This window comes from Vidua macroura, chromosome 13 (assembly GCF_024509145.1).
Source record: "Vidua macroura isolate BioBank_ID:100142 chromosome 13, ASM2450914v1, whole genome shotgun sequence".
Lineage (NCBI taxonomy): Eukaryota > Metazoa > Chordata > Aves > Passeriformes > Viduidae > Vidua > Vidua macroura.
Window position 1 is genome coordinate 5,907,457 of NC_071583.1, and position 243,793 is coordinate 6,151,249.

Here is a 243,793-nt window from a genome sequence, read left to right on the forward strand (position 1 = left end):
TATCTCAAGGGGAAATTCTGACCTTTTCACACTCCAGCCAAGTACAATTCCAAGGAAAACTAAAGTGCCACAGTACACCAGGTAACATTTGGAGCTCAACCCCTCTGCCCTCATGGAGCAGACTCTGGAAGAGCATCTGAGGATGCCAGTGGTGCTCCACCAAATGCAACCTGCAACTATGAAAGTGTCTGTTCCACAAGACCTCCAAGGACTGGGTCCAGACATTTTACAAGTCCTATTTCAGAGGATGGATATTCAAAGATTTCTGAAAACCAAGACCTTTAGAAGTTTCTTCAGCTGGACACCCAATAGCTGAGGCATCCCAAATCCCTGGCTATTTCTGATCATCTTGGCACACAGTGCTGAGCATAGGAAATGCATGAGATTAACGACTTCAAGTCACACATCGAACAGGATATGAAGGGCTACATATGCTATGTGCATAATATGTCCCTTTTGCCAGTGTCAATCAAATTTTAAAGCACAAAAAAGACATTGTACCCACTTGGAGACCAAACATTTCACTTCTCTGGGTCAAAACTTAAGGGAAATATCCTCTTTCTTCTTGTCATCCTGCCATCGTCTGAGCTGGAGAATACAGTTATCCAGTATTAAAAATGAAAGTAAATAGACCAGCAAGTTTACAAGCTAAAAATTCAGAGGGAACTTCTCCCTCTCTATGAACTCCTCGTGTTCTTGTTGCCTGGGAGGAGACTGAGGTTTTCCAAAGGTGTATCCAAGGATCTGGCACAAACACGCTCTGCAGCACCAGACATTCCTTATCAGCCTCGGACTGTGAAAGCCGTGATAGGAAATGTGCCATTCATTCACAGGGCTGCTGCTGCTGCTGGGGATCTGAGGCATATCTTGAGCGTGTTATCGCAGGCTTTGTATTGTCTACTCCATCCTGAGAAAGAAACACTGTAATCAGCCCGACATTTTCTCCTTCTGGAAATCACCAGCTCGTTTCTGTGCTTTTTGCGTTGATTAAACACCTTCCTGTTGAAACAGTAACTGGACAACCGCAATAGCAAAAAAAAAAAAAAAAAAAGAAAAAGACTTGGAAACTCAGTATCAGCTTCCCAGGTTCCTGTTCCCTTTCACATGAGAACAGTTATTCTGAATGCACAGGCAGGGAATAAGTGGGGAAGGACTGGAAGAACAAATTTGGGTGCTTGGTTTAACAATATTCACCTCCTCGTGCTACCCTGTACCTGTGGCTTGGATTTGATTCTTTTGGGTTTGGATAGTGCCCCCATGCATGAAAGGATTTGCAGAAGATGTGCTGCTGCTGAACTCAGAGAGATTTCTTCCATGAGCAAATTCATATCTACTTAAAATACTGAGGCCAAAAAATTGAAATCTGACACCAGCCAGAAATTCTGGGAAATTTTACAGTTCACTAATTGAAACCAAGTCTGAATTTTTTCCAGCAGAATATTTTTCCATTTTACTATGGAAAAAGGTTTTCCCATTTTTCTATTGGAAAGGTTTTCCCTTGTACCAACTACACTCCCCATTTAGATATGTTCATTCTAGCTTTTTGAAATTTTGATAAATTCCAGCTTTTTTGAATACTTTTAACTGCACTTCCCAGCATGGGATACTTTTGCTGTGTCCTTTTACATTAGCTAAGGTGTAAAAGGATATTTTCTAACAGGAAGGAGACCTCAGTCATTAAAAATGTACACACACAAGCCTCTGAGGCGGTGCACATGTAAGAGTAACATTTATCTAATCACACCAATATCAACCTGCTATGACATTGCCTCCCAGAAAGGGAAAAAAATTATACTAATGTTAACATTGCAGTAAGATAAAGAGGATTTTAAAAGTAATTGTGCCTTTCAATTAGCCTCTAGCACTTATGCTTCTAGGCTGCCCTCTTTACAACTGTCCTTTCCCTAAAGGCTGTTTTTAACTTTTCACCTCACAAAAAATCAGTGGAGGGCAACCAAAACTGCTCATCTGGTTGTTTTTTTGGTTTTTTTTTTTCCTACACTAGCAAGCATCTAGATCTCAGGCTGCTTCTGGGAATATCCAAGAAAAAATGCAAAAATGTAACATCCTGTCTATACGGGAAATTAAACATTCTGTGGATAACAAAATATTCCCTGTATTACAATTCTTATCAGCAGAAAAAAAGAGAAATAATGCATTCCAGAAGTTATTTTAATTTCACAACGCCCATAGCAAAATTCTAACGGGACAGGGAGAATCCTTAGCCCTCTCTTGCTTATGTCTGTATAATAACCAAGTTCAGCACTTTCTGTCCTTCCCAGGCAAATCCTGCCCTGAACTTCAGGATGCTGCACTGGTTTTGTGTCAGCTGCAGCTCTCTGACAAAGGACCCTGAGTTCAGTGGGGCACAGGGACTTTGTGAGTTTGCAAGGCAGTGATATGCAGAAAATGGGCTGGGTGCAGAAATAATCGTACGAAAATGAAAAGGCAATCCCAACAGACTTCCCCAGACATTGTTCAACTCCATGAGGACATCCAATTGTCCTGGTAGGGAGAGATCCCCAACCCATGGTCCCCCAGACTTCATCTCAGCTGTGGTCTGGATCTCTTCTTTGTTCAGTGCTCATGTTTCTTTAACCCTTATTCTGACCAGCTGAAGGTTTTCCTCATGGCTACAACAGCATTTACTCTGATATTCTTTAATGACAACTCGGGATGAGTATATTTAGCTTGGGCACTGCCATGTATGAAAAATACCAAAAAGTCAAAATGGCCCATTGCTCCACTCAGTGCATCATATACTGATGGAAAATAGCAAATAACAAGCTGTTTCTTGGTTAAAAATGTATTAGCAGGCACTTAAAATCCTTACAAAATTCACCTTATACTAGAGCTCGGCTGAAATTACTCATCAAATTCCACTAAAATATGAGGCAAATAGTTCCCTAAGCTTTGTCTGGAAGGATGCTGAGCAGGAAGATGGAGCTGACTGCTGCATGCACACGTACACAGAAAATATCTGATTTAACTTTCCCTTAAATCAGGGAAGATTTAAGAGCCACCTTCTGCTGCAGCTGTTTTCATAATTTAGACCCAATGTTCTCACTCATTGCACGTAGTTGTATCAGTCAGGCTTACAGGCATGACAAGGACCTAAAGATGAGTTCAAATCTAAGCCCTCCTCATCCATCTTAGTCATTTTACAGGCTTACAGCAGGAGTTTGTCCTCAGAAGAGCACATACAAGCCTTTCCTCAGTCAGACCAGAGCTGTAATTTATTGCAATCCAGCCACTTTGGGAGGATGACAGTGTGATGACAGCAAGGCTGTACCATCAGTCTTTCTGGGAGCACCATGGTGATAACATCTTTGATGTCTCATGAAATTCAAAGCTTCTACAGAGCACATTGGAGTAGCAGTTTAAAAAGGGGATGAAAGTTTAGGCCAGTGAGAATGATCCAACCTCCTGAATTAATGGGACCTTGTTATCTGTATCATCCCTGCCATCATTTGCCTGTCCTGTTATCAATCCTAAGCAGATTTTGCGTCAGTTCTGGCATTCTTAACCAAACTAGACACCCACGTTTTAGTGAACACTTACCAAATTGCCTATTGTTTCTGATTTCTTCACCTCCCACAGGTGCTGAGCTCCCTCTCAGAGCTGTGAGAGGCTGTGGGTGGGGGGAAACTGCTGCACAGAAGTCAAAGCTCACTGACAAGAAATCTCACAGTAAAAGGATCCCTTTGATCCAATGCTTAAGATCATTCACTAATGTTACTGATAAGCTGAGATACCGTTTTAAGAGAGACAAAACCAATAATACCACAAGAAGAGATGGAGAACCACTTAGAAGAAGAGAGCCTTAGGCATGAGAGTGAAGCTGTCTTTGGTCTGATCCATTTCCATTTAAAATTGCTGGGTTTTTCTGGGAAATCCTGACTCTCGAGACATCGGCATAAGAAAGAATTCCTTGTTTTATTTCTACACAAAGCTCCCTCCTCTTGATCTTTCTTCATAAACTGTGACATCTTCTTTTACAGTTGCTTCCAAATGCAATCTTTATTGTTTTGGGGTTTTTTGTATTTGAGTTTCTTTCTATTTGTCCACAGACCTGTGCACATATATTGAGTATAAATGAGATTTATCAGATGAGTCATTCTTAGAGAGTTTGCCTTCATGTAGCAGTCCAATTTTCTGTCAAAGAATCTCTCAGATGGCTGTAGCTGAGCACATCCTCTGTAAATTCAGCCCTGGCTCAGGCAGGAGAAGCCGGCCCACAAGGCTGGGTCTCATTTCTTGTTTAGGTCACATAGAGCAAAAGGTTGCATTATTGCTGCATATCCCAATTATTTTGCAGTTTTCCTGGGTACTACTGGCCTGTAAGTCAATCTGTTGGATATGTGCAGGATGCATCAATTCACTGCAGCATCTCGTCTTCCTTCTGTGAAAGGAGGCTTTGTCCAAATGCCAAAATTCCATGGCTGGATTTCCAAAAGCACCGTTTCTATAACTTTGTCCTACTGACTGCTCAGTGAACTATTAAAACACCATCCTCCAGGTCTAGAAAACTGAATGGTGGGTGATTTGTTGGGAAAGATTTCAGTGTGGGAAAATTCCCAGGTTCAGTGTTTGGACTCTGAAGGCAGCTCCTCCATTCCCATCAGAAACCCAGACCTGCTTCCTCTTTCACTGACTGCAGAAGGAGTAGAAGGGACTGAATCCCTAATTTAACATAGCAGCATTGGCTGGCCACGTCTTCAGAGGGCATGGGGCATGCCATGGTGTGTGCCATGCTGCCTGGAGAATCCCCACCAAGGACAGTATCACATCCTGCTGGTTTTACAGCTGTCCAATTTTTTCTTCCTAAAATGGAAGCAAACTTTTGCAGACAAACTCATCCCTGGTGTGAGTACACTGAAGCCAAGTCCAGTATCAATAAATCAGTGCCCTCATCAGGAAAGCAATCACATGGTTGTTTTTATCTGCTATTATCTGTAAGTTTAATTGGAGTACAAAAAGTAAGTAAATTTTTAATGACAGCTGCATTCCCCATCACAGCCTGTTGTATGACCTTCAGATATTGAAAACAAATGAATAATTGAAAACAATTCGATCATGCAACTTTTAGGTGTTTTTGAAGCTTGCCTAAGAGACCTCAAAAGACTCCTTGCTCCTACCAGAAAGCAAATACTTCAATCAATTCTAGTATTAACCATTTCTCTTTTAAAAATAATTAAAATCTATTTCTGTATCTCTCTGATATGGAAAAAAAAAATCTATATATAAGCTAAGTTCTGCTAGTTTTCCTGTGGTTTAAGTCAAATAAATTGCTGCAGATTTATATGAAGAATTCACTGTGTTTATGTTGGGAGATTTCAGCTTAGGTACTCATAAAGTCAATCTAAATTTCATATGGAAACACTGAATTTTCTTGCAGAAAGAGGAGAAATTTATTTTTCCATAAATAAATATGACAGGTCAGAGGTTCTGAACCAGCTCTGGACCATTTTGGCTGAGACTCTGTGTGTCTCTCCCAGGGTGACTCAGGCTGCCCCAGGAATGAAGCTGCAGGAGGAGCATCGGGGCCACACAGGGAGAGACCGGAGATGTGGTGACAGTCAGGAGACATCACACACCCATTCCTAAACACTGCATGTAAAAACCAAGCTAACATCCAGCCTGTCACAGTGGGAAATGCAGGGAAATGTCAGTGAGAAATTCAGGCCAGAAATGGCTTGTATCCAGTGAGCACTTTGAGTGACAGGGGACCAGGAAAGCATCAGCCCAGCAGGATGACAAGGGTTTCTTCCACCACACCTGGCAAGGTGATGCCTTGTGTCATTGCAGCACTGACTGTGGGCGAGGTTTTTGCCCAAACCCTCTTTGTTCAGGGGTGCAGAGTGTAGGAGCAACAACTCTGCCCATGAGTTGTGTCCCTGCAGGGAAAGGAACACACAACCAGGAAGTTCACCTTCGATATGCATCAAAAAAAAAAAAAAAAAAATCCCCCACTTATAATATAGAAGCTCTTTGCTCTGGCTCTGAGTCTCAGCCCAGCATGGCCCATCCCAGCTGCTCCCCAGCTGCTGCCTGAGAGGTTGGGGCACATTTTCCAGTGATGGGGCTGAGCCAGTGTGAAATGCTGCACATTGCAGCCAGGCCCAGGGCACTCACCAGTGGTTTAGAAGAAGCCCCTGAGATTTCCTTAGTTGGAAGAAAAAACATTCTCTGAATTCCCTGCTCGGGCTTTTGCTTTGTCTTAAAGGAAAATAGCAGGGAGGCAGGGAGGGTGTCCTGCCCACTTCTGCGAGGGAGAGAAATCACTCCTGGAATTGTAAATAATCACCTGTGCATGAAGCACAGCGTGGCAGGCAAATGCTGCCTTCAGCAAAGCTGGACCTGGTGACAGAAGACCAGGGAGAACAGGCTGCTGGCAGCAGCATGAAGGAGTGCTTTAATACAAGCTGCTGGTTGCAGACAAACCCCCCTTAGTTGATATCCATACACTCGAGTCAGTGCTCACAGGTGTGGTCACCCTGGCTGGGCATCCTGCTCATCCCACTCAGAATTCCTTACTGTTCCTGGAGTTTTCTTGACTTTAAACCTCTTAGAAAGGCTGTAATACATTTCTCCTGCAGGTAATGTCTTTCCCAGTGCTGCACAGCTGAAAGTTGCCCTGGGGACAAAGTGCAACTGAAAAGGTTTTTCTGGCAAAGCTGGTGTTTTGTTTTTATTTTTTCTTTTAACTCTGAGGTGTTAGAAGAAAACAGAGCATGTAATAATGAGAAATGTGTAATATATATATATATGTGTGTGTGTGTGTGTGTGTGTGTGTGTGTGTGTGTGTGCACCATTTCATATTTGATATTGGGTAAAAATTTTGTGTCATCGAGAAAATCATTCCTCAGGGCAAAACAGTCAGTAAATATTAATTTCCCAGTGTGACAGGAGATACTTCTAATATCTGTAGCAGATTGGAGCACTTTTACTAGTGAAAGTCTCATGTAATTGTCTTGTCCCACTTTATGCCTGCAACTGCCAATTCACTATTGGATTAATCATTATCCTTGGCAAGGATTTTATTGGAAAAAAGTATGAAACTGATAGGGGGGTTATTTAAAGTTTACTGCATTTTAAACTGACTAAATAACTGGCGTTCCAGTTATTAGAAAGGAATATATTCTCATTTTTACCAACTGGATCTCCTTCATAAAGAAAATTATCTTTGTTTAAATAGCTAAATCAAGCAGCATTTATGCAAAAAGGAAAATGCTTCTTGCAGAGTGTGAGTGATCAACAGCTTTAGAAGTAAACAGGAACTGAGCACTATATCCCAAAAACATCCATGCAAACCTCATACTGAAATCATATTTATATACCTTGACCCCAATGAGGCTTCCAGCCCAGAATTCTCCCCTTATCCTTACTTTTGTCTTGAATGTGCATTTTACCTTTAAGAAATTAATCTTTTAAATATGAATTGCTCTTCTGAGATGCCTGGCTATGATAAAAGGCTCCAGACACTGCCAGGAATGAGATTACGATGAATATTGGTATTTGTCATGATTTACTGCCTCTTTGCCCTTTTATTTTATGTTTTGAACAGGATTAAACTGGGCCATGCATATTAAGCACCTGTGGCTTCTGCATTCTTAGTGCAGAGAGAAAGAAGGACAAGTTTTGTTTCAGAGGGGTTGCAGCCCCAGCCCATAGCTATGGGAGTAGTCATTTCCATCTGTTCAGCAGGAGGTGACTCCCTCCTTTGCCAGATTTTGAAGAAACTCAGAATTCCTGATTCTGAGCGCAGCTGGCCAAAATGCACCGTGCCTGTTGTGAGCTTCCAGCCTGGTTTGGGTGCAGCACTGCCAGAGCAGGCATTGCAGCTGTAACTCAGGCCACGGGCAGCTGGCAGCACTGCTCCGTGCCAAGCAGGAATCACAGCCTGGATCAGGCAGCAGCTCCCAGGGCAGCCCTGCACATGGGGAATGTGGCACAGGCACAGCCCAGGTGGCACCTGGCACCTCAATCTGGCACCATGCCACAGGTTCAGGGTCAAGAAGGTTCTGAGCTTCAGCTGGATGAAGGTTGATGGGGCAGCAACTGGGGGCTCCCCCTTGCCCACCCCATCCCCACCTCCAGCCCATGGAAGAACCTGCCCAAACCACTGCTAGCTGTGCCCACTGCATTCAGAAATGGGCAAGCCAAAGCAAATTGTCTTTTGCCTTCAGTAAGAGTTTCTCAGGCCTTGTTGGCAAAGATAATATCTATTTTTTTGGAAAGCAGATGTGTAAAGCCCTATCAGGTGCCCCTCCTTCCTTCCTGCTTGCTGGCCCCCATGAATTTGGGCAGTCGTGTTTGTACACATTTGGTCTGTTCCCCATTCACTGTGATTTCTCTTGATTTAATAAAGCATTAATAAGATAATCAAAACAAATGCCACTCTTTGTCTCTTAAGCATGTTTGAAGCAACATAAATCATTTGACATGACTGCTGGAAAATGGGAATGGCGTAAAACCGTGCACACTGTGCCATGTGGCTGCCACACAGTTTCACGATCAATCAGCATCAAATTAAAAGCAGGAATTATTATTGAAGTTGAAATGAAGTACAGATAGAGAATGTGAGTACTTACAACTTCTGGGTCACGCTTGAGCAAGGAAATGATGCTAAGAGTTATAATTGGTTCTTTTTCAAAGGAGCCTTTAGTAAGAGCTCAAAACCCTTTGAGGAGGAAAAGAGTCCAATGGTTTATCCCCAAAGAGCAGCAGAAGGCAGTGAGCTAAGGGGTTGAAAACTGTGGCCTGGCTTTCCCCACTTGAGCCACTTTTTCTGGTGCTGCCTCAGTTCCTGAAATCTGTAACATGGTTTGCTATTCCCAGCAGCCTTGAGGGTGGATCAAAGCAAGACACTGGAAAGCACAGCCAGACCCCAGGCACCACTGCAGAGAGTGAAGCATGGCCCACCTTTGAGGACTGAAAGGAGCCTGTAGCACCTTGAACCTGACCCTGGGCCATGCAGCCTCTTCTCAGCAGAGCAGGGTGAGGCCGAAGGGAGCTGCCACAGCAGGGATATTTTGCATTTCTCCTCCCGACTCTTCCAGCAAAGTGCATTGTTCTCACCGCAGTCCCTGCCTTGCATTGTGTTGTCGAGTTGATTGCATTAGAGATGTTCCAGGAAATCTCCTTTCCAGCAGATTAGCAGCTCCCTCTCCCCACCCTCCATACCCTCTCTAGCCCACAAGTCCTGGAGCAGTCAGGAGTTTTGGTCGGCAGGGCAAGGTCTGGTCCTGCTGCTGATTTAACTCACTTTTCCCTTTACACCAGAGGCCATGATACACCAAGGGTTGCAGCATGCCCAGATGCCCACTCTCACTTATTTTATTAAAATTTGAGGCATTTTTCTCATCAAATCAAAATATCTGTGGTATCTTTGGGCAGTGCCATAAAAAAATAGGTCTCTTTTAAAAAGCAAGAGAGGCAGACGAAGCCAACAGCTAGAGGTGTGGGGCTCAGAGCACATCGGGACGTCTTGAGGGTTTGGGGTTTCTTCCAGTCTTTCAGACTGAACTAAATGAATTGGGGCAAAATGAGGAGGAAAATTTTGCCAGGAAAATTACCTTTTTTATACAACTCTTTTAAAGGGACAGTTCTGCCCACAGGCACTTGTCTGAGACCTCATCAATGCAAAGACAGGGGGAAATACATGACATTTTGAGAAAATGTAGAGCTTTTGAATTTTATCCTCTCACATTTAAAATTGTTTAGGCAGCTTGATTGGCTTTGCTGATTTTCTTTAACCTCACTAATTTCTGTGGCAAAAATGACAACCTCATGTAACCAAGCCCCACCTCAGGAGAATGCCCAGACTTAATTCTTAGCCTAAGGTTGGGGATCACTTCTACTGAACCAGTAAAATCTTTCTCCAGGCAGTGAAGCTGCTCATGAGACCTTGGCTTGGCTGAAGTGGTGCCTGGGTAAGTGGAGCTGCAGGGGAAAGGAGGTTCCCAATTTCCTTGAGCCATGGTGTCTGCTCAGCTCCTTCTACCACTGTGAACTGAGGGAGCAACGGAGGAAATGGAGATGGCAGCACTAACTATGGTTGGGAAAAACCTGGGGTTTCCTGCTGCTCTCACCAGACTATTTATTTAAATATGGAAATGTTTGCATTAATTAATGAGACAAAAGATGCAAGAGTTCCTGCTCCTCTGAGCACCTTAAATATCCCTATATCACCAGTCTGTGTTCCACAAAGGCACTTTCCAAATGCATCCCAAGCTCCCCTGAAACCCTTGACCCTCTTTGGTTTCCTCTCCTGCAGCAGCCCCAGCAGACTTGATCATTTAAGTATTACAAACCTTCTCATTTTCTGCTTGTTTGTGTCCATTTGCTCTGCTGCCAAAACTCGTATTGGGTTTTTTTTTACGTTACTATTTTCTAAAGAAACAGGAATTTAACTCGGAGTGCCACGTCCCCTCACTTGAGCCATGTTTTGACAGGAACATCATGGACCCCTTCCATGTCAAAAAAAATCTTGTCTGACTTTTAAAGTCATATTTCAACAAGCTCTTCAATTGTTACATCAAACTAGGGGGATGAAGAAAAAAAAAAAAAAACAAAGCAAACCAGGTACATTTTGCCCTATTTTTAAAGGAGAAATCCACCCCATACACCCACTACTGATTCAGGCAAAATGCCGGCATGGGAATTCAGTGAATTTTCACCCTTTTTGCAGAGCTGAAAAAGAAATGTTTCCTTTTTGGATGGGTAGTTCTGCAAGGGCCAGACTCAGCCAAAGAGCTCTGGGGAGAGAGAGCCCCAGGGAAGGACAACAAAGCCACCAAGGGACCATGGCTTCTCCTGCCTCCCCATCTACATGCAAATGTGGCTTAGGACTGGGGCAGGGCGGGAAGGAAGAGTGTTTTTAAGTAATAAATGTATAAATAAGGAATGAAACAAACATTGCCAAAGGCCTCAAGTCAAAAAAAAAAGCCCAAAGTGAGCCGGAATGTTATGTAATCCAGGGAGCATCTGGGAGCACTTCCTTCACTGTTTGCATTACAACCGGCACCCAAAAAAGTTCACACCTGTGCTGGGAACCTTGCCTAGAGAAAGCCCAGCCAAATATTTGAAACAAACATATTTTCAGACTTTTCTAACCCCAAGGTATTTTTGCAGGCATTGCCAAGGCTCCAAGTCAAAGCATGGAGAGGAGAACAAACAAAACATCCCTCAGCCAAGCCAGGCTCTCCTGCCTTGTGCAAAGCCCCCCTGTGGGATGGCCATAGCCAGGTTGGGAGCTGGATTGGGCTGGGATGGGTTTTCCTAAAGAAAAGGCTTCTCCAGCTCCCAGTCCCACCTTCCACCATGGGCATTTTAGGGAGGAACATTATAGCTTGGCATCTTCAGGAGGAAGGGAAGAGCACTCTGATCCCAACAGTCTCTGAAGCTGGGGAGGACCAGACAAAGCCACTGCACTGTGCTGCCATAAAAGAAAAACAGGTTCAGAATGACAAGAGGCGAGTTAAGCAAGCGTGCTGTGCTCAGGGAGGTGTTCTGCTCGCTCTCCCAGGGAGGTTTGACAGTAGCTTAGTAACTCCATGTCACCAAAATATTGCTGGGGTTTCCAACCTGGCAGAGCCTGCGGACTGCATGGAGACCAACTGTGTCAACAAACAAAGCAACCCCTCGGTGCTGCTGTCTGTTTAGCCAAGCACATCTTCCTGAGAGAAAGAGAAAGGTAATTCCTCAGCTGTTTACAGGGGAATTTACAGCACGAGTCGCTTGCCCTTGCCATGTCCTGCAGATGCCTGGGCTCTGTGCTTGAGCCCACCTTGCTCCGTGTGCAGGGGTGGCTGCTGCCAAGCAGTAGCCAGACAGCCGGGCAGACACAGATAATTAGCAGAGTCCCTCGGATGGCCGGACTGCCTGTGTGGTCCTGCTCTTCAAAGCACCGAGCCTCCAGCCCAGACCCAGCGAGGAAACGCTCAGAGGTGGTTTGTGGAGAGGACAAACTCCCCGCTGGCCGTGCCTCGAGGCGCTGGGCTGTGCTGAAAGCAGCTCTGTGCCTCGCTCGGGAAGGGCACAGGGAAGGGGAGCTGGCCCTCCCTGCTCTCACCCATCCTGCCCGACATCGACTCAGCCCCATCACAAATGCTCCCCATGCACGAGCACAGAGGTGCCTGAGCCAGGGAGCTCCACCAGATGAAGCCAAGGTTCAAAGTCATCCCTGTGAGGCATCGATGGACGGCAGAGCCACCAGGGCTGGATGTGGGCTCCAGCATGCCTGGGAGGGAGGCTTTGTGTTCTGATCTGTCCTGCTGGGGGTGCCACCAAGAGAACCAAAAATTTGCTGGTTTGAGTACAGAAGCATCTTGCTTTTTCCCATGGAAGACAGGGAGAGAGGTTTTTAAAAAATCCCAAACAAACCAACAGGTATTATTCCTTGAGAAATGCATGTAATTCCTCTGCATCTTTCATTATCATTATCAGTGGGGTTTGAAAAGACCCTTGAGATCATCGAGTCCAAGAGCCCCACCAAGAGCTCTGTGAGGGCTCTGGCCTCATGGTGTCATTGCCTTGGAGGGGATATATCTAACAGTCACACCAGTCCCATTCCCCCCTCAGGTGATGCCAAATGAGAAGCCTCTTGTCAGTACTGATTTTGTGCTTCTTTTTAACATGGAACACCAAGCTCCCTGGGTAAAACTAATGCTTAGGTTACAGTCTTTGGATTTAAGGATGAAGAATCAGAAAAGATCTCTAAATCCTGTCTCCTGCCATCACAAAAAAAAAAAAAAAAAAAAAAAAAAAAAAAAGCATAAAATCTCTTTTAAAGCTGAAAAAGCTCCTTTTGGCAAACCAAAGGGTTTTAGCTGTCATTGTTTGCCCCAGGCTTGTAGTAGATGAAGATTTCTGAAGGCAGAGCTCAGCCCACCAACATCCCCCTTCCAGTTAAGGAGAAAAATAAATATATCAAAAGTCCAAAAGAAGGTGAGACAGGCAACTCCTAGACTGGCATAAGCCAACAAAGAGCTCTTTCTCTTGGGGCATCTTGTGTCAGCCAAAGAACTGTCTCAAGGTCTACAGGTGAGTAACGAGGAAGCAAATATCCTCATCTCCTGCTACGACAGGAAAGAGGCAGCAATACACCACTGCACCTCCAGCTTCAGTTATCTGGGAGAGGATTCAAAACCCTGCTTGAATTAGTCAAATCTGTGAGTATCCAGACCCCATGTTCTCCTTTCAGCATCTAAAATCTGAATTTCTGACAGGAAAGGAGAAAGAGACAGCAAGGGAGTTAAAGGCACTTTATAAATGCTCCCTTGCAGGCAGATTTGCTCCATGGTAGCTCTGCAGTTTTCCAACAGAGAAGAGGATTGCAGTTTGTTCCTGAGCTTCATCCCACCAGCCTGGCCTGTCCTGGCTGGCATTGTGAGAGGCTGACACAGTGCTCTCCAGTGTTGGTGGCATCGAAATGACCTGAGCTGTGGGTCAAATGGTGCCAGCATAGGAATGACTCTGCATGTGCACCAATGTCCCCATCCCCAGGGCAGCTCCCTGCACGCAGCATCTGCTCTGTTTCTCTCTCTGCTGAGAGAAATGTAATGGCATGTTTGTGACTGCTGCACCCTTGCTGGAGTCTCAACAGCTCTGCTGGTGTCTGGGCTCCTGAGGGAATAAACAGAGAGAGGAGAAAGAGCCAAAGCACCAGGGAAAACGAGAAAGGAGATGCAGAGCTGCCAACAAAGGCTGCCTCCTGCCTGTTCAGACAAAGCTTGTCTTGCTGCCAAAGTGTCAGAAAAATGCTGCCCTATAAAAGCAGGCAGGGAGAAGTTAAGCAAGAGGTGCCCCTCATTGCTGGCTGGTCACTGGCTCTGTGTGCCACAGCTGGCCCTGCACACAAGGCTCCAGGGAATGGCACACCAGGATCCAGGGAATGGCACACCAGGATCCAAGGAATGGTACACCAGGATCCAGGGAATGGCACTCCAGAGTCCAGGGAATGGCACACCAGGCTCCAGGGAATGGCACACCAGGCACTGCCCCTGCTGTGTGCACAGCCACAGGGACACATCTGCACCCTGCTGTGGAGGATGGGAGGGAAGAGCAGGGAGAGACACCCAACCTTCTGTCTCCTTAAGATACCCCTCCCAGCATTAAAGCAGTAGGGAGCTCTATAAACTCTGTTTTAAAGAACTTCTGTCTCCATCTTTTCTGGATTAAACTGTGTGCCTGTCTCTAATCAGAACGTGAAGTCAAATCAGCTACAACGTGTCTGCAGAAGCCCTGAGTGGAGCCTGGGACACTTTCTGGCTTTGAAAATACTCCTTTTGAAATTCCCCCAAGGTCTGAAGCTCTCTGAGCGGAGCCCACCAGAGCTGCTGATAGACATCCCTCTCCTTCCTGTGGGCTTTTGGCTCACTGCTGAGCTGGGACACAGCGGAGCTTTGACAACAGTCCAGCATTTGGAGAAGACTGGGGTGGCCAAGCTGAGGAGGAACCCAGCTGCAAGTCAGGAGACCCAGACTGAGCTACCAGCTCCATGATTCTGGATGTGCTGTGTCCTTTCCCCATTTATTGCTGACAGCATGATAAAGCCTTTTGCAACATCAATCATCTTAAAACAATAAAACCCATAAAGCAAACCAAACATCTTTCTTCCAAACACACCAGCATTAGTGACTTCAGATCTGCATCGGCTGTAAGAGCGACTTTATTGTAATAAAATAGGTTCTGTCAGTCCAATATTCTTAGCAAAGGCTACTTTAATGGCCTGGAGTTTATTTTCCTGAGCTGCCACACACAGTTAGCACTGAGGAAAACAGAGAGGGTTTGATGAGACTCCAGAGCACGCAGATATTTTTTTGCAATTTTAAAACTGATTTACAGCTTGCACATATGCAACGCTTCTGGATGTTTTGGATTCTGACAAATTGCACAGACGGCTGTGCTTAAGGTGTCCAGGGGAAAGCTTTATGTGGGCAATTAAAACACAGAGACACCCCACCCTAACAGGCAGGGATGCTGCTTGGCAAACACTGAGCTATTACTTGGTGGCTATTACCCTTTTTGTACTTGGCACTCCAGAGGCCATCACAAAGTCAGCTTCAACTCTGAGAGGCTAATTTTCCTGGCAGTTGTTATTCAGCAATATCTTGAATATTTCCTGATTATTTTTCTTTTCTCTTTTTCCCTGCATGGGAAAGTAAAGCCCAGTTTCTACAAATACTTATGGCAATGACATCCTGGTTTCTATGCTTGCCTGCTGGTGCCAGTAAAACCTGATGGATTGGGTATCAGTGAAAAGTGGGTACAAAGGGTGTGATCGCAGGCAAATTAATGTAAAAATCCCAATGAATATTCATTACATGTTTGTGGCATCAACCATCAGCAGTATTTTGGACTTCTCCCAGCAGCATCACAGCCAATTGTGGGGAAGGGAAAAGCTTTGCTCTTCACACAGGAGTTATCAACCCTTCACTGCTAAATTTGGACCAACACAACTTTACTTTCCAACACTTAGCACAGCCTGTAAACATCCTAAACACAACCCTCAATCCCAGTACCCTCCAGTCATCCTTGATGTGCTTTACCCCTGCAGCCTCAAAACACAGGGCAAACACCAACCTCCCCAAATAATTTCAGATCCACTGACTCTTCTGCTAAACATCAAACAGCAAGGGGGGCACTGCCTTTCTTGCAGAGATTTGGAGAGCATTTGGCACAGAGCAGAGAGCCTGAGCTCAGCCAGATCCTCTGGGTGCTGCTAGAAGGCATGCTAGCAGTAATATTTTCCCTTATCAACAAAAATTTTAACAAAATCTTCTCTATATTTACTCCTTGTTCAAGGGAAACTTGTTGACTGAGAAAGTCTGTGGGTGAAGAACAGACACACTTCCCTCTGGCAGCCTCAGCCACCTGGAATATCATCTCCAGAGAAACATCTTCATTAAGACAGATAATGTTTGCTTGCTGCAGTGAACATGACAGTAAAATATGTTTAAGCACACCATAAAAATTAAATAGTACATCCATTACATCACAGCTACCACATTGCCAGGGTGTTTGGTTTGTTGGATCCACAAACCTTTAGCAGGAAAGGCTCTGTAAATTCAGTCATCTTGTGATATTGCAAGATGCCAGGTCACATCCTTAAAATGTGTTGTTTCATTGTAAAAATTTGGTTTACCAGAGGTTAATAAACCAGCCACTGCTGCAAGAAAGTGATGGTGTCTCTCAGTGCTCATCTGCACCAGATATTTTTGCAATCCTGACCTGGCACTGGGGCAGTGGTGCCCAGGGAAGGATATCAGTAGGAGCAGGAACCTCAGCCCAAACATCTGAACACAGCTGGGAAGCACTGACACGTTTTTTGGGGTCATAATTTGAGGTTTCTTCCTGCCACCCCTCCCACTTCACCAAGCAACTAGGAGACCTTAGATCCAGTTTGAAACCCACCAGAGCCCTTTCCAATCTCTTTTGAGGGACATGATAAACTTTCACCAGTAAAACTGAAGGCAAATGTCTTCAGTCTGACCTGATGTGGCTCTGCTGGGATCGGTCTGACTTGGCCAAAGAAAAGACAAATATTCTCTCCACACACAAAACAAGACAAAGCTGCAGAACGTTGCTTGACAGCTTTTTGTCATACAGAGGCACTTTCAGAGTTGTCAAGACATGAAAGCAAGCGCTACTAAATAATATTTGACTTGAGTATTATGTCACATGAAGTAAACATCATCTGTTGCCCTGATGGCTTACTTCGGGTTGGAAAACAACCACCACTGCCAAGGCATCGAGGCAAATTCCTCAAAGAGGATCTTGCCCAAGTGCTCAGAGCAGAGATTTGGCTCCACACTGCATTTGAGCTGGGGATGGACAGACAGATGCAGAGGACATTCAAATCCCATGGGGCTCAGACAGATGAGTAGGACTGCATCCTGATCCTTGCCTGATTCCCAGATGTGCATGGGCAGCCTTTGAGGCTGGGGCTGGGTTTCCAGCTATGGGACAATCCCAAGGAGTCACTCATTTGGAGACCAACAGCCATGAGAAAAGTTGAGCCAAGTGTGCAGAACCACAGGGGAAGGTAGAAGAGGTGTACAGAGATTTTGGCTGTGGTAAAGGTCAGGATTATCTGGTGTTATCAGTCAAAAAATTAAAACAGCAAAGAAGACACTCCAGAAATTCACCCTGGAAACTAAACTGCTTGAAGGGCAAAAAAAAGATGCAGAGGGAAGAGTCAAAACCAGAAGGAAGTGTTAGACTAATGGCTATACTCAATCTTGGAGTTGTTTTCCAACCTAAAAAATCCTATGATTTTGCTTGGGAGAGGAATGCCACCTGATGCCTCAAGGAGAAATTAATCCCAGTCTGGAAAAAAATGCTATAAAGAGCAACCTGGGGCAAACCCAGAAAAGGATTTTGTTTTCCTCTGAGATTGTCCCTAGAGACACCAGGAGGGACCAAGGGCCCAACACTGTCCCCCTCTCTCCAGCACAAGAAGTTGGGAGCATCAGGATGCAGCGAGGGTCTGTGCAATGCCACAGACAAGCCCTTGAGGAGATCAGTCCCTGGGCAGGGTCATGAGCAGCACAGTCACACAAGGAACACCCACAACATTGCAAAAAAAACCAGCACCTTCAACTCAGGGCAATACAAAGATCACCTGGAAAAATCAGTTTCCTTGGAAAAATTCCAGCGAAGCGCTGTGGAAATGACTCCACCCCATGGAGATTTTGCATATGTGGAATCACTCCTGCATGGAGAAGTCACATTTTTGGGGCATGCATGGTTTCCCCAGGAAAACTCCTGCAGGAAAACTCCTGCAGGAAAACTCTTGGAGAGTTTGAGCTGAGCCCAAGACAATGAGGTTGGCTTGGGAATGGCTGTGATTTTTACAGCCCTAAATTTGATAGATTACCAAGATTTGTTCTGTTTGTTTTTTTAAGGGAAACGTTTTATGGAACCCAAAAGTATTTTGCTAACGAAAATAAAAAAGCCACTTACAGAAGGCTTTGTGAGCCACCACACAGACAAATGTTACTAAACACAGTGTTTAACTGGGATTAGAGACATGGATGTTAAATACCAACAGGCAACCTCTGGTGTGGGAAGTCCCCAAGCCGTCGATTGCTGTGGATCAAAACAATGCTGAGGGTGGTATCAGGACCCTTTTGCTTTGTCCTTAGGCTTTTTCTCTCAGCATCTGCTCCATAGTCCCAAACACGAGGCAGGGCTAAGCTCTGGTCTGACCCACAGAACAGTCATAACACCCACCACATACAGGATGCTGTTTTGTGGTCAGATTGCAAACATCTCCTGGAGATCCTGGGGATTTTTCCTTTGGATTAAGTACAAAGGCCTGCTGGAGGTTTACAAACAAATGCCTTGAAGATAAATGCATGATTTTTTTTTTTTTTTTGTAGGAAAAGATGTTCTTTCAGAAAGTGAAGGAAAAGAAAATTTGAGCTAATCAGGGCAAAGACAGAACAAATTGGTTCATGGCCAAAAACCCCCTAAATTCATTGCCATAAAAGATAAAAACTGAATGAGTAATGAGAGCACAGCTCCATCACAGTGGGAGAAAAACTGGATAAAAATGCAGAGGTCCTTTCACCAAACAAATCTTTTCTACAAGATGAAAAATGGGAAAATATAAGAAACACAATTATCCATCAACTGCTTTGGCAATTTTCTCTTAGTGTCCAGTATAAGTGCAATTTAACACTTTGGGTATACAAAGTGAGAATTGTGTACTGGACCTGACAAACACATGGTGGACCTTAGTAATGGAAATTCAAGTCTTCCCAGCCAGGCAGACATGTCCTGGGAAGGGGCCACACTCTTACCAATGAGGAAAGGAGAGAAAAAGAAAACAGAGAGAAGAGCAAAGGAAACCATCAGTGAAGTTGGGGTAATAGGAAAAAAAAAAAAAAACCCCAAACTTAAATTAGGTCCAGCCAGTCTCCCTTGATGTCTTGGTGCTGGTCCAGAGGGTCCTGGGAAGTCTGAGCATCTCTCCTGGATGTGTTTCAATAGGGCAGGTCAGTGTCAAACCACACCCCAGAAGGTCTCCTCTGGCTGGGGTCAGCCTCTGCCAGCGCCCAGCCTGCCCTTGCTGCAGCCCCTGCTCATGGACAACTCCACATCTGCAGCCTGGCAGGTTTTGTGGGAAATGCTGTTTGGAAGGAAGAAGAGGAGAAGAGAGGGCTGCTGCCCCAGCAGAGATGGAGCACGCAGGATGCTGGCCAAGCCAAGGTCGGGGCTGTGCGTCACTGAGAGCTCTGCTAACACTTCCCTGAGCAACAAGAGCATGGCTTGGTTGCAGCTGGGCTGTCCCAGTGGTGTCCAGTCTCACTGGCCAGTGGGTGACTGTACACAGTCCAAAACCAAGGAGAAAAACACATGCCTGAAGATATCCTTCCCCATTCATTCATCTGCATAGCCTCCCCTGCACACTAAATGATTTCCCTGTGTTTATTTTATGTTGCACTTTTCAATTACTATGGTTGTCAGATGCTTTCAGTGACAAGACACTGGTTTTTCAGTTGCTGTTGCCAAAATTCCACTATCGAGGCTTAAATTTTCCAAGCAAGCATCTGCTACAGTCTAAGTCTTGGGGGGAAAACACTTGAAATAAGTCTCGTGTTTCGTAGAATGAGCTCATGGAAAACAAGGTTGTTTTGTCTACGTTTACGAAACAAAAAAAAGAGAATCATCAATGTTTCACAGAGCAACACAAACATTTCCATACAATAGAGTGAAACATTAAAGCCTGCAGAGGAGAGAGGAGTTTGCAAGCTCAAAGCCATGAGAAGGAAAACATCGCTGCTGGGGAGGCTGAGCCATGGCCAGGACATTTTCTCTCCATCTCTCCAAATGGGAATCTGCCATTGGACAGAGCCACTCCTGGGACAAACCCAGCACCCCACCGGGAGCAGCTGGAGCAGCCACTAGACCCTGAGAGATGGAGCAATTGCTCTGAAGATATTCCAGCACTGTCCGGGTGCAATCCTGTGCCCTGTGCTCTGGGACAACTCTGCTTGAGCCGAGAGGTTGGACCCAGCGACCCACTGTGGTCCCTTCCAGCCTGACCCATTCTGGCATCCTGTGCCCACATGTGCCGCTGAGAGGGTCTCCCATGGATGCCTGGCCTGAGCACGTGGGTTTTTGGAGGACAAATGTGGAGAGCACTGCTGAGGTATTTTCCAGCTACTTCAAGATGCAGCTGTGATTACATCATTCATGAATTTGTGGTGGAGACAAGTATCCCATAACTCAAGACCAAGAGAGATTTCTAGGGCTTTGACACTAGAGATTAAACAGAAATAAACATCAGTATCATTAAAAGTGACTGCAAAATAGCAGAAAGGGTAAGCGGTTAAGAACAGATAAAGATCAGTTGTGTTAGCCTATAACAAGGATTTAACTGCAGGGAGGAGAAGGGCACATAGAGACCGTGACAAATTGACAAGTTCTTCACTGTTTATGAATAAAGGAAGTATTTCAAAGAATAAATAGAAGAGTTTCTAGAGAGGGGAGGTGTGTGCAGGCATGGAGTTGTGCATAGTCGACTAAGCTGAGTGCGCTGCATTTCAGACTTGTCTGGCTTGAAAAATGGCTCCAAGGTACCTCATACCAGCATGGGCTGCTGAACTTAACAGACTAATTAATACCTGTTTGTCCAAAGGGACAAATATACCTACAATATACCTAATTGTTTCTAAGGGGCAGTGGTGTTTCCACTGGACTCAGCAGCTGCCTCCGAGCACACATGTCTCAGTCATGAAATCCAACTGCTTTCTAAATGTTTTGAAAAGAAGTACACAAAAAAGGCCCATAAACAAGGACAGCAGCAGTAGATACATTCTTCTGGATCTTTATAGCCTGTTTGGGATCAGTAATGTGGGCTCTGCCACGCACTCCACAAGGGGTCAAATCCTGTGTTAAGCAATGCCAAAACCTTCCTAAAACCTTCCTTTGTTCAAGGTGTATTCCAGGGATTCACCAACCTTCATCCCTTTAGCAGGTCCCTGGGACCATCACAGCTCTGCCCTGGCAATTGTGGCCAGCAAGGTTTGGTCACTGTGAGCCCTCACCCTGCTCTGCCCTTCACACACTTTTTTGCCTTTTTAAGATCCAAGTTTTCAGATGTACTTGACAACAACCCAATTGTTTTCTGTTTGTGCCAGCACTGGGGGGCTGCACACACTTGGAGATAGCATATTCATAATTTAAGCATCAAACAGAGGATGCCATGACACTGTTTCAGTAAAAAAGAAAAAGAAAATAAAAAAAAAAATTAAGTCAATGAGTGGTTATACAAAATAAGTTAAATATACCTATTAAACTAAAACCAAAAGGAATGTTTCAGGAAAGCACTCTCCTCTCCTCCCTGCCCTTTGAAAAACTTCAGATAAAGTCTTCAACACATAGCATGGTTTTTCTTCAATCAAAATAAAATCGTCTGCATCACTTTTGAGTTACTCCAGCTTATTTTTAAAAAACTTTCCTGTTTTCAAAATTCTGAATTACACTCCAATGTGAAGGATGACAGAATGAAGCATGAGGGCTTTTAAAAAGCTTTAGTAGAAAAATTAAAGACTCAGCAACTTCAGGTTCAGTTCACAAGAGCTCCACATATCCAAAACCTAATTTTAAAACTGTTTCCTCCTCTTGGAGGATTCGCCAGCTCCTCTGCAGCTCCTGTATGGAGCCTGATGGAAACAAGACTCAGAGAAGGTGCTCAGGGACATCAGTTTGGCCACTGTCCATGTCTTCCTCACACCTGCAGGACATCCTCTTGCAGAGGGACACTGGTGACACAGCAGCACCACAAGTGACTGCCAGCCTTGACATCCTGCAACATCTTGCCCCAACCAAGACAGCACTTACCCACAGGCAGAGGCACGTGCTTAAGAAACCTCCAGGATTATGAAAAAAACTCATAAAGGCACATAAACCTGAGGAGTTTCCCTGAACAAACTGGGCACATTCACAAACTTTTGCAGGTTTTTTTGTGAGGGTAAAGAAATGCCAAAAACTGTCTGTTGTATAGGAAAGGGCTCCATTTCTTGTAGTACCACAGGCTCCACATCCTGAAAAGCTCAGAAGGGACCAGGCTGCAAGGAGGACAGGGACAATTCCCCGGACTGTTCTTAAAGGGTATTCTAAAAATTTGGCCAGCACGTGGAAAATATTTGGAACAGTCTTCATAAAAAAGGTTTTGTTCTATCTGTTCGAGTGAAGATATTTATGGTGTCTGCTGTGTCATTCCAGATTTGCCATGGGCCATTAAATATCCACCTGGATATTGCATCATTTAACTACTGGAATGCGTAAGCATTTCTGCTGCCTGTGAAAGAGCAGCTCTGAGCTGTGCAGAGCGTTAAGTGCACTGCTCTACTTTAACAAATAAATCAGAAAGTAGAGCAGATAATACAACTGTGTTCAGTTGTGGTGGACTGACTGCTATGTATATTTATTTCTTTTGACTGCTCATGACAAGAATGTGAGGAGAGACTATGTATGTATTATTTCTGGCCTTTCCTTGAGTTTGTTAATCTTCTCTGGGTGTCAGCAGCATTTTGGTGATCCATCTGAGCAGGTCTCTTCTCAAACCAGACCCTGCACAAACTCAGAAGACTCACACACAGGCAGATGCCTGACATGGACAAAAAAAAGCTCATCTTGATTCAAGACCATGCTCCAAACTTCGTGCACCTGAAGGTGGAAAACCATTGCTCAGCGCAGGTGGCTCCAGCCTGTCAAGGTCTGGAACAGGATTCTGAAACAGCGTCTCAAATTCTGCTTTAGTGCATGAAATGTCCACACAAATGCCGAAGTTTTTGGCATGCAATGCCTCCAGGATGTGCCCAGCCTCAGGCAATGCTTTTCAGACTTGTCCCCATGCTGGCTGGTCCAGCTGCCTCACATTTGCATTCCAACACCATCCACCTCTTTTCAGTGTGGCTGGTGACACACAGGGGGTCCTTGGGGCATCCAACTTTACTACAAACACCAGCACGGTGTCTCAGGTGGAAGAAAGGATCCATGGTTACACAAGGCACTGAAATGGATACTCCTCATGAGAAAGTGTCTAATGACATATGACTACAGACCTCCTTGGTGGTCCTGGTTTATCCCAGACTTTTTAAAAAATGTCTCATGCTGAACTGATGGAAACAAGGTGACATTGTGGTTTGACTGCTGTTGGATGTTGGCACCTGGTGTACAAACAGGGACAACCCTGGAAAGAGCTGATTCTGCCAAAGCTAGGGGTTTCAAAATACATCTATTTCTTTCCAATCCTCAGTGGGGAAAGGAACCTAAACCCTTTCCAAAATCAAAATGTAGTTATAGAGGGTTATTAGGGAAATAAAGTGGTTTCAGTGGGAGTGATTTAGCCAGGCTGGGGTGGGAAACTGGATATTTGGGCTGGCTCTCATGGGGCAGCCTGTGAGGCAAGTGCCTGCTTGAGGGCCAGCAGCCCCATGGCCTTTGGCCTTGGCACACATCATCTCACAGAGTCCCTGGGGGATGTGGATATTGGGAGCATGTCAAAGAGGTCAGAAAATCTGGCAGGTCTCTGCCCAGATGACATCAGCTTTGGAAGAACTTCGTAGGAATCAGAGTCCTGCTGGGGGAAAGCAAATGTCTGCAGATCCTCAGCTGCAGGAGAAAGAGCAGCTCTTTCTGCAGGGGAGTTTTCTGGTTGTCTGCAGGTTGCCCAGCATGCCCAGGCTCCATCACATATCTAGTTAATGTCTCCTGGTTGCCACTGGAGTGGCAGCAGCAGCTGCAGAGGCACAGGCTGGTCTCAAGTAGGAGGTTGCTCCCTTCCAGAGCAGCAGAATGTTTTCTTTTGCAATTCCAAGGGATGGGACTCTAAATGTGATGTGTTTCCTCTGATAAGATGGTCACAACAGAGGCCCTCACCCTCTTTCTCTGATACCAGCAGTATGGAGCACCAGGCAGGCAGAGGAAGGAAACTCAGTAAGATCAAATCCTCTTACAGAACAATTTTATCAACAATTTCTAAGCTGCACAGCTCTTCCCAAGCCCAGCAGAGGCAGGTGTTCCCAGTTTACTGTAAACCACCAGAGAAGTGTGAAACAGCTCTTGCTGTACTGGGCCATGTGGATAGGAAATCTGCCTCCAGGACAAATGTATTTCAATAAACCCTTTCTTGAGACACACTCTAGGTTTAGCCTATAAAGTAAACTCTGTAGCACTCATTTTGGAGGGGAGAGGGGAACTGTTTTCTTTGGCATTTCCCATCCCTTTCTGCCTCAGCTGCAGACAGAAGGAAAGCAAAACACACATGTGGTCCCTAGGACGGGAGAGGAGAGGGAGGTTTTGCAGGGATTGGTGTTAGGATGCCATGGTACTCTGGAGAGCCCCTCAGTGCCACCCAGCATGAAACCTGCAGCTCACTGTGATCAACAGAACAAGGAGCCCTGGGGCAGATACTGCAGTGAGCAGAAAAGGAAAGCCTGGCTAAAATGTCCAAGCACAGCCTGTCAATGCAAGGCAGAGAACAGGCAAACAAATAACGACAGCAGGTAGAAAAGTGATGAATACAAAAATTCCATCCTAAAAAAATGTTTTCCTACTGCTTTGCCCACTTAGATTCTATTACCTGAATTTCATCAACAACCCTAAAATCCACAGGGTACCTCAAATTGGTTATTCCTCTAGTTTAAATACAATAAAACTCCACATGACCAGTCATTACAGAGGAAGCAGGAACCTTGGCAGTGGAACCCATTGTAGAGCAACCTCTCCTGATACCTGTGGGCAAACAGCAACAGGTAAGATCCAGGTTGATACTTGATTTGCTTCTTTCCCAGACTAAGATCTGGCTAGTAACAGCTGCCTACTTTATGGCTGTCTCTTTTTATTACTTTATTCACCCCTATGCCCCCCAAAAAGGGAAAAAAAAAAAAAAAAAAAAAAAGAATGGCTAAAATTTACGGCTAGAAGAAACCGATTACTGTTGGCAAGTGAACTGAAGGGATCAATTGTTCCATACGGCAAAAGCCAAAGAACTCAGGGCTCTATTCACAAGAAAAGACTGATGTGCTAAAGGGCATGGAAATGCCACTTTTATTGTGTGGCAGAGAATTTTCACATTTGAATCCAAATTCCATAGGAAAGCGTGGAATGTGAGAGAGGCAGCTCGGAGGGCTGGCCAGACGGCGTGTGCGAGCCGAGAGCATGTGCGCGGGAAAAGCACAATGCCCCAGCACAAAGGTTCTGTGTTCACGGCCTCCAGCACAGCGCCGGGCTCTCACACAGGCAGGGAATTGTGTGCAAAATGCCTGGAAGTCAGCACCAAACGTGCTCAGAAACAGGCAAAGCCAGAGCCATTTTCAGTCCCCTTCCCCAGCTGGCATGGACTGTTAGGTCTGTTGCTGGTGGTGGTGGGAGAAATCTTGGTCAAACTCATGAGAATCCCTGTTTTGGTGGTGGGAGAACAAACCCCTCACGTTTCTGTGCTTCAGGAGGGGGAGCAGCAATTCCCAAGCTGAGCAGGCTGGGGCCAGGTGCCTGCAGGTGGGAGCAGGGATGTGGGACAGAGCGAGCACAGCATCGTTTACAGCACATCAGGAAGAATCTTCAGTTAGGATGGGAAGAAATACAAGATCCTTGGCTCCAGGACAGATATGCAAACTGCTTATGTGTCTGTAGAGAGGGGCATGTTGACAGAGCAGTTAAGCATGATGGGTCTGAAGAAGCCAATCCAAGCCGTATTTTTGGACTTGCATCAAAGGCAGCCCCGGTGGGGAAGAGGAGGGTTTGAGGCACAGCCCTGCCATCTCGATCCCACATGCTGAGCTCACTGGGGTAAAGTACCCAAAGGCTCTTGGTGCTGGGTGCTGCACAGAAAGTGGGGGCAGGTGGCTCCTGCTCAACACCAGGGACAGCTATTAATTACCAGCTGATTCACTGTTTTCCCATAGACAGCTGTACAACAGCAGGGAGGAATTTTGATTTTCAGTTTTACAAGAATATAGGAGGTGGGCACACATTTAATAAATCCTCCAGTGACAGCTAGGTACCTCACTCCCCAAAGAACCCTGGAAATCACAATTCTTGCTCAATTAAGTGAAAAATAAAAAAGTTATCAGAGCAGCCAAGTACAAATTCTTCTAAAGCAAATGCCAGCATCGAGATTTCCCAGGTTTTGTTTTGGGATGCTTTGTCTGCCGGTATCTGAAACTCAGGACACACAAGTGTTTATGCATTTTGAAGGAGGCTCGTGGCTAAATTTGGGCAAAGGTTTGTGAACTGGAGGAGGGGGAAAAGGCTTTGGGCAGGACTGCAGCAGTCATTCCACTGGGGCAGCCCTGCAGATGGGCGTTGGAGCACAGCTCCCGTCGGGCGGGATCGATGGCTCTCTGGAAGGCTGACAGCACAGATGTACTGCAGCTTAGCCTGTGACTAATTTTAACAAGCTGCTTGCACGGTTACAAAAGGCAGATCTGTTGGCATTTTTGCTTTCAACCACCTGGTCTCGACAAACATTTTCTGCAAATAGCACATATGTCATGAGGCTGGACTTGGGGAGGCGTGCAAGGCAGGGAGGAGTTTAAACCCAGAGGATAGAGGCAGGGGCTGGAAGTGGGGATGGCCAGGATGTCCCACCAAACAGCCTAGGCCAGCATAACCAACTGTGGCCAAGAGGCTGAAGGAAAGCAATGCTCAAAGGAAGAGGTGAAATATTTATAAAAGAAATGATGCAGTTGGACAGGTCTGCCACTGATGATGGACAAGGAGTCCTGTCCAGGCACGGGCTGGAGCAGATTCCCTGCTCAGTATCATATACAGTGCCTTGCACCAATTCCTGTCCCTGGTGTGTCCATCACTGACACAAGAGAGACAGCTCTCTCACATAGACACATCTCTCACATCACATGAGCTGAGAGACAGCTCAAAGGAATGCCCAGAAGATGACAGAGGTTTGACCCTGTGAAGGAGAATATGTTGAACAGTTTTTATAGAAGGTTTCAACTTAAAATAGGTCCCTCTGTGCTCAAGCCAGCAGGGGAAGACTCAGCTACAGAGATGTGGTGCTTTCAGGGATAAACCCGGATCAGTTTGCACCCTCAAGCAAGGCTGTTCTTTTTGCATGAGATCCAGAGCACAGGCTGATCTGGTGGACCTAAACATGCAGCAGTGACCTCCACAGTTCTCATTTTCTTACTCCACAGTAACATTCACTGCCAAATTCAGGAAGGACTGGTGTGAATTTGTGTTAGAGATGAATATCCTCCAATTCAAGTGTCATGACTAAGCACAAAGATAACAAAGGAGCTACTAACAGTCTCTATCCCTTGATGTCTCCACTGGCAGGTCATTTTGGAATAAGAGTTATTGGGCTCATTGCCAGTGTGACTGGTAAATCCCATGATTCATGAAATGTAAACTTCCAGTTGTTGATCTTGCGATACTCTCTGCCCTTAAAACTAATCCAGCTGTTCACAGAAGTTTTCTCTGTTTTCCTGGAGCCTGGCACAATGAGGGAGATTAAATACAGGAGAACAAAAGAGTGGAATGACAAACTAGTGGGGCCATGACTCAACTGTTTCATAGGCTTCTTTTTGAGATGGGGATGGGGAGGGACTGCTGACAAGCTGGGCTTTGATCAGACCAGGGAAGGGAGGAGAACACCAAGTGATGCAGAAACTATCACAGTGAATTTGCTTTTTTTTTACAAGGATGAAGCTAGTTCTACTCTCTGCATCTAGAATTAATTTACTTTGGGTTGGGCAAGGAGCAGAGAAGTAGGAGAGCCCTGGAAATCTGCAGTGCCTTTCCCTGATAGAAACGTGTCCTGGCTCACAAACATGAGCTGTTCCAGCTCGTTTTCAAGCTACAATGGAGCCATTTTCAGACTTCAGAGTAAATCAAAAAGTAAACCAAGCAAACAACAATCCAAGAGTTTATGTGTCAGATCAGTTGAGAAACTGGGTCTCTCCTCTCCAGAAAGCGTTTCATATTTTTACTGCAGCATTACCAAAAACAGGTCTCTGCTGACCTATTATATAAAGCTCACAGTCAAAACCAGACCACCAAAACCCTTCCACACACACAGCCTTACCCCCAAAAAGAGTCAGTCAGGAGCCTCCATAGCTGATAAAACTTACATTTTCAGTTGCCTACCCAACACACAAACTCTCATTGCTTGCTCTGAAATAGTCATGGGACAGCAGAGAGGAATGAGGAGGAATTTGAAAAGATGGAGATTTAGGAACAAATGATAATTTATGTCTTTCAGAAAATGCAAGTCAAACCTTGCCTGCTCCGGCCCTTCAGCACTTCTGATTGGAACAGGATATGTGTTTAGCATATCTCCAAGGTATTCTCATATGAACATGACAACCAGGTGCCTACTGTGAGGACAGCTATAACAAATCACCCACATTCTTGTCAAGCCAACGCTGCAATTGTTCTTCTCAGATCATCTGGCTTCAGTGTGGGCTCCCTTCAATTTCTAACATGGAAAGTATTTCCAATAGTTGACAGATGTCTTTCCTCGCTCTACACTCCTTTCTTACCCTCTTCAGTGTCAGCCTTGCAGGAAATACCGAGTTAATTGGAAAGATTAGGGAAGGTCTCCTACAGCTATTGCAGGAGAAAGTGGGAGCAGACAGAATGCAGTTAAGAGAGAATAATTCATTTAAAGTTTTATTTTAGTATTAAACTTTAAATATTAACAGCCAGAGGAAGGAAAGGCTCTAAAATTCTGTTGGATGTTTGTTATCACTCAGCACAAAGCAAAGCGATCCCTCTCACGATAATTTTAAACTCATAGGTTAATTCACATACAGAAGAGAGTTTCCAAGAAGCAAGCATTTGTAAACAGTTACTAGAAGTACAATTTGATTTTGCTCTGCAATACTAGAGGGTATGGTCCAGCTCACTGGTTTATCCCACACACACACCGCAGGTTTTTGCATATAAATTTCTCTCATGTGGAAGATGAAATACTCATTCTCAGAAAAAAAAAAATTAAAAAAAAGGAAAAAATAAGCACAGAGAGGAAATTTTTGAGCATGTAGATAATGAGAATTTCTATAGAAATTGTCTCTCATGAGCTTATTGGATTTGAGTCAGGGTTTGATGCCAAGATTTCTAAAGGACAAGAAGTACTCCTGAAGGATCCAGGAGTGGAATCCAGGTTTTCACCACCATCCACTCTCCACCATTTCATAGGCAAAAAGAATATTTTCACATTGGTATCAGTTTGATATGGAGTTTGATGTGCTCTGATTTACAGGCTATATTCAAGTATGAGAGGTTACAAAGAATTTTCTTCCTGAAAAAACACAACACACAACCTGTCCTAATTATGTCCTTCAATGTACTGGAGCCATCTCAGCTGTTTGGAGCCTACAAACAAGAGTTGTAAGGGAGATATGTAAGCATCTTGATTTATTACTGCTTTGCAATGCTGTTCTTGCAGCAAGACAAGCACCATCCTCCTCAAAAAAAAAGAGATTTGTGATGAGAGGGAGAGGAGGGAAAAGAACACCTCTGTGCTGCAAAATCCCTGCATGAGGAAAGTCAACCAAAGGAAAAGGCTCTGCACAAGCAGTGCTCAACATGCAGCCCTCAGCTCCTTAGGACCAGATCAGGTGGACAGAGATTGGGCATAGCTGAGCAGGGAAATATGAACAGAGAATAAATTAAAAATTAGTTTTTATTTAGACCTCCTGAGGAAACGGGGACAATTAGCAGAGACATGGTAATTCAAGGTACAAGTCAGTGACAGTCGCTGCAGAGCTCTACAAGACCCTGGCAGGAAATCACCCTCTGAGGGGCAGTCCCCGAGCTGTTACCATCATTATGACCAGTGGGGATAATTTGAGATAATTTTCAAGATTGGTATTATTTGTGTCATGCCAGCCAGCATTTATCCTGCAGGCCAAAACTCAGCACTCATTTAAAACACATTTCAAAGCATTACCTGCTCGGGCATCTGGAAGTGCTTAGGCACATGAACCTGTTTGCTATTTACACTGCTTAACTGTTCCCATGTTAAACTGCTGTGGAAAGCTGGGTGAAAGCAAAGAAAACAGCAAAGAGCAACACCCAGCACCTTTTCCAAGGAAAAAAAGGATGATAAAAGTCCACTGGTAGCTTTGTTTGCTCTTTGGCTTCTCCTTATCTCATGCCTTGAGAGCCTTGGGAGCAAGCAAAAGGACAAGGGAAAGAAAATGTAGAGTAGCCATGACTTCAGATGAGGAGCCACCCCAATGACATCAGGATGAAGGCTGCCAAAGTCTGGTGGAGAACAGGAGCATCCAGAAGGGAATCTGCAGGGAAGAAGACCTGAACAAAGGTTGCCTCAGCTGGGACACTGAACAGATGGGATCCAGTGAGGAAGGATCTTTGCCAGGAGCCATAAAGCAGAAGTAAAGCCCATGAGAACTGCAATGGAAGGCTGCAAGAACACTTCATGAGCACTACTGTACTGCCAGAAAGGAGTCCTAGGCCTGCAAGTGACAGAAAAACTGCCCACAGCACATCCTGGGTGATGCTGACAAAGTTCAGTGCAGGTTTGTGCTAATAGATCACACCTCCAGATGCCACATGTGGTGGCTGGCAGAAGAAAAGAGCAAGATTACAGCAGAAGGCAGGCCAGGATGTTTAAAACCTTCCAAATAGCCACGGTCCAGAGGCAGGACTATCTCCTTAGGCACACAGAGCAACAGCTCTGTGGAAGTTCAGTGCTGAGAGAGGCAGTGCTGGGAGGTGCTCACAGCCCTGCATGGGGCACAGAGTGACCTACAGCAGCAGAAGGGGCAGGGAAGGGCTCAGCTGAATGGGGAGCACCCTCCAGTGAAACTCCATCCAGGAGAGCAAGCCACAGACAAGCAGGGATGTGCCCCTCTGCCACAGGACACTCCATCCCTGGCGGGCACAGGGCAAAGAAGGATTCAGAGAAGAGAACAAACACTGAGGTAAAAAGTAAGTTCCCCTCTGAAGAGCCAGAACAGGTTACCTTAAAAGGAATCAAAAAAGGAGGAGACAAAGGAATCCACTTTCTGTTATTTGAAGAAAGCTAATGAGGAATTCCTGTCTTCCTCCTCCCATGACTCCAGAACTACCAGAGCAAGACCAGTCCAGAGAACAACAAAAGGCACAGATTTGTCCAGTTTCATCACTGGGGCATGGAGGCCGCTACTGTAAGATGTCACTGAAACCAAAGTCCTCACTAGCTTCAGAGACAACTGCAGCTGGTATGGGCATGAATATCCTGAATTATCCCTCAGACCCCAGGCTGGGCACGTTACACCTTGGAATTATTCTGTGGAGCAGTTTTAGAGCTGCTGTGCATGGATCTTTGCCTGCTGCAAAGTTGGAATGCCTTCCCCAGCAGCAGGATGAGCCCCCACAGCAGGGGCAAGGGCAGGCAGCAGATGTGGCAGTGCTCAGTGCCAGGTGACACACGTGCAGCAACGTGAGGACAGGCACCTGCCAGCTCCCAAAGCCAGCAAATTCCTGAGCCAGCAGCAGGAAAACAAACACAACAACGACTTGCCCCAACAGCAACTTGAGGCTGCAGTTACAGCTTGTCTGCAGTATCAATAAATTGTTCTTTGTAAAAGTGTGAGGTTTATTTGCTCTGAGAACACCCGTGCAAATATTTATGAGTATTTCTCCTGAGCTTGGGGGTTATTTTAAATCTTCACCCTGTGACCACCCCTAGACACACAGCCTGTGGCAGTGCTGCCCTGCCAGTCTGCACTGCTCTGCATGCCACGATGTGCCCATGGGATCTTCCAGCCAAAGTGCCCATCATCCCATATCCAGATCATTTTCCAGCCTGGGAATGGGTGAAAGGTGCAGCCACAGCCCAGGATATCTTGCACCAGGCTGAAAAAAACTTCTTATTTCTCCCCTTAATGCACATTAAGATAATTCAAAAATTTAATGTCAAAGTCTCAGATTTTTTTTATTTTTCTTTCCTCAATCACTCCACAGGATACTTGGCAACAACTTTTCTTCATCAGGTCAGGTCTTTCCCTCTTGGTCTGCCAAGATTCATACTCAAATTCCAACTTTTCCTTTGAATCCCACCTTCTAATTGTCATTGTTATCTAATTCTTTTTCAAGAGAAAGGAATGCCCCTTGGTCTTTCAATCAGCTCAGATTTGTGGCTTGACTTTAAATACATTCAGCTGAAAGCCATTAGCAATTATTCAATTGCTTTTGCTGTAAAATGGCCTAAATTACTTGACATTAGTCCATTATTTGAAGAAAAAATATCAATTAAACCTTCAGGTTTAAAGAACTTACATTTCTACATTAGAGGCATTTAACAGTATTTGGATTCTAAATTTTTTCCACCAGTTTCATTCAGAGCACAATTTTGCCTCTCACGAGTCCTGTTGTCATCTGAGGTGATGCTGGCTCTAAGTGTGGCTTGGACCAGCATTGTCTCAGGGCTGGGTCCAAGTGTGCCACGGACCTGGGATGATGCTGGGTCCAAGAGCTCAGCTGGGACCATGGCTGGGCTGCAGAGAACACCCCCTGCTCCATGCCAGTGACCTACCATCACTGAATACTTTGTCCCAACGCTGTTGGCACCACGATTTGCTCTGGTGACAAGAAGAAGGAATAAAATAAAAGAGCAAAAGAAGGAAAGAGTCAAACGAACAGTTGGGTGGCAGTGCTGACGAGAGCATTGTTTCTGTGTCCACCCATCCTCCCTGCTGCCTCTTGGCAGTGAGCAGGACTCAATTTTCTCCCTTCCTGCTCTGAGTTTGACTCTTCAGGGTCTGGGATGTTGAAATACTCAGGTCTTGGCCACTAGAATCATCAGTCATACTCAACAGACACCTCTGTCACTGTTCTCAAGAAAGAGTGGCTACAATTGTAACTGGAATTTTAATGCAATTGATTTGATTTCAGGAATGCAATTTTTCCCTAAGAAACCCTAACCTGCATTTAATCCCTCCAACCCATAGGAAAATACATCAGAATTTTCCAAAAGAGGGAGCATTCCCCAAAAGCTCAGAGGCAGACCCTCAGAGGGGAGGGTGCACCATTCCCAGGGCTTCCATCCAGCCCAGACCTGTGAGGCTTTGCAACAGAGGGAGCTGACAAAGCCCTACAGCCAGACTATATATTCCAGCCTATTTCCTCTGCAAGGCACCAGGTTAACAAAGCAAGCTCTGACAGCTGGATTAGGTTTGAGGGGACACAGACTGACCTGGGGACCACAGCATACTTCTGCCACCTTGATGGAGACACCCAGGTGAAAGTTCACCCTTCAGGAGCAGCTGGAGCTGGGTATAACTGCTTGGGGCAGTTGTCAGGTGGCAACATGGGGTGGATAAGGGGCAGGGGATGACTCCCTGCATGAGTTTTTGGGCCAATAGCACCTTCTTTCAGTTACTCTGGAACCACTGTTTAGATAGTCAACTTCCCCTGGATCCATCTTCAATGCACTCTGAAGGCAGAAAGGGTCAGACAGGTGTTAAACCTCTTCAAATGGAAGAAGAGAAGTTCAGGTATGCTACCATTACTGCTGCTGTGAGTGATGCTGCTGCAGAGAAGCACTTGGTTCTGCAGTGTCCAATTCAAACGCCAGGCCAAACTCAGATGTGGCTTCTAAGTGGCACAGATCAAAAGACATTGATTGTTCAGAAAGAGGGAACAAAAGTTTGCAGTGCACAAAGCTCCCCCCACACGATTCTGCCAATTCCCTCTGGATTGTTTTCTTAGCAGTGTTCTGAGGCTGACAGTCCCTGCAGCAGAGGAGGCCAGCATGGATCCCTGCACCGCGGTGGTGGTTTGGCAGCTTTACGATGTTTTACATCACTTTTGCAGAGAGCACCAGAGCTATAAAACTTGTAGTTTTCCTAAACCCCCAGAATCCATTTAATCAAAACAGTCCAGTGGCCACACCAGGGCATTATGCAAGTGCATGGCTGCTGCTCCTACAGCTGCTGGAGGAGGAATTTGCTGACAAGTCAAGATTAAACTTTCAGTTCCTTCTGCTCTCTGCACTCATTACAGGCTGTTAAGAAATTTCAACTTAATTAATTCAACCTCAGGAGAGGAAAATACTTGTAGGATTTAGCATGGTGCAGCTATGGAAGGGAAAGGCTGAGTGTGTTTGCAGCTGAGCAGAAAACAGTTGTTCTTCTTGAAACTCCCTTCTCATCCTCCACTGCACTGGCTGTTGTCATGGGGTAGCCTCGTTGGAAATCATTTCACTTGAAATTAATTCTGTAGCACCTAAACAGATTTGCACCACAAAACCAAGTGGTTTCTGAGCCACTTCTTGTCATGAATTTTGTTTTCTTCCCAGAAACTGCCTGTATTCACAGCCCATAACTTGGCACAAGCACCAGCAGCCGCACCTCGCCTCCTTCCAAGCCAGAGACTGGTAGGCAGCCCCATAAAACACAATTAACCTTTTCATTAAACAACAGCTCCCCAAGTGAGAACCAGGCCGTCCTGAAAGGAATGAGACTGCTTTATGTTAACGGTGTGTCTCAAAACCTTAAAATAAAATATTTGTGCTTGCATAAATAGTTGGAAAGGTAAAAGTGTCATAACACTGGGTGTTTGTTATTGGAGCTGGAGCTTGCCTCCTGCCTGCAACAAAATGTCATAACAAAGCCCGCGTGGGGCTCGCTGCGTTTACTCCTAGCTGCAGTGTTTAAATTCTGATACAAACCCCAGCCATAAACAGATTGCGAGACAATTCACGCCCGGGCTCCTGTCAGGGTGAGCTTATTTTAGCATGCCATGGACCCAGCATCGTCTCACGGGGTGCAAAGTTTGTTCTGCCAGCTTTGCACCCCCTGAGATGACACCGGGTCCAGATAAGTCATGGATGGAGATGATGGTGTGTCCAAGCATGGACCCGGGAGCTCTGCAAAGCTTTGCTCACCACCTGAGCTGATGGTAGGTCTGCAGAATGGTTGGGGCCCTGGCCAGCTTGGAACCTGGAACCACCATGGTTCATGGCAGGCTTGGACCCAGGGTCACCTCGGGTGATGGAAACCACAGCATGGGAGGACCCAGCACCCTCCGGGGTCCACAGCACACTTGTGCCCAGTGCCATCTCACCTGCACAAAGGTTTGTGCCCCCTGAGACCACACTGGGCCATGGCAATCTTGAGCCCGTGGCTAGGTTGCCAGCTGCAGAGCACCCTGCTGCTCCCCAAAGCCTGCCCCAAAATCCCCAGCAGAGAGATGACTTCAGCCCATCATGTCCTAAAAAGTGCTTTTTGCAGAGTGCCTTCATCCCAAGTGCAAACTAATCCAGGCTTTCCAACCCACCCCAGCCCAGGGGAGGCTGGAGGGAGACTTTTATCACACTTGGCCAACAGCAGCATCTTCCCAGCTGCTCACAGCACAAAGGAGCCAGCACTGGGAGCTGTGAGCACTCGCTGCAGCTCCTCCTCGCCAGCAGGGCCCACCTGCTGCAGCAGCGTGGCTTGGCAGCCTTTCAGCCTTGGAGTCCGTGGATCCCATGGCTGGGAGAGGTTTCAGCTGCAGAGGAACCAACGTGGCTGTGCTGCAGAGTGGAGCATGGGGTTCTGTGGGCTCTTTGGGGATGGTTGGAAGAGGAATTGGCACAGGGCTGCACAGGGCTGCAATGACCAGCTTTGAAGCAGCTCTGCTCTGATGGTTGCTCCAAAGCAAGGACCACCCCCAGCAGTTCCCTGACACCCTCCTGCCTCCACCAACTGCTCATAACCCCTGGGGTCACACAGGTGCCTGTGCCACATGCTCCGTGTCTGTCCCCTTGACTTCTGCACCTTGACCCACCCTGGTCATTCAAAATCTGGATGAGGAGCAAGGGGGGATTCAATCCTGTATAACTGAGGCAGGAAAACCCAGCAGGCATTCTGGCACAGTGTGCCTGGGCAGAGGGCAGGAAAAACGGCAGCTATATCTGAGAAACGTACCAGCATCCTTTTTCTTTTAAAATGCCTTAGGTAACCTACAATCTACAGCCTGCTTTGCTAGCACAGATCAGTACTGGTCGCTGTCTGGTGTAAGCTGTGTGCAATGGTCTTGGGGAGCAATTGGCACCTCCCATGAAGCCCAAGGCAGGGACAGCCCACACGACTGTGCCATGCCAGCAGCAGAACCTATCCTTAGGGCCATGCTTGGCCAATACACTTCTGCAGCTGTGAGCAGCCAAGAATTAACATTGAGCATAAAGCAGCATGATTCCCCCAGAACAGCTGTAGAAAAGCTTAGCCTAAATTAAATAAGCATTACCATAGCAGCTAGGTGCTTATTTACAAATGAAGGCCTGGAAGCTGCAGCCAGATCTGCTTCCCCTGGTCCCCACAGGCCCCCAGAGCCAGTGCAGGCAGCTTGCAGGGTTTGCACAGGCATGGGGCTGGATGGTTGATTGGAGAAGCAGGGTTGTGGGCTGTACTGCTCTGTCTGCAGGTCTCAGAGGTCATTCAAGAGGTAGAAATCTCCAGAGGTCGGGAGATCTTTCTCTGAAGGGCTGAGCCTGTGGCAGAAGCCACCCTGCTGCTTGGAGGATGATGCTCTGAACAGGGCTGATGGCTGTACCTGAGCAGCTCCATGGAAAGAGACGTCCTCCTTGAGCTGAGGCACGTCTCCATCACCCACCAGAGACCCTCTCTGCTAGGCAAGGAGGTAATCCTTGTACCTGCACCCAGAACTGTGCCCTTGCCAGGTCCTTCTGGCTCAGGGACCCCACTCTGACACAGCAGCCTCAGACCAACTCAACCCCACAGATCCTTTCCCACATCTTGCACCCAACTGGTGCCCTTGGCATATATTTACAGAAGCAAGTGTCTGTCTGGGGGCTCTTCAATCCACACAAAAGTCCCTAAAATTGCCTGCTTTCCTGAGCTCCTGCCCACTCAGCAATCTTCTCCAGTCCCCAGAGAGACATCAATCATGGCAGTGAGGATCCACAGCGGCTGCATTCCCTGCCTCAGGAAAGTCCCACTTTGTTTCTGTGCCTGCCATGGGCTGCAGCTGCCCCACACAGACCCATTTTCTGCCCTCCTGCTCGTGTGGGGCCAGGGAGCAGCTGCAGCCTTGTCCCTGGACGGGGTGAAGGCCAGCAGGAGGGGACAGACAGCGAGCAGAGTGTGGTTGCAAGACCTCAGGGGAGCAAGTGGAGGTTTCTGTTGCCCTATCCCACCCCGCAGGAATCCAGGGTCACATCGTTCCCACCGGGAGAGGACTGCACAGCTGTCCTCCCATGGGGCTTCCCTGGTCCCAAAAACCTGCCTTGCTGAAGCAGCACTTCAAAGGGCTTCACTCCTCACGACGAACAGAGGATCTGGGAGCCAGCAGTCCCAGGCTCTGAGTCTTCATTAAAAGCCCCTGGGGGACAGAGGGAAATCCAGATGCATGGGAACACGGATGGGTGAAGGCCTTTGGTGTTTACTGAGCTCAGCTCCCTCCTCCCCATTACATCACCTGGTGCCTTGAGGTTTAGTCGGTGCAAAGCTCCTGGCACAGCACCCGGGGGCTGGGGGAGAGCCCCGGGGGCAGGCACAGGTGGGCAGCACAGATGGGGCTGGGGGGTGCCAGCAGCAGGGCAGGGATCCATTGCCACTATCACACTGCAATCAAACCCTCTTCTGTGAAATGCCTGGGCTCCAGCTAGCTGGCACCCTCCTATGGAAAAATGTGCCTGGAAGGTCTCCAGCTGTGCCTGCTCCAAGGAGCCAGTGATAACCCTGCTGCCAGCCAGATACCCTGGGATCGTCCTTCTTCCTCCCCACTGTGGAAGGACCTTCCAGATCCCATCCTCTCCCCGCCTTTCAGAGCCTTCCATTTCTCAAAAGAAATTCCTGCGCAGCCAGAAGATTTTACCACTTTGTTCTCAGAATATCATAATATTTTCTTTTTTAATTAAATTGCATTCCCCATCTGCCTTGCATACATGTTTTGGGTAGTCTACTTTTGCCAAACATAAGGTCAACATCCCTGCTACTAACTTTCAATAAAAGCTCACTGGTGCTAGAACTCTGTTTTATCTAAACCCGATGTCTGCTCACAATTTTGACCGCACCCAGACTAGGGCTATGTGACTTCACTGCCCCAGATTCCCATCAAGAGCCTTTTAACATGAGTACACTCATTTAGCAGCAGGCATTGTCTTGCTTTCTTCATTAGCAAACTGAAAACTCACAAGAATGATTTACAATATTTCTGTAACAATGATGAACTTGTGGAGAAGAGTGGCTGTGTTTGATTTGAGCTGCAAGCAAATTAGCAGAGATGTCCCGGTTCTTAGCTTAAAGCTCAAAAATGAACTGAACTCAAGGGAATTCAAGAGAAAAAAAGCTAAAGCAAGGGCATTAATAAGGGAGGCTGAAGGGGAGACAGCCAGGAAAAGCAAATCCCAACCTGCTGCATATAGACTAAAAAAAAGGAAGTCTATGCAGTTGTACTGGAAAATGGACCACAAAAATATAGATATAGCAGGGTTTCTCTGATAGATGCACTAAAAAAAAACCCCCAAAAAAACGACTTCACAGAACTCCTACAGTATTTTTGTCCAGAGTTTCCAAACTTTTCCAACAGAGGTTTCAACCTCAAACTCTCTCAATTTACAGAACAAAGCACAAAGATTAATAATTCATAGCAGCTTCCATCTATATCCTGCAGTATGGAAAGGAGAGAAAGGAGCACAGACTGGACTATGCATTACCCAAGTCCAGAAGCTCTATTTAACCCACAGGAGAAGGGTTTTGGAGCTCACCCATCCACATGTTGTTGGGAAGCACAGTGCTTTCCCTCCCCGTGCTGAAGCTGAAGACTGAGCTCAGCTATAAATCTGGACTAAGATCTGCAAGGCCAAATCAAGATAAGCACAAAGCAGAATGCCTGCAAGTATAAACTCATCTTCTTCAAAGCATTTCAGGCCCCAGCTGCAAATTGGTTTATTCCGAGAACAAATTGTTGCTCAACTACTTGGAAGAATCTTCACAAAACTTCAGGCAAAGTATCTTTGATTGAAAAGAGCTTAATATCAGTGATAAATAATATCAGGTGAAAACACAGGAGGCCTTAACCTCCCCCAAAAGTGAGATAAGTAACATCAGACATGTTCTATCACTTGCTGCTCCATAGCAGCCAATAAGTTGCCCAAGAGCCTTCCCAGGGGTATTGTACAGAACGTCCTTCTTCCTCTGTGCAACTCATAACAACCTTTCTCCACCAAGACAAACTCACAGTAAAAAAGGACAAATAATCCCTCTCTGGTAACAAAGGGTTGGCTGGCCCAGGAATTTGGGATGAGCTTCAAGGACGTGCAGAAAAAAAAATCTGATACCCTGTTAATATTAACTGCTGTCCTTGCCAAGGAGAGCAGTCACATCTCAATACCTAACACGCTTTGAGAAGGATGTTACACAAGAAGAGCTCAGGTCATCTGTGAATTCACCCTCCTCAAGCAGCTGGTGGCACTCTGGATTCAGCATCAGGAACACCAAGGGCCTCTCACACACCTCCCACCTGCACAGTTATGGCTCTGCTTGGACAGGAGGAAATGCGGACACCAAGTCTCTTCTCTGTTGTCCACGGGCATCATTTGAGCACGTGTGTATGGAGAGTCACGGGGCTGTACAGGCAGATGGCGTGATCCCCTCACAGGTTATAGTCTTATTTTTCCTTTTGGTTTTTTTTTTTTTTTCCTACAAATTGAGCATTACAAGAAGAGTATTTTACCTCCAACATGTTCTGGTTTTTAAGGTGAACAAACAGACGTCAAACCTGCTCCTAAAAACCAGCTATCTCTTTCCTTCCCTTCTACTCCACATGGGGAAGGTTGAACAAGAAGGAGAGACAGAGAATGTGGGAGGACAACAGGGCGGTGGAGGAGGGCCAGGAGAAACAACACAAGAAGGCAAGAAAATAAATAGAAACACATGAGGTAAACCAACCCTAATTTAATCACTAGACAACTCAGTAGGGTCACAGATGACATGAGCAACACACCCAGCAACCTCAAGGAAATATTGTCCAGGTCATGTTAAGAGAAGATACTTTCCCCTGGAGCCCATCATAATTTTTTGGGGGTTTTCCACCACATTGGGTTGCTCAGAGGAGGTGCTGCCGCCTGGGAGGTGGCTCAGTGGTACCTATCCCCCAGAAAATGGAGCACAGAGCAGATGCCTGTGTTAGCAGTGACTCAGGGAGCTCAGGTATCCCTCAGGTGCCCTCAGATCCTGCACCACATCGTGCACACACCTGGGCATTGTCCAGTGACCAGGGCTGTGCTGCAGGGACTCACCTTGCAGCAAACGTGCAAGATAAGCCACTTGCAGGCAGAACTGCAGCAGAATGAGGAGCCTCAGATCTCGAGGGATCAGGCTTTGGGAGCTCTCTGGAGCAGCAGTGCATCATCTGAAAATACTTTGCTGTTTCTTGGAGAAGTGAAAGGCAACGGAGCTGCATGGTCCACAGCCGCTCTCCACTTGGTGACCAGATGAGACTGGTGGCCACATCTGGGGAAGAGCATCCACCTGCACTGGATTATTCTTCTGTATGGCGACCTCATTTTGGCTCTCTTTCTTAGTGTTTGAAGTTTCTCTGCAGAATCACATTTAGCAAGGTCCATACCTAGGCTGAAAAATATATGTCCTGGGGGCACTTCCTCGGTCATCCTGGCTTTCATTAACCCAGCTTCTCCACTGTCCTCCTTTCACACCCATTAAACAGCACCAAAGGGAGCTGGCAATACATTTTCCTTTGCCCATCTCCTTTGTGCTCCTCCTTGATGAATGGCTAAAGCAGATGCACAGTTGCCTTTGAAGGCTCTGGCCCATGAGCATGTTGAATCAATGATGGATTGGACCAAATGAATCACAGTGTGGGAGAAAGCACAAGGCAATGATTTCTAAGTGGCCTTCACATCTTTACACTTCAGAACTTGCTTTAAAAGCCTGTTTTCTTCTTTTTATCTGGTTCCAGTTTCTGCAGTGCCTTTGCATATGTTGAGGGAGGTAGGGGGGAAGGAGGGGAACCTTTACATATAAACAGAAGAATCCACTTCTCCATTAGACAATAATGAAGCATTGTCATTTAGGGAGTTCAAATAGCTGGGAAACCACTTCAAGGCCATGCAAAACAACTGGGTAGCATCAGAAAGAACAGCAGTTGGCAAACTGAGCTAGAGAGTTCAAAACTCCAGTAAGCAAGCTCGCAAAAAACCCGCAGCTGGTTCGGTAGCCTACCTCCCTTTACTGGGACACAAGAGCTGCTTCAGCAAGAAGCTTTAATGAAACTATATTTTTAGGATATGGTGAATTGCCAGGAATAACTTGATATATAACTGCTGCTGCTGGATCCCAAGTGGAGCCCCGTGTGCTCAGCCGAATCCCGCGTGTCCCTTCTCACAGTGAGCGGGAGGTCTCCAAAACCCATTCAGAGCATCAGCTGCTTCCAGCTTGGCTGCTCTCGGGCCCTCCCTGTGACTGACAACACAACTGTGCTCATCAGGTGGATATTCTTCCCCCCACAGGTACACCAGGATTTTGCAGTGCTGCTTGGAAGAGCAATGCCTTCCTGGGCGCAGGAGAGAGGCAGAGCTTGTGAGAAAAGGAAATTGTCTTTTTGGGCTGACAGTGGACTGGAGGGAGGAGAACATGTGTGCAGACACACAAATTTTCAGGCTCAGACATCTGAAAAAAATCCCAGCAAAAGCCATCCCCCAGGCTGGGAATTGGTTTTTACGGTTAAGCAACATGCCACACGCGTTTGCCCCCAGGTCTCTCCACTCGAGGCTGCACAGGCACTTTGTGCCCAGACAACAGTGCCAGGAGGAGGACACGGGTGGCTGGTCCCTGCCTGGGCAGAGGTCTTCCCACACACAAGCCTCTGTGGGATCTGCTTTGTGTTACCGCTCGGGACGATGCTGCATGTGGAAATACAAGTGGAAGCTTGTTCAGACCACAGAATTTGCAAAGCCTGTTTGCTTAACCAGAGCTAAACACGAGCCAAGGACAGCTTGGTTTGAGCTCCTTTATTCTGGGTACCCCACATGAAGCACTGTGGCTCCTGCAGTAGCTGTGCCAGTTATGGTCTGTGCCTCCTGGGCTGAGCCCATCAGGGAGATCCAGGGCTGGCACACACAGGAGGACAAACTCAAAGCTGCCCCCAAGGCCCTTCTTGGAGACCCAGTCTCAGTAGAAAGCAAGGAAAAACTCCCTGAAGCACATGAAGGGCTTCTTCCTCCAGCATCCTCTTCCCAGAGCCATCATTACTCACTGAGTTGCATCCACAGAGGAATTGCTCATCCACTCACAGCACCAGCATCCCTGTGCACCTCGCTGCCTGCCTCCTTGCCAGCCAGTGAGGGACAAATCCCCCTGCTCCAGAGATAATGGACTTGGATGCATAAACTCTTCTGGAAGTCTCAGGCTTGCCCCAAGCTTGCCCTGACTCCTGCTCCACGGCAAAGAGCCACTGCCAGCACTTGGGCAGGGACAGATCCAGCCCAGCTTCCCAATAAATATCCAAAATCTCCATGGCCTGGCAAACAGGGCTCTGGAAAGTGCCTACTGCTCTCCACACAGGCAGGGATATTTATGAAGTGCTGTGAGGTTTGGAAGTATTATTTTATCCACGAACAATGGAAGTAGGGATGAGCTGAAACACGATTAGCTCGAGACTTTTCCAGCCTGACACCAAGTGTACAATTAAAACAGTGGGAAGGGCTGAACAAGCCTGTCTATGGTACTGCAGGAGGCAAGGGTGTGAAATAGAGGTGCTTGGGACAAAGGGAAGTCTGTTAAAGTAAGAAAAGCCTGAATAAACAGCTTGGTTTTTTTTTTTGTTTTTTTTTTTTTTTTTTTTTTTTTTTTCCCCAAATACCACTTTCAGCTTCATCCAGCCAGAGCTTAAAGATAAAAGGAAAAGGAGCTGCTGATTTTCCAGTGGAGGAAACTCAGCTGGAGGCTTCAGGGCTGTGTTTATTAAGCACCATGTTCACACAACTGAACTGATGAGGACTCAGAACTTGGAGGCCAGCACAACCAAGTGCTCCTGGGAGCTGAATCTTCCTTGCTTTACAGGCCCCTCACATTTTAAGAGAAGTGTAAGTTCTCCAGCTGAACACTCCAGGAGCATTTTCCCCCCAGACACAGAAACCAGGGGATGCTGTGAGCTGCACACCTCTGGTGAAGGCCTGTAATACACAATATCCCTGTCCAAAGGCAACATTTTTAGCCACCCCCATCACATTTGTCACTGAATTTCAGTGCTCTCAGATGCACACACTTTACCCCAGTGGGACACAGCCCCAGCTCAACACTGCCCTGTGCATCTGCAGGGCACCACAGGCTTTGAAGTTTTGCTCCTCCAACGAGAGCACTGGTTGGTATTGGAGCTCACATGCTTATTAGGAGGTGAGGATGATTAATTGCCTCTCCCTCCCTGCCCCTCTGAGGGGGGTTCCTCAGTGCTGTCTCACTGACAGTGATTTTTCAGGAGCATATGGCACTTCCACATCCCATTAGTAATGCGCCTGCAGCACCCCCTCCACTCCTCACCGAGTCTCAGCTTTCACTGGGGTGGGGAACATGAAACACCAAAACTCTGGCTGAAAACTTCAAGGCCAGAGAGAAGTTTAGGGAAATACATTCTGTGAAATACTAAATTCTGTATCTGCTGCCATCAGTGGTGCTGGTGTCACACAGCAGAGGGTCACCAGCTCCACACAGAGAAGGGTTCCCTCTCCAAAGGGACCTCACGTGGCTGCAGTGCTGAGTTACAATGCACTGTCCTTACAATGCACTTCCATAAAAGCAACTGGAACCCTCTCTTCCCTTTGCCCCCGCACTGTGGGCTTCCCCTGGGGCACATGGGGCTGTGTTTGCTCATTTGGGGACTGGCAGCAATGGCAGGGAATGTGCCCGGTGCTCACAGTGCCAGGGAGCCTGGAACTGCAGACTTTGTGACTAGACATAGCATGGTAAGGCAGTGCCAAGGTGCACAATGCTGCAAACCTATAGCTGCATAACAGGTAAATCTGGATTAAAATGGCCTCAAGTTGTTCAGGTTGCTGCTTTTTAGTTAGTTGGTTTCATACTCCATGCAATCCATTGGTTTTTGTCTCTGTGCCCCTCTAACAGTGCAGCACTGTGCTCACACCTGCATGGAATGGGTGCATGCCTCTGACCATGGATCTTTTAGAGGGCACCTTTGAGGGCAAATCCATAGCAGAAGCAATTCCCACTCCCTGCTGCTCCTCACCAGTGCCCAAGCACACCACAGGGACCTCTCCCAGCTCATTTGTGTCCCAGCAAAGAGCGCTCTGCAGCTAGGCACCTGCAGAGAATGATGTGGGTGTTCTTGTCCCAGCAGCCAGTGCCTGACAAAAGCCAAATTCCCCAGGAGGGCAGGCTGTGCTCACATTCAGTCACTAATCCCCACTGCACAGCCCCCCTTGGCAGGCAGCATGGAAAATGCCAGTGCTCACAGATATGGTCTCCAGGGAGGACAGTTTCCATAACCTACAGCAAAGCAGGAGAGCCTGACCCAGAGGCCAGGGTGGCCAGGGGCCAGCACCCACCTCCTGAGGTGGCAGAGAGCTGTGACACCTGGCAGGCACTTGGTTCCTCACCCTATCTCTGGTTGCTGTTTTCACTGGAGAAAGAGTCCAGCCAAAAAAAAAAAGAAAAAAAAGCCAAGAAGACAGCAGCTTCCAAATTACACTATTTTACTTGGTCATTTAGTTCCCATCACAGAAAGCAGCTGTTTTTTTTCCAGAAAAAAAAATATGGTTGTTCACTTCAATCCCCCAAGTGGGAGCTGAGCAGAAAGAGGCACCAGCATTGGCTGCCACCACCTCTGGGGCTCAAAGCAGCTCAGAGAACATCTCTGCAACCCCAGCAAGGCCAGCAGGGGCCAGGGACTGCTGTGCCAACACTGTCTCGGGGTCCTGAGCTGGGATCAGCATTGGGATTTCTGCCCCACAATCCCTGGGAGAGCTGCTGGGTTCCTCTTTCAGTGGACAGGGACCTGGGGTCCCTCTCCTGCCTGCCCCCTGGCAATGGGCTCTGATGCTTCAGCTCCTTCCCTGGGAAGGCTGGAAAACCCTCCCTCAAAGACCTTCAGAGCCATGTAAGGGGAAAAAGAGAGAAAGAGGGCGAGGGGAAAGCAGATCCCCACAGATGAACCCCTGTGCCCACAGCACACGTACCTTCCCAGCCCCACGAGCATGCCAGCAAACCTTCCTGCTGCCTAATGTATTCCATGTGCAGCCTGCACCTCCAAAACATTACTTAAAATGGGAATAAATCCTTCATGAGACCTCAGCATGACAGATACCACTTGATTGAATTGCCAAGCAAGGAACTTTTATTTTAAGGAAAAGTCTACATTTAACCTATTGTCACTCTGCAGCAGGGGGAAGCAATAAACTGTGTATGTCTGCTTTCCAGCCAAGTCCAAAAGGTTTATCCACAAGCTCTTCACAGCAAATCTCCTCCACAAGTTCTTTTGATACCTTGTGGATTTGCTAAACATTTATAACATGAAAGTGAGAATATTATACACACTGCCCTGGCATAAATCACAGGTCTGATCCTCTGTATACACTAGCAATGGAAAGGGGACCTGGAAGGAGTAAGAGGGTTCTAGGCTGCAAGGTGAGTAATTAGAAAGGTTTCTCTCATCCCTCCACCAGCACTAAAAGCACGCCAAGGTATTAAGAGAAGCTGCTTCTCCCCCAGCCCCTCCAGTTTTTCAAGTTTTACACCTGGGGAAAGAAGAATGAACAGCCCCTGTTAGACATCGGCGAGGTGAGCGTACAGGACATTTAAGAAGTGGAAAAACATCTGTTTAGTCCAGATAGAAACCAGATGGAGGCAGGGGGAGGTGGAGGATGGAGAAACAGTCGAGAGGTAAAACAGAAACCTGGTCAGGAAGAAGGCTGCTGGAGGAGAGATGCTTCCAGGAGGAGCAAGTCTCACCCTCCAAGGCCTGCACGTCCTTCTGGGCTGGTGGGCAAACAGCAGGGCACAGCTCTTGCTCACAGGATGAGGCACTGGGGGACACTCAAAGCATCTGATTTTTCAAACTCAGATGCTGTCTGGCCCCCGGGACACCACAAGGTCACCAAGACTGGGAATGGCTAAGGAAAAGTCTTGCTGGTGGGAAGAACTGTGGATGTGGGCTTGTTTCCAGCCCCACACCTCCCTGAAGGGCTCCAGCTCCCCAGTTCTGAGCTCTAAAATGCCCCAGTGGTGCCTGGACCAGAAACACTTCCTACAAGGAACATACAAAACCCTACATTTGCAGTAGAAAATATTTTTAAAGTCGTTTAGCACTAATCCTCTTTATCCTCACATTCACCACGGCAATCAAGCACCTCTCTTCTGCCATAGCCCAGCTCACTCTAAGGCTTTCCAAGGCACAGCATGGAGTTTTTCAGGTCTAGCAGGGGCAGTGAATGAAAGTTGTGCCTGGCAGACAGGGTGCAGCAAGTAAAATCCCACAGGGTATGGCACGAGGCGAGGCACACACACACTTGGGGAGCTGGTTGTGGTGCCTGCAGGCAGAAAACAGCAAGTAACTGCAGCAAGAGGGCTGGAAATCCCCCAGAGCTGAACCAGGATCCTGGGGAGAAGCATTGCAACACCAGGGACACGTTTTCTGTGGGTGCTTCTGCAATGCTGCCAGCCAGGTTGGAAAGATCACTAAAGCCAGGAGAGTGAGATGCAAAACTCACCCCTAGTCTAACAAACTGCTTCCTCCTGGTTTTGTGTCTGACTTTAGTCTCAGATTCCACTTTGGCTGGCAGAGAGAATGAAAAAAAAAGAAAGAAATTTTTTTTAACAACTGTAAAAGACTTCTCCAATAGTATCAAATGCTAGAACTAATGAGCAGTTTCCTCACTATATAATATTTTCCCACGGAAAAAAAAAAATTCACAATGAACATTTTTGCAGGAAATGTTTAATTTTGAGGCCATTTTGATCCATTTCTTAAATCCAGGTGAAGTGTCCCATTTCAAGTGAGTGCCAAAATTGAAGGTCTTTTTTATGTTGCTGTTTAAAACGTGTCTGTTCCCTACATTGCAAGTAGGAAAAGGATCAGAATAACTTCTCCCTTGTCCCCAAACAAAACTCAAGTGTTTGAACATGGTCACTATGTAACCTGAAAAACACTGTTCAAAGGCTGTCTGAAATATTCCCAGTTTGGGAAAATTCTTTCCCACTCCATTTTAAAGAAATGCATTACAAATGGACCCAAGCTACCTCTTAACTTGATTAACACTGCATAAAAGGACACCTCAAATGTCCAGAAATCATTTGCAAAGAGGTGAGAGTAAACCAGCCCTTTTCTGACCAGGCCTTGCAGGGAATAAGTGGGAAATACGGGACTGAATAAGGGAGAAGGAAGGATTGGAGGTTTTAGCAGACAAAATAGAGAGAGAGTGAGGGAAAATGTAGAGGTTATCACCCCCTCCCCCTGGAAAAAAAAAAAAAATCACAAAATAGTTTGGGTTAGAAGGGACCTTTAAAGTCCATCTAGTCCAACCCCCTTGCAAGAAGCAAAGATATCTTCAACCAGATCTGGTTGCTCAGAGCCCTGTCCACCCTGACCTTGGGTGTTTCCAAGGATGGTGTATCCACCACCTCTCTGTGCAACCTGTGCCAGTGTTTTACCACTCTCATTGTAAAAAGCCATCAGCAGACCATACCCATGCAAAATCTGCTTCCAGCCCCTGCAGCCTCTGGTGCCCCAGCAGGACAGCCAGACAGGTGGCACTGGGACTGGGCTTTGGGACCTCAAGCTGGGCAAATGAAATCTGAATTCTCCAATTTTTAGCCTCTGACAGGAGCTCCCCCTACCCAACCACAGCAGGTCCCTACTCTTGAGTCCTTCACTGCAGACTATGCAGCTGTGCATTTACACCTTTCTTACCAGAGGCAGATCACTATGGTCTCATCTCTGCCTTGATGACTATTTCTACAAAATTTTTGGAAACTCAGCTATCCTGGAACCCCGTACACGTACAAAGCTGTTCTCCCGCCAGCTTCCTCTCCGGCCGGCTCCCAATTTGTCTACAAACCACAAGTTTAATTGGAGTTGGCAAGTGTTTTGACTTCAAAAACGTCTGTAACACCTGGAAGACAGCACTCAGGTTTAAGGGGGAGGAAATGGGATGATATCCAAGTGCTATTGTCACGCTCTCAGCTGCCTGCATGGGAAGGAATGAGTAGCTGCAGGGTCTGGTGCATGCAGGCGATACCAGGCACGCACACAGCTCTGCCTTCCTCCAGCCCCACACTGCAGCAGGCTTTTGAGGTCACGTTAAAGCTAGGTAAAAAACCCCTTCTGAAAAAAAAAAAAAAATAAAATAGACACACCCTATAAACGTTTGTGGAAAATTAATTGCAAGAACTAGGAAGAGATGGTGATGTGCCATTCCTGGAGCCCATAAAGCAGACAAATGATCTAGCAGAGAAGGCAGAGGATGGGAAAGACTGCTCTGATGAGGGACATTGTGGAGGGGACTCTCAGCATGGGCTCTGTCAGCACCCTTACGAGCTGACACTCAGTCTGGATCAAAAACACCACAATGCAAATCTGCACACTCCATTATCCCAAGGACGTGACTTCCAGCTGTCCCGACTCCCCTTTTATGATCCTCCCCATTAGGGTGTGCAGGATTTTAAGAGAGGCATTCAAGGGAGTCCTGGCTGGAGCTATGCCCTGGGCTGCCCTCCTGGTTTTTGGAAACTCTGAAAGTGTTCAGTGCCCACTGTTTGTCTGCGCTGTTGCAGGAAGAGAAGGAACGGAGCCCGTTCCCGTTGGAGCTGCCCTGGCGGTGCTGGTGGACCTGTGAGTGCAGAGTTGGACCAGAACTACCTTTTATGCAAGCAACACTTATGGATAAGTCTTGCTGCGACTTTCAAAGACCAGGTTAGGAGGAAAGCTTTATTTCCTGTGACTTTACCTTAATGAAGGGTGGAGAATATTTCTCCTCATTGTGGGTTCTTGAAATTTCAACCAGTTATGCCTTGCTATTTACAGTGGCCTTTCTCTAAAATGAGGAGAATTTTGAGAATTTCTCTAAAATAAGGAGCTGAAAACCCCTTCCTCTCCCACAGCTTTGAGGGTGGGAAACATTAACCCTTAGAAGATTTAAAACAGGATAAAATTCCTATGACACAGAAAAATCCTGCAGTAACACCATGTTTTTGCATATGATATAAACCTGAGAAAAGCAAAACATCCATTTGTCAGCTTTTCCCACCAAGCTTCACCTTTTGTTTTCATATATTATGTTGTTGAAAGCCCCACTTGTTCTTTTGGGTTTTTTTTCATAATGTCAGTTTATTTTACTTAATTAATATCTAGATAGAGAGTAAACAAAATTTCAAAGGGATCACTTAGCCATTTCTGCAAGTCTTTCATTCAAACCATTTATCAAACTTTTAATAACAGCCACTAACATGTGAGAAATGTTAACAGAGAATGAATATTAAAAAAAAAAGTAAATGTTTTGCAAGGTGCTCCAGCCACAGCCCCAGAGATCAGTGTGATTCATGTAGCAGATTTATTTCCTTCTCTCTCAGGGAACCAGCATGCTGCAAAAGGACACAGGGGGCTACTGACACATTCCTGCTGTAAAAGCAAAGCATGCAATTAGAAATCAAGTAATTATTTTATTTTCACCCCATGCCTGCACACGCTGCATCCTGTCTTTTATTTTCTTGTAACAAACAGATGCTTTTCTAGGTTTTCAGCATCATGTTCAGTGACTTCCTTAAACCTGCGCAAATTCTTCTAAGCCAGATTTTGGAAAAAATCCCATCTGGAAAATCTGAGTGATAATTAAGGTTGTGACACTGGCATGATTGCCATGTGAAGCGATAGATAGTTTTGTTCATAAAAAAAAAAAACTCTCAAGAACTTCTGCAAGCAAGAGCAAGTATAACAAAAGCATGCACTGAGTTGTCTCCCATTAACAGCACAGATCAAATGAGCCAATGCAACTGCTTCAGCTTTGCCTAAATAAATGCCTGGATCAGTCATCAAAGTAGAATTGTTTTCCACAACACACTTCCTTGAGCAACCCAGATAGCCTTTGTGCTGGCCCCAGTAGTGATGTAATGGGAAAAACTCCCAGGCACTCTGTCAGAGCCCTGCAGATTGCTCAAATGCTGTTTCCCAAGGCTGCAGCCTCGCAGGTGCGCACTCAGCAGCCACCGACCCTCGCTGTGATTAATGGATTTTCCAAGGTGCTGCCTTGTGTTAATACAGAGAGCCAACTTTTATCAGTTTATGGATGATCTGTGGGAGGATTCAGTCACCTGGAGGCTGCCATGTGTAAGGAAGCTGTCCCAGCCTACACAATCTGGGCATCTCGGAGACGAGCCAGTGCTCGGTGCTGCCTACGAGCACTGTGGTACACATACACACCTCCTTGCACCCTGTCAGAGGAAGGCATTTGGGAGAATACTGCCCAAGCCTCAAAGCCCTCAGCCAAAGAAAACCATCAGTCCTGATGGAACCAATCTGAAAATGCTCCCAGTCTAGGACCAGCAACCCCTCCTGACCACGTCCAAGTGTGGGCTCTGTACAGAAGCACAGCAGGCACCTGAAGTCCCAAGGAAACGCCTCACACAGAGGCACCAGTTCAAACAATGCCTTTCACCAATAATTAGTCAAACTGGAGGTAAACAGCCCAAAACAAGATAGCACTTGTTAAAATAGCATTTAACAAGAGAAGCAAATCACTTTCACTTACCCCTCACATTGTAGTTTGGGACCATGACAGATATTCCAAGTATCACAAGGCTTCACCGTGCACTCAAAAATATCCAGCACACCCCAGACACATTCCATTCTCCCAAAAAAAGGACAAGTCCTAGGGCTAAAAACAAGAAGCCACCTGAAGCATAGCTCTGGTATTTCTGGCAAAATAGCCAGTAAGATCTTAATGGGGAAAAAAAAGGTGCTCACCACCTGCCACTTCACCCTCAGGACTCCCTTGAAGGATAAAGGCTTGGGGCAGTGCAGGTGGTGCCTGGGAGGTTGATAGCCCACAGGTGGTTTTTTCTCTCCCAGGTGTAGCCCATCCAGGGACCCAAGCAAAGACACCCTGCACCCCATAAATGTTGAAGAGAGCATAGGTCACCTCTGCTGTAGACAGCCCTGGTTCAGAGGGATGGTTTGTGTAGCTAAGGGCTTGTGCAGCATCAGGTGGTGGCAATGTAGCAGAAGGGAAGGAGTTCAGCTTCCCTTCCTCCTCTCAGCAAGCCTGTGCACAGTCATGTGGCTGTTTACTGCTCTGTTACCAGCTGGAGTCAGTGACAGCAAAAACCTCATCACAGTGGTGGTAAGTGGAAGGTAAGAGTGGCGTTTTTTGTTTTCTTCTTCCACCTTCTTGCTTGGGGGTTCTGTCGGACATTGCTTGTTCCCTAAGTTGTGCTCAGGGAGAGCTCCCTCTTGGTACCCCAGGAGCAGATGATGCTGTTGTAGCTCTGTGAGGAGCAGAGAGGGTTGGTTGGTCTGCCCTTACCTTCAAGGGGTCTGATTTTGGATCATCCAAAGAAAGCATTGTCCAGGGTAACCAGAATGGAGATGCTTTGGCCAAGTGGGATGGAAGGGAGTAATGTAGACCTCTTGGAGAAAAATATGAAAGCTAAAGAATGAAAGAAATCCTAGCTGAATTTAGCTCCTCTCTGAAGCAGCAGAGGTGTGAGGCTAAAAGTTCTATGTAGTTTCTTCTAGCCCAAGAGATAAATCACATCATGCTGGAATGTTTTGGTTTTGAGGGTATTTTCTTTTATAAATTTGGGTGGCAGGGAGCATAAAGCAACTTGTGCCTCTTCACACAGTGCTTCCTCAGATCACAGGCTGGTAAGGGATTCAATCTCACTATTTCTGTGGGAGCTCTTCATCACAGTGTGCCTTTCTGCAGAGCTGATGGAAGCAGCATCCTGAAGGCCAAAGGAATGCAATCCTCTTGGGATGCAATGGAAACAGTTGTTCTGCATCCCTGGAACTTCCCGTGGTCACTCACATCTTGTGGGAGACGAAGGCGTGTGCTGAGAAATGGGTGTCACACACTGAGCTTATGCACGAATTCCAAACATCCATCACTGGATCTGTGGACAAAGCTGTCCAGCTACTGCAGAGACTCTGAGGGAAGTTTGAGACATCTTCCATCTACTTGCTTCCCCTGTTTCTAATTAGTTATGGTATTGGCGTAAACTGGGATCTGTGTCTACTAAGCCTTCATCTGCTCTTCCTTATTCCCACATGAAGTCATAATCCTTCATGGCATGCCAACTGTTGCACTATGGCAGTGATTTAGGGTGTCTCATATCAGAGGAAAATACCTCAGGTACTGAACAAATAGAATAACTGTGGAGGAAAAGAAGCCTTGTGTCACAAACTGCTGGTAAGAACACATGTGTTGGCACAGGGCGACCAAGAGAGGAGTGGAGGAGAGGCTGATGCATCCACAGAAGAATTTGAAGAACAATCATGAGTTTTTACACATGGCAGATGTCTAAGATATTTTGAGAGATTCTTCTCAGAGCCTCTAAGCCACAGCAAGGCCCTGCCACATATTTTGTTCTTCACATAATGATGCTGTGCCATTTGTATTGCAGTATTGATGCACTCCTGGGTGGTACCAGCAGGATGAGAAGTGTGGTTAATAGCTGGCTTCAAGGGCCAAACAGAAATATCAGCCTGCAGCTCAATCCCTAGCCAAGAATGAGGCACTCAAGCAAGGAAACAGATTTCTTTCCTAAACAAGGGATCAAAGTATGATGAAGCAGTGGACAAATCTTAATATCTTCCAGCCAGATGAAGCAACAAAAGACAGTTTGGTAGTAACAGCCCATAGTAATCACAGAGTAATTGAGTCCCAATAAAAGTTGTCACAAGGTATCTTGCCCCACTTCCAGTATGGATAAAGATCAAGGACACAAGTTGGGAAAACTAGCTCTGACCTGTAAAGGCAGTGCTTGCTTACCAGATGCTTCCAGAGCCTGGCTGCTGTGGACATTCTGCAATCATCTTCCTTTGATTGTTATATGGGATCTGGACCTCGGAGAGCAGCCCCAGCTTGTGCAACCCTCAGCTAAGCTTCCCTTGAAAACCCTGCCAGGCAGAGACCACCCCTGCTGATGGTTCCCTTCATCTCCAGAATAAAGACTGGACAGTGAGCTATTAAATAAATATGTTTATTAATTAGATATTTAAATTTTTATTAATTATCAATATAAATACTTAGCTTGGCAGTTTTTTTTCAGAGAATACTCTGCATTTACTCCATGTGGGTTTTTCCTTATCTGAGCCCACAGAGAGGTCAGGGTTGTTTTGGGGCAGGGTGAGTTACCTTTTTTTTTTGCCATGCAAGTCACTGGACATCAAGACAACAGCCATCAGCAAGGAAATCCAAACTTTACTCTGGAAATACTTTGGAGCCCACTACTTTTATTAAGCAAGCTCGTGGCTCATTTTCCCACTTACACAGAAGCAAGAGCTTACAGTAAAATAAAGTATCTAGTTATTTTCAGATGCACATGGAGTCTCTAGCCCTCTCTAGAGACTTATCCAGACTGAAGAAATAGTCTTGATTTAAAGAATCCTTATCTGAAAGGTATTAAACTCCTCCTCCAATATTTCTAATTTTCTTTTCTATTATTCTCTGAGCAGGGACAGGTGACTCCAGTTTTATCTGCAGCAGGATTCCAGTCTTCCTTGCTCCACTTGCATCTTTTCATCTGACACATTCCTCTGGGGCCACAAGAACAACACACTTCCCTCTCAGCCTAGAGGTGAGAGCAAGGAGCAGAAGTTGCACCGTGTAATTATGGTTATTATGCCAGTTAATAGAGCTCCTCATAGCATAAACACTGCTAGCACTAGTTACTGCTGGGAACAGCTCTGCTCTTGCTGTTGGAGGCTTGGCACAGATCTGAGTCCAAGTCCAGATCTGAAGAGCAAAGCCCAAAACCTGCCAGGCTCACAATGGGGCCAAATCTTTCCCTGGGCTCAGGGAAACCTCTGGGTTTTGGAGTTCAAGCATGATTAGTGTAATGTTATGCTGAAATGTGTGATCCAAGCAGACAGTGTTCAGGTTTACCAGCTTTCTTCCTGCACTTGGAGTCAGTCCATTGCCTTGTCTACAAAAAAAAAAAACAGCAAAGCTTTTAAACAATTGAGTGTAATCTCCAGGTTTGAGTACTACAGGTTTACATTCAAACCCTCACTCTTATTATATATTTTGCCCATCCAAATGGCAGGCAATATTCTAGTGCTGTCTCTTTCTCTCTCCCTTTTGTCTTGACAAGAAACTGCTCTTGTGCTATTTTGATAGTCTGCCTTTAGAAATATGAGATAAATACTCATACATTTATACAACAGTTTTAGGAGAAGTCCTTCAGTGTGGGATAAAAAACCATCGGAGATGGCAAAGTTGTGACAGAACTTGGATGTAGTTAATTGGATCTACTTATTTGCACCTTTTTTTACTAACTGCCTGTGTCAGTCCTGGGCTGAGAAAGCAATTTATCTCATTGCCTGTGAAAAATGAAATGACAGCAGCTACTTGAGTGAACTTTCACATTAACGAAGCATGATCTAGTCTTGATCAAAGACCTTATGTTCCTGGAGGACCAGAGTTCAAGCACCAGCCTCTAATTTCAAGAGAAGAAAAGGTTTCTGTGTCATTGCAAGGTAAATTTCAGAGTTTGAGGCCAAGGTAAACTTTCATGTCAGCACTGTTAGTGACCCTATACTGAAGCTTGACTTGATCATCTCTTCCTTTAATTCTCACTGTCACATGCTGCCTCCTGCTAAGCTGAATTGGCTTCACCCATTTAAGCACTGAGAAGTGATGTTATCACCAGTCATTGCTTCCAGGCACTTGTGGATCACGTCATGCATCTTGCAGGTTGTACCAACAAAACAAGCTGTGAGGAGAGGGGTTGGCATCCAAGAGAGACAAGACACCAGCTTTGGGTGGCAACAAGCCATAAAATTGTCCTTGCAGGTCTGGTGTAACCAGAACAACTAATAAACCTCTGGAATGCTGATGCTGTGGTTGATCTGGTTCCACCAGAGAAGCCATCTCTTGCAACTGGGATGGCAGGAGCCAAATAATGAGCAGCTAATACCAAAGTGATGTATTATTGTGACTGTTGCTGTGCTGAATAATGACTGTGACTCTGCCACACCTGCTGAAAACTTTTTATGCATTTGGCATCATGATAATATTGATTGAAACCTCAGTGCAGCCAGGCTGACAGTACAAGGGATTGTAGCCATGGCAGCAGTCATTTTGCAAACCTCAACCCCATTGGTGTTGGGTGTAAAAGCCATCATGAAAGTTATCAGAAGACAAATGTTGTTACAGATGGATTTGTAGCCCTGCAAATAGAAGTGAATAGAGGAGTGAATGAAAAATGTCAGATGCAAGGATGGTCAAAAAGAGCAAAGGTCCATCCTTTTCTATTTTGCTGCCTCCAACCTCCAGCCTGCCCCAGGAGAAATCAAACACATCCCTCCCAAAGCCTGACAGCATTGGCATTGTTGTCCATCCAGTGTGACACCTCTGGGGTGCTCTGCAGATCAGCAGGGCTCCTCCTCAACGCTGGGTCTTGCTCTGAAAGCCAAAGCCTCTGTGAAAAGCAACTGTAGATCCTGGGTGGTTAGAAGTTAATTGGAAGGCCTAGCTTGCAAATCAAACCAGAGAGAGATACTTTTGCAGGAACCAGGAGACAGAAGCTCAGCTCACGTTGAAGATGAAGGGTGCCCTGAGCCTGGGGCTCGTGTGAGTTCCTGGCTGTGCCCCAGGAGTGTGGGGTCACCTAAGGTGAATCATCTGGGGCTGCTTCCCCAGCTGTAAAGCAGGATAATGCTTCTGTTCTCACCTCAGTTTGTCTTCTCTGTTTAGATTTCAAGCTCCTCAGGGCTGTGTCTGATACATGTATGTACAGTTCCTACCTTAATAGAGTCATGATCCAAACTGAAGCCTCCAGGCACTCCTGGATATTATATCATTGCTAATTTCACAAGAGGTTGCAATCAAATTCCTGTATAGGGAAAAAAAAACCCTCTGAAAAATCCCAGAAAGGAATAAAGCAAGCTATTAAAAACTGAGGAACATTTCTGCTGAAGTGGAAATAATGGTACTTTGTCCCAAAATGTATAAAATATGTATTGCAATTAAATTCTCTATTGGCAAATTGCTCTACAATTAAAAAACACAGAAGCTTGAGTGAGGCAATTAGAATAATAGTAGAGTGTTAATTATAGCTTGATGGATTCTGCATGCTGTCAGCAATTACCTTCCAAGTGTGCACTTCTGAACCAACTCCAAATCCACAAAAAGACACCGGCAGAATTAGAAGTATCTTCCGTGTTGGCATGCCTTTGCCATTTTAAAATTTGTTTTCATAAATACTTTTATAAGCTATTTAATTAGATTTAATGAGGTTTGAGGAAGAAACATCCTCCATGCTGCACACAGACTCCAGCACAGGCACTGACTTGGGGATGAGGGAGAACACAACTAAGAAGAGTCTCATTTCCTTCCAGCTGCCCTTATTCTCTGTGCAAGGATATTTTGTGCAAGCTGAGGTGATTGGACCCAGGTTCTAGCAGAGATGCTTCTAGCTTTCTGTTTTATTAAGGTTATCTAAAGCTTTTAGATCTCTCTCTCTCTCTCCCCATGGGAAACTCCATACTTACCCTCTTGCCCTAATATTGAAAAATATTGACATGAATTTTTGAAGTTAATTGAAAAACCTGGTTGTCAAATCTGAAAACACTTTAAAAGAAGCAAAAGTCTCTTTATTTCTATGATACCATCCCTACTGAGCAGGAGAAATCCTCTCCATAAAAGTGCTTTTGGGTCCAGCAGAAGACTTGACCGCTGTCTGTGTGGGGCAGCTGGCTGAGAAGCTAAAAAATCCCTGCTCATTGTGTCAAATACAATTCATGGTTCCACTGACCGATTTGTAAGACATCTAGAAGAAAAGGAGAATAGGCAGGGGGTGAGAAAGTCCTTGCCCAGACTGATAGTTTCCCAAAAATGTGTCTCCTCTCACACCTTCCCTCACATAATCAAGGCAGCATTTCATCACCGTGATCACTGATTGCTGATGGTCGAGAATGACCTTGCAAGATTTTTTGCCCAGTTTTGGCACTACAGGCAGGAATGCTGAGGCCCAGGCATTGAAAAGCCGAATTGCTCATCAGTCTAAAGGCTGGCTCTGCTCGTCACCTCTTCTGTCAGTTGCTGATAATGCTCCAGTGTTTCTTGCTGCTGATTCTTACTCAGGGTATGGAGAGCAGACGTGCCTTCATCCTCCTCGTGAGACTCGTGAGGCTGCCAAAACTCCATGTCCTGCATGGGGAAGAGACACCGAGGCTTTGACATGTGACTTTCACAACCTGTGGGCCAAATGCTGTTTCTTTGGTTGGGCTTACCAGCAAATTCAGCATCATACCTGTTTATTTTGTTCAGCTGAACCTATTCTCTAGGTGACACCAATCCAGCTGTGATGCCTTTCATGAGTTTGTACAGCTTAGTCCCACTCTGAACAGCCTGAAATGCCCTTGCCCTTGTGCAGCCTGTTTTTTGGGAAGAGGTGCATACGATGAGCAGCATGATTGGAGCATCCCGCAGTGCAATGCCCCGTTCTGTTACAGGAAGGAAATACGGCAGGAGGAAGGTTGCAAATTTAATCAAAGGTAGCGGAAGCAGGATTGCCCTGCGATATGCGTTTCTCTCCCTAAAAAATCCCCTTCTCCCCACGTAAATGCTGCTGTAAGGGGTTAAATCACACGCCGGCCCGCCGTGGGTGCGCTGAACGCTCCAAGCGCTTCCTTCCCTGAATGCTGTGTTGGGCCACATCCAAACTTGACCAAAGCGGGTTGGATGCTCTCCACTGAGCTCGGGAGCAGCCTCTCGGTGCAGTCCTCGGAGCTCATGGATGCTCCAGAATGAGCTGTGCCCGTGGTGCTCCGGGTGCAGCTCCCCGGCGAGTCCCGCTCCGACCCGCTGCGGGCTGGGCGCCCTACACGTCTGTCCTGTGCTGGGCTTCCCCACGCAAGGGCACATCTGGGACGTGCCGCCTGCGCTCAGGTGCGCTCTGGAGCACGCGTCGAGAACTGATCCAGGAACTGAGCCACTCCTGCCACGGGGTCGTGGCGGGACACGCGTGTCCCTGCGGAGTGCAGCCCCACGGCCGCTTCGTGGCGTCCGGAGAAGGACAACCCGGGGTGCAGGGATGCCCGCAGGCCCCGGTGTTCCCGCAGATTGCCGGGATTTAGGGGAGGGAGGGTTTGGGAGCGCGGGCCGAGCGCCGGGCGCGGCCCCTTTAAGAGGGGGGGGCGCGGCCGCCCGCGTTCACACCTGGAGTGGGAAAGGGGGGCGGGCCCGGCGCCCGTGATTGACGGGCCGCATGCACCAATGGGGCGGCGCGGCGCCGCGGCCGGGGGGGCTCCCGGCCAATGGCGGCGCGGCGGGGGCCGCCCGGCAGCCAATGGGCGGGCGCGCGGGGGGCGGCGCGGCTACATGTTGCGGTGTCGCCAACGTGGGTCCGCGGCGAGCGGCGCTCGGGCCGGGCGGCAGCGGCGGCGGCTCCGACCCCGCGGCAGCGCACCGGGACCGGCCGGCGCCCGCCGAGCCCGAGCCGTGCGGCGCGGAGCGGCAGCGGGAGCAGCGGCGGGAGGCGCTTCCCGCGGCGGGGACGCCGACTCGACCCGCCCGGCAGTGCCCGGTGGATGCCGGTGCCGTAGCGCCCCGCGGGGCCGGCGGCCGAGGCGATGCTGCGGGCGGCGGAGCGGCGCTGAGCGCCCGCGGCGTGAGCGCTCCTGCCGCCTCCTCCCGCCGCGGACGTTCCCCGGTGCCGGATACAAAATGGCGCTGCCGTCACGGGCGGCGGCGGCGCTGCTGCTGCTGGGGCTGCTGCGCTCGGCCGCCGCCGGCTGCCCCGCGGGCTGCGCCTGCGGCGGGGACGCGCTGAGCTGCGGCGGGCTGGCGCTGCCCGCCCTGCCCCGGGACCTGCCCCGCTGGCCGCGGCACGTGTGAGTACCGGGGGGGCTCCGCGGGGACGGGCCGGGGGCGAGGCGGGGGGGTTCGGGCAGCCAGAGCACCGCTCTTTGGCGTGTTGTCAAGGGCGGGAGAACTTTAAACAAAAACCCCCGCGAAAGTCCGGTTTGTTTATTGAAGTGGAGCAGGCGCTGGGCTGCGCGGTGCGGAGCTGGTCCCGTGATCCCGTGTCCCCTCTGGCACCCACCGGGCGCGGGGATGGGGGACGTGGAGGCGGCGGGCGCGATGCTGGTCCCGGGTGAACAGCTGGGGCTCGGGGCTCCCCGTGTCTCGGTCCCATTCGGGATTGGCCTCCGGGAGGAAAGGGAGCCGGGAGCGGGTTTGGTCTCTTAGCGATGGGATCTGCTGGAGATAATGGCCAGCTTGGGCTTCCGAATCCTTATTAGGGCATCGTCCATCCATCCATCCATCTGTCCGTCCGTCCGCGCCGTCCCGGGCCGCGCCCGGGTGCCCGAATCCGGACCCCAGCGCCGCGGCCGCTCTTCTGGCTTTTGATGCTGCCAACTTTTTAGGCTGTGAAATTCGGGCGATCGAAAGGGAGTCGAGGGCTCCTGGGGAGTTTCGGTGAAATCCAGGTGTTTTCCAGTCAAGGCGGCGCAGCTGGCTGCGCTCCCTCCGTGCTTGCGTGTGTAGCGAAGTTATTGAGCTGCGGTGTGCCGAATGTCCTGGGGGGCAGCTGAGCTTAGAGCCCCGCACCTGGTGGCTGCTGCAGCGCCGTGCGATGTTTTTTATCCCTGGAAGGGTGTTTTAAAGCGCTCAGGTTCGTGTCCAAGCGCAGGACGGTGTCACTGTCATTTCCCGGGAAGTGCTCTCGTTGTGTGACCGCTGCTCTGGGCTCGTGGAAGCTGAAATAAAACATCAGACACTTGATGCTCAGGAGATTCGGGGGAACTGTGTGCTTGGCATTGACAGTTCGAGTCGTTTAACAGTCCAGGAAGACCAGAGTATGCCTGTGCGCTCACAAACTTGTAAAAACAAGTGCCCTGAACTGTTAGTTAGCTTCGGGAAATCAGTATCCAGAAAAGGAGAGGGAAGCAGCACTTCTGTTGCGGGGCCTTTCTGCTGTTTGAACAGATTCATAAATTATCGAATCTCTAAAACCCCTGGTTGTAATAGATACTATTCAGCCCTGCCAGGAGAGAGGACAGTCACTGAAGTGTTGCTGGAGATCATCCAGCTCCTTGTTGAAAAGAATTATTAGAGGTTTGTCGGGTTCTCCTGGTGGTATTCACTTTTAGCTGCAGAAATGCCTTGTTTTACATTAAATTATCATGTCTCGTATTGAGAGGAACGCGTGGTCTCTGCATTAAAGCCCTGACTCATCCCATTCACCTGTTGCTCTGAAGGATCTTTCCCTCACCTTTCAGAGCAAGCTTTTAATAATTCCAGCACTCCCATGCACCTCTTAAAATAGGACAGTTTATCTCTGTTTGGGCAAGGAAGTGCGTTAATAACTCAGACAGAACAAATTTATTTTTCTTATTTTTTTTTTTTTTTTTAATCCGGAGTGCTAATACCCAGGAGTGTCTTTTTCAAGTGGAGCAGGTTTTGGAGTGTCTTGTATTCAGTTCAAATTTTATTGTTGAAGTAAGAGCATGTATAAATCTGCTATAGACCCGTGGGCTGTTGATATTTTAGAATGCGGTTTGTAACTTTGTATATTACAAACTAACCAGGAGTTGGTTAAATGATGGCTTTTGTATCTGAAAATGCAACATTAAGGTTTTTTTCCTCTCCGTAGCTAGTGTAAAAAGAAGACGTTGAAGCTATTGCAAGTAATTCTGGTTTTAGAGTAATACTGTTTCTAACTACTAAAAAGTATTTAAAATTGCCTCTTTCAGTTTAGAAGCACGAGAATGAAGCATGCTTTTCAGGCTTAGTGGGATCGTAATGTTCATTTTTTGTGCAGAGGGTTGATAACTCACTAATTTACTGGTTTAATGTTCTCTATAAAAGCACCATCTGCTAGCGAAAAGTGACCTCTGTGCAAGTATCTCTGTTTCTTTTTGGATTTTAGATTTTTTTTTTTTTTTAATGTGCCCTTTTTATGAAAAAGAAGGCAAAAGTGAAGGTCTGCAGTGGTCCATGGCTGATGCGGGAGTGCAGCCCAGGGGGTGCGGGTTCTCCAGCCATAAACTGGGCAGAGCCAGGCGATGCTGGAGCTGTGCATCCCTCATCTCCATCCCTGCTGGGCGGGCTGTGTCCCGCCGGAGGTGTTTGCTCCCCGGGGTGATAAGCTTGGGCATGTTCGATCTCTAATAGGAGACGAGATAAAATCCAGTTTCCAATGACTCTGGTGCCTGTGCTTTAACTTCATTAAGGCTCTATTGAACAATCCCTCCTTAGCAGTTTATCTCTTTTCCTAACGAGTGCCACAATGCTGAGGCAGTGCTTGGAGTCGGTTTTCAGTGTGTTGGAGATAAAGCTTTTGTTTGTCGGCTTGGAAATGCGGCTCGACAGCCGGGGAGGGTTCTGGAACAGACTTAATCACGCCGCTTGTTTTGTCAACAGGACTATCAGTACCGAGGAAATCACTGGGGCTTTTTGAAACTATTGTTATTTCTCTGCTGGCAGCAGAGCTCCGAGTTGTAATTTTTCTCCCAAGCTTTCAGAAGGAATAGCTGATACGCAGAGGGGCTGTAGTCGCTCACATTTAATGTAGTGGAGCATGGATGTTTTTCAGGGTTTTTTTTTTTTGTTGTTGTTGTTTGTTTGTTTTAAAAGCAACAGGCAGCTCAGCACTGTGTACCAGTTATATAAGTGTTCTTGACTTGCTGCACAGGGCACGTTGCAACACTGCCATGACCCATCCCGTCCTCGCACCAGCACCCGGCTGCAGCTGGGAAGGGTTCCTGGTCCTGGGAAGGGCGCACAGAGCTCCTTTGCAGCGCCTCCCTTTGGAGGTGCTTCGTGTCTTCTGGTATTTAAGTCTGAAGTTTGTTTTTACAGTAGAATGTTACATGTGGCATAAAGTTTGGGGCTAAGCTTAAGTACAGAATGCTTCATGCCCCAAAAAAGCCAGGGTTTCAGCAGTATTGGTGATGTGGCACATCCTCTGCTTCTGTCTCTCCATGCCTGTTGATTTTTGAGGAGTGACAGAAGAGATGTTTCCTTTAGGCATCATGTATGACTGAGGGTTTTCTCCTTTTCTGTTTAGTGATAAAGCAACAGTATTTTAGGTACAGCTTTTGGTGAGAAGATTTAGGGACATAGTGAGGCTATGGTTGGATAGTTAATTCATTGCTAGCATGCTCTGCAGCAAATAAAGTTTTTATTTTAAACAGAAGTATTGTGCATTTTTGATCCAAGTGACTAGGGGATATTTTAGGGGATATAGACCATCTGTGCATGGACCCTTCTGTCTCTGGGTCAGTGTGCATGTGCCTGGCATGTCTGGGAAAAGGCAGCATCCCCACGTACCCAGGAGAGCTGTGCTAAGAGCTGCTCTCTGTTTCCCAGGAAGGCTCCAGGGTTTGTCTATATGGATAAGTTGCCCCGAGGCACCAGCTGCGTGTTTGTTGGCTCTTTGCACGATGCTGCTGCTCTCCGGAGGGACCAGGGCAAAGTGTCTGAATGCTTTTTAAAGTCCTGTGGGTGCCTGCCAGTGGTTTCAGGGTCTGGAAGTGCATTTGAACTAGGAGTCAGGAGCAGTCTCTGGGCTCAAGTGCATACACACAAAGATTTTTATTCAATAAAACTTAATGCTTGTGCTCAAAATTACCTATAAATTTCTTGCTAAACTGGGGTTTTCATGTGTCAGGTTCTGTAGCTTTGCTTTCACGTGTTAGGGTAGCTTATTTGCTTGCTTGGTAAGGGGCTGATGCTGGTTGCATGGGATTTTTTGGGAGCAGGGCATTACTTGCTCTCGGGCTCTGGAGTAAGTCTGCTCCTGCAGATGCTGGAGGAGGAGGTGGTGTGGGGGCCTCTCCTGCTGACAGTGCTGGGAGGGGGGAGTGCTGCTGGCAGTACCTCTCCCGCATGTCCTGCTTCCAGGCCTGCTGAAATAATGGAACAAAGATTAAGTAATGGTCACCCTGGGCTCCTGGCCCCGCGCAGCTGTGGAGCTCTCAGCGTGTGCCGGCTGCCCGGGGGGGCTGCAGCGCCTGGAAGGATGGCTTGGGAAAGGGATGTGGCTTGGTGCAGGTGGCTGGTCCCTCTCCCTCCTCCTGGGGCAACAGTGGAAACCCAAAGACGTCCTCTTTGGGCTCCCTGCTGGGTGGTGCTCCAAGGAGCTTTTCCTGCTCAGGTGGGACAGTGCTGGGAGCTGGCGGTGCTTGTGGAAGAACTCCTGCGTGGCTTGCAGTGACACAGCCCCGGTGCTTCCTGGGGCACTGTCCTTGCCAGTGGCCCTGCTCCGGACAGTCCCCAGCCCCGGGATGGCTCTGCACCCTGCGGGATTGCAGTTCTTGCGCTGGAGCTTGGCCCCGGTGGGTAACAGCAGAGCCCCTCCCCGCAAAGCTGTGCCTCTCCGGGCCTCCTGCTTAAGCACAAATAAATACATGTGCTTGCAAGTAAATCCACCCTTCCTGTGCGAACATGTGTCGGTGGATTCGCTGACCACCCTCAGCATGCCGCAGTATTTATTTATCAGTTCCTACAGGAGGGCAGCAGTTAATAGCAAGCCCTCTGCATCTGCTGTCTGAGTTTCTCATCTCCATCCCACACTGAGCCACAGCCGGGGCAGAAATTGGCTCATCGGACTAGGATTAACAGTAAATACGAGACTGATAACAAAGGAAAAAAATACCCCCACTCTTAAGAAGCCCTTCTGGCACTCGCAGAAACCCCTGGCTTCTAGTGAAAAGCTCTAGGACCTCCTCTGCATATTCCTCTCTCCTTTTGAGAAACTTCACGGCATTTAATCACTTTGAGACTTTTCCTCTCTGCAGTGACTGCAATTTGAAACGCAGGGGTCCCATACAAAAGAAGCAAGTGCTCAATGGGCTGTGTTAATATTCAGTGCCATTTACAATGGGTACAGTTTGAAAAGGGGAGAATGGATGGTCTGGGAGCTGGGGGAGGAGGAGCTGCAGAGGGAAAATTCCCAGGACAGGGGAAGCAGCGTCTCAGTAGGCAGTAGGGAAAAAAAAAAAAAAAAAACAACCGAACACACCATCAAGTGTTCTCCAGAAAAAATCAACTATTATGTGTTAGGTACAGCTTAATATTTTTTTTCTTTGCTTGTGCAAAGTGCTCTACAGTCTTCTGGATGTAAGATTTGGGGGTGGCTGAGCTTTGCAGGATTTCCTACTTGGAATTTAAGGAGCAAATGTGAGGTTGATTGTCTTATCCATTTGCTTGCTGGCATCAAGAAGCTAAAGGTGGTAAACTAATACGTTTGGGACCCCAGACACTTCAACAAAGCACTTCAGGTACTTAAACGCTTCCTCGAGCATGGGTGAGATTTCACTTCCCTGCTTAAGCTGCTGCTGGAGTCCTGTCTCTGATGGGGATTTAGGCAGATGTAGGAGCACTTGGAAGTGGGGCTTTATTTGGTGTGTGAGCCCTCACCTGGTGCAGGAAGTCCGAGAGCACTGGAAGGATGGTCCCAGACTGCAGCTTCAGAAGAGCCTGCTGGGCTCAACGTGGTTTCATGTTGAGGCAAATCCCCCAAGAACTGTCCCTGAAATGCCCTTCTGACTGTGCTTGCACCTGGGCTCATGAATACACGAGCATCTCCCACCGGTCTGCAGGGCATCTGGGGATTGCTGAGTGCCACCCTGGGCATGCCCAAGCAGCTCCTGCCTTTGGCTTCTGAGCGCTTTGATCCATCCAAGAGGGACTCAGGTTTTGCCTTGAAGTTTGAGTGGCTGCAAACTGGGATGATGGCTCTCGTTCCTCAGTAGCCAGCTCTGCTCAGGATTTGTGTATTGGCCCCGATTTGTGTATTGGCCCTGACTGGTATGTTAGCCGCACCCAGAAACTTCAATTAGGGCTGCAGGGCTTTTAATTGATCTCGTTGGCTGCCCTGCCAGACACCTTGGATTGAGTTAGCTCAGCTCATCAGCTTTTAACACAATCATTTTGTGCTGCTAACCTAATCACCCAGTGTGACTCCCTTGTCTTGCAGTGTGGAGCTGGATGGGGTCATGTGGATGAAAGCAGCAGAGATAATTTAGACTAATGTTGCTTGGGAGAACCATCTGTGGAAAATCCAGGCTTCAGGTTGATCAGCTCTGCGGGACCTGGGCTGGGCAGGAATTAGCACCTCATGCAGGGTGAGGGGAGCGATTTAACATAGAATTTAGCTTTGGTGAATAACAGTAAATAGATAAAGCACCTTGGTCTGGATCGTGGTTCCATGCAAACCTGGGCATCCCCTGACAGCTCTCCCTTGCTAGTTTTTAGTGGCATGTGGAAAAAGAAGCAGAGTGTGAGGCTCCAGGGTGTGCTGGAAGAAACAAAGGGTTTCTTCCTGCACACCCTGGAAAAATACCTGCTTCCTAGTACGTCCAGCTATTAAATGATGTACTACAATATTTTTTTTGTTTGTTTCCTAGCATGGATAGAGGCCTAAGTCAAGGACCAGGGTGCCGTTGTGCTAGTGCAAGACATGAAATACCTATTATTGTTATAGCTGAGTCATCCATTAATAGTTAACCAAGTCCTGTGCTGCAGCCCAAGTCCTACAGCCCCAGCCTCTGGCTTCAGAGCAGGACCACAACAGATGTAATATGTTACACTCCCTCATTATGTTTTCAGCACGTTGTCTCTCAGGCCACAACCATATAATTTTGGAGATGTCTAGAAGCAGGCCCTGCTATTTTGGGGACACCTCTCAAGACCTGATGACGTGTCACATCCAATTCCAGGAGCATGGTTCACTTCCACGTGGTTCCATTTTCAGTTTGAGTAAGAATTGAAGGACAGGCTTCAAACTGCAGCCATCTGCATAGCTTTTATTAACCATGCTGGATGTGCAGACAAAATGGTTGGTAATTTGCACCTGCCATGGCAGTTTTGTAGCTTCTCACAGTGGCTCTGCGTGGATTTCAGGAGGAGAAATATAGGAGACTTAACAATTCAACCATTTGATGTACAGCTATGGATTCTTAAAATGTTCTACACAAGTTGCATTTGAAAATGCATTATCTGCCTAAAGCTTTGCTCTGGAGATAAGTTTTATGTGCAAGAGAATTTGGTTTTGTGTTTTTTTTTTTTTTTTTCCCTTCCAGGGTGGGAGGCAGAGTTTGTTGCTGCTAATAATGAGGCAGTAACTTGTGTGAATTTTCCTTTGGTGTCTTTTTTTGGACCTGTTGGGGCAGTCTCATTACTTTTTGAAAATAGCAGAGGTGCAGTCTTAATATAATTCTTGTTAATCCTACTCAACTTTACTTGGTTGCATATTGCAGAAGTTTCCCCTTGGAAGGTGCCTGTTTTTAGAGAAATCCTTTCAGATTAGAGAAAACACCCTACTGAGTTCTGTGGCAATTTGGCTGTGGAATCTTGAACTGAAATGCTTTTCCTAGACCTCCTCCTCCAATTTTTAGGTTTTTTTTCTCCCTATAGGAAGGCAGACAAACCCTCAGGTGCAAGGAGGAAATGAGAAATTCAGAATGCCAAGTCTGGGCAGTGCTGCTTCCCACTTGCCCACACACACAGGGACAGGGATTTGTCCTCACCACTTACATGTTCCTCTGGTTGCCCAAAGCCTGTGATTTTGGGATGGGCACTTTCCAGGACAGAACCCTGTTGTCTTTCAATGCTGTGAATGCTCCTCTGCTCTGGAGAGTTTACCATCAATGATAACTACTCACAAGCCTCTCCAAAATACTGACCTGCAAATTCCAAATACACTTTGCCCAGCTGGTGTTCAGGCTGCTTTATAACTTCAGTTATAGTGTGTTTTAGCCTGCTGCATGCCAATATAAACACAAGTTTTCTATGTTACCTGTCATCTAAAAAATACCCCTAAGAAGTGATGGCTGTCCAGCAAGGCAGGACGTGCAGCCTGTGTGGCAGTGCTGGGCTGCTCCCCAGTGCAGGTGGGGACTGGGGCTGAATTGCTGGTCAGTATTCAGTTGGAGGTGACAGGTTTGGTGGATGTTGATTTGTAGTTGTGTTTATGGTTGGAGGTGTCCTGTGTGTGTAGGTGCTCCGCTGGGGTGTGGTGATGTGGGTGATGTCCATATAGGAGTGGGGTGGTGGGAGACTTTGTGGGGAGGGGAGCTGCTGGTCTATGGATTGTGTCCTGGGTAATAAAACAGCGATTGTAGGAAACGGCCTGGCTGGAGGCCCTGTGAAAAATTGCCCCCTAAATGTGTTCCAGTTGTCCAAACACCGGTGCCTCTCCTTGCTGTGCTGTGTGCAGGGGAAGCCTGGAGCTCTGCTGCTGCCTGGGGAGCAGCCCCAGGCACCCTTTGCTGCCTTTTTGCTGTGGCTCTGCCATCCACCCAGGTTTCAGAGTCGTGGAAAAGTACCAGAAACAGTCCTTTAGCGTAGGTTTAAAACATGTCCTCCAGCAGTCTGGACGGGATGAGCTCTTCTGCAGCAGCCCATTTGTGGGCAGGCAGCCCGAATTTGGCTGTTTCCCATCACAAGGTGGTTGCTTTGAGATGGAGCTGGAAGCTGCATGGAGCCATGGGATTTCTTCCTCTCTCAGGAGACTTTGCAGCCTCAGGGGAATGAGAGAATGGAGGGGTATGACAGGGATGTGTCCAAGGCCTGTGTTGGCAATGGCCTCTCTGTAATTTGCACAGGGTAAGGAGGTGTGTATTGATCCTGGATGTTCTGCTTCTCTCATGCCCAGTTACTTCACTGCTCACCCATCTGCCTGGTGGTGGCAGAGGCATGGGCAGAAATGCCAGGTGCTGTGACACAGGACAGCTGGCTGGTGCTGGAAGTTTTGCTGCCTGTGATCTGGCCTTGCTGGGAGCCAGGAGAGCATCCCATGCTCTGTTTGTCCATGTAACTCACTGCAAACCTTTGTCCCCTCCTGAACTGCAGCAGAGTCACATCCACACTAGTATTTCATTTGTTTTGGCAATATGGGGAGACTTCTCCTGTTTTAGGAGATTTAAACAAACCATGTGATGTTTTATTTTGAAAGGTGTCATAATAGTTTGTGCTTTTTCTTTGCTAAGTGTATTTTTGTGCTGTTCCTGTCTGTTGGTCTATAAACAACTCTGTTCATTCTTTTTCCTCCTTAAACAAGTAATCTAAGTCAGAATTCCTGGCTTTTGAAAACCTTTGGATTCTTTTGGAGTAGTGCATGCATTTTGCATATAAATCAATAAATAAAGGATAGTGTGTTTTTTTTTTCAACTTCTGTGAATTGGAAGGATTTGTGAGAGTTGTGCCATCTTTATTGATTGACATGGTTGTAAACCTCTTGTGTATCTCCTCTCCCACTTTCCAACCTTTGTTATTGAGGTGGTTTAAGGTTGTTTAAGGTTGTTAAAAGCTGTTAAGGTTGATTAAATTAAGGTGTTTGAATGACTGTTCATAAGAGTGGATAAATCAACTTTTTCTGTTACAGTAGGTTAGACAATAATTAGAATGGGTATTAGAATGGGTACCTAGGCAGACTCCACCTTTGCTCTGTGTGTGGACAAGAAGTTCTCTGGTTTGAGAGGAGGTCTGCAGAGCTGAGGCTTCACCCTGATTTCTCAGCACTTTTATCCAGAGTTGTCACTTGTTTTGCCTGCTGGATAAGGAGCTGGCAGCCTGTCCCTCCGTCCCAGAAGGATGCAGTGGGATTCCTCCAGCTCCTGCAGTTTTCAGTTTTTCCTGCTGTTGATCTCTGTGAGGCTGAGTCCAGCTCCCCAGTGAAGTTGCTTGGCTTCCGAGTCCTTGGTGAGCTGAAGCTCTTCCAGGAGCTCTGGTTTCATCCTTGCTGACCTTACCAGCAGAGACACATACTGGTCTTTGGGTTAATCTCCTGGGACAGAAACTTGTACAGATTTAACAGGATGTGTTTGGCTTACTCTGTCTACTTCAAACAGTTGGATTTGCTCCTCCCTGGTGCAATAATCTCTCTGAGGCAGGTACTGCTGTTTACCCAGGTTTCCTGAGAAAGGAGGCTGTGCAATGGTCCATGTGTCTGTTCTCTTCCCCCAGAGCTTTTGATGCTGTTGGCCAACTTTTAAGGGATGAACTCAAATTTGGAATGCCTGCCTCTCCCATAGGCAGCAGGCTGAGGAGAGTGGCTGTATCCCCACTGAGGGAAGGGAAGCAGTGTGAGATTACCCTGTGTGAGAAATCAAAGAACCTCTGTGGGAGAGAGCAGTGCTGTTTAACCATCCTTGCAGGAGAAGTGGGTGACAGACTCCCAGCTGGGAGACAGGGCTGTGCTTACCTCTGTTATGAGTTTGGTGAAGGAGGTGTTCAGAGTCTGGCTGGTGTTATGTGATATCCACAGCCAGGAGCAGAGGATTTCATGCTGGGTTACCCCTTGCATTGCTCCTGTGAACAGGGGATCAATGCCATGGAAAAAGCACCCAAATCCTGGCCTCTTTGGGGACCAGCATGGTTTCCTCTGTGTCTAAAGTGATGTCACCAGTGCAGTGGAGGAGCATCTCAGCCAAAGCAGCAGGCTTTGTGACTGCCATGGCCACAGCTGGGCATTGGTTTTGGTGACTTGCTGCTCCTCTTGAAGCAGAATTTCCAGGAAGAAAGTGCCTTCACAGCCTGCTGGGCATGGGGCCGTCAGCTGTGGATGAGAAGGAATGGCCCTGGGTGTCTGCATCCCTCAGACTGCTGCCTGGGGCTCCTTCCCAGTGGCCACTCAAGAGGTCTGGGATTTACAGCCCCTGTGGGCAGAAGGCAGAGCCACGCAGCTGGGCAGCATCCTTGGGAGATGCCAAATCACAGCCCGGGCTGTTTGCTACAGTTTTTCTCTCGTGGTTCCCAGCACTTGTCTCAAGTGTTACCACTTTGTGGTCTGCTTCACAAGAGCCTGAGCTGTCCTTTCAGCTGCAGGGACACTGGGACTGTGCTGCATCCCTCTGTGTGTGATAAGCATGGTGTGCTCAGGCTGCCCAGGCTCTGTGTCCTGCTGTTTACTTTGTTTGCTTCTCTCTCCAGCTGGGAATAGCTGAAAGGCAGGGCTTGAAGCACCCTTTGTGCAAGTCATAATGCCAGCCATAATGCCAGCGTGAGGCATTATTAATGGGGCTGTGCACCATTAAGCCATTTAGGTTTGTCACAGATTGGTTTTTTTCCAAGTCAAAAAAACGCAAATCCACCCTTTTGGGGGAGGATGAGGTGGCAGCTGAACACTTGGGGCTGTGTTAATGAATGTTACTTTTTTTTGTGAGATGCGTGGTTAAAAGAAGAGGAACTCAGCACAGACTTACAGGTCTGTGCATTTGGAAACAAAATGAGGAAGTTTCCCTGTCCAACAAGTTGCAATTGCTTCCTCTATGGTTTCCTGAGTAATTCTGACTGCTGGTTATAAACAGTCTCTCTTGCCATTGCAGGGTGCATCATTCCCCAGATCTCCCTTTGGACCAGCACCTGCTACCATCCCATCCCTGCAGGCTCCCTGGGATGATGGCAGCTGGTGGCAGGGAGATTTCCAGTCCCCTGGGAAGTCAGTTTCCTGGACACGGCTGTGTGATAGACAACAGCAGCAACAGCCCTCATATGGCTGGGATTGGGAGTGAATTGAAAGTGTGCATTGAAATATTTTGGGGAGATTATGGTCTGTCATAACTGAAAAGCCTTTTGATGGTTTTCCTGCTTTTTAGGTTTCAAATGCAGAATTCCTCTTGACTTGTTTGAGAGGCTTTGGAGGCACCTGACTGTGCCAAATGTGGAAGAGCAGAGTTGGTCCTTCTCTTGGCACTCCCGTGGTGTTGGGAGGGGGTTGCAGGGTGCCTGTTTAGGTCTGGTCTATGGGGGCAGAGGCAGGGACAAGCCAGGCCCTCCAGCACCTCTCACTCTTCCAGGCCTTCACCATTCACTCTGGCCACTTCCACTGAGGGCTTTCAAGCCAAGGTGAACCATCTCTGTGTGTAATATCTGATGGTGTTTTGGGGCAGTATGTGGCTTTTTGACCCATGCCCAGCCTGCCACCGTGGTTGTTTTCCACCCTTGCTCTGCATTTAGCCCACAACACTGGTCTCCCTCAGTTGAAATCATCTCTCCAGCCCTCACCTTATGGTGTCTATGGGGACTTGCTGGGAAGCAGTGCAAGAATAAATGCCAAGCTGATGCAGGCAGGAGCTGGGCCTTGCTTTGGCAAGACTCCTCAGCCTGAAAATAGCCCTGTAATTAAAGCAGTGAAGATCCATCTCACCTAATGTAACCCTATAAACATTAGGCTTTATGGATAAGCTAGAGATTTAGTTTTCTCAGTTTTGTGGAATGCAATGGGTATTTCCAGAGGACAAGTCAGGTACTGTCCCAGGAGCCATGAAAGCAAAAGTCCAAGTGTGGCTTGTCCTTTGGTGCTTGTGGTGGGGGGACATTGGGATGTGGTTGGATCCTGTCTGGGAGAAGAGACTGTGTCCAGAGCTTTTTTACAGTATGATCATCTCTGTAAAGGCCAAGAAAACTTGATCTGGAAGCCTGTTTTATTTACTCATTCCTAACTCCAGCCCTGCTTTGAGGGGAGCACATGGAGGCCATCAGCCTTGCTGTCCTGGCACAGCCATCTTCCCCTCCTGGAAGAATGGGTTCAGGGTGATATTTGAAATGCAACAGAAAACCCACACTTCCTTCAGAGTTTTGACTCTTGCATTTTTCATCTTGGGCAGGGTTTAAAGTTTTCTGCAGCATTCAAGGAAAGTTTTGGTTTCCCTTTGCCCTCATGTCAGCATTCCTGAACAAAGCAGCCTCAAGATTTGTGGAGCAAATTCTTGAAATTCTGCAAATATTTTGAGCCAGAAAATGTTTCCAGAAACTGCCTGACCTAACAAAGAGTTGGTAGGACTTGGACATAGCTTAGGAAAAATGAATAAGGCATTTTTATCCCTCTTTAAATTAGCATCATTCTGACCAAAACTACCATTCCTAGTCTTGAGAGCTGCTGCAGTCTGCCACCTTGTCGTTCTTAAACCACAGCTGTGCTTATTTGAATAAACCAGATAAAAAAGATATAGATTTTAAAACTGAGGTTTTCCCTGTTCTTGCACTGACTTCCCCAGTGATCTTGGTGTCATTTAAATCTGAAAAGCAGTTTGGATGCTTCAAAGTGGACTTAAAAGAAAGGGAAGTAAGGGTGTGTGTGGCAACTCCTGTACCTGCAGGCACTGCAAACCTGCTTAAGGCTCCTGGGAATGTTCTTCTCTACATGTTCTTCTCTGAATGTTCTTCTTGAGGTGATTTGGCTGTGTGGCCATCAGCACCCCATAGTTTGTGCTCTGCAGCATCCTTGTTGCTGTCGTGGTCTGTTGTGGATGCTCCAAACATTTGGTTTATGCACTGAATGTCTCTTGCCATGAGCTCTTTATCAGAGGCATGACCATGAGTGACCAGGAAGAGGATTGGGAGGCAAGACCACTGTGTTGTGTATCACATAACCTTGATTCTAAAGGTGAAACCCCAAAGCAGACCTATTGCTATTTTGGCCCAAGTAGGGGTTTTGTTCTAGTTTTCTTGTTGTTGTTTTCATGGGGCTGGGGGATTTTGGTATTAACATCTTCTCTTCAGAGAAGAGGTCTGACTCAGACTGAAATTGCTGATTGATTCCCTTTTTTGCCCTCCCCCTTTTTCTGGTTGAAGTCAAGAACCACTTCAAAGGCTCAGATGTGTTGGTGCCAGACGCCACACAGTTATTGTTAGAAGAATTTGAAATATAATTGAAAACAAACCTTTGCTCAGCCAGGCATATCTGGCTGTTGACTTTCACTCACTACAGAGGTGGGTGCTCAGCCTCTTCTGCTGGATTTGATATCTACACACTTGTCATGGCAGATGAATTACCCCCATGGATTTACATCTGGTAAATGTTTGCAAAATCTGGAAAATGCGTATTTTTAAGGAGGTTTTTTCCTACCTAGGAACCCGCACTGATGCTCAAAAGTTGCCAGCATATTTGTGGAATTCCTTGCAGTAATAAAACATATCAAATTGGTCTTGGCAGGCTGATTTCAATAGAGATGCTCCAAGTCCAGGTTTCTCAGCTTGGCAAGCAGAGTTGTCCCACTTCCTTTTAAGACTCGTCTCTTCTGTGGGATATAAGGATATTGTTTAACGTAATACCGAAAACATTTGTAAAAGCATGGATAATACAGATGTCGGTGCTCATTTCAGCTTTATTTGCTGAGACAGCAGAGGCTGGTGTAGGAGGTTTGCAGCCCAGCTCGGTCAGTTCTCATGGTGAAGTCCAGGGGGCTGGAATTCCAAAAGAGCCCAGCAAACCTTTGCCTGTAGCAGTCCTTGCTTGCCTGGTGCTGAGTGCAAGCTGTTGTTTTCATACCCCATAAGATTACATTTGCAAACGTGGTACCCGTTTGCAAGGTGCACAGGGTGTTTTAGGTTCCTGTTTCTTGTGGTTATTTCCTGTATAAATTTAGAGGAGCACACCAGGTCTGCCTTGGATCAGAATTTGAACTGTGCTTGTGCTCATTAACCCAGAGTATTGCCCCAGGACTTGTTCCACTCTGTGTTGTGTTATGGTGTGACCTCCTGAGCATCATTTTGTCCCTCCTTTCTGCAGGTACCCCGGTTTGGCCTTCCCTTGTGCCAGGATGATGGTCTGAGACCTAAAAGCATTGGTACAGTGGGGTGCAGGGAGCTGAGTCCCTGCTGGAGGTTACTCCTGCAGCCAGATTTGGACAATAGGGTCCCTGTGGAATTTAGCAGGTCCTTTAACTGTGATTATGCTGCTGGATTTGGTGTTTCTTCTCCTTTTAATTTGCCTCCCCTACCAAAACCACCAGTCTCATTGCGTATGGCTGCCTGTCTGTTGTTTATTATCTTTGCTACGCTGTGGTTAGTGCTCACACATGATATTTCTTTGGTTTCAGTACAGACTGAGCGGGTTGTCCGCCCCTGGATCCAAAAAATGTAAACTATTTATAAATGAAAAATACTCTCCAGTTTGAAAGTGCTGTGTTGTCCCCTTTCCATCAGCATGTGCACATTTGTCTGTTCTCCTGTAATCCCACTGATGTAAGTCCAGTTTTCTAACAATTTATGGGACTGGGGGCCATCTGGAGAAATTCTGATGGGACCTTGTGCTCATGGGGGAGAACACGAAGCAATAGTGATAAAAAGTAATGGAAAAATGTTATTTGGCTGTGCTGCATTCAGTGCAGATATGGCCCCAAACTCAGATAATCCTTCCTGCAGAGTTCAGGGATTCTTGATTTTGATTTTCCAGTTGGGCTCATCTCCATAATAAGCAACTCTTGAAAAACTGGGACGAAAAACTTATTAGTGTGGCTTAAAATGGCCAGAGTGCCTTTTCTGGTACTCCTTGCAATTAAACTGTGTTTGATCTGTTTTGAGCATGTACTTAGTTTTATATTGAGCTAAGAGCCTATGTTTAGTCTCCTAGGGAAGAAAAATAAGACAGGATTTAATAATGTATTATGGGAGGCTGGGGTAAGTTTTCTGTGCCTGTTTGGACAGCAGGGCAGGAGGTGATGCTGGGTGGGCAGGAGGGGATGGGCTGGACCAGAGGCTGAAACAGTCAAGCCCAGGGGCAGGAGAAGAAGAGGCTGTGAAGGAAATACAAGGTGTTTAATTGAGGAGCTCGTTAGCCAGCAGCTGATGGGTTGTTTTTGTAGAGGACTACAGGGGAACTTGAGCTGAGTTGGTTTCCTGGTTGAAATGAGTGTTGCTCGGTGATGGGGCTGTTAGGAGTGAGGCATGTGGGGAGCAGAGCCCTTCAGAAAATGCTCCCAAGAGAGCAGGAGTTATTTTGATCTATGGTGACATGGTTTTCCATGCAGCCAGGGCGATGGTAAATGAGGTAGGGCTGTTCTGCTTCCTGCTCAAATCTGGAAGATTAGTGGATAGCTGAAAAAACAGGTGGTATTTTTTGGAAGACTGTTCACAGCATCCCAGTGATTCATCATTCAAATGCAAATAGTGGAAACTTTCTCACTGCCAGTGAGTTCAGGCAGCTTTTGCCATGAAGCTACAATCAGTCAGTCTGTAAATGGTGCAAAACATCAATAGTGTAACCAGTTCATAGAGGAATAAAGCATAATGAGTGTAAATTCAGTGTCATTTCCAGGTTTTCTCTGGACACTCTTGGCACCGATGGTGATAATTCCTTATTCTGTAAAACAGCAATTGGTGGGAATATAGGGCTTAGGCTTTTAATTTTGACTGTTTGGGAGCACCTAAATGCATTTGCACCTCTGTCCTGCACAAGACAGCACTTGCTGGAAAAGGCTGTTGCAGCCTGGCTGGGCCTGTGGAACGAAGCCTTTAATGTACTGATTGCATATTAATGAACACCCAAGGAGGAGGGACTGTGCCAAAAAGCAGGGAGCAAGAAAGCCAACAATATCAGCACGAACTTTGCACTCTAGAAAGTGTGAAGTGATGTTGGTGAAAGGAGTTTACTGCACAAGTGGAACACTGTGGTCCTCTTTGATGCCCTAATTTCTGTGCTAGTAAACCGAGGAAGGATAATTGGCCAGAGGAAGGATAATTGGCCAGTGGAGCTCGGTGGGTTCCTGTTAACCCATTCTGTACCCCTTGGAATGCTCCCCACTCCTGAGTGTGTTTTGGCGCTGTGGATGCTTGCTCTGGAGTGTTTGACGTGCTGTGTCTGACGTATGGAGCTGTAACACCTCTCCAACACATGGGGTTACCATCCACATCTGGTTTGTATCACCCTCAGTGGTTTTATTGCAAGCTGTAGTGCTCCATCTGCACCCTTTCCTTTGCCCAGTTCTGTCCTGCAGCATCAGGAAAGTGAAATCCCAGCCTGGAAAAAGCTACAAAATAGGCTGGTGTATGAATTAATTAATATAATGGCTACTGATAGCAGTGTGCTTTTCCTGGTATGTGGCAGAAATTGGATATCTTGGCTCTTGCCTCTTCATTAGCCTGGTTTCCAAATCCCAAGCTCATTAGCAAGTCCCAGGGATGTGGGTTTTGGGTTTTTTTTAGGGCTCCCCACCTGCTTGGAAGCTTCCCATAGAGGCTTCCCCACAGAGCCTGAGTGCTGCTGTGGGTGATGCTGGTGGTGGCATTGTCCCCATGGAGGGCTTGGGGACAGACTGGCAGCTCTGTGTGGTGGCTTGTCAGTTCTGTCTCCCTGCTCCACAGCTCCCTGCAGGAATGTGCAGTATTCAGTGTGGGGGCTTGGGTCCCCTGTGCAGCTGGGGACTTTCCTGTCAGGAGCATTGGGAGTATTTCAGATGATCTCGCAAATATTTTTGAATTTTTTTTGGGTTTCTTTTGGCCCTGGGCCAATTTTTGCTTGTCTCCGATGCATAAAGTGGGATTGAAAAAATGTTGTTTCTCTCTCTTCCCCTATTTAAACATTTCAAGAATGTCAAGTCTTGTCAGCCTTAGCTTTGCTGGGAAAAAAAAGAAATCCCTTGAGGAGCTTGAGGATGTGTTTTGTATGTGATCTCAAAACCCTGAGGGGAAGGTATGTGAGGGAGGGAAAGAGGAGGTCATTAACAAAAGCTTCATTTATCCCACATTTTAATGAGGCATTGCCATTAAGTAGCAGCAGCCACAGAAAAATTCAGCCAACCTGACTTTGTTCCCCAGTGTTTAGCCCCTTGGTTTAAATCATGCTCTCACTTTGCTGGCTCCCTGCTATGACCAGAGTTTTCCAAGGAAGATAAACTCCAAAATTGTAACACAAACCTGTTTGGTAACGTGGACAAATTAAGAGAAGACTTCTCATGGAATTTTTCTGCTGTAATCCCAGTAATATGCGTGAAAATGGGCACAAGAAGTCTAATTTCCTGAGGGTTTGTGTCTCCAGGGCTGACTAAGGTTTTAATTGACTTTTGGAGAGTGTTCCTGTTGTCCCTGGATTGTATTTTATTACTGCCCTCCTTTCCCACCTTGGCTGTGGTGTATTTTGGGGGTGTGGAGGGCTCTTCTTTTCTGCAGTGATGGGCCCAGGCCATCCAAGGGCGAAGGCTTCGTGCTGGCCCTTGGCTGCTCTCCCTCCCTTGCCTGCCCCTGGTTCTGCAGGAGCTCCCCTACCCTTCCCAGCCCTCTGGTCTTATTCCACTTTTAAACTTATTGGGGAAGAGGACAGACATCCACAGACATTTTCCTTTCTGAGCTACAAAGTTCCCCTCACTGATGATGCAGAAATGAGGGATGGGGAGATTTGGTGCTTTGTTGCATTCATTCTCCCTTAGTGGTGCAGTGGGATTGATGCTCGGGGTTTCACAGAGACCCTCTCCAGTTTTCTGGGCTGGTTTTGTGGGAAGCTTCAATGGACACCTGCCCACCCCAGCTTTCCTCCTGCTTTTCCCAATGCAAGGCATTTCTGTGCTCTGTCACCACCACCAGCCAGCCCTTGGATGCTGTTGGAGGTGGTGGGCACTGTGCTGACCTCTCAGAGCTGACCATTCCACCTCAGTCTCGTGCCTGCTGCTCAGCTGGACTTTGGATCCCAGCTCTAGATGGGGCAGGGGGAAATCCCGAAGAAGGAGGAAATGTTTGTTTAATTCTTGACGTGGTGTAAGGTTCAGAGCGAGCAGATTGTGAAACAGCAGGGACAGAGTGGGGCACGGTTTTCCCTGCAGTTTGCAGATAACATGTGCAGAGCAGGCAGCCAGCGAGGGGCTGGGGGAGAAAGACACTGAGGTTTATTTGTTTGTGTGGCTTGTTTTTAATTTAAATAACCTTTATAATTTCCCCTCCCTCTGAATAGTAAGTGATTCCTTATTTATAAGGGCCTCGCCTTATTATTCAGCCTGAAATACAGGCTGCACTCCAGCTTTTACAATTGGGATTAATTTTTAAGATGGGTCCAGGCGGGGGGCAGGTAGTGTGAGCCCCCTGTGTTTGCATTTCCTCTGCTGTTGGAGGCCTTTGGCTTCTCTCCGTGCATAGCTGGGGCCAGCTGCCTGCTGCCCTCGCAGCTCTGGTGCCATAAAAGAGGCAGCAATGTGTTCCCAGCTGGAAAGGGGCTGGATAATTGCTCGGGGCAGGTTTATGGTGGGGAGGTGCGAAGTGCCCGCTGTCTGTCTGCCGCCCTGCAAGTGGCTCTGCAGATGGGCTGGGGGGCTGCTGTGGGACAAGGGGACCTGCTTAGGGAAAGACTGCTGGGTTACCCATCTCCAGAGTCATGGAATCGTTGAAATCACAGAAAGGCTCGGGTTGGAAGGGGCCTTAAAACCCATTTAGTTCCCATGCCTGTGGCTTGTGCAGGGAAGCCACCCACTGGACCAGGCTGCTCAGGGTCCCATCCATAGAATGGTCCCTTCTCCATAGGGATCAAAGTCACAGAGTGGGCTCTGGTGCCCGTGCTGGGAGTGCTCAGGGAGTGCTTGGACAAGAAAGCCTCACTGGGATTTCAGAGTGCATCTCTGGATTTCAGACTGAGTTTTACTTATTAAGGGGGGGTGGGGGAAGGTGTCTAAGGAGCCATTTGCCAACTTTTCATAAATATCCTCGAGATTTCACAGCAGAGTGCAGAGACTGTTGAGGCTGGCTGGGCATACCAGAAGCTTTATGAAATAGTTGGATTTGATCAACACTGGATGGCAGTCAGGCTGCTTGGCCCAGTCTCGCTCCCCCTCTCCCAGTCCCAGAGGAGGCAGGAGGTGCTGGGGCTGGCCTCGTGGCCCTGCTGTCAGCTGCACGTGTCTGTGAGGTGGGTGATGGCACACCAGGACATCTGCCAGTGCCCAGGGTAACATTTATTGCCATAATGAGAGCAGTTGGGCTGCATCAGGTGCCTGGTGTCCCCTTAGGTACAGGGCAGAGAACTGAAATGCTGCCTGCCCTCCTCCACCGTGGTGTGTGGGGCATTGCAAGAGAGCTTTTTCAGGTCACCTCGCAGGGATTTCCTGAAGTGGCTGGTTCAGGGGCTGTTGTGGTAAGGCTGAATTCATTTGGTGCTGTTGCATATGGCCCATGGGAGCTGCAGACCCCACCAGTGTGTCTGCACCCAGTGGCAGGCGAGGCTGGAGGGCTGAATCCACCGAGGGCAATGCCCTTAATTTTAATTGCCAATAAGTTTTTTGGGTGTTTGCTGTCCTAGAACCCCTTGCTAAGGTTTCCTGTTTGTCCTGCTCATGTGAACGGCTTCCCTGCTCCTGGCTGTCCAGGCTTATTGCAGTTCCTGGAGACTTGTTCTTCTCAGGTTCAGAGGAGCTGTTTCTGCAGGCACACACACTCACGTATTTCTCTTGACCCAAGTCCTTCCCAGCCTGGATTTGTACTGCTCTTACATCGCCTTTTGGGCCAGCATCCAAATTCAAGCACAAGAGAGATACTCGAGGTTGATTCTTTGCTGAAAAATACCTTGTTTTTTCCCCTAAAAGAACAAAGCAGAAAACTTCAGATACGGCTAGGAGTTTTCAATTAATTTTATGAAATTATTAGTAAACAGAAATGGAACATTTTCAGCAGCAGCAATGTTTTTCAAAAGTTTGCCTACGAGCAGTTTATTGATTTAGCAAATAGGTGGATAACACAAGCCTGGAGGTGTACGATGGTTAATGTATAACCATTAAATAGACTTATTTGGGCACTTTTTATGGGTTCTCATAGCAATTAAAGCTTATAAACCTGTGGAAAGTGTTTTTATGTGGAGCAAAATGAGAGCCTTTATCGCAGTGAAGGTGTTCATGGAAAAGGTACAGTTTATGTAATTGTGTTCACGTGACTTGACGTAAGTGTGGGGCTGCAGGAAAAGCAACAACCTACAAGAGCTAATTCCCAAGGCTGATTGCAATTTTCCTGTGTATTGGCTTCCCTCCCAGTGGCTGTTTCAGTGTATTGAATTCAGTGTCATTCCATGGGGGGCATTTTATTGTGAGCCTCCCTTGCTCTAGACTTATTTTTTGGCTCTCTCCCCTATGGGTGTGGTTTTTTGGTGTGTTTTTTTTAATGTGTCTTGGAGCAACTTTGGTGGTGGTGTCAAATTTGCTGAAAAAAAGAGCATGAAATGGTTTCCTGCTGGCTAATGTGATCAAGCAGTATTCTGCAGCTCTAGAAGCTCTGTCCTGGTTAAAGTAATTATGCAAGACCCAAGCTTTGTGGGGATATGGAAAAGCCTTTGGTTTCTTCTTAGATTTTTTTTTTTCATCCCCAATACAGTGTATTTAATGGAAAGTGAAGACTGAATGAAATGTTGGGGATTCAGTAGATGTGTGTGTATGTATATATGCATGTATAAAGCTGTAGTTCCTCCTTTTCAACTAAAAGAAACAAAGGCTTAAAACCAGACTTGTTTCCTGTGCTTGCAGCAGCACCTTCTCCACTCTGGAGCCATGTGGATGGTGGGGGAGAAAGGATGGGGAGGGCAGCTTGGCTCAGCTTGTGGAATTGTGTGATTGCAGAGCTCCAGGCAAATATTGACACCAGGTTTCTTGGCAGATGTGCTGTTTCTGAGGTGTCTTGGGAGCAAAAGATCCTTCCCTGGCACTTGCTGCAGCCCTTCCTGGGGCGGTGGAGGTGGTGAGTAAAGGGACAGAAGCTCAGTGAGTGTTAGTGATGGGTGCTAAAAAATGGTTTCACCCACAAATACTCTGATATCACCTTATGAGATCTCTACCAAAGGGATGTCTGGCAGAGGGATGGGACATCTTTGGTATGTCAGCAGTGCCAGCCTGGTACAAGTCTGAATGCAGGGCATGCAGGCATCTGCTCTGCTTTTTGCATATTTAAAAAACAAAATAAAACCCAATTGCTGGTTGAGAAAGGAAAAATTGTACAATGCTGTTTTCCATCAGCAGTTGGCTGCCTGGGCTTTGTGCTGTGGCAAGGGTGAGCATGTGTGAGATAACCTGCTCTCTCTGCTGCAGGTCTAGAGAGTACACCAGAGGATTGTTAACATCAGCCAGATACCTCTGTGGTGTGGCTCTGTAGTGCAGTCTGGACAAAAGGTTAAATTGGGCAGTCATTTTTGCAGTTACTTCCTATACAACACTCTGGAGAAAGTCCAGTATCACTTATTTAACTTTTGCAGAGCCATTTCCTGTAGGTTTTGTTAGAGAAAAGTAAGATTATGTGTTTCCAGTTGCAGTAGAGTTATTTTCCCCTATAAAATGCACTGCAATTTATTTTTACACAATTTTGATTGGTTTGCAAAGACTTGGCGGGTTTGGAAGATCTGGAAAGTTTTTTGGTTTTTTTTTTTATTTCATACCTCACTTGCTGTGACAAATTGAGGAAATTTTTTTTTTGTTTTTTTAATGTGGCATTGCTGAAGTCTGGCCAGGCTGGGAACAGGGAGTGTGCACAGCATGTGCTCCCACACTGATGTCTGACCCAGGGTCCTGCTCCTGGCAGTGCCCAGTTTTGGGAAGCACTGAGGAAGTTTTTCTCCTTCAGGCAGGTCACAGCCTGGCAGTTTGCTGCAGCTGTCTGTTCTTTGTGGCTGTACAGATGTGGTGAGAATTGCACAGGGGTTCTTTCCCATGGTTTTTCAGCTATGGAGGTGCTGTCACCCTCTGGTCTCCTTGGGCTTGCCCACTTCCATCCCTCACATGTCTCCTCTTGCGGGGTGCTTTGGCTTCTCCATCATGGTTCATCTCAGGATTTCTTCATCTTTTCATGTGAATTGCTGCACTTCTTTTTCCCAGTGCTGTCTGTGCTTAGAGCAGGAGTGCTTTCCACAAGCCCTAACTATTCTTTCTCTGATTTCCTTGAAATGGTGACATTTCTTACTATTTTCATAGACATTAATCTATCTACTCTCAAAAGGACATAGTTTGAATTCTCCAAGCAATGAGTGCACCTGTGTCCCTCACTGTGCTGTAACAAACCTTGGGAGCACCTTCTGCATCCATGTTTCCCAAATAATCCCAATTTGGAGCAGGGGTTGGAGCCCTTAGCCCTGTGAGAGCTGCAGGTCACGTAGTGAATGGTGAGCCCCTGGCACGGTGCCTGGGCTCACAGGGACCACTCGTCAGAGGGAAAGGGTATTTCTGTTCCTGGCCAAATTGCAGCGTTAGCTTTTCTATTTTCAGGGCAGCCAGGTGGCCACCCACATGGAGTTCCATTATGGGACTTTTTAAAAATATTTGAGAGGCCATTAGGTAAGTTTAAGATGGCATCTCCTTTGGATTATGCCTGAGTGAGGTGGGCTCAAAGCAAGAAGGAAGGACCTGTCTGCCTTTTAACATCTTCCTGTAGAATTTGTTGCTTGACTGCAGCATCCCTTCAGATGAAGGGATTTCCTGTCCTTGGAGCTGGAGCTCCTGTGACAAATACATATCCTCTGGTGAGCAGAAACTAAGATATTTATAACAAAAAATCTTATCTGAAATGCTAAGAGGGGCCGTGTGATTCCAGTAATAATAGTTGAAAGAAGAAAAAATCAATTTATCCAAGTATCTTCTGGATCCAGCAATTTTGCAGGGAGAGTGGGTTCTTTATTGTTTCCCATAGCAAAATAATTGGGAAATGTTCCCCTCCCCTCTGCAATGTGGAAAGGATAAAAATCTATAGAAGGGAAAGTTTGTTCTTTGACTGAAGCTTAAACATCTGCATTCCCTTTGAATTAGCTGTGATGCCTTTAGCTGAGAAACTGCAAATCCAAGGGAGTTCATTGAATAATAAATCAAGGCATCCATCCAGCAAAGTACATCAGAGCCCTTTGAAGTAGATGAAAAAATACCTTTCTGATCTGAAAGAGAGCTTTGGTGCCTGACTGATGCTAATGCAGGGTTCAAACTCAGCTGCAGTGGCCCCCAACACAGAGGTGGGGAGCAGGAGCAAATGTGGGCTCGTGAGCAGCTGCTTCCCCTTGGCTCTGCCTGGAGCCCCACTTGCCCAGGACTCCTGAAAGCTTAAGAGATCCAAAGAGCAAAAAACTGCAGCCAGTGGAAATAAGGGCTGACTTTTAATGCTGCAAAGTTCTGAGATACCAGACTTGGGGAAGAGCAAGCTCATTTGAAGGACTTTCTAAAATTTAATTGCCTATAACTTTTTCTCCTTTTGAGACTTTCTGCAGTCTGAGTTGCACTAATACAGAAATCTGGCTTTGTAAGTGGAAGGAGCTGAAAAACAGCACCAATGAAAGCTGTAAAGCTCTCAAAGATTTTTAAAATAGTGCTTCTGTAAAAGATGTGACATTATATGCTGGGGCAGAGTGCAATAAAGATATTTTACTAGCACTCTTCACAACTTAATCATAAGTTGTACAGCTGTCCCAAACTCCCCTGATAAATCCTTTCTAGCTGTGTACATCACTGTAATTGTATTGCCACATGCATGGGTATGTGTTTGTGTTCAGAACTGCCTTTGTGTCTGTAAATGCACATGAAGGTCATGTACACTGTCAATTATTTAAATATGAATGCACAGATGTGAAATTCTGCTGTATGTAAGGAATGTCAAGGCTGGCGTGTAAAGCAGCAATAGGTTCAATTGTTCCCTCAGTGACTTTTTGGCATTCCTTGGGCAGAGGCTTCAGCTCCACCTCCATCTTTGACATTGCTGCTGTCCCAGTGGCAAAAACCAATACAGGAGTTATGCCAAAAAGTCTGAATGCTTGTTCTGACAGCTGACCCCGATGTTAACATGGAGGTAGGAAAGCACTTTTTATAGAGCACACTCACACACACAGTTACACGCGCACTCACTCTTGTCTTACTCTTGATCTAAGTGGAAATGGCTTGTTTTAAATGCAGTTTTTCCATCTTGAAGGTCAGTTAAACCAAGTTGGAGGTCAGATAAAAGGGACAGAACATTTGCTTCTTGGTGTATCTATTTCTGTAATGTTATCAGTGCATGTGGTTTTATTTCTAGCATTTTGTTCCTGGGGCTTCCTCTAAGGCTGAACAAATTGAATCAGTTGGATGTAGTACAGCTTCCAATTTGGGGGCAGAAATCCATTAAATTGCTGGGTGCTTTGTTGGCAGTACGAAAGTGCTTGGAGTGGAAGTGCATTATGATTGGACATTGATTACTCGAAAGGAAAGGGGATGGATGCTTGTGTAAACCATACACCTCCAGCCAGGACAGCCAGCTTAGGTTTTTTTTTAGCTTAAAATCTTCAGGTTTTGCCCTTAAAATGCTGTTCTTTATTACAGAGAAGAGCTATTTTTAAACTGGGAATGGAGAGCTGTCTGCCATGTGTTCCTCACACCTCTGGGGGATTAGAGCTGGCCCTGCACCATGCAGTGCTGCCAGCCACAGACAGCCCATGGGTAACTAGTCCTTGAGATGGTTTGAGGTTATATACATCATTCCTTTCCACACACAAAATGTTTGGATTTGCCCAACCTCTCAGTTTCAGCCCATGGCATTGGAAAGTGCCAGGAATGTCCTTGCTCTGGTAGATTTCAAACTGAGTAACTTTATGGTGGGCATAGCAAGGAGTCCAGCGCTGTAATTCCACTCAGACTGATCAGAGAGGGCTTTATTTCCACTGTGCAGGGCTGCCTGGGTGTTCTGCGAGATCAGAGTCACTGCTGCAGGGGGAGGAGAGGGGCAGGGCTGGCAGGGCTGACCACTGCCTCTGTCCTGGCTGGCCCAGCTGGGTGGGCTCTGCTGGCTCTGGTCCCTGGGCCCGTTAAATTTCACAGCACATCTGAGGAGGCAGAGCTTCACCTCAGCCCATCTGCTGAGAGCTTCCTGGTGACAGCACAGCACATGCACTGGGTGGCTGGGGAGGAGCAGCCACCACTGAAACAGCCGTGTGCTGTGGTGAAAGGACAGCAGTGGTTCTGTCTGGGAAAAGCCTCTAAAAACACTTGGGTACCATCGCTGTTTGAGAGCAGGAGGTGATGCAGCCCCTCAGTGTGGGTGGAAAGCAGCATCAAGTGCAGGAGAAGCTGGAGCAAGCCTGGAGTGAGCCCCCATGCCTGGGCCACAGGAAAAATCTGCACACTGTTTTTTTAAAAAACTTTTTTCCCCCCCACTCTTGGCCTGACTAGTTTTAAGCAATGCACAAATATTCCTTGGTGCCACTTCTCAGCAAGCATGTTTTGGGGGGGAGATCAGTCCTTCCTGATTAACTATTAATAAAAGCCAGGAGAGAGTGGCTGAGCAAACACAGTGGCAGAGGGTTGTGTGCCCTGTCCCTACCATTAATGATTGATTGGGCAGGGCCATGCCCAGTGCTGCCACTGGGCCAGGCATGGCCAAGTCTCACTCAGGGTGGGCTCTGCAAAAGGGTAATTCCAGCTGTGTGCTGAAATTTCTTCCTCAGGGCTTGGGGATCCCCCAGCCTGCTGTGCAGTAATGCAGACGTGGTGCTGCTGGGTAGTGGCAGATAGTGGCAACCTGTTGTGCCAGGTTGTGCATTTACTAAATTAATATTTCTGATTAAAAAGTGGTGTGGGAGCAGTGGAAAAATATTTTGGCTGGTTAAGGTCTCTGAACTTACCAGCAACACTTGCAGATAGGATTGAAACCATTTGAATCCCCCAAAGACAGCAGAGCACATTACAATTCTGTGTTCTTTGAGAAAACTTGAAATATGGGTTATTCAGTATTACTGAATGGTTGACCTTGGAAGTTTTCTAAAATCATGGAAATGTTGAACAATGTTTGAGGAATTTCTGAATTATCACTCTCTCTTCTCTCTGCACTCAACTCCTAACCCACAGCTGGATTTTGCAAAGTCATGTGGTGGGAGGGTTTGATTGTTAGCAGTCAAACATGTTGCTGTGGGTCTTCCCAAACATCTGAAAAAGCCAAAGGTTTAATATGGTTTATCTGCTGTGAGTACTTGTGAAGAGTTGCACAACTTTCAGAAGAAAATATTTGCTTTGCAAAAGTAGCCATTTTTGAAACTGTAAATAGCACTTAATGCTGATTTATCAATGTATCTTGTTATTGTTAATGGAGGCTGAACAGTTCTAAGGTAGATATGTCTAGTAAATGACATAGTTATTAATACTCAATAAATTGGTTTAATATGTTGAATACACAGTGGGGAACCTTAATTGAAAATGTTAGTGAAGAAGTCGTGGCCTTTATTGATTTACCAAAGAAAAACAGCAGTGATGGAAGTAGGAGCAATTTGTTTGGTGAGTATTCTGTTTAAGCTGGGGTATCCAGTCCTTGCTCCAGTGGCTTAAGAGACAGTCTGCTTTGCTTTGTGGATGCAAAATCACCAATAAAGAAATTTACTATCAAATTAGAAAAAGGTGATTTTGGTCATATGTAGTCAAGCAACCAACTTGCAGGCTTTTGGTTTTAGGGCTATGTCTTTCTCATGGCAGTAGTTAGCACTTTAATTAAAGCAATAAACCCAGAACAAACCCTATGGGTGTCAAGGCAGATGATGGGTGGAGTTTTGTTTGTGGGTTAAAAAACCCTCCACATCCTGCTTTTCCTTCCAACTGCTTACCTGTCACAGATGGCACGGCAGGATTGCTTTACATGAAATTAAATACAGTTATTCTTATTTAGATGCTCATGCCCCCTTTGAAATGTATTTTTGCTTTGATGCAGTCCTTGGAGCTGATGCCTCAGTGTGTTTTGGAGAGGATCATTCTCCTTCAGGCAGTGCAGCCTAATGGAAGAGGCAAATATAGAGAAAGATTGCTGCAATTAAATCCTGCCTGCCCCAACCCCTGCAGCATCCCCTGTTCCCTGCACACAATGCTGCCTTTGACTGGGCTCTCTTGTTGGGGGCAGAGGAACTTGTGGTCCCAACAGGAGGCTTTGCAGCCTCAGTGGCTGCAGGCTGTGTGCCTGTGGCTAGTGCTCTTCTCAGAAGCAGAAAAAGCATTGTTGAATACTTTGTCACTTGTGCTTCCTTTGCCCTGCTGTCCTCTGTTGGTTTGAGTCCCTGAGAAGCTGCTGGGAAGGGCTGTACCTGTCCCCAGGAAACAGAGGGGCCTGGGGGGATCTCGCTGCAGGGACAGGGGCTCACAGCCCTACCCCTGCCACTGAGGCCACTGGATGTCTTTCAAATTACTTCACTTCTTGAAATCTCACTTCGCTTTTTTTTTGGAACGTGGAGCAATTGAAATACTGAGAAAACTTGTTGAGTGGGCCAGGACCAAGCTCTGGTGAAATGAGTATGCTTGTGTCTGTTCTGATGGTGCAGAGTCATAGCATGAGGTCATGAGTACCTGGGTTACCCAGGTGATTTCTACATGTGTTATGGAGTATTTGCATATACGTGTGATTATGTAGATTAAATTGCATCTAAGCCTTCTGTCTCAAGAAAGAAAATAGGGGTGTTTGGAGGAGATGATCTTTCAAGAAAAGTAAAAGAAAAAAAGCAGACAATAACTCATACTTGAGTTTTGCTGAGGTTATTAAAATAGGAGGAAATGGGATCCTAGGTTTTGTCAAAACACATTTGTGTAAGCCAAACAGGGCCTAAAATAACCTGACACTGCCCTGTTGAAAGAGACAAATAAGCCTGTAAAAATTCTTGGTGTAGGAGATGTGGAAGCCCCAGCAGCCCTGCAGTGTTACCCAGTGCTCCTGCAGAGGAGTCCTGCCTTTCCTTAGCCCTGAGAGTGTGCCTGCTCATCCTGTGCTGCCTGCTGGAGTCTGGCAGGCCACAGTGGTAGAGATATTTACATTTACAGCCCTGTGTGAGCTGACCAGGTGTGGTGGGTGCTCACCAGGCACCTCTGTGAGGCCAGATGTGTGATCTGTGTGCACCCAAAGCTGTGAGTGCAGGCTGGCAGAGCAGGAGGAAGGGCCAAGGCTGAAAATGTGTCCCTGAAAGTCACTTGAAGGTAAGACCATTCCCAAGTTTCTGTGACCATACCAACCACATGCTAAATTAAATTGTAGTCTGGCACAATACTTGTCAGTGATGTGGTTTTAATTAGTGTTCTTTGCATTAATGGCTGCATGCATCTGCTGGGATCCGTGTGGTATCAATTCTTTGGGGATCATGCTACAGGAATTTCCTTTAGACGGTATCGTTGGTCATGACTGAGAGTGATTCATGGTGCAGTTTTCTTGGTGTCTGGATGACCTCTCAAAGTTTGTCTTCACTGTCAAATTAGCTCATATTATGTCTTGAGGGCTGCCCTTAAGTTGACTCCCTCCTGCACATAAAGCCCCTTATATGAGCAGGCTGTTAACCCAAGCCAATACAATGCTGCTGCTGCTAATTTGGACAAGGGCATAAGTAAAGCCTGAGTGAGCACATCAGCTGAGCCACTATCAGAACCTCTCAGTGGTGGGGCACAGCTTCACCCATGTGGGTGCTTTGTAGCCTCTCCATGTCCTGCAGAGTCCCCTTCTCTCCGAAGCACTTAGAGCAGCAGTCTGGGGCATCCACCTCGCTGCTGCCCTGTGTTTTGGTGCTCTTACCTCCTTCTAGGAGGCAGCTCTGCCCCATGCTTGGTGTGGGCCATTTCTGGGCTCCATTTCAGAGTCTCTTGTAAGCTGGATGCTTTGCACTGTAGGCAGCACACTGTACTCGGGGTCCCCTAGAACAGGAATCACAAGGGGCTCAGCCTGGGGCACAGTGGCTGAAAAGCTGCCTGGTGAAAGAGGACCAGGAGGTGCTGGTTGACAGCTGTCTGAACATGAGCTAGTGAGTGCCCAGGTGACCAAGAAGGCCAGTGGCACCCTGGCTCGTACGAGCAATAGTGTGGCCAGCAGGACTGGGCCAGTGATCATCTCCAGCACTGGTGAGGCTGTGCATTGAGTCCTGGGCTCAGTTCTGGGCCCCTCACACAGTGAGGTGCTGGAGCATGTCCAGAGGAAGGGTCTGGAGCCAGATCTAATGAGAAGAGGCTGCAGTAGCTGTTTGGCTGCTCTTGCCTCATGGGAGTAGACTTTGGACTTGTCCTGTGCACAGGAATCAAAAATGGCCTAAAGCTACTTCTTTCTGTCCTGACTGTCCATACAACCACCTGAATCCATACAATCTCTGTTGGCTTTGTGCTTCAGCATTAATGCTCACGTGTCACTGCTTACAAGGACACTGCCATCTCTCTGGCACCTCACAAGCTTGTTTAAAAGAGACATTTAAGTGTGCTTTCTTCCTGCACAGCTGTACGCTTTTAGCATGGGCAGTGTGCTCCCTCTCTTGCTCCCCTGGCCCCCATCCCCAAGCTAATTCAGCTGCAGCCATGCTTTTCATACCCACTCAAGTGTGCATGGGGCCTCCATTCCAGCGCTGTAAAGCCATCTACAAACATGTGGGACGAGGATGGTGCCTATTCAGGAAGCTGCAGACTAGGCAGCTATCTTTCGACAGATGAGCCAGAGGAATTTCTACTGCAGGGCTCAATTGTTCTGGGCCCTCAGCTCCCTTTTGTGCAGGAGCAATGAAAAGTTGTGTTATGACAACGGTTGACAAAGTGTTCAATGAAAACCACAGTTGGCAGTGACAGAATTTCAAGCCATCCTCCTTTTCTCCAATGCCTGTCATCAAAAGGTGCAGAAACACTTTTGACATAATCCTCTGTACTGACAGATAAATGGTTTTGATGCAAGGGTTGGAAACTTTCACCTTGCAGAACAGAATTCAGCCATCATCGTGGTGAGCAGAGACCAGGAGCCATGTGTGTCTCTGTTCCTTTGTCTGGTGAGCCAGACAGGCCACCCCTGTTTCCAACAGAGAGATAGGTGGCTTTCTCTGCACTGGTCAAGCTCCCAAAGCAGAGCCAAAACTTGTACATAAACTCCTGATCTACCCTGCACCTTGCCCAAGGGGGCAGGGCTGGCCTCTCACAGGTCAAGGAACTGACTGATCCCACCTCACTGGCCAGCAGGACTCTTTCTGTGACAGCATTATTTCCTTTGGGAGATTGAACATACCCAGTTATTTAACAAGACTTTCATTTCAGTCTCTGTGGTGTTCAGTGATCCACAGTGCCACTTTCACAATGCCAAGCAAAGGCAAACACTGCTTTCTTACTTAGAGTCAGGAATGGCTGAAAAGAGAGAACAGGGCCCTTCCCATATTGATTTAACAGGCTCTCAGTTCCTGATCATGGGCATCTTAGTGACAGGAGGGGAAAACCCTACATTGTTGGATTAGCCAATACAAGGAAGACTTGAAGTCTGTAATGGAAAAATAATATGCAGAGCACTTTTCATGCCAGTAAATCAGAATAAAGTTTAAAAACATTTACCAGCTTCAATAGAAGCTGATATGAAAAAAAACAATCTGAATGATAGAGGCCACTCAGGCTGGTGGTTCTGCTCTTTCTCCTCTGCCAGCTATAAAATTTCTAACCTTTGTAGGATGCTTCCCTGAACTCACAGCTCAGGCTCTTGAATTGATATTAGTTGGCTTCTGTTTTCTTTCCACAGTTGTCTTGGAGGGATCAAAATATCCTTCCATGAGTAATTCAACAGAAGCACATGCCCATGCAGAGGAGCAGGCCCAGGGCACTGAGCAGTTCGTGGGCAGTCCCACATTTGGGCTCAGCTGACCTCACATGTAGGTGCCAGGGCAGAACATGCACCAAAGACATGGGCTCTTGGAACTGGCATAAAACACTGTAGGTGATGCTTTATAAACTGGCTTTGAAGAGGTGCTCAGGATGAGAGATACCTCAGAGGGTTGGGCAGGTGCTGATTTGGGAAAGGACAGGGTTTTGGTGTTGGGAGTTGATGGCTCTCTTTCTTTGAGGAAGACATTTTGGAAAACTGATGGCAGAAACATTTGTTTGGTGATCCATTGGGTGACTGTGTGGCATCATCCCAAGGGCTCCTCGAGAAGGAATGCATTCTGTGCTACAGAGGAGCAGCAAATGGGACAGCTTTCAGTGATGGGACAGCTGTGCCCCCAGGCTTGGCATCTCCAGTCACCCTCCACTGCTGGTCTGCTGAGCTCAGAGAGGCCAGCCTGGTGGGGACATTAAAGGCCCTGCAGTGCTTCGTTCACTGCTGGACATTTGGGACCCACATTTAGGGGTAGGAGAACATCGCGTGCACCCATGACCTCAAATTTTGAGCTCCCTTCTTTATTTGCATTACTGGAGGCCAACCAAGATTGGGGCCTCATTTCATCAGCATCAGGCAAAATAAGACAATACCTACCTCAATTTTATTTACAGTCTAAATAGACAAGACAGACAAAGGGTGGCTGTGGAAACAAAAGCTCTGGAGAGGTGATGTGACATGACCCGGTCACACAGCAGGAGATTAAGAGAGCCAGGAATAGACAGAGGTTTCCTGACTCCCAGTCCCAATGATCTATCTATTGGAGCACGTTAATTCTTTCTCTCACTTAAACGCTGTGACTGGCATGCCACAGACTGCCTAGCGAGGGGATCAGAGAGAACACATCCTTTGATTGCTAATGCTTCAGGCTAGAAATTCTTGGGTATTTTAATATAAGTTAAAGTACAGCTAGTGCCAGAAACTCAGTAAACTTTATTTTGGCGTATCTATGTAATTTCAAGTCTCCTGTTTATTTTGCACTGACTGTATTTCTAGCTTTCATTTCCCCACTGATTTTTGAGCAGTATAGTGTACATTTAGTGAGGATACTTGGTGTGGTTGGGGTGAGTAGTGTGGGGAGAACTGAAGACTTTGGTGTGCAAGAGGATGGAGTTCACCTGCATTTCTGCAGCAGCTGTTGAGGAAGTCTTTCTGTTGCTGGTGCAGCAAAATCTGTCTGTGCTATCTGAAGAGCCAGCTACTTGTGCAGTGACTTGTGATGTTCAAATGTCCTGAATGGCAGCAGCAATAGTCAGAAAATCGCTCTGGGTGATGTTAAACTGTGGCCGTGAAATCCTTTAATTTGTGAAGATCTTTGTTTTTTCACTTGTGAACTTTGGAGGTTCATGTCCATGTCACCCAGTGCTTGAGCACAGGCTAAGCCAGGGATCTGATCCCTCTGGCAAGTGCAGGGATGATCAGTTCTGGTGCATGTGTTCTTGTTTCTTGCTTCATAAAACAGCCTCTTAGCCTATGGCAGAGGAATGTGTTGAGGAGAAATTCATTACCTGAAAAACGTGAAGTTTGGCTGCAGTAAAGGGCATAGAAATACATGAAAACAGATGGATTCATGCACTGCCATGTCTGGCTGTATTTTCCTCTTTTAGTTTGTCCCTCATATCTCTGTGTATTGGCTTTATTGTGCTGAGCCTGTAGGACGTTACCTGTTGTATTTTCTCTTTTTGCCTGTAGATCAGGCAGGGACAAGCTCCAACCTGATCTTACTGTGTGGTTAAAAAAAAAAAAAAAAAGTAGTAATGTAATCTGTGGGCAAATTGCACTTTAATTCGTAATTGTGCTATGAATATGGACTTGGCTTTCAAACACACTCTGAGTTTAAACTGCAGTTTGACTTTTATTTAGATAAATGCCTTTGAGTTCATAGTGAAATGGATATCTGCTGTAGGCTGGTATTGATTTAAAGGTCTCTTGAGTGTTTTAAAAGACAGTAGGGGCTTACAGGACAGCATATTTTAAACTGAGATGCTTGGTTAGGTTTTACACTCCTGTATAGCTTCAGTTCTAGGCTCTGTTAAGAGCCAGCCTGTATTGTTGATTTGTAGAGCATTCTTCCACAGCAGGTGTTGGCAAAAATTGAACATTTTGGGCAAGAGCTGCCTTCAGCTGAAATGATGGGGAATGGTGTGATGTGAGAGCCATCAAATGAGTCCCTCGTGCAGGGGAATGCTTTGAGGACTTCCCATAAATGCGTTGCAAGAGGGCAGGTGATCAATATCTGCTTTTTAGCTTGAAAGAGGTGTTTATCACTTCCTGCTAATCACACAAAGTTGGTAAGCTTTGTAGTCTTTCAAGTCTTGGTATTTGTAAGGCTGCTGTGAGCCTGGATTTCTCTCTGCATTGCCACAGAGTGCAGTGTGTTAGTGTGAGCACTTCAAGAGATATTTTCCATCAGTACTCTTCTGGCAGCTGCTTTTTCTTTGTGTGTGCCTCAGCTCTTGGGTCATGGAGCACTGGTAGAAGTTCAGTAGGTGCCTATGTGACTTAGATCCTGTTTACCTGTTTGGGTTGCAGACCTGCTTGCTTTCTGTGGGTGCAGTTTTAAAGCAAAGTAAAACCCAAACCAGGGAAGACTGGCCAGTTTTCTAGTCAGACTGGCTTGGTGGTTTGAAATAAGCAGCTCAATGTTCAAGGGCTAATCTAAAATCAGGCCATGAATCTTTTGGGTTGTGTTCAGAGGTGCAGTAAGAGGGTGTAACCTCCCTGCAGAGGAGGCACGAGGGTTGAATTTTACCTAGGGTAATATCCGAGAGCAGGGTGTGGAGCAAAGTAAAATTAAAGAAGTCCCCCTCACAATTTCCTTACAATTTACTGTGGTTGCTTTTCTGCTACCACCCATCAATTTGCCTCCTCCCTCTTTAGATTACACACTCACAGAAACATGCCAGCACTGCATACAGAATGGTAATTAAAGCACTTGTTACTTTCTGCATCATTAGTCACTTGGTCTTAATTGATCTGGTTAGTCCTAGCTGCAGGTTTGACCTGTCCTGTGTGGTGTGCTGAGAGTGCATATCTTGGAGGGAAGACTCTGCTGTTGCACTGTGTGCTGCTACAGCAGAGCATGGCAAAGCTCTTGCTTGTGTTTTCTGGATTTGGCACTTAATTTGCATTATTTTGCCTGTTTGCTGTCCCTAGCAATCCTTGCAGTGTGTTCCTTCCTGCAGTATGTTGAGCTCTGGGTGTGTTTCCAGTCAGGGATGTCCTGTGAGGCAGATCTGCTCTCCCACCAGCCTGCTTTCAGATAATACAGCACAACCCATTTGTTATCCATTGGTGCTAGAATGTGATTTAGGTTTAGATTTGGGCTGTTGGATAGTTGGAAAGTGTTGGCTAGGGTTGTGAGGACCAAAGTGTGTACTGCTGTGTGGCTTGAAAGCTGTATTCATGGATTAAAAAAAAATCATTTAGTGATAGACTAATTATATAATCTTGTTAGAAAATGTAGAATATATTTTATGTTTACACATAGTGAGTGTGCATACCTCTGTATGTTTCTGTATGTGTATTTTGTGTGTAACACAGTGGTGTAAAAAATACCCTGTGTGAATATAGCTATAAAATATTCAGTGGAAGGTTTGTTGATTGTTTCAGTTCAGATTTTAATTTGTCAGGAAACATTCTATTCATGTGTGATTAGTTTTGTGGTTGGAAATAATCAATAGTAGAATAATAAATGTAATTGTGTAATATGAAGACAAATTAAAACCACGCTAATCTACTGCAAAAGAGGAAGTAGCTTGGGGAGAGCTAGATAACATTTTTGTCATGGAACTAAACTCACTTGTGTATTCAGCAGAAAACTGCTGCTCTCCCATTTAAGTTCTCTTTTAAAAAAAAAAAAAAAAAACAAACCCCAAACCCTCCCAGTGCAATCCAGAATAATTAAGATGACTCTGTTTTGCTGAGCAGGGTGACTGTATTTTGCTGATCCCTCTGTCTTTTACTTTAACAGAAACCTGAGCTACAACAAGTTGGCAGAGATTGATCCTTCTGTCTTTGCAGAGCTGTTGAACCTGCAGGAAGTGTAAGTATTCCTTCAAAGGTTTTAATTGTATTTTGCCAGGGCTGCTTGTGGGCTGTGAGGAAATTATATCTCGTTTCCTAAGACAGTACCTTCCTCTAGCTAAGTTGAATGAGCAGGTCTGACTTGGTGTGGAGGTTTTTTCCCCTCCATATTGTATCTGGGCTGCTTTTTTTAAACTAATCAATGAGCAGAACACAACATCCCAATTAAAACAGCAGAGCTGTTATTGGAAATCATTGGAGTTTGCCTCCCTGGGTATTGTGCAATGCTTGGAGGCAGCAGTTCAGCACACCTGAACACAAAGCTCCTTGCTGAAAGCATAACCCTGAAGCAAGGCACAGCAGCCTGGATTGTGATACCTGATGCCAACCTAGCCCAAATCTCCCAGGAAACAAAGGTGTAGTGTAGTGGATAACAAAGCACTTAACTGTGCCTCCTCCTCTCTCACACATTCGTGCTCCTTTTGGAACCAGAACAAATTCTGTTGGAAGTCTTGCTAGAAGAGGCTAAACCAGCAGAGCTGTCTTCTGCTCTGGTGGGGAAAAGAGGAGATGGTGAAGGTCTGAGTGGTTGTGCCAGACCCTCCTTGCTGGTAAAGCAAACCTATTTCACTGAACTGCAGGTTTTCCAAGCTCCTGATCTCTGTGAAGGCTCAGCAGTTCCACTCAGAGAGGGGCTGCACTGTCAGCCCTTCACAGGGACTCCTGGAGTTCTGAATTTTGGGGTTTAAAAAACAAAAGTGACTGAAGTTGCAGGCGGTGGGCTGAGGTAATGAGCTCATGTTTGCCTGGTGAATGGCTGGCATACTTGAGGTTTGGGCTCTGTTTGAAGAGCTACTGGTGCCTCATGGGAAACTGAAAAAAAACATTTCCTTTCAGAAACAATATGCTCTATCAAGCTCTATCAAGCATTTGCTCTTGTCCTCTGTCTGTTTTCATTAAGTGTTGGGATTCATGGAGGGGCCAGATCCTGTGATTCTTAAATAGGCAAAAGTGGAATTCTCCCTGACTGATGCCTGCTGGATTGGACTGTGGAGATTAATGTAGCATCTCTCTCCTGGCCTGATGGCCTCTGGCTCCTCTGTTTACATGAATAGTAGGGACTTGCTGGGAATCATGAGTAAGTGAGGAATGTATATCAGAAGTGACTGCAGTGCTCTGAAATCAGCTCTGCACGATCTTTAGAGAGAAAGTGATGTGGGTCAGCAGAACACTGCCTGTAGGATCTGTTTTCTCAACTTCTCTTTTCACTGTGGAAAGCCTTAAATTGCTCTGTGCTTAAAGAAGAGAATTGCAGTCCTGATTCTGTGAGACTTTAGAATTATCCTAACATGACTGTGGCTTAGCAATAGCTTTTATTCATGGAAGTGCCTGAAGGTGTGTGACTTCAGACAGCACAGGGTGTGTGGCTTCTGATTCCCCAGGCAGGGATTCCCTTGAGCAAAGTGCTGCATGTGGGTAAGAGCAGGACAAGCCCTGCACTGAACAGTTACATGCTGTAAAAAGGTGTCTGGGTTTCTGGGGAGATAAGTAATGCAGCCACAGTGTAATGGGTAGATAAGAGCTGCTTGCTGTGTCAGAAAGACAGGGTTAGGGAACAGGGAGAGAGCAGAAGAGTCAGTAGGAGGGAAAGGGAGCAGTCAGAAATGGGAGACTGGAGGGGAGGCAGAGGTCTGGAGCAGAGCCTGGAAGGCAGGCTCTGGGAAGTGTGAGGGAGAAGCTCTATTAAAAGCCCTATCTACTAATCTTGGTTGCTTTTGAATAACAGCTAAACCACAGACCACTGAAATAAACTTCATTTCACAAGGAGAACCACATCTATATTGCCAGAGCATCTTCTTTCTGAGGGTTTTTTTTAAGCACTTTACAAACATTCATGAAATAAGCATCGTGCTGTGGCATGTCTGGAGAGCAAGTCAGTGTTTCTCTGTGCACGCTGTGCTGGGCAAACCAAGGCACCCTCAGGGAAAGAGATTGCCCCAAATAATAGATGCATTGATAAGACCTGAACCTCCCATGATGCTTCAAACGTGCTGTCTGTGGCTCCTGAGCATTACACAAGGCTTAAAACTCTGTGTGTGCCTCTCCATGTGAATAATTAGTGTGGTGTATTTTGAAAACATTTTGTTTGCCCTTGATTTAAAGAAAATATCTGCAGACCAAAAGATTTAAACTTCATACCTTATCTTCAATGCTCTGCTTTGCTTTACTGAGAGTGTGATAAAGCCATAGCAGAATTTACCCTACGCTTTTCCCTGAGTTTAGGCAGTTGTTTGTGTGCTTTGTTTTGGTGGCATGTATGAGAAGCTTTTAGAAAAGTTTTAAGTCTGTGTAGGATGAAATTTAGTGGCTCAAAGTGATGCGAAACCCTGTGATCCCACTTGCTCTGAAATAACTGGTGGAGGCTCAGGGTAGGGGCTAGACTGGGACATTACTTTCCTTCAGGACACTTGATCTTTTTCTCATCCCCTTTGGTGGCTTCATCTGATGAAAATCCCCTGGTGTCCATCCATTCTCATTCCTTGGTTGGAAGGATGGATGGAGGGTGCTGCTGTGGGGTATGCCCTGTGCTCCTTTCTGGGGTTTCCTCGGGTCATATGGATCATGGAACCCACCAAACTGATGGCTTCATGGCTCTCAGGCTTTCCAGGCTCATTGGTAGCAAAGAAAGTAGTAACCACGCTAAAATTCCTCTGCAAACAACTCACCTTTTATTTTCTAAAGTGCCTTTCACTGAAAGCTCTGGAGAGCTGTGCTATTTTTGAGCAGGCTCCATTTCAGCTTGACACCAGCCTGGCAACTGGACTGTAAATATTTTATACGGGTGGCCCCCCCTCCTCCTCTGCTTCAGCATTCAGAGGGTTTGTGTCGTCAAAGGCGAGGGCTGGGGAAGGAGACTGAAAGTTTTTAAAGTTGTTGAGCCCAGCTGTTCTGTTTTGAGAGTTTTTTTCCCCCCCCTTTTTTTTTTTTCCTTTTCTTTTTCAATTCCTTTACATAGGGAAAAAGGGAAGATGAGTGGGAAATCCCAGGCAAATACAGAGCTTGGCTGTCTCCTCTGTGTCAGCAAATGGTGCCTGTGAGCCAAGAGAGAAAATGAGGTGGGAGAACCACTTCTGACTGATTCCTGACATGACAGGAGGCTGATATATGAATATCACACTTATGTCAGAGGAGGGTTTGACCAGTTGTTAGACGCCGGTTGGTGTCAGAGCTGCTTAACCAGAGCTGACCCAGGCTCCTTCTTCTCCAGAAGATGCTCAGTTAGATGTTAATGAAAACATGCTCAAATAAGCATTTTAATGCTCTTTCCAGCTTGCTTTGTACCTTTGGAAGCTCTAGACCATGTTGTAATATGAGCAACAGTGAGCTTTTAGTTGCAGAGTGGAGTTCCTTGCTGAATTGCAATGCATCTGGCTTTTTTCCCTTACGTTTTAAGGCATGGGTATAATGTCAGAGGCAGAGGAAAGCTTTTATCCCAGCAGTGCTTGGAACTCCTCGTGAAATCAAATATCTTGCCTCCTCTCAGAGGAGCCAGAAGGGAAGTTCTGGGATAAATGTGCCACTGCCCTCTCCCACCTGCCAAAAATAGTGTTACAAGGAAATAAGAGGGGAAAGAAAAACCAGCATAATTTAGGATTGCCCCTTCTTGTGCCTGTGGCTTAGCAACCCTCGGCTGTGCAGCTCTGGGATGCTTTGCACCCAAATTGTGATCTTTGCACCCAAATTGTCAGGATTCCCTGCAGAAGGGGAGCACTTGGAAGGCCTGCAGTGACCCAGAGGCTGTGCCTGGAGCAGCAGTGATGGGAGCAGGGCTTTTTGGGGGTCCTGGGGAGCCTGGCCAGGGCTTGGCTGTGATCACTGCAGCGAGAGGGGGGAGTGGGCAAGAAGACTGAGAAATTAGGTAATTTTCAAGCAGCCAGACGAGTGACTGTTACAGTAATTAATTGACTAATTCACCGTACAAACAAGGGCTCTTTAAAGCAAGGAAGAGCCAGTCACATGGCAAGGATCTGTTTTCAGTCACAAAAACACTTGAAGCACTAGGCCCTGGCAGGGGACGTCTCTGTGCTGGTGGCTGCAGGAGCGGGTGGCCTGTGGTGCCATTAACCTGGGGCTCTCTGTGCTCCCCAGCTGCTGGAGCAGGGCCCCTGTGCCTGGTGACATTGCTGTGCCCAGCACTGCCTGCTCTGCTGCTGCTGTTTTTTTGTGGGGAAATCCCTCTGGGATTTCCAGAGCTGGGCCTGGTATGGAGAGGATGCCATTAGGTTGTGCCCCCAGGCCCTGACCTGGTGTGAGCAGGGGCTGCTGCTTGGGGAAGGGGTGAAATTCCTGTCCTGAGCCAGTGGCACACATGGCCTTAAGGTGCAAAAGTCTCCTGTCTCAGGTCTGACTCTGGAAACACAGGCTGGTGGGGGGCTGTGGCACAAATGCTTTCTAGCCTGGCACTTTAGGGAGTGGGTGGCAGAGGGGAAAAAATCCTTATTCTTGTAAAGAACAGTGGAACCAGTGGTGGTGGCTCTCATGTATTAAAGAGCAAGGTGTGGCCATCAGAGGTCCAGAAAAACCCCTTCAGATGGAGGCTTCTGCCCCAGTGCCAGCCCTCCCCTGCTCCTGCATGCCTGGGCACAGCTTGCCTTCAACCCTCAATTTCTGTTTTTTGCAGGAGACTGGACCACAACGAGCTGAGTGCCATTCCCTCGCTGGGATCTGCTGCTTCCAGCGTCCGCTCCCTGCACCTGTAAGTCACTGCCACCTCCTCGGGCCCTGGGCTCTCTGTGGGGAGGGTGTAGCTGCCTCTGAGAGTTCCATGGGTGTCACATTTGTTCCTGCTGACTCTAGATTTTGGTTTTTGGCTTGTTAAGAAATTTAAGAATTAATTAACCTTAATTAAGAAACATCATCTAGAGTAGTGTGATTTGTGTCTGGTTGTGTGTTGTGCTTATGGTCAGTGGTAACTTATGTCAGCAAATTCCACAGGTTGAAAAATCTTTTTTTCTCATCTGCCTTTGGGTTTCAACTGTTAGGTCATACTTGTGCTATTAAATTTTACATTTTCTTTATTCTTTTTTTCCCTGGCTCTGTTTTGATAATTTATTCTTTCCTCTTAAAGCCAGAGAGTATTCATATCTTAATCTTTTAGGGAGCTCATTCCAGACCTGTTTTTATGATTTCTTTCAACTTCTTTTTAACATTTTCTTTTGAGAGAGCAGTGATTGCAAAGCATGATCTGCAGAAGGTTTGAAGTTCCTAACTTTGGTAGTTTAGATGACCACAGGAGCAATAGACACCTGTGAGCTCTTGTGTATTGGCCACCAAGGCTCTTGGGTCAATGGTCCTGCTGAAGGGAATAAAATATTAAAATATTAAACTATTTAGTACCTAAAGAGTGTGGACTTCTGAAATTATTTTTGCATGTGTCTGCTTGTAATGTGCACTGAGAAGGAGTTTTGCTGAGGTATGCATGATACCTCCCAGGTTCCTGGGAAGTGTTTATAGCTAACAGGGACTCCAGCAAAGTGCTGGAGCAGTTCAGGTGGTGGCTTCCAGTACACCTGCAGGCAGGTATCTGTGTTCTCCATGGATTTGGTGCTTCTTGTGGTGGAAAATGCCTGTGACCACACCACCGGCTGATTGGCCTCTCTTGCTCAAAAGGCTCTGACTTACTCTGAAGCAGTCTTTTATCTGTTGACTTACTGTGCTGCCACATTTGTGCTGTGCACCAGGGTTCAAAAAGGACCTCCAGAAATCTGATTTATGGATGGAAAGCTTGCATAGAATTTGCCATCCAGGGATATAGTTTTAGGCCCCCCAGATTGGCTTCTCTTTCTCATGAAGTCTATAAATGCTCTGAGTTCCACAAGCCCCTGTTGTTATTTTTGCTATTAATTTAGCCGTTGGCAAAGAACCAAATTGCTGGAGCTTTGGGTCTTTTATTCCTGAAATTAAATAAGCAGTTTGGAAAGGAGGAATAATGACTTGTGGAAGGCAGTAGATTTACAGCTCCTCTGAAATTTCAGAGTGGTGCAGAAGGAAGGAGAAGCTACAAAGCCAAATGATAAAAGGATGGGATTCTGAACAAACCTGCTTAGTATCACTTTCCAGAAATCTGAATTGCTCTCCTCAGCTGCTACACATAAATAACTCTGATAGCAGGATTTGTAATGCTGCTGTCATACTTCTGCAAGAAGGGTCTCTTTGTTTAGCTTGTATTAGAGAATACCACTTCTTTCCCCCCTTTCATTTCCTTTTAATTTTTATCAGAGATAAAAATAACCTGAATTATGTTTTAAAGTACCTGCGGCAATCAATGTTGCTGACTCACATTAGAATGATTTGCTGAGGAAGTGAAGTTTTCTCCATCTTTGGGAGTCTTTATTTAATCAATTGGTTGGCTTCCTAAAAGATGGACCTTTAGTTCAACCCTAGGTTAGTGGGCTTGATAGGCAGATTGGTGGGTAAAGTTGTTTAGCCTTGTGTGATGTAAGGAATCAGGTTATATGGTCATACTGGTTTCTTCTGGCCTTCCAATCTGTGAAGTAATAATTGGGGAGGCTGCCAAACCAAACCCAGGGTGAAGACTCATAATGAAGACTTGTGTACTGAGAAACTGGTTTATGTTTAAGTGTATAGTGTTACAGTGTATTCTTAATGCTAAAGAAAAATAAATACATTTCCTTTTTTTTGTGCAGTGTTTAGAAATGTGTGAAGTGTGTTTACCTCACAAACCTCTGAAGTAGGTTTTGTATATTGCATGTGGTTAAGTATTTCCAAAGGACTGTTAATGTATTATAAAAGCAAGGGTTGTATATTTGTCACTCAAAACATCCCTTCTGAATGAGTTATTTAATCTCCTACTCTTCCTAAACAGGAGAACACACTTTTTCTCTTTTTGGGGCTGGGAGAAATAATACTGCCAAACTCAAATTTCCTGTAAAGTTTGGTGGTTGGGTGTTTTTTTTAAATGAGCTTTGCTTTGCATTCCCTGCCATTGGGTTTTCCTTACCTGTCTCCATCACCCAAAACTTGCCTGACCCCACATGTGTGAGGACCAAAGGCTAGCTAAGTATATATGTAAGCATGTTAGAATCTGTTGAAGAGAGAATTCTCAAAGCTTTCTGCAAGCTTTTGGATGTCCCAGGCTACAGATGGATGCAGACATAACATGTATCAAAAATGCTTTGTCCTGATATACTGCCATGAAGTTTGGTTCAGTTTAGTTATTCCTCGAAGAATCAGTTTGTTTGCCTTGCACGTCGAAAATATTGCCAAAGACGTTCATTTCAGCAAGAGCAAACATAAGGGACTTGATAAGGCTTTTAATAGAACAGAAGGGAAAAATAATCTATGTACGGGTTACCAAATAAAGACAGACATTAAATGCAAACATCTGTTAGTGCAAACAAAAGCCAGGAAATTCAGCTGGGAGGGGGAGAGACCGAATCTGGATTCATTCCGAAATTACATCGGAATAGCTGAGAGGAGAACCTTGCCTGAAATTCCCACAGCATTTGTAATTTAGTTACAGTTCCTAGACTTGGACATTTGGGAGTTGATGGCAGGATGTTTTCACTGACATGCCCTTGGCTGAGGATTTCCCATCCCAGTGCAGCTACAGTGTGTTAACTCTGAAGGCTCTCGAGCCGACCCCATTACCTGATCTGGTGGGGAAAAGGATGATGGAAGAAACCATTTATTTGAAGAACGTAGTCTGTTTATATCCAACTTCCTCACTAACTTGCACGAGACACCTCTTAGGCCTGCCAGGTTAAAGGAGCTGCAATCAGCCCTGCACTGGTCTGTTATTATGGGTTTCCTACAAACCCCAGAGCAGGCACAAGCTCAGCCCTGACTCTGGGACCTGTCTTCATTGCTGCTGCATCTACCTGCATGTGAGTAACTGCACCCTGGAGGGGTTTTGGGGCGTTTGGACAGATGATGGAGGTGGATCCTTGTCCTCTGCCCTGGCTCCAAGCCTGATTCAGTCAGCATCCTCTGCCACAGGCTGTTGGGCAGCTGTGGGGCTCAGCAGAGAGTGCTAACCAGACCTCTGGAGCAAGCGTGGTAAACACACCACACTCTGCCACAGCCTTAGTTGGCTGGGAATTACGGAAGTTAACAGATTAAACACTTAAAAATTACTTTCATTTCTTTCCCTGTAAGTCTTTTAAGCCTCCAGCCATTTAGGAACAAAGGGGACAGTGACCCACAGCAGTCAGCTGTGTGTTAGCAACAGGCAGAGCTGTTTGAGATGCTTTGGCCCCATTATCTTGCTCTGAAGAAGCACAGATAACAAGGAACTCAGAAGAGGGATTTTTAGAGCAAAAGAGTGTGAAATAGGATTAGCTGATTCACAAGAAGATGCAGTGACACTGCAGTGTATTTACTGGGGAAAGCGAAATCAATAGGACTACTCTGCTGCCAAACTGAGCAGAAAAGTCTCTTGAAGAAAATCAATCTTCTTTACAGACTCATTAATGTAAAGATCAATTCACATTAAACTGTAATTAAACAGAGCTAGTAGGAGAAGGGTAAGTGATCTGCTGTGCCCCAGGCAAAATATATCATGTAAAATTTGAAAACTAAATACGTGGAGAATTGAAAATTGGGAGTGGCAGGGAACATGCGAGGATTGCTTGGAAAAGGGCTTATCAGCTCAGATGCTGGTTGGGGCAGCATGATCCTATGGAAAGGAGGGTATTCAATGCTATTCCAGCTGGATGTCAGGTAAGACCAGTCAAAGACTTCAGCCAGTCTCTTCCATTTGACTTGCATGGTTTCTTGTAGAGCTTTTCCTCTTAAGTGCTTGGGATTTCATTATAATTCTAGTTAAGTTAGTCACACTGTTAAGATTGTGACCCTTATTTCTTGTCTAACTTTGATTTTCTTTGACTCTCATTAGACCTTTGTACTGGATTAAAGCTTGACTGGTCTTGGAAGTCCATAACGTGGCAGAATCAGGATTGAACTATTGAGCTGTTGCCTTGTTCTTTCATGGTGAAGGCTTGTGAACACAGCTGTTATTTTAGCTGTTATTTGCACTGCTTCACTTGTGTTGTTAGATGGGGTTTGCAGAGGTTCTTTCTGAAAACCCATGTGGTCCATTAGATTCTTTGAGCTGCTCTTTTGCTTTCATCCAAGACAAAGGTGCCTTGCTTTGTGAGCTGAAACAATGCAAGCAGCCTGTTCTCTGTTGCTCTGAGTGGGATCTCACAAATACACTTTCCTTTCTGCAAGATTTCCTGGGACCTGGGGCGCTGGGCTTGAGGTCTGTGACTTCAAGTTAAGATGTTGCTTTTCAAGTTAAGATGTTGCAGACTTTGCAAGTTACTTTCAAGTTACTTTGCTTTTCAAGTTACAGACTTTCAAGTTACTTTGCTTTTCAAGTTAAGATGTTGTAGACTCTGTTGAGCACCAGGACTGCAGCTGCAGCTCTGTCCATGGCAGCCTCTGGGGGTGACCCTGTTAGAGGGAAGAGCTCAGAGCTGCTGCCATCTGTTCGTAGAGCGCGGCTCAAGCCTGAGCTGGTCTCTACACGAGGTGTGAGCTCACTTCGTGTTCCTGCTAGGCCAGAGTAAAAACCTCTGTGTAGGCGGTGTTGAGAGCTGGGAAGTTTGGCTTGCAGGAGGAATGAGGCTTGAGCTAAGAGACAGTACAGACGTAGCCTTGGAGGCCATTTGTGGCCTGGGATCCTGCTGTGCTAATTGCTGTACAAACAGAACAACTGCCTTGACCCCCAAGGGGTTTAATCTGCAAGTCATCTTTGCTGGAGTTAAAAAGGGATGATCTAACAATTAGAAATAAGGAGACTACTCTGTTAATTCCATCTGGGTCGCAGCAAGAGGTTTTGTGCTCACAAGCACAAAATGCAGATGAGTCAGAGGCAGCCGTGCGCGGGGTCTGGTTGGAGTCAGCAGGCTCTGCTTGTGTGCAGGACGTGCCTTGGGCAGCTCAGAAAACCACGCTGCCTTCCACTCTTCCTCATTATTGGCCCCGAGAAAACTTTCTCTGGGAACTGAGGCAAAGTGGTGTACATGCATAAGTGGGAGCAGATTCACCCCCAGGCCCTGCTTGCATCACCTACGAGGTGTAATGTTTGCAGGGGCCAGTTCTCCAGTGCTTGCTCAGGCAATTCCCCATGGAGATGGAGAGAGCCTGCTGTCTGAGAGTTTGGTCCACACTACAGGGAGCTTCTGGGTTTGAATGTGTAAAATATTAATAGGGAAAGGGAAAATTAAAAGAATGCTGACAGGCTGGTCAGTGTGCAGCTATGTACAGGCACAAGATATTCTGAAACTCACCTCTTGAGTTTGTTTTGCTCAGAGTTCATATTAAGGCTCTGGTGTGTAAAGTCTGCAAGTTTTTGAGGCCAAAGACTGCAGGAGCCTTTCCCAGTGGAGGAAACTCTCATTAATCATGCACTCCCAAGCACCAGAAGAGATGCTGTTTTGACTTCTCTTTTGTGCTGTTGGAACTGTTCTAATAATTTGCATGTCTTCTTTGAGCTTTTAGATATACCATGAGTGCATGGAAATGGCAAAGGATCTGAGGCTATTCCAGGGAAATGAGTAATCATTTCTTTTAGAAAAGCAACAGCAGTAAAGCACACAGTTATCAGACTCAACAAAAGAGCATCAGAAAGTGATCTGGGCACATACAATGGAGTGTAAAAATTGGCCAGAGGATAAAGATAGTGAAAGTTGGTGGCAGCTCATGAAATACCAGTTGCCCCTGGAGGCTGCTCTATTATGCATTTAATAACAAGCGTTTTGTGCATTTTCTTCTGTGAGTAGAGAATTGCTTTGAGCTAGGCCAGACCTGCCCTGGCATCTGTGTGCTGCTTTGCAGGCCATGCTGGGTTAGTGAGTGTCTGGAGGGAGGAGAGGACACCCATGGTCTTGTGCGACAGAGCACAAGGTTGGGAGGTGGAATACTGGAGAGGATCTTTTTGTGCACGACCCACATATTCATTATATGCCAAAGAAATTCCCCTTTGGGTGGATCTGCTTCCTCCATCTGCCTCAGGGGAGATGGAACTCCTGGATGTAAAGCATCTCCAAGAGCAGGTGCATATTTTATGTACAATGCACAAAGTGGCTTCCAAGTTCTGTCACTCTTCAGATCAAGCCTAGCTCAGTTGTTAGGGTCATTTGCAACCATGATCTTTTGTTAAGGTCAGTATGAAAAATAGCTTCACATTTGAGCCTTAGAATAACCAAAAATTGCTACTATTAATATCTGTGGTGGATTGACTGTCTCATTTAATGGCATATGGCAAATAAAGCACACGTCTACAAAAGCAATTCCTTTGTTAGTCTTCACAGACCAAGCAGGTTTCAAATATAAATAACCTGCTGAGTTGAAAGTTTTTTTTTAGTGTATTGGAGTTTCCTGCCTAAAAACTGCTGGCAGTGGCAATTAAGTTTGCTCAGAGGTGAGTAAAAGTGAAGTTGAAGCTACAGTAAAAAGCAAGTTGAATTATTTTGGGGTAAAATAGTGCAGGGTCAAGAAAATGTTCACTTGAATGTGATCCTTTTAGGTTAAGGTTGGAAGAGATTAGCAAAAAAGTCTGCAGAAAGCTCATTTCTAACTGAATAAAAGCCAGCTATGTGCTGGATTTTCTCTTATTTTTAACCCATGTCAAATTCCCCAATTAATTGCAGAAGTGAACAATAGAGATCATGTCAATAGTGATTATCTTGCAAAAGCAGCCCTGCTGGGGGTGTGCAGCGTGGAAAATGTGATTGCTGGTTGAGATAGATGAGAAAGTGATCTGTCACACCTTCAGATGAAGTGATCACTCGAGAGGCCACGCTCCCTTACATCCGTGTGCATAACTCCTGCTTGTTAACAGGAATTCCACGTGAATATTGATTGGGAATAAGTGGTTGGGTGAGTACATGTTCTGCCTGTCAAACCATTTAATGTTCAATTGCACATCAGGGAAAATAGCAAAGGTAGCTGGAAAATGAAACTGGAGTGCAGGGCTGTTGGAGTGAAGAGACAACTGTGTTAGTGGTCAGATCTGAGCAGATAAAATTAGTTGGGTAGAGGTAGAATTAAAAGTTGATGACAAAAGAAAGAATCTATAAATGCCTCATGGGTTTTAGACTTAAATATTTTTTCCTGTCCAGTCCATCTGCTGCAGCTCACACACTCTGTGCAAGCAGTTGCTGAACAGGGTGGTGATTAGCATGAGCAATCAGGCCAAGGAATTGGACTTTCTGTAATCCCTCAGGTGCCCTGGAAAAGGAGCATTTTTTGGTGATTTTTACCAAGATATTTTTGCCATCAAGGTGGTTTCCTTGAGAGAGCAGTCATCTCTTTCAAAATAGGAGGAACTGAAGATGTAAATGGTCTTACTATAGAAGCTTGAAGAACTTACTAGCTAAGTGGTGGTGAATGCTTACATTTGACTTTACAAGGTCTTTCCCAGGGAAGCTTGAACAGCCTGTTTTACACCAGCTTGGCTTAGCACAGAGGCAGTTCTACTCTAAAACCCAAATTTCCTCTTCCCTGGATGTTTTGTACCCTTGTTCTGGGGTTTCCCAAAGCCACCCTTCCTACTTGATGAGCTTCTTTAGCAACAGAGTGCCTGTTCTTGTGAAGAGCAGCTCTTTTCTCTGCTTTTCCACACAGGAGCTCTTCCTTCTTGCAGGCTGAGCAGTGTGAGCTGAGCAGAGCTCAGTGAAGTCTGCCCAGAGGCAATCCCTGTTCCTGTGACCTTGCTGACAGGACAGATAAGCCCTTTCAACAGAGCACAAGTGTGTGTCATGTTGGAGCAGACAGGAACGCCAGCCTATCTACATCTCTCAAGTGTTAACAGGAGTTTGACTGGCCAGTCAGAAATGTGTTTCTTCAAATGCTGCCTTTTTCAAGAGGCAGCTCTTTTAGCAGCTTCTGCTGCAAGTTCCATGAGACTGAGAGTTTGATGGTGTGGAAGATGTATTCAAGTGTGTTGTCCTTTCTTTACCTCCCTTATCATCACTGTAGTTAAATCACCTGTTTTCATTGTGTTACTGTCAAAGGTGGAAAAAGCCCCTGTGTCACATTGTGGCTTAGAGACACAGACAGTTCATGCTATCAAAAAGTCTGCTTGCAGTTAAAATTTGGATTAAAATTGCAGCATCATCATGGGCAGAGCCATTGCATTTGGTTTGCACTCGAATTGCTTCTCCCCTTGTGTTATTTTCCCCTTCTCACTCCTGTGGAGAGACAAAAGCAAAACAAAACCACCCACAAAACACGTGTGCTCTCTAGGCTGTGGTGGATGTTATTTACTTTGATCATGTATTACACAAAGAGAAACTAAAATCAGTATCAGGATTTAAGGATGAAAGTGCCTCCATGCCCTGTGCTTTTGGATATTCTTGGCTTTCAAATGGAAATGCCATCCTTGTTGATTAGAGGCACAAAACTTGCATGCAATGAAATGAAAGGAAGCTGCTGTCTCTGCTTCAGCCCCTGCTCTGTGCTAGTTCAGTTGACATCTGGGCTGGATCTGATTTTTGGGTTTCTATTCCTCCTTATCACAAACCTGACTCATCTTTGAGGCAGTGATAAGGTGGGGGGCCTAGGCAGCAGCCCTGACACGGGCACTGTGCAGGTGTGGGGCTGTGGAGAGCAGGAGCTCATCAGAGCAGCAAACTGGTGGGGTGAAGCTAGCCTCTTTCTTGGCTTCAAAGAGTTGCTTATGCATTTAATTTGTGATAGAAAATTGAATTTGGCTGGCATTTATCAGTGGCAGAAGAAAGCCCTTGGGGGAGAAGCAGAAGAGGAAAAGCCAGTAGCAGACCAAAGATATGAGATGTAGAGCATGGAAACAGTGACCTGACTGTCATCTGCCAGCAACTGAATGACCCCTTTCAAATATTGATGCAGCCCTTCCTTCAGAGAGGCTCTGCTGAGCACCACGACCCCGTTCAGACAGCTGGTGCAGAGCCCTGTGGTTTCCTGCATTCTTGTGTGAAAACTGCCATTTACCTTATATGACTCTCTTCCTTCTATTCCCATAGGACAATTCTCCTCCTTAGCAGAGTTCAGCACTCAGAAGAGCCTCTCCTCTCCTTTGCAGCCTTTCTCAGTGCTTGCTCCAGATGGAGGTCAGGGAATGTGAGAAGTGATGGGAGCAGTGGTTTGGACAGAGAGCTGGAGGAGGGGATGAAAGGCTTGTACAGCTCTGAGTGCTTGCAAACTGCCCCTTTCAAAACCAGCAGTGGTGGTGTTCAGTGGCTTAGAGATCCTGTCCCTCCCTTGTGCCTTTGGCCAAACTGCATCGCAGGTTGGGCAGCCCCTGCTGAAGACACCTGGCCCCAACCCTTGCAGGTGCATCCTCCACTGAGGGGTGTGCTCAGGGCTCTGCAGATCATCACTGAGATGGTTTGGGGTCAAGTTCATAAAAGTTCAGGGAGGCTCGTTACAGAGAAGCTGTGCCAGGCAATGAGAGATGCTTTGCACAGCCTGTTTAATGGATCTGTGCCCCTTGTGAATACATCATTTTAAAAGCTGCTGCAGAGCACAATCTTGATGAAACATCCAGTGTAACCAGAAGAGAGCTGGTCCTCTTAGAACCACCCACTTGCTGATGAGGGGACTGTGCCCATAACAGAGACTGTCTTGTCTTCAGGAATCTTTATTTGCTTTGATGTCACAGCAGGTTGTGTAATCTGCTGAAGAGATAAGACAGCCTCTGTTTTAAAGATGACTAAATTCTAATCCTGCCTGTCTCAAACATTTTGTTCTCTTGATGGAATGAAATGCTGAAGGCTTAGGAAGTTGTATGTTACAAAAAATATCCAAAATCATATGGTGGCAAGTCAAAGTCCAGTGAAAGGAAATGCAGATCAAAGTGAGGGAGAGAGCTTTGAAAAATGACATGACTTACCTCAGTGGATCTAGCACACAGTGTAAGGTCATGTAAGAAGTCAGAAAGTTTACATAAACAGTGCTAGTTCAGAAATATTCTAAGAGAATATGTATCTCACTGGGTATGCAATGGTTTTGGTTACAATAGAAGGGCTTTCCTTCATGCAGTTCATACTTAACCCAACAAAAGCCATTAATGACTGTTCATCAGATCCAGGCCTTTGCTTATGTCCAGCTGCTAGGAAAGATTCTAAAGAGAATGCTTGATCCCTGCCTCTTATCCATGTGGCTGCCTTGTGAAAGAGCTGTGGGAGTGTGCCTGGCAGCAGGATAGCATCTGCCCATGCTTGGGTACCCCGGGCACGAGGATGCTCTGAGGGCACTGGGAGTGCAGCAGGGTCAGTGCTTGCAGTCCATCAATGTGAGAGGCAGATGAGCTTGGTCCTGTGAGTAGCCTTTAATAATAGACAGTGAAAACACAGCCCCTGGGTCACACTGAGCTCACATGGACAGTCCTGTTGACTGCAGCAGAGCTATTTGTGTGAGTAAGAGTTTGCTTGTGGGCGCGGAGTTCATAGCACAACCCTCTGCAGGTGGCAGCTGCTCCCAGGCCCAAAGGGGTGAATTAGCAAATCTCCTCTCCCAGACTGATTTCTGCCTCCAAACATCCAGGACCTGGAACAGTGACACAGTCACTTCCCTGAGAAAGGTTCCATTTTTTCCCCATCCCCTCCATCTTCAGAAAAACCCCAAAACCCAGGTTGTTTTTTAACCCCCCGTCTTGTCCCAGCTCTGTGTAGCTGGGGGTAGTTTGCTTCCTGCTTCTCCATCCTAAACCACAAAACAGGGTGAGAACATGACCTGATAAAGAAAAGTCCTCTGGAATATATCTGGTTTGAAGGTGATGTACAGCAGATGAAAAAATTGTCTTCAGATTTTCTGCTGTAGTTAGATATAGTTAGAATAGCTCCATCAGCTTGCTTCATGCATTGTTCCTTTATATGATTTTAAGTGAAAAACAGTATAAAATGGTCATGGATTTTGTTTGTTTTATCTTAGACCTTTTTCTGAAGGAGTGCTGGGGAGAGGGAAGATCCTGACTTATGGTCTTAGGTAAAGAATATAAACCTTTAAGGGGAAGTTTAGATATCCATAAAAAATTACACAAGTTTTTTTTTTTTTGGGGTTTTTTTTTTTTTTTTTTTTTTTGTTTGTTTGGTTTTTTTTTGTTTTTGTTTTGTTTTGTTTTTTTCCAGTGGTCTGGGGTTTTTTTGTTGTTGTTGTTTTGGGCTTTTTGGGGGTAGTGTTTTTTGGTTTTTGGGTTGGTTTGTTTTGTGTGGCTGACCCTAAAATGCAGTGGCTGCCTGGCCTGCCACTGCTCTGCTCTTGTTGTGTGTGCAGCCAGCACCTGAACAAACAGAGCTGTATCTGTGACAGCCTGGGAATCTGCCAGGATTCCTTGGGGAAGGAGTGATTCAGAGCATCTGAGAAAAGTGGGGGCTGCTTCCATGCATCCTTGCTTCCTGTCCAAACAGCAACCCATGCAGCCTTACTCTGAAAGGGCAGTGGGGCAGTTCCCATAAGCAAATACAGTTTTTGTGTTGGATAAAAATACGCATTCTTGCGACAGTACAAAATCTTGTGCCTCATGGATTATTCTGGAAAGGCTGATGTGAGAACACAAAGTGTCAGACAGCTAGTGGGGCTTTCCAGAGCACTTGGGAAGTGTGAGGGCTCATGCACGTCAGGCAGTTCAGTTTTTCTGGGAAGGTCTCATGTGAAGAACTAGGGAATGGTGTGGCACAGACTTCCAACATGTCACCTGCGTGTTTACTTCATCTTCAGCTGCAGAGATGGCTTCACTCTACTCCAAGGCTGACATTCACAAGTCACAGTAGAAAAGAAAAAGTTTTCTGACAGAAGTCTTTGGAAGTAAAATTTGTGAGTAAAATGTTAAAACCACATAAGAAGTTCTACACTGATAAATTGTTTGAACTTTGAGTCGAAGCTGATGTGCAGGTCCCAATGACATTCTTCCCCTTCCTTCTTTCCATAAGTTAATAAAAATCTCTTAGAAGATCTTCAGTTATTGAATGTAAGAAGGTGACCAGGAAAAGCAGGAACACTCATGTTGCTGCTGTTGTAAACACAAATTCATCTTCCAGATTATCAGTTACCTTCTTTCCTTGTTAGGAAAATTACTCAGGCATTGCGCTCTACTCTGAAACCATGATTTGATTTATTATTTTTTGTGTTTGTGTAGTGAGTGACAGGCTAAAATCAAATAGCAAATAATGTAAGGTGAAAGCTTAGAAAGCCATGTCTTTGATCTCCTTCAGTGTTTCTAGAAGGATCAGTACTGGATCTCCATCTCCTCTGAGCTGAGGAGGAGGAGGGCAGGTAGTCCCAGGCATGTGTTAGTCACAGTGTGTGTGATCCATCTCTGGTTACGCTGCCTTTGATCTCCCTCTCTTTGCACAGCCAGTCTGTGACACCAAACCTTGCCTGTCCTTCAATACCAAACCCCAATAACTCTTTCTGGCTCCAGCATTTTGTTTCTTCAATACTTTGCCAGGGTGGAAATACTAACCAAACCCTGAACTTTTTAAAATCTCTCTCTTTCTTGTCCTGTGATCTCCCTCGTATGCTCATTTTGAAAATGTGCTGGCATATTAATAGAACCCTGCCCGAGGTGCAGAGCCCCTCTTTAGAAGCTCAGTTTTATTTTTGATGCCTATAACAGGTGCTGGTTTAATAGGTTTGCTGTATTACAGCTTTCCTTTTTCTCTGGTGAGCTGGGCCAGATCTGTAAGCTGACACTACATGAAGGCCAGGCATGTGACTTCTCCCTGCCTTTAGCCTCGCTTCACACTGCAGCTATGGCAGCCTTAATTCAAGCTTTGTCTAAACCAGGAGGTTTTGTGCTGATTGTATTTAAATCAGCCCAAGCAAAGCCCCTGGTGCATTACTGTCTGAGGGTCTTGCTTTGATTTTCTGAGTGGGCAGCTGCTGGGGGGAGTGAATGTGCCTCAAACAACAAAGGAACGTTTTTGTGCTGCTCTTTGCATCCATTTCACACGGGGAGTTTGAAGTTAAGGTATAAATTAAACTGAGTGGTGCTCTCCTTGCTTGCTGCAAAGAGGAAGGTGAATTCTTCCCCTATTAGGTCTGGTGGAAAATTCACAGCCTGTTTATCAAATAAATACTCACAAAGACGCTTCGAACGAGGAAACACACCGGGATTAAAGTGTAACTTTACCTCTAAAATACAAGCTGAGATTCCTGGAAATGCTGCAAGCCTTTGACTTTGCGCCACCTGTTATTTTCCTGCCACCCCCTTCAGCTCCCTCCCGACTCCGAGCAAACCCAAACAGGCTTTGGCTTCGCTGGAACGTTCTGCTTGTTTTTCTCAGCCCGGAGGAGCAGAGAGCGCGTGCTTGATTCCTCACGGGCTCGGCTCAGCAAGGAGCTGGCTGAGGTTGATCCACATCTCCTGTAAAGCCCAAGGGCTCTGTCCAAGGGCGGTGCAAAGTGCAGGGGCTGAGTGGCTGCGCTACCTCGGGCTGTTGGAGCGGGGTTCAGGCGGGTTAACCTGAGGGGCCAAAGGGTGGATCCACCCAGCTCTCCTCTCCCGCTGCGGCTGGAGCTGGTGCTGACCCGAGGGTGAAGAAGTTCCTGAACAAGTGCCATGTGTACAGAGAGTGTAGAAGTGGGCACTGCTGACTGCGAGTTACCTTAGCTTGGCATGGAGGTGTTCCGGTTCCAGGTCTGTGTTCGCCGCAGATGAGGTGTCTCTGGGAATGACGTTGGGTATGAACTTGGTCAGCCAGATCCTCCCTTATTCATAAACAAACCTAAATGGACTTGGATGGGCTCCTTAGTTCCTGTGATTTCTTTTTCGCTTGAACTGCTTTCACTCCAGGTTTTTACCCCTCAGCAAAGGCTGCATCATCCTAGCTGGATAGTCCTTTTCCATGCACATCGGAAAGCCAGAGGTAGAGAGGGGTTAAGGAACTTGCCCAAGGCAGATGAGTTGGTGCCAGAGCTGGGAATAGAAACCAAGAAACTTGGCTCCCACTCCAGGCTCTAATTGCACAATCTCAAATTGAAGCCCTGTCATTGTATACTCTTGAGGTAACACTGGCTGAAGTGAGGCAGGGAAGGCTGTTTCCAGGCTGTGATACCTGAGGAGTGAGGAGAGGAAAGGATACCTGGAGGTGTTGGTTGTGCAAGCACCAATGATTTGTGCTTTAACGCCTGGTTTCGGCAATTGGTACTAAAATCTGATCTGTCACATTTGAAGCCAGCCCAGTGTGAAGTGGTTGGGAAAAATCCAGCCCTTTTCCAGTCAGTGATAAAGGGGAGAGGCAAATTCATAACATCACTGTTTTTTTTTTTTTTTTTTCCCCTGCAAAACTCCCTTGCGATGAACAGGAGAACAAAGGCAGGAGAGCTGAGAGGATCCAAGTAGTTACAGTAAGGGTTAAATCACATTTGGGCTCTTACCAAAAGAATGAAAAATAAATTGCAATCAAGCTAGGAAAAGGTTTGGGCTATGTTGCCTTCATATCACATGCTGTGTATAGGAAAAGTCGCAGGCTTTGTTTGAAGTGCAGTGCTTTGAGAGGGTGCAGTGCTTTGCAGCGAACTGTCTGACATTCCCCAGCTGGGACTGGCCCGGGATGGTGTTTGGAGCTGCGAGTTACATTTGGAGTCAGCCCATGTTTGAAGGAGAGGGGGAGAGGGAGAGAAAGGAGCCAGTTTTTCTGCCTGTGTAAAATAATGTATCCATCTCATCTGCCAACTGCAGCGCATGAAAAGCGAGAGGTGAACAGACAGAAGTCACCTGGAAACTGGGAACACAGCTCAAACAAAATAGTTCTTTCCTGTCCTTTTCTTCCCTTCTTAGAGTCTGTCTTCTGGGATGGGTTGGGAGATCTGGCAGGCGGGCAGAGTGGATATATGTTGAGCAACCAAAGCACAAAAATATTAATACTCCGAAAAAAAAAAATACCATTGGCTTCTGAAGAGCATTTCATGTCCAAATTCACTCAGTGTTCTCAGTCCCTTGCAGACTTAGCTGCCCTCTGTAGGGATTGTCCAGTGATTTATAGATTCTCCACGTTCGTTTGTACAAGCCTTCATTTCCTGTTAATTTACAGCCAGATTCATCTCAGCCATCACAGCTTAGATGAGATCAGAGCTGAACTCGCAGCCCCTGCTTCAGGAGAGCTCCAGAAAATGTGCTCGTGGTTTGCTTTCAGTTATGTCTGTGTTGAGGTGCTTTCCTGAATCAGGCTTGGACACACATTTAATGGGTGCTCTTCTTTTGAGGAGGAAAAAATGATTAAAAATTTCTGAACCTTGTGATTGTAGTAATCAAGTTAATTGCAGAAAAAAAAAAAAAGCTAGTCTTGGGGGGAAAGAAATTCCCCTTGCCCATGTTTTTAATTAATGGAGGTCACAAAATTCTGGATATAGTGATTTTTCCTGTATTTTGGTCTCACTATACTACAAATTCAGTGTACCGCTGTCCTACCACATGTATGGATGTGAAAATTCAGACTTTATTACCAGCTGTAAATGAATATTGGTCCTTTGGATAAAAGCCATGTCATTACCTTTGAAACAGTTGTGGTTGTGGAGACCTGTGTGCCAGTAACCCATGGAATAACCAGTTTGGAGACATAAATTATTGCTTTCCTTTGATTTTTCTTGACACCTTGTTGCATTGTATTAGCAGCACACTGCTATAGTGCTGTAAAATTTATCCTTAATGTTTTCTGAGCCTGCACTGAATTAATTATCATTTAACTCTTCGGTCAAAGTAGTGTTTCTGTGCCTGTTTCCCCAGCTTTAAGCAAGGGCCATGTGCTGGCTGATTAAAGGGTGAGTCTCCCAAAAGCAAATTGTTCTGGGGTTGCAGATTTTACACTCTTCCTGTTGTGGACACCAGCAAAGGTTGTGGCGAAACAATCTGGTTTTAATAACAAGGAGGGTAAAGGAGCAGATCACGGTGTGGGGAGCAGGTCCCTTGCCATGTGCTGCTGGCATTTTCTGGCAAAGGGAGGAGGTTTTCTCCCAAGGGGGCTTGTCTGAACCCCTGGGAGAGCCTGAAGTGGGGGTGAGGCTGGAGAAGATGGGCTCCTAAACAGCTGAAAGCTTCACTGCCTGAAAAGCTGTGTCACACATCCCTCAGTTTTTGTTTCAAAGGGCTGATGCTTTGTCAGGGGAGCTGGGACTTGCATTCAGGAGTGCTTTCACTGGCTGCTCTCCCTCCTCTGCTCACCCAGTAGGTATCTGGATGGATTGAGGCACAGGACTTGTCTGAACTCTCTTTACTATCTCTTATTATTCAGCAAGTTCCTGAGTGTCTGGTGAGCCTCTCTGCTTGGAGTGCCTCACTCACAGCCTTGCCAGGAATATCAGTGACTGGTCTAAATTCACATCAGGCATGTGCTCTGCCTCTTGTGACTAATGCACAATGCATTTTTTTTAATTGATTACTGTTCTCTACTGACTCAAGCCAGAAAGGAGTCAGAGGAAAGGACTCAGTGAGGGGATGATTTTTACTTAAGACTTTGTTGAGTGCAGATGAGGTCTAAAGGTATTTAACTGTTTGCTGGCTGTGGAAGCAAACTGAGGGCAGTTGGTGGGACTTTCTCTACAGAAAAACCTTAGGTTGAACCCCTCAGGCTGTCCTGGTCAGGCAGCAAACACAGGTGATCAGTGCAGGGTTTGATCCTGCAGCTGGTGCTTGGGCAGGCACTGGCACTGCAGAGGTGTCCTAATCCTACAGTGGGACAAAAGTAACAAAAGATAAGGAAATGCCAGCAAGAACATTTGCAAGACTTCTTATTTCTGTGTGTTAGAAATCATTGTAACACAGTGCAAAGCTGGGAATTTTCAGAGGAATCCTTAGGAATTAAGAATGTTATGTAACTTCTGTTGAGTTTGTATTTACTTATTTGTTTTCTTCTCTGAAAGTCACATTCTCTGGATAAAGCCTTGGCATGTTGGCTAAGCCACTGGTCTGCACTCCTTGCCTTTGGGGTTCAGAAACAGCCCTGTAGTCCTTGCATGTAACAAATCCAGTTTGGGAGTGCAGGTTTGTAGGAGAGCCCAGATTAATGGAAGAAAAACTGATGAGTGGAGTCAATAGCTCTGTAGACTGTAAAAAGTGTCAGGAAGCCTGCAGATACCTGTGGGCTGGTTCTAGCCAGAGGGGCAGTGAGGGGATTAGGGAATGTCTCTCTGGAAGGGATTTCTCCTCAGCTGTTAAAAAGTCACCACAACTCTGAGTGTACAAGCTCAGGGCCAGCCTGGGGGCCAGCTGCAGCCTCGGATATTCTTTGTGTTTTTCTAAGAGAACTAAACAGCCCCTTTTTCTCCTCCTGACTGTTTCAGGCATCACAACAGGATCCGCAGCATTGAAGGCAGTCGACTGCAGCCCTACGTTACCCTGGAAACGTTGGACCTGAGCTCCAATGACATCACGGAAATCCGAAACGGCTGCTTTCCACAGGGACTTCACATAAAGGAGCTGTGAGTTTTTCTTGTTGGGAACTGCTTTTGTTGAGTTACCACAGCAGAGAAAAGGGCCTCAAACCTTTAGAAAAAGAAGTCATGAACATAAGGAGCATGGGATTATTTGTCAGGATTTTAAGTGCAAAGGAGAGTTAGAAGGCAGCACGTTGTCACTATTGTCAGGTTATCTTTTGGGTACTGTTTGGTTTCTGATGGAGCTATAAAGAATGCAGATTATTATTAATTGTGTTGCAGAGAAAAGGTATCTTTCAGGTATCCTACATCCTTCATGTATAGGTGTCTTTACAACTGCAAACCCATGTGCATCTAGAAGAGTGGGGAGAGAACAACAATTTCATCATTAAAGTGGCTTTCTGAATATTGAGAACAGAAATGTCTCTGATTATTTGAAGAAAATGGGGTCAGGCAGAGTAACACACTCCCAAGAGGATGTTTGCCTATTCAGGGAAACATGAAATAATCTGTATTTTAGGTACTTCTGAAAATGTCCAGACAAATAGTCTGCCTGCATTAAAGTTTACACCCAAATTTGTGTTCCTGGTTGCAAGAGGGTATAAGAAAGTGGTGTTGTGACTGATGTCCTGCAGAAACAGCCCCCTGTGGCTCAGATGAGGATCCAAATAAAAAAGACCTCTGGGACAGATACTGAGGAGAAAATAGGGAATGAATAGCATCATCCCGCACTGGAGTAGTCTCCAGTTTCTGGCTTCCACTCCTGATTGCCTTGTTCAAGTAGGAGAATGTCAGGGAGCTCTTTGGAAGTGCCCAGCAATTCTCCACATTCACCACAGGCTCTGGGAAAGGCCCCGTGCCCTGTGTGCAGCCAGAAATTCAGCTGGTTTGGAGCCATCTCTGTAGTTTCACCAGCTTGTCTGGAGACCAACTAAATGCTGATAAAAGGTAATTTATGACAGAAGCGTTCATTTTTCTGCTGTGATTTATTGCAGCAACCTGGGGAGCAACAGAATCAGCACCCTGGAGCCCGGTGCCTTTGACAGCCTGTCACGGTCCCTGCTGACGCTTCGTCTGAGTAAAAACAGGATCACCCAGCTCCCTGTCAAGGCCTTCAGGCTGCCCAGGCTAATACAACTGTGAGTACAAATGTCCACTTTAATTTAGCTCAGCCACACGTCACGAAGTTAAAACGATCCTGGGGGTATGCACACCAAATGTCACCCGTCCTCACCTACTGTGTGTAAAGTGTAGAATCCACTATGCAGGCGTCCTCTGCCAGCTCCTAGGAAGACACACTGGGAAAGGGTCCTTTTTCGTCTTGTAACTCTTGGCTTTTCAGGTCGTTATTTGGATGAGGTGGGGGGGGGAGGGAGGGAGGAATGCTGCAGCAGACACCAGCATCTTTTGCACTTGAAAAAGACAAATCCATTCACTTGTAAGCTGCTGGTGTCTGTGGTGCAAGAGAGGTTTGAAAGATGCTTCTGTTGAGAGTGACAGAGCCCAGCTGCCATGTCAGTGTTTCAAGGCCACACAGGTATCTTTATGTGGCAATAAAAAAGCAATGAGGGAAGGTTGTTAAACTGTGAGGTGATATTTGGGCAGACAAAATTGCAGCTCAGATGAGTTAACACACACACAGTTGTTGTTCTGCCTGCATGGGGATACACAGACATCTGCAGCTATAAACATGCTTTATGTGTAAAAAAGTAACACTAATGGTTGAGCTTTTCCCTTCTGCTGCTGTTGGGTCCTTGCAATCTTTCCATCAAATTTGATAGGCAAAAGGTCCACCTCTGTCTGGTAACATAAAGTCCACAAATGCTGTTGGAACTCGCACCTCCAAGTGTCAACCTCTCGACTGAGAGAGAAATCCTCAAGTCAGGGTGTGCCCAAGGAGTGTGTGTGCATTTGTGCACACACACTGCATACATGCAGGATTTATAGCCAGTTTGGGATGGCATAGGGGGACACAATGGGAAAAGCTTGTTGCCTCTCAGTTGGAAGTTGCTGTCTATTGAGTGAGGGCTTCTAATTCACTGTGTTTGACTGCATCATGTGCAGAACTGTAATGAAAACAACTCAGTCTGTTTAGGAACATGGCTTGCACTGAGAGATGGAGTAATTGGTGCTCTTAATGACTGCCTCAGAGCTGGTTGTTTAACTCTACAGATAAACATGAATGAATCGCAAGTTATCCAGATTGGTGTGCTGTAGAATTTGTGTACATTTCTTTTTCTGGCAAAGCCTGCTTCACTAATAGCCCAGGAAGTGCAGTACCACAAGGGACTTTAGGCCTGCAAAATCTTTATTGCTTACTTGACTTTAATTATTCTCAACTTGAGCGCAAGTTCAACATTGTTTTTTTAGGCAGTTGAAAAGTAAGCTTAAAGTCTCTATGGCTTCTTCATCTTTTCCAAAACAAGTTTGGATGTTGTTACCTCCACCATTTTCCTCAACACAAACACTGAATAGGGAACTATCCTCAGCTTAATCTTGTATGTGTGGAAAAGTATCAGTTTTATTAAAAGCTTTAGCTTCAGCTTTTAGTGCATTGTGTTGAAGTTCTCCACTGACTTTACAGAACTGGATTTTCACTTGGTACGTTTGGGTCAAGCAATCCATAAGACTGATATAGGCTGGTAAAGTCTGCTGTGATGATGTTCATATTCCTATTCAGAAAAAAAGATATTGCCAAAATTTAGGGGTCTTCAGCGAGTTACAAGACTTTCCCACCCAGGAGAACTCAAAAGAAATTTAAAGAACTAGGCTGGAAACCTTTGTATACACAAATACTAAGACTGCATTGTTATTGGAAACACTTCTTTCACTCTTTTATTGTTTCTGATAGTAGGAAAAAAAAAAAAGTGACATTTTTCAGGGGAACTGAAGGCTTTCCTTTCAGACTTGGCCATAAAGTTTCCTCTTGGGTCGACACTTTTGGGGCACCTGCATGTTTCAGAGCACATTTTTACTGGGCAATTACAAGTCCTATAAAAGCAATGGCTTGTAAGGGAAATAATGCCAACGTTTGACTGCATTGGTTGAAATGGTGTCTGTGCTTGAGGGAGGATGAAGTGTGGAAATTGATGAGAAGGATTAATGGTTTAAAAGAAATGCAGAGAGAGGAGGGATGAAGAGGAATTGCTGCACTCTGTAATTTCTCTGTAGTGAAAGTCTGTCCTGGGGTGAGTTTAAGAGATCACACCCAGCTGCCTTCCCTGGATAGCTCTGGGATTGAAACTTTCCGGTGCTGCTCTGCTGTCTCCTGGGAACCACTGACACGGGAGCTGTTGGCATTGCTGTCCCCATTGTGTGCTGCACAGATGACTTTGTGAGAAAGGACTGGGGTTTAACAAACTTGTATGGCCTTGGTGATTTTAGGGAGCTGAACCGAAATCGCATCCGCCTGATTGAAGGCCTGACGTTCCAGGGACTGGACAGCTTGGAAGTCCTGAAACTGCAGCGCAACAACATCAGCAAATTGACTGATGGGGCTTTCTGGGGTCTAGCCAAAATGCAAGTTCTGTAAGTTGGAGAAATGGGCTCTTTTTCCTTAAACACCTTCAGCTGCTGTCACATCCCTCTCTGTATTTTAGCAGTGTCCTGGGGGCACCTGTGCCACTTCTTGTGCTTCTTTCTTTGTCCTGCATGCCCAGAGCTGCTGCAGCAGCTTCTCTTTAGCTGACCCACAGTTTACAAAAGCTCACTGCTTCAACAGGTGTTCAATAAAAACAGCACTGTTTTTTAAGCTGTGCCACTATTCCTTTGAAAGTTTGACAATTTGAACATTCAGCATTTATCTCAATTGGTCTTTAAACATCTGGCTTCTGCAAATTTGCAAACTCTGTGTTGCAGACAGTATCATTCCACCTCATGGGATACCTAGAAACCAAGCTGGCCATTCTTGGTGATGTTTTCTTTCCATACCAGAGAATAAATTGATTAATTGCAGAGAAATACCTGAAGCTTCCAACACACTTGGCTTCCAGGTGTGTTTGCAAGGTCCCAGCTGATGAAGGCAGCATGTTTCTGGGTGCTGCTGTCACACAACTGAGACTCTGCAAATACAAACTTGAATGGGATGCTTTAAGCCCACTTTACTTGCAGTGGAGCTTTTCTCTGAAGTCACATCTCCTTCTGGGCATTTCCTTTGTGTTGCCCTTGAATTTCTATCTTTGTTTGACAAGAAATGCCCACACACGCATGTGTCCACATGGGTGTGAAGGAATGGCTAAAACTTCAGTTATTTTTGGAAACTCTTTCAGCATTTGACCAGTGCTGCTTATCTGTCAATTCCTTCTGCTTTTTCTCCACAGCCACCTGGAATATAACAGCCTGACAGAAGTGAACAGTGGCTCTCTCTATGGCCTTTCCTCTCTGCACCAGCTTCACCTCAGCAACAACTCCATATCCCGCATCAACCCCGATGGCTGGAGCTTCTGCCAGAAGCTGCATGAGCTGTGAGTTGGTTTCTGTGATGTTGTATAATGTTGGCAGGAGAGAGGGGAGTAAGGAATTTTCTCAAGGCTTACAGCTCCCACTGTATCAACCTGTAGAAGTGCAGGAACTGCAGGCTTCTGAGTGATGCCCTTGTTATTTATGATGTTATGACCTTCAGAGCACCTGGTTAAAACACATTTGTACCAGAAACAAAGGCTAGAACCTGCTAAAAGTGCACAGTGCCAAAAGACCTGGAGAGTTTGTGAGCTGTGGCTTGCCAACGTTTTTAGCTAGCAAGTTACAAGACTTGTAACGTGCCATGTAATAACTGTACAGCCTGAAGGAAGCTTTGCTTTATCCTCTGTATTTACAAAGAACAATCATGTTTTCAACCAGCAGAAATTTGGCCCTTTCAAGGCAGTTCTCCTTGCTTCTCCTGTTTACACTTTATCCTTTCTGTAGGGTTGAGTTGTTGAAAAGTAAATACATGGGCTTTGCTCTCCGAAGGTGCTGGGAATACAGCCTGCAGATGAAGGAAAGCCTTGCTGCTGAGGGCAGCCCCACAAGGGTGTCTTTTGGGTCTGTGGCACTGCTTAATGCCTTTTTGAAGAGACCCACAGGGATGCTTGCAGCATTTACAGAAGTAGCTGCCATCCCCTTGGTGGCACTGTGGAAAGCTTTGCTTTTTACTTTGGTGAACTTGACACGTGGTCAGTGGAACTGGAATTCATTCTGCTTGCTGCAGGGAAACGTTAAACTTTGTTAGGGAGTCTCCCCTATCCACCAAAAAGCAGTATGGTAAGGCAACTTCCTGCTGCCAGAGGCCTCACTCTGCTCTCACACTAGAGGTTGGTGTCTGCCCACCCAGCTGTGAGTCCTGAAACCTTTGGGCTGTGAATTCAGAGATGGGTGGACATGACACATGTAATTTCTTTACATTTAGAATTAACATGCTAGCCCTGTGGTCTTCTGTTGAACCCAAATTATTTGTTCAGATGTTGGTTATTTTTTGGGGGCACAAGGAAGTACTTTTTTTTTTTTTGTTTTAATGAAATGCACACATAATTGTTTCATTACCTAATTTTTCAAATTGTTGCAGAACTGCCCATGCCTTGCACAGCTCTGTGAGCAGCTGCAGTTCATTCATGTATAGATCCTCACATGATGTTTTGCTAGATTAGTGCAGTGTTAATGGAGAGATCTTCAAGGCAGCAGATCAGAACTGGAACTGTGCTCTGCCTTTGGTCTGTTAAAATCTGAAGCATCAAAAAAAGGGGAACTTGCCTTGCCAAGGCACTCACAGTTGAATCCTTGGAAAAGCCAAATGCAGATCTCTGCACTGCACAGTTCTGAGAGCTTTCTGCTCTCAGGACCAAATATCTGGTGCCTGTGCTGAGCTTTATTTCAGCCTGGGTAAGATGGGATAGGTCAGGCCCATCTGCACCTCGCAGGGCTAATGTCAGAACTCTTAGGGGAGAGCTAAGCTTGTCTTCTCTACATGACACTGTCTTGCGAACCCTCAAGGTTTAGATTGGAGGTTGCTGAGTCCTTTTTCTCAGGTGTGGATTAGGATCTCCTCCAACAAGCAGTTCTAACAGTGAGCTGTCCTGTCGTAGAAGCAGTAATTGCAGAAACCTGGGTGCAGGATAGATTTGTAAAATGCCTGGTGGTGTGAGGTGGTGAGAGCCACTGGGGTGTGCCTGACCTGACAGGCAGGATTGTGCTGCAGTCTGAGGCCAGGCACACAGTGGCTGAGGTGGGAAAGGTGATGGTGTGGGTGTTAGCACAGCCCTGCACAGGTGCTACAAGCTCTTTCAGGTGTTGCCTTTAGGGCAAGGCTGCTGCAGGGAGCCATCAGATCTCCAAACTGAAACTCCCACAGCCAGAGAGTACCTGTAGGAGAGGTCTGTGCTGAAATGCAAGAGTGAGGAAAGGAAGCCATCAATACATCTAGACTGACTTGTGCACTTTGTTAGTTGTGTATGTTTCATTCCTGATTGAAAGATCCTTGCTCACCTCCACTGTTGCTAAATCTGCTGGGTTTCAGTTACCTGAAAACACTGAATGAATTTCAAAGTCTTCTAAGGAGGGAGTTGATCATCTGAAGGAGGAGTTATCTCTCATTCAGTTGCTGGGACAAAACATGAACCCAAGGTTCTGGTCTGATGTAAAAGCTGACAAGGAAAGAAAGCTCTTGCCTTGTTCTGAGCACGAGAAAGGGCTGATTGTATTCACCAGTCAGGTGCTAGAGCAGCAGCATCATGGAAAAAGCCACAGTGGGAGCAGAGGATTTCATCAGTGGTAAATGGTGACTTGGCTGCTGGGTCTTTCCTTCCCCTTTTTACCTGTAGCTTGGTCAGTGGAGTGAAGTGTGTTAGATGTTCCTGGTCCAGAAAAGGCTGGCAGCAGCAGCTCCAGTTGCACAACAGGGTTCTGGTTAACCCCTTTCTGCACCAGTTCTGGCATGGTGCTCAAAATCTCCTCCTTCTGGCCAGGCTGGAAGGGCTGTGTAGACAAACACTGCCATTTATTCATGCCAGTGATTTCTCTCTCACTGGTAGAGATGCCAGGCTTGGGGAAGCAGCAGAGATCTGCTGGCTTCTCTCAACCACATAATCCACACTGCTGAGCTGAGGGGGGAAACCTGATGTTTTGCAAATTGGGCCTGTGGCAGGAAGCAGAGCCCTGGCATGCTGAAGAAGCCACTGCCAGGTGCAAGAGCTCCTGAAACCTTCCATGTGTGATACCATTGAGAGTCTCCACGTCCTGCTGCTGTCTGTCCATCTTGGGGTGACATCCAAACAAACAGAGGGAACATGCCTTCACCAGTTGTGGCAGGAACTCTTATGTGTGGAATCAAAAGGAACTATTTATTTTCTCAGCCAGGTTTAGGATTACTTTTGAACAATTTTTTTTTTTTTTTAAAGCCAAATTCTTTAATAGCAGGTGAGGACATAATTTTGACCAGATGCCAGTTCTTCATAACTAACACTATAGCTTCTTTAGGAATGAAAGTATGTTGTCCCATACCTTCAAACTCATTAATCTTTGCTGAATTTTTTCCAGAGCTTGCCCTCTGCCCACTCACACAGCTAAAAGATAGACAGCATCTTTGCCAAGTAAATGACACTCTCAGTGCTTTGGAGTATGTGTCTGTTTGGACTTAGGTTTTGGCTTTGCTGTGAATTTCATGCAAGCCCTAGACACATTTTTAAGCAGACTCGTTAAGAGGCAGTACTAGAAGAGGAATTGGAGGTTTGAAACTCAGTGAATTTTTTTTTTCTCCTCTGTACAGTGAAGAATTTCAGTGCTTGTTCAAAGCTGTTTCACTTTTTCAAAAGCTGAGCAGCCCAAACCCTCACATCTTTTGAAGTGAGTTGTACTCCCAGGTCACTAAGAAGGTGGTTTTGAAAATCTGGTGCCTGTTGCTACTCTGAGAGGTCCCTCATTTGAGAATCCAGGCTGGCCTTCCACAGCAGGGCTTTATTCTGGGTGGTTGCACAGTGTGTGAGGGGGCTGCAGTAGCTTCCCAAGGCTTGCCCTCAGTGTCACATCTCCAAAGCCTCATCTGCACCTTGCTGGGAGAGGAGAGCAGCAGCCTTCCTGCCAGCTTCCAAACTGGAACAGCCACAGTGCTTCAAAAAATCTCCCAGACCAGAGATAATGCAGGCAAGGAGAAGAGATAGATGGAAAACTAGGGGAAAAAAACCAACCCTCCAATAGTCTCTTGTAAGTGGAGAGGATTCAAGGCAAACTCTGCTCCTTGACAAAGGGGAGTGGGAGGAAGGAAAGGTGGCTGGTTTACAACAGACACCTCCTTTCTGTGGGTGAAAGGAAGCATTCAATTGCCTTGTGGTGAAATGCTTTTGGCTCTGGACTGGGGTGGAGCCGAGGCACCCACACCCAGAGCCTGGGGCTGGCTGTGCACAAGTGCAGAATGATAAGACACCTCCTGAGCACAGAAGTCTGCACCCTGCCAAGAGCGTGTGTGAAATCCAAAATCCATCTGTGTGACATCACTCTGCACCTTGCAGGGCGTGGGGAGCAGGGCTGTTCCTCCCCTGCTGTTCCCTGTGAGCCTCAGAGGGAGTGAGGATTGAGCACAGCCACCTGAGCCTTGCCTGTACCTGTGGGGACACAGGGCTGGTGCTCCCAGAGCCTCACCCAGCTGCATGGGAGCAGGAGGAGCTCTCCCTGCTGGGGCTGGCACAGTGTGTGTGCTGGGTTGTTGCTCTCAGTCACTCCTGGGGCAGCCCTCTCTCTGTAGCCTGCACAGAAAATTTCCCCATAGCTGGTACCAGCTGCCTCCTGCTCCTTAGTGTCACCCAGGCTTCCCCATGGGTGTCTTGGGGCAATACCTGCAATCTTATTTCCTCATCCACCCAGTACATCACCTCGTGTCAGGTGGGTGTGGGAGGCGGGCACTGCTTGGCACAGAGGAGTTTGGAAAATACCAAATGGATTGACAAGAGCTGTGGTTGCATTTTTCCCCTCAGGATACTCTCCTACAACAACCTAACAAGGCTGGACGAGGGAAGCCTGGCAGACCTCGGGGGACTGCACGTGCTGCGGCTGAGCCACAATTCCATCAATCATATTGCAGAAGGTGCTTTCAGGGGACTCAAAAACCTACGTGTCCTGTAAGTCGCTCTCAGCTTTTGTCAGACCACACCCATGTTGCCTCCACAGTTCGTGTTCTGCCAGATGATTCTGCTTTGAAGATGCTTTGGGTGCCCATGTCTGGCAGTTTCAGGTTGCTGAAGCCACCTCAGCTGACCAAAAATCCCTGAGGTCTCATTCCTGCAGCTAATGGCAGTATTTCTCTTGCTATCACGCTGACTTTAATTGAAATTCTTAGAAAAGCTTCGTTTCTTTTGGGTCATTCTGCACTCAGAAGGAGCAGGGAATGATTCCTTGCACTGACAACAGTGGAAATTTGAATATCCTCTTAAATGTGCTATTGAATACTTATGTGTTGATATTTTTTTTAACTGAATATTAAATATAAAATTATGATTAAATATAAAATTATTATTATCGTAAGATAATGTTAAGAAAAAAAAGGCAAAACAAAGAAATGTAGAGGTTAGGCTTGAGATTTGACTATACCAGAAGTGTAACAACACATGAAGCTTCACCCAGCCTTCAGTCCAGTCATAGAAATAAGAAGCTTTTGCAGGTACCATGCAAGTAAGCAGAAGTCTTTAATGCAGTTGAGCCCATGAAACATTCTGTGCTCTGATTTTCATGGTAAACCCTGAAAATCCAAAAAGTTGCCAAGGGCAAAGTTTTGTGTGCCCTAGTACTGAACTGCAGAAATGCTCCATCCAGTGCTGGCTGTGGCCATTTACCACAGACTTTTATTTTAAAACCACTGACACAATATAATACCTGGAGACGGGATACTGGAAATGAGCTTGCCTAGTCCAAACGCCAACTTGTAAGGTTTTAGGAGTAGCAGAGCCCATTAGACACATCAGTGTGGCCTCCTGTGGGGTGCAGCTGTAGCATTGCACCATTATACACTGTTGAGAGCTGTGTTAGACTGAAATACATCTGGGCTTGTCTTATGAACATGAGAAGATGGGGGATCCAGTTCCATTCCTGCAGCTGTGTTGCCTCTGTCTCCTTACTGGAACCTGCAGGGCTGCTGGCTGCTCTCCTCCTCTCTCTGAGAGCTGCAGGCTCAGCACCTTCATCTGGCACACCACAGAGTTCTCACAGTCCTTGTGACAGCACCAGACACGTTCCCAGGCTGGTTGGGTTCAGCAAACTGATTTAATTCTTCCTCCAAAAGAAAAAAAACACACTTTGATACTTTTATTCCTTTTCAGAAGCCCATTGTGGCCTGAGTCATTAAAAAGAAATGGGAACAGAAAAATCTCCCCTCTCTACAGTACTTTTTGCATCTTACTCCTTTCTTTATTGAAGTTCATAGTGAAGGAAGTGACTGGAAAGTGAGTTTGGGTTTTGTTTGCTTTTTTTAAACTTAAGCCAAAGCCTTTCAGCCACTGGGCATTCAGAAAGGGACCTCTCTGAGGCAGCTGTCAAGACCGGAACTAAAGGTTTCCAAAGAAAAATGGAGGGGAAGGGAAGCTGGTCCTTCTCTTTGCTCTGCAGTGAATGTGGAGCCTCTTTTATGTCCAGGGCAGAGGGGGGAGGTGGAGAGGGAGTGTGTGAGCGAGCTCTAATTTAATAAAGAGGAAGGCCTATTGGGTCCTGCACCTGGTGAAAAAGAGCTGAGCATGCTTTAATTATGGGCTATTGTTGGGGAGCCTTTGGTGGGTGTGAAACTGCTGAAATGTGGAGCTATTCAAATAGAGGTCAGGCCCGGAGACCTCTGAGCACAATGATTAACAAGGCTGCGAGCATTCAAGCTCAGCCAGCCAGAAAGAATAGGAAATTGGCAACAGGGGCTGGGAGAGGAGTTGGAATACAAAGAGAGCTGGGCCAAAATACCCCACTCTTTTTTTCTCCCTCTCTCTATTTTCACTCATTTGTTAAAAAGGTTTTTATTCCTCCTTTCTAACACTAAACCTTTGAGTTGCCACTGGATGAACAAGCAATACCATTTTCTTTCCCTTTTTCAAGAAAACACAATGTGTGGCAGTCAATTAATAAAAGTGTGTGTCAGAGCTCCTACAGGCTGTTCCCACTTGTCTGTCTCTGCCATGGGAAAGGGTTTGTTGCTCCAAAGACCAGTAGCCCGTGGTGAAACTGAAGAGGAGAAATGTCTGAGAAGGGACTTTCCCTTAAAAAACAAACAGAGCAAGGGACATTGGCTTGGCAAGCCTAGGAAAAATGTAGAAACTGAGCTCCAGGAGGATGTATTTGCTCCTGTCCCACTAGGATGGTGCTGGAAATGCCAGCACATCAAAGCATTCTCCTGGGCTCATCTCTTTGGCCACCACAGCATTATGTGTGCCCACACCCATGGGGATGTTGAGTTTTTGTCATGCCTTTGGCACAGAGTAACCCACAGATCACCCTGACATCCACAGTGATGCTGGCTCAGGCCAGGGCTCTCCAGGGTCATGAGATTCAGGTCTCAGGATTAAGCCAGCTGGGAAACAGGAATTGTGGCTTTTGGCCATCTTCCTTCACATCTTTAGTTCACCCTAAAGCAGATAAAGAAGCAAAGACTGAGCCAGCTGAGGGAAAACCATTCCCATATTGAAACTGGGGCTTTCTTTTAAATTTGTTTTCCCTTCCCGTGAGTTTACCAATACTGTGTATTTGTGCTGCCCAGAAGCCACACTGTGTTTCCTGTGTCTGGAGTGTTGCAAAACGCAGGAGGACTTGGTTTTCCTTTATTTGGTCTTAATATTTTTTTTAATCTGGAAACGTTCTGATAATCATCTTCAAAAGGTGCGAAAGGAGTACCTGAGGGCTCAGGGGTTATCTGGATGGTGAAGTTTGCTTTGGTGCTGTGTTTTGCCTGGTTTTAAATCAGAGTGATGTAACAAAACCAACAAAGCCTATTTAGTTTTTCTTTCTTTTTACTTAACATTGGAAATGATGAATTTCTGTCTGTGTTGCTGGGTATTCATTGCTAGCTGGATTTAAAAGCTGGGAGGGAAGGATTTTTAAACAGTCTGTTTAAACAGCTTTTGTGGATCTCTGTGTTTGTTCTGTGTGCTTGTTTTTCTTCAGACCTCTTTGACTCTTGTAATTGATGGTCAATTTGAAAGCCAAAAGAAGCTAACTCTGAAAAAGGAATTCTCTTGTTTTTTTTAAATGGTTATACAGAGTTAGGCTGGTGTAGTGATGCTGGCACTTTCCTCTGTTGAGTTTTCAAGTTCATTGCCAGAAAAAATGCAGCTTTGTAGAAAATACACCAAATCATCTTCCTAAGATTCAGCTATAGACAAATACGTGTATACACTGGAATACCCAAAGTGATCTTATTTCATGGTAGTAGCATTTAAGGACAGCTGTTTCTTTCAGTTTAATTGGAGCACTTTATTTTCATTTTACTCCTTCTGTTTGGATGCACAGAACTAGAAAAGGACAGGAACCTACTTGGTAAAAAGTAGCTGTCTCAGAGGGTTTCAGCTAGGAACAAGCCAGAGCTCTTTGTGGAATGCACCATCCCACCATGTGTCAGTGCAGAAGTGGTTGGTGCTGCTTTGCTGCAGGACTCTGCATTTTATGGTAACTGTCAGGAGAAAATGGGAAGCTCTCATGTGGCACTCTCCAGCTTCCTCCACTTGTTTGTAACAGTGACATTGGGACTAAGGTGCTGATTCTGAGCTCTCTCTTGTCCTCTCCCCAGGGAACTGGACCACAACGACATCTCGGGCACAATAGAAGATACCAACGGAGCCTTTACAGGCCTGGAAAACCTGAGCAAGCTGTGAGTATCCCTGGGCTTGAATTCTGCAAGCCAGTTTTGTTGTGTGCCTGTGTGGGGTTGGGTCTGTCCCTTTTTATGCAAACTCCCTCACCTTGGAAAAAGACAGAAAAACAACAGAAAATCTGAGCTGTAGGAGTTTTGCAGGCTCACTGCAAGAGTGCAAATGTAGTTTTCAAGCACTGATGTTTTTAAGCAGGTATGAGGCAATTATTTCCTTTCTAAATGGCGAACAGACGGTGCCACGTAGTGCAGTTCAGACACAGAGAGGAATTTAAGCTGTTTTCATGTATAAAATTCAGCACAACCATTCCTCACTTCTAAAAGCAAACAAGCGACAAAAAGGACCCCTTGCAATCTTCAGTGAGGCACTGATTGATGCAGCAAATAACAATAAACAGAAGAGAAAAATCACCCCACTTCCTGTTACAACAGAGGATTGAAGCAGGGTTCGTTTCTGTGGGATACTCTTTCTGAGAGTGATCTTTTGGGCTCAGTTCCATGTGCAGTGACAATAAAAGGCACCATGGGGCACAGGCTCTTGAAGAGATAAAAAGAATCCCAAGGCAAGCATGCGCCTTGCAAATGTTTATGGCTTGCTTGGCCTTCGCAAGGATTTTCACATTGCTCTGTACAATCCCTGTTCCATTTGAAACGGGTGATATAAATCAGCCCTGTCGGAGGAACCTCTGATGGCTTGTGACAAATCAAGAGTCTCTAATCATTACCTCTTGCCTTTGTTGAAGTTCTCAGCACCCCCCATGCTGCTGTCTCTGATGCTGGGGTGGCACAGCCAGAGGTGCAGTAAAAGTACCTCGATGGAGAGCAGATGGCTGGAATGAATCCTGGCAGGCGGGATTTTGTCACGCTCTCATCAGAGACTCCTCGGGGAGTGGGACGAGCCGTGGCAGGGTTTGTGGAGATGCAGTGCTCAGAGGAGACAAATCTGAAATCACAGACAGAGGTGGCATTTGATGGTTGCTGAGGGGAGTCACTGGGTCCACGTGGAGGGGACCAAGTTGTAGCTGCAAGTAAAGTGGGGCAGAAGGCAGAGGAGGATTTAAGGACAGCCAGGCAGGGAAGCAGAAGTAGTGTGGGGGTGAGAGAGAAGTCAGTAAAAATTGCTGTGCATGCAGAGTTAGGGAATCTTCCCATGACTGCCAGAAAAAAGGCAGAGGAGCAGATGTGGTGGGTAGAAGAGTCCTTGGCTGTCTGACTGAAGTGTTTGGTTTGTCTGAAGAAACCAGTGAGACCATGTGAGCAGCTGGAAGGGTGATGGGAGCAGAGACTTTGTCCAGTGGGATTTGCAGGCTGTAAGGATTGGGTCTGTAGTGCTGCTTTGACAGGGGACAGAAGGTGGTGGAAGGGAGCAGACAGAGCTGTCCTCGTACATCCCTCCAACAGGGCCACTGGATATGTTCAAAATTCTGTGTGCAGATAACAGAAGAGTGGTGAAGAATCCAGAGGGGACAGCATGGAAGGAAAGAGTTCAGCAAAAGGATTGACTTGGAAAGCAGGAGCAGTGAGCCCTGATGAGCTGTGGGGGTCAGGCAGAGGCCAGGAGGAACAGCAAGGAGCGGGAGGAGGAAGGAAGGGAGCAGGGGCAGCCTGTGGGGTTATGTGCTGGGAGCTCTGGGCAGAGCAGCTATTGCTCTCCCTTGTGAAATGCTGTGGCCTGATGTGATGTTTATCACCCAGCACAAGGAACACCTCCAAAAGATGGCTGGCTTGGGCTGCCAGTAGCCAAGGATGCACTAAGGGCTTGTGCAAGGCTAAGGAAGTTTGGTTTATATCTTTCTTTCCTTTGTTGACTGATGCCTGTCAGTGCACATGGACCTGGGCCAGCTGGGTCTGGCTGAGGGACATGTGCAGGGAAGGTCTGTGCAGGGGATTGCAGCACATTTCTTAGCCTAGAAGAGCGTGTGGATCAGGTTGGTTTGGGGCAGACAGGAGTGGTTTGATTACTTAACAGAGTGAGCTGCAGTGGGACAGACAGCTTGTTGGGATTGTTCACTGTCAGCCAGCATGTAAGGCTGAAAAACGCTCAGAACATGAAATTATTTTATTATTGTTTCTGGAGGCATTTTGAAAATACTTGTGAGTGGTCACTTTTAAAGGTGTCTCCTCAGAACTGGTTTAGCTTATCAGCACGTAAATCCCAAACTGGTGATTTCTAAGGCTGAAGTGAGTATCAGGATTTTTTTGTAAATAAAAGATCAGCCCTTTCAGCAAACATTTCACTGTGTGATTTAGGGCCTGTGTTTAAACCGTCAACCGCTTTAAATGCATTAGCATACAAAAAATAAATGGGCACTTCAGAGGAGACCTTCCAATGAATTAATAATCACCTCAGCTCTGTGGAGATTGCCTTAAAAGCTGTTCCCCTTTGATCTGGCACAGATTAGCCTCTGAAAGGATTTAGCACAGAGAGGGTTGTTCGCTGACATGAAGGTGTTAAACAGAGATGGAGAGGCCAGTCACTTTAGCCTTCTCTGAATTATATATGAAGCTCTCCAGGATGGAGAGCACAGGCCTAAATTAAAATGTTGCTTGAAGAAAGAGGGAGTTGAGAAGCACTGAAGCATAAAAAGCACTGGTGGAATCACTGTGGAACAAGGAGATTCCTAATTATTCAAGCTGCTAAATGTAACTGGCTTTTTGATGGCTCACTCAGTGAGATCTTCCTGCAGGTGCAAAACTGGCTGGAGGAGAAAACGCTGCAATGAATTGTGTGCTTGGCATGTAATTACACTGGTGCAGTCTCCAGGAGAGCTTGTGCTTGGCTCTGCCCCGTGGAGGAGGTTTAGGCCAGCAGTGGGATGGCTAATTGTGGCTGTGTTCTGCTGCCTTCCACAGTCCTTTGATGGGGGCCTCTAGGTTCAAGCTCTCAGATTTGTAGAGGCTCTTAATTGAAATTAGTTGCAAGGAGCAATGAGTTTGCTGAGGCCTGACCAGATATGTGTGGCAGGTATTTCTCATGTCTAGCTATCAAGCTGTGTGCACCTACACAAGTGGTGTAGTTGTGTATTGCCTTCCCCAGATGCACTCCTTATCTCTGCACAGATAACTAAACAGGTATCAGCAGTATCTCTAATTTTGAAAGACCAAAATCCACTGAACAATAAATCTGCAGCTATCAGACCCAAGCTCAGCATATTTTTTTCAGCAGCAGTTGCCCATATAACTTCCATTAGAATCATAAAGGTTGGAAAAGATCTTTAGGATCATCAAGTCCAACCATTAGCCTAGCACCAGCACCATGATCATCATTAAACCATGTCCTGAAGTGCCACATCACCATGTTTTTTGAACAATTCCAAGGATGGTGCACTCTGCCACTTCCCTGGGCAGTCTGTACAATGCTTACAACCCTTTCTCTGAAGAAATTTTTCCTAAAATCTAATCTAAACCTCCCCTGACACAGCTTGAGGCCATTTCCTTTAGTCCTTATTTTATCCTTACCTTGTCCTTATAACACATTTATTAGGAATATGGCTGCAGAAATCAGTGTGTATGGATACAGCCATTTGACCAGTAAATTATTTACTGCATTAATCATTCTAATGGATTTTTCAAAGCCTTCATTAATGCAACATCCCTTTTACCAAATGATGGCACACATGATTGCACACATCCTTTGGTGCTGGGGGTATTTGAAACTGGGCTTTCCTGGAGCCAATATAGAACCAAATTATCCTGACATTTGAAAAGTGCTTTGTGGAAAGCCTTGGCAAGTTCTTGGAAATGTATTTGCTCATGGAATGGCTGCATATGCTCCATCTTATACTCCTCTCCTTTCCCTGGCCAGTAAGCAAGCAGTGGGGCCATCATAGCTGTAAGTCTTTTTGGGGTGCAGATAGGGCCTTCACACCCTAAACTGAAGGACAGCTCTTGAATGAAAACTCCAAATCAAATGCAGCACCAGATGTGCCCTTTCTTCACCTGAGGTGTGGGTGCTGGCTTGCCCTGGACACCACATGGTGATAACTGGTGCACCTGGAGGATAAACCTTAGAGGGAGCCTGGGGAAGGAAAGCAGTTCCTAATTAATGACACTGGTTGATGTTTTATTAAAACAGGTGAGGGGACTATCCATTTGGCACAAACCCTGCCCCTGGCCATCAGCACTGGTCAATATTTATGGAGAACTGTTGCTCTGGAGATGACAGCTGGGCTGGGATCTCTCCAGCTGGCTGTTTTCTGGTGATAGTCCCCTCATGCCACTGCTGATTCAGAGGAATGCTCTCTGGTCACTGATGCAAGCAAGTTCACTCCTCAGCTCTGGATATTACCTGTTCTGCCTTTTGCTCCTTGAAATGATCCCTTGGCTATGATCTGCTGCATGATGTTGCTTTGCTGTTGTATTTACAAGGAAGGAATGAGCAGTGCCTGCTGTGTGAATGTGCAGCCCAGGGGCAGCCCTCATCTCTGTGTGCTGGTAGCTGCTCAGGCCAAGCACCAGTGAATAAATCACCACTCTTTTCCTGTCTGGGAAGAAGTCAGAAATGAAAAGTTTGTGGGGGAGAGACCAATATCTTGTTAAACTGTCACTGCAGTTAATCCTGTCCACAGCCAGCCTGCGAAGAACAGAGGGGACCTTCTGTTACTCAGCAAGCTGGTTCCCAAGCACGGGAGCAAACCTGCCTTTTTACATGATATGGCACATTCCCTTTGCGCTGTCATCACTATTAAATTCAAATACAGATAAAAGGATTTCATTTCAGGAGCAGGAAAGCGAGTGTGCTTCAGCCCTCTTAATCTCTGTGCAGTTCAGATTTCCTGGGACTTACACTCAGAGTGTATATCAGATAAAGCCACACTAATTGTGTTCCTTCTTTTTTTTTTTTTTTTTTTTTTTTTTTTGCCCCCCTCTCCCCATTTTCTTTCTGTTTATCTGGCACTGGATGTTTGGAAACTGCAGAACTCTGTTTGGAAACAAGATCAAGTCGGTGGCCAAGAAAGCGTTCTCAGGGTTGGAGGCTCTGGAGCACCTGTGAGTAACCCACCATGCCTCACAGTTTGGGAAGGGGGGTCTGCCAAAAGTAGCTGCTTGAGAAATCTGCTAGCAATTTAATAGTGTCTTTGTAAACTGAGAAGCCAGTCCATTTGTGGGGGCCACCTGCTTCCTTCTCATTATAAGTCCGCCTCAACTTTGGCCTTTTTTTGTGCCAGGAACAAAGTTATAGAACATATGGGAAATTTGCATGCTCTTAATTTTTGAGAGTATCACCTTGACTTGCACATTATTGCTTTGCAGGCTGTTAGCAGTGAAAAGAGGCTGGTGCAGGCATTGGACTCTCTCTCCTTTGCCCCAGCTTCCTCCTAAAGCCACATGGCAGTGACACATGTTACAGATGACTGGTTTCGATGCATCCCCCCTGAACATCCCTATTCAGCACAGCCCCCTTAGAGCCATTTGCAAGAAGTAAATTTTGGCTGCCTCTGTGTATTTTTTTTTTTTTTTTTGTGTCCCAAGGCTGATGACTCCAGCAGTGATTCATAATAACCTCCTTTCTTGGATTAAGACAAGTTAAAGTATATGTGACTGTGCTCTACATGTTTTATTGGCTGTTGATTGTATGAAATGTTATGGCTATCATGAGCACACTGAGAGATTTGGGCTGCCTGACTGGGAGTACATTCCCAAATAAAGGTGCCCTTAATGCTCTACTGAGATTGTCTTATTTAAGCAGTGCTCGTCTGCCCTACATGTCACTTAGTAAACTTCAGCTCTAAGTCTGACACTATGCTTTTTCAGAGAACAAATTATTCTTTTAATTAGCAATAGTTGTGAGGGAAACCTTTGACCCCTTCCTTTGGAACCACTGGGATGTTTTTTTAAACCCAACCGTATCCTCTCCAAGCCATTTTCAAATAATTCCTCAGATGCTAATTATTGAAAGTATTTGCTTTATTTTATGTTTGCTGAAGGTCTAGCCTGGGGTACCACATTCCTGACTATCTTTGGTTATCGAGGGGGCTGAGGAATTTCTGAGCTATGGATGATGGAGGTAGCGCAGACTGAGAAAGTGTAGTGAGAAGATGGGGTAGGGAATGACTTAGTGATTCAGTTAAGTGTGATTTTTCTTGGCTGGCTATTGTTCAGCAATACTTTAATGATACAAGGGTGTTTGGAGGAACATTTCTATGCACTGTAAGTGCAGAAGGGCTTAACAAGGAGCTACCAAATCACCTGCTACTGGAGTCATTGCTTAAATCAACGTGGAGGGCTCTGTCCCAGCCATGGCATCTCTTTTGTTGACACTGCCTGTGGTTGTGCCTGCAGGAACCTCGGGGACAATGCCATCCGCTCCATCCAAGCCGATGCCTTTGCCAGGATGAGGAGCCTGCGGCAGCTGTAAGTGCCTGCCCTGCTCACACCCTTAGGCAGGAGGGAGGGATCCTCCTGACCCTGGGCATGAGCAGCAGCACAGGTGTTATCCACATTACCACTCATTCATTTCCCCCTCCCCTGTGTGCTCCTCTGTGGGGTATTTTTACACATGAGGAGCTGTCATTGCATGTAACAGTGAGTGAAATTAGATCATCAGAACAGGTTCTTCCAGCAGGTTTGTGCCTGTGCAATTATTCATCTCCATTCAGGAAGTCCAGCCCTGGTCCTGTTAGCCTGTTAGCCAGCTCTCCTGCTCACAGCACCGTGGATTTAATTCCCAGTGGCCCACCTGCTCCCTTGCTGTTTAGGGTTCACACACAGGACTGATACTGCAGTGATAAGCACCATTTGAACTGCATCCACTTGTCATTCAGCCTTCTGGTGTAAAAATACGGATGTGTTATCAGAGCTGCTGCTTGTGCTCCAGGCTGGGGCTCTGTACTGTTATCAGACACTGTTTCCACTCTTGCCTGGTTTCCTTTTCTCTTCTTCCCCATAAATATTTAATCCACTGTCAGTGTGTTGCTATGCCCCAGAGTAGTGCAGTGTCTGTGGAACACAAAATCATTTATTTGGTATTTGGGCAGGTGCAGGTTCTTGCTCCTGACATTGGAAATGGGAATCAGATGGTCACTGCTGGCAGTGACACTTGATACCAGTGACTGGGAGTGAAGAAGATAAACACTGTGTGTTTGTTATGTGATTAAAAACTTTATCTTCTGCACTGGCACTTGAAACAAAATTGAAATGAAAGATTGATCTTATTAGGAAGAGATAGTGAGATCCCAGATATTGTGAAGGAATGTTTATAAAATGGAGAAGTTCAGATAGGGGATATTTACATGCAGAATGCATTGTGCTGAAGGATCCTGACCTGTTCCAAGTAGCCAGGAGGGTTTTATGCCATCATACACGTTAGAGGCTACACATCTTTGAAGAACAGGAAAGTGGACAGCTTTGAAAAATCAAATCCCTGTATTCCCTCCCTCTCCAGTCAATTTCTTTCTTTTTCCCTTCCCTGCTCATTTCGAACTTCAGGATTTCCTGAGGTATTGGGTAGAAAATTTGCAGGAGATTCACATCTTATAGTGCAGTGCTGGAGTTGGGATTCTGCTGTGCTCTTGATACCCTGCTCTTGCATAGCTTGTAGGATTGCAGGACAGGAGCTCTCTCTGGGGCATTTTCCAGTCTCTGAGACATCCTCACATTCAATTCCAAGGATCAGACTGAGTTTTGCAAACCAGACCAAAGTATGAATGCCCTGTTTGTGTAAATTTACAGTTCTTCACTGGCCTTAGAGTTATGCTGAGCCATAATTTGGCCCAGAATATTAAAAAGAACCCACATTAACCCCAAAGCTCCCTTTTTCTTTGCCCCTTTTTCACACCTCTTTTCCTAACAGAAGGTGCTAAGCTACTGTTGGATCAGAGAATTGCAGAATCCTACAATGGTGGGGCTGGAACTCAGGACGCTGAGAAATGTTTGTGTTTTGTTTTCCCGACTAGTTACTGTTTCTGTGGGGTTTACACAAATGTCTTTGGTCATTTCTCCTCTGCTGCTTCTGCTAATCAGTAAGCACAACTCCAGGGTCACCTTATGGAAGTTAGGGTCTCTCTGCTTACTGCTCTGCTGTGGAGGGAACTTGAGGCCTTACAGTGGGAGCTGGGTGTCCTCTCTCTCTCTGGTCAGCAGCTAAGTGCTGAATGTGGTCCCCAGCGTGGTTAATAATTACAGGGTGCTGCAGAGTGTCACTGCAGTACAGGAGGGGGTTTCTGTGTGTGGAGATGAAATGCTGTCTAATTGTGTCATGCCTGTAACCTCTTTAGTGCCTCGAGGACATCCCTGCAGTCCTTTTTCTTCCTTCCACCCATGCTGGGGGGGCAGGAGGAATGTGTTTAACATGAAAGGGCTGTGAGCTTCCCAGCCTTCCCTCCGTGCAGGGCTCACAGCAGGCTCGTGTTGGTTTTGTTTCCCTGCAGCCACATTAACAGCGACAGCTTCCTCTGCGACTGCCAGCTGAAGTGGCTGCCCCAGTGGTTGGTGGAGAAGGAGCTGCAGTCCTTTGTGGTGGCCACCTGTGCCCATCCTGAGTCTCTGAAAAGCAAGAGCATTTTTGCCATCCAGCCAGAGAGTTTTGTGTGTGGTAAGTCTTGCCTGCGTGTTTTGAGGTTGTATGAAGGGTAGGAGTCACTTGGGAAACATTTTCTTTGAGTACCAGCATGTTATTATGAGAGGGTTTGTGTTTTGTTTTGTTATTCAGTGGGATCAAAGGAAGCCCAAGCCTGCATTTAAAAAATTTGTCATTGGCTACAATTTATTTCCCACTAAAACCACACACTGCATTGCTTGCATCCAGAGTATTCCTTACAAGGCTCCCTGAGTATTAAATCAAAAGGGACTAAGGCCTGCTCCACTTCCAGATGGGGCTGCACAGACACTTCCCCAGTCCTCTCAGTTTGATAGTATCAGGACTGCAGCTGTAATTTTTTACCTTCTGCAGTGTTCTGAGCTCTTCTGTGGATTTGTGTTCTTCACCCATCTTTTTTCCCTCTTGGAGACAACAAAGAGTTAAAAACAAAACCCAGAGGAGAATCTTTCCATCACAGCTGCTTTCTTTGGGGCCAGTAAGGCCCACCCAAATACTGCAGTTGCCTCTGCTGCACCTGAGCTATGGTTTCAAGGCAGCTTTACTTAATACCAGCACACATAAACATCTACTACCTTTCTCATAAAGAAAAAGAAATTTAAATCATCAGAAGAGGCCAGATCAGTGCTGCTCAGGCATATCCAGGTTTTGGGGAAAAGAAAGGCCTGGTTTGGGAGCCAAACCCTGTGCAGTGGAGCCAACCAGTGAGGATCCTGGGTGGAGCTGCACATGGCTGTTAGAAGGAAAAATGAGCTTTTGCAAACACTCTTTAACTGAGCTGAATGCATGACTTGCACTGAACACGGAGCAGAAGCTTTGTTCCAGTGTCCCTCCTGATCCCCCAGTGACAAGCTCTGCCTAGGTGGCCTCTGTCTGAGCAGGCTGTCAGGGAGGCTTGCTGTGCTCATCTGGAAGAAGAGATCCTGAAAGCTCCATCCCCACAGCAACATCACAAAGCAAAAGCAGCTTTGCTTCCCAGTGCCTGCCAAGTCCTCCAGGCACTAGTAGTCCTGGTTCCAGAGGCCTGGCTGTTTAATTAAACCTTAGTCAAATATTAAATTACACCATTTGTAGAAACCTAATAAATGAATCTGCTTGGAACCTTGCTAAAACCAACAGTCTTCAGGGCAGAGAGAGAGTGTGCAAAGCTTTCCACCCCGGTCGGGTGACAGGCAAATACAGCTGCTTCTGCTTTGACAGCATGGGCTGCATGGAGTCCTTTCGGGTGGAAAAGACCTCTAAGATCTTTAACTTACTTACCATTAACTTACTACAGCCAAACACACCACTAAACTACGGCCCTGAGTGCCACATTGACACTTTTAAATACCTTTTAAATATCTTTTAAATACCTCCAGGGATGGTGACTCCACCACCTCCCTGGTCCCTGGGCAGCCCGTTCAGGTGCCTGACAGCCCTTTTGGGGAAAAAAATGTTTCCTATTAGCTAATCTAAACCTCTCCTGGCACAACTTGAGGCCATTGCTTCTTGTCTTACTGCCTGGGAGAAGAGACCAGTCTCCACCTCACTAAAACCTCCTCTGGGTGATTTTCCCAGGAGGTGACACTTGCAGCCCTTTAAATGCCCTCTCCTCTCCTGCTTCATGCCAATACAGGTCTGGAGGTGAGGTTTTAAGTTCAGTCGTGCTCTTCATGCATGGATTGTACAAGGAAGGACAATCTGAATATGGTCTGAATATCTTCTTCAGACTATAGTATCTTTCTCAGATTCAGTTGGTGAAGGAGCTGGGTGTCTTGTAGGTGTCTGAGGTCACTAGGTGACCATCTCAGCCCACTGAAGGAACCAGAGGAACAATCCCATGTAAACCAATGACTCAGTGGAGCTTGTGTGTGGCACACCTGCCCTACAGAGCACTGCTTATTTCTCATTTCACCTCTTGGCTTGCTCCAGTCTTCCCTCTCACTATGGAGCTGCACATGGCTGTTAGAAGGAAAAATGAGCTTTTGCAAACACTCTTTAACTGAGCTGAATGCATGACTTGCACTGAACACGGAGCAGAAGCTTTGTTCCAGTGTCCCTCCTGATCCCCCAGTGACAAGCTCTGCCTAGGTGGCCTCTGTCTGAGCAGGCTGTCAGGGAGGCTGACTATTGCTGCTGTTTCCTCCCAGACGATTTCCCCAAGCCACAGATCATCATCCAGCCCGAGACGACGGTGGCTGTCCTTGGCAAGGACATCCGCTTCACCTGCCTGGCCGCCAGCAGCAGCAGCTCCCCCATGGTGTTTGCCTGGAAGAAGGACAACGAGATGCTGCACAACGCCGAGATCGAGAACTTCGCGCACGTGCGGGCCAAGGACGGGGAGGTGATGGAGTGCACCACCATCCTGCACCTGCGGCACGTCACCTTCGCGCACGAGGGCCGCTACCAGTGCGTCATCACCAACCACTTCGGCTCCACCTACTCCAACAAGGCCCGACTCACCGTTAACGGTGAGTGGCAGCTGCTTGCTCTTCTCCTCCTCTAGCCCCAGCTGGTACGTGGTACAATTCCTTGGGACTCGGTTGCTCCTGAGGGTCCATTCCTGATGGTGAGCTCTTAACCTCTGCACGGCAGCTGTTTGTATCTCAGTGGATGCTGGGAAATGCCCTGTGAGGAGCACACACCATTTTGTGTTGGCTGCCATCCAGCCAAGCACTTCAGCATGCATGTTCTTAGCAGCTTGAGCTGCTGCTCTTTGGCCGCTCAGGTAGATTCTTTGCCCTATGAAAACGAAAATGCAAAGGGACGCAAAGAAGAGGGATGTAGCAGTTGGAAGTTCTCTGTAGGAGAGATAACAGATTTTTTTCCCAGGTTTTCACAGAAGAAAATTAGCTTTGATCCCAGCTCTAATGATCTGAGTTGAGGGTGTCATGGACTCTGCAGACAGGTGTGTTCTGTAGAAACACGGGGTCAGTCCCCAGCAGTTCAGACTCATCCTGCAGAAGCACGTGGCCATCCTCCTGCCCGTGGACAACTGTCACCTTAATCCCCTCTGTGGGACGGAAGACACCACTGCCCAGAAGACGGTGTTTCCCCACGGAATCGCTCATGCCCTTTTCTTGCTTTTCCTTTATCAGTGCTGCCATCGTTTATCAAAACTCCCCACGACATCACGAGCCGGACGGGGACGACGGCGCGCCTGGAGTGCGCGGCCGAGGGCCACCCCACGCCGCAGATCGCCTGGCAGAAGGACGGCGGCACCGACTTCCCCGCGGCCCGCGAGCGCCGCATGCACGTCATGCCCGACGACGACGTCTTCTTCATCACCGACGTCAAGGTCGAGGACATGGGGGTCTACAGCTGCACTGCTCAGAACTCTGCGGGCTCCGTGCTCGCCAATGCCACCCTCACCGTGCTGGGTAAGATGGCTTTTGGCTTTTATGTTTTTCGTGTATTTGTAATCCTGCAATTCTTTTGTGTGTGACTCTAAACTCCATGTGGAGTGTTAGATACTGTTGTCCCATTTTGGCCAGACAAAGCAATTCTTCTCCAGGCCTGGGAATCAAGGACACCTCACTGTCTCTGGCCTTAAGAGATGGAAATAAAAATGAGTTGGGAGGGGAAGCAAACTTCATTACCTGAAGCTGTAATTGGAAGATTAACCCCCAACATGCAAATGGACCAAAGTTATAGCAGTGTGAAAACCTGTGACCCATCATCCATTTTTGGGTGTAGCCTTTGGGGGCGCTTCATCTGCCCTAAATGAACCTGAAGTCCCTTCAATGAATATAACTGTTTTTATTCCCTTAATTTTGTCTGGCCTCTGTTTTTAGGTAGTCCCAAAAAGGCATCACCAGTGCCCCAGAAGGCTGAGTGCAAGTGGGAGCTGGGAGGGATGGCCATTCAAGCTCTTTACCAGTTGGAGATAAAAGAGAGACAGAGTCAAATGGTCTGCTTAGTCTTGTTTCATTCTTTTACACTGTAGTTCACTAATGAAAAATACCTGTTAAGTAAGAGAAGGAGCTGTAAGTCACATCTCCTCTTTTGCCAAGGAAGCCCCTCCAACCAGCCTGTTTGCTGTCTGGGAAAATTACTTCAAAAGGAAATTGCACTTCATCTCTCTTGCTCTGTGAAATAATTCACATTTCAGCTGTTGGCCCACATCCTCAGAAGTTTCTTGTTGGGAAAACTTAACACCAGTTGATTGTGGGAAGCGGGGCCTTGGCTGTGGTTGTTAGATCTGTTGTGGTGTACAGCTGCCATGTTCCTGAGCACGTGCCTGCTTCGTGCATTGCTGTGTCTGCAGGAGCACGAGGAACATTCAGTGCTGTTAATTCTGTTGTTACGCTGTCCCTAAAAATTAATTTCTGTGTTTGTTCTCCTGCAGAGACACCATCTTTGGTCCATCCACTGGAAGATCACGTGGTGTCCGTCGGTGAGACCGTGGCTCTCCAGTGCAAAGCCACGGGGAGCCCCCCGCCCCGCATCACCTGGCTGAAAGGTGACCAGCCCCTGGTGGTGACAGAAAGGCACCACTTCACCTCGGGCAACCAGCTGCTGATCGTGAGGAACGTGGTGCTGGAGGACGCGGGGAAGTACACGTGTGAGATGTCCAACACGCTGGGCACGGAGCGCGCGCACAGCCACGTCAGCATCCTGCAGGCGCTGGGCTGCCGCAAGGACCGCACCACCGTGGGCATCATCACCATCGCCGTGGTCTGCAGCATCGTGCTCACCTCCCTGGTCTGGGTCTGCATCATCTACCAGACCAGGAAGAAGAGTGAAGAGTACAGTGTCACCAACACAGGTAGCTGCAGTGTCCTGAGGCCCCCTCTAACCTTTCGTGCTGCCAGACATCCCACCGAGGCTGAGCCTGCTCCTCAGGGAGCCTCACAATCCACTGAACTGCAGCTGGCTTATCTCCCTGGTTCTCTTGGCTCACAGGGCTGGAACCAGCTCTCACTTGCTGCTGAAGCATGTTCAGAGCTGCATTTCTCCCCTTGGCTTGCTCTTCAGGAAGGTCTTTTCCACTTGGCAGTAGTTCCAGCCATTGCTTTGCTACTTTGGTTTTCCATGACCATAAATTATAATTTTGGGGTAGTCCGGATGATGTCCACGATGCTGAGAACCTGTCTTACTTTTTGGAAATCTGTATTTTCAAAGACTTCGAAGTCAAAACTTGAAAAATTAATCTTAGAAGCTGGAATCCCTTCTTCCATGTTGGGTATGACAGCTAGCCCTGATGATGGGGGGGTATCTGTTACTTTTTAGAGGAAGAATTAGCATTTATTGCTTTCTCCCGATACTCAGAGGGGATAATTTGGCACTAAAATAAGTGTTGCAGTGAAAATAAAGTTTCCTGCCCTCCTTATGCAGCCTCTGAACAAAACAGAAGTATGGAAGAATCAGCCTAAGGCTTTCCCAGCCTGCTTGGAATTTCCAGCCTTCCAGCTATGCTTAGCTTTAGATAGACTACAAAAGGATTTTTAAAGACATGGGCTAGGTAGGAAGTCTTGGATAACCTATTAGCAGTGTGATGTAATAGTGGGATTCTTTTATAACTCCTTTTTTTAGTCCTCAAAACCCAGGGCTTCGTGCTCGATATAATTGAGCTTCACTTGGTTTTGTGTGGCAAGGGAAGCTGAAATTGCCTGATAGAAAATGAAGAAAGCCAAGAGGTTTAAGACTTATTTCCTGCTTAAGAGAATCAGACACCCTGTTCTGCAGAATACTTTTACTCTTGACTTCAGAAGGCAGAAGTAAAATTCAAAGGAAGGACTTAATTTCAGGGGAAAGAGAAGGATTTACTTACTCTGAACAAATAGTTCTACTCCACCTTCTATGTACTGACCATGCCACGTGCAAACACTCTAAATGCCTTTATCAGCACACTCTCCCACAGCTTTAAGCTTTGAAAAATCAGCAATGGGGCTTCTGAGGGGAAGGGAATATTTAGATAGTTCAGTTTCCAGTGCACCTACAGAAAATAACCGCTTCTAGATCTGATCCCAAATCCCCCTTGAAATTGTGAATTTACTTTGAAAATCCTGCTGGGAATTGATTTTTCTGCTCTCCCATTGCTCTAGATGAGACTATTGTGCCCCCTGATGTGCCAAGCTACTTGTCCTCCCAAGGGACTCTCTCGGAGCGCCAGGAAGTGGCCATTGGAGTGGACACCCAGCAGCCCAATGGGCACATTGACAGCAATGGTGAGAAATGGTTCAGTTATTCTGTAATGCTGCATCTGAACTTGATATGGGAGGTAGAAATCTCAGCCCAGAGTACTTCTGTGTTTGTGTTTGTTCTGAGTTATCTGGGAGATCTTTATAATGTAACTCCTGCATTTATACAGAGCAGGGATCTGTGTTTGACTTCACAGAGCTCTCCTCTCCCAGGTGTAAGTGTTCCTACAAGCCTCAGAAAGTGTTCCTGACTGCCTCAGAAACTGCTCAGTCAGGCCCTAAGGACTGGTTGTTTGCTAACTTTGGATTCTTTTTTTGGCAGCAGAGTTACCCACAGTCATACCAGAAAATGCATTTACATTGCCTGTCCCTGCCTTCAGGCTTTGAAATTAAATGTTGGGGTTTTACACTATTTGAACACGGCACATTAGGGAGGAGAAGTTAAGAGTTCTGAACCAAGATCCTCCTGAGATTGTGCAGCATTTTTTCTGTTAAATGTTGGCTGAAAATTATCTATTATCTTTATTTCTATTTTTTAATCCCTTTTCCAGTGTAAGACCAACAAGTCATTTAACTGTGAGCAGCTGGCTGTGATCTTTACCCAGATGGTTTGTTTGTTACAGGGATGTGTCAGGCTGATGTTGGAAGGTGTCCAGATGTTGAAGCTCCTGCTGTAGGTTGTAGACAGCCCAAGCTGTGTATCAGCTATAATAAAGACACTTGGAAAACTGAGGACATGGCCGATGGAATGCTTGTTCCAGAGAAGACAGGTACAAAACCCATTAATCTGGGAAGGCATTTCGTGTTTGTGCAGATCACAAAACCCTCCAAGTCAGGCAGCATTAACACAAGAAATTGTTACCTTCAGAGAAAAAAAAAGCTCAGAATGATTCTCAGGTGCAAGCACAGAAAATTTACTTTCTCCTGCTTGCTTTGATCCTCTCTCAAGCTTGGGTAGCTGGAATTTGAGGAACTGTCAGAAAGAGGCAGAGTAAAGCTCCCAATTGCCATTCTGTGCAGCTGGCTGATGGGAATTTTGATTTGAAATATTCTTAAATTATGAGAGCACTTTCAAAACTGAAACTGTTAAATTTTTTCATGCTCTTTTAAAAGGGCTTGACTTCAAAGCTCAGCTTTTTAATTTATTTTGAAATTTTAAAGGTTGTTTTGGGCACTACACCTGCCTCTGCTCTTTGCCAATTTCTATGGTGTTCCACTCATACTTTTCTATTTTTAGGATGTGTTTTCTGTTCTCACACTGTATTGTAAAAACCACAGAAAATCAGCCAATGAAACAAATTTTCTCTCTAGGAGAAACAAATGTAAAGTTTAATAATGGAAAGTTGTTGAGTGCACTAAGGAGATTAACTTTCAACATTTACAAACTCCTTGCCACTCTGAATTCTGCTCATCTGTTGTTCCCACTACCAGTAATAACATATCTTGAGATAACAGTGCAAGCTGATGCTGCTCCCTGTAAAGCAGCAGCGCAAAAATAAGAAAGGTAACTTGGTATTTTAAAGCAGCTACAGTAAAGTTTCACTTTGCACTTCTACCCTGATTAGAAAGTCTGGAAAAGGAAATAAATGCATACTTTATTTTTAAAAAAAGAAAGTTACAAGTACTTTGGAGTGAAAAAGAATCCCTAACTAAAGCTGTTAATTGGAACTACCTGGAGTGATGGTGGGTAATAGCCCTGTGTAAGACCACAAAGTGTCCACATTATTTAGCGAGAGATTCCCTCAGTGAACTACACAGAACTGCCCTTTCCTGCCATGATTTGTGTGCTCCAGTGCTGGCCACTTCCAGCTGCTCCTCTTACCTTGTTGATTTTCCCTTCCTCCCCCAAAGGCTACGGGCTGCCCGTGGTGTGCACGGAGTGCAGCGGCAGCACGGACAGCGTGAACGTCCACATCTACCCCAAGGACTCGGAGAGCCTAAAGACTGTGGAGAACACCCACCCCAATGCACTGAGCAGCAGGGAGCACCATAGGAAGAGGGGTGCAGGCACCAGCCTTCTCCATGCTCAGCCCTGCAATGGGATTGCCAGTGGCAAGAGGGTGGAAACAGACGGGACCCTGTACCCCAGCAACCACGACAGGATAAGGCCGGAGGGCACGGCCGGCGCGCTGCTCGCGGACACGCGCGGTACGTCCTTCCTCGGGGTCACCTCTGGTCCTGGGGCCACCAGCCCCATGTTGGTTTGAGCATAGAACAGATTTATTAAAGTTGGGAAAGACCTCCAGGGCCATGGAGGATGGAAGTGCTTGGCAGGCTGAGCTTCACCTAACCATGCTGCTCCTTTGGGGTTTTGCAGGCTCTTCACAAGCAGCAGCAAAGCCTTCAGAGCTTAACAACCTTAATTTGGTGAGAGCTTCACCTGCAGGAGGGTCATTAAAGCAACTGAACGTGCTTCCTGAAATATCCCCAGCACTACTGGATCTGCAGAGGGAAGCAGAGGTGGAGCAGGCTCTCCTGCCCAACAGCACCACAGCCCAGCCCCGTGACTCCGCTCACGAGCCCAAGCTACCCAACAGGTCTCTGGACTGAGAGCACAGACTGGCTGCCATGTGCAAATCAACAAACACACTATTACTTTTTTTAAATTTTTTTTTTTTTTTTGCACAGAGTATATAGGCTACTTACTTCTACCTCGAATCTTGAACTGATGGCCTGGCAAAGGCAACCAACTGAGGTATGAGAAACAAGCTTGTATGGGGAACAAAGTCCTGTTCGAGCGTCACCTGATTGTACATAGTTTAAAACTTCCCTGAGAAGTATGAAGTGTTCAAAAGTCAACTTGCATATGAAGCACATAAATGCAAGGGATTATTGTGTAAAGAGAAAAGTATTTGATACAATTGTACATAAGAGTTTTCATATATAAATATATATATAAAAATATATATATCTTTTACAGAGGCTATTTTAATCTTTAGTGCATGGAAAACTGAGTGAAATTTTACAATTTTGGCAATATTGTTTTCAGTATCAGGTTGCTCTTAAACTTTGTGAGACAAATAATTCTGGTGCCTTAAATGCATAAACAAAACTTTTAAAAGCCAGACTGTTCCAAAGGGATTATCCTCTTTTCAGTGGAAGTTCCTTTACACCATGTACATTGGGGCTGGGGCAATCCCAGGTACTGGTTGGGTGGAAAAGTGACCAGGAACAGCCCTGTGGAGAGGGACTTGGGAGTGTTGGTGGATCAGAGGCTGGACATGCCCTGGCCATGTGTGCTCACAGCCCAGAAATCCAACCATGTCCTGGCCTGCATCCAGAGCATTGTGGGCAGCAGATTCTTCTCCTCTGCTCCACTCAGGTGAGGCCCCACCTGGGGTTCTGCACACAGTTCTGGTGCCCTCAATGTAAGAAGCAATGGGTTCAGAGTGAAAAGGGGGAAATTTAGGTTAGATACAGAAGAAATTGAAATTCTTCCCTGTGAGGGTGGTGAGGCACTGGTAGAGGTTGCCAGAGAAGCTGCAGATGTCCCATCCCTGTAGGTGTTCAGGCTGGATGGACCTCTGAGCAACCTGGACAAATGAAAGGTCTCCCTGCCTGTGGAAGGGGGCTGGAACAAGATCATCTTTAAGGTCAGGACAGGCTGGATAGATGGGCTAAATCCAACAACATGAAGTTTAACAAATCCAAGTGCTGGGCCCTGCACTTTGGCCACAACAACCCCGGCAGCGCTACAGGCTGGGGACAGAGGGGCTGGACAGTGCCCAGGCAGAAAGGGACCTGGGGACACTGGTTGACAGCTGGCTGAACAGCAGTGTGCCCTGGTGGCCAAGAAGGCCAATGGCTCCTGGCCTGGATCAGGAATGGTGTGGCCAGCAGGGGCAGGGAGGTCATTCTGCCCCTGTGCTCAGCACTGGTGAGGCCACACCTCGAGTGCTGTGTCCAGCTCTGGCCCCTCAGTTTTAGGAAAGACATTGAGATGCTGCAACGTGTCCAGAGGAGGCAGCGAGGCTGGAGAGGGGCTGGGAACACAATTCCTGTGAGGAACGACTGAGGGAGCTGGGGGTGCTCAGCCTGGAGAAAAGGAGGCCCTGAAATGTGGCTGTAGCCAGGTGGGGTTGGGCTCTTCTCTCAGGCAACCAGCGACAGGACAAGAGGACACAGCCTTAAGCTCTGCCAGGGGAAGTTTAGGCTGGACATTAGGAAAAAATTTCCTCACAGAAAGTGATTGAACGTTGGAATGGGCTGCCCAGAGAGACAGTGGAGTCACCGTGCCTGGACATGTTTAAAAAAAGATTGGATCTGGCACTTAGCCATGGTTTAGATGATAAGGTGGTGTTAGGCCATAGGTTGGACTTGAATATCTCAAAGGTCTCTTCCAACCTAGTTAATCCTGTGATTCTATCCCTTCTAATCCAATACTTTCTGTGATTCAATTGGATTACTTAGCACAAATTTCCTTCCCCTTAGAAATTTATTGTACTTAACACATTTAATAACAGAGATCTTCAACTGTGTCAAGTGAAATTTATAAAGAAAAAAAGCAGTGAGCAATTACATAGCAACCTGATATTCTCCTCTTGGTGGAAGAACTAAAATTCCATTATTTTTCAAAACTTTATAAAAATTAGTATTTGAACTGTGACTGTGTGAGACTTTAGAGTGGACCACACAGGAGGCACTAAATAACTCTTCAACAGTGCAGAGCCCCAAAACAACCAGAGGAAAAGGCTGTTTTGACTGGGGAGAAGTTGTTACCAAAATAAATAACTTGTGCAGTAAACCAGGGGTGGTCTCATAACATTGCACCTCTCAAACACGTCATCACAGAGGTTTTACCTGCCATGTGTGCACAGCACTGAGCACCACAGCCCTCACCACAGGCCCTTCCCCTCCCAAAGGACCCAGCTCTACCTGTCTGAGGTGTGTGCAGCAATCCAGCCTTGCCCTGCTTAGAATAAATAACCTGTGCCAGTATAATGCATTTTCACACCCAAAAACCACATCTGTTCTGGGGGGGGTTTGAAACCATAGAGCTGTTTTGACAACAAAACTAAACTGTACTCCTAAGGGGACAGCTGTATCACTAATTCATCCAATGTTTTTGTTTTTTTTTCCCTTCAACACAAGATTACACTTTGTAGTTGAACAGCCAGACTCTCTATATGAAAATATCACCTTAAAGTGAGTTATGCTGCCTTGTGTAGCAATTCTGGGCTAGTTAGAAATACACTTGTTTTATAAGGAAAACTGTGGATTCATGGTTGAATAGACTTTTAAGTGGAAATGTCCCAGATGTTTTTATGGGGTCTTTGAAGTTCATCCTTTAATGGGGGGGGGGTATAAAGAAATGCCCACCTCAGTCAAACAGATCTTTATCACTTCTGACTTCACAATGATGCTTTTTATTTATAGAAAGGTTGCTTTCTGTTGGTGTTTGTTGGTACCTGTGGAGGGAGGACTCCCAGTTCTTTGTGATTTGAGTTCTGCTAACATGAGGTTGCTAACTCTGGTGATGACTACTTTGGGGCAGGTTTATCATGGGTGGGAGGGGGTGTTGTTACTTTTTTCCTTGGGAGCAACTCAAATACCAGTTCCACTAAGGCCAAGTCTGGGCATCCACCTTTGCCAGGACTGTGGTTCAGAACAAGCAGCAGGGACAAAGGGCAGAAACACTTCATGTTCACTTTAGATTCATCACTGAGGGATCTGCCCCAGTGCTGCTGCACCTGTGGGGTTTCAGGGAGTGGCTGCAAGCTGCCCCTTGGTTTTATTACAAGCTGGTCCTACCCAGCCTTAGCTTGAGGAGCCACCAGCTCCTGTAAGGGAAGGACCTCAGTCCCTGAGGGTCAGGGAGAGCTGCCCCTGCATGAAGCCAGGCCTAATTCAGCCAGTACCTGTCTGTCCCAGTCCCTGACTATTGACACGTTTGCACTTTGAGACAGGTGGCGAATTATGTTGAGTGCCAAGTTTATTCAGAGCAGAGGAAATGGATGTTAGAAAATTATAAACTGAGCACAGTTTTCCCTTTGCTGAAGGGAAAAGTGCTCCAGAACTAACTCATGGAAGCAGGGACATGGGGAAGATGAGAATGATTCAATGGGCTCGTTTTGCTGGCAGAAATGTCATCACCAGTGCACATACAAAAGCATATTTGCCATGTTAACATTGAAAATAATGTTTCTGAATAAAGTTAACTGCCTAATGTTATGACTTCCACTAAATATGTGAATTTGCTGCTTCTAAGAGGCAATGTGAAAGAGGAAGTATTACTTTTGTGTACAAATTTATTTATTTATTAGAGAATTTGGTACAATGTTGTACATTGAAAAACATGTAAGATATTGAAGTGTCTAACAAACGGCATTGAAGTGTCTTTAATAAAGGTTCATTTATAATATTACGGCTGATCTGTTGAGAGTGAGCTTTTGGGAGTTTCAGTTGAAAATTAAATAAAATTCTAATCCATTGCTATATTTCTTTTCTGTCTTTCTCTTATGAAAACGGAGATTAACTGCCAAAGTACCTGCTCTTGAAATTGGGCCATGAGATCCTGGGGAACAGCGTGAGGCTCTGACAGCCTGGCATGTGGATGGGGTAGAATTTGGGGCTGGATTGAAAAATACAATACAGAACTTGTAAGAAATACATTTCCAATATATCAGCTTGCTTTAGTATCTGGCAAGTCCCCTATCTTGGCAGTGAGAACAGAACAGATGAGGGGTGGGGGTGTGTGTGTGCATGTGTGCAAGTAAAAACAGGGCCAGGACAGCACCAGACCCAGCTGCAGTTGTGAACACCTCTGGTGTTCCCAAACCCCAACCCCACCCTGGGTGGAAATTCCAGAGGTAGCTTTGGACCTAAGCCTGAATTCCTGCTTTAACTAAAAATCTCAATTCAGCTTCTGTAGATTTTTTTAGAAATTAAAACTAATTCCCCCTTGAAATTATCACTTTGGGTATAAAGCAAGTTGTCTGAGAATACTCAAAGTTCCTTAACACATCTAGGAGTTAATTATTTTTAAAATTGAGAGAGGTTTTAAGGGGCTGGTGCCTGGTGTAAAATTTGTTATCCCACTTTATCCTAGTAATGGGCTACATTAAATTTGGGTAAACTTGAAATAAAACATTGCTAAAACCTAAGGCAAACGGTCATAGGGGAATCCATGCATTTTTTCATCTATTTTTTCTCCCCACAGTCCCAAAACTAAAAATGTCCTTTTCATCCATATTAGGCAAACTGGTGTATGCAGAACAGCCCTGGCCACCTGCTGGGGCTGTCAGTTGCCTGCTGCCATTCCCAGGTACCTTTGGCCTTCTTGTGGTGCAGAGCTGTTCCACTGGCACAGAGGAAGGGCAATCACTTGAGGTCTGTCCCCTTCCACGACTAGGCTGGCTAAAACAATTTGGCTGCTTGGTTGGGATTTTTTATTTTAATAAAAAAAAAAAAAAAAGGTGATGACAAAAACTGATTCTGCAATATTAAATAAAAACAACAACAAAAAAAAATGCACCATTTGGACCCAACAACATAACGATTATTATTTACAGCTCAAGTAATTAAATGCATCAACTGCAGTGCTAACCCCCTCACCATGTTTAAAGAGCTTCAATAGAAAATAGATTTTTGAGACAGAGTAATAAATCTCCCTCCCTTCCCAGCCCCTAAAATTGAATGTGCTATATGTATATATAGAATGTCATAAAAGAGACAGCCTCAAAGTGGCAGGAAGCACAGCTTCACCAAGCCATGGTAACGAGTAGTGTTACCAACCAGCCAACACGGGACTTGGCTGAATTCCCCATTTTAATTGAAGATTATTTTTAAGAATTATGTCCTTTGTTCTGTATGTTTTACTTGTCTGCCAATTGTTTGCTAAGTTTTGGCCTCTAAAAAGTCTTACTACCCTGTCATGGATAGCAGTGTAATAAAACATCCAGCCTGTGCTGTAGGCACTCCAGGCAGGGGCTCTGGTGTCACTGGTGTCCCCTGGTCAGGCCACTGACCTGGTCTGGCATTTGTTCTCCCTCTCCCTGGACTCCAAACACCTGTACATTGTCCTCATGAGGGGAACAGCCTCACAGGTAAATTACAGCAGCCTAGGGCAGCACATCACCCCTGGCACATCAGTGTTGGGATGACAGGGACGGTGCCAGCAGGACGAGTGAGCAGGCACAGCTCAGTCCCAGGGCCCTGTGGCACCACTCCTCTCCTGTGTGAGGAGCTGCCCATGGCTCAGCCCAGAGCCATGCAGGGAACCATCACCCACCACAGCCCCTTGGCTTTGCCTGCCCACACAAACACCCTCCACAGCTAAACCTCCCGCACCGAGTCTGGTGATAATGTTGAGTAATTCCAATAAGGTCTTTTCATCACACTCATCCTCGCACCATTTTGGCTGCTGCAGCTTCTGTTTCCTACATGAGAACAGCAGCAGAGTTTTGCCTGCCAGCAACCCCCCGAGAGCCCTCAGGATCCACCCCTACAGCAGCAGAACTCTGATGTTCTCCCTGCCTTGCCCTCCCAGCTTGCCCCCCAGGCTTCACCACTTCCATCCTCCTGCTGCTTCAGCAGCTGAGGGATGAAGAGCAAAAGAAGGCAGAGCTCCGTGTCTTTGCACAAGCACAGCTGTAAAATAATACAAGCCTGTGCTTTTACTGGAGAAATATGAGTGTGATTAATAAAGCTGCACTGGCTCCCACACAGGAATGCTTGCTGAGCACCTGTAGGTATAAACAGGAATATAAACTTCCACAAACACAGCTCGAATCAGAAACAAATGGATGATTGTCTTTTACAAAGAGTTCTCCCAAGCCAGGATCCTTTCGGTGCTGTTGGAGGGCAGCAGGCTGTAACTCTATCGGCCCTTCCCCTCCCCTGTTACGAGGCAGGTGCCACTGAATGATGAAAACTTGCTTTATTTCAGCCTCCCCACTCAGCCCCCAAGCCAGAGCTTTCCAAAACACTTTCCCTGCAGGAGTTCTAATAATGCCTTTTGCAGCCACCGTAATTAGCTGTTTACCCCCCAAACATTACTTTTTTTGGCACAACTCTTCAAAATTACCTCACCCACTTTCCATGCAGGAAAATTTCATGTTTGGGAAGCTGGATTATTGGAGGATTTACTTTTCTCTAGCAGGGAGAGTGGCTCTCAGCCTGCAGGACAGCTGCTGTGAGGGGTGCGGGAGGAAGGCTCTGCTCCCAGCCCGGCTCCTCCTCCGCCTCGGCGGCTTCTCCCTGGGCAGGATCGGCCGGGCTGGCTCAGAGCAGCAGCTGCCGAGTCTTCTCGTATGTCCCCAGGAAGATGAAGCCTCCCAGGCTGATGGCTGCCATCCGTGGGACAACACCTGCGAACAAGCTGAAGGCAAAGGAAAGGCACTTTGAGAGATGAGCGGGGAGCGGATGCAGGGGCTTCGCAAAACAAAGCCAAGAAAAACTCTCTCTTGCTGGTTTCTTAAATCCCACCCCGCTACTCACTGCAGGGATCTGTCTGGACTTCCCTAACACAGCACTCCCAAGGCTTGTGGTTTTTAACCCCTCTCCACACTCCTAGGGTGCAGAAGGACAAGGCAGAAGCCCTTATGGACCACTGGAATGGGGAGCTCAGGCACATGGCCACAAAGAGCTGCAGACAGGTGGGAACACCCTGTCCTCCACTGCCCCCACAGCCTCTCGGGGCCAGGGACTCCCCCGTGCAGAGACAGCCCTGCTCACTGCAGTGGCTCATTCCCAGGAACACACAACAGCCATGAGGGAGCAGAAATATTCCATTTGCGGCACCTTCAGCTGCCACCTTTTTAGGTGCCTGATCTTCATAGTTATTCGAAATTAACAGGAAGCTCGTGCAAAGCCAATTGCTTGACACATCTAAACTCACAGCTGGTTTAACAACTTCAGGACAGGCCAGTGTATCCTCCCAGAGGACTACAGGCTTCCTTTGTGGCAGGCAAGGACTAAACTCGAATCTGTTTGGCATCCCACCCCCCTTCCAGATCTGTGGCACTCAGCCTGGCTGAGCTCCACAGGGATCCTGTCCCTGGCTTTCCCAAGCACTGCATGGTCCCTGCTAAGAGGGTGTCCACAGTGGGACACGCCGTAATTCCTGGTGAGACCTGGCTGCTCAGGAGCTGGCTGCACAGGGAAACCTCTGGCAGTAATGAGCTCTGCTAAGGAGCCTGGAGCACACAGGCAGATGGAAACATTTTATGGCTTTACTAGACAGCAATTGGGCCTATTACCATAATGACAGCTTTAAAACAGAGTAATTTGTACAAGGCATGTATGGACAGAGCACTGATAGGGCAAATCCTAGGGAGCAGCACACAGCATCCCTCTCCTGCCGAATTAGGGAGCCTCATTACGGGAGCAGGGGCAGACATTTGTTTCCAGAACAGCCCACTCGAGACAGAGCTATTACACAAACAGGGGCCCATAACTGAGTTACCCAGAAGCTGCATCCCTGGCAGCCCCTATTACTAACCATCACTTCCAAGAATCCTGGCCCTGCTTCTCCCAGTTTCCTGTTCCCACCTGCCACCCGCAGCCTCTCCAATCCAGGCTTCCCCCATGGGCTCCCTTTCTGTGTGAGGGCAGAGCTGAACAGCTGCAGGGAGGTCCCAAATCCAAAGAGCAGAGCTCTGTGGCAGGTCTGATCCAAACTGGTCTCTGCTGGGCTATGCCTGCCTCCATCAGCAGATGAGATAAATTTGGTTTATTTCTGCTGGCCCCATCAGAAAGCGCTCTGGTGGGCAGAGGTCTGCTGTCTAGCTGGATTTGGTCTCTGTCTGCAGACTTCACCTGGCACTCTGCCACTCCTCAATTCCTAACAGGACTCCTGCAGTTACCCTTTGGATCATTGAATCACTTAAGTTGAAAAAGGACAAACCCAAAATGACCCAGCACTACCAAGCCCACCACTAACCCGTGTCCCCAAGCACCACAGTTACACATTTTGAACACTTCCAGGGATGCTGATTCTACCACTTCCCTGGGAAAAAGGGCAAGGCAATGCAGGGCTTGGACACAGCACAGAGGGCCTAGTGCTGAAAAAAGCACTGTGTGTAACTTGCAGCCCAGTGGTGGAGGCTTTCTCTGCCCTGCTTGGCTGCCAGGCAAAATTCCCCCAGGGACGGGACCCTTCTCTACTCCCCAAAGAGAATTCTCTCTGCTCTCCTCCCCTCGAGGGGCTGCCCAGCAACAGAGGCTTTCTCTGTGCATGTGCTGTTAACTGCTGAGGCATGTGCCCTTCTGGTATTTTTCCACTGAAGTCGAGATTCATAACCCACACTTCAACAAATAAAACTAAACTATGTCGAGGGATTGTTATTTCAAAGTTAAATCAGTACTTCACATGTGCCAATTCTTCTCAGGCTAGGAAGCTCATGGGAGGAAGAGGACACCTGGTGTAACACCACCAGCTCCATCCCTAGCTCTACACAGGCCACCTCACCAGCATCACCACTCCAATAACCCTCGTGTTTCTCACCAATAAGTTGTGAAGTTTCATCCACGGCTTTCAAACACCACTATCTCCTTGTGTGAAAAGCCATCAGACAAGATGCAAACTCCCTTTCCTGTGCATGATTCCTCTTCTCCTCTGGCAAGACCAAAGAGGTTCACAGATTCACTCACCCCATCCCTATCCTAACCCCTGCCAGTCCTGGCTCTCCCTTGACAGAAAGGGATGTGGAATTTCTTGGCGTGAAGCAGAGGGATTTACTAGGTGCAGACCAGGAAGCTGAGCCCTGTGCTCTGGTTTTAATAAGGTGGCAATAAGCAATGCGTCTTTCTGCCCTCAGAATTCCTCCTCTTCAAGTACGAGATTTATTAGAGGAGCCATTAATCATGTCATGTTGTAACTGGCCAAAAAAGCCCGACATTTTTATTGGTTTTGATTAATAGATTTATAATTGGCAGCAGGCATGGCAGCCTCTGCGTTTATTTTTCCCAAGACTTTCTTCCTTTTCCTCGCAGCTGACGCAGCTTGGCCTCCTTTACACGTTACTTTTTCTCCAGATCTCTTATTGTTTTGATTTCAACTGAATTGTGTTCTCTTTGGTCCTAGTCCACTGGTGCTATCTTTGGGCAGAGTTTAATTCTGGGTTGTTTAGAAACGGGCACTGCTGAAACACCATGAAAAGAGCACAAACATACATTTTTACTTTCTGCTGTTGCCTGGGGGCTGGGGGGGAGTTTCCTCAGTCAAATCCATGCCTCTTCACACCCTTCAGAGCTCAGCTTCCACCAGCAGCAGACCTGGCCTCACTTCTCCCAGTCCCTTGAACATGCCTGAAGAGCCATGCAGGGCCCAAAACTCACCCACTGCCACATCACCTTGTCCCCTCCAAGAGGCAAACCTGAGACAGCCCATGCCCGAGTGCTGCCGGGGGGCACAGCTGGATGCCTTCCTGGAATCAGTGTTCAGGAACTTCCTGCAATTTGTTTTGAATTATTTCCCACATGTGTAGAAAGAAGGTTGAACTTTTATTAGCTGGGCAAGCAGAGATCAGATGTTCAGAGAAAGCTGTCCCCTGCAAAGCTGTGTTGTGCACAGTGCTTTGGGCAACAAAGGTTAGAACAGTGCCCTGAAAGAGTGAGAGGGCTAAAAATCTAGGGAAAAGTCCCAACCTTCCAAAAATCCCTCTGTTTCTCTTCCAGGCCAAAGACAGGTGAGACATGAGCCCTGCTGAAGGAGGCACAGGCTGAACTTCATGGACTGGAGAAGTTAAGACATACATTTACTTTCAGAGGCCAACTACTGGTATAAGACACACACTCAAAGAGGACAGGGTGGTGTAAATGAAGCAGTGTCATAACACCTCAAAATGTTCAAGAAACACCAGCAGAAGACTCTGTGTTCCCACACTGCTCCAAGGTCAGGAGAGCAATTCTCTGTCTCAGGACTGGACAAAGTGAGGCACTTAAGAGACTGGATGGACATCACCTTAGACTTCCACAGCTGGTCAGAGGAAAGCCCAGAACATTTCTCCACTCTGGCTACATCAGGAAAGCCCTGCAGAGCTGCTCTGTGGCTGCTCAGACCTACTCTTTGCACTCAAGCCTGGCTCAGGAAACTTGCACTTTTGCACACTGCAAAAATCTGGGGGCACCTGCTCAAGGCCAGACCTGAGAGGAGTTTCAAAGCTCACAGCTCCTCCCTCTGCTTCAGCTTGTCCCCACTGCTGGTACCACACTGGCATTGCCTGCTCACACTGAGCTTTGCAACAAGAATGGGGAATTGAAAGGAACAGAGGAGACCTTGCTGCTTTCAAATCTGCAAGAAATTGCCAGGAGGAGGAAAAACTGTCCATAAGGGGCTTGTGGGTCCTATGCTGACCTTCCCTGGCATCTCAGGAGAGGGGATTCACATCCCTCAAATGAAACCGCTGAAACTGCTATGAGATGTGCCTGAATTCAAATGGATACAAATCACAAATATTCACAGGGAAAAGTCCATCGTGGGTTATTAACACAAAAGCCACCCTTGCCTCTGACACCTGGAGCTGGGCTTAGAGGTTGGATATACTCCCAACAATGCCCCCTTTTCTGTACTGTTCCCTGGACACTGTCCCTAGCCAGGGCTAAGGTGAGGACACTCAACCTCCCTGAGGGATTTGTTCTTGACTACCTGACTGTTGCTCCCTGCCCAGGTGTGCAGCAATCAAAAGGTTTTTCTGTATGCCAGTATTTAAACAGAAACAGATCCCACCCCATCCTCTCACACCCCCTAAAACACACAGACAACACAACCCCTGAGGTGCAGCACGTCCTTACCCTGACAGGCCTTGTGTCCTCCAGATGCCACCAAGGGCAGCCAGAACATTGCCACTGGCATTGCTGGAACCAGCCTGCACCACAGAGAGAGATTGAAAATGTTGGCAGAGGTTTAGTTATCTACTGAGCTCCTGTGCCTGGTTAGTGCTACATGACAGGAGTTACAGACATCCTAATAACCTCCTTACCCCAGGCACAGGCAAAAGCTCCTCATCTCCAGGAATGAAAAAAAGGGCAGAAAGTGAAGCAGAGGCACAGAAAAACAAAACAATCAAGGTCCCAGAGCTGGTTAGTTCAGAACTGGGCAGCCAGTCCCTTCTGCACTACACTCAGCTCTACATCAAGCAGCTGGCACTGCAGTTAGACCTTAATAAAAACACACTCTCAAAGCACCAAGTGACTTTGCTGCTCCTTTAGATTTAAAAGAATAACAACAACAAAAAAACTCTGAATAGTGTATTGCATGTGAAAATTGTCTTGAGTGCAAAACAGAGGACAAACAGCAGGACTAGAGACACTTAAATTCCATGTATGAATTCTTAATGTGAAATGACTGATTGAAACTGAACGGTCTCAAAACACCCTCATTTCTTTACCTGGTTGTTCAGGAGAGAGGCAGAGATAAAGGAAACCCAGTTTGTACAGGTTTATCACCAACACTATCCAAAGACAAAGAAGCTGCAGCAGACACAACCCAGCAGTGACAGATTACACAGCAGATGCGACTCAGCTGGGGAGGTGCATGTCAGCAACAAGAAACACCCCAAATTGAGAGATCTGAGCAACAGGGTAAAAACACCCACAGAAACTCCAGAATGCCCATCCTTCAGCAACACAACAGCTCTTTTCAGGGCTGGGAAAGGCTTTAGGAACATCCACCTGCTGAGGGCTCTTAGCTCAGTGGCTGTCAGCTCTGCCCTGGGTCAGTGAGATGATGATGGGAACACCAGACTCACTAACAATTTCTAAACTTACTGAACTTACTGATCTTATAAGCAGTCTTCCTTCTGCCCTGGTTGGCAGATGTTGGCCATCACAATCTCTATAGTTTAACATTTTACAACAGAAAATCCAGTACCAAGCCTTCCTCAGAAAAGACATACACACACTCTGAATTACCAAAACAGTGGAATAAATCCCTGATGGGCAGTTTAACTTTGGGTTAACTCTGACTCTGCAAGGCTTTTCTCCTAAAGACACTGCATGAGACTCTGGAAGCTGAGCACAAGCCCAAGTCTGCTTCAGACAGCTCCTTTGGGAAAGGACCAGAGCAGCACTCAAGGAAAGGAACACAACAATTTCATTAGTTCTTCATGCAGTGCCTGTTCACATCTACTCCTGCCTTCTAGGACAGGAGCAGAAATGATTATTAATAGGTGCTAGATTTCATTCTGTAATGACCCCACAGAAACCCTGGAATGCCCAGGCCATTCACTGGCCTGTCTGGTGGCTCCTTCCCTCTTACCTTTGCCAACATAATTCTCGTCTTTGCTACATCGAGCGGAGTGGTGACTGCAGCTGCAAATCCACCTGAGAAAATTAAAATACCAAGCACAAGTGAGACATTGTTGTGTGAATATGAATGCCACACTGCCTATAATTCCCAGGGCTGTGGTCAACACTGCTCTGTTATTAATGCCTACAGCACGTTCCCTCACGTCAGAGCCCAGGTACGTCTGTCCAAGGTTTGTACACAGACGTTTTGTTACTGTGCACTGACTTTAGAAACAGCTCTCTGCTGCTTAACTGTAAATCCAAACATCCCCAGGGACATTACTGCCTTTTTGTTCTGCACTCTGTACATATATGAGCATAGGAAGGTTGTAAGGATAACAGATTCCACTTTCAACATATACAGCAAGTTTGGAAGGAAAAAAAAAACTGCTTACTCATTTGCAGAGATGGGAAAATAAATCAGTCACACTGTGTTCTGCCCAGAGAATTAAAGTCTGACCATTTAAATGCTGGAAGGACAGAATCATGCTCTGTATCTGAAACACACTAGATACACTCACTACATACACACAGACTGGATCTGGGACTGTTCCAAGGAAAAAAGACAAGTCAGTGTTTGGGATGGAGCTCATCTCCAACAGATTAAATCAGCTCCACTTTGGATAACAACAATGTGAAGCTGCCCAAGGGTCTTAGGAAATTGTCAGAAGTCTTCTGTCACAAGTGCCATCTTACCCTCAGGGGCATTTTTATTCTGTACTCTCTCCCAGACTTCACCCTTGGAGCTCATTACTGTCACTTGCCACAGCCAGCTCAGCTGTGGATTTCCCCCTGAAAGCCAGAAATCTTCAGCTTATCCATCTGCATGTCTCACCCCAAAATGTGTGTGTCTGGCTCTGTATTTTAACCCTGTGACTACAGCCTGGCCTCTTGTGCTATCTAGGGACCAGCTCTGCTGCTTTTCCTCCCAGGATTTTATTCCTTTTGCCTAATTTCCCCATCCTAAAATCAATTCTAATCTTTCCCTCATCTGTTCAAAATATTTCAAGAGAGTAATTCATACTGAAGAAGAGCCAAAGTGAAGAAAACTTCTAAAATGCAGGAGCAGCAGTAAGTGAAGAATGAAAGGGGAAGAAAGGGGGGAGAAAAGAGAGCAAGAGACTTGTTCTGAAATCTTTCTTCTTCCTCCTATTTTTTTCTTTTCTCTGGATTTGTATAAATCCTGTATCTGGTACAGCCGGGAACAAAGTGACTCCAAAGACTGAAGCCTACACTGTACCCAGGGAATAAGCTAAAAATAATCTATTTCTGTTCCAAGTTTTATGGAATGTAGAAAAATTGATCTCTCTTTTCTTGGGATGGGAGAAGGGAAAGAGCGTTTCTTCTAAAATCTGTAAAGTAATGAAAAAAAAAATTCCCCTGCTGGCTTGTGTTTTTACCTGCATCTCTCTTTCTCCACCACCTTAACTTGAACATATTAAATCCCTGTTTTACGACAGAGGAGGCTGGGCCAGCTGGCACCCTACTTGACTTCTTACAGTTAATTAAGGCATGTCCCATGACAGTTCAGGAGATGCAGTAAGGCACATGTGCAGTCCCCTGGACCTCAAACAAGAATAGCAGGAAAGTTGAGTTAGTGAGCAGCCCAAAATGCCTGGTTTTAGGAGCAGCTTCCACTCCCATAAGGTTAGCCCATGTGGTTCACTCTGCCGGAAGCTTTCTAGCAGTGATACCTCACTAAAAAGCAGAAAAATGGGCTGTATTCAAGAAGTCAAAGCAGAAACTATGAGCAAATTAAAATAAATTCCAGTCCATTCTTGGACCTTCTTTAAGGTCAGAAAATCTTTTTATTGTGAGCCAGTTTTTGCGTAAGTGACCAAAAGGCTTTGAGAATGGTCCGGATAGAAACTTTGGTACTCATGTAAGCAATGTATTTTTAGAATGGTAAAAATAATCTCCATGGAAAATAGTGGCTTTACAAGTCTGGATGTAGAAGCCCTTCCTTTGCCCACAGACCAAGCTAAAATTAAACAGTGAACCACATGGCTGTCAGGCCTGTATCAGGCAAAAAAATCTCAAAGCATCACCCAGCTCTGATGGCAACACTTTAGTCAGACTAACTTAGGTCCCTTATCAGATCCCTGTAACTTTTTTTTATGCATTTATTCCTGAGAGTTTCTTATTGGCAGCAGTTTCAGTCTTGGCTGATAGACTGGTTAGAACAAACACAATTTATCCTGGCATGATGTTCCCAAATTCTTATCTGAAAAGTTTAATCAAGGCTGATTGGTTTTCATTTTTTCCCCAGCTGACATCTGGATCTTCCCTACTCTTTTGTTATTAACATTTCAATGTTTCTTTTTCCATCACTGGGAAGTATTTGGTACAGATTTACCAATCAGTTCAGAATGGCAACAGCAACAATAAAATGCTTCATAAGCACAACAAGCAGCAGGATAGCGGCTAAATTAAAAGCAAGTTTGTATATGCTTGACAAAAACATGAGATTAAAGCTAGCATTTGTTGGGGACTGCTTTTTATTGAAGGCAGAGAGTCTGACAAAATGAATGCTCTCCAGCCTTAACTCTAAGTGTCCAAGATAATTTTAGAGTGACCTCTTAAACTTAGTACATAGGTACCTAGGAAGAGAATAAAGGAACTTAAAACTTGACTGCTTCCAATCACCAGATTGATACAACAGACACAAACTGTTAAAGCCAGTCTATTCATTGAAAATAGGAGGGCTGTGCACTGCACTAATCCACAATAGGGCCCAACAGATCTTTAAATCACTAATTTAATAATCATTCAGTTCCAGCTGTCACTGAACTCACCAAGAGCTGCCACATGAGGTTGGAGTCTGCTCCACTAATCAGCAACCAGGAAAAGCATCAGAGTATCATGTGGACAAGAAAGGCCCAGACACAGAGAGCCTCCCACTCCTAAATCATCCTGGTTTTTCTGCAGAGCTGATGGAGAAAAAGGCACCTTTGCAGGCAGTCTGTGTCCAGGCTCACTCACCAACTTGCTCTTGGAGAAGGTCCTTTCTCCCTTGCCCTAGACAGAGCTAGGGATGACTTGGGCTCAGCAAGTAGGCTAAAGATGGATTTTCACATGAGAGAAGGCTCTTGGCTCATTAATACTTCTAGCAGAGTGACAAATTCCTCTGTTGGGAAAATAAACCTTCATGCAGCAGTGGAAAATTCATCACCCATCTCCCAAGAAGTTACAATGGTCACTGTATATTCACACTTTACCAAGTCAGGGTGTTAAACAGAAAATCCCCCTGCTACTCACACTTTCCCAGTGACCAGTCCTTGATGGAAGTGCTGATGACAGACATCTGCAGAGAATGATTTACCTTCATTTGGCAATAACAATAAAAAGACTTGAAGACTTAAAATAGGTTGCTGCTGGCATTTTCTACCATTTTAGCTGTCACACACAAATAAAAGCATCAGAACTGAGGGAAATACTTCACCTGGGAACAATACACAACCCTAGGTTCTCACAGCCTGTAGAATTTGCTGCTACAGGGAAATGCTTCTCAGGTACTTAGACACAATCCTCAAATAAGATCCTATGAGGGGAGGAAGACAAGTTCTCCTTCTGTTTTGGCATCTTGCTTTTCTGTACCATTTTAACTTCTCCTCACCTTTTCTGCAGGGTTCAGGGACTCCTTCTGGCCATTACAGGAGTTCTCCCTGAGTCTGAGTTCCTGTCATATGGCCAGACCTCTGCTCTCTCTTCTGCAATACCAGCCCTGTTCTCTAGGTGAAGCTCATTTCAAGAGACAGGAATTTGTTCCTTTTTGGGATAAGCCCATCTTAGGAAAAGAAAAATGATTCAGGTCAAACTGTACTATTGGCTTTCTTCTTTATTATTTTCTGTACTGACACCTGGAGGTTACCCAGGACCTTGTTTTTTGTTAACAAACAGGATTTTTTTCACTTTCACCCTGATATTCATATCTCTCATTGGCAAAAAGGGATTATTGGAGCCCTTCTCTTTAGAGGAAACATTCATTCCAGGGTGTTTTCTCCTGAAATCTGTCTCAAAACCTGAAATCTGTCTCTGGTTAAAAAACTGAGTGGCTCAGGTCCAGTGCTAAACCTCACAGCATCCTTTTACACTGACTGATCTTCAAGTTCACAAATGGTAGTTTTCAGAATTCTTCAATCAGTAAGTTCTTTTTTGAACTTTTATTTTATTGGTATCATTTTATTTTTTTTTAAGAGGAAGTTTATTCTGGTCCTGTATCAGTGTGGGAACAACACCTGCCTATAGTAGAGCAAAGTGATCCAAGAACCTCTTTGGATTTCAGCAGAAATACCAAGACAAAGCACTGCTCCCTCCAGAGATTTAACCAATTCAGGGCTAGGAGCATGTTCCAAGCAGACTCTTCAGGGAAATCTTGAGAACTACTCAAAAATTTATTCAGAGCTATGGAGTTAAAGAGGCTTTTAGACACAGTGTGTAATCTTGTCAGAGCCGATTAGATCAAAACAAAAGTGATGGGAAATCCTCCCTGTTAATGTGCAAAAAGCTCTCCTTAGTGCATTATGACTCACTGGACTTGCACCTCCATTCTTGGTGACTTTGTTACCACAGAGCATTAATTATTAATGTTAAGCCACACTTTTTCTTATGGCAGTGAGAAAGAATGCATCTTAACGGGGGCAATTTTCAGCCACATTAAATGGATATTCAGGTTCTTTGACAAGCTGGGGATCACCTCGCTGCTCCAGGACAGTACTTTTCTTTTCCAACAGCTAATAGCCAATGGCAGGATTTCCTTGCCACTGTCCCACTTGCATGGAGAACACAGGGAACCCAGAAGCTCTCCTGGGACAGCCTGCCTTGGTACACTGCAGGGCTGGGGTGGTCCAGCCAGGCAGTCTAAGCCCAGAGAAGACTTAAGAATGGGGTGAAACCAGAATCATGCCTGTGTGGGGACATGCCTCCCTCCTCTGCCTCGATGCCCTGCCCAGATCTGGGGTGCTGTCCAAACAGTTCAGACATGAGGCAAGGTTTGGTTCAAACACAACCCCAGGCTTAAAATCTCATTTACATCTACCCTTGGGCTCTTCCCCACCAGCTGGTCAGGTATCACCTTTTTCCACTCCCCAAATACTTCAACCATCTCTGTTAAGACACCAAAGATGATGATAAAGCTGGACAAGGCCTTCAGGGATTAAATTATTAACAGATGAGTTAGAGAGGATTCCGAATCTCTAATATTTATGTTCACGCCTATTACATTTCCATAAAAAGCCCATGGATCACACACATCCATTTTACATATGAGGGCTGAAACTGCTGCTATTTCACAGGCACCAGGGATGGAATTCAACAGATTGTTGCTCTTGGTTCTGCCTTCACCAAATAGTTATAACCAACTCATACAGACACACACACACATGTGTGTGTGTGTGTGCCATAAAGGGAAGCTAAACAGGACTTTTCTTTCAGTTTCTTTCAGCTTATTACCCTGTCCCTCAGGACCTCTAACATATTTTTAGAAAGTATTGAATTCAAGCAAAGAACACAGGAGAAAAGCCTGTCTGTGTGATTTCACCATCCCACCACCACCATGGTGGCATTTGAGGGCATATCTGTGTGCAAAGGTTGTTTTTTGGACAACATTCTCCTCTTAAGGATAATAACACAATGATTTAAAATCACTTCTATGCACACATCCATCTTGTTTAATTCACAGGGTACAGGTGACGTTTTAATTTTTTTGTTTTGGGATGGAAAGAAAGGGATAAAGAGTTTGGTTGGCCTTTTCTTCCCTCATCTGAAGCTACACGGAGGTATTTAATAATTTTTAACTCTGGAATCCATTGTTCAGAATGCCGGAAATTATTTTTCCACTGCCTCCCCTCAGCAAGAAGGCTAAATATTTTCAGTGAAATAGAATGGATGCGGCACCAGAATAGATGATTATCAGAGCCAGCTTGTTAACATTATCTCAGAGGAAGACAATGGAGACAAAGTGGAAGGTTCTGATCCAAAAACACCTCAACCTCCTGAGCTTTGAAGCAGGTCCTCAAAGGACACACGAGAAAGGAAGATTACAATACTGCTGGTGAAAAGGAAATAATAGGGAGACAAAGAACAGAGAAGGAAAAGCTGGCTGGAGGAAGGGCAACCCAGAGAATATTTATCCTCACCAATTACAACATGATCTACAAAATAAGACTCCTGCTCTGCAAAGATTTGTGCTTGGGGAATAGAGCCTAGGTGGTCTCATCTACCACCACATGGACCTGGAAGTCTCTGTGCTGCTCCAGGACCTGGTGTCTCCTCCAGCACAAAGTGTTGGTGTTCCCAGCGTGTGCCAAAGGACAGGGAGCACATGGCCATGCACAGCTGTGCCTCTGGAGGCTCCTTCTGCAAGATTTCTGCTAGACAAGGAGCAGACACTGCTGAACATCTATTAAACAGTAGCAAGTCCAAGCACAACTGGTCAGAATCGGGACCTACAGAGAAGGAACTGGAGGCACTGGGCTAAATTCCCAACTGAGGCACCAAATTTGACCTCAGGAAATTACTCTGCAAGGCTTTGGGTAAATCAGATAACCTTTCCAGCTCTCTGAACATGCCTGAACACAGTTTTTGTATCAATCTAACTGTAAAGAAATCAACAGTGGTAAATTAATGATCACCATCACACCTGCAGACATAGAGATTGCATTTTAAAGCATTTTTAGTCTGTTAGTTTGATTTGTTTCAAAACAAAAATGAACGATCTGCTTCATTCGCTGTTACTTTGTTTGCACTGATTGATGAAGTCAGTGTAAAATCCAACAGCAGGATCTTAAGCAGAATAAAACTCCCTTCTCATCAGCATAAACAGAAAAAATACAGCTGGACAAGACTACAAGAGGTCACCTAAAATATTCCCTTGGCCCCAAAATGGAATCAGTTCTACCTTAACCATTCCCTCATTGCTCACACACCCGATCTACTTAACTCTGTGCAGCTACAGCCACGCTGCCTCCCCTCAGCTGTGCAGCTTCAGTGCCCTCCAAAACGAAGCCTCAGTCTCTGCTGGAGTTCTGCTACTATTAATACTTCATTTCCCCTAACAGAATTTATTTTTAAAAAATTACATACAATGTAATGGCTCCGAGTTTGTAAGTTATCAAAGAACAAGCTTTGCTTTTGATAATCTCTATTTCAAGAAATGCTGTAATTTCTCTTTAAGCAGGATTTATTTTTTCCACATATTCTGTTACTGGTTTGGAATCTCAAAATGTATTTTAGCTCCTTAGGGAAAAAGCTCTGGCTATCCATCCCTTTACTATTAATCTGTTTTTTCTATTAAGACAGTTGAATCTCTCCTCCCTCAAACTTGTCAGCTATACTGATGAGTCATTAATTGATTTTTTTTTCCCTCTTTTTGTTTTTTTGGAAGCAAGTACAGTAGGCTAAAATCAAGCAAGAAGCCTACTGAAGAATTCAATTAACTTCTGGCTTGTTTGGTAATAAATAGTGCAGTATTGTATTCTGCCACCCTTTATTCTTGTTGTAGTGTCTGGAGATTGCCCAGATGTTTCATCCTCTGGGTTTTTTTGCTGCGGAAGGCTTTTGCCTCCAGGCTGAGCAGTGCTGGCCCTCTGCTCTCCTGCCTCCAGTTAATCTACGTGGCTGTCAGAGCTGTCACAGGAATGGTGAATCACGGCCTCTGCAATCACTTCAGCCCCTGGGGAAGTGCTCGGAGCGAACAGCTGCACAAACCCCCACCCAAGCAAAGTTTCTCCTGGATGAGGATTTTACAAATCAACTTTGAAATAATCACAAAGCCTGACTGACAGGCCCACAGTTTTTAAGTAACAGAAATTTGTCAAAAACAAATTGGTTGTCTTTCAAACAGACACCCTGGTTGAGTCTTTTTTTTTTCCTCTTTCCTTTGCTGACTTTCTGATTTCCAAACAACAACTGGATCCGTTTTCTTCTAAACAAACTTGAATTACAAAGGAATGTTGTTCTGCTATACTTAATAGATTTGCACATTTTTCCCTTTCTTCTTTAGTCTTTCCCAGTATAACATATAATCCTTTGCACCTGCAAAAGCTCCACAGACTGCTGACTGCCAAGAATCCACCACGTGACCCTGCTTCCATGACCAGAGATCCTGTGTTTAAAGAGAAAGGAAAATAAAAAGTTATTAAATGTTTGAATCTATCTGATCCCCATGTGAGTTAACTCTGAGGATGGGAACTTAAGTGAAAAGCTATTTTTGTGGCATTTTTGAGTGATGTAATAAGTGATTTTTCCCAAGGAACTTGTGTACTTGAACAAGCAGATGGAGTGAGAAAGACGTCTGGAACTGAGGAGGGCTTGAAGCAAATTGCTTTCAGGGAATTCATATGTATGTATTTAAGCCTGTGGCCATGCAACTTTGCAAATATTTTGTGAATTTATTTTCTTTTTGGCAGATAAAACAGCACAAAGCAAAACACTGAGCATGAGGGCAGCATGCAAGAACCAATATCAGCTCAGCCCAGATGTACAAAAGGCTCCCATTTAAAATTAACAGCTCCCACTTCCACGAGATACAAGTCCTGTTTGCTCCCCTACATTTCTTAAACCAACCCTTCCCCTCACACTCCCCAAAAAACCCCATCATTAAGAAATTACTCTTATCACTCCCATTATATCCCAAAGCAGGTGTGTCTCTGTTTTTCACTTGGCGTTCTTAGGGACCACACACCCTCCTCTCCAAGGCTCCCACACACCCTGCTCCCATCCATTTCCTCACAGCAGCATTTAAACACACACATTTAAAGCCCCAACAAGAACAGTGCCTCCAAAACTACCTCTCAAGTCACAATTTGATGAGCTCAGTCAGTATCAGCAGCAAAGGCCAGGGTCTGCTGGGAGGGGTTTCCTTGGCAGGCACAGTCACTGTGTTCTCCCCTCCTGCACCCTGCTCCATCACCCCTTTCTCATCTCCTGAAACACTTCACACTGGAAGCTCTCTGGAGGAGAGGGTTCTGGTTTATATGTGAGGATCAGTACTGAGCAAAAAGGGATGGGATCCACAGCCCTTCTGAGGCCCACCGCTGAGAAATCAGCAATTTTATTTTATAGCTGGGCATTCTCCTTCTTAAAGCCATATTACTTCTGTACTATAAAATTTTCTTAAAAGCAACTGGATAGCAGTGCTAGGCTGAGATTATTGCTCTTGGGCTCGTGGTCTGCAGTACAGCCACTTTCCACTGGAGCAGGAGGACTCTGCTCTCGTTTGCTGACTCTTCATTTAACATGCTGTCCTCGTGACTCGCTTCTTCCAGCTTGGCTGGCGGTTAAATTTCAGCTGAATGTTTTAAAAATCAAACTGTTCAAGCAACAATGGCCAGCCACAAAGTTGTTTGGTACCCTGCCACAGCTAAATAGCTGCAGCTCTGCTGTACGAAAGCACTAAAGGGGCTCCAGCCTCTCTAATGCTAGCCATTCTTTTCCTGGTGTTTCTGGTATGGGCTGCTATTCTGCTGTCACCCACAGCAGAAACTGATTTTCATTTCATAAATAAATAAATAGAGATTCATGATTCTTCAAAACCATAATATGCTTTTCTGGAATAACTCACAGTCTTCGGACACACAGTTCTCTTGCAACTCAGTCCTGATGGAAGAAGGACACACTCCCATAGACAAATTACCTTTCACAGTATCTGGGTACTGTCAAAGCCTAAACCCCACCTTCAGCACCCATCTGCAAAACAGTTCAGGTACTTAAGAAACCTTGAATTGAAAGCCAGGGTTTAAAAACAGAGCTGCTGGAGCCACAGCTTTCTTTTCGTAAAAACAGAATTATTGTATTTTTTTATTAAACGTTCTCCAAACATCTGTACATCTCCAGCTAAACCCAAGAACTTAGAACAGTTACTGCTGCCATGTAAAAATGTGCTGTGGAAGAGCTGCTGGAAGACTAAGAGGAAAACCAGCCCATTAATACAGGCATTCATGGCTTTGCCAGAAGCCCAGCCTATTCTCAGTCATGATGGGTTTTATGTTAATGTCATTGTCCAAAGAAGGAGGAAGAGGTCGTTCTGATTTCTTGGCATGTAGCTCTACAATCTAGTTTCTGATAAAGCCTGGCTGCCCAGGGCAGCTCTGCACAAAGAGCCTCTGCCAAGCAAGGCAAGTAGTGATAAATTCCCATCCATTATGCCTGCAAATTGACAACAGGTATTTGCAACAGTCATGCAATATGGAAAATGCTTTATAAGGGTGGAGCCAGGAACAGTTCAATTAAATTAGGGAAAAGGAGAATTGAGGCTGGAGAACAGGAAGCAAATTCCCCAACAGTGAGGTCTACCAAACTGTGGAGCCAGCCTCCCCAGGGAGGAGAGGAAAGCCCTCTCCTTTGAGTCATTTAAAAATAGATTGGAGAAGGCACTCAAGACTGCACTGTGGGGAATAATCCTGCACTGGCAAGGGCAGGATGAGATGACTTCATGTGTTTCTTTCCATCTCCAATTTCAGTGATTCACTCAGAGCTCCAAACCTGAACACGCAGAAGAGCAAGAGGGAAGCAGGGCACGAGGACATGATCCTGGAGAAAGCCAAGAGGAACAAGTGTCACAGGGCCAAGAGGACCAGCAAGACTCCAGTCCAAATTCCTTCTAACCACACGATGCTGTGGGCCAGGATGATGTGCTGGAGGTCACACATGTTTTCTCTCATAGCCCATGGACCAGCTAATTGACAGGGTTCTGTGGTAAGTCAGGCCTGTAAGTTCTTCAAAAACACTCGCCCTTTGAGCAGGTTTTAATACCATTAAGACAGGGCAAAGCACAGAAGCTGTTAGGGGTTTGTAGATTACTATAAAACCAGGGCCTTGTTCCTGGAAAAAAACCAGAGGATCCTTATACATATCTCCCTAAAACACTGACTTTGAACAAAACTGCTGGTTATTGCAGTGCTTAGGCCACACTCTGCCATCCTAGGTGCTGCACAGAAGCAGAAGAGCCTTCCACTCGGGGGGATAATGGTGAGAGCTCAGGTCAGGCAGAGCTCAGAGCCCAAGGGGCACAGCTCAGAGGGTCCAAAACAAGGCAGAAATGCCCATGTAATGCCTGCAGAAGCCCCAACGACAGTGGTCTCTCTCTCCACGTGCTCCTGCAGGATGGAACACAACCCGGGAATTACGAGCAACACGACTGCAGCAGTTGGCTCAGCCTGGGTCCCCCACTGCCATCACCAAAAAGGCTTCTACCTGCTCACACTGTGCTCCTGCAGCAGAAGGCTGCAGGGGATAACCTGACTTTTCCAGGGCAATACCCATTCCCACTAGTATTCACAGCCTAGGAAAGCAAAATGACAAGGAGCACATTACATGAAAGCGGCCGCCATGCCAAGCCTGTGTCATGTGTATTCTATTAAGCTGAAGGCTGAATAGAAGACTTTGTTTTCCACTTCAAAGGACCCCATCCCAATCTCTCTCTCTCTTCCCTTATGAATAACAAATTGGAAATAAATCTTCTGGCTGAAGTGGATGGAAACTCATACATTTGGGGCCCTCTGCAGCTTCCCAGCTCAATCACATGGTAATTTTTTTTGTAAACACTTTTCTGTGATATATATGTAAATCTCGCTGTGCATTGCTGCACCATGTAAAGCAATACAGCGGGTGTGGCCTCAGGGGATGGCACACAGCGGGAAGCCCAACTGCATATTTCCAATTATTCACAGGGATAGTGTTCACAGAGAAGGGTCAAGTTTTATATGTGGGCAGAGCCCTACTTTTCTTCCTAGAGATCCCATTTCATCCTGCTCCATAGGCCAGTGTCCCCTAATTCTCACCACAAATGTTATTTAGCTCTTTTGATACTGACAAAACAAGGACATCCCATTTTGCTGGGCAGAGAGAGCATTGGAAAAGTCACTCTCAAGATATACCAAAGGCCTTTCAATCTAAAAAAAAAAAAAAAAAACAAAAAAAACCCCAAAAAAAAAAACCAAATAAGGAAAATATTACCTCTGCTTTTAAATACTAGGGGGAAGTATTTAGTGCCCACAAATATGGACTCCACAGTGCTGAGGGCACCTGGCCTCCAGATGGGCAATAATCTTTGACCAGTGCACACAACTCTTACCTGTGCATGCCTGTCACCTTTGCTACACATTTATAGGAGGAGTTTGTGGCAAAAATCAGCTGTCAGCTTTGTGTTCCAAATGCAGCCAGGTCAGGGTCAATATTCAGGACACCTACGCTTTGGTAATCCAGGGAAATGCAATACTCCCACATCTCTCAAACCTGATGACCAGCCCAACACCCCCAGTGCTGCAGGAAGCATTGCAGAGAATAAGACATCTCTGCCTTGGCCTTGCTATTCTCCAAGCCAGCAGAACTGATGGCATACACTACACTTGAGGCCTGCAGCTGAATAAATATTACAATTCATTCCAATGATAAGTATCTATAGTATCTCAGTGTACCCCTCTGTTCACAACAGTGTTCAACTTCATGGTAACGGGGGAGAAAAAAATGAGCACAAATGAATCACATGGATCCGTGTGCATGTGAGGTCCTGCAGACTGAGGAAAGAAAAGCAATTTTCATGTTTGCCTTTCCTGCTAGGGTTTTTACTCACAACGTGGCATTCTGCATGGCTGACCCTTATAGATGCATGGCACATTAGCTACAGGAGAAGCAAAAACTTCACAAGTTGATTGCTGTTTCTATTCATAAAGTCAACGTGGAGCAAAGAGCCAAATGTCCTCCTCAGTGGATTTTTACGTGCATATGTGCAGCATATGAGCAAGTACATGTGTATATTATCTTGCAGGAAACATGCAAGCCCAAACATGGGAAAAATTCAATGATCTAAGTTCACTGTTGACATAAATGCTGAGACTCCATTTGCACTAATGGAGTTGTGCTCACTTACACCAGTACTGAATTCAGTCCTAGAATTAAACCCACCCAAATCCTAGATAAATTGAAAGAGAACAAAAGTTGGCCTATATGCAAGAGCATATTTTTCATGTTAAAAACATTTCATTCCCTTTTTCTGCCCATATAATACTGCATTGATGTCTGTGACCCATTTGGATGTAAATCAAAATGGATGTGCTAAAAGCCTGGTTAAAGGAAATGTTCTTCGAAACAGTGTTCCCATGGCAAGGCAGAACAGCTACACTCAGTTTCCATGGCACAAAGGGACATATAGGGAGGGAAAATGCACTTCTGAAAAATCACTTTAAAGCCAGCAGGGTTTTTCTTGCACACCTGCACTGCTCATACCTAATAGATCTGTGCTTCGTAGGGGTGTGTGAATAAATTACATGGAAGAATTGCAGAAATCTGCTGAGATTCTTCAGCAAATAACCAGCGTCCAAATCAAATCTTTGATATTCAAACATCCCCAGATGTCACTGGCAAGCTTAGAAACTTCTAGAGAACCTCTTGTGGCCTGGGCATGACCAAGAGCATCACAATCTGGCTCTGTATCTATAGACTGTGTGAGCCTGTTTTCCTCTGGTCTGTTGAAATGCTGTATTGATGATCTGAGGCCATCTGACTTTTCCCAAAACGTGCCTGCAGTGCTGTGAGCAAGGGTTGCATTTGTTTCTCTCCCTTTGGTGCAGATGGTGTGCAGCATTCCTCGGGCTGTGCCCCAGGACGGCGTGAATGACACTTATTGTGGCAGCAATAAAGCCAGGGCTGTTTGCTCAACAGCTGTTGGGTGCATTGTTCCTTTGTGAGAAAAATGCAGCCGCTCTGCTCATGGCATGGACACGTTACATCCCGCCCCCAACACCCCGTGCAAAGCTGTTCTCCTGATTCAGCACCTAAGCAAATGGCAGAGAGCGTTGTTTAACCATTAGGATTAATCCCAAAATCAGCCCAAGCGTTACTCCAAGAGGGAGCGAGGCATGGTAGAACACTTACTGCACTGCCTGTGAGGAAATGGCTTTAAAGCTGGGCCTGGCTTTCATTTACTCTTGACTTATATGCAGCTGAGCACAGAGGAAAGAAATACTAGACTGATTCTCCAGGAAAAAAGGAGAATGGTCACCTACCTGTAGAGCAGGGAAAGAGCCATTTAAGGCCCAGTTTGGCTACATGCCTCTATTTTCTACTTGCCCCGTTAAGCAGCAACAGATCTGACTGTAAATTTTAGGAGGGAAATAGCATGTGGTTTATTGATTCAATGGAGGAGTTATAAACACGTATTACTGCTGAGAACCCCAGCTGCCTGGGCAGAAGTATTCTGTAAACTTTTCATTCTTACTAACTTTAAAAATCAAGTGCAATGAGCTCCAACCAAGGTTAGAGTGTTCACCCTCCACAGAATGCCATCAAGCAGTCTTTGCACAGCAAGCTTCAAGATGTATCTCAAAATCTATCAGCACTGATGGCCAAGAGCAAGGCTGAGCTGACCCTAAAATCAGTTCACACCCTGTACTGCCTATCCCAGCCCCCAGCAGCCGAGCTCTCTGGAGGGGGGAACCAAGAGCACCAAGCAGATGAGCACATGTGCCATTGCCCTCTAGATCTATGGCTCAGCTGACCTGCACACTCCCCTTCACACAAGTGCCTCGTGCCTACAGTGACAGCTGCACCTGAACAGAAAACAAAGGACCTCATCCCAAACTTGCTCTCCATTGTGTGGCCAGAAACCAGCTCAGAACCAGCCCATGGAATTCCTGTTCTGACCCAATCAATTTTCTGATCCTGCTCGGCCTCACAGATGAATGGCTGGACTCTCCCCATTCTCTTTTTCGTATAACACCTTTTAATTTGTGAGACCTACAGGTTTGGGGAAAACTGTTTTATTGCTAAAACCAGTGACAAAAAAACTTGTGGGCTCACTAGAACTGCAGAAGGCCTAAGAGCTCTAAATTTTGCTCAGCACTGAGACAAAGAGGGAAATCCTGGCCCTACTGAGTGCTAGAAGAGTCATACATCACCATGAGCGTGGTCAGTTGAAGATTTTTATCTTTCTTTGAAGCTCCTAGGCCAGCAGAGCAGCACAGTGTGTGCCTGCCCTCCCAGAAAGGTTGGGTTTGTAGGGACAGGACTGGCTGGCCCTGATGTTCCACGGTCTTAGCAATGTCCAAGTGTCTCACCTTAAGAGTCAGACCTGCCTAATGAGAGAGACAAAAGCCTCCCAGGATAGCAGATTTGTTTTCCTTAAAAAAAATCCACCAACCAAACAAACAAAAACCCCTTTGTTTTTCAAGTCAACTCATTTGAGACCTATGTCCTCCTGTCCTGCCTGTTCCTTTCCTCCTCGCTGGCTGCCACAGCCTTTTCTCCAGACATACAATACATTTGGTCTATAAAGAGACCATTCTCCCTGTACAGCTGCATTTGAGTAACTCTCAGAGGCTCTGAAGCGCAGCCAACATGCAGAAATATAAAACCCAAGAGGACTGAGTCCTGTTTCACCTGAGAAGGGTTTATCTTACAGCACTGTTCTTCAAGGGATCTGACCATTTCCACTGAGCCTTAAGAAACAGGCATTTTTGACAAGATGTTTCTGGACTCAAACCTAACCAGAGGCTCTTGATTTTCTGTAGGGTTTTAAAATGTTATTTTATAGAAAAAAAAAAACAAAATACCTGATGCCCTTTATTTCTCTAATAGCCCCCCAGCAGAACTGAAAGTTTTATTTTTTCTCAGTTAGTTCTAAAAGAGAAGGATTAAAACATGAAACAAATGATAAATCACCTATGTGCTGCTGGTAGGAGCTCGGATATGATGATTATAAGCACTGAATAAAATGTCTGAACAGAAGAGAATAAAAGATAAGGCAGAAGGGATGGGCTCCTCAGGGCCAGAGTCATCTGAGCACAGACTGCACAGCCCTGGCAGCAGGGTGAACACAGGAGCTGCACCAGGCTCCTGTAGCCCACAACAATTTCATGCCAAATACACAGCCCACAATGTGAAATTCCCACAGTAAGGAACACACATATTGTATTTCCAAAGCAACTTACTGAGGCACCCTGGAAATTCCAGGGCAGCATACAAGGGGACTGTATCTTACAACATTAATTCCAAAACCTGAACTAATATGGAAGGCTCTGTGCTTGGCTGGTATTTGGGAAGCACACCTATCTATGCTCTGTTGCCTTTCTCAGGGTCACCTGGCTTTGAGATGGGATCAGAAGCATTAACCCCACATAAAATAACCTAAACCTGATCAAACTGTCACAGTAATATTCAACCATGGTGCACTTCTGAGGATTGGTGCAGCAGAAAGTGAATAAAATTTGTAACATCCTTTCTTTCCCTGAACTCTGAGAAGAGTTCAGGACTGTTTTACCTGTAAGACTTGGACTAAAGAGACAGAAAAGAGCTACACTAACTCACCCTAGATGGGGATTACATGGTCCTGAAATCTGATACACCATAGCAGTTTCCTTCTCTCTTTTGGTTTATAGCAATAATCTGTGTCTCAAACAAAATATGGAAAAATGGAGACTTGGAAAGAGAGAGGACATTAAGCACACCTTATAGCAGTGGATGCTACCTAAATAAATGAAATAATAATAATAAAAGAAGGAAAATACTTTTTTAAATTAAAAGCACCATAATTTCTTTACTGTTGTTTCTTGAGTCACTGTGAACTCAGGAAGGAGTCTATTGCCCCTTCCTAAGTTGTGTGTTCACCTGAGTCACTATCAGTAATGCTTGCATTTGAAGCAGCATCTGTGTCTTGTTATTACTGCAATCCTCCCTTTGCCAGCACCCAGAGCCAACGTAACCTTATAGCTCAGTGATCTATACAATGCTCTCTCTTCTTTTAACATAGTTCAGTGCATGGCATGCAAGTTTGCTCTCACATTGGACAGCTGGTGCACATTCACAGACAGGAGAAAACTGTGCACGTAAACTCTGTGACTAAAGCATAAGGAATAACCAGAGCAGCTTGGAGTAAAGCAGATAGAGAAAATGGGATGTAGAAACCCACCATTTGCCACCTATGACAAGCCTTTATTAGGCTTCTTGAAGCTTAACACCCTGCTGCTGGCTGCAGTCAGCACATATCTGAAGGAAAAGGAACCTCTCTTCTTCTTCCATGTGCCTCTCTAGCTGTCCTTTCACAGTGGAAAGATTTTCCTCATTTTTATGGTGATTAGCTTGTTCAGGGAATCAGGACTGAGTCTATCTTCCATCAGCTTATGTAACTTCACACAAATGGTTTTAAAAATGACACAGCCACAGCTCTTGTTCTACTCTCCTCAGTGAGATGGCCCACACACATCATACACAACTGCTCCCACAGTTACTTTCTCAAGTAATCCTATTAATCCAGTGCAGAACAGTCCCTCAGGCATCATCTCAATAACTCTTTTCTGTTCAGGCTTTGTGCCACTTTTTTCTTGTCCTTTGCATTTCTATTTCTTTGTAATTACTGTCTGTTCATGCTCCCTTTGTGCACCCGTGAGGAGCCCTACACCCTCAGCCATACTCCAGTGATGTTACTGGCCACATCCAGCCTCTTGATGGGACCATAATGATTTTTGTCCTTTGTTATACTGTCAGGACAATTTTTAAGAGCTTCCCTCAGATAAACAAAATGTATTCTGCTTTCACTGCCTGGCTTTGATATGACAAACCCTGAGCTCTCTCCTGTGCTGAGCCAAAGTGACTGAGTATGTCAGACTAATTTTTGCAGTTTTCTACTCTCGACATCAGAAGAATATAATGCAACAGGTTTGTGGAACAAACTTGACACAAGTTTTGTTTCTCTTCAGATCTGCACTGACCTCCTTAGATTAAACATGATGCCTCATCCTGAGTGACTCACTCCTGTAGTTAGCTAAATTCAAACTGTCTTCTTTAAAGCCTGTAATGTAAACAATACATTTTACTGTCACAGCTACGTGGACATTAGTTAAAACAACTTTACATTCTGCAAACAGCTACACGATGTTGCTGGTTTATGTGGTTTTGGCACGAACACCACACTTTTTCCCTTTAAGCATTGCCACCTCTTGCTCCCAAACACGGCTGCTGCGCTAACCACTAGCAGGTTGGGCCAGTACCACTGCTGAAGAGTTTACAGAAAGCCATTCCTGGGCACTGGCAGGGAAGCAGATTCCTAATAAGGCAGCCCAAGCTCCCCTGAGCAGTGGGATGATACCCAGACCCCACAGCAGGCTGAGCTCATGAAGCACCCACAGAATCCTCCACGAGCACAGCTCCGTTCTGCAAAAGCTCTTGATGGTTTTCATGCTCCTCCTGCCTGTGGATTCACCTTTAACTTGAACTCCCTGAAGCCTCTACATGCAAATTTTCACTCTGTAGGCTTGTCCCCCCCAAACAGCCCCAGCTCCAGACACACAGCAAGAGGACAAATTGTTGTTCAATCCAACACACAAGGACCCACTTTGGGTCTCTGTGCTGAGCTTGCTCAGAAGTCCAGCATTCCTACCAAGAAGAAAGTTTTTTTCTCCAGCTCCTCTTTTACAAATATATTTTACTACAATGTTTTTAATGATCTGCAGTAATTCTCTGTGCTTCCACCCCATGACCTCCAAGTACTTGAAAAACCCTTCCTTCCATCTTCTGCAGTGAGTTCAAGGAAATACAGAAGGATGGAGAAATTATGTCTTCAAATCCAATCCTCCACTCAAAAAACTAGATCCTGACTCTGACCATGGTAACAACTGCACTGTTAAAACATCATCCATTGACACCTTCTTTAAATGACCTTAAAATAAAATATATGCAGCCAATCAAAATATCTTTTCAGTGAAGTTTACAAAACCCAGGCTGAAAGTTTTTTCATTCACAATTTTCTTTTACCATGAAGAGCAAAACAGTAAAAAAAGTTAAAATAAATAAATAAAAAAAATACACAACATATGGTGGTCCCCACTCTTTTTTAGCAGTAAAAAAAGTTAGAGCCAAAGATAAAATTTCTGACATGCTGGGAGTAAAATCTAGCCTGCATGCCATAGATCAGTGGTTAGATATTCCCTGTTATTTTTCAGATATTCAGGCATATGATCTTCACATGCACAGGTAAGTTGGAACATAATCACTGATTCTTGAACATACCCAAAATTGCTATAATGCAGTTACATAATTTACCATGGAAAGCCTTTGCAAAATATAACTTATATTCCCATCACTAAAAGAGAACTTACCTTTAAGGACTCCCAGAGGGGAAACTGTACCAGAGAAAAAGGAATCTGGAGAGGTGGGAAAAGAAAAAAAAAAAAAAAAAGAACAACAACATAATGTTACAAAAGTAAATTGGGTTAGCATGTTCCTCAACTGGCTAAATTAGGAACAGTTATTGTTCTCTCAGTGAACTGCAGCTTATTACACTTACAAATCTTTACGGACACTTTATGTATGCTGCCATTAAATGACTGGTTTCACTAAAGCAGTTTTACTTTGTTTATCACATTCCCTGCTGAGAGGTTAATGTATTGTTACCAGGGTGGCCTAGAAGTGCAATAAGCAGTGTGATCTAGTGCAGGGACATTCTTGGTTTGTCAGCCAGCCAAGAAAGCCATGAGGATGGTTCAAGAAACACGTTCCCAAGGCCAGGAACACAGCTTGGCAAAAAACATCCTCAGCAGTGCACACTCTCACAGATGCTGAGCTCTTGTGCTGCAACCAGGGCTCTGCACTTGGGCATCAGCTGCAAAACACGTTCCTGAACGTGTCCCATGGTCTCCCATGAACCAGCTCCCTTGAGAATTAAAAGCAGGTTGTGAGGAGCTATCACAACCCACGTAAAAGGGAGAAGCTTGGTGCTTCTCACTGCCTGTGACACAGGGTTCTCCTGTCACAGGAGACCCCTGTATCCCTGTCTAGGCTCATTCCTGCTGCCTCCTGTCCCAGGAGTGCCTGTGCATTTCCATGTCCTTCACAGATCCTGCCCTGATAAAAACCTCAACCCATCAGTCAGTTTGCATTGTGAACACACTGAAACACTGTGCAACAAGAGACGTCACTTTCCAAGGTTATGCCTTCTATTGTATTTCTTCCTCCACAAAGCCTTCCACTAAATTCTTCCTTGTCCTTCACCACTCAAAGAAGTCCTGTCTAATACCTACCTCTGGTACCAACTCTGCCTTTCTATCTCCAGGCTGAATATCTGTCCCAAATATTTCAGAGAGAAGGGTCTCCAGGAAAGCACTGGCCTGTCCTAGGATTGCCCTACAGCTGTATCTGCAGGTGTGCTTTGCCCCCTCCTAAAGCTGCATTATCTCCTCCACTTTGTTAGCCAGTCAACCCCAGGCTCAAATCTTCCTCCAAGTATCTGTTTTCTTCTACTTTTTCTTTCTTAATTTTCCCCCTTGTTTAGGCTGATTTGGCAGTTCATATATCAAATTATTTAGTCTCAGAAAGCACTTACACATCTTTTACCATGAAAAGGAGTAGACACTCAAAATGGATCACGCTTATTTAATGCAGATATCTTTGCTCTGAGTGATGTCAGGTTAAAAACATTCACTAGAGATATGAATGGCTTATTAAACCCAAATTCAGGCTATACAAAGGGTTCTGAAATGGAACATCCATTCCACATCACAGGAGACAAAGAGTATTGTCTGCTTCCCTGTGCTGCAAGTAATGATTAATAAATGAGTCTATTAAGTTAATCTGCCAGGCAAAACTAAACTTGACAGACACCTGCCACAGAAAATTTGTTATCTATTCAGGCAGGAAATGGCAGTGAGAAGAAATCAATGTCACTGCTGTACACTGAGCTGACAAACTGAAATCTCAGAGGAAGTTTGTCATCTTGGACAACGAGCAATATCCCTGGTGGCATCTCAGAGCCCCACAATAAAGGTCAGACATGGCTCTTATTTATCAGGGTCTTGAAACTCTAGTGTAGCAATTAAATTTCATTTTTAATACTGGGTGAAAAAGCCCAGCTCTCTGATAATAATGTGTGGTAATATATTTATGAGAAGATATATACACACCCACATGCTACTGCAGCATTGTTGAACTGAAATTATATGGAATGATTTCTCTGCAACGGAAAATGAAAAGCAACATAATCTTCTATTATCTAGACCAAAAGAATAGGGAAAAATAAGTAACAATAACCAATACATTTGCTTCAAATTTGTTAAAAAAGAGAAAAGGAAACGCTCTGTATCCAGCTGTACACCAAACAAAACAAGCTTTCAAATACAGCCTCCAAGTTTTGCTTTTTTTATGCTCGTGAATGAGTGGTAAAATTAAGCAGCTGTTAATAAGACAACAAGGGAAGCTTGTGACATAATCCCCTTTATATGGCCTAGCTAGAAGCATTTCAATCAAAGGGGAAACTTGCTCACAAGTGCTGTTTGATTTCAGTGTTAGTGCTGTTTGATTTTCAGTGTTAGTGGTGTTTGCTTTCCGTGTCCTGCTCAGGGGCAGCCCAGCTGGATGGGGATTATGGGTTTCCCTTTTCCCCACGCGATGAAGATTTCAGATGTGTGTCAAGGTGACCTGCACAGCCACTGGGCTCCCTCCTCTCTGGAAGGGCTACAGGATAAGGGTTTAAACATTCAAACATTCCTAAGTCATGATTTACTAGAGTTTAAAAACTTGCAAAACCCAAGCAAAATAAGAAGCACCACCACGACCAAGCAGAGCAGCAGCATCTTTGCTGCACTAAGAAGATCCTAAGGAGATAGCCTACATTTATTACACTCACCCATTGGATTCTGACATCCTGACTTAAAAACAAAACCCACACAAGCAATTTCATGGGTATTGAAATGAAAGGGAGTCTGTCTTCCTGCAGATTTGGGTTTTGTCATCAGATTCTCTGAAGCCAAATAATTTCCAAGCCGCCTTCGGCAATCTTCCCATGACAGGGACCTCCATCACATTTCTTCTCAAGATCTATTCCACAGCCCTTGTTGAAAGTTGAGATGCAATTGAAAGCCTTCCCTCAAACCCTTTAATCACCTTTCTCCTCCTCTCACACACATATTTTCAAGAAAGTTATCAGAACTCCTGTTTATCTTCGCAGCCTCTGCCCTTCCGCCACATTTCCGTGGTCAGGACGTGGAAAGGCTGCTCAGGCTGCTGTGTCCATGTGTGCAAACACCCTGCTTGCATAAGCCTTGTCTCCCTAAGAGACCAGACTAAACAGCCCACACCCAAAAGTAGCATTAATATATGCAAAAAGAAATAGCTCTGCGAGGGTAGCTCATCCGACCATGAAAAAGCCTTTAGATGGCTTATTGCCCTTTATTCTTCCACCATGGCAGACGTGACAAAACCTTGCAGTCTGGGGATACTTCTTAATTCGAACACTTACAGCATTTCATTCCTTTTTGTATTTTGCTTCTTAAAAGAAAAGCTCTTCAGCAATGAACAGAATCACACCCTGTTAGGCAGAGATATTTCTGCCTGAAATAGGCTAAAGCAACAATAAAAATGTGGTCCACACATGTGGGTAACTTGCTGCCAGCAAATATGAAACCCTGGCAAGCTCCACCAACCTCTCATTTGACATTAATATAAAATAGACAGAGAGTACCAGGTCTCATGTCTGGCCTAATGTTATATAACTACACTGTTTGCTCATCAGAGTCAACCCTTAAACACACACAAAAGGCAAATTTAAAAGCCCCCAGACAGCTGCAAATAATTATTCTAAAATGTTTTATAGGTTAGTGAAATTATCATTTTCTCTAGTCCCTGTAGTCCTTAGCACCTGATGCCTAACTTAAGGTAATGAACTTTGCAGATGCTTATTTCTACACGTCTACTTAATTCCCCTGATACAAAGTATTTTAAATGATTATGTTTAACAAGTTACTTTTAGAAATAGCTGCACTTCCCCGCCAGAGCAGCAGATACATCTCACTTCTAAAGAAAAATACCAACCTGTAAGCACTGAAGATTGATGACAGAGCAAAAGTCCTCCCACCAAATACTGTTTAATTAAATAAAAGAAATTTAAGGAGGAACTTAATAATGCTCTTTGTAACTACAACACAACACTTTAAAGTATTGTGTATACATAACACTCAAAATTCACCCATTTGATATCTGATGGTAAATTGCAAGCTGACATTGTCCCGAGGAAAACAGCAGCCAGAGCAAGGGCAGCAAGCTGAAGGAGGGGCAAAGAACGGGGGAAAGAACCAAAAGAAAAAAACCCAAAACCTCATCAGCCCCTTCAGAACTGGGATTCCCTTCCAAATATGAGAATTCTTTCACACAAAGAGGAAACAGATGTCCACGGCTGGAATTTGCATGTGGCTTTATTCTCTTCTAGGATACAATAAAACTACTCTTCTTCTCATCCTCCAAGCTAGAAATTAAACAGTGGCATGTCATGCAGAGTCCAGCTGTGCTTCCTACCTCCAACCTTTATTAGCAATATATTTAAAAAGAACAAGAAAAGAGAGAGACAGAAAGAAAGGGAGAAACTAGAAAAGCATAAGAATTGAAAAACTGTGGTATGTGTTCTCAAAACAATATAAAACCTACAGATGTTCTTACTAATCTGTGGCACATGTTTGTTTATTCAGGTTTTCCCTGTTCCTCGTTCAGCAGGCTTTGCTCTCCAGAAGACTTACCTATTTTTATAAACGTTAGAGTAAATACTGGAGGAGAGATTGGCATAAACAGCCAGAGGAGGAACAGGCTCACCTTGTAAGAGCTTTCTCAGTGTCCCTGAAAATGCACCTCCATCCCAGAAACTGCTCTCACCCACACCACCACTGTTCCCTACATTAACAGCAATGGGAGAAAAGCAAACACTTCTGAAGAGGATTTTGAGAGTATGAACATCACAAAGGCCAGCAGCAAGAACATCTGCTCACTTCAGGGAGAACCTATTTCATCCTCGAGGGGCAGCTCTCAAACTTGCTCCCAACCTGTCACCTGCACTCACCATGACAAGGACAGAGGGGCCATCACTGCCCAAGTCTGTATTTATGAGGAGTACTGAGCTGCTGTGCCAAACTGTGCCTTCTCCATTGTAATTGCAAAGAAAAGACTAATAACCCACTTCTGAATAGCAAAAATATACTGTTTTCTAAGGATACATACACAGAAAATTTCAGGAGAACAATCTTATTTACCTAAGTCCCTTTTACAATCCCTTTTTTTTTCCTAGCTTCTTTATAAAGGATAGAAGGGTTTTTTAATAGGTTCAAGTTAAAGCAGAATAAAACCCTGTCAGCCCACTGGAGTTAAACATCTCTGTTAATAATCCCAGCAAATTTGGTTCAGTGTCTTGCCCTCCTAAATTTTTTCACACATTTACCCAATACATCTGGATTAGGATAAACTGATGTTCCAGCTATAAATATATTTTCCCCAGGACGGGTTTTGAAAAGACAGCATGAAATGAGGCAAGCCTGGCCCCTGGTCACATCAGAGGTCATAGCAATAGCAACCATCAAGATTTGGAGGTCTCACAGCTTTTCTACTGACTGAAGCTGAAGGTACTTAAGACCCATCATCGATGGGATACCCTAGAGCTGACAAAGTAGACTTATTTTCTTGAAATGATTCAATTAATATTGTCCCCCAGGCCCTCCTTGAAAAACTGCAGACTCCATGAGGAACTGAATTATAAAAAGGTAATTTGTAATCTTAACATGAATGAAAGACTGTCAAAGCCATCAGCTGTGTTCCTGCAGCTCCGTGAGATGGAAGGTTGGGAGCGTGGTGAAAGAATAGACAAGTTTATATGTTAAACAAATGATGGAGGGCTTTGTTAATAAACACTGATGCAAAAACAAACAAAGCTTTTCAGGCAAGTTTAACAACGCTGGCATAGCAATGACCAGGGGAGAGGTTTTGGCTTCAACTCCTTCAGGAAAACAGTGAAGGACCAAGTTCACACACAGCACCTTCCTGTAAGACTGCACGAAGCCATAGAAGTGGAACCCCATGGGAAGCTCAGCCATCACAGGGAAAACTATCAAGTTGCATTTGCAACAAACAACTTTTCACAGCCCTTCAGTGTTGAACACCAGCTCTGCAGCACTGCCAGAGGCAAAGGAATGGCGTTTAGGGTGGTAGAAACATCAATCTCAACAATGCCAAGAGTATAATTAAAACAAAGGTTTCAGATCATGCACCAGCAACCATCTGAAGTAATCAGCAATTCCTTCATTTTCAAGCAAATAACATTAACCCTGTCTGAGCTGGGAGAAAACTGCAAGCTATAAACGGGAAGAAATACAAAATTCCTGAATTACAGTCATTTTTCTGGTGCAGGCATCTGCTAACTCTCAAATAAATATTTGCACCTTGTTTCCTACATTTCCCCAGCTCTAACCCCAAAGTATTTCCACTTGTCACCTGGCACATGTGAATGGCTGGAACTAAATTCCTTTCCTAGACAAAACATTATGTGCCCCACAGGGCTGCTTAATTTGGTTACAAGCCATTCTCACAGATGTCCTTTGGACCTGCGTGGCAGAACTTCACATTGACATTTCCTCTTAAATAGCATCACACAGTCATTATAAAAGCAACTTATACGGCATATTATGTAGTAAAGATAAGTAAAAGAAAAATTCAGTTTTCCCCCCGGGAGAAAAAGGTTCTGTGATTTAAAAAGCAAAGAAAAATAAAGAAAAAAAATGTTTTTCTGCAGGGACAATATTGACCAGTGAAGGGGAAAGACATAGTCAGAGATCCAGCACGATTACATGTTTCCAAAACATGGGAAAAGGAGAGGCACTGAGGCAGATGCACAAACTCAATGCAGGCTGGGTTGATTTAAGAGATCCTGATGATCACAGAGCCCTAACTTTGCACACGCATGAGACAGACCATCATTGAGCTATTAAAGGCTCCTTCCTCAAAGAAACAACACTAACAACCTCAAATCCCACCCCCAACCCCTTCTGGAACCAGCCCCTTCTTACTCTGCTGGGAGAACAGAATAACTATTAGAGATTGTATACTGTCAGCCATAAAAGTCAATTTTATTGGATTTCAAACATGAGCTGGACTGACCAGCCCCTAATTACACAAATAATATCCATGTTCTCCCATTTTCCAACAAATAAGCATTAAAGGAGATGCCTGCTTTGCTATTAATTTTCAACAACATATTAAGAAAGCCTCTCAGCAAGTAAATGAATATGCTGACACCGATTCGTACATGCTGTTTTCAGGGCTCAGATAAAAATCTTGTAGGATAAAAGATGAGTTTAGCAGCTCCAGAAGAATGAAGGTATTGTTTAACAGGAAGCAGATGTATGTCAGATGGCAAACTCATTAAAGTGTCCCATCGTTAAAGGAAACGGGATAACAACGAGCCATCTGAAAAAACCTGAACTGACCAGGAAGTACACAAGCCGCAGCTAATCTCCCATTTATTGGTAGGTAATGCCTTTAAGTCATGCACATGCATTGAGTTTAGGAGCATGAAGGACTAATCTTTGTTCTCATGAAAGAAACAGGAGCAGAACCCAAGAGCACGGAGAGCAGCATTTTTGGAAGAAGTCTTCTGAGGAAAAGCTTCCAACATTTGGAGGAGCTATTACATCGGCCTGTGGGTGCACACACACACAGTCTGAGCCCTGACTCTGAGAGCATTTTAATGGAGATTTTACATATATGGCACATTTTAAATGTAAATATTATTTTTAAAATGCCTTATGGGAGGTACCTATCAAGGAATAGCCTCTAAATACAAACTTGGAAACTCTAATCAAAGAAAAACCATTTGCTAGTGGGCACCGGACTGACGGATTTGCAGTATCAGAGTTGAACAATTCCTCAAGTGAGAATGTTGCAAGTTATATAAAGACCTAAGCACAAGGAATTAATCAAACAGCATAGATTCACAAAAGCATAGAATCATTTAGGTTGGAAAAGACCTCTATGATCATTGAGTCTGACTGTTAACCCAGCACTGCCAAGCACATCACTAAACCACAACCCCAAGTGCCACACTGACATGCTGTTGAATCCCTCCAGGGATGGTAACTCAACCACTTCCCTGGGCAGCCTCTTCCAATGCTTGACAACTCTTCCAGTGAATACATTTCTCCTACTGCTCAATCTGAACCTCCTCTCATGCAGTTTGAGGCCTTTCATTCTCCCCCTGGCACTTGTTACCTGGGAGAAGAGACTGATCCCAACCTGGCTACTCCTTCCAGGGAGTTGTAGAGTGAGAAGGTCCCACCTGAGCCTCCTTTCCTCCACGCTGAGCACCCCCCAGCTCCCTCAGCTACTCCTTGTGCTCCAGACCCTTCCCCAGCTCCTTTCCCTTCCCTGGACATGCTTCAGCCCCTCAGTGTCTTTCTTGTAGTGAGGGGCCCAAAACTGAACCCAGGATTCGAATCAACGACAGAACGTTGGATTCACAAGGCAGGTGGATCTGTGGAGAGGAGTGAGAGTATTGCTTCATCCAGCAAATATTCAGCCTAAAAAAATGGAAAACAGTGCAGCTGTAATTGCACTGACATCAGCAAAGGAACTCTTGTCCTCAGAGTAACAGCCACAAGAAAAAAACAAACAAACAAAAAAAAAACAGACTGGGAAGAAACGTGTTTCTCCCATCTTGGATGTCTCTCAACCTATACCAGTTTTGTTACAAATGTCTTGTTACTACATTATGATTACAAATATCACACAGCAGATCTCACCATTAAAATTAAATATATCTCTTGCCAGGAGTTTTCTGAGTATCACTAAAAAAAAAATTTCCAAGAGGAAATCTGCCTTTGCATATTGGCCTGATCCAAAGGCCATTGAAATAGCTGGGAATTTTGCACATGTGGCTTTGACAGCTTCTGGATCAGGACTGATGCTAAAAATGGAGAAAAGAGGAGAGGGTGGATGCAAAGGCTCTACAGCACAACACAAAGATCAACTAATCTGGATTCTACCAGATTAGAACAGACCCCACTCATGGTGAGAGCAGGCTCTAGGATCTCCTTTTTTAAAACTTGTTTAACAGGAACTGCTGCAAATTCCTTACTTTTATAGAAATCACAACAGCCTTAATTATATCTGAGCCCAAACCATTAACTTTTAAGTACAATTTTAAGTCCCAATACAGTTAATGTAAGCTAACCAAGTTTTTTTGAATGTTTTACCAAATAGAGACTTTAGTATTTTGCTGCATCGCTACCTTTGGTTATTTGGTAAGGGTATTCCTGCTTCTTTGCCCTTGTGGAAGAAGAAAAGAAAAACTCAAACTGTACCAAAAAGAACAAGTAAGCAAACATTGTTTTAAACAAAACACTTCATGGATACTATTGAGAAAACTACCCCATCAATGCTAGTGCAAAACCAACATTAATGGAACAACTACAATAAACCAAGCTGAAACTTCTTTCCCCGAAGTGTAAGGCCTGTGCAGTACTGCTTGTGTATCTTACACCATTATCTCCATCATGTGGCAGAGAGAAAGAATGCAGACTAACATCTAATTTAGGAATACTGTGCATGTAAAGGTATTTTACTTCAGATTCAGAATTTTGTATCTCACAAAATGGGGCTTTGCTAAGTTTCCTTCTGTAGGTGCCATTTCAGCTGTTTTAATGAACAGTTGCATTGCTTTTGCCTAACCACAGGACATGATCTTGCAGAAGTGACAAGACCTACTACCTTATGACAAAGATTTCCCTTAACTTTTACATATTAAAACTTTCCTGCACTGCAGCTACAATTCCACAAACTTTAATCTGATTCTACATTACAAAAACCTAATCTAAAACTCATTACAGTGAACTGAAAAATCCCAGCAAGCGTTTGGTTGATCCCAAAGGAGCAGTTAGACAATGCACATACAGATACAGGAAGGATGGTTCCTTTATTATTTTTTTTTTTTTTTTACCCTCTATAATTCTTTTCTGACAGTTTAACCAATTCTGCAGACTCTGTAACTATTTAAACAGGAAGCCCCCTGGACCCAGCAGACCTCCCTGCTGACGCAGCTGGAGAGTTACTCTGCTCCTAATGGAGCATTTCTTCCACCCCCACCCCAAGGTAGCAGCTGTAGGATGTCGGGTTGGACATCCTGGGCCACCTGGGACTCGCTGCCCTCCCAGGTGTGGACGTGCAGCCTCGTCCATGGCAATCCAGCCCCTGGGGAAGCCTGCATCCCCCAACTTCCTGCCTGTCAGCAAGCTGGGAAAAAACTTCAGCGAGGCTGGCTGCACGCACAAATCTGGTGTGCACAGAGCAGGGAGGGCTTGATCTCAGGAACCTCTTGCAGGCTGCCTCAAAGGAGCCTAAACCCTCCTTGTACAATGGCATCACCAGTATATGAACTGTGGAAATAAAAGCCATGACTCTCAATGATTTGTTTTAATCCAGTTATGGAGAAGATGCTTTCATCATAAGCCTTTGAGCTCCTTTGCATGACTTTACACAGGCACATCATTTCTGTCTGCCTTGAGAATCTCTCAGAACCATGTTCAACCATAAAGCTAAACCAGAACAAATTCTCACACTTGGTTACCCAGCTCAGATGGGAGGAAAAGTGTGCCAGGCTACAAATCCTGGGAATAAGATCAAGGGCAACAAGTGTGCTTTGGTGGGCAAGACAATTAAAAAATTGGAACATCCCAGCACACACAAACCCTTATTTTCTTCATTTGCTCATCCTGCAGTCCTGTTCACACAGCCCAGGAATAGCTTTGGGCTATCAGCAGGGCCTGAGGGAACTGAACTGCAGAGCACAACAACAGCTTGTGCTTCTTTTGTGAAACCCTGCTTGGAGCTGTGATCTCCAAAGTAGATGCTACCAAGTTTCCACTTTACCAGTATAAATCTTCCCCTCCACATTTGGCAAAGCACTTAAGCACATGCTTAGCTGTGCTAGAGCTAATTTTCTTCACAGCAGCCAGTATGGGGCTGTGTTTTGGATTTGTGCTGGAAACGGTGTTGATAACTCAGGGATGTTTTAGTTATTGCTGGGCAGGGCTCACACAGGGACAAGGCCCTTCCTGCTCCTAACCCCAGCAGAGAGTGGGCTGGGGGTGCACAAGGAGTTAGGGGACACATAGCAGGGACAGCTGACCCCAACCAACCCAAGGGACATCCCAGACCATGTGGTGTCATGCTGGGGAAGAAGGAGGAAGGGAGGTTGTTCAGAGGATGGCATTTGTCTTCCAAGTCCCCATTAGGTGTGATGTCCCTGCTGTCCTGGGGATGGCTGATCACCTGCCTGTCCTTGCAGTGAATGAATTCCTTGTGTTGCTTTGCTTGGCTTTTGCTTTACCTGTTCAACTGTCTGTATTTCCACTGACAAGTTTTCTCAATTTGTGGGGATGAGCTGCCAGCTGGGGTTAAACCATGACAACAGCCTTCACTATTGCTGAATGGGAACAAGATTAGCCTTTAAAGATGATAAGTACCAAACACAAGTTCTCAAAACTCCACGCTCTTCTTTACACTCCCAACTTCCCATTAATCTAAAAGCTCTTCCAGAGCTGGAGCTGGGCCAAAGTGTTTTGTAGAACTGATGCCTGAACAAAGTGTTCTGCTAATTTGGGGCTGCAACCAACATGGTGACTGACGAGAAAAGCCAGCTAACAGTCTAATCTTTTCTGTGTGCTCCTTTAGATATACAGTGAGGAGCTCAAAGTGACCTCAAACACCCAAGAGATGACAAGCCAAGGGAACAACATGACTGGAGCTCCACCAAGAAACTTCAGCATCACAGCCAAAGCAGTGCCTCGCCAGGGCCCCACGATGGGATCAGATCCCACCACTGCTCCTCTCTCACGCAGGTCTGAGCACAGCATCTGCTGCACTGATGGTCCCTTTAAGAAACCTCCTTCTGTGCAAAACATTGACACCAGAAAGAGAAAGCCAAGCTGCACGCCCACTGCAGCATGGCCTCCAGAGGGGATGGGATGGGAAATGCCACGGGATGGGAAATGCTGCTCTCACAGCTTAAATTCATTTAAAGGCCACTCTGCACCCAGAAGGTTTGACTGAGATGATTTCTTTTCCTCACTGGTTTTGCAGCCATGTCAAATGCCCGTCACAGCAGATTTGCCAGTTCCCTGCTGTCACAGGTACATTCACAAAACTCACAGTGCAATGGCTCAAGTTGTGTGGGTAGGTACAGGATTTTGACTGGAATCCACAGACAAAAATCAATGGGATTTACATATATATGATTTGAACCACAGTCTTCCCAACTGTTTTTCAGCTGGGAAGCAGTCAGAAATTAAATAATTTTCATGCTAACAGTCATTACTTAAGAAGAAAGAAAATTGAATGCAAAAATGTTGCTTGGAGAAATAGTCAGACATTCCCTAGCCATGAGGAATCTCCTGAAATTTTACCTTTTCACTGGACAGTAGGGTAGAAACTTGTTGGGAAACCTACCCTTAGGTTTCTAGATTTGTTTCTATTCCTGCAGCCTCGTGAATGGATTGGATGCCTTATTCTGGGTGCTACTCAGTCCCCATAATGCACTGATAATGCACCCTTCACCCTGAGCCTGGCTGGGATATATCTGCCTAAATTAGCTCTACACAACTGTGAAGCAGCATCTGAAATAAAAAAAAAATATATTGATCCTGATCAAAGAGATGGGGTCCCAGAAGTTGCAGAGCAGCTTGGACTCGGGGAACTGGGCACCAGGCAGTGCAGTAAAGAAAAATTACCAAGCAAATTAAGAACCAAAGAGAAAAGGAAGGAAAGCAATGTTGCTGCCTAATACACTTGCTTTGCTGTTGTCAAAGCAAGTGGCTTTTACAGTATAATTTCATAACTTTTTGGGCTGAAAAGGAGCAGGCTGGTGTTAGCAGCATATAATATAACCAGGTGACTTAAACCAGGATTTTTTCTAATGAGATTAGCAAACTATACATTACAATTCCCGTAATGTCTCAACCTCAAGGCATTTTAATTACATTTTTCATTTATCTTCCCTTGGATTTTCTGACTCATGCCAAAATCCTTTCTTCACTTAAAAAGCAATTTTTATCTCAGGGCAAGTGCTAATAGACCACTTCAGACAAAACAACCAAAATCTGCAGAACTCATACAAGAGCAAAAAATCAACTGTGGCTTTCAATCAAAGGATATAATTCCATTAACACCTTTCTTTAAATAGTATCACCATGTGCTGGTAGTGGGCGTTGGGATCATGAAAAGAATTAAGAAACCTGCAGAACTCTGCAGATTCTGTCTTCTTACATGCAGCTTTAAAAATTCAGCTGACCTGATGCCAGCGAATGACCTGAGTTTGTCTGGAAGTCATAGACCCACAGAATAGTTTGGGTTGGAAGTGATCTTAAAGATCATCTCATTCCAATCCCCTTGCCATGGGCACGGAATTTCCATTATCATTGTCATAGGCCCAGGCCTAATCTGGGGTGGAAAGGAGGTTCCCAAATTCATTCTGAAATGCTGATGGACATGGTGAAAACAGCCTGTTATTGGAAATTTCCTGTAGACAGAAAAGACCCTGACATGATGGTTTGTGCCCACAGACCAGCTGAAGAGTGCCCAGCTGGGAAGCACAGCTGAACACTGGGGAGATCCTACACTGAACAGGAGCCTTTACAAGATGTGATTAAAAAAACAACAAAAAACCAAAAAAACTCGTTCTTTTGCCTTGCAACACAGAGCAACTCAGTAAGATAAATTCCAAAAGCCCTTACTATGGTAGAATAGTTAAATAGGATCACAATAAAATTCCACCTGTCAGCTCCAAAAGCACCCCACATGTAGAATTTACACAAGCTGAACCAGAGCTGGTTCAGGGCATGTCGTAACAGCCATTTCTGCACTGAGCACTGTTAAAATTGGCCTCAAGATGAATTGAGTGCCTGCAAAGGGCAACCATATTTCAAGCAAACCAGGACATGCTCAGGGTGCTTGGACTGCCCCTTCAGCTGCATTCCTGAGTTCAATTTTTGCCACTTAGTTTGCATGAAAAATATTTCCAGTACACTTCCAAAAACCTGTGCAATACAGCACAAATACCTTGTGGTAAAACTTAAAAGAAGAAACATGTTAGTTTGTATTGAAAGGATTTTGCAGAGCATTTTTCCAACTCACACCCCTCAGTGAAGAGTCAGCATCACAAGGATTTTTTTGCTCGCACGAGTTGTTTGCAATCTGTCATTTCTCACAGCTACAATATGGCATTGCCAATCTAATCACACCACAGGGACTTTGTTTTGAATGGCACCCTGTTTTGTTTGTGTTTTCTGCTTTGCAGCAGAAGTCACTTCTGGTGCAGGAAATGGCACAGCTAAAATGTAAATCAAAAGGGCACTGTAACTGATTGCACCCTTGCTCCATTTTTTTCCTCAAGGGGTTTTAATTCAAGAATTCTCACTGTGTGCAGAACTTTTGAATCAAGCCAGTGATGCTGAGCACCCTCACACTTTTTTCAAGTCAACTCAACTTCAAGCAAACAAGTATGGGGGAAATAATGAGGCAGGGCCCTTCCCTGGAGCTGTGCATTAGAGAAGCCAGTCTGACACGAATGAATAGAAATCCTCTTGGGCTTTTTCAGAAATAAATGCACCAATAATGTAAGATTAATATGCAATAATGAGACAATTTTCTTCCATGTCCCACAGACGACATGCACTGTATGTCCTTTGAATCCAGCCAATTACACTGCCAGCAACAAATACATTTCAGCTGGAGCAACTAGAACAGTTGTTAGTGGCAATTTTGCAGGGAAGGCTGCAGTGTAGTCCACGTCACCTTTGCACATGCAGCTAAAATAAGTCTTCAGATGCTCTGGGGCACAGTTAGACAGTTTGGTAACACATTTTTGAAAGGGTATTTTTGAGGGTAAATATTTTTGTAAAGTATTTGCTTTTAAAATGTTACTGTTTTCACATTTATCGAGATTTTTTTAATTGCTCTCTCTCAACCTACATCTTTAAACCTCTATCATAAAAAAAAAAAATGAGAGAGAGAATCAGATATCTTGGATTTCCTCTTATTCCAGGTAACTTATTCCATATGCAGTCCAGCCAATGAGTTAAAACTTCCTCCCTTTTCTATTTCCTGTTGCTACCAACATCCAACTCACAAAATCCACCATTTGAAGAGATAATGAGAAATCCAAATGGCCAGCTGGGCTGCACAAGTTCTGGTGAGGCCAGAGGCTATTCAGTGGATAAGGCATCCAGCAGGGATTGATAAGGCAGCAAGAAGTGATCACACATTAAAAAAGAGAGTGTTGGAAAGGCAGCTATAATATTGTTACAGGTCACTTTTGTACCAAAAACTTCACAAACAACTGAAGATTTGCCCCAAGACCTGCAAATATGGGAAGGAAGGCAAATGTTATTGCTTAATTCACCTTAAAGAAATGCAGCACAGGCACTGCAAGCTAAGTGCCACTTTGGTGACAGTTTATTATTGATAAATAAATCATTTATACACCTGACACAGCTCATTTCTCTCTTTCGTGGTAATTATAGTTTTAGAAGCCTCATTTAAGGGGTGCAAATTAATTTCCAAATTCCACCTACTGTCAAAGAGTGTGTTTTATTAGGTGATTAATTACTTGCAGGAGCACTTGAGGAGACACCTAGGGGGCAAACAAGGATTGCTGTGACAGCTCCTTTAAGATATGGCTCCGCTCCTAAGGCCCGATGAGCCCAGAGATAAAATAACTGCATACAGGTGTTATCATCTGCAGCACCTTGGGATGTTTGTGCCTCAGAGAAGTGCATTTCCCTTCTGGAACGTGCAAGTAGTTGCCTGGATGCTACAGCCCTTGCTTCATGAGAAGTCCCACAAACTGCCTGGGGTGGGATCCACTTCCACAGCGAGGCAGAAAGCAGGAGCAGCTGTGGAACTGCTCTTCCTCAGCCTCAGTGTGCTCCTGACACCTTCTGGAGCCCCAAAACACACACCACAGATACTTTCCCAGCTTATATGCCTGGATGTTTCAAAATTCTGGGCCAAGAATACTTTTTCTAAGTTCTACTTAAGTCAGCTAGATAAAGTTTGAAGGATATACAGCAAATTTTACCACAGTTTTTGTGCTGTCATTTCTAACCTCTACACTGAGCTGAGCTTCCAGCAGACCTACACTCATGTAGCTCCTCTTTGCAAGCAAGTTTGGTGCTCCAAGATGACTGGGAAGAAACCAAGGCAGCACACATACACCTATGCACCAAGTTCAGGGACCTCTACACTCACAGGGAGTTTGACACTGAAGACAGTGAAAAAAACTTCCAGAGAAAAACAACTCTCCCAATAACACAAGTGGAGAAACATGGAATTTAACAAACTCTGAAGTCTTTATCCACCTGTTTTACCTAAGCCTCTTATTCCACACAACACCTAAAGTGCAGCTGTCAGAGGAGGAATTGCTCTGCTCCTGGCATTTATTTTTCTCTTACAACTGCACCTGCCTTTCACAGGAATTACAGTCTGATAGAGAAAATAAGATCTGAAGGCCACTGACCAAGGGCAGGGCCTGTTCCCAGCCAGTCTGTCTAACCTGCATTAGCAGCCTCTCCTGATGGATGGACTGCACAGATGATCAGCTCAGGTGCTGCTTTGTTGGATAGTTCCCCAGAGCAATTTAAGTCATTACTTCTTCACCTCCTCATCACGGGCATAAGAACAGATTTTTCTTCTCCCACTTGCAGAAAATTTTCAAGTACTTGTCTTTATTTATCATTTTACCTTCCTGTGCTTTTCCACTGCTCTTCCCCCCCTTTCCTGCACAAGGACATCAAAGACTGCCAAAGGCAGTTCTCACTGTGCTTTTCATCAGCAAGCTTAAGTCAGATTGTTAGAAAAAGCCATTTAAGTCTAAACCAACATTAACCCTTCAAGTCTGGGAACAAAAGAAAACAGAAATTCAGAATAGTCTCAGAGATTCTCTCGTCTGATGGCAACAAATTTCTTCTGACCTCAGGGCAGTGGGATGTAAGTCTCTCTTCAGTAAAGCGTGGAAGAGGGAACATCACAGACGAACATGTGTGAGGTGAGAAAGGAGAACAGAAAAGCAGAATTCAAAAATCTGAGAATTTATCTCACTCTAACAAAGTAATAATGAGGGACACAAAGTCTTTTCAGAAGCATTTTGCAAAGCTGAGGATATGTGGCAAAGGGAGGATTGCCCTAGATGCTGAAAAGACCACCTGTAGCCATGATGGATCTACAACAGTTGTAGTTTTCAAGATGTGGAAGCATAAGCCCTTGACGTAACTCTCAGCCAAACACAATCAGAAAGCTACTTGCTGCACTTTCTTTCTCTCTCAAAAAGCCAAAACCCCCAAAACCCATCAACAACAGCAGCCAAACAAAAAAGCCGAAAAACCAACAACATGACACAAACTTCCCAGAAAAACAATCAGATCCCAGTAAAGATCAAGCTGGAGATTATTGCTCCAAATCTGCCCTTAATTAAGCACAGTCTTCCACCACTCAACAGTTGTTACAAGGTTAGAGAGAAACGTATCATCTAAATATCATCTAATGCAAAGTAATTAACCAACTCTGACAACAAACCTACTTCGATTTTAACCCATGGTGTGTGCTGGAAACTTCCAGTCAAACATTCTGTATTTTCTCATTTGCCCACATGCGCTCATTATTAAAACCACATGCGGGCACTGAATCATTTCATGGTTCATTTAGAGACAAACACGCAGAAAATTGTGGGAAACAAGTACAGTCCTAAGAGTCTGTGCAAGCCCGTGTGTAGTCTGAGGCACTCTGTGGAGCAGGAGCCTGAGCTACAGGGCTTTGTTATTCTGGGGCTCAAAAGTGGGCAGGAGAGAAGTCCCCACACGTGAACACTGAATTTCGGAGAAGATCATTAGCAGAGTCAGCCAGTGTGACAGCTTCACCCTCAGCGCCCTGCAAAATGCCACGTGTGTGCTCAACTGTTAGTCCACAACAAAACCCTTAAGTGAGAAAGCAGGATGGTCTTTCATTTCTGAAACTGCTCTGGCAATGAGGAGAATTCCCCAACTGCATAGGAAGTTCACAGCATAACCTCAAGCAAAGCACTCAATCTCTCTGGATCTGACATCTAGGAAAACTAGTAGCCCTTCATGTTGCCCATTGGACTAGAAGGTCACCAGCTCAAAGATGACCTTTTGCTGAGAGGACAGTCAGTTAACAGTAAGGCTTCACTTTTGATCAGGTTTCTGTGGATTATTCATATTCCAGCAGTGGCTGAAGGACCCAAACATAATGTGCCAGCTCAGATGTGCAATGAGAACACACATGAAGTCCACCTGAGAACACAACCCCTTTCCGTTCACAATTACTGCTGCACTCAGAAGCATAAATTCCTTGAAGGAAAAAACCTTCTGGATAAGCATTTTCTTTAAGAATACATCTCACCTGTGGATCTTATTCGCCAGCAACACAGGGAACATTCATATTACGTCTGCAAATTTCCAGTTTGGTTTTGAAGCCTAAAACAGCAAGTACGTGATCCAGGTTTCTTGTTGAGCCCTCTATCAGGATGGCAAAAGGTCAGATCCTGACACTGTAGCACAAACATCTTTAATAGGTTCAAGATCTCAGCTTTCCTCTTACAGGGGAGTATGTACACACATACCAGAGATTTTCCATGGAACCCAAATGCTCCAGGATAAAATTAACCCATTAAATTATGACCTCTTCCAGGAAGTTGTAGGGGAGACCTCACAAAGTCAACTCTGATCAAACAGCTCTCTACTGGAGAGCCTCACAAAGAGGTCATTTGTGAAGAAAGACAAGGAAGATGATAACTGATGAATCTAAAATTCTACAAACCTCCTGGCCAGATATGGGGCACACAGCTCTCCCAAGAACCCAGCAGCTTTACAAAGACAGGAACAACAGTCAAAAGCACTAATGAAACCTCAGCCCTCAGGCCAGTGCTGCCACTTGTGTTTCCACCTTGCTCCTGTTGATGTAATGCTGTAAAGCTGGACTTCTAGCTGGTATTAATGAGGCAGTAAAACATCCCCTTTCAGAAAAGGGTATTGTAGTTTCACACAGCTGCATATGTAAAACTCTATCTCCTTCTAAATAGAAGATTCCTGGAGAGGGAAAACAAAGAAAGCCCAGCCAGGTTCCTGTAACTGGGACTTCTGATGCTTCTGATGGATGGTTGGAAAGGTGGAGGAGAGCAGGGAGGGAGGGTCACAAGATTAACAAGCATGTCACAAACACAGAGCTATGGGGAGATGGCTTTAGTACCAAAAATCTAAAGCACAGACTAAATTTGGGTTTTTTGGACCAATCTTTTGGGGTAATAGGAGCCTTTATTGGCTGTTTTTTACAGCTCTAGGGACAACTATTCATTCCCATCTTACTTGCAATGCCAGAGAGCTGCAGACATAAGACAGTCCTTTTCTCCTTGTGTTTCTGAACAGAAACAAAGCTTTTTCCATGAGGAAAATCCATATCTTTGAAGGAAAGAACTTTATAGTGCAATCGAAATACTCATCAAAGCTCTACTTGTAACAGCAGGAACTTTGCACATGGAAGCAGGTGGGGTGAATAAGAATTTATGGGATGTCTGTAGCCATATTAAATATCTGAAGTTCTTCAAAGCACAGGTAACACTGCATGGAGTTTGCAGACGCAGTTGATTTAAAATATGCACAGCCTCAATCCGTACTCATATTAAAACACAGTCAGAAGATACCATCTGCTCTTTATAGGCACTGGTAATCAAAGGTTTTCTGTTAGTCTGAGCACAGGCATTAAAGGATATATTGGGGTAAAGCTCAGGCTAAAAAGGAAGCAATGCTCAATGCTGCATTCTTTCATCCAAAAATACACCTGCATCCTTGATCAAAAAGTTCATTCGAGCTGTGGTATCTGGGCATTTGCACTATGTCCATATTCATGATACTTTAGTTCCTAAAACCTGAAAAATACTTTTGGTCAACAGGATTTTCTAATGCTATAATTCCTTTTAAACAGTCAAAGGACTATTTAATAATTTCTTTGCTAAGCAACAAACTTCTTTTATCTCCTGATAATTCTCATGGAAAAATACAAGAAGGAGAGAGACAAGGTATTGGCAACTTCCTGATAATTCAACGTGCTGCATCAAGTAAGGGAACCAGGATATCTTCCATCTCCATGCCTGGAAGCAGCTTGACCCTGCAAACATCTCAGTCAAGCAGCTCACACTTAAGTTAACAGGAACTTGGAGAGCAGAACAGCTCTTGATACACAGAAATGCCAACAGTTCTGTTTCATTGTGATTTTTTTTCTCAATGTAGTAAAACACTTCAAAACCTGCTTGTACAAAAATCTTTTCCAACCCAGAGACATGAAATGTCAGGGTGTGACTGAACAGAAAAACTTTAGGGTCACAAAACGCTATCCAATTTTACTGTCTCTGATCCAAACTCTAGGTGTCCATTTTCAAATAGAACTAAAACACATTGGGAGCTTTATGTTCTCTGAACTGTTATTAAGCTGCACTATAAATTTAATTACGGAAACACCTTTGACAGAATTAAATAGTTGTGCTTGCAGTCAGAAATAAGATCACCAGTGGTGGAAATGACATTGACAGATTTACATAAAACCCCACTGACTGTGCTAAAGCTTAAAAGCAGCAAAGTACCAGATATCTCTTAAAAAAAAAAGATTTCTAATCCCATTCAAGTACCTGTGACTATTACCTGGCATGGATACAATTAATTGCAAATAAACCAACAATGGAAAAACTCCACCTCTGCAAGCACACAGCATTTGCAAGTCTGATTCTCACTGGTTAAAGGCAACAACCCAATGCTCACACAAACCCATGCAATTCTAATATCTTGGTTTTAAACTCCCCGATCCTCCTTTATAGGCTTTTTTTTTTTTTTTTTTTTTTTGCTATTTCAGGCATTTCACTATAATAAACTATGGAATTCTGCTCATACAGACAAAATTCCATAACTAAATCTTCAATTAAAGTCTCATATTTAGCAGGAAAAAGAAAGTGGTGCCTCAGATGTGCATCACAGTTTGGTCACAGACTACCTATAACAACTCCTGAAAGGACATCTGCATAGATGAAGTCTGAGGATATTTTGCACCAACAAGTATTCCTCATTTTTCATACCTCAGTGGTGCCAGGAGTGCCCTGAACTAAACGTCAACTTTTTAATCTCCACAGGTATTTGGACTGCAGCCCATGTATTTTCAATGGATACCTGACACACAATAAATGGCAATATTTGGTTCATACAGTAAAACCCAATGCCCTTGCCAATTATTAATACTATTATTACATGGTCCTGATCCAAATTTCACTGGCCTTGTTGGGTTTTGCTTTCCATCAGCTGCAACTACACAATGTCTGGATGGTAAACTTTTAGTTAATCACTGTGATAATACTACTTAATCAGTACTAAGGTTTCCATCTCTACTATATGCTTATAATCTCATTCTGAAATTAATTATTTCACTGCTGTACCAATATGTAATGGAACATGAGCCATTCAATGGGATATTTATTGACATCTTGTCTCTGAGTGTACAGAGCTCCATTTTTAGATTGCTTTGCTATTGAAGTGGTGCACAAATTCCCCTCTTTTTCCCTCCTCCTCAGCTTTTGAACTCATCATCTGATTTTAGGCAAATACAACAGCAGCAAACACAGAGCTCCTAAAACTTATGTGAACATCAAAGAAATGCCTCAAACCCATCTGCAGGCAACTTGGTTGAGCCAAGAGACTCAGTTTGGCAACCTCATTTTGTAGGAAAGACTGCAGAAGGAGTCAACAGCTGTGGGTGCTGCTGGCCAGGCAACCAATGGGCTGGCAACCAGCACCTGGGGAAGTGCCCAGCATCTGGCACCATCTGCTCAACCAACAGCTCAGGGCTGGAGGGGGGAGTTTTGGGGCCACTAAAGCAGAGCTTGAGGCAGCACAGCAGGGAAGCAGAGGTGCTGTGGGTACAGATGCATGGGAAACTGTGGCTGTGCTGTTTGCAGAGCTACAGCAGTAAAGAAAAGGGAGCATGGCTTTGGGAGCAGGATGCTGGTCCTGGACTGCACCGTGGATGCACAGGGAGGCTGCATGCAGGCAGCTAAACAAAATTCCAGAGTTTCCTACAGCATACAGAACCATCCAAAACACAGCAGAGGAGAAAACCACAGATGAAACAAAGAAAACAAAAAGCTGCTGCAGACCTGTGTAAATAAATGGTGAAGCTGCTTAAACCTCGAGGATTTCTGGTTTGTGGTGTTGGATTAAAGAGCAAAGCAAGAGCTGAAGAGATTCTGCCTGCATTCTGCTCTCAGAGGAAACATAATGCACAAAAGAAAGATTGGCAACAGAAAGAAGATCCAGTGTTTGGGGATCAGTGTACAACTATTGAGGCTGAAGTGCTCTTTAGAAGGGTTTTCTAACACACAGCCTCTGTGGGGAAGCTCTGGAGACCATTTACACAGTGCTTTCCTGAGCTCAGGGCACCACTGAGTCGTTGTTGGCCACAAAATGTTGGCTCTGGCTGTTTAGGACGTTCAGAGTCCTCAGTCCTCCCAAGGAGATGGGGAAATCTGTGAGGCCAAGAGGCCATGAGACATCTGAGGAACAGCTGCTGAGAACTTCAGAGGTTCCAGGGACCTTAAAGTTGATTGAAAATAGAAATAATTTAATCAAGGTCACATTTCTCCTGAAAAAGAAGGAATTCTCTTTAAATACACAGTATTTTGTTACAGTAAAAGTATTCCCTATGTTGGCAATTCATGGGCCTTTGGAAAATAAATACATTAAGTCATTCTAGGCCATCTTCTTTCAAGACCATCACTTCCAAGGGGACTGAGAGGTCAAACATGAACCTCAGCAAGAAGTCCCATGGTTCAGTGTCTGCCCCATAACCCATGAAGGATCTTCCAGCTAGCTTTTTAGGACAAAGTTCCTAAAGGATCCATCCTTGATTGGTTTCTTCCTTCCACTACTGCTCAGCTCTGCTCCCCTTCTAAATTGAAAACGGGGGGGAAATCCAGAGAAAGGAAATTGTTTTGTTGGGAAAAGAAATAATAGTAGTTCGCTTACACACACAAGATCCATTTCCAACTCATATACTTCAGCTTAATTTTTCTGGAAGTTCTAAGCTCCTTCCTCACTGTTAGTGGGAGCTCTGTGTGTCTGATGGGAAAGCATGAAGGTAAAATAACATCACAGATGAGAGGACACATTCTTTTCAGGTCACTTAGTAATGCACAAGATTCCAGTGGCCTGAATTAGTTAATTCCCAAACAGCTGCGACTGTCAAGAAAACCATGATTTTGCATTCCCTTCCTTATGCTCCCTTCTGCTGAGGTATATTAACAAAAGAGGTTAATTTGTCAAACCACTGATATTCATATGCTGAGCTGAGAATCATCACACTTGGTGGCCTGGAAATCTTTTCTAGGACACAGAACTAAACACGAGCTGGACAAAACAAGGAGAGGTACCTTGAGTCACTCTGAGCACAAATGGACAGATTGAATTTTCCTAGCATTAGCCACAATAAATACATCCCAGGGCATGAGGGGTGACAGAACAGTGGAACAAGGAGGTATTCTTGGCTGATTTTGAAGGTTTTGTTTGTGCCCAATGGCTTAGGAAATTTGTTCATCCTTCCTTGAAGGCTACATTTGTAATGCTGTACCACTGCTGGGGTGAGTCAGAGGTTAACTTAATGCCCGGATAAATTCCAACTGCACAATTTATGTTCACCTGACCCGTGGATCTGTGCCACACATTGACTCAAATATTAGAGTAAAACAAAGAACTAAAGATCCTTTGCATCTTGCCTTTCACCCCTCTGAACAAGGCACAGCCCAGTGGGAACTTGGGCAGAATTCTCTCCCCATGGTTTGCCAACCTCAAGAATTTAGATTTAACTGTCTTCAGAATTCTTCTCTAATTGTTCTTTTTCCTAATTTATTTTCTCTCACAGGCATTTGGACTACTAAGACAAGGTGAGTTTGCCCTCAGTCACAGAGGCCATGTTGGTTCACCAGCCTCTTAAGTCACACAACTACACTGCCTTCTTCAAACACCCTCCTAAAATTCTGAATCAAGCATCAACAATCATGAAACAGGCTCTCAAAAGTACAGGAATGAAAACAAACACATCAGGGCTCTTTTGTTGGCTGGTGTTTGAAACTTCACCCCAGCATCCAGTTCATGCCTCAGACATTTTTTCCATGGTTGTTAGATGTATACACACTCCTGTTTTTTCAAAGCAGCTCATACTTCACATATTCACATCAGTCTGAGAGACATGGATCATAAAAGGTGAGAAGGAACAGTAACATCCAAGTTTACCCAGAGAACATTTATCCACCAGGCACATTCATATTGTCTCTCAACAGAGTGTATGACCTGTATCATAACATCAGGGAAGGGGATGCTTCAGTGATCTGCAGAGGCACTGTGAGCTTTATTCTTCTTCCAGTCAATGACAGCTGAGGCCAGAAGTGCCTGACCTGCCACAGAAATTCCTGGGCTTAGCTTCTAATTGCATTCCTTCAGATACTACATGCCCTCAAAATAACAGTTAGTACCATTAAATATTCAGAATTAGCATCTCTCAACCATCTAAAATTCAAAATGAACAAATTAAACACACATTTAGACTCACAATCAAAGTAAAAAAAACAGTAAGAGAGCATTGGTGACAGAGCTGTGAATCCAAAATGGAATTTCTACTCATCACTTTAGGATGGAGTATAAGCACTCAGAAAATATGCATATTTTTCAGAGCACTAAAAAGGTAAATACTCTGGGGAATATCACCCTATACCTACATAACTCAGGGGGCTTTGGATGTGTACATTTTTACCTGCCCTGATACAGAAGTGAAAACCTCTGCCATGAGCAGGACAGCTGTGGGACGAAGCTCTGCCAAAGCTGCCAAGAATTTTCACAGTGAGAATTTCTTTCTGAAACATCTTCTCTGCCTACAGCTTTGTTAGATGTTCTTCTGGTTATTATTTCTGGACAATGAGCTGTGATTTTCAAAAGATTTTGCAACAAAGGTAAGAGACCCTCATGCAGCCACCCTGCAGAAGCCTCTACTATGCAGGGCTTGTATTTTGACCCAATTTGTCAGCCCACAGCTCTGCTGAGAGGGAAGTCAGCAGGAGAACAGTGATGGGAGCATGATTTGGCTCTCAGAGATTCAAAGTTTATCTGTGTAAGATGATGTTTTGCAAGGCAGGATACAGAAATAAATAAGTGTGTTTTAGAGCAGAGTGTTGAAGGGAAAGAGATGGGGAATAACTAGAAAGGATCATTTGTTTTCCCATATAATAAATATAAGCTGCCTCCCCCTCAAAGTATCAATCATTGGTGTAAGGAGACTCTAAGCCAGCTGCATTTAAAAGAATTAATGTGGAAGTTTAGGATTTGCAGTACCTATTTCTACGGTCATTTTGTCAGGGGTGCTGGTTAGAACAAGGACTCACTGAAGGGAGGGCGAATGCTTGTCTTGTAACAGCAGCCAGCTGTGAGCCTGAGACACAGCAGGGCACCTTTCCCACCTCCTGCCTCCCCTGAGGATTCCACAGCTGCTCCCAAGGAGGGACAAAATACTGCCCAGAACACGGGGCAGCCAAAACCTAACCTGCCTGCTGGGGTTTTGTCTCCTGCCACCCACAGAAAGAAAAGCTCCACACGTGAGATACCAAGGGATTATAACCAGAAAAGGGGCTGGGGTGCTTAGAAAAGAAGCTTGTCTTTCAGCTAAGTTTCGGGCTTATGATTTTTGGAGGCTGCTGGAGGGTTGCACTGAATTTTCACTGAGCTGTGTAAGGGTTGTACAGGAGAAGAACTTTCTACCTCAGTAGACCCCAAACCCCTCACTACTCCATTTGTGTGGAACTCGAGCAATTACAGAGCTCTGGAGAAGAAAAACCCCACTGCACCATCCCTGAATGCTGAACTTTTCTAAGCCAAGCACTGGGAGTCAAATTAGAGGAATGGAGTTCCTGGGCTGGAAAGCTGATGGTAAAACACCAAGAAGCCACAATCCCCCACATTCCTTTGCTACCAAGAAATCACACAGCTCTTTTATAACCAGCTGAAAAGCCCGGGGTAGTGCAGTTACCCAACTACTGCAAGGCAGTGACTCTTCCTGAATTAAGCAGCACCTGTGTGTATCTTTCAGGAGAGGCAAATAGAGCCTGCCTGGTCATCTCCAGCTACTTGTCTGCTAGCTGGCACAGCACAGTTCAAACCCCAAAACAGGTCAGAACTAGCAAAAACACTGGTCTGTACAAGGTACAGCAGGGAGATGAGATTACCACATGGCACAGAGAAAATAAACCCTTGGTTCACTTGTTTTAGCTGAAAGAAGAGAGGAAGACAAGCATTGCCAGCAGGCTGTAGAGGATCTGCACCACAGGAAATGGTCACTTTTGACTTCACAAAGCATCTGTTGATGTAGTCTGGGGTACACATCACACCAGACAAGTCTTTGCTGCTTTTCTTAAAATATAAAGAAAGAGAAGAGCTATCTTCAGTAGCTTTCTCTAGGAAATCTCAAAACATTAACAGCTTTGTCTGATCCAAAACTCAAAACTGGAACTAAAAGTCAAATCTACATGTAAAAGCAAAAGTCATGAATGCGTTTGATGTATTTTAAGCAAGACACTGGACCGCAGTTGTTATTTACAGATCAAAGAAGCTCCAGCAGTGTCCTGAAACAATCTAAGTGAGAAATGCCAAAATCTGATTTCATCCATGTCCATGTGTTGCTTTGAACTCGTAATTCACAGAATTGGTCACTAGATTGAACTAATTATCAAGCTTAACGCGTGCCAATTTTCTGTGCTCCCTTATAAAAAAGTCAGGGAGGGGAAGTGGAATGATGTATTGGAAGATGTGCAGCCTTCACTGAAATCTGGGGGGGAAAACCAATCAATAAAGCATAAACATCTCTTCTTGCCAAAGCCCAAACATAATTTACTTTTCTAATTAGTTACTGCGACACAGATTAGCAAAATAAATAATTTGCATTAACCAATACATTAAAAAATATAAAGTGGTTAATTCCTCCTCCGTCACAGGAAAAGTTTCCTGTAATGGTTAAGTGAGAAAATATCTACACTATCTAAAAATCTAATGAAGCCACATATTGTACATGGAAGTAAAACAATAATTTCACAGCACAGCACAGCCTAATACATTTAAATTGAAATACTAGCAGCAGTGAAAAGAAACACTGATAAAGTATTTCTGCAGGCAGGAATATAGAAGCAAAGTCTGTTCAGATATCATTGAAGACTTAAAACCAACTTTTTTTGGCAATTACTTACTGTGGCTGGAAATTATCACAAACACTGGTTTGCCAAACAAGTGATTTCAGGAATCACACAGCTTGGGCTATAATTAAAAAGCAATCTTTGGGAAATAGGTTATTACCAGTATTTAGTAGCTAATTTGTTCGTTAATGCCTTAACAAAGCTCTCCTCTGATTGCAATGTAGGGGGAACAACTTCAAGAGGATTATTTGCTATTAAGACTTGTACTCAATTATTGAGAGTGCTGCTGTGCTGCAATTACAATGGCAGAGCAGTCATCAGGAAAGCTGGATGGATCCAGCCTGTGCTGCAGCCAGCAATTCCCACATGCAGGGGCTCTGAATTTTAAGGATAATTTGCAGAATACCTTCACAAATTTGAGTGCTTGCTGATCAACAGAGAGGTGCAAGCTCAGTGTGTCTTAATATCAATCACACATTTTATTTTACGGGGATTCCCCCCCCCCCATATTGATTTCATTTGTGAAGGAGTAGTTGTGTAACTGCTGGAGTCTCTAGGTAACATTTTTCACCAAGATAATATGATACTAATTTGGTTTTCCTTCTGACAATACTTCAGAAAGCATCTTCTGTCACATTCTATGAATACCCTATTTAAGTCACATAAATGGGAGATAAATATAACAGTAATACATGCCAAGTATTGAGAGGTTATAACTGACTCAAAGCTGCCACCACTTGTCACTGTCTCCTGTAATAGTTCCTGTCCTGCTGATCAGGACAAGGAATTCAACACTTCACTAACCCCAGATTTAACTTCCATCTTGGGAACCATAACAAACAAACCTCTAGGTAACAGGACTGAGTTAAGAAATCCAAACTCACCCATACTTATGAACTGCTTTTCCTGCCAATAATACATCTTCAGTCTCTTATTACTGTATTTCAATAGCAAAGACTTTCCTACAGCAAAATCAGGGAATACCTTTAACAACATAATTGAACCTGAGACATAGAGAGACAATTGAACCTTTCTATGTAAAGGTTGGTTTGGGGAGCTGCTGCCCAGCTGACACAGAATCTCAGGAAGCCTTCAGCTGCAGAGCAAAGCAGAGAGGCCCATTAATCACATTTATCAAGATTGTCTACCCTGGATTTCATGCAGTTAGGGGAAATGTGCTATTCTACTTCAGCAACAAGGAGTGAGGCTAAAACAAACTGACCTAACTGCATGGGTCATTTCCAGAAATAGAAAGGATATCAGCAGCACAGCTGCACAGGCCAGGAGGCAAAATGCTGGGGTAAGAAACATCCACCCAAAACTTCTGAGGTATGTAGCCAGCGGCAAAATTAATAATGGGCTAAATTTTGCTTTAATTGGCATTCAGTACATTAAAGTCAGCAAGACAAGATTCAGCTAAGTGCCTCGTGGTCTTGTATTTCATGTGCCTCCTAAAATGTTTTATTGCACTTCAGGATTTCATATCAGCAGAAGCAAGAAGGGAGCAGATAACCTCCCACTGAGGTATGAGCATATTATTTATCCTGATGCTCATGGAACCTTCTTTATTTGCCCCTCTCTTTTACATTAGGAGACTGCACAATGCCAAATGCAAACGCAAAATACAATGTACTGGCTGCTCTCCCATGGGAAAGCAGGGGCAGTATCCTGGCTTATGATTCTCTCTATGTGGGGCTTTGCTCTGTCTGAAAGAGCATTGAGATATCTCAGTCTGCTCAGGACAGAAATCTTCCCATGTCATATATTGTGCATCACTAGCAGCCTTTAAGTGGGAAAGATTCAAGCCTGGGATAGCCAGATCTGGCAGAGGGACCCCCCAGCACTGCAGAGTCATGTCAAAACACTCAGGCCAAACTCTAGACCTGCTGGCTTTGAAAAGCAAGGACACAATTTTCACATATTCAACCAACATAACAAGAAAATGTGCAGAGCTTATGCTTTATTGGCTTCCATAAAATTAACAGAAAAAAAAAAGTGAGATAAGAGCCTGGTTTAATAGCACTATTTCCATCTGCTGTACACACACCAGGCCTGCTTTACCTAAGTTTCTATAAAAATTATTAAAATCATGTTACCACCCTGCTCCACCTCCCACAATATGCAATATAGTTGCATTTCCAAATATATTATCACTAAGAAGTGATGTGAGATTTTCAAATTAAGGCACGCACCACATTATCCCAAAGATTATAAATTTAGTTGTATTTTTCTTAGAAAGAGATAAGCTGAAGAAATGCAGAATACTAACAGAAAGTGATGCTGAAGTAAAATTTGAAATGGATGATTACACAGCTCATGAAGCCTCAGCACAGATACTGCCAGGTGTTGGGATCAGACATCCTTCTTTCTCTCCTTCATGGCACACAGACATTATCCCATGGGGCGGGAATACATGGAGAGGGCTACAGACCTTATATAATCTATTTATATCCAATGAAAACCTCGTCAAAGCTAAAAAAAATAGGAGCCCATAAAATCATTCCCAAGCTAAACCTCACACAAGTTCGGCCCCAGAAATTCAACAGGGCTAGTTCCCAGCATCAAATCGGCAACATTTCAGACGCTGAGTGGCCTTTGCAGGGGTGAGAGGCGGGGTGAAAGCATCGATCCCCGGATCCGCGGATTTCACCCCAAACTCCGCCCGGGCGCCGCTGCCGCACCTGCGGGCGCTGCTGCCCTCTGCTGGCCGAGCGCGGGAAGTGCCACAGCCACGCAGCCACGGGAATTCACCCATTTCCCTTTTCCTGCCCAAAATGTTTACTGCGAGGGTGAATTCCTACCGCGCTCCCGAGATTTCCCTTTGACCAAGCTAAGAAAGCTGTTTCATTTATTCCATCCGCTAAAACCAGCCAGTTCTGGCCCTTAAAATATCCTGAAGCGAGGTATGGCTTTCAGTATTTTCTCCTTAGAGGGGCACTTCTCCAGCACTCAAAACAGTGGGATCAATTCCTATTTCCTGCTAGGTAATAAGCAAGTAGCCTTTCAAAATAATTGAAGTATGATGTGTCTTAAACACTTGGAAGAATTGTTCTTGTGGCACTCTCTCACAAGTGTTTCTCTAGCCATTCTTCCAATCCTTAGAATAATTGATAAATTACATAAGATCTCTACCATAGATCTGGTTTCTTTTTCACACCTTCACCATAATCTTTGGGTACAGATTCAAGTATCAGATTTCTGATTCCTTTAACTGTGCTTCTGTTTTTAGCAGGTGCAGAGAAACCAGAAAATAGTACCCTAAGTATGAAAAAAACAGGTAAGTGCTATTGATATTGACAGCTGTGTGATCCTGCAAGTGGAAGTCTACCACTGTAAAATCATATTTGGATCTACTTCAGGCAAGAATTTCATCCTTGAAAAACAGTCCTGTACTTTCAGGAAATTGCTAAATTGCTCGCTGTTCCAGACCAATCACACACATTTACAGGACTAGTTGCTTCAGAGAGTCCAAGACCCTTGGACAAGAAATTATTAAAAGCAATACCATATTTTACATAGAGAACTATCCACGTGTATATTTGTACATATTTTATATAAACATATGCCCTACACATATATATCTTTCTGGGGTTAGACAATTACCCACTTCAGCACACCCATGCTGAAGTTGCTTCACCCACCAACAAAATGTGGCCTTCAGCAAATGTGGCCCAGCAACCCTCCAGCCACCAGCAGGATTACTCTACAAGTTAGCAAAACAGGAACTGAGACCTACAGAAAGTATTTAGACAGACAAAATAGAGTTGTCCATGTTGGAATGCAGCTGAGGAATTAACACTAAAAGCCACCACTCAGCCAAAAATTCAAACCATTGTGAAACAGGCAGAAATCAAAGCAATCAGTGTAGCAAATAGAGTTCCTAGGTTATTTAAAAGACAAAAACAAATCAACAAAAGAAACAAAAATATCACAGCACAAAGAAAACCAGAACTTTTTCTTCATACTATTATTTTCTTCCCAACTTATTCTTGCCCACAGTGCTGCTACCCACCCACAAAACACATTCCTACACCATGAATGCTGCATTTGCAGAAACACTTTAGTAAGCTGCTTTGAGAATGTATGGAAATGGTATCTTTGTTGGAAGCCTGGAGCAGGACACGCTTCCTGCAAGACTCTGCTTGCACCCACATTGAGCTGGAAAGAATCTGCATTATCAAATCACACACCATGCTTTGAGTGCACGTGGCTTTCCAAGTGGTTTTCTGTTCAAAGACCCCAGCTGCAGGGCTGAAGCTTTCAAAATACAGGAATACTCCGCATATATGGAATTCTTTCCATCTGAATGTACCCACTGATGTCAGAGAGATGCAGTGGCTGTGTGCTCCACTGGTAAACAGCACATCCGTGGCACCAGGGATGGCTGAACTCTGCTTCTGGCCAGTCTGTATGGATACTGCACCTGGCCTGAGCAAGAGAGTGTTCAACCAGGACCTGTTGGTTGTAAACATGCTTGACCAAAAAAAAAGCCAAAAAAATCTCATTCCTTCCTCCCAAACTTCAAGGAATTTGCTTTAGGATTCTGTCCACCATTCAGGCGTGTCACAAAACCTATTTCCCACAAATTTCTGGTAAATTAGGAAAACCAGGGTTATTTTGTAGTCTGTAAAAGTCATTTACAACTGCTTTGTGAGATCTCCATTTTCATCTCCAAGTACTATTCCAGCATTTGCAGGGAGAAGGTAATGAGCACAACCTACAGCAGCAGAGTTATTCATTTTACCCATTTACTGCTGTTCCAGGTCACAAACTAGGGTGTGCCTGAGGCCTTATCCCAGAGCACGGACTTGTCTCCTGCTCCCACCCCTCAAGAATTCCCTTTAACCCTCACAGCCCCCTCAAAATGAAAATCCCTTGAATATTGATACCTAGGGTGATGCAAGTGATAGAAGAGCTGATACAACTCCAGTGATGGGCTTTCCAAGACAAAGTGATGTTAGAGTGGGAAGCAGGGACTTAGTTTTCAACTTCCTCCCATTAATCCTGAAGTCACATAAGCTCTGCACAATTTCCCACAAAGCTCTTTAATCCATTTTACAGCCCCTATGGCTTTCATGAGACTGCTGATGCTCTATATGGAAACACCCAAGCCAAAGAAATGCTGGTTGCTCAGTGAAAGTAAAAAACCAGTGTTACAGCTCCTGCCTGGCAAATTCCTGGTTAAACCTGACCTATCTAGAGTCACAAAATAACATAAAGCCAGCTCAGTTTTCCAGAAGGTAACAAAAGACAGATACTGCACATATTTCACTAAGGAGGATGTTTATTTTTCCAAATATTGTATTAAGATAGTGTCCTGTTTGCCTGTTTCTATCGACATCTGCTCTGTAATACACAGAGAATGACAAAAGATCAAAGTTTTTATTGTGCAAGTGAAAGAATGTATTAATAACATTCTTTCTGTCCTACAGCAACAGAGATAAACTTAAAAAAAAACCCTCTCTAACAGCTCAGAGAACAGGATATTTATATAAAGATGTCCTAACAAAAGAAAAGCCTGCAAAACTACCTTAAATGGATAAACAAACTCCCTGTTTGCAGTGTGCCCTTTTGAGCTCAGCTCTCAGAAATCCCCTCCAACCCTCAGTCAACAGGGTCAACACATCTCAGCTGGGTTTTACATTTTTATACAAACCTCCTCAGCATTCTTTGTTCACCAACCCTTTAACATAAGGAAAATTCAAGCAGGTGTGCCTTTAAGGCCCATTTTGCTGCTAGTTGATTTAGTTTTCCTCTCCCTTTCCTTTCCCTTTTCCTCCTCCTCTTCCTCTCCCAGGCAGTAAGTTGTTTAAGAGGGTTTTTTGTTGTGTTTTTTTTTGTTTGCTTGTGAGGATTTTTTTTGTTGTTTTTTTTTTTTTTTTTGTTGTTTTTTGTTTATTTTAACTTCTAGCTGCTGCTTCATCTGCAAAGGCTGCACTGCAGGTCCTCCACAGCCCTTTTGAGACACACCCTGTAAAAGGACAGCAGTTCTGTGGAACACGTACAACGAGCAGTACCTCCTCCTCAGGAGATGCTGTTTCTGCTTGGCTCTCTGGAATTTGCTGCTGTTTGTCACACTGCTGCCACAGCACACTTTGAACTGGCTGTCCCTCTCCTCCCAAAGTTACTCCCTCCCTCCCAAGACAGCAGCAGTGCCTTTATCCACTCAGGGCTCTGCCTTGCACATAATGAAGGGATAAACACAAACCCACAAACCCCAAACCAACCCGCAGCTGCTCTAACCTAAAGAACTGGGACTGCCCAAGGTGACAACTGGGCTACCTTACCTAAAGCCAAGCCAAGAGCGTGTGGTCCCCAAGTGGGGTCAGGTTTGTCAGGGGTTTCCTTTCAAACTCAGCTCTGAGATCTGAAACAACATCAACAAGTAAAGCATCACTGCCACCTCCACCTGAATGGAGGCCAACACAAGCAGAGTTTGAGTTGTCTCAGGAAAGTCTAAGAGGACAGGTTCAGCCAGGGCTACCTGCACAGCCAAGACTGACATTTGAAAGTGACTCTCAGTCTCCTTCCAAGACATCTGTGAGTTACAGAGAGCCAGTCATTCTCCATCCCCTTTGTCTTCAAGAAAGTTTAATATTAATTTAGCTCCTTTTGGATCTACTTCCAAGCTAGAGGCCAGGCCATCTGCAATATTTTCACAAGTGACAAACTGGATTAAAAGCACACGGAACACCCACTCTGGACTCACTCACTTCCAAACCATGGTAATTCAGGACAGAAGGGACACCAGATTTACTTTGAAGCTGCAACCTGCACACAGACATGCCAGTGAAGTAACTCACTGTACAGAGGGAAACTGGACAAAGCACTTCCTTTTCTTTTGTGCTGTCCCCTCCTTGACAATAACGTCCTCTAAGACATCTGCTGGAGTCCTGTAACAGGAACGGAAATGGAAGAGCTCCAGTGGGAACTCAGGGCTTTCTTTCTTTTTCCCATGAACTGAACATTATGGAATTTTAACAGATGTTCTACTTGGTCATACTTAATAAAATGAATTATGCAGGAATTAAAAATCTGGCTCCATTTGCCTATATAAGATCTCAGCAGCAGAACTCCATTCCCATTTAGGAATTCTAAAGGATTTGCAGAGGATTTATAGTCTGCTCCTGCCTTATTATGAGATGGCTGGAAATTTTACCAGTTAACTTTTCTCTCTTGTGGAAAATGTGAATAAATTTACCTGTTCATTGATTGATCTTAGTAGCATGATCCAGTTTCCACAGTTTGCACACTGGTACAGCCATTGGAAGGAGCAATTCTCACTTGGATTTGCTTTGGAAATGACATCATGGGAATTCCACATCATTTCACAGCCACTGATTTCTGCCATTTATTCAAAGTCTCATTGAGCAACCTAATAACCATACTCCCACTTTGTGCTTTATTACAGAAGCCTTCCTCTTGGAGCACAGATGTCTCTTTTAGGCTTCTGCTGCCAACAGAATGATGCACTGTACCTCACCTCCCTTTCCATTTTAGGATTAGCTCAGTGTAACTCCATCAAAGGAAGATGTAAAGACCAAAATGTAATGGAGATGTGAGAGAAGAGGCACCAAAAAGGTGAGAAGAGTCACAGCCAAAACTTTCAAGCCTGGAAGTTCACTCAAAGTTATTTCCAAAAGCATTATGCATTTAGCCATCTTCTTTCTCTTCTAATATCCATCTGCTCAGAAAGCATTCTGAGAAGATAAAGGGGATAAGTCAGAGTGAGAATCAAAACTGAAGGATGAAACCTTGCACCAGCAGAGCAGCTAAAGCCAATTACATGGAGCAGAGTAAGGCTGTCCTGAAGAGATCTTCTATACCAAAGCAAGAAGAGGAGGCTTCCACACCACACTCCATTTATAAACAGACTTATTTTCACTGAAATTCAAGCAACTGGCAAGCAGATCCCTATCCAGAAATCTTCTTGATATAATACACAAAATTTTATCCCAATGTAACAGCTAAAATTAAACTTTCTTAAACTCCAGCTCAATAACTTTGCCAACACAAGAATATAATCATTTGAAAAGCATCAATATTCCCAGCCTCTTCCAAATTTTTTAATGAAAAATCATGTACTGAAGACCCTCTATCCAAAAATTCCCACTCCATTATAACAAAACACAGGGGTTTGTGTAGGTGGAGAACCAAAGCATGCAAACAAAACTTGTAAGTATAAAAGTCAGCTGGAATTAAGTACCACCTGATATAAGCTATGTAGCTATCAAGATGTGCCTAATAATGAATTAATATAGATTTTTATCTGAAAATAAAGACCCTAAAGGAAGAAGTGTAATCAAAGAGAAGGAAAAATACCAAGATTAAATGTCAGGCTTACAACAGCTCCAGATGAAGGTGCAAAAAGCTGTTACTCGAGTGGACATTGCTTTACAAAATTTAGTGTCAGAAAAATGCAACAATCTTAACAGTGTTAAATTCAAAGATTTTTTTTTTTCTTTTTAAACATCACCTATGGTTTGCTTCATTTTTAAGAGAAAGCACATTTCATTTAGTAATCATTTATTTCTCATTCTATTGGACAGATTCTTCCAAAAAGCAATACTTCAAGTGAAATCAGTTCTGAAGGATCTTTTATGAATACACATAATGAAGAGGACTCCCATTAAATTTCCAACAAAGTGTTGCCATTTTGAGTAAACAAAGTTATCTCAGCAGGGTCACACACTGTGCCATGAATATGGTCTGCAAATTAATTACCACCCTGACATATGTCAAAACAAATTTTAAGGAGAATAGCACACAGTAGCAACCATGTGCTTTATCTACCTGTTAGTATGCAAAATCTGTACTCAATGGGATCTAAATTTATTCATTTATTCAGAACCCCTCCGAGAAATCAAAATGATTCGTATTCATTCGCCTTTTTATCTCGTCAGCAAATGAAATCTGAGTGAATAACACGTTTAGTGAGCCAGAAAATAAGTACAGGACAGAGCTGTGGTGGGGGTTAGATTTCAGAAAAGCAGGTGTCATCTTTGCACAAATAACTAATTTTTTAAACTCTCAAAACTGCTACAATAAACTGCAGTCCATTGGCATTTGTCAGGAACTTTAAGGAACACTAAGTTTGATGTTTCTTATTTTAGGAAATACCCATCTTTATTCTGGACTTGTAACAAGAGCTGGCCAACATAACTGTCCTGAAAACAGTTTTCAGCATGAAGAAAGGCGTTAAAAAGCAGAGCTACTGAATGAAGATTAAAAAGCCTCTGCAACTGGCTTTATTATCAATGGCAACACAACAACAGATATGAGCCTGTGTTTAAAACCAAAGAGGGAAGATCCAAACCTACCTTTAGGCATCCAAACCTTTATTCACTTGAGTTACATAAGCAGAAGACAAACCCACACACCACATCAAAAATGTCCCATGGAGAGCCCTTGCTGGACACCAGTGGCTGTGTCCAGCCACATGCCAGGAGAGAATTCCTGCCTGTGAGGGTGGGGAGCCCCTGGCACAGGGTGCCCAGAGAAGCTGTGGCTGCTCCATCCCTGGAAGTGTCCAAGGCCAGGCTGGACACTGGGGCTTGGTGCAACCTGGGGCAATGGAAGGTGGGGGGTGGAACAAGATGGGTTTTATGGTCCTTTCCAACCCAAACCTTTCTGTGATTTTATGTTTTCCTAGGAACCAACTGATCTCTCTATTTCAGGTACACAAACATCGTGCAACTTCTGTTTTGTCAAAAGATGATCTCCTGGGATCTGATACTGAAACAATTTTAGACAGGGAGTTTATAAGTAAGTTTTTCTACTTTTAGAAACTGCCCTCAGTTCACACAGCATATCAAGCACTTCCATTACACTAATTCTGGAATTCACAGTACACTTATGAAAAGATTTTAGTTTAGGAACTATTTTCTTCTGAGTGGGCCAAACTATTTTTAGCCCTATTTTTTTTTTTAACAGTGAAATAATTCTGATTTAGAGTTAAGTAATGCCATATCAAATCTACAGACTAAATGCATTTCTTTCACACATTAAAAAATAAGAAAAAAATAGAGAGCACAATCCTCTTTATATACAGATGACAAATAATCCTTTGGCATCTGTTGATGAATATATTTAAAGAAAGCCTAAATCTGTCTGTGCTAAACTTGGCCTGATGCCACCAGTTCACCATTGTTGGCATATATAGTTCACATGATGCAATCACAAGACTCGAGAAAGTTTCCAGTACTTTAGTTTATGGGTTTTCTCATGTTAACATATATCTTTCCATCCCTTTTCAATTCAGCGGCAACAGAACTGGGAGACAGGATGGCAAATTAATTTTTGCATGTATCAAATGTTTTCTTAGTGCTCATTATCAGTGTTCTGTTTAAATTACAGGCTGGTAACTTACCTAGAATGAAAGATGCTGGGATTTAGAGCTTAAGGTTAGAGCAACTGATCTCAATTGTACTATTATCTCTTGTTAGAAAACTGAGGCAAAGGAAGCAATTGAAAAAAAAAAAAAAAAGAGAAAAAGACAAGTGTTTTACCTCTCTTAATACGGTGCTTTTATAACCCCGATAAAGCCCTTGAATACCCTGTAAAGCAACAAAAGAAAGCATCATCCAGGGGAATGAGTTTGTCAAAGACCACAATTTATTGGTGATTATGAGGCAAGCATTACAGCCCTAAAGTGTCACACCTCAGCTTCAAATTGACTGCATTGATTATAACACTTGTACTGTATTCCATTATTTACAGTGCCAGAGGGTTTTATTTTCACCTCCTTAGCCTTGATTCAGAGCCTTTATCAAGACAAATGCTTTATGTTTTTAACCAGCTGAAAATACTCAAAACAATTAAAATTTATAAAATAAGTGTATATAAAATTATGTTGTTTATTATTATAGGGCACTTAATTAAGTGTTTGGCAAGGCTTATGGTTCTCTGGCCAGCTATATGGAAAGGGGAAAACATATGGTTTTGACAGAATCAGCTTTTAAAGGAGAATCAAGTCACAGAAAGAAGTTCTAGTGACCTTCTTGTGCAGGGTTATCACAACAGTTTCCATTTGAAAGCAAATAAAAATCAAGTGGATCATTTGAAGGTCATATTTATGTCTTCCTTTCCCTGGGTTTTACACTCAAAAAATGTATTATAATATTTTTCCCCACACTGTTTTTAGGAGCTGCTTTCTCTTATGGAACACAGCTTGAAAATCCCCCCTTGTGAAACTCTGCTAAAACAGACGTGAACAGGTTTTCACAGGAGGGATCAGCATAACTCCTGAAAAGAAGACAAAGGCCCTTATTTTTCAAAAGTAACTAATACTGGAGGAGCACTCATTTCCAGAACTCCTCCTGGCTCCTCCAGAGCCTCTCTGAAATGGTGCCTTTTGGACATCCCCTCCAAAGCCTGCTTCAAAAACTGGGAACCTTTCAGCAAACTACACACAGAGATTCTATGTCCTGCTGCCCCAGACAAGGACTGTTTGCATAAATAGAAGCAGAGCTTTGGAATCTGGAAGCTAAATACATTTTTTTTTTTCCTCTCATCTTTAAATGTAGGTATCCCATATAAAAAGAGGAGAAAAAAGAGTTGCTTGGAGCATGCCCCAGGGGGAGGTGGGGGCTTGGTTTCCTCAATCATAACATGCCAATCACTTTTAAGAACAGAAGAATAGATGGGAAAGTGCTGGGAAAGCACAGAACTGGAATAGAGTTGTAGGAATGCTTCTGGATGTGTATGGCACTGAGTGGGAAGGATGAAAATTTTGAGGAATTTTGCTCTGAACTCACCTCATGGTACAAGGTGTGGGAGAGAATCCGGAGAGTGCTCGAGGAAGGAGAAACCTGAGCCCTCTGCTTCACAACCTCGGATGGAACCCGGATGAGACAGGCAACCTGCAAAAGAACCAGGGGGTCAGACAGCAATTGCTGGCTTCCTGTCATAAAGCAAACACTTCTTCCAAGAATAGAAACCTGACAAATGAGGAAATCAGGTCTGTAATTATAGGACTTAAAAGGTGTTCTTGAGCAGCTTATGTATTTGTTCTGAGAGCCATGCACTTTCTGATCACAAAATTATACCAACAGGAGCATGGAAGCACCCTTGGAATTTTTAACTTTGAAAGCAAAAGTAGATTTGAGTTGAGAAAATCACTGATAAAACCAAATATTTAATCCATCCTGTCTTTTGGCAGTCACAGGAATTGACTTCCCATTCTACAGGACTGTTCCCCCCACTTTCACAGATTTAAAGTGGAGATTCAGGACTGTAAGACCAACAAACTTCTTTCTTTGGTAATTCCTTTGTGCCCTCTAGTGACTGATAGTGGGAGCCATTCTGGTCAGCTTTAGACACGACATATTACAAGGTTTACCTTAAAATACACACCACGCTTCACTCAAGGTAAAGCACTGGATTGATCCCTTCCTGCAGAATGAATTTACTGGACTCTGCAGCTGGATGTAATAATGTGGCTGCAGCCACAAAACTCCAGCTTTGCTGAAAAAGCCAGGCTTGGATTTTAAATATTCACCTGCCACTTTGGCTTGAGGTAGGGGTTAAGCTTGTGTGCACATCATTTCACAGAATGAGGATCCTGAAGTGTGGGAGTTACAAACCTCTCATCTCTCTAGAAAATACCTATTCATCAGCACTTAAAATTTTAAGCAGAGTTTGTCTGCAGTTGGCTCCAGGGATATTTAAACCAGTGGTGGATTGGTGGCAAAACACTGCAGACCCCACAGACCTTTGCCAGATTTTTAGCCTGCCTTGAGACCACCCTGTGCTGGGCTCAGGAACACACTGTAGTTCCCAGACACAAAGGTAATCACAGAGCACTTCATGTGCAGAGCAGCCCAGGTGAAAGCTGTCCATCTGAAGTGGCAAACCAAGCAGCTAACTGGGAAATCCATGTCTGCCAAAGAAAGTACAGGAATTCACTGGAGATTGCACACACACAGTAACTTGAGTGGTCATTTGTGGGTAAGATAGTACAAGGTTTAAGTTTCATTTTCACAAAGACACCAAGAAAAAAATCTGTTATCCTGTTACATTCCTACAAGTTTACTGGACAACAATATCCAAAAGTCATTACAAACAGATCTAACTCCATGTGCTCTTCAATTCTCAGGGTCAAAAATAACAAGTGACCCCAATCTGTCAAGAAAATAAGAACTGTCAAGTTTTTTTGATAGTTCAGCATAAATATTTATAGAACTTCATGCTTCATAACACTCTGTGTCCTTATATTAGCTTTTTATTCCTTAAAAATATGGAGGCAGGAGGAAAGCTTTAAAAAGGCTGGGATGAAAACAATCTAGTCAATCAAGACCAGACAAAGAGCTCAGCATGGCTTCCTGACATCTGGGGTGCTGCAGTTTTGGCAGGAGAAGGGTGGCTACAAAGTAATGTCTCCATTTCCCCCGACTACTTGGGGTGCATTTCATTTCAAATTAGCTTTGATGTTTCTTCCATTTGAATTTGCGCTTACAAGGGAGTCTGTGGCTGCACAAGAACAAAAACAATGATTACATTGTGCTGTTCTGAAAGGAAATAAAGGCTCATGTCACCTGGGCAGTGCTGTCAGATTGGTTCCATGGGGCACTTCTGGTATTCAAAAAGCCACGAGTTGCAGCTGCCAACATCAGACTGCACGGTGACATTTCCACTGTGCTCCTGAACTTACAGCGTGTCACCTTGTTTGTTCCTACACATGCACCTTCCTATCAACAACAACCCCAGCAGGCTTTTGATGTGGAGAACAGGGCTCTGAAGGGAAGTATGCAAGATTAAGTTCACATGTATCTTATTAAAAAAGTAACAGCCAGGGCTGGCGGGTGCAGAAGAATCTCAACTCTATCATGCTCAGATCCCAATCACTGCAGCACCTTCCAGGTAATCCTGCCCGAGGTAAGAGAACACAATGCACCTCTCCAGGCTTTGCTTTCTTGGACAAGGCTGTTCAAGCAGCACCAGTATGGCAACACTGCACCAAGAGAGTCCACACTTCAATTTTCAGCTGTGAAAGCTACGAGCAAGTGGCACAGGGAGGGTGAGGGATGCAGTGTGCAGCTGTCCCACACTCACACTTTCACCTGCATCCACCACAGGATTAACAGACACAGAACACTGACAATAACAGGGTCTCACACAGAGCCCAATCAGCTCCCTAATCACCAAGGTCCCAGGGAGAAATTGCTTTTTAATCTCTTGGACTTCACACAGATGTAGCCTGTTGCTTGACACAGAAGAGCACAACACAACCCACCAGGCTCAGGCCATTCCTGGTGCATCCAGCTGGATTTGGGGGTGACCTTGTGACAAATTAGCTCTGTGCTGAACATCTGCAGAGCCAGCCATGGAGAGGGTCCAGCAGTGGGCTCTCAGCCACCTCAGCTGACATTAGGGCATCAGACAACAGCACTCTGTTGATAGGGCCACACTCATTTTCCCAAGCAAGCTCTGGAGCCAGGGACTATTCTCATCTTTTGATGGGAGCAAAAAGACAGAATCAAGATCCTGGGAAAGTTCAGGTGCTGCCCTATAAGCTCCTTCCTTATTTACCAGGTCAGGTAGCACAATGTCAATGCACATCTATACACACCACAAGGGCAGGAAGACATTAATACTGAAACAAAAGGCTCAAGAATTTTCAAATTTAAGCTATAGGAAAACCTGATTTTGCAGCTACAAGCAAAGCTATTAATAGTTCACAAAGCAGGTGTACAGAAATGACAATATTAGCACCTATTACCTTTCCAGCTTTTTAATGCTATGATCACTTCTGAGCAAGAGGCTACTGAATTTCAAAATCCTTGTCTCAAATCATTTACTGGGTCAGAGGGTGACTCCAGTATTTATACAAAAACTTAGGTGCATTTTAAATTTTATTTTAATTTACTGACCTGCAATAGCCAGTCAGGAACAAAAGCTAAAACCAGTTGTATTTCATTAACATTTATCTCTGTATTGCTAAGACCGTGTATGTTCTAATTAAATCAAGGTAATTCATTTCCACTGTCAGTTGAGGGAAAAGCGTTCTAACTTTTGGGTACTCCTTGCACGAACCAACGCTGCCATCTCCTGGCGGGATTTATGTTGGAACCAGACTGTCCTGGCTGTCGTGAAGAATGACCAGTGCAAATAAAGTCTCCAAAGTGCCAAGAAATTTTATATATATATATATATATATATATAAAACAATTCGTTGAAACAGTTCGTTTCAGTATAAATGTGCCTGTAGCAAACAGAAAATTAGATCTGCTGTCAACAGCACCAGGAACCCACCCAAAGCCTTTCCTATGGGCTCACCTAAGTTTACTGGAAACACCTGATCTTAAAACTAGAACTTCTGCATAGAGGCCAATCCCACCTAAAGCTGGAGCAGCTGTTCAGAATCAGGCAGATTGACCTAATTCAGCACAGGGGTACCCAGCACTTTATATAACAAAAAAGAACAAAGGGGGCATAGTCCTGCTTACACAGAGGCTCAGTGCAAAGGGACAATGCCAACATCTTCAGAAAAGAACACAACAACTCCTAGTCTTCAGTGCCATATTATGATCCAAATATTAACATATCTTATTTGGATTAACAGCCTTTTCCTTCCACCCTTTGTACTCCAGGAAAAGCGTTTTCCCCTGGCTGGATTTGTAGGGTTTGGTAGAGAATCAAAGATAACACACACATTTGTTTTTATGCACCTCCACTACAGTTTGACCACTAACCTTGTGAACTGTGCACGAGGTGTACTAAGGAACATTTGGAAGAGGACAGAGCAGGTGCCATAATTGCTTTTAAGGGCTCAGGCTGGGCATTGAAGCTGGGCTGGTGCACAGCTTTCCTCAGAGGCAGGGACACAGCTGGTACAACACTTTCAGCTTTGCAGCTCTAGGGACAGCAGCTTGAGGAAGCATTTATCTCCTCCTGCAGCACCCTGCACAGCTGATGCTCTGACTCACACTCCCAAAGGCCACCGAGTCTGAGCACTTGTTATCTTTAATAAGAGACAGATATTAGCCCTGCTGTAAGACAGCCTGCTGAAGTAAGAGCCCCATTTCTGGCACCTGATGAGCTGGACTGTTCTCTGCACTAACCTGGGCTTAGGTGAGCATCAAGACCAAATATTTTTCCACTTATTAATTAGCCAGCCATTCTGCTCCACGGCAGGAGAAGGGTAGTCTGAGGACAAAGACCTGTTATGGAATTTGTGAGTGGCTGGTGATTTAGGAACCTGCACTCAGTGACTCTGAGCAAATCTCTGGCTTGCATAGCTAAGCCTACTTGAAAATTTAGTACAGAAACATGGAGTGAGCTCCAGAAATCTATTCTTTTGTTGCAGCTTTAAACCCTTTAGAACCCTTTCTAAAGGATTTGATATTTAAATTTCTCAAGCAGGACGTTAAAGACTTTATCTGCCTGGGTAGGCTGGGAAGCTTGAATTGATGTTCACCATATTAGTTCAATACTTAACACAAAACTAAAGGAATATGCCTGGGGACAGTTTCTCTTAAATGCCATTTGCATAAATTTATTCTTAATCAAATAAGAATATAATTTATGACACTATAAAATTTTGCATCCAGAAAGCAGAAACTTTAGGCTAAACCTCACAATACCTGTGCAAGATAATCACTAACCCATTAGGGAGGAAAAGCTGCTGCACAAAAATGACAACAACAAAGATGCTATGATTTATCAAAGGACATATGTTTAGGCTGCAGTCAATCTGCTAACAAAATCCTAATCTCTCACCCCATTTCTGAAGGTCAGAAGGATTGCCTGCTGAACAGAATGTAAAATAAGCAAGAAAAATAGAATGACTCTAAGATCCTGTTCAAAAAGAAGCAGCAATAAATTGTGATTTTTGGGGTTTTTAAGTGTAACCTGCATTAGCCCTGACTATACTGCTGCAGACAAAAGCCACCTTGGAGCTCAAGTTTGTTTTGTTGCTGGTTTTCTGTGTGTTCTGTTTCTGGGGCTTTTTTAATATTAAAAAATGGTACTTCTAAAAATAGGTTAATATGTCATAATCTGAATGTGTCAGTTTCTATGTCAAATGCTCCCTTCTAAGTAGGAAGTTACTATTTTTAATCTAAAACATGAAAAACATCCTTTTCCCTTTCTCAGATAACTGAATTATTAAAATAATAGGCGAGTTTAAAATTGAAATATCTTAAATTGCACTGATTTCCAGATTTGTATCTGGAGAATAAAGGGGAAATTTCCTTCTTGGTTCATATCAAAGGCTCTCAACAAAACTTGAATTCAGCACTGCAGCTTTCCATGCCTCTCCAAACCCCGTAAATTTATGCTTGGTTTTTCAGCTCTCCCTGGGATGCCCCTCTTCAACAGAAGGCAAAAATGAATGCAATATTATGAGATTAGCAAAGTATTTCATTCTCCAAATAACTGCTTCTAACTGTGGTCACAGCTCTTGGGTTGGAAACATTAGCTAGCAGGAAGCATGAGCTGTGAGCTGCAGATGGAAGATGAACTGCCTCACCCTTCCCACCACCAGGAAAACCAGCAGAAAAGAGGAGGAACACGAAATATCCTCATATTCATGTATATGGTTTCATATATTCCTTGGACAGAGCATCTGAACTGCTGCAATCACAGACCCAAAACACTTCAACCACCAATAAACCTTCATCTAAATAACTGCTGCCCTTTTGAGCAAGGCAGAACAAAAATACAAGTTTCTCTGGTCAGTAATTCACTGTGGGTCCTGTGAACAAGTCCTTCCATGTGCTTGTCAGCAGGCTGTGCTAGCTGCTAGAGCACAGAGAATCCAGAATGGAAGTGTTAACTCCTGTTTTAATGAGGCAATTGCCTCCAGGGATGACAGAAACTGCCCCCTACATGTACTGTCCACTGTCTTTAAATGCCAGCCCCAGGGAAAGCGTTCACCTTCAGCACAATATGCTAAATCTTATTTTCCCCACACACAGCAGAGTGCCCTCCCAGCACAGTGAAATCCAGTCCTGTGTAAAGCTGCTGGGGTCATCAACAGGTGACTCCACTCCTAATTTAAACCCCATGGAGAGAACAAGTTTTGACTAATGGGCTCTGGATGGGAAAATTTAGACAATGCCAAGCTCTTTGTCCCATCTTTTCCTCTGACTGACACAACAAGGTCTTCATTAATTTAACTGCAGTTCCCCTGTATGCTGGTAGGAAACATTTCTTCAAAGAACAATCTCACCCAGCAAGATCCTTCAGATCTCAGCACCTCCCAGAGCTTAACAACATATTATTTCAGAGATGAGACCATTCATAGGGACCAAATGTCACAAGCATTTGGAAAACCGGAGTTTCTGCACAAACACTTTCAACTTCTTCCACGTTCCCACCTTAGATGACTTTACCTGGAATCTGCAGAGCTGTTTTGCAGATTTATTTCATCCTGTCATTTTCAAATCTAGGACAGCTCTGTTTTATTCCTTCCCAGATCTGCCTCCTTCCTGCTTCAGAGCCATCATCTGCACCACCACACACTTGTTCCTTCACAATGGCCATCTTGGCTGAGCCTTTTCACCTCAGCTGCCTGAAATCCCCAGCTGGCTCCTCATCCATCATTTCAGGAGCCCTCTCAGGGCTACTGGGCTTCTGCCCCTCTCAGATTTCCTTCCCCACACATGGCTCTTCAATTGCCCAGATCCATTCCCAGCAAACCCTGCTGTGGGTCCCCCGCCTACCTTTCCTTTAGCCATGTCAGATACACCTCAGAAAGCTTTTGTCCTCCAGCAGTGGGAATTTGTGCCAAGCTCTGCTCACAGCAAGGAGAAACTCTTACTCCAGTTACATCAGCTGACAAGCAGAGAACAGGGAAAGTTTGTGAAGTTTGTAAAAACTTCTTTGCAGAAGTACTTCTTACTGCAGATGTTTTGAAAGTTTATGTGCTTTGCATAAATCTGTTGGTCTTTTAACATTTAAGTAATGTAGAGTTTTGTTTCCTTTTTAAAACTAGACCTAAAACTTACCAGAAGTAGCCTGATGTTACACACCTCTTGTACTCCAGCACAAACTGCGTCCCAGAGATTTTGAAGTTCCTCAGTACAATCACAAGCAGTTGGTTTAAATTCAAGCAGTAAAATCAGACAGCTGAATAACTTGAAAAAAAATCTTCCTTAACCTGGTGGATGCTTGAATCATAAATTACTACCATATTTAAGACAGAAATCCTTAAAACCTAAGAAAAAAAGACCCTTAAGTCAATGTACAGAACCATCTGCACGATCCAATCAATTCCAGCAACACTTTCACCATGAAAGTCTGTTAAATTTATTTTAAAAGGCTTAAGAAACTCATTAAATCCAGCAGCCAAACCGTTCTTTCAGCAAAAGTGGTGTGGTGCATCCCATCCAGCATAAAACTGTTTCCAAGCAGCCAAGTGGGGTCAGGCTGTGTTACAGGAGGACAGACAGTAATGAGATTCCAGGCAAGAGAACACAGGCAGTATTTTCTGAAAACACACTAAGTCTCCTGTTGAAAGAAGACTAGTATTTTGCAATTTGCTGCCTCTCTTGGGGTTACATTGGCCCAGAACATGGAAATTTCAACTACATTGTATTTTATTAAGTATTTTTCCTTTAATTGATCCCTTACTCTTTCCTTCAGCCTTTTCACTTAAAGAATTATGGGCTTGTCCACATATGGAGCTATTCAGAGTTATTCCTGACAAACTCTGCATAGAACATTGGTCAAGGTAAGTTTATTCCAAAGTGTCTCAAACATTTCCAAAGCTGACTGGTACAGTAAGTCAGGCAATCCATCAGGAAATACTTTAAAATTATTTACTTCTCACTTATAACTTCTTAATCCAAATTTGCTTTCCTCTGAAGACACTCTGAGCCACAAATACATCTAAATCAACTGATTATCAGCCCTGTGATCAAAAGACATGACAACCATCATGCAGCATGTTCTCTAAGCCCTGAACCAAGCAGGTAACACAAAGCAGGGTGGGGAGAGCAGCTGATGAAGAAGATGCAGTTAGTATGGAGCATACAAGAGAAGTTCAGTGTGGGTGGCTGGTTAGGGATTTGACAGTTCTTAATTTGCTGTTTCAGCCTCTAATTGCATGATGAATTTGTTGGCAGCATTTGTGGATTCATGCCCCCATTCATCTTTATTTACAACCAATTCCCAACCGCTGCTCTGAGTTTCCATCCGTTCTCTGTTCTTTCTCCACTACCTCTCAAAGGCAGCAGTCTCACCTTCCCAACCATCTCCTAACCACTGCTTCTGCATAGGGATTTGGCAAAAATCCTACAGCATCTGTACTGCAGACCTGACCTCACATAGATTAATTTAAGAATATTTCAAACCCCACCACGATTAATTCAGAAGACCACCTACATTGCTGCACTCCCCACCGCTGCTCATCTTGCCAGGGTCGGAGTATTCCCTTTCCCAAAGCCTGTGTGCAGCCAGATTTGCACAGTACAAAAGGCACAGTCACAGCTAAAATGACAGGCACTGATCAATAAAAATAGAAAAAAAAAATTCAGAACTGTGGAAAAGGTCCCATCACACTTTGACTGCTGTCATTTGCACACTAGTTATGAATACTTTGATCTGCCAGCACATGCCACACTGGTTGAGAGGAGATAGGATGCAAAGCACAAAATGCAGAACAGTTTTGTCCATTTATTAGGTCAGTTTCTAGAAAAGGGATATCTAAAATATTCAAAGCCATTAGCCCAAAGTCTAGACACAAGTACTTCATCGCTTCTTTGCTGAACTAAAATCAGCTCTCCCCAGAGTGTCCAACTTTCCTGTTGAACTGAAAAGTCACATCTTCCAACATTGCAAGTTTTAGAGTTTGAAACACCTAAAATCTTAACTTCATGTCTGATCTGAGTGGCTGTCTTGTCTCTATTAGATTTGGCTCCTGCAAGCTGATCTTCCAGAGCTTACCATGCTGTAAAGCCCTGGCCAATTATCCTGCTGGAGATTTTCATTCCATTACTCTGCAGATTTGTCTGACTCATGCTTCTGCCTTTTCCTCAGAACAGGCATTAATAACAACTTTCTTCTCTGACCTAGCCAGTTACTCTCCTGGAAGTCACACCAATACACTTTTGGAGATTCCCACTCTTCTCTTAAACTGAAACAGTTAACTGTTCCAAGCAATGCTGCCAGGGCAGAGGGATGAAGCGGGTGATTTGTGGACAAAGGTAGACAACAGTGTTGTCCATCATGTCTAGAATGCCTCGTTTTATGCAGAAAAAAAACCCCACAAGCATAAAATAAGGTAAAACATACACTTTCCTCTTTTATTTGAATTAAAAGCACACTTAAAATGTCATTTTACAGAATGATGATTTGTAAAACTGTAAACTTGCTTGCATTTGAGCTCGCTTCTTCTAAGAAACAAGTTCATACTAGAAGAGAAGGGTAAATGAATTGCCCAGAAAGATAATTCCTGCATTAAGAAGTTTTTCTATTTGATACATCCCAAAAGCAGATAAAAAAATTCCAAAGTTATTAATATGAAGGGTCAGATGCTAATCATAGATGAACCACACACTTTGCTCTTATCACAGAAGTCCCTCAAGTGGTAACGCACTGGAATTCCAAGTGAGCTTGAAATTTCACCTTGAAATACCTGTCCTCACCTTGCCTTGTGGAGTCACATGATCCCCTCTCCCCACTGAAGTGACAAATTTTTGAGCTTTTCAAATCTCCAGACTTTTAATCCTGACGTACTCTAGAAACTTGCACAAGGACAAAGCAGCTCAATGATCTCAGCTGGTGAAGATCCAGAGCACGGTCATTCCCACCAGCTGCCAAAAGAACAGGACATCTCCCTCCCATGCTGGTCCTCAGTCCTCCCCCACATTTCCTCTCTCAAGGTAGTTTGCTGTCTTGCAAAGTAGGGAAAAAAAAGAAAGGCAATGTCATCAAAAACAGCTAATCAAGAACAAAAGGTCAGAAAGATAAGAGTGAACCCACAATTTATAGGCAACATCCCAAAACTTTCACTAATATCCTGCAAAGCTCATATTGTAACCATAACAATATCTAAATATTAGATGGGAAAGGGCTGTTGTCAGCTCCCTTCTCTGGAACGTGAGCCAAACGACTTTATTCTCACCTCCATGGAAAAGGCAGTGGGATGTAAAATTATCTGTGCTGAATCCAAATCAGCTCTGCTGAATCCAGCACTCCTGAGTGAAACCTCATTGGTCAAACAGGGACAATCTCAAACTTGTCCCATAAAATCACATTTGCAGGAGCCTGGTGGGCAAGGCTCAGAGGGGGAACTTTTATTCAGCAAAGTTTCTTGTAATTAATACATACACTCATATTAAACTGTCATTAAAAAATCAGTTCAGTTAACTCTGGGCCTGCAAGACACACCTGGTTACTACTGAAAATGGGCACTAGGAGCTTAAAAATGCTGCTCCTTCTCAGAGTTACTTGCACCACCTTAGAAAATTAAAAGTAAAATTTCAGAACATCTGGTTTTCCTTTCCACTCCCTATGATATCATGTTTTCCAAGCACATTTGGCAGCTCGCTGTAAAGATATAGGCAGACTAAACATACAGGGCAAAGCAGAGTCTAGATGAAAAATTCCAAAGTCCTGGATGCAGTAAGTGCATTTTCTATCTCCAGATTTCAGTTACACAAGTGGTATAATCAGGGCTTTTCCCCCACTGGCAGCTCATGTATCCTTCAACCTTCTCCTTCCTTGATGAGATGATACAACATGTATCTGCCCTCTAGAGTTTTGGATGTGCCTTTGTAAGCAGTTTTTAATATATTATGGGATAGTTGGAGTCCCTATACAGCGAGATTCAGTTGTAGGAAAAAATAATTATGCTTAACAGGGTCAGATTTTGCATGTATTTTTCTTTATGTCACTCTTGGAGATGAGATTAGCTTTCTATATTCCTCCTGCCTAAAAGGAAAAAAAAAAAAAACAACAAACACTGCTACAACCCCTGCCTTTTTATTGCTTGGCTTTGTCTCTCCCAGCCTGGAACTAGAAAAATGGACCAAACCAGCTCCTGGGGACTGTTTCTCCTGTAAATTTCCACAGCCTGTAAACAATACAGGAAAGTGGCTGTTATAAAAACTAAAAGTTCCCATTTGACCAATTTCTCACAAATATTTTATCATATCTTGAAGCAACCTTTGTATCTCTTCCTCTTTACCTATTTTATTATTTTTAACAGGTCACATTCAAAACACAGATTCGTCAGCACAAACACACGTTTAAGATTTGCACATACTCACATTTTATTGATGCACAAGAAGGTATCTGGCTCATTTACACTCACCAGTAAAGGAACAGCAAACCTAGAAGTGCATCAACACTTTCTTGCTCTAAATTCTAATTTTTCTGTTTTGTAAAAAACCAGCGTGGAAATGCAAAGACATGCCTTAAGAATCCTAACATGACAGTCTCTGGCTTAAAGCTTCACATTTAAAAGCAATTTAAATCATGAAGTATAAAATGGAAAAAAAAGTACATATTATCAGAAAAACTACTGACAAAATAATAGTGCCAGTGGTTTTGCCCTGATTGAAACTTAATGACTAATCAATAAAACTGTAATTATAACTTTCTCCCTGATGCAATTTGGACTAATTTATATATTTCTATTGCTCAACTAAGACTTTACATAAAACATACATGAGAAGGTCTTGCTTTGTGATATTTATTACAGATTTGTTACAGCAAATCTCTAAATATCAAATATCGATTATTTTAGAGCTTAGTTTTCTCCTCACACCCATCACTCCAAGAGGAGAAGTAAAGCTATCAAAAACAGGAAAATGAGGTGGAAAATGGCTGTTACAGCATTGTAATTCCCACACCATGAAGCCACTCTGCCATTTCAGTGGCTACCATTACACATTTCTCTGGCCTTAGAGCAGCCAGAGCATGTGAGACAGCCCTGAGCAGCTCATTTACCTGTGCTGCACCACCTCTGCCAGCCCCAACACAAAAGCAGCAAGTGCCTGAGCTGTAAAGGTCACAGACCAGCACAGGGAACAAATGGCAACAGGTTCTGTTGGAAGGAGTCATCTGTAGCCAACTGGGATTTGGCTACTGCTGATTCAGTTGCTGGGTTGTAATTTTCTCACAGGATCCTCACGGGCACAGGGAGTGTACCATGAATAACCTATTCCACAAATAAGAGACTTTTTCTTCTGGTGGATTTTTTTGCAAAGTGCTCTCTTCACGAGCCCCATTGTCATTTTGCTTGATTCTGCAATAGCACTTGAGAAGCTCAAAACACATCCTGGATCTGCTGTTCCAAGACACATCAGGCAAACAAGGAGTTTTAGGGCTGTGCATTGGTGGTAAAGAACTTCATGCTGATTTTTAACAGCCTTTAGAAAATCTTCATGGAAATAAGAATCTTCTGTGCATTGCCTTAAGTTAGAAGTTACAACCTGATGGCACAGGCTCTAACCAAGCTCAGAAAGAATCCACCTGAGGCAGCAACACAAAGAAATCCCACCCAGCCCTACCTCTATCACCTCCTATCTACCCCTACCAGAGTGGTAATAGGTGCTGCACTCATCTATCTTCATGTACTTGGTATGTTAAATTAAGTTTCCTAGCTAAATCTCATTCAATCTAATCAGTAACATTTCCACAGAAGAATAAAAATTACTTGGGTGTCAAAGCTGATCCCACAGAGAGCAGGGAGAGCTGAGCTGCTTCCCATGGGAAACAAGCCAGGCTGTGCTGCTGTAGTAGTGAGGCACCTGGTGTTCAGCTGAAATATATGTCATCTCCACGCTCCTGGTAGCTTAGCTAAGCTAAGTCCCCATGGGAAAGAAAATTTAGAAGTCAGTTAATAAAAGCAGAATATGGAACCACAAACACAACAGATTTTTCTGCACCATGCCATCAGCTAAGTTGAAGTTGCAAAAGAGCCAGAAAAGCCTGTTTGTTTCCATACAGCCCACTTCCTTCCCTCAAACCTGCAGAGACAATCTGTACCCCATTTTATCAGTGCAGGGCCAGGACACACTGTGCCAAAACCAGGAGAGCAGAGGTGGCCAGGGCTGGCAGGAACAGCGTGGGGTGTTTAGAGCTCAACACTCAGCCCCAGACACTGTGCCAACAGTGAGAAACCAGGCTGCTGTAAGAACTGTCACAAGATATGACACCAAACCCGAGTTTCCATAACTGAGTGGTTTCCTCCCCTCCCCTGGACACACAACAGATGAATTTCCTTCTTACCACTTCCCCAAGGGAGGCAGCCACCATGTGTGTTGCAGGGGACAAGTAAGATGAAGATCCATAGGGCAGCATGGATTTCACGTTCTCGTAGGTGATAAAAAAAGCAGCAGCTGAAATTCAAGGATACATGCAATCACTGCACTGTTCCTCCATCACAGGGCTGTAAGATTTTTACACCAAAATAGTATCAACAGAATCTGTAAGAGAATTCCTTCAGAAGTTTATGCTTCTGGCTACCCCTGGCAAAATTCCCATTAATATCAAAGGTGTCAGGACTCCAGGCCACATTTAGTAGTGAGCTACAGAAAGATGTGTTAATTAGCCATGGATGTCCAGCACATTTTGAAAAACTGGTATCTTCCATAACCATAGATAGAGTACAGGGACGTCTCTTGGTTGAATGGAATGAATGATCCTTTTTTTGAGTGGGGGGAGGAAGGGAAAAACAAACAAATCAGCTGATTATTGAAAAGAAGAACAACCCCAAAAAGCATAAATTTACAATAAATAAATTGATTCTGTTATGTGCAAAACTGTTTCAGTAGCAGTTTATTAATAACTTCTTCCTAGCTATTGTCAGTTAAATATTTTGAATTTAGCTCCATAAATTTTTTTCAAGCTTCTGAAGGATTTGTAAAAGTTCTGTGCAGTGAACAAGAAATGCACAAAACTAAACTGAGCACAGCAACTTGAGCTGTTTATTCACTGCAACAGTCAACTACAAAGGCACTTACACCTTAAGGGTTATTCCTTTTCCTAAAGATAATTTCAGTTCTCGGTCATACGTTGGAAAGATAAAACTACAGTGCAGATTTTGGAGATGTAAATACTGAAAAAAATGACATGTCTTGCGGGGGAACAGATTTTAATTGTAGAGAAGGGCCATGTGAATTGCCTTCTACTAATCAAAGATGCTTATCACCTCAAAAGGCGATAACAGAGCAGCCAAGATAAAGAACTGAATTTTTTTATATCACCTTATGAAGGACATCAAACATCTGAAGGTGTCAGTGGATTTGTCAGCAAAGTTCTCCTAACATTTACATCCCACAGCACAGATTGCTGTTTTTTCATCCCTCCCTACAAAGACAAAATGGACAAAGGCATCAGGAATTTCAGATGCCTTTTCTCTGCAGGGACTAAAAGTATCTACTTTTGTAAAGCCTTAGTTTCAAAAGTATTCCTGATGTCTTTACAATTGAAGCAGTTGCTGTTTCAGGGAGATGGGCAGAGCATCCCCAGGGCAATTAACTCAAACACCTGCAGTGCTCAAGCACTTTGAAATTCCATTCATTTCCAGTGCCAAGAAAGAGTGGGTCATGACAAAAGAGTCCAGGACAAGCAAGACTCAAGCCCTCCTCAGCACCCAGAAATGCTTTAGTGTGCTCCTGTAAGTAAGGACAGGCTTATATCCAGGAATGCTTCCAAGGAATTAGGGTTGCTTTTCAGAGCAAACCTGCAGCAGCCTTCACTCATCTTGCTCAAGCTTGCTCAATGCTGGAATTCTAGAAACTGCTCTTCACAGCTGGACAGGGACTCACAGAATCCAACACCCATTGGAGAAGAAGCCACAGATACGAATGTCCTATGTGACATAAACGACTACTTAAAGATAATCCAAAGAAAATTTACCATTTGGAAAGGATCCTATTGCAGTGGAAGGAACACCAGCATAGATGCCACGAAAACCACCAGCTTTCCTAAATCCTTGAGGACTCTGAAGTCTTGTTTTTACAGTATCCAGGGGAAAAAGGATCAAGTCAACACACACACCAGCAAGTCCACCAGCCTACAAGACAAAACCATAGACAAAAGTGCATTAATATTCTCACATAAGTGGTGCTTAGGTGAGTAACTGAGGCATGTGTAAGCCAAAGCACTGCTGACTGTATCCTTCCTGAGGTCAGTTTATACACTGATAGTCTTACAACAGCTTCCACAGCGGTAACAAGGAGGGTTCAAAAAAAGAAAGTAACAGATATTACAACTTTTAAACCATTTTTAATGTATTTTCAAAACAATCCTGGTGTTTTCAATAGTGCAAGCAAAGCAATGCAACACTTCCCCATTCCACAGAAAAGCCAGACAGTGGATGTCACTTATGAAGAGACAGCACAGAATGACCAACACCTCCAGCAGCTGTCTGATAAAATCAGGGAAAGACTGGAGCAATTCTGCTCCCCACCTCAGGCATCTCTAGAAAGCACATTCACATTTTTCCAGCAAACATCTTCATTTAAAGTGCTCACACTCCCTCATTGCCTTTGTTGAACAAAGCCTAAAGTAAACTTTCTTTTTTCTTTTTCTTTTTTTATTTTTATAAAAGCCTATAGAAAGAAAAAAATTGTCAAATCATTGAAAGGTTTAGATTGGAAGGGACCTTAAAAATCTAGTTCCAGCCCTCTGCCATGGCAGGGACACCTTCCAGTATCCCACATTGCTCCAAGCCCTGTCCAACCTGGCCTTGAACACTTCCAGGGATGGGGCAGCCACAGCTTCTCTGGGCACCCTGTGCTAGGGCCTCACCACCCTCAGAGCAAATAATTTTTCTCTAATATCTAATCTAAACCTACTCTCTGTTAGTTTGAAGACATTCCCCCTTGTCCTGTCACCAGATGCTCTCTCCAACTTTCTTGCAGGCTCCCTTAAGGTACTGGAAATCATATTAAATAAAGGAGTTTTCAAAGTCATAAAGAAAATGGGAAGGTTTTTATCCAAAGAATTCATAAAACAAAATTGATTCAACTGGGGCCCAATCTTTTTCCATTGTCTGTGTTTCTAGATGACTGGGGTTTTGGGTTTTTTTAATTACCCCATGACGTGGCTGATTGTAGAAAATAATTATTTTGCAAAAACATGAGGAAAAGGCTGAAATAAACAGGAAAACTGATTCAAAATAAAACACCATCAATAGTTAACATTAATCCATTATGAGACATTATTTAGATGCAGTGCTATTCAGAAAACACAGTTTGAAGGCTACCTCATATAGATCAGCACCCAAGAAACAGCTGCACAAATTTTTAACTGCCTGAAAAGAAATCACATATGTGTTACTCTGATAATTTTTTTTCAGGGTAACAGAGGATTCAGAGAGGTGTTCACTGTCTACTATTAAAGGTTTAATCAATAAGTTAATTACTCTTTTAATCTAGTTGGCTATTTTGAATGAATTGATTCTTCTTCACTCTTTTTCATCAAAATCCTTATCTGCTCAAAATAGCATTGATCAGATTTAATCAGATTTAATCTGGCCATCTGTTAAAACATGAATCAAAAGTTAACTAATTGCTTCTTTAAGTTCTCAAAGTTCTGTATCTTAGATGTCATTTAAATTCATGAGGTAGCTAACAGAGCACCTGCCAGCGGGTGACAATAGCTGTGTGTTTGCAACAACTGCAGAAAAGAGAAATGGCTTTTGGTTCATAAGGCACCCAGAACACAACTCCTCCCAGCTGTCAGCAATCAGGGTGATCAAAAGAACCTTTGCCAGGAGCTGCAGGAGGGTCAGACCTCACAGGGCTCTGCAGCTTCCTCACGAGGGAAGTGGAGGGGCAGCTCCACGCTCTGCTCTCTGATCAGGGACAGGACCCAGGAACAGCTGGAGCTGTGCCAGGGGAGGTTGGGGTTGGGGATCAGGGAAAGGTTCTGCCCCAGAGGGTGCTGGGCACTGCCCAGGGAATGGGCATGGCCCCAGGGCTGCCAGAGCTCCAGGAGAGTTTGGACAATGCTCCTGGGCACAGGGTGGGATTGTTGGGGTGTCCTGGGCAGGGCCAGGGGCTGGAATGGATGATCCTTGTGGGTCCCTTCCAACTCAGGATATTCAATGACCCTGTGAACTCCATCACAATGATCAAGCTAAACCAGGACCTCATTCCAACACGCGGAGCCACGACCCCAGTGCTCGCTTCCATCTGCCCCAGAGCACTTGGGGCAGGCAGCTGAACTCTCCTCTCCTGCAGCTTTCCCCACACCAGCCCAAGGCACCACATCCCTGATTTTCCACATAGAACCCACAGTGAGAACTTGGGTTTCCAAGGGAGTCCCCAGCTGTGGTGACTGGGCTTCACCCCCTTGCTGAGAGCACACCTGAAAAGCAGCTTTTAGGGTGGGCAATGCTTCACAGACAGGGTCAGGGGCTCCCCGTGGCTCTGGAGTGGCTGCTGAGGCCACAAACTGCGGCCACCCCTCAGCTCAGCTGGCCACCCTGGCAATGCTCAGGTAGGCCACCTGCAAAACGTGGAACATGTAAAATTTTTTCCTATGAAAGGACGTTCTTTGATGTTAGAGCCTTGTAACTTTCAAGCCTGATCAACAACAAAGGAGATTTAATTGTTGAAACAGAGGAACCAACAGGCTCTAAGTGATGTCCACGTGTTAGAAAGCCAAAACACTTGTCAGCAGCATTGCTGGAGTTGAGGGCTGCGTGTTTCAGTAACGTCAGACCTAGAGGGAGAGTAACAAATGCTGGGAAGAAGGATGTACCACTGATGGCTGACACAAAGGATGCAGAATTTGTGGGCCACAAGGACGTTTGGCAGAGCCTCAAAGAAAAGGAAGAAACTCATGAAGGCAGCTCCTCAAGGGAGCAGAATCAGCCCCCGCTGGGAAAAAGGTAATTCCAGCAGGGGCACACCACAGCTGCCAACCAAGGAAACCCCCCAGCCAAGAGGAGAAAGACTGAGCCTGTGGATTAATTACCATGGCAGGCCAGAGAATCATTAACCAGTAGAAGATACAGTACTAATTAATAAGAAAACCTGTGCAACTTGTAACCAATGAGCATTAATGCTTTTATTCAGTAAAGGGCAGAAATAGTGAAAAGCTTTGGTGGTGGCAGTGCTGGATTTTTGTGGATTTGCCAGCCAGCGACCCTTTCTGCACAAAGAAAATAGATATACGCATATATATAAGATACATGTGTGTGTGTGTATACATATATGTACACATCCATACATATATATATATTATGTATATATAAAAATACATATGTGTGTATATGAATGTCATTTAAATTCATTATTCATATATTCATATAAAAAATATATTATATATTAAATATATATTGTATATAATATATATTTTATATATAAAATATATATAATATATATATCTTTATATATAAATATATATATTTATATATTAAATATATATTATATATAACAAATATATATTTTTATTAATATATAAAATATCTATATAATATTATACATATATATTATATATAACAAATATATATATATATATTATATATAACAAATATATATATATATATATATTACGTATAATTTATATTCCCTAAAAATGCCGCTACTCTGTTTGTGGACCGGGCTCTTGCACACGGGGTAAAACATCATATTTTGGGCCCGCTCACTCACCGCCAAGGCCGCCCAGGACTCCCGCGGCTCCATGCCGCGCTGCTGGCCCGGGCCGGGATCAGCGGGGCCGTTCCCGGCGCTCCGGGCCCGCCCCGTGCGCGCACATGGGCGCAGCCATATTGCCGCCCCGGCCCGCGGTCACGTGGGCGCGGCTCTCGCTGCGCCTGCGCGCGGCCCGGCGCATGCGCACGGCGGGCAGCGCCCAGCAATTAGCACCGAGCGTTAATTAATTAGTTCGTGGGTTTGCTGCGCAACACCGGCACAGCCGCTTTCGGCTCTTCCTGGAGCCCCTGAGGTGCGTGGGATCTGTCTGGAAAGCAGGTTTTCCATGTGCCCTGGAAAGAAAAAAAAAAAAAAAAAAATTAAATCCTGAGGGGAAAAAGAGTCCTGAAATCCTGAAACTGAGTTTTTCCTCAGTTGATGTTGGTGCCTTCCAGCTGAATTTTCTGTCTCCAGGATGAATTTTCTGCCCGTTTGTGAACGTAACTGATGACCTCAGATAACTTCTACAATAAAACTTTGTTTCCAGCATTGCGTAAAATCGTATTACACAAATAAATGTGCATTAGCCAGGTGGAGAATATATATCAGATAGGCGGCTTCATGTAAATTTTGTTATATCATAGATGTAACATTTTACCCCTTGGAGCGCTCCATATGTGAGAACTTCCACCTTGCACTCTGTGGGGAATAAACAATGTTTCCTTTCAAAACTCAAGTGTTTCTGTGTTCGGAGAGCTCCTAAAATCGGCCCAGGGTGTGCAGCACAGAGCTTGGTGTGCCGGTTCTCACACCGACCATGGCGTGTTCCCCCAGGGAATTCCAACCAGGAATGAACTGCCAGGGCACTGCACAGCAAAAGCAAAAAACCCTCCTGGCCAGGGTCATCGCTCCTGCCTCTTCCCAAGAGCTCTGCTGGCTCTCCTGGAATGGAAAATGCCGTTTTTCACCCGTATCCCAAACGCTTTTACGTTTTGTGTTTATGTCCCGCTGGCTCTCCCCCTTTCTACAAAAGGCATTCAATTAATCCATGGTTCCAAAAGGTGCAGAGAGGATTTTGGCACAGAGCCCTCACACAATCCTCACCCAGCAGGAAACCACGCTTGGAATTACTGGAAATGTGATTCTAGAGGAGGAAGAAAGGGTGAATGTTGGAGAGCGCTGTGGTGTGTGCAGAACCAGAAAATTCAGGCAGGCTCCAATCCCAAGATTTCCTTGGCTGCAAGCACGTCTCTTGGGATGAGTTTTGGATGTGGAGTTTTGGATGCTGAGAATCTGATGATGCCTCACATCCAGCTCAGCTCCTCTCCATCAGGCTTAGGGTGGTTGCAGGTGGCAAGCACTGAGCAGACCTGGGCTGTAACACCTGCCCACAGCAAGCGCCCTGACTGGCATGAAAGTGCCATTGCCAGCTCCAGCAAATTCATTACAGCTCTCCTACAACCCTGTGATTTCTTTTCTGAGCTGCCTCAGTCCCTGGAGACAGGTGATGTTAGAGCAGTCTTCATTTCATTTAGTCTTCATTTTTATTTTGAGTGAAAAGCTCAAAGCTTCTACAGGCAAAAATTTAAAGAACCCAAGCGTGTTGCATTTCTCAACCTCCTTAGATTTTTAAGGCAGCTCCTTGGTTTTCTGTCTCTAACTTACAATTTTTGCAGTAGTCTGGTGGGTTATCACTACTTTGCTTTAGTTTGGGCTGTATTGTGCTTATTAAGAAACACTTTTGTTTGTTTCATACCAGGAATGATCAAACAAGTGGGCTCCTTTGGCACCTGTCCCCAGTTGGCTGTCTGAGCACCTGAAGTCTAAGGCAGGCTGGTTTGCTGTCCTAGGAATTAATCCCTGAAAATTCCCATGGCACAGGGGTTAGAACTAGGTATTTAAGGTCTCTTCCAACCCAAACCATTCTGTGATTCTACAAAATCTTTGATCTGGGTTTCTGGAAGAAGCAGGAGCCACAGTTCCATACTCCAGCTGTAATATAGGGATGACTGGACTGTGAGCAATTATTACAGTAACACCCTCAGAGCACCTGGCTCTCTGAAAGAACCCTGCTATTTACACAGAAATAAGAAGAATCTGAACTCTACCATTTCCAGATGGTTTTCTGTTGAGTGGCTAAATAAACTCAAAAGCTGAAAGTTCCTCACTTTCCAGGTCCATGTCTGTCATTAAATAAAGCACATTGGAGCCATATTGAGGGAAAAAATCAGACATCTGCAGTAAATGAAGCAGGCTTTTGGACTCACTGCTATCCCCCAGAACCCAGCCATGGCAGCACTTAAAACAAGACCTTTTTTCCCCCATGTGCCCAGGAGGTTTCTTGATGTAAAGGTTCTTGGGGTCACTGCAAGCATTCACATTGCAAAGCTTTCAGACACACTCCGTGGCACTGACTCCTTTATTTATCACCTTCTGTCAGTGGAACTGCTGCTGCATCAGGGAGGTCACAACCTTCTATTCTTCCAAGCCACTGTCCTGTCTTAAATGAGCAAGTTCTGCTTAATGCCATAGGCCAGACATCAATCTTTGTGCCAAGTCCTTCAGTGGACTCCCCCCGGGCTTGAAAGGTAAATTGAGTGAAGAAGGAGGTCTGGTTTTTCACATCCTTTCTTCCCTGCAAGAAAATGCTGTGGGTGCTCTCCAGCATCGCTCCACTGTGAGGAAAAAAGATGGGCCCAGCAGAACCTTGCACAGGTAGTGCCTGGCTGCACCTGAACTGCAGATGTTCATGCTGAACCCTATTTTCAGCTTCTCCCTGGCCTGAGTCCAGCTGTGGCTGGAGCTCAGGGGCTGGAGGGCAGGCTGGGGAGGCTGAGGAGCAGCCACATGGGGCTTGTCCCAGGCACTGCAGGGGCAATACCCTGAAGCAGAGGAGAGAACAAACACTTGTGTTCATCCTGCTGCAAGGGTAGACTCTGCCAGCACCACAGCAGCTTGCTGGCCAAAATTTTTTTTGCTCAGCCTCTCCTTTCATCTTCTGTTTTTTTTTTTTTTGTTTTTTTTTTTGTTTTGTTTTGTTTTGGTGGGTTTTTTTTGTTTTGTTTTGTTTTGTTTTGGTTTTGTTTTTGTTTTTTTTTTTTTTGTTCCCTGCTCTTCTTTCTCTGCCCTTCCTTGCCCACGGCTGCAGGTTGGTAAGAATGCTTTTTAAAATGGCCATTATGCCCACTCCACCTCACCTGCTTCCCTCAGCCTTTGCAGCACATAAAAACCTTGATAAGAGATAAAAAGCCTTTTAATTGTGGTAGGGTAAGGAACATACTGCATCTCTGGAGTGGGATATGAGCTGCCAGCAACACAGCAACCCTCTAGCTTATGTTCTGCAGAAAAAGAGATTGCAGGCAGTGAGTATCAGCCACTTGTGGCTCCTCTTTGTCAGGGCTGCTAAAGCACCATTTTGCATTGATTTCACATTAATCCATCCACTAGTACAACAATGCACCTGCACAGAAATGCCTGTATGTGTGGAGCTGTGAATATGTAAGCATGTTACATATTTGTGTGTATTTCCTCCCCACACTCTGGCTGCTGTTGGATATCTGACAGCAGCAGCAGCAGATTTATTGATCTGGTCATAACATATTAAGGCTGCTGAAGAGCAGATGTTAAAAACAGACTTCTTGGCATATATCAGCCCCTGGTGGTATTGGTCTCACACATGTTCCAGTTTATTTATTGAAGCAATTGCTCTTCTCATTCTCTTCATTATCTTCCTTCTGGGCAATTCAGGCACACCAGAGCCAACCTCTTCCAGTCAGTCAATCCTTCTTGGATCATCGTTTTTGCTGTAGCTTGGGCAACACCCAACAACTTTTCCTTCCGGAAAAGGAAAAGCCCATCCCACTGTTCATTAAAGCAGATGGAAATTTATCAGCTGCAAAAATTTATCCTGGCATAAATACAGTGAAAATAAAGACTCAGGGATCCCCCTAATTTGATAATAAGCAGGTGCTTAATGGGGCCTGGGAAGCCATCTGAAGGGGGAACTTCAGTGGTGTGACCATATACAGCACCCAAGAGGCTGTGATGCACCACAGCATTTTGTGGCAGATGAGGAACAAAACACAGCCCTTTGACCAAAAAATTGTTGTTTGTCCCATTTTATTACAAACAGCCACAGAGCTGTGAAATTCATGCAGAGCAAAGGGTTCTTCCTGTGCAGGAGAGCAGCGTGGCTCCAGGCACCAGAAAAGTGTGACCCTGCTCCTTCTCCAGGAGACAGCCTTGTCACCAGCCTCTTAAACACCTGATGTGCATGCTCTAAGGTGAGGGCTCCTTCCAGACTTGCAGCAGCACAGGTTTATATTCTGCAGCTTATTTCTGCCACGGATAGGGCAGCAATGCTCCTGGCCACAGCTTTGGTTGTAGTAAAATCCACAGCCCCCCTGACACCAGGGCTCTGGCATGAGGAAGCAGAGTCCTGTTCCCAGTAATTCCTCCCAGGACTGGTACTTGCCTCCAGCTGTCACCCCAGTGCCCCATGGCCTCTCTGTATGCTCAGCAGCTTTGCTGCAAACCTCTGCCCACATGCTTCTGGAGCTGCCACCTTCAGAAAAATTTAAATTCACTAAATATTTTCCTAATACCTAGCCAGCAGTGGACATCTGTAGACCTGGATGGGAAGGAATTTTTCCAGCTCTCCTAATTTTGTCAGTCTTCCTTTTCTTGCCTTAACCCTCATGCAAAATACAGGCAATTCTGGTTTAATCTGGATTTTAGGTGATTTTTTTGCCACTCCTACGCCATTAGCTCCCCCTCATGCTTACAGTAGCATTCCCTTTTCTTAAGTCTGGCAGGGTTTAGAAATTCTGCTGAAATAATAATTGCAGTAAATTTTTATGGAAACAGATGGGGGAACCAGACAGCCATAAATTTAATAACTCCTTTGAGTACTTAGCAGCAGAAACACGAGTCCCCAAATTCATTAAGAAAAAAAGTGATTAATGATGATATAGATTTTGCATAATTATAGAAAGCCTTAAACTGTACAACTTTTGAATGCTCCTCATTTATTCTGCCTTATTGGCTGTCTGGACAATTGAAGATGAAAGGCCTGGGAAAGACAGAAAACACACATTTTAACTACTGGGTAAAGTAAGTAAAATAATGATCCAGTGGCAATGCAGTGACCTTTACACATGAACATGTCTTTCAGACCCTCTGCAGTTAGTCTTACAGCACAGATGAGTTAATCTAATATTTCCATTTTAGCTCATAAGAGAAATGAAGGAAAATCTTAATTATGCCTGTAGTTGTGGTTATAATCCAACCCCCTGACACAGGAATTACTCACATCTGTTCTCAACTCATTTTGTGGGCCAATGCAATGACTTAGTTGACTCAGAAAGCAAAGCTAAGAAAAAATTTACAACAGAATGGCCCTAACCTGCCCAAATTGTGCATTTCCAAATTATCCCAGATGAGCCACCCTGATATTCCCACAGAGTGGCTGGAACCAGGAAACATGGTTTCTTCAGCCAGTGCTTTGCTTCAGTCACTCTGGTGATTTAGGCCCTTCTTTTTAAAAAAAGAGTATTAACAGACCTGGTCTCTTCCAAAGGTTGTTGCTGCAGTTAGTGAAATGTGATGTTGTCCCTCCTAGGAGAAGTGTGGATGCAACATTAGTGCTGGACCTGCTTTCCCTCCCCTCCCAACCAGTATGGACCAGCACAAGATCAAGGCCACCCTGGTGCCAGCTCAGCATGACCCCTTGGGCTATTTGGATGGACCTTTTTAAGAAGAGGCTCAAGTAGAAGAGGATTTCCTTGACTTTCATGGGTTTGGAGAGCTGAACTCCTCCCAGTTCCATGGGGTTGGATGTGTCCCCCATGGCACTGATGTGGCCCAGCAGTGCTTTGCAGAGATGGTGGCCCTGACACCTGGGAGAGGTTTGTGGCTCCAGCTCAAGGGTGACCCTCACCTCCACTGCTCAGCTCCATCAGCCTCCTGGCAGAAACAAACTGCAATTGTTTCTGGACAGACAAGGAGCAGTAGTTTTAAAAATTATTGACAGCTGTTTGCTCAGCTTCAAGTTTTTATCAGCTAAATCCCATCCCCAGCTCCCACGGAGTGGATGGAAAGTGCTTGGAGTGGACATATAGAGCAGCCATCATGGCTGAACAATCCCCCTATTGGGAGATGTCACTGAAGACAGGAGCTAAGGGGTTTATTTGAACAGCTGAACTTTGGCATGCAAACTACAGCTATCTTTTTAACATCAACTGCAAAAATAATACAGTTTTCTCTAAGAAAAATGAGCTGTGTGATTGGAACTCTGTACTTGATATAATTCATTTTTAGTATTATCTAATTCAAAGAAAAGAGTTTCTCAATCTGCTTAGGCTCAGAGAAGGACAAAGAAACCAAAGGACATGGGTGACAGGATAGGGTCAGGGAGCAGAGGGCTGGAGGGAGCACAGACTCTCATAGCTCTTGGGGCACACGTTGACTGTCCCAGAACTCCTGCACATCCCTTTTTGCCATCACTCCACACTGCTGTCCTGTAAGACCACATGAAATCCTGCTCTATATTCCCTTCTAAAGAGCTGGGGACAGGAGTGGGCTGGATGGGGATGACAGCTCCTAAAGAGGAGGTGAGCAGTGTGGAAGAAGGTTGTCTAATTTCAGTCTTCCATTTCCTGTTAACTGTAAGTCAAACCCAAAGCAAAGCCCCTGGAGAGACGTGAAACAGCAGCTCCAGAAGATCAGGAGTGGGTCTTTGTCCACACCCAGCTGCACCTGTCAGGCTGTCCACACACCACCATCAAACCCAAACTAAACAGCTTTATTGGTACAGGTGAGTGGCTTTTACAGCTCCTCTAACTCTCTCCAGAAGACTCACTTTCCAGTGTCTCCAGCAAGCTGAGATCTCAAAGGGAGAACCCTGACCCCCTTGCTTGTTTTCTTTGACATTGTGGAGCACAACCCTTTGGTGAGAGGCAGCCGAGAGGTCCTTCCCAGGACCAGCGGAAGGAGCCTGCTGACAAGAAGTTTTAATTTACCTTCCTGTGACTTTCCAGGGCCCTTTTCCTTTTCCTTCTGTTTTGTAGAGAGAAACTTGCCAGTTCTTCTCCTCTCAGCAGGATTATCAGAGCTGGCTTCCGATGTGAAGTTTCCCATTGCTGAAAGTCCCTGATGGTCCCTGCCTGCGGTGCCGTTGTGAGAGGCGTTGCCATGCCCAGCCGATAACCTCTGGCTCGGGTTCTGCTGCAGAAAAACCATATTATCTAAGGGAAACAAAAAGCTCTGGGAACAGGGGCTCTGTACATGGGCATGGAGCAGTGCATGACATGTGAATTTGCCAGATGTTACCACTCTGAATCTTACTAAAATATGTCCTGACCACAGCTGCTTTATCTGTGTGGAAGGAGTTGGGAGATAAGAGGTGATTTTACTGACAGTGCTGTAATGGCCTGACCAGGCAGCCTGGGAGCAGCTCCCTGACACGCATCACAGTTCCTTGCAAATGTGCCAAATGTTGGGTTTTGTGTGGTCCTGAGCACTGTTTCATTTGACAGTGTCCTTCCTTCATGCCTATTCAGACAGATTGTTTTCCAGAAAATTACACCACACCATCTTCTAACATGTACATTTGGTTTATAAAGGGCCTTGACTTTTTCTGCAGCTCAGTTGATGCCTCAAGGCCT

The 243,793-nt window shown here is 45.0% G+C and overlaps 2 protein-coding genes across 3 annotated transcripts; one reads left to right on the forward strand and one right to left on the reverse strand.

The window, feature by feature from the left end:
• The first annotated feature begins 58,397 nt into the window (after positions 1-58,397).
• LRIG1 (leucine rich repeats and immunoglobulin like domains 1) lies at positions 58,398-147,203 on the forward strand. Its single transcript, XM_053989679.1, is given in 20 exon segments — positions 58,398-58,547; positions 58,550-59,022; positions 94,410-94,481; positions 99,144-99,218; positions 116,750-116,887; positions 117,838-117,981; positions 120,227-120,370; positions 121,162-121,305; positions 125,782-125,925; positions 129,561-129,641; positions 134,559-134,630; positions 135,924-135,995; positions 138,011-138,174; positions 140,307-140,627; positions 141,255-141,536; positions 142,505-142,924; positions 144,204-144,326; positions 144,923-145,069; positions 146,151-146,447; positions 146,617-147,203. Coding segments are annotated over 20 exon segments (3,696 nt in total). The 3' UTR covers positions 146,850-147,203.
• Positions 147,204-153,162: 5,959 nt separating this feature from the next.
• SLC25A26 (solute carrier family 25 member 26) lies at positions 153,163-236,278 on the reverse strand. 2 transcript variants are annotated; one of them, XM_053989140.1, is made up of 10 exons: positions 236,148-236,278; positions 232,402-232,558; positions 230,770-230,879; positions 217,344-217,448; positions 216,096-216,143; positions 178,616-178,660; positions 167,562-167,631; positions 159,499-159,563; positions 158,034-158,107; positions 153,163-153,618 (listed from the first exon to the last, which is right to left on the reverse strand). In XM_053989140.1, the coding sequence occupies exons 1-10, from the start codon at positions 236,178-236,180 to the stop codon at positions 153,522-153,524; spliced, it is 804 nt and encodes a 267-aa protein (XP_053845115.1). In that variant the 5' UTR covers positions 236,181-236,278; the 3' UTR covers positions 153,163-153,521. The 2 variants fall into 2 exon arrangements, with proteins under 2 accessions (XP_053845115.1, XP_053845116.1); XM_053989141.1 differs by lacking the exons at positions 230,770-230,879; positions 232,402-232,558.
• Positions 236,279-243,793: the final 7,515 nt, after the last annotated feature.

Excerpts from the sequence above, each read along its gene's own strand:
- SLC25A26 (XM_053989140.1), bottom strand. The coding sequence starts at position 236,180 with ATGGAGCCGCGGGAGTCCTGGGCGGCCTTGGCG. Across the intron at positions 230,880-232,401 it reads AATAGGATCCTTTCCAAATG|CTGCTGCTTTTTTTATCACC; the intron begins GTAAATTTTCTT and ends CTTGAATTTCAG. Across the intron at positions 217,449-230,769 it reads CTGCCTCCCTTGGGGAAGTG|GTTGCCTGTCTCATCCGGGT; the intron begins GTAAGAAGGAAA and ends GTTCTTTTGCAG.